Source organism: Helicoverpa armigera, chromosome 16, assembly GCF_030705265.1.
Source record: "Helicoverpa armigera isolate CAAS_96S chromosome 16, ASM3070526v1, whole genome shotgun sequence".
NCBI lineage: Eukaryota > Metazoa > Arthropoda > Insecta > Lepidoptera > Noctuidae > Helicoverpa > Helicoverpa armigera.
The window spans coordinates 4423077-4656602 of record NC_087135.1 but is presented as its reverse complement, the minus strand read 5'-3'; the positions used below and the strand labels follow the sequence as shown (position 1 = coordinate 4656602).

Sequence of the window (233526 nt, the reverse complement as noted above, 5' to 3'; positions counted from 1 at the left end):
GAAAATAAATGAGGTATTATTAAGGGTAGCTAATTGGCATTTCGGCGATGTAACTTGGTAACGTTTTTTTTTTAATTTATCCAATAAAAAAACTATTTTGGCAAATGTACCACTATCATGTTTTTAATGCCTTTGTGATATATCTGCCGTTACTTTGTTCTGTTCTAGAAGAGTAAATTATCGAAATATTTATTATAGTACAAACTTTAACCAGTGTTGTCCAAGTTTCTTTTTAAATTAAATAGCTATACTTTAAATATTGTGCCCCTCTGGATTAGTATCTGTTGTTTCTTTGGAAGCCCTTAACTCTTTGGTGGCTATTTACTTATGTAGGTATAACGACATTTATTATTTTTCAGTCATTGTCATGTAGGTATTGTTTTCTATTGACTTGTGAAAGTAAGGTCACGAAGTTTTTACAACAACAAAATACCGATTATGATTGTGAAACTCCTCAACTGTTCCAAGCCCGATTTGAAAGAAAAATATAAACCAGAACATTAAACTTTGAACATTAAATGAAAAATATACCTACAATTTCACATCGTTTAATAGACTGATAGAGAAGGTGCAAGGATAGGCTGAAAAACCCGGCCAAGTGCGAGTCTGACTAGCATACGAAGGGTCCCGTACCATTATTTATAAAACCGCACATACTTGTTGCCGTTACCAATATTGAGTAAAAATGAGCAAAAAATCACGTTTGTAGTATGGGCCCCCAAAATATTTATTTTATTCTAGTTTTCAGTATTTGTGGTTATAGCGGCAACAGAAATACATCATCTGTGAAAATATCAATTCTCTAACTATCACGGTTCATGAGATACAGCCTGGTGACAGACGGACGGATGGACGGACAGACGGACGGACAGAGGAGCGAAAACAGTAGGGTCCCGTTTATCCTTTGGGTACGGAACCCTAATAAACAGTTATCAGTTCCTTAGTTAGAAAGGGTAAAAATAAAAGCTTGTAATGAGTATTATATCTACCTAATTCTTGATACAATACTTCTGAAAGATTTCAAGCCGGTGTAAGATATTCAGCTGAATATGGAAAGTGTACAAACGGTTCTGTAAATCTACTTATAGATGACCCAGACTAGAGCAGATCGAGTTTATAACTGAATTTGTATGAATAAGAGGATCTAAACGGATAAAGATAATGGAGTGATCGCAACTTAAAATTTTGGGACATTAGGGTTCACTCGGAAAATCACAAGGAATAATAAAACACAATTAAAATACACAAAAAAATTTATTCACCACATAAAATTTCATTGGATAATAATCTTGCTTTGCTCTTGCAAAATAACAGTTATAATTTTTATAATTTTATATTCTTTGAAGATCCCACATATTAACATACTTATAGCAACATTCACGATCACAGGAAGGTTAAAATTTTGGAATAGAAAACTTATTTAACCATCGAAGAACTTGACACGTCAATATTTGGTGTTCCTACAAATTAAACCTATAGATACATACATGAGTATTATATATTGTAAAACTCATAAGATATCGGGTAGTCATGCATTACATATATATGACATACACAGAATATTACATATCGGCGACCATCCATAGAAGCTTTGAGCAAAGTTACAACTAAACATTATAAAATTATTGACAATAGAAGACTTTCTCATGTATAATTTTCATAAGTATAAAATTTTACCGACAATTCAACGTATTTTCATGTCTTTCGCCAGAACGTTACAAACGTTTGAATTTAGGCTAAATATTTATTTATATATTAACACCTATTTTATTAGACGACTCATTAAGATTCAGAAGACCCATTTCATATATATATATTATGTATTTATATTTATTACATTATTTAGAATATAGACGACGAGTGCGCACATGAATGGAACTTGGCACTAAGGCTGGGATTATACTAACATTTGTAAACATGTACAGACGTCCTGAACGAAACGAGAAAACATCACAAAATAGATATTCATTCTTGCAGTGAACGTGTAAAATCCGTACACAAATAGATTAACTGAAGATGTGTAGCAAAAATGTGAAACGCAAACAAGCGCAAAATTTTAATAATCTAGAAGCGTACATATATTTTTGGATCATTTAAAGACAACTTTTGGTGTAATTGCTTCCTACAGTATGGGATACACGTAGATACATACTTTGGGAACATGCTCCCGATATAGATATTTATTTAAGATACCTACGCAAACTAAAATACCACAGACAAATTAGCGAAATGGGTCTCAAAGTTTCCGTAGACATAGTATACTAGGATAAAAAATACTATTATAACACTTGGTTCAGAAGTCTTCATTTAACAATTATTAACACAAAGTAGATACACTTATCTAGGTGAGATCAAGTAGAAGATAGTTAGATATAAACTATATCTATGCAGTCTGTATGTGTCATCATAAGTTAAACTTATCCTAAGCACAGACTGCACAATTCAGTTTTGTTGTTAGCATCACCAATATGACACGAACATCGCTCACGTCGAAAGTATTCGAGACAAACAATAGTTATGTGATGCGTCATTTACACTTGGTCGTTGGCCAAATTCGGCTATCAAATGCAAGCTAAACCTAGGATATAACACCCTGCTATATTATCTACTACATACAATTTACCGAATACAAGGCGTTACTTTACTGATACAAATGGTGACTTTTACACCTAGTATATCGAATATTTTAGACCATTTAGGTATATTATATACTTTCTATACTTACTTTATTCCATCGAACACAGATAGGGGCGAATTGCGAACGAAACGACCAAATGTAATGGAGACAATCGTAGTTGTGCTTCGGACTATATTTTACATGTACGCCCGGATAATCAACGTTTATTTAGAGTATAACATTAGATGAATAAGTAGTTATTTTAAATAAACCTGTTAAATCATAAGATACAGAAATGTGTAAAAACTGAGCTTAAGTTAGTGGTAAAATTAAAGCTTTGTTTTTGGATAAAAATTGTGCGAAAGATAAAATTTGTCACCAATTTTCTTAATACAATTTAAAAAAATATATAATACAACATTAGCCTGTCAAATAAAGAAAGTATGAAACGTAGCAAACTTTTATATTTTAAAAATTCCACTAAAATATCTCGTTATTGGTAAATTATGATAATATAATAGGTACTTAATATGTGCTTAGTTTAGAAATGGTAAAATTGGTGACAATATTTCATGAATTATTTGCTTATATCGTAAATACAACAACAGTATACATATAGGTAGGTATAACATTCTATACACTTCAGAAGGCAATAGCATTATCTATGATAATATTTTGAAAAGGTCTCAAGAACGAGACTTACACAACGGATTTATATATTGAATTTAATTCTACGGATAACTTTTCTATATTATTTTGTACATCTTGTACAAGTTACTGTAATTTGTGAACATTTATAAAGGTGATATATTTATATCAAGTTTTATATACTGTACAACTTCGAATAACATGTTCAGGTCCGCTTCAGTCGTTTACTAGAATCCCTTATCGTTTGAACAAGATGTTAAGTGGCACTTATATTATTTCTACTTCTCGTGGTATTGTTGGTTAAATCGAGAAACTTTCATGATCGATTATAGACGAAAAACCACAAAAACGTGCTATAACATGGATGGATATAAACAATATGTTGATGTAAAATTCCTTCGCCAGACGATGAACGTTTTATTCGCAATTTTTGGTACCAAAAATAGAGATGATTATGCTGAACACATCTAGCTAGATGTAAAAAATATAGGTATCAATGAACAACAACAAGGAGTAGGTATCCGAGAAGTGTACAAATATTTCTCGCACCTCTACAGTACTCGAGTACATCTATAACAATAATACTTTTAGAAGGCGTCAACATACCACATTATAAGAAGGACCCAGCCCAGTCACTCTTCATAATCTATCTAATACACTGATATTTCTCACAGCTCCATGTTTTATATACCATAGTCGAAACTCTCGAATTCCGAGAACCTCGAGTCCTGTTTCTGAAGGCGCTGCTGGCAGGCCTCGATGTAGCTGTCCTGGATCCTGTACATGCCCGAGTTGGCCTGGTACATGAGGGTCTCCAGGATCCGCTCGTTCTTGATGGCCTTTGACGGGAGCACCACTTTTATCAATTCCTGCGGTGAGATCCTGTACAGTTTCAGATCTCTAGCTAATCTTTCCATAGTGCATTTAAATTCATTTTTGGCATCAGTCTTATTAGCGGACTTGGCTTTGATTTTGTTTCGAGCCCAACTGAGCATGGCCTCGAACTTCCTAACTTCAGGCACCTCGAGGTTTCTGCACATGATCATCTGCACCATGGACTCCGATAGGTTGAGGAACTCTGGCGTTTGGAACAGGGCATAAGCTCGCTGCTCAATGAATGCCAGGATCATGTTTACCAATTCCGATGCTGACGTATATCGCCAGTAGTAATTCTCTAATGATATGAGCATCGTGCATACCACTTCTATTCTAAGAAACTGCTTGGCATGATGGAAACACGCTTGTAATAATTCAGGCAAGTCGTAATGTTCCGCAGCGCAAATGAGTCCGGGTATCGATGCGCAGGTCAATGGACAGCTGCCGGTGTGCAAATAATCGAGAAGAATGCGAAACGTCTCCGGATCGAATTCGATTATTGAAAACTGAAAAACAAACCAAACAAAATATATCATAATTATTTATAGAAAACAAATACACAATAGGAACTGTATTGTTATATTTAAAAATAAGGATAAATTTTCACATGAAAAAAAAATACCTCAGTTTGTGCCAGCTTGGCGCGATCTACTTTTTGAGCATCGGCGCATACTGATAGCCTTGGTACAGCGAGTGCTGCATTTTTGTCTTTTTCCTTATCTTTTCCTTCTTTATCTGCAAAAAGAAAACATGTCAATGAGAAAAGTATACAGTTATGTAAATTAAGTCCTAAATAAGTATAAAACACAGTATCAGCTGTAACGAGGAATGTTGCGCAGAGGTTTATTTTAGGCGCTTTGTCACTATTGTGCTTAGGAATTCCTTTACATAGTATTTCAATACATTTTATTCCACATAGTAACAAGGACATTCAATCACAATGTTGTGACTGTGATGAATTTAGAATAGGATTACGGCGACATAACTATGTATGTTAACGTTCCGTAATATTTTTGAGTTTGATGGTATTGCCAAATGATGAGATAAAAACTTTTTTGATAAGATTGCTTAAAAATTTAAAAGACTCAGGGGTCTCTCGAAGACTTGTGTCATAAGAGGAACAGAAATACTTACTGGAACAATCCTGGGAGCTAGCCCATTTCTTTTTGTCTTCCGCGTTAAGTTGCGAATGCTGTTTGCGAATAGACCGACCCCAGCCTGCTGTGATGGTGCCGAGGCGGGAGAACGCACGCTTCACCATCGGCGAACTTGGCACGCTTTTCGGTCTGAAATTGTACAAGGAGATTGTAAAAGATTATCAAGCTTTGTTATTGGTCCCCATATCTACCACCCCTTTCTAATGTTTCTAAGTTTTTGATTCCGCCAACATATTATTGCATTGTTATTCCTTCCATTGAACTTGAGGACATAATCATTATTGTTAGATAAGTGGATATTTTTTATTACCTAGGTGACTCAATGTCGGGAACTTGTAAGAAGTTGCTGCTCTTTTGTCTAGCAGGCGTAGGAGACAGCAGGGTTGGTGCCGGACGCGCCAAAAGTTCTGCCACGGGGACTTGAGGCGACCCGAAGCCGGTTTGTATGCCGTATAACATCTCTTGGAACACCCTAGAAACACAAAATTAAGGATACTTAAGATAATGTTAAGAAATACCAAAAAGTTTTTTAGTCGCTCATAAGCACTCAGTTCACAGAGTTCCACGGAATTGTCAGCAGAAAACCGACATTCATTTATCAAATTATTTTTGGAAGGAAAAAATCCGAGGAATAATTATGGGCAGGACATATCTGTCAAGTGTCAAATATGTGTACGGCGAAAATAGAAAGGGAATAGGGGTCACAAAAAGCCAAAATCAGGACAGATAATTATTTCGATGCGACCAGACGAATAAAATGGAAGCTACAATATTGGTAAGACGTTATTTATCCCATTTTTAGGTTTATTAATGTCGTCAACAAGTGTAAGTTTTATTTTATGTATGGCATGGTATTATATCATATGGATCGTTGATTAACGCTCAATCCTACTTCGTGTGAGAGGAGGCCTGTGCCCAGCAGTGAGACGATAAAAGGCTATAACATAGTTGAACACATTGATATTAAAATCTAAAATTACCTGCTCCTAACACCAAGTATGGCTCTAACGCCAATAAACTTGGTCTTCTGCTTGGACTGCCCCACTAAGAAGACGACATCAAACAGTTGAGCGTTCTGTGCCATATTGAGCTCGCTGTTGAGGAAGACCCGTGTGAAGTCCTTCGCAAGCTGGTCATAGTCTTCAAACTGGTCCCGCACTGAGTCCAGCAGAGGTGACGATGGTCGCATGTGACCGATGGGTCGCCATGAGCCTGATGACAAGATAGGTATTGCGCTGTAATATCTTTTCCTAAATGATGATGAGGAAATGAACAATTTTGTTGGCATCGGTCAAATCTTGGAATCATTTTTTTCTGATCTTTCATCAATTTCGGATTAGAAATCACCAAATTGTATGACACGATTTTCATGTATCGAATTTGAAAGTCTGCCACCAGTGCATTAATTTTGAAAAAAAAAAGTATTTCATGTTATAATTTCTGAATAAAAATCCCGTTACATGCATTTTATGAACCCAATCGTTATCTACCAAATATGATAATGTTTAGAAACTGTTACAAACTAGTCGATATTAAATTAATTTCTAATGCATTTAGTGTCACTTAACTGTAATGAAAGCTGAATCATAATTTTATGATTCAGAGAAACATTAATTGGCATGTATCATATTCATCTGCTCTTCACATCAACTCAAGGTCAAGTCTCGTAAACAAGAATCGAAAAAATACTCTTCAATATTCTTAAAAATATCTTTTCTATTAATATTATCTTCTATAAATATTTTAATTCTTTTCTTCGAACTTACCTCTTCGATATGGTTTGGGTATTTGTCCAGTCTCAGCATGATTCTGTAAGTTAGCTACAATATCTTCTAGCATTTGACTGCGGGTTCTTTCTTGCATTCTTGCGAATTTGGGCGCGGAGTATGATGCTCTTTCTCCATTAACTATTTTGGTAAGTAACCATTCCCTGGAAATTATAACAGTTATCGTTAGATAAAGTCATAGATGCAGTTTAGCTTGAAGTTCTAAAATATAGAAGTTGTGAGGATAAACATACATACGAACAAACAGAAACTGATTCAACTAGTTCTACTTTTCGCAATGTAGTCTACACAAATAACTGTTACACCCCAATCCCTAATCTTCTCATCAAAAACTTTACTACATTTCGCATATCTGTTCACTGCGGTCAATTATAACTTTACCTAAAGCATGTTCGCAGTAAAACTAATTGCAATAGTTTTGTTGAAATTCTAGCAAAAGGATTTTGAATCCAGTTCTAATATAGGTGCGAATTTATCGTGAAGTAGATTCAGTTGTAGACAAACTAAACCGCGCCATCAAGTTTGCGGTTTGACGTGCGGTTTCTTTGTACGATGGCGTTTAATCCTATGTGCTGCTTATTGGATTTTCAATCATGGAAAGAGTTCGACTTAAATTGAAACAAATGAATGTCGAAGTTTTTCCAAAATTCGAAATTTGAATCTGATTATACCTATAATCGTGTCTACAATGCTTAGATCAATGACTAGTGAACTTGAGTAGATCTCACCTGAACATAGGTCCTTTGTCAAAGACGCTCTGTTCCCACAAGTAAGGCTTGTACGCGCCCACTTCATCTCGCGTTACCACTGACACTTCGTATCGTGTTGGACGACGCTTGATCTTAGCTGATACTCGGACTGAAACGTTCCATTTGGGAATATTATTCCACTTGATAAGAAATAAATGGATTTAATGGAGACCCAAAATATTTAGAGCAATATTTGAAATCAGAAGTGAAGAAAAGGTCTGGGAAGGACAATGTCAAAATATCTAATGAGTTCCGTATTTTAAAAGTAGGTAATAGTTATCTTACCTAATATAAACGTGTGCAAAAAGTGGCTCTTAATACAAGCCGGTGAAAATGCAGTGTTATCGGCTTCCAGGAACACGACACAAACAATGTCGTTCCCTATATGCCGCTTCCTTTGTAGTTTTTGAGGGTCGTGTCTCTCGTAAGGCAATAGAGTTGATACGTGAAACATGATTTCAATTCCTCTCCAGTTTGTATAGACGGAATACAAACCCGTCAGGTCGTGTACTGTGTCTAAACCTCCTTTGTATTTGTCGAAACCTGCGAAGATATTGGGTTGCATAGTCATTATAGATTTGTCTATTGTTTCGTTATTTTCGGCCAGGTTAACAAGGTTTTCTGCCGGGGCTGCGGGTTGTTCGAAAGAGGTACCGCGGCCCTAGCACATAAGGCCTACGACGGAACACGACGGCTTTTAGTCAGTAAGAGTCTGACACTCCCTCACCGCTGCTAACCCACAGCGGGAGGGGTCATTTGATGATTTTTTACGTCGTTAAAAAAAACAAGGTTTTTATTACCACCTGCTTTTAACACAAACCATAGTAACGAGTTGTAATTTTATAGCTGTTTAATTAGGGGACCGTTGTTTTCATCCAAATGACGCTAAGATTTGGCTAAAAGATGCTCTTTTAATGTCAGCTTTGAATTAATGTTTATTTGCCTGTTCTCTGTGTTAACTGCATGTATTTACGTTTAATGATCATTGGCAATACAGTCTTTACCGAAACTGTTATTTATATTAGTAATCTTACCTTTAAGTCTGACTTTCTCCCCTAATACTTGTAAGAACTCTTCAAACATTGGTGAGTTTTCATTATTGTCCAGAATCTCTTCCTCTGTGTACTGGTTTTCCTTCACGTATATGACGCCGACTTTGAGCTCAGACTTTATGAATACCTGAAATAGACAACACAAGATTTTTCAATACAATGGTTATTTGCCATTTTGGTAAATACTGTAGAAAAGTGGGTACTCGTCGCCGGGAATACACATATAACTTTCAATACCTAGCATAGAGCCTAGGTCTCGACCATGCTAAAATGTACCTGATAATATTCTCAACGAAAAGCCATTGTTGTTATTAGTGAATTAAATGAGGACGGTAGCAATTTATTCCAGCATGGCGTCTTTGATCAGAGTGGCGGTGGTGTTCGATCGCCAAAGGCCCCGGGGACCCCGCTCATTATCTTTCCTATCTCAGCCTTCATATAACGATCCCCGATGTCCCGGAATAATAACTCCACTTCATTGATGAACTACCTACATTATTAGAAAAGCCTGTAAAGCTTGCAGGGAAATGTTTTAAGCTTTTTAATTCTTCTTGTTGGTGAGAGTTCCGCGAATAATAGAACAGCAACTGTCAACGCTCAGACGCACGAAGGCATTACTGATAAAATATTTACTCAGAAGAAAAAACTTTTCTTCGCTCTCAAAATAAATACTAAAAGCGTTGAGCCGTATACCTCTTCTTAGTGACGAATTGATAGGAGCTTACCAATTTGACATTAAGACGAACCGTAATCCGGATTAATATGAATACTTTTTCGAAATCGAATCTAGTCTCTAGGGACACTTCTAATCTATTTGGGTGCGATTGAGGGGATAGAAAAATGAGAAGATATCTTATTATTGATGGGTAAATGTCCACAGAAGCGATAGTTCACTGACACTTTGAGAATAACAATGAGAATTAGATTCAGAAACAAGATCTTTCATATTAAGTGCTGCATGTTACAAATTCCAGCAAATACAAACATACGATAAAAATCTGTACTGAAAATAAAATTGTTTTGTTATTCACTAAATTGCCTGTAAAATGATAGAATAAATAAATAATGCCTCAAAATTCTCGTAGACATCGCCCACTTTTATACTTCGATATTTCAATAACGTTTGAAAGGGCTTTGTATCCACCTATTTTCTATCTATAGAATCGTTCATTACTATTAGTGGTTCGGAAAGTCTAATTAATATTTGAGTGGGTTCAATACGTATCTATTTCGATTGATCGACAGCAGGTCAATAGTGACACGAAACTCCACTCAATTTTACACGATATACAACTAGAAACTAAATGAATGAATATAAGTTTATTTTTACTTTAATCCTTGACTATTTTAGAAACATTTTGGTGATCTTGTGATTTATAATAAATAATATTTTCGAAATGAACATTTTGATTTATCGCACTCAGAAGTGTTGACGCACGTGAAAAACATGTCTTGAAAATTATTTCGTGAAACTAAAAAACCGATATTCAGATCCATGAAATTTATTGAAGTACAATCACGAACAACTGCGTTAGCGTGTGCCCGCATACATCAGGTGCGAACTCCAATATTTCAGCTCAGTAACAAAACAACAGACTAGACAAGTATTTCGTTTGATGAGAACACATTTTACTGCCGTTCTACTACCTAATAAAGGCGACATAAAGTTCTGTACATACCTCGTACTATATTCTCGAGTAGTTTACATACCTACATTGGTAGCAGTGTCGCGACCCGAGCATACTTTATGTTTAGTTTAGTAGCACTTTTTGTATCAGTGAAATGTTCATGTTGAAATAGTTGAGCGAAATTGCAAATAAAGTGGAGATGAAAAGTGGACGGATATTTCCTGATGTAATATGAATGACGTCAGTCGCAATGCTTTATGAATATGATGCTTACGGAAAATGTTACATGGTATGTACGTAGCACTACGTAAGAACATTCCGAAAGAGTAATTATGACGCGCTTGCAGTGTCAGAGTATTTTTCAAGTGACTTTATATGGCGAAAAGTTGGCAAAATCTTATGAAAGCTTTATCGAATATTTAAAATCTGACTATACAGAAAAGTCGAGCTGAGAAAGTTGTTAATATGGATGGATATGACGGCCCCAACTTTCATTTTAAAATGAAAATCTCAACTTGTGGTTGTGACCGCTATCGAAAGGTTATTTAAATTTTCTTTACAGCTAGATTTCTGTATAGTTCGACTATTGCCATTGTATTTGTAGGTAAATATTATAAAAGGTTAAGGGTGAGTTGTAGTATTTTCTACAATCGTAGGTACAATTGTAAAAGATACACGTTTTATGACTTCGTTAACGTTGAATGGAAAACGCAGAGATAAGGTAAAGGTGAGGGCGAAACCGAGGGGATCTTAATGTTTCCGTGCAAAGCTTTTGAAAATTGATTCTAAATGGTTTTAACAGTGCCGCTGGTATAATTTAGTTTGTCGGCTTTTGTAGATAATTTGAATAAGATTTGAAAGTTTTCTTTTTAAGATTACTGCTATACTAAGCCGTGAAAATAAAACTAACAGACAAGAAATATTCATCTTTCCCAAAGGTTAAGAAATAAGACATTTTCCTACTCCATTTACATCCCATTAAGTCTCAACAGCACCAATTCCAGCGTAAGATAAACAAACAATAACCCAATAATTTTAGAAATCCCCCAAAAGCTAAAGAGGTCGGAGATCATAAATCATTCAGGTGGAAGAGGCCGTCAGCATCGATCTCAAACAAACTCCCCGAGAAAAGAAAAAAAAGCAACCAAAGAGTCTCGAAGTAGTCGGACTTCTTGTCAAGGCATCCATGTCAAGATGTGTTACTTTATTTCATGTTTTCGGTCAGATTACATTATAGTCGGGAAAAAGTTACAGACGTTTTTCTTATTTATAGGTTTCAATCAAGAAGAGTGTATAACAACGGAAGATTGAAACGCCATTATTAATAGTGTTCGGACGGGCGTTCATCTCAATAGATATGTAGGTAAGTGCTACAGATAATGGAATTGGATATTCGTTTTCTTAGGCTGTGCTAGTAAATGTTCTCGTTTACACGTAATTTAACGTAGGAATGGCTTCGATAATTGTAATATGTGTTTGGGTAATGACGCCATTGTTACAATTCTTTTTAGTTCGTTTAGTTACGTAAAAAATAATATCTTATTAATTCTGAAGGAACTAGGCTGTATGTGCGTGTAGCCTATGTACATAGGTATGTCATATTAAAAGTTAATACATAAATAAAAAATATTACCAATCGAAGCAATAGCTGAGAATTAAAATATTTTATTCTCACTAAGCTCTTTTAATATTAGAGCAAGCTTTCAATAGATTTTCAGTTTATAATGACTGATAAACTTTCGGTTGAAATAGTAGCAGTTTTTAATGAGTTACACAGTTGGGAATGAATCAGCATATTATTTCACGCTGTGTTAACTTCACATTATCCTTGGCATAGGCATACATTAACTTAGTAGGTATATTTGTAGTAAGTAGGTTAATGTATCAATACTAATATTATTGTTAGCTCTACTGTGCGCTGTCTATTCTTTCATTTCTCTTCAACTACATACATTACCAGTATGTAACAGACATGTAAATGCTCCTGTTGAAATTAATGAAACTTCGTTATTTTAACGAACGTTGTTAATTAGTCTAATTGTGTATTTGAGTTGTCATGCAATAATATTTATTGTAACTTGACATTTTTATTTTGGTTTACGTTTTTCACACTTTGTCGTGCGATAAAGCTTCGCCAAATTGATATACAACTCTTCCGAAATGGCCAGCTGTAAATATATAGTGTGCATTAACATTTACCGCATTTTCTAATTCATTTTCCTTCATATTGTATGCCCCACTCAACATTTTATTTACAAAGCCGACATAAACAGTGGATTCAAAATGTATAGGACGGACAGGGCCGGGCCGGGCTCAACAAAGTTCCCACTTACAAGCGTACGTTACCTAATGAAAATTGGCAGTTCAGTGGATCGAAGCCTAACAACCACTACATTCAAAATTGAATCTTTTGCACCAGATTTTTACGTGTATTTTCCTTTCACACCACTATAAAGACATTTGAAACATTTTTTTATTTGTCGGTGGACGTTTATTGTATCACTTTATAATGGTAGTGGCCAGTTTAATTTATTTTCGCTTTTCGTCAATCTGTTATTCAAAAGTCCGTCCGTTGCCTGGGAGTTCGGTAATTATTCGGTATTTGTAATATTTAGGTAATGCGCGTTACTAATTGCCCGCGGTGGGATTTATTATTACGTATTTTGTTTTAAGTATTTTCTTCATAATATTCAAACAATAAAGTGTCGGTTTTTGGCTTAATAAATGTGTCAAGTTTCTTTGAAGGTGAATAATTTATTTGTATTTATTACATTATTTTGGCGTACGACATTAGGGTCTCCATCGACCTTGTAGGTTATTTTATTTTACTTCTAATTTTATATACTTCACTCTGAATATGAATTAACACATGAGAATTTATTCCGGTACCTTTGTTCTAAACTCGCAAGGTGAGCAAACGTTTGAAGTTCATTTAAACGACTGGTTGTTACGAGTAAGATGAAGTCTAAAGTAATTAGCTGTTACGTTCCACACACGTTACGTTCCGCGGCAACTCGCGTTTCCAATTCAAAGTTATTGCCGGCTAATATTTTAATGTGTCCTATCGTACAGGATTTCATGTGAGCATGAAGTTTGTGAGGCCGGAGAAGTAGTTGCGTCTAACTTGTCATTACTCCATTACCGTGATTAGCTCGGAGCTACGGCGAGGCACGTTCCCCGGGGGGTGTAAGGAGAGTGCGCCGATAGACGTCCCCCTACGCTTCTCGCGACTAACGGGCCTCATCAATGTTTCACGGCAGTAAGCGGCGGCATCGTTTATTCGTAATTGGGAACTGAAAAAACAATCGCAGCGACGAGGGAAAGGTTTTACTGCTAATTTACTTGCGATCCTGTGTTCGCTTCGTGCCGAATGCTAAATGAGATAAGACGGGTTTGGGCGTGATTTTCTAATGTTTGTTTTGCTTTCTCAGTGTGTGCTCACCCTTGCCGTGACGTAAGCAAATGTATTAGGATCTAACTTTACTTGGAAACCTTGTTATGTAATTTGCGGAATGATGTTACTACTTTATATAATTTGTTTTATCTGAAAGCATATTATGTTTCTTTTTCGATCATCTTATTACAAGACTTACTGTTCTCTCTTCAAAGGCCTCCTCACTTCCCAAACTTATTCTAGGCAATTCAGACCTTGTCCTCCCAAACATTAGGTTCAAATTCCAATGCTCTCACCTGGTCCAGCTTGAGGAGTTCTTCAGGCGTGTCGGGCAGCTGGCCCAGCATGAGCGGCGGGTTGATGTTGACCTCCTTGCCGAGCGAGCGCACCACCTCCTCTCGGTTGTACCGGTCCGCGAAGACGCATGATGCAGGAATCAGCCCGTGTACTGTGTAGCTTATTGCTCGGACTAAGATCCTGTGACCAGAAACAAAATCATTTTTACGTAAGAAAATCCTGGTTCTTTGATGTTTTGTAAATAAATGTTTTATTGGCTTAAAAATAGGTATTGTTATATATCTACTACTGTTAAAACACAATTAATATTGGGGATTGATACACCCATGCATTGGAGAGGACATACATGTCGGTGCTGCGCCTGATCTCTCTCCGTTCGTGTTGTATTGTCGTCCCATCGGGCTATGAGAGTGAGGGAATCGAGAGTGCACCTGTGTCGGCGCAAATGCTTGTGCACTATAATATATCCTGCGCAGCTGAATGATCTCCTTATGTGGAAATAGCCGCAGGAGCCTAAATCGGCCTCGGATGCCATTATTGCTATTGATCAGATTATCCAGATTATCTCCGAAAATAACGATTAAAATATTAAATTCAATTTATTCAATAACAACACAAAAAAATATGTAACCTGAAAACTATAAAATAATCTACGCAGTCGTTTCACCAAAGCCGACAAGTATTAAGCCGGGATAATCACGTTCGAACCTCAACCAGATTTTGGTTTACATTCGCATTAAAACGACTCACAGCTAAACGCTTTGCCTGAAAGGGTTTGTTCGAAACGTCGACAAATTGAAGGGTCTGACCAAAGAGGTTTAGGTACCTCCTTATTGGGTATAGCAAGCTATGTACCCTGCCTTTTTGATACAAGCAATCTGCATTAGGAAGAAATATATAAGACTTGTTTGCTTTTGGAATCTTATTTAATTATTTTTTTCACGCAGAGTAAAAAAAAAATCTAAACGAATGTTCCATATTTGACGTTAAAAGACACGACCACTTAGGATGATGCAAATGCCCCGCGAGACAATTGATATTCTTTTGTTTTATAATTAACAACATACAAGCAGTTAATCTGTATTCCGACGCTTCAATAATGTGGTAGGTGCATCTAAAATTTCCTCTCCAAATAAACATGCGGTTGCTTTAGTGCATCCGAGCCAAAATAACAGCAAAGGTAAGCAAACAGAATTATAAGAGCGCCGTGGTTTGCACTTGTTGACTTGAGATAATAGACACGACGAAATTAAACTACCATTAACTAGGGACTGTCATTTGTTCTGGCTTTGTTTGGCGGTAATTAGGTTAACTGCTTTGCTCCACTCATTTACTTTATCCAGAAAGTTTTTCCTAGTTTTCTGATTTCAACCTTCATGTTCGGTTAGAATGTGGTACTTTGTAAACTGATCAACAATAGGTATCGAAGCCTTTTTCTGATTAGAATCGTCACCTCTTTTCATTACAAAACAGATGTTGATGAGTATTCCGATGGCTAATTGTAAACAGTAAAGCATTAGATTACTGAATAGCACTAGCAATGTTAATCAAATTAGTTGTTCATATCGATCAAAACCCACATCAATACATATCGATCACAATGAAGTGATTTAGCGCTAATTTCATTGTTCTGTTTTAGCGACAATAAATTGAATACTCCAAACGATCCGATGCATGATATTCTGAAATTAATTGCATTGCACTCTATTAATGGTTTAGGTATTCAATGAACGAATGAACTATGAATGAATGAGTAATGGAATGAAACCATTAATCGGGGTTAATGGCTTTATAAGCCCGACGGTAAAAAGTAAGCAATTAGCTTCAAGGGCTAATAACTATCAGGTAACTAAACATGCTTATAACAACTACGAAATTGCTCGAAAATGGCTTCGATTTAACTTTGACCAAAGTTATTTTCAGTCATTAAAGGCCATGTTATATGTGATTAATTTTATGGTGTTATTGACCAATTAAATATGGAACTTTATGTTTAAATTACGATAGCCTTATTCTGGCTCTATTTTTGGCAATTATTTTCTTATTTAAAAGATGTTGGTACGTATTTCATGTGTGGTAATGCTACCCTCGGGAAGAAGGCGTGACTATTGGCAGCTGGGGACCACGAACACGCCATTACAATAGCCGAGCACCTATTAATTATAAAATTAATTCGCTACTTACTATTGTTTTGGGTCACATGCGTTTTAAGTAAAACCTACTTATTGTAATAACCGTATTTCACATTTCCTCCCCTTTCGGTATATTTTACTACAAGCCTATTTTACTTATCTATCTTCGAAATAATATTTGATACACATATTGTGCTCGAAACATTAATGGATTCCAAGAAATGTTCCTACTAAATAATACCTGCGTATTGGTGAATTCGTATGATTATTATTAATTATTAGATAGTAATAAATGTTCTGGAAATACATCAATTCGTAACACAAAGACCTGTTTATGATAAAGCTCGACCATAATAAATTATAGATCTGTCTCTTTATTACAGTCCGTACATCAAATAATTTAATTTGCTAAATAAAACGTCTAATTACGCAAGCTTAGTTAATCTTAGCGTCGGTGATGAACACGTATATTTGAGATCAGCTAAACCGGTCTAAAAATTTGAACAGGCAACGTTTTTAATTAAATTCTCCCAGTGTCTCGCCGTTTCAGTTTTCCTATGACAGAGAATAATGAAAATGCCGGAATTTACGGCAAGCGGCCGAGGAATCTCCGCGCGAGCAATTCCTATGTAAAAAGGAGACATTTTTGCGGCGTGTCTTGATTTTATATGATGTAGTGTTTTGTTGTTTGTAGCCAGCTCAATTTGTTTTACTAAGACTTTACACATTTACCTTGATTTAAAGACAACGTTATAATAAAAACAATAGTGTTTAGGAAATTGTTCGAAGTCAGAAAGTCTGACAACCAGACTTATCAAAGACCCTTTAGCAACTCTGTACCCCGAGTTACTTTGGGATCTGGGTTGAGAAGGTTAGCTCCAGCTAGACTGGAAGACGACGACCCCAGTATTGTTAAGCAACGTCTACGCAAATTATGATGATATACTCAAAAAGGTTACTACGGACCAGTTAAAAAGAAGCGCAAAATGTTTTTAATAGAAAAAAAACAAACGTAGTACTGTACGTAACAATGCAGATGGAAATGTATAAGAATTCCGGTGAACAAGAATGGAAATGCACGAAAAATTCGAAGGAAATATTTCAGTTTCAACACGCCCGTTCCGTGGTACCCCAAAATGAAATCAACTTGATTGACAATAAAATACGAGTTCCAGTTGATTAGTAAGGGGAAAATTTGGGTAAATGGAAATGGCGATGGCCACTTCATTTTAACTGACTGAGAATACAAGCCTTTTAATATTAATATTTTCTCTAAGTTACGCAAAGGCTTGTTCATTATTTTATGTGAATATAATACTTATTTTTTATTCTTAAGTAGGCGGTAAACTAGGTACATTATTATGCTCGAGATAGTCACTGGACCAACAAAGGTCTCCTTCAGATTGAGCTCAAAAAAAGCATGGACATATTTTTGCAAAAAAAAGATATGTCGTATTTGTTATTTCTTTGTCAAATTAATTAAAAATACTACTTACATTGAAGGTTAGTACTTTATTAGTTAGGTGATCTCACCACAAGAATTTCGGTGATTATAATAAGCTCGTTGCAGCTATTATTGCGCGCCTATTTTAAGACGCCATGACAGCTGTCGTTTAGAAATTAATACGACGACGCGATGAGCAAAAATATTGTTGAGACGGAACAATTTCTGAATGTTTTTAATGTAATTTGTATCTCTCGTGAAGTCGCGCCTGTCATGTCAACAACTGACTTTTGTAATGCCAAAATAATTATTGAATTTTTTGTGTGTTGTGAAGACTGTCCTGTGTAGTTGAAAGTGGATTCCGAAAATGTTGCTAGATTGAATCGTGAAATATTAATGAGCATGAAAGCCTTTTATCAATCGAATTTCTGGATTTATAGCTCTTACCAAAATATCGTTTTCTGGTATTCGTTTTTTTATACCTATAATATTGAAAAAAGATTTTTATAAAATGTTTTAGGTACTATCATACTAAGTAAAGTTAAAACTTGTGAAAATAGTAATAATATACTCTTACTTTATTTACGGAGGTCTTCTCCGTCTGTGAACTAAAATTAATTTAACAATTTTCGATGTTCGAAGTTTTTTGCAAAGTCTACAAGTTTACATTTCGTGGAATTCCATTGTATAAACTTTCATAGACATCGGTCTGATTTTTGGCCTACGAAGGCTGCGTAATTGACGGGTCTATTTATACAGTAAATAAATACTTTAGTACGTACTATAATGGAGTGAATTAAAACAGTTCAGAGTAGATTTAAACACGAGTGTGTGAAATTCGCTGGTAGTCAATTTGAATAGTCTAAATACGCCTACCCTTTGAACAAACCCTTTGCTATCCAATTGCATGTAAATCAGGCATCAGGGTCAATCCTATGTTAAATTATATAGGCTTACAGTAAACATGAAAGTTGGTTGTATGATCTTGTAGAGAATTTGCCCTTTCAAAGCAGTGACCACGCGGGGGTTAACTATGCTTCGGCACGCTATAGTCTCGTTGAAGAATATTGCCAATCTGGATGTTGTTTCTTGAAGGGTATGTCTATATTTAGAAATTTAAGGTTACGTTAGTTTGCTTATAGAATAACCAGAGGATTTTTTTTACAGGCTGTAGGACAATTTAGTATATTGTTACGATTTTTTTAGCCTGTATATTCGCTAAAGCAAATTACACGTTGTCTAGATAGGACTCTTACAGGACTACTTTTCCCAAAATAATTTCGTCAGATTACAATTGCAGACCTTAATGTTTTAGTAGGACCTTTCAGACCGATTTTTTTAGTAAGCCAGATGGCGAAATATCAAATTCCTTGTACCCAGGAATATTGCGTCCTACTTACAGTTTTATACAAAGTTGATGGGAGTAATGATTTGCGGAGACCGGTAATAAAAATGCCAATGTTTACGCAGGCCTACAGGAGGGCGATGTATCATGGTATTCGCGATCAAAATGAATTCCATATCGCGGAATTTTACTTCAAAGAGAGAGATAGAACTCTATACATGTTTTTTTATAGTCTTAAAAAATACCCCCATAATTTTAAAAGGCACATAAGGCAATTTTATACTGGTCCTACTCTCAGTTTCCATCCAGGCTATATAAGTGTAACAGAAGGACCTAATTAAAACGAAAGTATTTAATCATTAAGGTTTAATAAAACCATCATAGAACGACCGCCTGAAATTCCAGAGTTATTTTATTACTAAAAATGATGGCACTGCTCTCTCATATTTCGAAGACAGGAATGTGATTACACGGAGATACCTTGTTTAAAACATCGTACCAGAAATATCTGCTTGGTTATGAAAATTTTCTAAGTGCTGCCAATGTAACGAACTTTGTGATACGAATTTCGTTTTAATGAAATACCTAAAGGTATAATTAAAATTCGGTAGAATTGTAATAACACGTTTTCCGTGTGTAAGGGTGAGGCCACATTTGAATCGCCTAGTCACCTTCGCAACTGCGCTCGCTGCCATTAAAGGCCGTTTGTGACATTTATTGCTTTTTAAGACGTACGAACGACTTGGCTGTAGGTCGGATTGTCTTTAGTGTACGAGAAATAAAAGCCTAATGAATTTTACCTTAATTAAGGAAATGGAAGGGTGGCACGAACAACTGACACGGCTAACTTTAAACATTTTCGTTGATGTGTTGTGTATTCACACCGTCATTATTGAGTAGCTTTTGGGGAGTTTAACACTTTGCTTCTACATTATGCTAATTGAATTCTTGGTTTACGAGAGGGTCGTGGAGGTAAACCCAAGTGAGGTCATCGTCGTTACGGGCTAGTTAATTATAGCTCCTACAAACACTATACAAAGCCCATTCCGTTTACAATACCTTGCCATTTTTAATTAAAATGCACCCCACGGAGGCAGATAGCACTCCCATTTATATTGAGAATAAAATACGCAAAAGTTTACTTGCTTTGCGTTATAGATAAAAACATCCTTAAAAGTACTCCTTGTGCATCAGAAAGATTTAATTGAGATAAGGAAAGATGTATTGTTGTTCATTAAAGAAGTTGAATGTAAAAGACAATTCCTTTTATAGTGGTGATAACAACGTTTATCCTCAAATAGAGTCAATTCAGTTAGTAAATATGTTTAGGATGCTTTATTTACACATATATTTACATAAGACAATAAATTAGAAATTAAATCTACATATTTAAAAATAATAGAGGAAATAATAAATTATATTAGTCAGTCATAACACTAATAAATCAGTAATAAACTCCATTATAGAGCCGAGACTCAAAGATGGCCGTGGATGCCTCATTAGGAATTTCATATTTTGCTAATCACTTGTCGGCTTACCCCGAGGAATATTGGTTTAATATAATGATATTTAATTAAATTCCATTATCTGTGCGATATGATAGGATTCAGTACATTCCGAGAGTTTCAATAGTTACAAATATGCTGGAGTTTATCGATTCGCTGTTAACTTATAATATTAGATCTTTGTCGACATCGCTCGGATATTCATTGCTTATGCCGAGTGTATATTGTGTACTGTATGTTCGATCAGCGGATATTTGATTTAAGTTTGCAGTGCACATAGAAATCATGTTTAGATAGTTACATTTGTACTAAACTTAATATTATAAAGCTGAAGATTTTGCTTATTTAAAGTTTTAAAGTCAGGAAGACCGATTTGATCGTTTTTCAGTGTTTGACAACCCATGTCTATCTATGGAGGTTTATCTATAGGCTACTTTTGTCGGGATGGATAAGTAGTAACGGCAGGACATGGCTGGAACCGCATTTTCAACCGTGGCAGAAGCTAGTTGAATAAAAAATTGTTATAAAGATTCCTCTTTGAAACATACCTGAACTGATCCCTGCCATTAAGCGTCTCCTGCTTAATAGACAGTATAACAGGCCCCAAGTCTTCATCATTCGTGAAGTAGTTCCAATGCTCAGTTCCATAGAAGTACTTCTCATATGTTTCTTGTTCCACCGAGGTGAGCTCGAAGCCTCCTGACCTCTCCCATTGTTCCTCGATGGCTGTTTTCTTCTTTGGTGTGCTGCCTCCATTGTCACTGCTGTCTTCTGCTGCCTCGTCGAGAGACCCTGATCTTCTGTGGCGATCTGATGGGGAAGAAAAATTGGAACTTTATTACTAAGTGTTGGCTCATTGGTTAGAAGTGGGGTTCTGGGGAAAGTGGTGTGTTTTGGTTACCAGGTTGTGATAAATGCTATCGGATTTTGTATGTCTTCGTAGAAGTTCGTGATTTCTGGAATGGTGATCTTAGTTGATGGGCTGTCATCTAGGATTAAATACAAGCCATTATTATAGCGATTAGAATGTGAGTGGATGTATATACATGACTGCCATATTCTATAGGACGTTAATGCATTTACTTGGACATTGGTTTTAACTAGAGATACAGAGATTATTAACTGGTTTCTTGCTAAGCGTAATGCTGGGTTTATCTATACCTAATAGATAAATCCAGGTATAAAAATTGCAATATCTTGGAACAAATAAATTATCCCGTACAAATCGTCATTGAGCATCCACCCGAATGTATCCAATAAATATGTGGGATTACTGGTTAGACGATACACAGTTTAAGATAAGAAATATCATTCTGAGACCCACGTTATCTAGGCCAAAAAAGTAAGTCTTAGACAGAGATCCTTTTAGCCTTTTCAGATTGTACACATAGTACATTGTACACACAGTATCCGCGCTCTGCAGACTAAACAGTTGGCCGACATGCGACGGGTTGGCATTTTATTTTTAGAAAATCTTGAATCCAATCAAAAATTCCAGTCAGTCTGATACCTAAAAATTTGCAGCTCTAAGACTGAATGACTAATACGGAGTACGTACATACATAACGTATATAGAAATCCACAGATATAGGCCGATGACGTACCCGACCCCAGCTTGTCACAGATAAATGATGACGATAAAGTTCTGTTGTCACGCTTCGATATGTCACGAGCGATTTCTTTCCAAGCATTTTGGTCACGCAACTCGGATATGGTGTGACTCACCCTTAACTTTGCCTTTAAAATGGGATACTTCCTAAGTAGACTTGAAGAGATATGCGGTAAGAAGAGAGAGCAGATTTTATATTTTGAAATTATGGCTTTAAGTAAAACTAAGTAAGTATAATGAAAAAAAAAAGTTCTTTTCCAATCGGGGCTGCGGGATTTTGCGGAAGAGTTATCGCGGCCCTGGTACATCAAAGGCATCAGAAGAAACATGATGGGTTTTAGTCAGTAGGAGTCTGACACTCCCTCACGCTGCTAACCCACAGCGGGAGAGGTTATTTGATGATATCCCATAAAAAAAGTACTTTTCCAATAAAATATACAAGTATGGGTGTGAAAAATGAAATGGTTCAAGTTTATTAATAAACATATAGAAGTCATAACAAAGTTAAGTATGCTCACTCGTTGTTTCAAACAGTCTTATTTTACGAAGGCAATGATAACACGATTTGTCCATTAGCCTTTTATTAATAAGACAAAGAAATGAGGCGTGTACGAGCTCAAAGAAAATAAGATGTCTTAGCTTATTAGGTATATAAAATATATTTAAGATTTTACAGTAACTTTCAATATGGGTGGTAAGTTTTGAAAGTGACTTTGATGGCCCATATAGTGGGATATTTAGAGAGCTTTTGAAAATGAGGAAATTATTCACAAAAAGAATATAACTAGGTAAAAAAAATGATGGTAAAATACATGTATCAAAATCAAAAATCATTTATTCAAACTTTTCTGCAAAATAGCACTTTTCGAACGACAAAAAAATAGAGATAGGTACCATTACATAAATTACTATACTTTCCAAAACTGAACTAATTTCATTGCTTAATTTTGTCAGGCTTAATATAGATGATGTTAATCAGGTTATTAACTAAGAGAGACACGTGACGCCCACATAAAGCAATGAACGGCAGATGTCCTGCGGTTATATTGCCTCAGAAGTTATTGCATCCATGAAGTGAGATCATTTAAATTTAATATTTCCATAATAAAGCTTCGGTAGCGCTTTTAAAGGAGGATGGCTGTAATATGGATACGCAGTTCTGATTTTCCTTTCGATAAGTTGTCGACTGTCGAGCTCCAAAGCTTTTGCTAGAAAACGACATTTTGCAGATCGCAGAACACCTATTAGACAATGTTTGAACTCGCTAATCTAAGGAACCATTAGACCGCTTTGAATCAAATTTTTCAGTTTAAGATAGCTAATGTATTGAGAAAAACCCTATTCTACTTTTAAGAAGTAGTTTCCACAAGATGCAGAAAGAAAATGATGGCAGAACCTAGTTCAATTATAAAGCAGCAACAATAAATGTCCAAATCATATACGACCAAACACTATTTAGTTATAAACAGTATCTTATTCAAATAATCACTTAATACACGGCTTAGTATTCTCACCGGAGGACTACGTTTGGAAGGCACGTGTCACCACTGTTATCGGCACGGCTCGCATGTCGGCCGTCGCAAAGCCCAAGCTTACCATGTCAGAACTGCCTCAGTTCACATATTCGAACAGTTTGAATTCAATATCAGAGCATATAGGGGTCTGTTAAAATAGAGGAACTAATTCATATAGTGTTGTTGAAAAGTTAAAGAGATGCTCGAGAAGTGTTACGAAAATGATTTTAAACACGTGTGAAATCTCTGTTTACCTTTTTATTTGTAATAATGCCAATGGTATTTCGTGGGTGTTAAACCAAAGGTATCCAAGAAAATTAAAGCCTCCTTTTTTTGGAAAGTCAGTTAATAATAGAACAGAGAGATGGAGCTGATTTTGTTTCGGCCTAAAGGAGTAAACTGCTTAGACTAGCATGTAAGTATTAAATATTTAAATATTAGTTTTAAATATTTACTTCATTTATTGTAGTTTGTATATATTTTTAGGTAGTAAAGCTTGGATATCTTTGGTTACACTTTATAAACTCTGTGTTAAAATCCGTTCCACTATGTTAATAGGAGCATATATTTTGTTAGCTCCTCAGTATTCAATGGGAGTTGATTGCGGCTGATGACGTATCATTTACAAGTCGCTCTAATTGGGTCAGGATTTATAATAGACGGCTCTTGTTTGTAATTAATGTATTATTTCATATTGTGTGGCTGTAACGAGCTTGCCTTCTTGTTAGTGGGTTTTGGATTATTCCTGTGATGTATATCTGTACCTATAAGATGTATGATTTTGACATGGTGCTTTTCTGTCTATCAATGGATTGTTTTGGTACCATAAGAGCCTCCGTAAACTGCAGACGAAAAAACCGTCGATAGTTGGCTAATAGTAGCTTGACAGTTTATTTTCAAGTTGCGAATGCAATATTCGGTCTTATACCTGATCGTTGTAATGATCGCACTACCATTAATCTCCATACGGATTTACGAGCCCGGTTGACTTATCAGTAGACTAAAAGTTTGCAGTGTGCTGTCTACGGATGCTTGTAACAAACGAAAACCTTTCCTCTTAATTTATTTAAGCAAATCCAAACCAATACAGGTGTAAGCTTTTCCCAGTACGACCCACGACCAGCCCTTTCAGTGACCCATTTTTTACCGACTACCTATATGAAAATACCGTTTGTTTGTCCAGGCATATGTATAGCGTCGCCAGCCGACAAATTGCTATGAAACCCGATCCATAGCAAACATTGTACTACTGAGTAGAACATACATACCTCACCTCTATCGGGAACGTCTATCATCGGTACTATATCAATATTTTGTGGGTTTGTCGATTTGATATAGGAATATAGGTTTCAATTCCTTGTGTTATCTTGTATAGGAAGATGATGCTATTGTTTCTATATGTTATGTGGAACGTTGGATATTGTATTCTGATGACTGTATTGTAAGGAAAATGCTGCAGTTTGATACGTGAGTTTTAAGAATATGATTACAGACTTTGAAGTTCTTTGGGTCTTAGTAATATAACTTTATGCCAAGTTTACTATGATCACGCTGTCTATTTTCTTTGTGTATCGTTTCAACAGGGCACCATCTCAGACCCTAAGGTGATATTAATAAAGACTACATGATCCACTGATTGATCCAGACACCTATCGCATGCTGACTTTATGATCAGCTATTATTTATTCTCATATTTTTTAACAAAGGTAAAATATGGTAACACCAGAAGGTAACAAATTAACAGAAACGTTGTCTTCATTTCTATAACAGTTTTCAGTTCACAATCAGTAAGGCGCACGCTCTTACGCTAATCCTCAGCATAAGCCTCTGTATTCGTAGCTTTGAAAACATACACGAAAATTATCTCTTTTACGCTGCTATCTGCACTTGACTTAACTGGAAATATATTCGTTCTTATGCAGCGTTGCACTTAGTTTAGTTTCTATTTATATTGCAACAATAGCAAATTGTAAGTAAATGTTTAAATCATTAACTAGCTCCCATCACCTACTTAGATTTTAGTCGGGATACTTTTCTAACCAACCCATCATCGAATACTATTCGATAACGCTGAAAAGAGAATCGAGAAACTAATTAAAAATATCGTTATCAATACAATACAGAAATTATTGGAAAAATCTCCAACGGACTGAAGGGTTCAAACGAAATAGAAAAGAACAAAAGATTTAATACTCTCCAAAGATTGATGAAAAAATATAAACTTCGAAGTACTTTTTTGTCCATTTGGGCTGGAATTCAGCGTTACCAAAATAAATTTTGTCGCCAACGTTTTTGAAGTCACTGTGGAATGACAGAGCGTCAGAATAAATTATGAGGAATCATATTTTTGTTCAGCATTAATCTTTGAACTAGATATTTTACTGTCGTATCGCAATTGCATGAATATGACTTGTTTGTTCGCAATAAACATAGAAATATTATACTCATTTTGTTCCAAATGCAAAATTGACACATCAGAGTTCGGTTTTAAGTTGATCTATAGTTTCTATCAAGTTATGATTGGAGTCATAAAATTATAAAAAAAACATAGCATCAAATAGAGAAACATCTGAAATACCAATACATACGTCACTTACTACATAGGATCTATAAACGTAGCTTCCAGGAGCGCCATACAATTTTATAGGCGATATATTTTCGCCATATCATGCTTGTTATTCGTCCTCACGCTGATCCGTTTCCGAAGATGATGTGACAATTTTATAAGAATATCATTGGCGAAGATCAGATCACGTTTCATTCAATTCTTCGAATGATAAATTATATTTGTACAAATTTTATTACTGTGTAAGGAGAGATGTTGCTATAAATGAATGTATCTGAAATTATGGCGATAATAATATCCTTATCTTGGAATACATATTTATTTCGTTTGCGTTTACTTACCTATAAGCTTATAGGTATGCTGTTAGGTACAAGCCTCATATAAAAAAAGGATACGAGTATTTCAGTGAGTAGAGTCTTTCTACTTCCAAATATAACTAATTAAACTCCAAGAAAAGTATGTAACAAATAACTATGCAGTGATTGATGATCTCTCGAGGGTAGGAAACTAAAACAAACAGCGAATGCTAGTGTATTCGATACCTATCTAATTTGGAAATGGATTCGCCATTGAAAGGTAGTGAGCTTTGTAGCCCGTATTGATTTTAACTTCCAGTTTGGGTTACGTTTGTTTGGTCCAATCTACATGTGAATAAATAAAACCTCCTAGCCAGAGAATAAGGTTTTGTTTTTTGTACCAGTTCAGATTTTAGCTAATACAATGAGATAACACGGAGAACTTTGTACAATTAAAGTCATCAATTCATTGTTGTATTCTGAGGTTTTTTGTTGTATTCATTGTTGTTTTTTTGTACTAAGTTCTTTGATATTATGTATTACATCAGTGTAACATGTTTTAGGTTATATACATAACATGATATCTTGATAGGCAGACCTACAGACTGATTGGATCTGCAAATCCTATTTGGCCTATGTGTTAGGAGAACGTAGGTATATAATATTATGGCTATCAAATACGCACATTGATACTTTGATCTTGTTACTTATCATGAAGACGGATTGATTCCAATTTTTTCTTGTAATCTGATAAAAATATATATTCATAACTTAAATAAATGCCATTATATAAAACAGTTTCACTAGGTATGTCTCTTAGTAAGTAGATGTTAAAAATATTTAACTGTTAGGTTCTTATATCTTTTTTCAATACGTTCTTTGAAAACCGGTCGTTAAAACTGTGTCTACTTAGGTATAAAGAAAACACTACAGTAAAGTAGAATTTATAATGAAGTGTGTATATTTAATCTCTCCGTTCTAAATATAGATTCCGTGACCGCTACTATGAAGGTAAATATTTAATGAAAATAGAATTTTAATAATAAACATGGAATTGGGTTAGAAACATTCGCGTATATTTTTGTGAAACGACGTGTACCTATTTATAAATAGTTAAGAACACAAATAATACAATATGTCTCTCACAGGTTTATCAGCTCTAAAATATAGTCAAAAACAAAAGAAAGAAGGTTCTTTTGTTTAAAGAGTATCTATGGAGTTTCGTGCCGGCTCTTCTCCATGAGACCAACTTTTTGGAATTAGTGTGAAGTTTCATAAGCAAAGGCCTATTTGAAATAAAAACATTTGACTTTGACCTTATTTCAATCCTTGAGATTTTTAAAAGAAAAATAGGCATTTGGTTTGTTGATTCCATCAGCAATCCTAATGCCTATACATCTAACTGTAATGGAAACGAATGGTTTTCCATCAACAACATCCATCCATCAAGTATCTATTTCTGTTCGCGTATGTAGACGCATTGTTTTATGTTTATGGTAATTTTCGGGTTTCTAATCTTACAGATAAGATAGGTTGAAAATCAGAGTGCAATTTTAATATGGGTTTCAATAAAAATCTACACTATATCTATAATTTAATACGTTGACCGTCAAGTTTTGTACAGCTGGGTTAAATAACAATCGTTCCAGTTCCTTTGCCTTACTAACGAGGCAAGTATCTTGTTCCGTGTTTCCCGAAGCCATTTCTCAAGCAAGACAAAATAATAACAAGAAAATTACAGGGCACCAGCTACAATTTAAATTAATTGATACCATAATTGATGCCATAAATTAAAAGGGGTCGATACGAGCTAAATTAAATTTCACATACACAAGCTCTTGAAAGCCCTTCAAGATATTATTGGGAGGCCGTAACCATGATTGAAGACATCGCGGCTAGGTCAATGCGTCCCATTATCCACTGCTTCAGCCCCACTTAACTTCATGTCTTCATAATCAATTTCATTTATACGTCAAATGTGAGGGGCGCACGCGATCTTAATAGTGGCGAGGAAAATATTTTCTACATTTATGGTTCGAGAAATATTTATGAGTTGTGTGTGTCTTCTTTAATGAATGGCTTTTGATAAAGTGGAACGTGTGTTTGTGTTTATCGAATTTTATGGTTGTATACTATTTTATTGTAGGAATATTTAAGTATATAACGAGCATTGAAAATTCAATTCAGTTGGGCAATAGTGACCAAATAAATAGTTTTAGCGCAAGAATTGCCGACTAACACTCTTAAATATAAACAAACGAGCCCAGTCACGTACTGATTGTGATGAAGACTACACTGCGAGCAAAATGACCGGGTCAGTGTGCCATTACAGTATCGCGGTACATTTACACATGACGTGACTTTTGAATAGGGCGACCGATAAGAGAGGAGACGCGACGGCGGGCGCCACGGATCCTCTCACCATCCCAGACAATGAAGGGAACGATAAATTGAAAACGTGTGTCGAATGAGACATCGCCGATGGACAAGGGCGTCCGTTTACACAGCCCGGGTGTCCGGGCAAACATTTTAACTAGAAAAATAGTCAAACAACTTGTGTGCAACTGTATCTGAATGTTGGACTGATATGTTTGTAAAGGGAATTCGCGGAAACGCTCCAATTTTACCAATGTGAAAGTTTCCTGTGAATTCATTCCACATAAAAGCGAATGGTACTTACGACCTAGTCATTATTTTCCCTTGAACATCAATCAAAGCCCTTTGTCCGAAGATGACATAAACATAGATATCACGTTATAAAATAATAATATCAGCTATCTCGTCTCCTTACAAAACCTACCCCAAACTTTTCAAAACCACACTTAATTTTCATTCATAGACCCACAAACTTCTAACATCAGTGTTAAAGTATGATGTATCTGAGCTTCAAGTCTGCCTAGATACCCAGGTACAAGTCAACCAGTAAAACATCAGCCGTCTCCCCTGGTCGAAGACGTGTACTCTAAATAATCCGCTTTGCATAACCAATGCGCTTCCAAGTTCCGAACTGAAACACCATTTTCCCTCGCCTTCGAACTAACAGTCATTATGGATAGAATGCATGATAAGAGCTGGAAAGATTGAATCTTTAACATCGTATACAGTTCAGAGTTAGTTTATTAGATTTCTCTTTTTTATTTAGGTACATATTTTTGGTTTTATTTTCATTATAAGTTGTAATTATGTGAATAAATATTACCCAAATACCCATTAATGTTTTGCTGTGTTGATTAAATAAAATAACTATTAAAAACAGTAACAGTTCAGAATGTAAACATAAGCATTATAATCAGTGTTGCATTTTGCTCATCATAGCAAATTAATGAAACGTTTCGAATAGTTGCCATATTTACAAAGTACACAGTTTAATTAGCTCTCAAACACCGATATTTTGTACACTCATTTCGCATTATTTGCGGTCAATAAATTGAAATTCCCCGTTAAAGTTATTTTTATGAAGCCTCGTTACGAACGTTGTGGTATTAAGTTTGTAATACCAACAAAGGCAAAAAGTATACTTAAAATGAATTATATTTTCCAGGTAGAAGCGGCAAAGTTTCGAAATTGCTGGAATTTTATGATATTCGATACTCAGGACAGTAAGTTTTATTATATTGTGAATCGTTCCGCCGTGATTGGATGCTCCTGTTCCGTCCTGGTTATTGGAATAATAGGAACTATTTTGTCCTGAAGGCATGTTATTGAGCTAGTTTGATATCTTCGCATTTCCTTTGATATTGGGTTATTGGTAAAAGTATTGTTATTTTTCAGGGATATCGTGATTTATACAGTTTCTTCTGTTTCGTTGCCGTAATTAGCAACCAAAAATAACTAATCTTTGGTACTAATTAGAATCAGCCAATTAGCGTGTTAAGCTAATCTAACTCTACTTCTAAGGTAGTATTAAGATTTTATTTTTATACAGGCACGTGTTGACTGAAGGCCGCTTCGGCGTACAAATTCATCATCCCATGTGACAGTATCAATATTCAGCCAAAACCATCCTCATCATGTATAAGAATACCTATCCTATATAGAAGTACAATAAACCTGATAGGTATTACCAGGAAAATATGTAGGAGTAATCCAAGGATACAGCAACAGAAATATGCTTTTATTTCATTCGAGGTGTTTGTACATTTTCTCCATGTTTCATCTCAGATATACGGAGCAAATATCATTATAGGTAGCATGTATCTCCGAGCTTACATAGAAACACTATCACAATTTTTATAATAAAAAAATACTGGTATATTTTTTGCTACGTCATATAAGAAGAATAATAATGGAACATTATTTCAAATTCATAAATGGATCTATAAACGAATTAGCAAATCAAAATCCAGCACCAGTTTATTAATTCAAATAATTTTAAAGTAGGAACGCAAATTCTGAATTCAAAATAAACTTTGTCACATAACGAGTATTTCAAGAAGCGTTCCGAGTTCAGAATCACATTTCACATCACGCTTATATTCAAAATTGAACTGTGAATGTTCACGGCGGGGTTTGCAAAGGTTGTTACATATTGTATGAGGTTTTACTGAATCGATGCGCCGGAAAAAGGAGGCAAATTTAATTTTCGTCTCGACTGTTCGCTAATGTGACAGCAGAAGAATTATCTCGCAACTCTTACGCTTAGTTCTATTGAACTTTGTTTCAGCGTGGCAGCGCCTTTTGCCTTTTGCTCGTCCTTTGATTATTTAATAAAGGTTTCAATTGTATTGCTTTTGTAAACGGTTTTAGAGTCATATGAAGTATCTCGGCTATTTTTGGATATTCAGTACCTGCAGTTTTTGTATTCTATACGTTATATCTCACGTAATAGGTATTTTATTAAATGTACACTACTAAAGGAAAATTGACAGAGGTCCAGTGAAAATAAAAGAAAGTCAAAAGTCACTTATTCGTCAAAATTATGCTTATGGTTGCGGCATGCGTCGACTGGTATGAAAAGGCCGCACATACATTTGCTTTCAATGAATTCCTACAACATTGCGTTGACTATGTGTCCCTAGCAATCTATTCAAAGCTTTTCGTGCCTTGGGTATTTTACGCGTTCCTTTATTCGCCATCAGATGTTAGTAATTTCATTTGAATTTGAGTTCAACCGCCGTAACGAAATGGAGGTACTAAGGAAAGTATAAAATTTCATTTTGTTCTCACAGCTAATATGACAGGGGAGGAATCACCGCTAGTGCGACCCCTTATTTAATAAACGCTGAACCCTATATTCATATTTAGGAATAAGATGTAAGTCTTTATCTGGTAGACGGGTTGAGGTGTAAATGCATATTGCATATAACGATGCAATTAAAGCTAAGCTGATAAAATGCAAAATTATAAAATAGTAAACAGGCATCGCGATAAGTCCTTAGTAAGCTTTGTACCAGCTAATTATTCTTCAAAGAAATGATATCTTGGAAAGTTTTCCTGACTCGACTCGGGTTGGAGAAAAATATGGCTTCAGAAAGTGTCGGAGTGAGGCAAAGTAATTGCAAGGTCCACTTTGCCGACGGTCGCAAGACCTCTTTGTGAAGGCTGGAGTTACTTTAGCAGCTTATTGAATGTACGGTGAAAACTTTCCACAGGTACCTTCATATTTGAAAGACGTGTTTGAAGCACAACACATTTTCTTACAATTTAACAGTGATTTTAAGTAATATAATGCTTATTTTCAATCATTATGTCCAGTTGGACTGATGCAGCTGATGACAATATGTCGCTGCGGGTTGATCGAAAGAGATACCGCGGCCCTGGTTGATAAAAGGCCTATGACGGAACACGACGGTTTTTAGTCAGTAAGAGTCTGACACTCCCTCACCGCTGCTAACCCACAGCGTGAGGGGTCATTTGATGATTTTTGACGTCGTTAAAAAAAAAATGTCAATATGTATAGATTTGGCTCATGTAGTTAAAAGATTTGCTAACATCTTGTCACTTGTTTGTAAATGGCATTAAGTTTATTTTAAATTATTATTCGTAAACTTCCAGAACTAAAGGCTTAGTAGCCTATCTCTAAAAACGCAAAATATTAATTCAAAATTATTAAACGAAATAAATATAATATTCTATTCCAAAGTAAAAGCTAGGTCCAATTTGCGATGGACGTCAAAGTCCCCTTATTTCGAAAGTAGGTACTTTAATGCTCTTTTGATAGACTTATTAAATATACCGACGAAACTTCGTTGAAAATATTATGAGCACTTTGATTTTCGGTAAAATACATTTTGTGTAATATATTTTTTTCTGAATCTGACTAAAAGTTCTTGTTGAGGTTTTTAGAACAGGACGGTCTGAAAATTTATGGCACGGCTCTTTTATGATTTACCACTCAAATAGTAGTACTTAAAGACTTCCTACAGATTTTGCATGAAAGTTTAATAATACTGAAAATGTAAAATGGACTGGTTTTCATCATAGAGAATGAGTGATGATTTTAGCTTTTAAAAGTTTTTACTACATGAGATACTTTTTATGTAAAGACAGATATGGTAGATTCTTGATGATGGTTAATCCCTATTGGTTTGATTTTTGGACAAGGTTTACACCGCTCGAAAGGTCGCGACAGTCATGCAACAGCAGTTCTCTCTCTTATGACATAAAAGTTGTACGTGACTGTGGTGCTTTTAGAGAGTACAAAAACCACAAAACCACCTTGTTTACCACAAGCGCTGGTGGCTTGTATAGGCATTTTCTTAGTTTGATAAAAAAGGGTCCTATAAAAGATTTAAATCTTACCATTATCATCCCGGTCAGGTCCACTGTCGTGTTCCGATTCAGATTCGTCCCAAATGGTGTCCGTGGCTATCTTTTGTCGCGAACACTCGATCCAGTAGCCGGGAGTGGGGATCAGGCTATGTGGGTACTCCTCGCAGAATTCATCTGGAGAAGAAAAAGTAAATTAGCAAAGAATAGTCCGTGGTACAAGCTCTAAGTATGTACTCGTAGGGCTGCGGGGATTGTTTGAAAGTGTTACCGTGGCCCTGGTACATAAAGGGCTTAATAAGGACCATGGTGGGTTTTAGTCAGTAAGAGTCTGACACTCCTTCGCGCTGTCAACAACAGGAAGGGTCATCTAACGATTTCCCACCAAAAAAAGTATGTACTCATAAATTGTTTACATGAGCAAATGTCTATTTTTCAAACTCACAAAAACAACCCCAAACGATATCATTGAGTTTTTCTTTGAAATTAATTTCGTTATCGTTGTTTGAAGGCCACGATCGGCGCTTCCCTTTATTGACTATTAATTTATTTAGCTTCGTTAAGTGCCCATTTGAGCGTAACTCTGAGTTTTGATCATTATAAAACTTGGTTGTGTACTGATTTTACTGTTACAAATAGGTAAAATACAATGTGAGAGGAAAATCATTCTAGCCCAAATAAAAAAATAATTTCGGTATTTCATGCGCGAGTTATTATGGCTGCAAAGTGAAATGAAATATCAAACAGATCCTCCATTTCAGTGCCTAATTTTCAGGAGCAATATAATCCTTTCAGTCGCTTTAAACGCTTTGAAACTCACGCCAGTTGTCAAAATTTAGCGGAATTCACCAACACTGAACGAGCACTTTATTAAGTGAATGTTTCATGAAAATTTCAATCACTGGAGCTTGGTAAATGTGAAAGTGAAAAGCTTAGATATTCATATGATATGAATATTGAACAAACATGGGAGTCGTAACATTTTTATTAATATTTCTGCACTTATCCTTGCGAGGGAAATCTGGTGCTGATGCCATTACCGGGCCGGTTGTGAAATGTGAATAAAATATTTACACTGAAGAGCGAATGCGGAAGCGCCCGTCACGGCCGCTCGGGCCACGGTCCGATAAGTCGCGTCTTTACACTTTTACATATTCAGTTTTGCAAGAATCTCTGCCCTTGTATTTTTATATCACAAAGTTACATGAACATAGATAATTGGAATATTACTTACAATGGTCCTAAGCATCACTTAAAATAATTACCAAGAAATTCTCTTACTGACTAAGTATCTTTTCTTCCTTGTTGTAATCTTCGGTCTTCTTTCTTCTGAAGTGTGGTAGATTATTCAGTTCTCAGTTCACTGTAAGGTAGAACACCAAACTCTAATCAATATGCTTGGCGTTCATACTTAGAGTGGACCGAAACACTGAATTTCTTCTAAATCTGCGGTAGAAGGCTGTCTTCAGTCTTGAAAGTTCTGAAGTACCTATTAAAAATTGTAACACTTAAATTGTCAGAACTTTACCTATTATAATAAAAAAGTATCTTAATTCTAGGAATTAATTAGTTAGGATAGCTACTAGTTTCAGCAGATTAGTCGGAATACCTCATTGTTTTCCTGGGATAATCCGAATTTTATTTAGGGTCGGCGCATCATGTTTTCTCCTTCCATACTCTTTTTCAAAATAATCCGGTGTTAATATTATATTCATTTATATTTAAGATATTTCTTAAACGGCTCGAAGTTTAGTCCTTAACAGACATTTTGGGTTCATGAATATTTCTGTTTATTATTATTCAAGAGCCTTCAACAAACCGTAACGTTGCACTCGTAAAATAAACTTGAGGATCTTGAGATTTGTTCAATGTGGCCGCTGGGAGCTTATTTACAAATAAATATAAGATATTTTGAGCCTTTGTTTAGATGCAACGGACCAGAAAATCTTGAGCTATCGGTAAAAAGTTGATCAAGTTTATTTTTCACTAGGTTTTGCCAGCGGTTTCACCCGCATCCAAAAGAAAGTCCACAAATCAAATCCATTTATTGTTTGTCACAGGTGAAAGGTAGTTCTTACAAGTTTCACACTCAGATAAAATGATCTAATTAACACTGAAAGATTCTTTAAATCGGACTAGTGGTTCCTGAGATTAGCGCGTTCAAGCAAACTCGTCAGCTTTTTAAGATTACTTTATATTTTGATACATATGTAACATCTCAGTTAAAAACGCATATACTCAACACACGAATCAGTAGCTATCCCATCTCTATATGACATATTCTTATTTGTAAGTTAAGTATGTATAATAAATACGAGCTTTATCGTCACAAGTTGCGTATTAAAATGGAGGCCGTTCTGTTAACGACACACGTGGGAAGGCTACCAGCTGATATTATACGTTTACATTTACTTACATCTAAGAGTACATACATATTTTAAAAGTAAATATGTAATGGCTTCCGTGAATAGTGAATAACTTCCTGATCCCAAACCTCTTTGGATATGTAAGGAGTATCACTACTTTAAATGAAATATAAGTTTTCGGGTTCGGTTATCCATTGACCATGAACAGTTTAAAAAAATTGGGTAACTGTTAGTTGCCAGCACAATCTTCATTTAGAAAATATTCTCATAGTTTTTCTTAACGTGAACGCAGACTAAAATGAACACACAAATTAAAACTAAATCAATATCGCTTTGCATTGTTTATGTTTTTTTCATGGCTACTATTGCATTGAGTATTTTTTTTTTATAAATAAAACACGTTCTAAAACAACCCTAATATTTATGAACAGATATTAAAATTTTGAGAAAACCACGAATTAGCAAGAACAATAAGGTTTTCATTTTATTTCTGTGACCCACATATTCGTATCTCTTTGACAAAAGCACAAAGAAAATATTAATTTCCGTTTCCGTAAAGGGTTCCCTTTTGGACTAGACTAGGCTTGTACGACAATGCTGGCGAACATATTTTTATTTCCATACAATACAGAAGAGGAAAAAATGTTCAGAAATGTGAATTGGAAGATTTTTTTTGGATATACATTTCGGTGGGTAAAGAGTAAAGAAATTTTCTTCAATGTATTTTCACAACAAGAAGATATTTTCCAAAAAATAAGAAAAAAGTTGTAGGTAGGTACTACAGTGTAGTACCTACCTACAACTACTCTCTCAGACTACTCTACTCTACTCTACTCTACTCTTTCAGACTCACGGTGAGTCTGAAAATAAAACTGAAAATGTTACAAGGTTTCAGTAATACAGGTGGACATTGGTTTTCTTGAACAAAACCTTGATAAGACCGAGGAAGGTTGCTACCAACAGATAAACTTATTAAAAACTTTGCTCACAAACTCACAGTAAAACTTCAGTAACGTTATACTCGGAAGACGTATCAATCGTTGGAATTTCCCTCTACATAATAAAACAAACAAAATATCACATTTTACTCGTGCGCTTCATTATTTTTTAATCTCGTTCCTATGTAATGCTATATGTCAGCCATACTTTATGAAGGGCGCGTTATAATAATAAGGGTGTTTGTTTCGGCAAACATGGCAACTTAGTGAGTCTCCCGAGTTCGCTCGGCGTTTAATTTTATTGCGTACTTTCGGAATTTGTTGCTTATACTTATTTTTAGCATAGCAGCTGGCTTGAAATGCTTAGAATATTTTTTTCAGCATGGTATATACGGTACTTCATTTATTTTCAATTGGATAAATGGAGCAAAGGTATGTATACTATTTGAGGAATCTCAATAAGCAAGTGTGTCAAATTATTATTATAATACCTACGTCTAGTTTCAATTAATTGTTATAATAATGTATGTATCTTGTAGTAGAGGTAGATTAGTATGCTGGCACTAATCTGTTTAAACCTGGGTTATGAACCTGATCTTATGAAGTGGTCTTATGATATTGATTGCTTATTGGATTATGTCTGTTATTACCTCTACAGGTAATACAGTAGTTATTACCTCAGTAGTTAATACATGGATTTTAGGAGAGTTTTCATAGTATACCAAGTTAGTATTATAATTTTCACGATTTTAGATTGTCGCTTTAAAATTTTGTAGGTCACGTTAGCCACAGACACATTTTAACCCTTGTCTCACATTTTTACAAACAGCCAAATATGCAAAGATATAGAAAGTAAATAACAAGCGAAAAATGATTATTTACTACGTCAAGCTGTAATTAATAAGCATCGTTGCGTATTTAATTACTAACGAACACACTCCTCTATACAAAATTAATTCTTCGTTATTCTTCATCAGAATAAATTCTGGTCTTTTTGAACCATTTAAAACCAGAGGTTAGAAAGTGATTAGCTAGGAAAGTTTCTCTTTGCTACAGTTACGATGTCACACCAATTAGTATCGGAAAAGGCTAGTTTGGAGTTGCAAACGGCAGCCGATCATTGGTTAAGTGGAGTCAGTTTGCATACCTAGTCGATTGTGATTGATTTACGTCGACAGGAAAATCTGTCCAGTGATGAGAGGTACAAAAATATAGGAGAGTTGAGTGACTTTAATTGAGGCTATATTTCCATTTTCACAAGACCGTATGTATTCTCTAGTTTTCAGATTTTCTAGAAAACTAAGCTCTGGCACCTCGGGCAAGTCATTTCCTCGGATTTCCAGTCCATCTTAAAGTGCAAGCAATTTTACTCTATAATCTTGCAAAAATATGACTTTCTTGTATAAAATTTACCCATGTAGCTTATTTATTTATTCAAAGTAGCTGCAAATATAGGTGGCAAAGAAAGGTGAACAGGAAAAATACCCTTAAAATGTGTTGCCCTATATTAAGGTTTAAGGCTCGAGCAGACCGGATGCGTATGCGTAACCACGCGCGTAGTCACGCGCGTAGTTACGGCGTAACCATGAGTTGTAATGTATGGAAATGTATGAGACAGGCCACACCGCTTGCGTAACGTAGACACGCGCGTCGTTACGCAAGCGGTGGCCTGTTAACTCATCGAACTACGCGTGACTACGCACGCATACGCATCCGGTCTGCTCGAGCCTTTATGCATAAGATATGCGTAGGAGTGCGCGGTCCTTTAAAGAAAGTTGGAAAGGGAGGTCATAAAATATGGCGTAATAAGTTGGTGATGTATGGTGTATAAAACTATGTTACCCTCTTTGCATTGGATCCTCTTTGGACGCGGAACTTATACGGGAGTGATGCTTGCTCGATATTGGTTGGTTATTTTATAGGGCATGAAGTAAGTCCGTTTACTGACATAATATCTTTAATTTTAGCATATTGCCAGAAAAAAAAACAATTTGCTCAAATACCCCAAAACACTGGACTTATAACATCTCTATTTCCGACCCATATTTATCCATACCGTATCTTAAAAATACACATGTAAGTACATAAAACCTTTTTATCCATTATTTAACCGACCTACATCCCTTAAACAGTCCCAACATAACTTGTATAACACGAAAGAAAAATTACTCACTTCCACTATTTTTCACATTACCGAATCCAGGTTAAGCCGTTTCGGATACAAGGAAACTTGGGTACGGAGGGGTGAAACTTTGCAAATATATTAGGTCCACAGAATGGGCCCACACAAACACAATTTGGTGTTGGGTACCGCGGGGCCCTTTGGTCCAGGGCTGCAATCGGCACGTTCGTGTCCTTAACTACAAATTGAAATGAGATTAAAGAAAATAAAGCAAGGAGACTATTTGAGAAGTTTAAACAATCATTTGTAAGCAAAATAATCATTTGAATGATAGAAAATTAGCTATGTTTTTATATATCCGTATTAAAAGCAATATAATTAAAAATAAAAATATTTTTCAATACATACACATTTTTTATATACTGAAGCTATTTTTTTTATTAATAGATGTAGGTATTTAATTTTCCCTTTCCTCCAATGCAAGCCTTGCAAAAATCCCACTAAAAGTCCGATTGGGGATGTGGCGAGTGATAAATCAATTTTTAACTAAGTACCTAACTGTTGGCTTATTGATTAAAAGCTCTTCGGGTTTTCGGTAGGGTACTAAGTTAATAACAGAAGTTTTCAGACGGATCTTATTGAGTAAGGAATAGTGGGCCGACTGTAACTAGGTAATCAAGAGGTAGGTGCCAAAAATATTGAAGGGACCTTAGATAGTTCAGTTCTGGTTAACGAGAAGTCAAAGTCAAAGTCAAAGTCAAAAACGTTTATTGAAAATAAGCTAGTTTCTAGCACTTTTTCACGTCAAGTAATACATAAGGACAGCACCCCCAAAACGCCCCCCTTTCACCACTTCCTAGTGTTATGGCTGGGAAGAAGAAGTGGCGAAGAACAAACTTCCCAGCAACACAGCCTAGCCACAGCCACAGTTATGATATGACCTCTCGTTAACCAAAGGATGAGCGGGCGGCAGTTTCGACTGTTTTACGTAGCGCTTTTTCTTCAAATCAGAGCAGATTATGATAAAAATATGTACTTTCGGTCACCCTTTTGCGTAAACAAAATGAAACAAAACAATAGACCTCTAATATCTATAACATAACCTTTTATGAAAGTTTCCACTACCCACGCAAGTTTATTCTCGTTCAACATAGACTGTTTGAAGTCCTAAAATATCTTTCAATAGAGCATTATAATCTCAAATGGATCTAATTTTAGGCTTAAGCGTGACCTAATTATGTCTGCGCGGATTGTGCTGGACAGGCACAGACAAACGTTGCATTAGCAAACGTCATACAAGAAGGTACATTAGCTAAACTTTCGGGTTTTGGTTATGCGGAGGATGCCAAAGATGTATGCAAAAGAATTAATAACATTCAATACTTTCTGGGCGGTGGTGGCTATGAGGGGAAGGGAGTATCAGACTTATACTGATTAAAATATAACTATGTTTCTTTTTCTCTGAATATCTCCACAAAATCAATACCACGAGGCACCTACCGTCCAAAAGTAGCTCCAAAGATAAAAATCAAATACAAAAAAGTTCAATATACTTCGAAGTCACATACTTACAAAATAAACTCACAATACCTACAAAATAAATTTTGCAAGACACATGTCCCGTATCCCGTACTTCAAAACACTCCTCAACGAGTCCCACTTGCCAAAAAGTGTTTACAATGCATTACCTTCTACATACAGTGCCAACAAAGGTTGCGTGCCAAAATAACGACGCCTAAATATTGTATGAGCAAGTAGTATAAACCTACCTATTTGTTTACGCAAACCTTCTTATTCATGTGGCTGGCCACTGGATTTATTATTAGAAAAGTTTTTACCTTTTCGCGGTTTCTGGGTTTTGTTGATCAGCTCAAACGGGGCAGGATGCGGCGGAAATTAAGTTCCTTGCATTTGGTTTCGTGATCGCTGGGAGGGTACTGTCAAATTGTGGACTTTGGAGTGACGCGGACGTCACGAATTGGTTGATGTATTAAAAGTTTTGTGTGCATTGGGATCCTCTGTGGTGACGTTTGTTGGCAGTTGATATACGAGGTTATACTGGTGTGTGCTAACTACTTAGCAATTAATCCGAATTAAAGGATTTCAGCTTATAAGAAACTTAGGATTTCTTACAGATTTTTACCCGACTGCCAAAGAAGGAGGGTAATGTTTTTCGAGTGTATGTAAGTATGTATGTATGTATGTATGTCTGTTCCTTTGTGACCTCCTGTAGCCTAAACGGCTTGATGGATTTTGATGTATGAGGTATCGTTAGATTTGTCTTGATTACGGGAGTGTCATAGGATACATTTTATCCTAAAAGTCCCACGGGATATTTTTTCTAAATTTCCCTTTAGAAAAATATGTATGCGGTATCATTAGATTCATTTCAATCACGGGAGTAATTAATATAGGATACGTTTTTTCTCAAAATTCCCACGGGAACATGTTAATTCTGCGTCAACGCAAAGCAACTCATGCGTTAGCAAGCAAAAAGCGATTCTTTTGGCGATACAATCACGTCGTCTTGATCAAATGCATGAACGTCGTCTTGATCGTCTTGAACGTCGCATTGGCGGTAAATTTATGTTGCGGAGTAACATCACTCGTAATCTAAAGCCAAATGTCGTCGAAATAATTTAAAATGGTACTTACATATACATAGTCTTCTACATCTACAACATTTTCGTTAAATAAAAACAGCTAAAAAGTTATAAATAAAAGAATTATTATTAAAAAAACAAAATACCCGACTGCACACTAAAAAAAGAGTAAAACAAGCCCCACAATAATATTGATCAATACAACTTTACTGAATATAATTTATAAATATTGATGGAAAGCATCGCAGGCGGGGACCACCTTGACCGCCACCAACGAAAATTCTGCTAAATGGTGCACAACCGAAATGACTATAAATAAGCCTCTGTTGGTCCCCGCCTGCGATGCTTTCCATCAATATTTATAAATTATATTCAGTAAAGTTGTATTGATCAATATTATTGTGGGGCTTGTTTTACTCTTTTTTTAGTGTGCAGTCGGGTATTTTGTTTTTTTAATAATAATTCTTTTATTTACTAGAAGTTTGTCATTTTGAAAGCGGTGTGGTCTAAAAGTCTTTTAGTAAAAAGTAAAAGTATTTTATGTCTGTATTCATATAAATCCAATGTCTGTTTTATTAGTATATCGTAACTAGCCCGCCCAAACATATATCTACTCGTAATAAGAACAAAATATCATTTTATATAGCAAATATTTTCTCTATTCATGTTGTATTTCGACGTAGTAATAAACACGGTTGATTAATATGGATACAGTAAGAGTAATTGTTCGGAGAAAATAACATTAATATGTATCTAACGGAAAAATATAGCTACAATATATAAAGTCCTATTTACAGTCCTTTATAGCAATTATAATATTATTTGTGTATTATATAACATTTTTCATTCTGATAAAATCAGCTTATATATTTCTCCATTTTCCATTTCTTAAGTCATTATGTTCATGCTCCTGCCCTCATCACAATTTTATTTGCGATTAGCGCAGCATTTTTTCTTCTTTCGTTCTCTACTTATTTTCTACTCTTTATGTACAGATATTAAACAATCCATCGATATATTCAAAAATCAATCTAACCTATTTCCTACTTACGTAAACATCTTGTAAGCTAAACTTAACACACAGGCATGCATCATATGTATGTAAGTCAATGCTGTCAGGTAACACATATTCTCCATTGGCGCCGACAGTTATTGACTGGCCGAGGTTATCCGGCACCTGACGGCTTCCGAATACTGGCAAGTTTATGTTCTTACAGGTATTTCATATTTCACTTGAGAATGGAACTGACTAGTGATTTGTGAGATGGGATGTTAGTGGTTTATTTATGTGTGTCTTTAAATATCTGTTAGTATGCTCAATTTAGATTCAAGTAAAGTGATTCAGGACAAAAATTTAAGTTTTTCTGTCTGATTTTGAAAGATCAAATTTACTACATATATTAGGTACTAGCTGCGGCTATTTAACCTACTTCCTAGTTACGCACGCATCTTCTAAATTAAACTTAACACACAGGCATGCAACATATGTATGTAAGTCAATGCTGTCAGGTAAAACATATTCTCCATTGGCGCCGACAGTTATTGACTGGCCGAGGTTATCCGGCACCTGACGGCTTCCGAATACTGGTAAGTTTATGTTCTTACAGGTATTTCATATTTCACTTGAGAACCGACTGGGGTTTGGTAGGTATGGGACCTTGTTAGATGTAATGTCAATGATTTGTTATTGTGCTTCTTAAAATACCTACGGGTATGTTAAATTTGAGTCATGTTTTGAAAAAAAAAAAGAATCATTTTGAAAGGATAAGATAACCTTATAATCGAATTATCTATAAGGTCTTTTTTCTACAGGGTACTATAGCTACCACCAGCGGTTACACCCGAAGCCAGTGGGAATTCACCCGAATAAAATGTACCAACAAACTATCATCCTCGATAAATGGGCTATATGTAACACTGAAAGTTTTTCATATCTTCTTCACTCACAAATAACGTGGCTTTCTGCCGGGCAGAAAGCCACGTTCGTCACAATCGGTTGAGTTGATCCAGAGGTTACAAAGACACAAAACCTCTCTCCGATGTTAGTGTCCTAAATGATGAACAGCAAACATTTCTACATAAACTGATTGAAACACAAGTCAAGACCTAGATAGCGTTATGTAATCGCGGTTAGACTATTGGCAATAATGATTACTCTGTAATTAGGACATACGGATCAAATATCTGGGTCTAACTAACTACGTAGAATACTATGTGTTTAGTACTAGGTTGCCTAATATGTATAATTACGGTCGCTCATTAAACCAAATGACGTGAGAAAAGCTTTTGGAAAATTGATTTAAGCAACGGCTTTTGGTCTAGAAAGTTCTATAATTTCATTATTTTAATGAGGTCGTTAAATGTACACATAAAATCTTGGGTAAAAAGAATTTTAATGAGAAAAAACCCAAACTTAAAAAAAAAAAAATTTTACTTAAAAAAACAGATAGAATAGTTGTTTAAAAATAAAATAAGGTCGCAACGTAAGCATTATGATGAATGGAAAATCATCTGCACGTCATGCAGTTGATACACTCGACAGAGGGAAATTGGATTTCAAATACAACTTTTTACTTCCACAGAGCGATGAAATTGTGACACGTGTCCAGAATATTTTGATTTTGTTTATTATTGTTTGAAATGGATTTTTATATTTTTGCATTGGGGGTTAATATACCAGACGAGCTATTTGTAGTAATTTATATTAACGGTGATAATTTCAATCACTTTTATCCAATAAGTACTAAGTAAAAGTAATATTGGAAAAAACGTCACATTTCTAGAATCATCTTTATAAGAATCCGATCCTACTTTAATTAGATTTTTTATTAATTCCGTCAGAATTCTCATACTGCTTTTATTAATTCTACGCTCTGATTTCAGGTCCTCGAACTTAGGTTAGGAACCCATATTTTTATATTAAAGCTGTTCTCTAGTGTTGGTTTTTAATTTTAAATAACACTCCAGGTTTAAAAGGAGGAGCAACAAAACATTACTCAAATATTTATCACTGGCAAACTGTGGATGTACGAAAACATACCTCAGTGTAATCCTCCGGGATTCACAGGCGTGGGTCAAAGAGCAAAGTACATAAACTCTTGACAGACAACCCTGTATCATTTACTACATTACAACTAAAAGTTCAGCCTACGTGCCCTTTGAACGTTACAACAAATCCTCAAACCTAACCTGTAAAACGTAAGTAGCTAAGACGAAATAAACTCTTTACTCCGCACTAATTCGGCTCGAACTTCGCAAAATCTTAATTTGAATAAAAGTAAAACTGTACGTAATTATTCTGTGAATTTAGGAACGTTTAAAAGGAGAGGGGAATGGTTGGCGTGTTTAATCTTGTCAATTATCCGGAAAATTGGCGCGGCCGGAGTCGGTGGCAGTCCCACAGAGGTTTTATCAGCATTAGCAGACTTTGGTGCCAGACTAATTGCGGTCGCTGACCGATTAATACTATATTTTCATGTAGTCACAATTTCAGGCTTAGAGTTGCTGAGGGTTAAAGTACAGAATAAAAACTATAGTACATAATGGCTTTTAAAATTACTTAATTCCATCTTACATAGACTTGGAAAATTTAATGTAACGTGATCGAAACTTACAATTATGTAATTCATCATAATTTTTATTTAGTTTCAATCCTAGAAAACAGAAATACTTTCGCTTTCATAGCAACATTTATTGATAAAGTACACGTAGAACATACAACCAAGCTGTATTTACGAAGAGACTAAAACTTTATCTATGAAAAATATCAATTTAGAGTTCTTTGAACTTTGAAACCGTTAAGACATTATTCCGTTAACGGTTTCATCTCACATCGCTCTCATCGATTCCATTTTATATCTGATCTTTTCATCTACAATCGAATTTGCTGTGAAGATGAAGACATTCAGGGGAACACGTATTTGATACTTTCTGCTCGTACGTGAGGACGGTTAGGACTTTCAGGTTTTATGTGGGAATGAATGTCGAGTGGAATGGAACGTGACAGAATATGAGGGAGGCGTGAGCGAGTGAGCGAAGGAGTGAGAGAGAGGGACTGAATGAACGGTGTTAGAGGCAACCACGCGGTACTGAGTGTAACGAACGAGCCAAAGTTGTTGAAATAAAAGTTGTAATAAGTGTTTAAAACGGGATTTTATTTCAAAGTCATCGATCCCCAGCACGAAGAGAGCTACAGATTTTGGGGGCTCGTCCGGGATCGATCAACGACGAATTTCCACGAAGTTTTCTACGACGCACCGGCCGGCGCGACGCGGCGGCCATTAAATTTGAATTACGAAGTTACGGAGCACGATGGAATCGAAATCAACGACGATTACGACTGCAGCGGCGCCGGTGGCGTTCGGGCTCACAGAGGGGCTCATCGAGAAGTTCAGCGGAGACGACAAATCTTACTCGTCGAGTAAGTGGGCTCAAGACATCGAGGATAACGCTGAGATATTTCAGTGGACGCCGCAACAAACTTTGATCGTAGCTCGCCGGTCACTCACCGGGACGGCTGAGCTATGGTTAAAATCCGAGAAGGCATTCAAAACCTACGGCGATCTCAAGGCTGCGCTTGTGAAGGAATTTCCAGACACCGCGAACGTCAAGGAAATGCACGAGCTAATGGCGGCACGCAAGAAATTAAAAGGCGAGACGTATTATCAGTACATGTTGCATATGAAAGAGCTAGCGCGGCGTGCGAAATTTCCGACTACATCGCGATACAGTACATCGTGGATGGCATCGACGATTACGAGAGCAATAAGGTGATTCTGTACGGCGTGACCACGTTTCCAGCATTGAAGGAAAAGCTGGCTTTCTATGAGAAAATGAAGTCCAAAACCAGGGAGCGAGAAAAGAGAACCGAGAGGTTAAAAGGTCATGCGAGGTCGGCGGAGGCGTCCTCGGCAGCATCGGGATCGGCGAGGCGGTGCTATAGCTGTGGTGACATGGGACATGAAGCGGGTGTGTGTAAAAACGGATTGAAGTGTTTTGGGTGTAATCAGTTCGGTCACATTCGTAACCAGTGTCCCGTAAATCCGATGAGATCTACGGCTACAGCATCGGCATCGGGTCATTCAGGCGCCAAGATGGCGGGCGCAGGCGGCAGCGGCGCTCACGGCGGCCGAGGAGGGGGCTTCCGGTTCCGGGGAGGCCGGAAAGTTGGGACCCAAGCGACCCGCGGCTATGTTCGGAACGGTGAACGAAGTAAGCGGAAACGAGACTGTCCGCGCGGTCATAGACAATGAAACGTCACTGACATTGACAGATGTCAACACTGTAAATGTGACAGCTACGAGTTACGAAGATCGAAACGTTAACATCACGCATGTAAACAAATGTGTTCGGAAGCCGGTAAAAGACATTAAAATTAATAATACAGTTTTAAATGCTCTCGTAGATTCGGGTAGTGATGTGAACCTATTATCTTTGTTGTATTTACCTATGTTGAACGCCGAAGTGGCGAGTGAAACGTTAACGATGTCTGGATTAGGCCGTAGTGAAATACAATCAAGGGCAGCGTCTCTGTTGGACTTGAGATTGATAATCAGTGTTTTAATGGTGTAGTTTTTCATTTAGTTCCACCAGAGGTGATGCCCTACGACGTAATAATAGGTCAAGAGTTCCTGGGTCGTGTTACTGTGGTAATGAATGAAGGGGGTATTAGGTTTTTTCCCATTGGTTGTTGTGAATGGGTTGGTCAAATTGATTGTTTTCCAGGATGTGTAGCAGTCAATGTTGATCACATTCAAGATCCAGCAGTAAGGAGTGAGGTTATGCAATGTGTTGAGGAGTATAAGCCATTGTATAAGGAAGAGGCCCCGATCCAACTTCAAATTGTATTGAAGGATGACATCCCAGTGCGACAGCGACCCAGACGACTGTCACTTATGGAGCAACAGGTAGTGGAAGATCAAATCGAGGAATGGCTTGATAAAGGCATCGTGAGGGTGAGTTTCTCAGATTACTCCAGTCCTTTAGTGCTAGTAAAGAAGAAAGATGGTTCGACTAGGGTCTGTGTGGACTATAGGCAGGTCAACAAGAAAATAGTTAAGGATGAATTTCCACTTCCCGTAATCCATGATCTGATTGACAAATTGCAGGAAGCTAAGGTATTCAGTGTACTTGATTTGAAAAGTGGGTTCTTTCATTTGAAGGTCAGCGAGGAGTCTATTAAGTACACATCATTTGTCACTCACCACGGGCAGTTTGAATTTCTCCGTGCCCCGTTTGGTTTGTCCACCTGTCCCAAGACTTTTATGAGATTTGTGAGTATAATCTTTAGAAATTTGATTTCCCAAGGAGTGTTAATCATATTTATCGATGACATTATAATTCCAGCCTTGGATGAAGTTCAGGCTGTATCGAGGTTGAAGCAAGTGCTAGAAGTCGCAGCACATTATGGCTTGGAGATTAATTGGAAAAGGCGAACCTACTGCAGCGTGAAGTTGAGTACTTGGGCCACAGGGTGAAGGATGGAGAAGTACGGCCGAGTACAGATAAGGTGGATGCAGTCATAAGGTACCCTGAGCCAAGAACCCTCAAGCACTTGCACAGTTTTGTTGGATTGACAAGCTATTTCAGGAAGTACATTGAAAATTATGCTTCTGTGGCGAAGCCATTGACTGATTTATTAAAGAAGAATACAGAGTTCATATTTGAGGATAAGGAAAGAAAAGCTTTTGAGACACTGAAGAATAAATTAGCTAGCGGACCTGTTCTGAAGATTTTCAATCCGAAGTTGAAGACTGAATTGCACACCGATGCCTCAGGTGTAGCATTGGCTGCAATACTCATGCAACACCATCCAGGGTCAGGCTTACACCCAGTACATTACATGAGTAAGAAGACAACTGACATTCAGAGCCGGTACTCAAGCTACGAATTGGAAGCACTAGCCATCATAGAAGGTATCAGGAAGTTCAGGCACTACCTTTATGGTATTCCATTTAAAATAGTCACAGACTGTAAGGCTTTTGAATTAACACTTAAGAAGAAAGACTTGTCAGCCAAGGTAGCCAGGTGGGTCCTCATGCTCAGTGAATATGATTTCGAAGTGGAGCACAGAGCGGGCTCCAGGATGCAGCATGCAGATGCTTTGAGCCGCATACCAACAGTGGCAGTGGTTACTACTCTGCAGGAGAGTTTACGCCAAGCACAAGATCAAGATGATGGCATAAAAGCCATAAAGGAAATTTTGAGAGGAGGAAGTCCATACGACGATTATTGGTTAGAAAATGGTGTGTTGTATAAGACTGAGCAGAAGCTGTTTGTAGTGCCAAGAAGTTTGGAGAAAGAAATTATTAACAGAGTACACAGCAAAGGTCACTTTGGAAAGTCTAAGATGAAAGAGTTACTGAATAAGGAATATTACATTAGAGATGTGGACAAGAAGATGCAGGATTTTTTATTGAGTTGCATTCCTTGCCTACTAGCAACAAGGAAGGAAGGAAAACAGGAAGGATTCTTGAATCCGATAGAGAAAGAAGGTGTTCCATTTGATACCCTGCATTTAGACCATATTGGTCCACTTACAGAGACAAGAAAGCAATACAACTACATACTCACGGTGATAGATGGGTTTACGAAGTTCGTATGGCTGTTTCCCACGAAAACTACTTCATCATCAGAGACATTAAGGAAAATTCAGATTCATCAGCAAATATTTGGGAACCCCCGGCGGTTCATAACAGACCGGGGAACGGCATTTACAAGTAATGAGTTTAAGAGTTATTGTGAAGAAGAAAAGATATCTCATGTAAAGATTACTACTGGTGTGCCACGTGGTAATGGCCAAGTGGAGAGAGTACATCGAATACTTATTCCAGTTTTAACAAAACTATGTTTGGAGAATCCTGCAGTATGGTACAAGCATGTAAGCAAAGTGCAGAGGGCACTCAACTCTACTTTCCAGAGAAGCATAAACACAACACCATTTGAACTACTGATGGGAGTAAAAATGAAGGGTAAGGAAGATTTGGAAATTCTACAACTATTACAGGAAGAAAATACACTACAATATGATGAAAATAGAGAGAAGATAAGGCAGCAAGCCAAAGAACAGATTCTAAAGATACAAGAGGAAAATAAAAAACAATATGATAGAAAGAGGAAGGAAAGTTCAAAGTATAAGGAAGGTGATTTAGTGGCGATTAAAGAACACAGTTCGGTCCAGGGTTGAAGCTGAAACCTAAATACCTAGGCCCTTATAGAGTGGTGAAATGCAAGCGTAAGGATCGCTATGACGTAGAGAAACTTGATAGTTCTGTAGAGGGTCCCCAGCGTTCATCCAGTTCAGCTGACCAAATGAAGAGATGGCCTCAACACGGTGACGCCGAGATGCTGGAGGAGTAGCAGTCACCTTACTCCGCAGGTTATTATTGCAGTTCTTATTTCAGGAGGGGTTAACTTTCGTTCATTATCACAGTGCCATGGCGTAGGGCTATCTGTACCAGAGTATTTACTATGTTATTTTTCTATGTAAAACTAAACATTTTGTTTTCTAAACCTATAAATTGTATTAAGTTCGAAGTAACATTTAAATGTTTTTGCCAATGTAGAGTTGTATGTTTTAAATTCAGAAACAAGATTGTCTTGTAGGAAGTAGTTATGTGTATTAGGTTGTTGTAGAGTATGGTTCCAGTTTATTTTATTTAACTCAATTATGTAGTGGTTATTATGATGTTTTAGTCTAGTTAGTACATAAGATTTGGTGTATGTCTGAGGACAGACATGAGTGCAGGACGGCCGAATGTGGGAATGAATGTCGAGTGGAATGGAACGTGACAGAATATGAGGGAGGCGTGAGCGAGTGAGCGAAGGAGTGAGAGAGAGGGACTGAATGAACGGTGTTAGAGGCAACCACGCGGTACTGAGTGTAACGAACGAGCCAAAGTTGTTGAAATAAAAGTTGTAATAAGTGTTTAAAACGGGATTTTATTTCAAAGTCATCGATCCCCAGCACGAAGAGAGCTACATTTATATGGAAATCTTGTCTAGGTTATAATGTAGGTGGATGACGAAGGAAAAGGCAAACATATGTAATTTATGAACTGAACAACAGTAAAATAGTACACGCCTGTTTTAGTCACTCAAAGTCCTATAAAAGCCACAATCTTGTCGACGGGCGCGGGTAGTAAATCACATGTAAAACCTTAGGTTAAGACCTCAGCCAAACTGCATTGCCTGTTTACGAGATCAACTACAAAGTTCTGTTACCACCACCACGACAGGTCCTGAGAGAATTCTCGTCAGGTTCCACACATACATTATTTAAATTCCTTCAATCTTGCCGAGACAGACTTCGGTCGTTGACTTCTACGTTATAATGTACAGCAGAAATAGTTGAGACTTACGGGCTGCTTCGGAGCGATAAACAAGAGTCTTGGTTTTATACTAGCGTCACGTACAACGCGAATTTTTGCTCCACGATCGAAATTATGTTGAGGGATATAGAAGAGAAATAAAGATTTAATTATTATATCGAATATTAAATGAAAGAATAGGGTACTATACAGCAACTGCGTATTACATCTTAGAATATTGTGTTTTCTTTTAAGTGTGCTGAGATATCATTATAACAATTAAATTTGCTCGTGAATGATGACAATGAATGACTTATGGTTTTAATGTTTACTCGTCTCTCTTGATTATCCATGAAGGTTATCTTTCCATAATAAAAAAGGAATATCGAAAAAGAAAATTTTTCAAAATTAAAGAGTACAAAAAGTCCTCGTTACCTTCACTTTCAAATTCTTAGCTGCAGCTGAAAGTCGAGAACTTAAGGACCTACAAGTTTATCACTCCTAAGTCTCTTCAATCAGATATCTATCCACTTTATCGGAACTTTAAGAGGTGTCAGGGGTCAGATTAACGACCTTACAAAAAACCAGCTTCCCTCAGCTTATGATACTGATCTTCCTTAGTACTACTTAGTAGCAATTACGAGCTTGTTTTCCGAACATTATCGAGTTCGTAATGACCTTTGAAAAATCTCCCCTGAAGCCTTAGAGGACGGATTGTGTTGAAAGAATGGCCGATTGTTGTTACTCGCGCCACACTTTATGAATGAAACAATGGAGGAAGTTTTGAATTAAATGCTGTTACCGTTTTTATTTGCTTGAGGACTTTCCATATTATTTTTTTGTGCAAAAAATATTTTCATTGTTGTTTGAGTACATACGAGTGAAGACAAATTATTACTTAGGTTACTGTTTAGATTGTACCCTACCCTAAACGAATATGATACCAGCTACTAAAAATGCAGCTATTTCACGGCTAAAATTATTAATCTAAAAACGTGGATATAAGATTCTAGACTTTTATTATCATCTTAAAGCTAAGCTGCCCAGCGCACTGGATATGTCAAGAGCCCTGAACAGCGTCGAGAGATACTTTATCTAATTATGTTAATTTCGCTTTTTCAAACGAGATTCCATTTAAATGTTTTTCTTCTGACATTTGAATATGAATGACCAAAAGCTTTCTTAGTAGGTTTGAGGTCTTCCGTTTACAGTTAAATATTTTTGGATCATAATTAAATAAAAATGGAGTTGTTGGTAAGTAGTTAAATGAAGATTGTGCTGGCTTTTTTGTTAGAATAAATCACATTTTACATCAAACGTAGGTGATATAGCATCTAAAATTTTACTGAATCTTACAAAAAACTTAACTTACTTACACAATGTACAATACAAAATCAAATAGGTAGCACATAATAATCTATTTAGTTTCACACGATTTTTTCACATTCAATAACAAAGCAGTACAGAAATATTCCTTCTCAACATAAAATACATAGGTACCCTGCAAAAAAAACCAAAGCAATTCACACAGAACATTTAACATACCTGAGCAAGCCTGCGGTGGCAGAGGGAATATGAGCGTGGTGGAAGACTTGCGCCTGGCCACGGCGCAGCCCAAGGACTGGGGTTTGAAGCTGCGCAGCTGCTGCATGAAGTCACTGCACTCCATCAGCGCCACGTCCGCGAAGTGCAAATCGCACAGGATCTGGTTCTTGAAACGGCGAGCGCGTTTCTGAGGAGACGGAGCTAGGTTAGATTTTGCCTGTTTCTTTCAGTAGTTAACTACGAAAGTGTCAAAAGTCTTGTTGGCCTAGTGGTTAAAGCACCTGCTGCTAGTTCTTGCCTCAGGTTGGGGAAATCCAGTGTAACTATTCTAAAGTTATGTATTATGTACTACCTTTTTAAGTATATCTTTTATACCAATGACTGAGCCTACTAAGGGGAAAAAAATGAGAAATCTGGACTTTGATCATATCTTAATTAGCATCGACCAAATTACTTCTCTGTTTAAACACGGGCCTGTAACCTGCAGTGGGATGACAAAAAGATGATGTACTTTATGTTTTTTCTTTTTGTGCTTAAGATACTTTTGACCATTAACCTACGTTTGTGTATCTGATATCAGAACAAAGCTCAACAAAACCGATATAAGAAAGTACCGAAACCATCAGTCAAGTGACTTTTCAACTGACAGCTCAAACCTCAAGGGGATAGAAAAGTAACGCAATCCTGAATCGTGGTATCACTCTTTGGAAACAATATCGGTATTACACAGAGTAGACGATACGTCTCTTTCACCGATCAACCCCAAAAATGTGATGGAAAACCCATTACTTTCATAATAAATTCAACAGCGAATAAATATTACACCTTGAATAAAGCAGACGTGTATATAAACGTAGGTAATCCTTTTGGGAGACCTTTTAAACAATATAACAGTTGGACCGAATTACAAATTAATATGCTCGTAATATTTCATTTTGTATTGAGACCCATTTAGCCTTTATCTGTTTTTGAATATTACCAATTTATTTCAACATCTGTATTCTGTGTAGGTAGAGGGTGTAAACGTATTGAAGGTTGGTGCCAACAGCCGTATTGAGGTTAATTCTTTGAGATTGAACGCTAAAGTTGAGTTAGTCCGTATTTATATTTTCACACTTAAGAAATAACGTTGTGAAGTCCCATATAGACAGATTTTTGTGAAACAGCTGCCTTTATGATATAACCTACAATAAATTAATTCGTATAGGTAAACATACATACATACATACAGGTATAAAATTACGAAAGTACGACGCACCCTTAAATGAGAACCTCCCAAAAACATTTTACCCCAAACTATTCCTGATGAGTTTTTCCATAGTCAATAATTTGAAAAGCTGAGCAAACAATACCGACTCCGTTTAGTGTTATTTCAACAAAGGGCCCTCTTATTAATTTCATTCGCAGCCTCCATAGCTAATAATAATCATCGTTTGACAAGGAGTAAGAACAAAGGAGTTTTTCATATGACGTTGTTTATTGGCTTTGCTGATTGCCAATTGTCTTTTTTTTTAGAATATCAATATTCTTATTTCAAATGCATAGTTAGCTTTTGTTAGCTTTATTTTTCTTTTATTCGACATTCTTTTGTTTTAATTTGGTTTCTATTCGAATGTGTTTCAAATTATTTATTTGCATACTAAAACATCATATTCAAATGTACATACTTAGGTACAAGTTAGCCTTTTGAAAGATCTAAATTATTTTTTGTTGCTCATTCGTATGTATCTACAGCTGATGACAATTTTAACCTACATTTATTTGTTACTCACTATCCCATTTTCTTATCAATTAATTTCTACCTATTTAATCTAACCCAAATAAATATTCTGATACCAATTTTCTTCTATTGTTCATATAAAATTGCTAAATAAATAACTTAAGAACAAAAGCGCTCATTGTTGTTACAAAGGTTTGCTATTAGCGGGTCCGTAAGGACCTGACCGGGTAAATCTTAGCTATCGGGGATTAGCGATAGTCTAAAAACAATTTTCTAAATATATTTGGGTAACTGTATAGGGACTTAATGACAATGTCATCTTTCTTTTCTAGAATTCAGATCTTTTAGGCTTACGCAAGCTTGTAAGATGAATTTCCAAGGAGTTGCAGATAACGGCTGGTTTGAATTTTGGTATTGAATTGAATAGGCATTACCCATTAAAGAGGGAAAATATCTAAAAAAATGTGAGTAAGTTTAAAAAAAATTGTTATTATTATGATATCGATTGCTATACCTACCAACTGTACAGATCGCGACGTATCATAATCATATGCATAAAGTACCTAATGCCCTACATGGACCAATCACCTCTGCAAACTACAGGGTTTACGCAGCATGAAATGAAAGAAAATGAAAGAAGTCGGATTGAGGACAAGAAGTAGCAACCCTAATAGGGAGCTAAGATACAGCTGCGTCACTGGGTGATAGGTTCGCGTGCCAACCCTGTCATGCAACGTTGATATGGTGCAAGTTAAAACCTAGAGCGTTTGTGATGTCTTACTATCGATAATTTTTATATTTTATTGGGTCATAAATAGAGTTAATTTTGGTGGTTGCTTAACGTTGCGTGTTTTGTAACAGTTTCATTGCATTTAGTGACAAAGGTTTTGTGGTGACGACTTTAAATGGGTGAGCTAACATTTCGCATTATATTAAGGAATACCGGTACTGGTGAACGATTATAAGTAAAAGAAGCCAATAAGTTGAGAAAGTACACTTCAATTTTCTATTTATGAATTATCATCGCCTTTCATTTATTTCCTTATGACGTAAGATCTACCTTTGCCTCAAAGTAAATTCAGACTTCTCACGTTCTATAACTTCGAATATTGGCTCCAATTGAAGCCAACATATTGGCTTCATGGAAATTTATCGGCTATACCAAACCTTATTACCTTGGCCAAATGTCGACAAATATTGGGCCCGAGATGGTATTCATTTTATCCAATTGTTTATGACTTGCACAGATCAATAAGACTTACATTTTATTGATATGTTTTAGTTTGGAAGAAAGCGTGCATGGAAAGCATTTTCTTTTCCATACGGTTCGCTTAGTCTTGCATTTTTAAACTTAAAATTACGATGTCTGGTGTGTACAGAAAATAAACGTTGTTCATATTCACATTTAAATTAGGTCCCAATTTGAGTTAAAAAATATAGACGTGCGGACACAAAATTCTAATGAGGAGTTGATAATTTCTCATAACTACTTTCCAATGATTCAAGAGGATTACCTCATTCTTAAAGGTTAATTCTTATTTGATTACAACCTATTTGCTAGATTGAGAGGCATCCAGTACATTTTACGTACGACTACGAGTAACTGGCCGTTAATGATGATTAAAAAACTTTATTTTATGGGAGCACATTCCCAGTTTATGTCCATTGTTATTTATGACATTAGGAACACCCGACGTTGTAAAAGTACCTACTAATAAGTTCAGAGTCAGAGGCCCGTTTTACGTTCTGAATTTCAAATGAAATAAAGATTTTTCTTTTTTGGCTCCTTTGAATGGTTTGGTTTCGTGGCTGGGAATGTACGAACCGTAAAATTGGGTTTTATTTCCATGTTCTTTGTGTTTATTACAAACTGATTGGGTTCGATTTATTGTGACAGATTGAACGATACCAGATGAATACCAAAATGTAATGCTCTAATTTTATAGTCAAAATAATCAGTATACTGCCGTTCTTTAATTCTTTATTTATTTTATTCGTGCTCATCAAAGTTAGTAAACTTTTCACATTTATACCTATCTTAGAAACACTAGCTATATCACCTCTCTTATTCCTTCAGAATATCAAACCTGTGCTTGTTTAGCACAAAATCTGAGATAAAGTATATTTTAAAAGCACGTAGGTACCACTCTTTCATAAATACCATCACATGTCAAACAGTATACTGACAAAAGACAGCTTTATCTAAAACCTAATTCAGTACAAAAGCCGTTGAGTACGTACAAAATGAAGCAGACATTCTTTTGTTTACAGGCGCCGGGAATTTTATGCAGTCTTTTGAACCCTCTCTCCCAGCCTTAAATAGTATTTTTCTAGCGTATCGCTGTTTTTCGTAGTTCAGGTTTATTTACTCGAACATCTTATTATGCCCTGGTCATGTTAAAGAATTTGCTGAGGATAATTTTGTTTTGTTACTTTTAGAAGAGATTAAAAAAAAAAAGATTTTATTTTGTGCTTTAAAAACATTGTTGAGTCTTTATTGAAGTTCATTAGTTCGTGATCTCTCAAGCATTTAAAATTATTGTTAAAGCTACACAACGCCATAGAAACAACAAATATAACTGTTATAATTGGGAATCCCAAACAAAGCAAAAATTTAATTAAAACCGGAGCCCTACTCACAAAGTTTAAAGTTTGATGGATTTATTTGATACCTGCCAAGTCTTTGTAGGCGGACCGATCAAAGATGTCCAATACCGCCAACTTGGGCCTTAGTACTGAAACGCTAACAATTTCATGGAGACAAATTTTCATTTAGATCATTTAGGGCGATAAGTCCAACGAATTATCGGCTCGATTTTGATATGAAACGAAATATTGTTTTTTGAATTGTTTGCAATTTTATGTTTTAGAGAGAATTTATCGAGTGGTGATCGGTCTTCAATCAGCAATCATCGTTAGTTTATTCTTGCATAAAGACAATTGAATTGAGAAACTTAACTTTCAACTTTTCTTGAAAATTCAAAATAAGTATAAATCTAATATTTTCAGAGCAACGCAGCCCTTCTCGCAAAATAAAACGAATATTTTAAATTTTAATATTTGTTAGTCACAGGTAAAAAATAATTAAAATTTCAATTTAAAAACAAAGGCTGTTTGTTTAAAAACAGCTAACAGCAAACAACGTCACTTTGCTGACATTCAAAAAATCCTTTAATTTATTGTGCAAATATGTTATGGACCGTTTGGGTACTGGCGTGGAAACCTACCTTATTCGAAAACAACATATAGTTGATAGAGGATAGAATGCAAACTCCAATTGGCTTTGCGCTGAGGTAAATAAATATTGATACGATAGACTGTGGGAGACAAAATGAAATATGAATCGTTTGCACAAATATTGCATGCAAGGAATATTGCTTTGTGTTCTGTAGTAGTTTGATAAGCTACTCGGTCAATAATAAGAATACATAGGAATAAAGAAAACCACGAAAATTGGTACATATTTGCTGCTGAAGATACAAAAGCTGTTTCGTCTAGCAACAGTAAGAGCTTCAGTTATTTACGTTTTTAATTAAATAAAGTTTATTTTGTCTGTTCATTCGCACATTTGAAAATGTTCTACATTTACTTTTCGTTTCCCCCAAAGAATGGAAAACACCGAATCGAATGAACAATAGGCTCACAATGGTCTTCCTAATTAGCCCAAACTCATTCATTCACCGTTGAATAGGCGTATGAATGACAAAGGAAAAGCGTTTCAGTGAAAAATCGTTTGCTCGAGTATTTTGTCATATTGGACGTATTGGATTAAAACTGAGGGAATAGGGAATAGAGGTGACTTTTATTTCAAATAAGGTTTTCCTTTGTACGGACTTCATATGCAAACAAAATAAACCTCTGTTGCAGATTTATTAAGTTGCCTATTCGGCCTTTGTGTTTAGGAATTCGCAACGGTATGCTTTGTGTGTGACGCCCAGCGTTGGTCGAACCCATGAATCCCGGTCCCATATTAAAAAGAGAGAACAAAGTATGGAGATGGGAAAATTAAATGGCTTCCAATATTCGCATAATACTCGTTCGTTAATAGAATGCGTGTTTACATAACTTGGTACATAAGCAATAACTATAATCATTCGTGCTGTAATGTTACTCGATTCCCCGAATTTGAATACAATTTGAATATTGTTAGATTGGGTTAGAATGATATCGGTTGCTACGTAGCATGAAATGTAGGCATTGGCGATAGAATAATTAGATTTAAACATAAATTATATAATTTTGTGATACCTATTTAAAACTTTTTATATATTTTAAGATAACATCACAAGCCTGTCTGCAACCCAGTGCTTCTATTTCATTTCAGCTCAGTGAATATTGCGATCTGTTTAAAAACCTCCGGATATTAAGTAAGTACTGTACTTCAATCGAAGCCAATATTTTCTTTGTTTCTGTTCGGAGATAATATTAAGTTCCATTTAGATTGCGTCTAGTTTTTATTGGTTTCAAAATTTTTATCTATACTAATATTATAAAAAGGAAAACTTTGTTTGTTTGGTTGTAATGGATAAACTCAAAAACTACTGGACCGATTTTAAATATTCTTTCACCATTAGAAAGCTATATTATCTGCGAGTAACATAGGTTATATTTTATTCCGGTGAGGGCAGTAGCTACCACGGGACGCGGGTGAAACCGCGGAAAAACGGCTAGTCTATACATATAATAAATCTGTAAAAAAACTGTGTCTGTACATTGAATATATTTAAAAAATAATAATTGGGTGGGGTTTAGAATCAGTAATGGAGCAAAAATCCAAAAAAAAAATTCTGTCTGTATGTCTGTATGTCTGCATGTCTGTATGTCTGTATGTCTGTTTGTTTGTACACGCTAATCTTCGGAACTACTGGACGGATTTCAATGATTTTTTCTTTGTTGTATCAGTATTAAGCCTGGTCAACATATAGGCTATAATTTATCTTCGAAACTTGAAGACCTGGTGCAGAACACCAACAGACCAACAAAACTATAAGAGATACCAAAATGGTGCCATAGCAAAAATTGTTTCATGTGATAAGTATTTTCAGCTGAGATAATAAATTTTAAGATCTGGAACACCTGATGTGGAACCCCAAGAGCCCAGCTACTCTGTACCATATACAGGTATGACGTTTTAGCAAAAGTTGTTCAACTTGATAAGCACTTTCTATTGACTTAACACCTGATGTGGAACTCCAGGGGAACAGCTAGACTATAGCATATAGAGGTGTGACGTTTTAGCAAAAGTTGTTCAATCTGATAAGCACTCTCTGTTGACTTATAAAAATTGAAGATGTAAAACACCTGATGTGGAACCCCAGGAGCCCAGCTAGACTATAGCATATAAAGATATGACGTTTATGCAAAAGTGGTTCAATCTAATAAGCACTCTTTATTGACGTATATACATCGAAGATCTGGAACACCTGATGTGGAACTTCAAGAGCAATACTACACTTAAAATGTATAGAAACGAATGTTATGAAATAGGTATGGTGACACAAAACCGACGATTATCCCTTTATACACTATAGAAATATGAACTCAAGGACAATCCCCGGTGGACGTCGTTAAAAAAAAGACAATCCCTATACCATACCGCTAACTGTGGATGAAAATTACTTGGGCTATTGTGATGGGATGCTAATGAACTATGGCACCTGCCGATGACAATGTATTAGATACATGTAAAAATTGCTGGTGGAGACTTCGCCAGCTCACTTACTGGGCCCCCGGGAATCAGTCACTGAATAGCAACAAGAGGACAACAGGGACATGAGCGGCTGAAGTGTGAGAATACCTCGGCGGATTTTAAACGCAGATTACGCGCTCCCTGTGGGTCACTTACCACGAGGCATCCTCCGAGCAGGGCTACTAACCCTGCTCTAGCGACTCCACTCTGGACGGCCAAGCCAAGCCAGAGGCTTGAGACCACCCCGTCATGGTTCACTCTGACCTGCCGGAGATGGGGCAGTATACTCTCCCTGGAGAACTCAGTATATACAGCCCCGCGGGGTAGCTACTCCCCGTCATCAGCCTCAGATGTCCTGCGGTGCTTATATCTCATTATTATTGTCGTTATTATCTCAAGAGCCTTTGTCCCAATTATGTTAGAGTCGACTTCCAGTCACGATGCAACTGAGTACCAGTGTTTTACAAGGAGCGACTGCCTATCTGACCTCCACAACCCGGTTACCCGCTCAACCCAACACCCCTTGGTAAAACTGGTCAGACTTACTGGTCTGACTACCCATAACGACTGCCAAGAATGTTCAATGACAGCCGGAACCTACAGTTTAACCTACAGTTTAAGCCTTCCAAATAACAGTCATTGGTATCCAAAATATACGTAGAAAGTACCTACATACGAACTTAGAAAAGTTGCATTGGCAGGTACTTGCCAGACCTGGAATCAAAGACGCACGCTCATACTTGAGAGATTGGTTCTCTACCCACTAAACCACCACGACTTCCACTAAGTCACCACGACTTTGTCATCTATTTAATGTTTTTTACGTAATACGTGTAATATTTTTGCCACACACAACTTAAATGCGGACTAATTAGAATCACTACATTTATCCCTATGGTCGCGTCTATTGCGGTTCAGTTCTCAGCGTTTTGTTTAGTCTGCTGTGCTTTTGCCGTTGAAGTACAAAAATTAAATATATGGAACGTTTCTAATGCGTATCCCGTTGTTTTCAAGTCAACGGGTTCTTAAAATTCAATATCAGACGATTAAGATCTTTGATTTTGCTGACTCCGTAGTCGCTGGCATAAGGGACAGGATCCGCGTACGAAGTCGCGGGCAGAAGCTAGTAAAGAATAAATATATTTCACACTTTTTCTTTTTGAATAAAATATTACTTAAATTAGTACTTTATTAACTACTTACTGTAGATTAAACTCATCCAAATATAAATGGAGAGTATATTCTTAGCCAGTAATTACCTACATATTAAATTAACACTACTACATCAAATAAGGATAATATCATCTCTGAAACCTGTATCTCATTAAGTAACATCCCACGTGTTAATAGTATAATGGGTATGACGTCATCAAAGGCTTCCATGAACTAACGATGGGGGAACCTCGTGAGTTGTCTCTTGTTATAAGAGCTTTTGCCTCTTGTCAGGCTGTGTGGGGAAACACAGGGCTTAAGGGGAGGATAAAAAGGCTCTTTAAAAACACTTTTTGTACTTAATAAAGTATTAAAAAAATGTTTTTTGAAAGTGTGAAAGTTATCCTGCCAGTTTTGCGGAATTGTTTGAAAGAGTTACCGCTGCCCACATAGTGGGCTTGCGAAGGATAGACGGTTTCAGTTTGTAAGTAAGAGTATGACACTCCATCATATATCGCAAAATCATCATATAATTTCCCATAAAAATATGGAAGTGTAGGTATATAGATGTTAAAACACCCACAAGATGCTCCATTTGTTAGAATGCTAAATGAGATGCAAGTGCCATTTTATTTGTTGAACAAAAAAATTAAACCGACTTCCCAAAACACTAAAAAGCAAAAAAAAACTAATTTTAGGTGCATCGACCTAGAAGTCGGTGTCTAATGGATGTTACTAAGTTAATTTTGCCACCGACTTCTAGGTCGATGCATCTAAAATTAGTTTTTTTTTGCTTTTTAGTGTTTTGGGAAGACGGTTTAATTTTTTTGTAAAAAGGTTTTTTATTTACAGCTTTTCAGTGATACGAATAGTTGTCACTATCCATATAAGTGGGAAGTTCTCATCAATACAAAGAATATAAGTCAAAATACGAGTTTTTTTACATATTCAGTTGTCGAGTTCCCTCGACTTTCTCTGGTCTCCATCATCAGGTCAGCTCCAAACCTTCACTGTTGCAAAGGTCTTGTCAATACAAATAATTTAAGCCCAAACACGAGGTAGTTTACATATTCAGTTGTTAAGTTTCCTCGGCCCTCTCTAGTCTCCATCATCAGGTCAGCCCCAAATCTTCACTGTTGAATAGTGCTTTTAGGCGTGCACCTGAGTGTCAAGTTTTTACCCTGTGTATGCCTACAACTTTCGAAGGTTGCCCTCGATTTCTCAGGGTTTCCATCATCAGATCCTGACCTGATGACTATGGGAGCAACTGGCAGCTATTCCGAGTCGAACAAAAAAAGAATCACGTAAATCGGTCCATAAACCTCGGAGTAATCGATGTACATACATAGAAAAAAAAAAAAAACATACCGGCCGAATTGATAACCTCCTCCTTTTTGGGAAGTCGGTTAAAAAAGGTTGTTTGTAAATAAAAAAGATTTGGTCAGAAAGTCCACGAATCTATGTTAATGAAGTAGCCCTCTTCTATTCATTGCAGCATTAGCAAAATGAGGAAAAACGTCTTTTTAACTTGCCCGTCTTTTCATAATATTTTATGTTCCTTGTCATTAAGAGTTCTTAAAGTGATGGGACAAAGCTTTACTTCGTGAAAATGTCATGACGTAAAAAAAGGCTTTTTATATTATGCTATGGAGAGGAATTCCAGTCGAATCTGACTTTTTCAATAACTACAAGCCCTGGTCAAGAGTGGATGGGTTACTTCTAGACAAGCGTGCTCCAACTTTGACCTGATTATTGCTCACCATCCAGTGAGACAGTGGTCAAACGCGAGCCTATCATTATGAAAAAAAAATATTATGCTACTTACGACTACTTCTTTATTAATACTGGCACATTGTAGCCAAATAAATCAAATGAAACCTCATTAATCAAAAACGAAAGTTTGAGACAAGCAATATTTACTCTTATTATGGACGAGCCGAGACTTAAACTGATTTATTACCTTCATTATTTGTTAATATTAAGGCAATTAAGATGACACGATGGGGATGTTTTAATGGATAAAGACGACCCAAGTTTCTTATTACGAAATATAGGTTAATTCCTATCATTGCCAGTTTTAAATGAGGATTCTGGCCTAATTTGTCTTGTTAGATAACATAAGGTACAAGATTTTAGGACAATCTTTAATCGTTTCGAAAAAACAATGGTCTTAAGAAAAATATCTGTTATTCTTTCTTTTCTCTTTGCACCTGAATTTCGTTAGACATTATATAACTAACTGATGCAATGTCTATTTAAAACTATGCTCATTTTAAGATAAGGGCTGCTTAATTCTCCAAGGAAACCAGACATTTTGCATACTGCTACTGTGTAAAATAATGGCTTAAGATATCCAAGGATAGAACTAAATCTAACTGACCATCTACGAAGGATATTGAAGATCAGATTGAACAAGATTGAGCCGGAAGGTCATGATAGCGGCCGGGATTAATCACGTCAAGCTGACTAGCCCATGAGATATAAACCAAAGCTTACGCTCCAACTATTGTGTAGAACTGTTTATTGGGGTTTTATAATGTAATGATTTAATTATATTCAATATTCGCAAAAATAAGATGACAGGTTGTAATGTTTAAAATTAAGAGTTTTAGCACTTTTGGAGGCAAATCTATCTATTCTTCTATCATGTAAAATATAGAAAGAAAAAGCTATTGTAGACATCATCATAATGTCTTCTTATTCCCGAGCCAAGATACCATGACAATAAAAGATACATCGTCTAACACGGGCAAAAGCACATAAATAAAATCTTTATTTCCATAAAACTCCGGGCCAGCCGTCCATCTCGCCATTGTCCGACCGAAAAGAGATTTCAGCATTTGTTTCGTCATTCCCCGAGTGATTGATTCCCCTCCGCGGTAATAACTCAGCGTTGGGCTTCCCACGTAATTCGTCTTTGATTAATTTAGATCAAAGTCGCCTTGTCCTTGCCGTATAAGTGCGGCCCTTTATTTTCTGTGCTGTTACAAGGTCATCGGGATCTAATGAGGTCGTTTAGGCTTGTGTGGTTGCATGGTTGGTGGATCTAGGTTTCGTGGTTTCAGAGGCTTGAATGGACATAGGCTAATTGTGAGCAACTTCAACGTATAGAGACCCTTTTTTGTTCTTGCATAGGTGTTCATTATTAGTGCTTGTGTTATTTATTTAGCCTTATTTTTCAAGGCTAGGGACTAAAACCATATACCACTTTTCAAACTTTTGAATCTATACCTAATTACCCTAAAACCAAAATAATGTACAAATCCTTCCCGCATCACCGACCATTAATTTTCTATTAGCCGCGAGTCAAAACATGAGTTGCTCCCAAAAAACCTCTTAACACAGGAAGGCAAAATCCAGTGGGACTAATAATTATTTCACTAGGGTTGTGGGCTAACCCTACTCAATGTTTCAGTACAAAAGAGTACCTAGTTTGTTTGATTGACGGTTCGATAATGTAGGGGCGCCGGCCACGTTGTGGTTGGCGTTAAGAAAGCGCTTGGCGCGACCGGTGGCTGTGGTCGCGAGTCGAGAAATGATTGATGACCATTGTGCGACCAGGTGAAATGGGCTAGGTTTACCTAAAGAAAAAATTTAACTAGAAATAATATGACCTATATTACATTTTGTATTTGTTATTTAAAGTCATACTATCAGTCCGTGGTCGACTAACGTTTGTATAATTTGTGACAGATTTAAGAATTCTTCACATAACCTAACGTAATATATTTATCAGTTTATCTCGTTACTATATATTGGACATCTAGTAGTATTTTTTTAATGGACGGTCCGATAATGTAGGGGCGCCGGCCACGTTGTGGTTGGCGTTAAGAAAGCGCTCAGCGCGACCGGTTGCTGTGGTCGCCAGTCGAGAAATGATTGATGACCATTGTGCGACCAGGTGAAATGGGCTAGGTTTACCTATACGAATGGATGATCTAGAAATATATAGGTTATACTGTATTTCGTATTTGTTATTTAAAGTTATACAGTGGATCAGTATTTCGACTAACGTTTGGATAATGTGAGACAGTTTTTATGAACTCTTCAAGTAACGTTCTTTGAGACGTTGGGCTTTTTATAGAAACAGTAAAGGCGCTTCTATAATATTGTAGAATGTTATGTTATCTTTTCTTTAATATTGTAGAATTAACGTAGTTATTATTTATTTCACGTTTGTACGTATTTGTCACGTTTTCAGCACTAGGTAACTATTTAAATCATAGCTGTCCTATATTTTAAATACCATCTTTAACTACACTTAAATTCGTACAAAACTCTCAAAGTAGTTAACAAAGACATTTAAATAATCACAAACTTATTACAAACAGCTGTTAGGGTGCTATTATTTGTAATAACATTAAAAAGTTACCACTAATTCGTTAACATAGTTTAACAGAACTAAGTGTTAAGCCGATGGTAATAATATTACTGTTTTAATGTGGAACAACGGTGCTGCCAAATTGTTATTAGTGTGAAAATAACTTTAGACTCTGAAATAGGTATTAGGAATGTTTTCTGCGCTAAAAATATAAACCTTCAGTGTTGTTAGAATTCAGTAGCCAATATATAAATACCCGGTAACATAGCGCAGATTTAGGAGATGCCTATGTCCAGTAGTGGACTTCAAATAGGCTTAAAGCAATGATTTTCAACTTTACTGACCGGTATAGAATAAATAGGTAACTATTATGCTATTTCAGGAGTGTGTATTTCTTCGACTGGGCCTTAATTATTGTATGCCAAAATAGGCTGATTGATGTACTATTTACCTATCATATTATACCTAACAACTGCGACTTACTCAATCAACACAGTAAAGATTACTTTGCTTTACTGTACTTTAATCTATTACTGCAGCTATTTCGCTAATTTGTATATCTGTGTGTTTGAACGCATTACAATGAAAATAGGCTATTAGTACATTGGCACCGGTATCGGCTTCATCCCTATATTGGTTATCGCCCAATAAGGGTGGGTCACCATTACGCTTTCCAAACGTATTTGTTTCGGTCGCGTGCTAAAAGGGAAATTCGAATGGAATACTTGTTCGAAAAAACTTTGATCCAATTTGAAGTAATTATGAATAAAACGTTTAGTGTTAAAAATAGATTTCAGTGTAGACATTAGACATGTTTTTAAATTTCATTATTTTTATAATTTCGGAATCCAAGAATTGTAGAAAGTCAATCGAGAAAAATCTTATAAACTTATAGCATAAGCTTATTAAATATTATAGGCTGTATCTAAAAGGACCCAGTGATTTTGACTCAAATATATAACCTGCAATGGATAGCTTAAAGCTGGTAAGGATACTAGCAATAAGCATTAGCACTTAACCTGACCTCTTTGAAAGTGAAACCAAACAAAAACTCATTCGTTCGTTATTTGCGTTTCAGAATTGAATTGTTTAGACGCAGCTGGGTATACTTGGCACCGCTAATTTATAACTGGATCCCAAGTGGATAGTTGACCTGCCCTATCGTAAATTTTGTTTTAGCTTACGAAAATGGCAAATTTAAGAGGGCTTTTATTTAATTATCGAGTCCCTTCAAAATTCTCGTCTTACGTCTGACATTTTTGCGATCTTGATATTATTTTATATTGATTCCATTTTGTGTTCCTATAAGTAGGTACGTATAAGAATGAATTACCAAATTTTTGTGTTTAATTGCTCAATTTTAATAGAAAAATTACATTATTTTCAGTTTTGGGCAAATATTTATACATCTGCAGTGTATTCACCTTAATCTTTAATCACAAGTTCTTAACCTACAAATACAAACAAATTATATCCTTCAGTTAAAGAGGTTTTCGGGGCTGAGAGAACAACCGTTATTGTTTACAAACTTCTTGCTTAATTCCATATTTTGCCAAATACTCCAAACTTTCTTGTCGTCAAACCTTTCAAAAGCCTTTACTTCAGTCCACAAAGCGTTGAAAATCCTTTGGTTTACATTCAAATACTTCGCCACAATGTTGCAGAGGGAAAATGGAAAAAACCTGATCTGCATATTTTTGGAAGGCGTCTAAATCTGATCAATATATTCGCTACTTTAGTTATAGTGCGTCCTTTTGTGATCCCAATGCCACTGCTTAAAGAAATTGAATATTTACTTTTAGCAAGTCAGTTGAGTGGTCACACCTCAGGGTTAACTGAAGTCACTGCAGTTTACTAAGTTTGTTCAGCTTTGAATATCTATTCAAATCAATATAAATTTTCAAGTTCATCTTAAACCTTTTTTTATAAAACTTTACAAAATAGTCTTTTTGTTTCAAGAATATTCAATGAACAATTAAGTTTGATTATCAATTCATCTGATGTCGGACAACAAATGAGGCGTTTCAACAATAAAAGTAAATAATAGAGCTATGCGAATTCACTTATCCAACAAAGATAATTTAATTGATTCAGTTGAAAAGCAACATTTTACGAATTCAAAACAATTTAAAGTCGAATCAAAGAATTAGGAGTACTTTCAGCAATTTAAATGAATTAACGAATTTCAGTATTTTGCCAGGTTAAAAGGATTGAAGAAAAATCGAGGAAACGTTGAGTGGAATTCCAGTTAGCAAAGGTAACACATTGAAATGTAAGGTAAAAGAATTTAAAGGGAAATAGCTATATTTTTCACTTTAACAGAATCGAATTCAGATGTTGTAGCTTTTTAAGTGTTATAATCGCCTTTGGATTTTTTCTCTCTTAGCGTATTCAATCATGATAGGTACAAGTAATGCGACTTCTTTGTAAAATTGACGTTTGATTATGTGGTATTTATCTGAAGATTTCAAGTAACCTTGGGTCTTTAACAGTAAAACTAGGTAATATTTTACTGAGGTAACATCTCTAACGTTTTAATAATAATGAAGTCCCTGAGTATGATATCTAATCCCTACAAGACTCGACTTAAGTATCTGAGCGTAATACGCTTGCAACGCTAAGAGGTTTAGTTTATCTTCCATAACAGCTACACAAATACCGTCTTTATAGCTTGCTTCTAACTTGCAACTATTACTAGACTGTTACTGTCTGAACCTGTTGTCGAAATGTTAGAAACTGAAAGCAATGACTATTTATTTGTCTGAGAATTACAAGCAGATTCTAGAAACTTTGAGGTTACAATTTTTGATGGTCCTAGAACAGGCAGACAATATTTTTGTCTTTACATGGTGACTTCATGGTACCAACTTATTGCCCCTTCCAATATTCTAATCATTGTTTTGCTTACTACAGATATAATTGACAATAGATCCATACAAGAAATTTCAAATTAATATCTGTAGTGAGCAAAACAACGGAGAGACAAAATATTGGGAACTGAGATTACTATGCAGGTGCGTTAACAACTAGGCTATCATACTGTATCGTCATTTGTTTATAGGTAGGTACATAAGTTATTAAGTACATAAGATAAGGTCACTGACCTGGTTGGGCCCGGTGAGGTTCAGCCCGCAGGAGTTGCAGCGGAGACATTCCTCGTGGTAGTGATTGTTGTCGTATAAGGGGGATGGTTCTGAAATGTTATGTAAATATTAGAACAAAATCAATTAAGATGTTGCTAAGGAAGCCTTATAGGACACTATTTCCCTACAGGTCATAAATCTGTAGACAAGTTATTGAATATATTGAAAAAAAAATTGCCTGCGTGCAAAACTTAAAGGATAACCAACAAAACCCATTTCTAGCATTATTACATTTTTCTGTCTGTTATTAAATTGTCTGTTCATCTGTTTGGTTGAGCATAATTATTCCGTTTTTACTTTTCAAGTGAGTAATGAAGATCAAGAACAAAGGAAGTTCTTTTCGCATAGGTACCTACTTAATAATTTCAAGTTAACCCTTCTCCAAGTAGGTAAGTAAGGTAAGTTAGCCGGTTATTAAAGTCATCGAATGAAATCGATGCTTCAACTTATGAAGTTTGTCTATCATAAGTTACCGAGTTAGGAGTTGATAGACTAACTTAACAGGAATAAACTGTTTTTTTTTTTAATTCATGATTTATGAGAATTTAGTAATTTTTTTAATACGTCATGTGAAAGCCGATAAATAATAAGTTGATTCGAAAATAGCGGTCAATATCCTCATACTTTAATATTTTTTGTCAAAAAAAATATAATAAAGTTCAAGTAAAAATAGGGGTTCTATTTTTACTCGAATTTTTTTCACAAAAATCATTAATAATAACACACCAACACAAGTTGCTTTAATAAATCAAGATAACTGACTCTTAAGAAAACAGATGGGCCTTCAATTTGCTCTCAAAATGAACCTTTACCTTATAATAATTGAGCAATAAAAATTCTAAGGGCCGCCTAAAATGGTTAGGAAGGAAAAATGAATTTGAATATATAACAAGGTGAATCAAAGCAGCACACGACTGGGGTTAGTTTAACTCCGAAAATCTTAAAACGTCTATGTGTAATTTTTTTACCTAAGAGGTCCCATAGAAATAACTTTCAACGAAGTATTTATTCTCTTATCCATAACTTTAAATTTGTTCAAAGATATGTTGGGAATATTACATTGGGAATAGTTGGGACTAATTCGTATTCAAAATTATAATAATGATTATCTATCGTATTTTTTTAGATATTTTATTAATTGTCTCCCGTGTTGTCTCCTTATAAAAATATAAGCACTAGTCATTCATTGATGACAACTGTGTCTATATTGAGTTACTGCGACTGAAATTAAAACCGTTTTGGGTATCAAATCCAAAGTCCCTGAAGGCTATATGACTCATATTGCAAACATTCATGAACATAAAAAATAATTAAGATAGCAACTGCACATTTATCTCGTAATTTTTAAGCTTGCAGCGTAGCAACACTAAGTTGGCATTTTAAACATAATTTTATCTTAAAGCTGAGCTGCCTCGTAAAATTACAAACCCATTTATTAAAAAGTGAAAGCAGAATTTCCCCGTTGCTTGGCTTCGTGCCAAAGGGCGTAGTGGTGTGCCTCGGAAACTTGCCAAAAATCCACACTCCACATTTGAAGACCAAGTTATTGACGACCCCTGTCGTAACATGTGACAACCACTTAGCTATTCTCAGTGGACATTCAAGAGTCTCAAACATAATGCATTATTGATCAACTTTATTTCTTTCACAAAAATATAAGAAACAAACTTGACACGAGTACCTATCTAACTTGATGAAAAGGGCCTCCTCTTTTTAAAAGGTTACTCAGACAGCAAACTGACAGTTCTTTATTTGGATGAATGAGATTTCTCTTTACGTTTTACGAAAACCAATTTTTCTGCGACAAAGTTTTGATTGATCATAGATTAAACTATTTGACACTTTAATGCTACTCGAACAAGGCTCGCAGCCCAAATGTTAGATAGTCGACTGATCATTGTGTTTCTTTGAACAAATTTTGATAAATGGCTCCCGGCTGAGATATAAAGTTAAAAAACTTTGGCAGGGTACTTGAGAGTCAATATTGATTTTGTATTCATAACAGTAATTTGTTAGACACTCGAAGTACCTCATAATTTTGAGTTTAAATTCAATGAACTTTTCGAAAATGAATACTATGTCGTTAGTGTTACATCGTAGTCAGTGAATTGATTCGCTTTACAAGTTAATAAAATGCTATTGGGCGTCGATAAGTACTTGAGACAATCATAAAACTTAGTTGCCGGTTTCTCTATTGAAATATTAAACGTTCGTCGTAGAAAACAGAGCGTAATTAATGTGATCATAGTAGACGCAATAAAGTGGGCAGTAAATAAGTATTTTCATCTTTTTATAGCTGAGGAAGTATATAGCGGCGATAATATTGCTACATAATGTTATGAGAGGCCATAACAGTGTTGTTTCAATATTCTATGCGTTTATCGTTCTCGTCAGTTATATAATTTTGTTATTAAAATAAGGCAGGCGTCGTATATTGGCTATTAGAAATTTATGTTGAGTGTGTTTTATCTTTACGCTGTATATCGTGCTTAGATCTGGGAGTCATATTGGAATAAAATTACTGTCTAGATAAGCTTATCAGTTGTTGTGACGGGAGACGCGTCGCAGTATTTGTAACAGACAAAAAATGTTGCATCGAAGTGGGCTTGTTGTTGCTAAACCAATTTTGTATTAAACCTGACTCCTTTTGTTAGAAAGGTAACTCAAGTATAGCATTATTATATAAATAAATCTTTAAAATTAAGCTTAGAATTAGGCAAAATATTTCTCGCAATATCCCTCGGCTTAATTATTAGTTTTATTTATAGACGTTCTAAGACAACAGTGTTTTATTTGTAGTTTGGATAACAAGCTAGGGTTCTTATTTTTTAAGATCTCATTTATTAAAGTTACGGCTTTATAAATTAACAACAGTACCCAACTATTGAAAGTTTAAAAAACTAGCCAGACAAAGATATTTTTGACTCATTTAACTGTCTAGCGATCAACGGTCGATGTAGATAGAAACTGAGAATTTGAAATAAAAATAAGTGGTCAAAATTTCGCTTGGATTTTGTCCACTATTACACTGCAAACTTTTAGTTGGTAGACAGTTTATTTGGGCTCATAAATCGGTATGAAGAAGTGTGGTGGGACACACATTACAAAGATCAGGTATTTAGCTGAATCAGACCGACTGAAAACGTTGATTGGAAACAAGATTTTCTTTAAAAAAATTTATTCGTTTTATATATTTAACTGTCAGGTGACTATTTAATCTGCAGTGTATGGTTACTATTAAACGTTTTTATGGACAGTTAAAGAAATATTACGGTTATGTAATAGACTTCAGAGAAAAGACACCCAATTAGATATAAGCATGTTTCAGTAAGCAGAAAGGCTGATATTTTATGGAATTAAGTCCTTTGAGTAGGTACACATGTTTTTCTGAAATTATTATTGGTATCGTTTATACGATGTTGTAGGTACATATGAATAAAATATTGTTGTGATACTGGAGACATATTAGTATCAATGTTAAACTTTTTACAAATAAATGATGCCTTTACTTTTGTATATGTAGGAACCCTTAAAAGATCTAGCTTTTGTGTGTTAGTGGGATTTTGGTCATGTCACTTTAAAGGATTATTTATTAAATAATTTGTATGAAAATTACCACGTGAAATCAGTGGAAGGCAATAGCGAAGTAAGCAAGTTTTTCAGGCTTTATTTCTTGTTTTATCATTCTCTGTATAAGTAAACCAAAAACTCATGTGCAGTAGTACATATGTATGTAATTTCGATCAACCGGGCAACCTGAGTGTAGTATAAGTAAATAAAATATAAAACCGCCTTCAGACTGTCAAAAGAACAGCTCAGAAACAATAAGGAATTGAGGAAGCAACATGATTTTAGTTCAAATGCAGACCAGAATCAATAGGCACCACTGAACTATTGAATTAACGATAGAACACGGTTGACGAGAGACCGTCACAATATCTATGCCATCTCGATTTTCAAAGGGCTTTGTCCCTTTGTCGTTTTTCAGTGGGGCGGACAATTATATCAAAGGGTACCCATCCTGAATGTGATTGCTAAAAGAAAACGATGTCACAGACTGTTTGTGTTTTTTTTAAACAGACTTTTTTTTGGAAAATTCCGAGGTAAATTTTTGAGATAGTTGATAGTGAAGGGTTTGAGAAGAATAGCACCTATAGAGCTTTAAATTCTAGTGACATTTATTTTTATCCCAATTTAATTTGGTTAAACATTTTGAAAGTAGATTTTTTTTTTATTTTGTATTTAGGTACACTTATTAAAATATGTAAGTGATTTTTAAGTTTGGTTATATCGTGGAGCAGTTAAATTAAAATGTAAACAAATTGACAATAGGCTCATAATCATCATTAAACATGACTTTAAATCACACATGGTTTAAGTTTCTAACTTGTAAAATTGCACGTATATAAAAATAAAATAGACGGCGAGGTACGTCAATATCCACCCATACCGTAATTTAAATAGAAATTTATCGGAAATGTATTAGTAGCAATCCACTTACCATATCGTTTCGGCTCAATGATGACACACGTGATTTAACTTGCGATTAAGTATTATATTTTGGACTTTTTATGTCTTAATATATCTAAACAAGGATATACTTAATACGACATTAATTTTAACGCTAACATTTATTTACGACACGACTACTACTTGGTGTTTTGTTATTTAACAGTACACTTATTTACAATTTCGTCCTTAGTAAATATTGTGTTTCACCGATGACACTGGCTGATAAGAAACTATCCTTATCACGTAAACCTTTTCACGACACGACCAGCAAAACATACAACAAAAATATATTTTCCCGAGTGTACAAACTGTGGATTGTCAAATAATTTTTAATAACACAAACCGGGATTCTACTTCGGCTATAACTGTATTTTACAGGAAAACAAGATTCGTTGTAACGTCTACGTTGGAGTATTGCTCACGAATTTTTTCTCGCGAATTTAGGCTGTCAATGTTATGTTATTTGAGGTTATTCGTTGTGTACGGCACGTCACTTTCGTTCTAGTAAACATGGCAGCATTCGGCAACAGATGACAGGGCGCGGGCGGGCGAGCCTGCGCCGATCGCTCGCGTTCATCTCATCTCGTGGTCCGCGCGACCGCGCTGCCAGTTCAAAGTGGCCGCCTGAAACTGCTGGCCCGCCGGTGGCGCCACCGGGCCCCACTCCCTCGGTAAAGAGGGATTTTCACCCGTCAACCCTCTTCTTCCCGTCGGTAAAGCAGTACCGTGAGACAGAGACAAGCGAGCAGCGAGTGAATCGATTGGCTGATCAAAAGGGGCGGGGGCCGAGCACGTGGCAATGGCTGTTGTCAGTGAGTAGTGCTTGTATAGCGATTGAGTTTGCTGTTGTAATGCGTTTCACGTTCCGCAAAAGCTCTTTAGCGCGTGTTAGCTGAAAGTTGTTCGTCGCCCGCCCGCCACTACAGTTAACTTGGGTGTACTACGCCGAATCGAATAACAAATAATCGAATATCAATTGATCGACCACTATAAATCGAAATTCTAAATACTCGAACATTCATAATATCGAATGGTTATTAAATCGAACATTCAATACATCTCACAGTCAATACATCGAGTGTTCAAAATATCGAATGTTTGTTTGATCGAGCGTTAAATGCATCGCATATTCATCCTATCGAAAAATCTGCATTTTTTATGAATACAAGAAAAACTCAAAATTTTATAATAAAACACATTTTAATATAGTTTTTATTATTATTTAACATTTTTCAATCGCATTATCATCCCTTTTGCCTCTTCTTTGTAAAGTAGGTCTTCCCAATCCCGCGTTTGCCTTTTCAATTCATACAAAAATTTGAAATGTACCTTTAAAAGATAAGAATTAAAGATTAAAATGTGATTTATTATAAAATTTTGAGTTTTTCTTGTATTCATAAAAAATACAGATTTTTCGACAGGATGAATATGCGATGCATTTAACGCTCGATCAAACAAACATTCGATATTTTGAACACTCGATGTATTGACTGTGAGATGTATTGAATGTTCGATTTAATAACCATTCGATATTATGAATGTTCGAGTATTTAGAATTTCGATTTATAGTGGTCGATCAATTGATATTCGATTATTTGTTATTCGATTCGGCGTAGTACACCCAGTTAACTTTAATAAAGTTCAAATACCGATTTTCAGAATAACCAAAGTATTATACTTCCAACAACGATATTTAGGTACTTTGTAGGAACTACTAGTTTCATTAATGTGCTTTAAAGCCCGTTTTGCCTTATTTTGTCTTAGGACAGTTTTGAGATCTAAAGATGATAAAACGATTATGTTCCTAATAAAAATATATTTAACAAAAACTTACCAGTTTGTGTGCTGGAATCGAAGAACGTGCTTGTAGTCTCAACAGTCATGGTCCCAATAGTTCCATCTAGTATTTGTGTTGAGGAGTCTCGACGACCGCGCGCTCGCATGCAAGCATCATCACTTTGCGAACTTTGACGTCGAAAATTTCTGCATCTAATCATTTCCTCAGTAGTCGACTGCCGGCGAAAGCCTCTGGCTATTAGTATTTCTTCAGTAGTAGATTGTCGCCGGATCATCGTCCTCTCAGGTGGCCGAGCACAAGGACTAGGATCTCTACTCGAGCAAGAGCTAGATTCTGGGCTTCGTGCTCGGCCCATCCTGGCACACGATGCTTGTCTCCGTAGTCGACTCCGTCGCCTGGCAGCTGATGGACTTAACTCACCTCCTCCAGCACGATCAGGACTTAGTTGAGAGCGTTCTCGTCTTGGCCTTACTGCAGAGTCAGGGCTTAAAGAATCTCTTCTCGCCCTCCCTTCATCGTCGGGACCTAATGATGGCCCCGAATCTCTACGTCTAGTACCAGGTGGTCCTATTGGATCATCAAAGGCAGTAGCTTGGCGTTGTAACCTACCAAGTCTTCGTTCTGGACTGGCTGCAGCTCTAGAATCTCTGCGAGCACGACCGCATTGGGTAGTTGAATCCCGACGGCCACCTAAGTTCGGTGGAGACCGGCCGCCGGGAGTGGCTTGGGTTGCTTGAGCTGATTGTGTTGTTTGGGAAGTCTGCACTGTTTGAGTGGCACTACTGTTTGGTGGCGTAGGTGATGTAGGTGAGGGTGTCACAGCAGATGTAATGATAGTAGGCATTGTCATTGTAGGTTGGCACTCTCCATCGGATCGGCTTGGTTCATGGATAGCAACTACAGTCACGCATGGCATATGTGTAGAGGGTCCAGGGTCAGAAGATGCATCAACAAAAGATGGAGGTGCTGGAGTTGGCGGCGATGTTCGCCTTTTTCTATGGGTCGCTACTATCCTAGGAGGTGCTGCGACGGAGTCACGACGGTGGCGATGTCCATCTACTGAGTCTCTACGCTCCTTATTTTCTTCAGAGCCGCGTCTCTTGATACGTCGTTCTCTGGTAGGCATGATGGTTATTGAATCTTTGCGGTCCCAGTTGGGAAAATCTGCGCGAAAATCTTGAGGTGCTTTTGAGTCACGGCGCTTGGAGGCCATGGATTTGATGCCGGAGTCGGCTGAAGAATCGCGTCGGCGCCTCGGTGGTGGTTCGTGCCGCGCCCAAGGCAGGGAGCGGGCGAGGTCCGCCAGGGTCTCTCGCCGGGAGAGCGGGGCCCGCTGGCGTCGGGGCGCGCTGCCCCCGCCACCCCACTCGCGCAGTATATCGGTTAATTGAGCCAAAGAGGAGCGGCGGCGACGAGGTCCACCTACAAATAAGTGATTCTAATGACATATTTGCATACCTTATGTATTTATTTATTTCGAATTTCGAAAATGTTCATATAGAATACGAGTGTAACATGGTTAATTACGTACCTCTGGGCTGATTTTCGACGTCTGGCTCCGGCGGTGATAGGCAAGACACTTGCGCTGCCGAATCCCTCCGACTGCCGAGTCTCTGTCTGAGAGTGGATTCTTCTAAGGTAGATCGTGTCAGCTCGTCCCAGCCGTTGCCTCCAGCCCAAACCAAGCCCACTTGATGCGACAGTATTGGTAGGTTGCAAACGAAACATATTGCTGTCATAGTCCTGTACAAAAACAAAAGAACCATTAGAACACTTGCCTTTTGTCTGATAGAAAAGTTTTGGGAGAGTTGTTGCACTAACGATTTATTATTCCGAAAATTGATACCACGATACATGGTGGTTCGTGTACCCGGTAGTCGGTGCGAATAAGCGTGAAGCGACATATCGCGCCCTTGTGCTCGCATCACCGGCCTGATAACCGAACTACCGATATTAAGTAATAACCACTCCCCTAGCTGTCGACGTGTATTACTTTATCAATAAACAATTGATGCGATACTACAATATTCTTGTCGGATTATAATTGTATTGATTATCACCGACAAATGCCAAGTTCCTTATCATCTTGATTAATTCAGGGATGTGTAAATTGGGTAAAGTTTCATCAGTGGAAAGTGCTTTCCCATATCCATGTTTATCGAGAGCCTTGGAGACGTGTTTATGATGTAGGTACGCAACACCTATCGCTAGATAAAAGCTTGTGATTGTTATTGTTGCGGCATAGTCAGTCCACGCATGATGTTTTGATAATACCTATCTGCCGGCTATTCGGATGAGCGAATTTGCCTCAGTGTGACTGACGATCGAGAAACGGTGTTTAATATTATTGAAGTGGAAACGGGGAATGTGCTCAGTCAGTTTGAAATCTCTTGGCAATGAGATCCAATTTTCTTGTAAACTAAGAGTACCTTGTAATAGATAAGTCAGTACATGGGAATGAACACTTGAGCTGAGTTGAGTCATTGATATTAAGTGAGCGTCAAATTGTCAAAAAAAGACGTTCTGTGAAAGAAGCTCTGTTTTATAAAAAAATATTTATTTTTAAAACTAAATAGGTATAATTAAGCTAATTACGATCTACCTACCTAAATTAGAACCTTTTCCGGAAAACTCTAATGTTTAGGTGACAGATACAAAGAAAGATAACAATTTTGGTAACTTTTGTAATTAATCAAATGTCTTCTGGAAAAAGTTCTAAGGAGTATTAAATTAGGTAATTTTAATCTAGAATTTTATAAGAATTCTAAAGTATTTTACCTTGCTATTAAAAAGGTTGAATTAATCTACGAAGTTTTAACTGCTTACCTATTTATTTTAACTACTAAAAGTTATCGAGATGAGCCTGCCTACCTACTATCTATGTCTACAGTGCTATAACTTATGTACTACTTACTTATTATGATAATTCGTTAACTTTTAACAATGATATTGTATATGTTTATGAGTGTTTGTTATGAAGTAGTGTTTAAGAAAAGTGCAGATTGATTTCAAAAGTTTGAAAGAGATAAAGAGAGAGTTTTCAGATGATTATATTTTCGGCGGTTTTGATTAAGGTAGGAAGACTTCCAATTAAGAACATAGAATTCAGTAAACTAGAAACATCTTTAGGTTATATGTCAAATACCTGTTGTTACTGAATAGAGTAAATATAGACGTGCGATTTTTTAGAAGTCAACCTTTTGATAATAAAAAAAATTAAAATAGTTGGAACCTCAAAGGAAAATATAAACAAAAGAATAAACTGAAAAGAAAAAGCAAAAGTTTGTTTATCATAGCTTTTCGCGTTTAGAATATGTAATTCAATTTAAATGCCATGCAGTTTAATTTAGTTATTTTTGTTTATTTAGGTTCCTGAAACTATTTTTGAGTTTCACTTTAAGAAATTAAAGTAAGAATTTTAAAGCAAAACTTACTGGGATTTGTCATGCAAAAATAAACTTAAAGTAGCTCAACTTAAAGCAGATTTTAGAGTAGAGAGACATGCGAGGTTCGTACATGTGTTTTGCGGATGATGTTCGATGCTCATGATTTCATGCTTGGTACGTTTCATGCTTGGTTTATATAACCATGCTTGGTTTCCAGGGACCTGTAATGGCGCAGACGAGGTGAGGGGGACTGAGGCATGTCGAAAGCCGGGTCATTGGGTCAGGGCGCTAACTGAGGGTAATTCCCATACACAATTATCACATCAAACAGTTTGTACATCTGAAACAATAGGTAAAATAAATTAATCGTATTAGTTGCAGAATCAGTCTTTAGAGCAGCCGTCTTCCTATATTGACGTTGGTCGGGTACTTTTGGCACATGATGCCAACTTTTCTCATTCATCAAATCTTAAAAAAGCATTGTAACGTCAGTATGACGTCATCGTTGCGTGTTATTGTGACGTGAAATTCAGTTTCCGTAGGCAACCAACGTCAGAATAGGTCGGCCTAAATATCGCTGAAAAATAAAATGTTCCGTAGAAAATCAGAACAGTTTTTGAGATCGTGTTATGTTTGTAGAGACTGAAGTATAAAAAGTGAAGTAGTAAAGATATAGACTGTGTGTTTTGTGTTTGCTTGTGTTCTTAAAAATTAACTTTGCCAACTTACTTAAATAAAATATGACTTTTCCATAGTGTTAATTGATAACTGTATTTATGTCCTATCATTTCAACAATACCTAAAATTAAAGTAAAAACGTAGGTACTTTCCAATTTTGTGTTTTATTTATCCAACAGCTTTGCCATTCCTATCTAAAATCTTATACAAACAAAGGAAATAAACAGCATTATTTGTTCCTTAATTATGTAAAGTATAAATGGAGGATTCGTGTTCGGTGTCATAAAGTAACGAATAAAGGTCTACGTTATGAGATGTCAACTCACAAAATTACCGTTGATACGTCAAATTTGCGATCTCGAAAATAACCCGTAATTTTAGCTTATGTTATTGTTATATCTTTGGATATTTTAGAAGAATTATCTGTAGGTATTTGTATTGAGAATAAATAATAAAGTATCTAATCCGTCTCTTCAATAAGAGAAAAAGAAATGTTTGTTAAAGTGAGGATAATCTTTAGAACTAACTCTAACTCACGTAGTGGTCATAAGGAAAACGAACAAGCGTCTATATTAACAGGCTTTTTTATTGAGACCATTATTCAGTATTAAAAGTCATATGCCTCATGACGGATCAGAAGGTGATCCACGTTAAACGCTATGTTCTTGTTTCGTTTCAGTGGTTTATCCAAGTGATTTTAATATTATCTGATTTGTCGGATTGTTCTTCTACCCAAATTGTACCTTCATAGACCTTGTCCGACCGTTAATAAAGTTGAGCAGTACCATTATTTGTATAGATAAACTGTTGCAATTCATCGTATGCACCACAAGCTGAAAAGTCGCTCATATTTACGGCAACTGTGAAAACTCAGTGAGAAAGTCATAATGTTGGAAAAGCGACATGTAGTGAGAATTTTCCACACTATTTTCTAGTAGTAGACCAGCTGTTAAGCTTTTCAGTTGATAGTGAAAGTTGTAAGTCATAGATGGCGGTACTGTGCTAACCGCAACGAAGAAAGCTTGCACAGAATGTCCGCCACCGATTCAGAGATGGCGCTAGCAGTAGGTAAGTGAAGTATTCTTGAACTTTTATCAAGAGAAAATTCTAAATAACACATTATTTGTCCGCCTTTAAAATCACTGCCACTTAAATTATTAAGTATATTATAATCATTTTGTGGTGATTTATTTTTCGGCTCACTATATGTACTGATTTATAATTAGTTCACTAAAGTTTTCATTTATTAAAAGCCGTAATTATTGGACGTATCATTTATCAGGAGGCCTTTGTATAGATCAGGCGTTTGGTTTAGTGACGGTCCTTCTAATAAATTACACTTACTGAAGTGTTTTTGTTTTACTTAAAACTTTTGACTTTGTCAGCAGTCCAGCATACTTTTTGCTAAGCATGATACAAATGAGCTTCATGGAGTATTCCTTTTTTAGAAACAATGTATCCGAAATGTGTCATGGATAATATGTCTATTCAATGCAATGAATATCATGTTACCATTTCACGGAAGCTGTGTAGTGTAGGTATTCGAAGCGGGAAACTAAATCCCAGCAAAGGAGAGCTTACCAACCTGTTTCATACAACGCAACCAATTAGACATTCACAAGCCGACTTTACTGTACTTCTCAGGTATTTTCTCAATTAAATTTCATGTTGGGTTTCCATCTTTTGTGCAGTTTCCTGCTACCATCATAAAGGCAGTTTATGCCCTCGTTCGCAATAGCCGTATAATGGCACTCGAATCGGCTGCTTTTAAGTCTTTAATTTTTTTGAAGAATAGTCCATGAACAAACGGGAATGTTGTTCAATTTAGATTGGTTTTTGATTGATGGGGACGGGTAAAGTTTTAAATGAATTTTGTTGGGTGCGTCCCGTCGCCCGCGGCTGCTGCCTGACGGCCGCCGGGCCGCTTCATTCAATTAGTCCTCAACAAATAATACGCTCTCTGTAACGACATATTTTGGCGTGAAAGAGTCCATTAAGTAGGTACAGAATTTCGCAGAATTGATCGCAGTTAACTTCGCCATACGGAGTTTTGGCACGAAATTGATCGCCCTGAACTTTATTATCTAATTTGTGCTTATTCTGTTGGTACTTGTTCGTTTTCCTGTACCTACACGGTGAATTCTAAATTAGAATTGGAAACAAAGCTGAGTTTTGAGAGAACAAACAACTTTTGCATTACTAAACGCTCTGTCAAGCGCAAATAAACTTACATACAAAGTGGAACAGTTAATACATTAGAAATGTTTAGCGAGTTAATGGAGTTTAGGCCGCAATTTAGATTAACTGAGCATCAAATAAATGCTGACAAGTTAACATCAAGGACATACCGCGTGGTGAACTTATGGGGAACCCTATCTTGCAGAGGTAAATTCACAGACTTCAAAATTTCGATAACTTAATACTATAGACACGATCCAGACCCATACATTAGGTCCTGATCTACAAAATAGGTTTCCTATGACTATGGGCATCTCGTTAAGCATGATTGGTCTTTATTCAGGTATTTGATGTTATCGTGTTACGTGTCGGGTCGGTCCAATATTGGACATGCTTTGTTACCGTAGGCAGCGGCCAGCGTTCATTGTGAATCCTGCGTTAGTCTCTGGTATTCATTGTTGGATGTTCCAAACCAAAGGTTTTGTACGTGAATTGAAAAATGTTTGTACAAAATTCCTATGTTGTAATGCAATTCGAACGGTAAATTATTTGAAGAAGTCTCCAAAGCATTCGAGAGACCGTACAAACCTTTTCGAATTAAAAGTTAGAATTGAGAAGTTCTGTTTATTACCAAAGTTGAGGAGAGTTGTGTCACTTAATTTATTTTGCGTTAGTTGAAGTCTATGTGATCCTTTGATGTCCTATATATCGGGTCCTTTGACGCAGGTGCCTAAGATATTCACATGCAGACTCGGTATAATATTCTGCACGAGTAGAGGCCATCGGAGCGCACTTAGATGCTTTCGTGCGAAATACAGTAATCGTTATATGTACTAGATTACTGGGCGCTCAAGGCTGTAGCGATTCACAGAATGTTCGAGTAGGTTTGTGTATCCGAGTGTAGTTATGACGTGACATGAATTGATGAGCGCGAGGATTTCGCCCGCTGACACGTTTTTGTTTTACGAACGAACAGTGTTAGCTAAAACAACAAAAAACCTAATCTGACAGTGAATAATACAAAATGTTATCCACCACATACAATAAAAATTGCTTGTGCATGAATGCAATTCGTTTTTAAAACGAAAACCTTAGAGAGTATACTCTTAGTTTTAGTAAATATTTTACATTTAAATTATGTAGTATCTATTTTTTACAGTGAAGACTGAATAAAGGAAAAAAAGTCAGTTGTGTTAACTTTAGTAGCTGGTTACCATATGACTTTATTATTATAGAGGAGATATTTATGAAAGTTATAAGTTTACCCAACAACAGTAAATAGGTATCAAAACTTTTACGCGTATCCCTCCACAAATTTAATTAAACTTGGCTGTATTCCGATATTATGGTTTCATATGATGGCAATATTTGTTCGGTACGTAGTTCAGAATTGTCGAGTTCCACCGTCGGATAGCCCTTGTTAAAACTTGATGCCGGTTACCTCCGATTTTGAACTTCCAATTTCGTAACACGAGTATCGAGGCAATTCTAGATTTGTGGCAGCTAAACGTACCTCAAGCGGCTTCGGGGGTAGTTACCTGTTTTGCGGTAAAACCGAGAAATTCTATAATGATGCAAGGGATCAGGAAAATTGTACTGAAAATTATTACTATGGAAATTGAAATTGATGGCTGTCAAATAAGGTTCGTACAGAAAATGGCCTTATTGAAAGCCGAGTCAAGAACATAATTTGTGTGGGCGTTTGATGTTCTCTGATGGTTACATTAAGTGGCTGGCGGTTTATTATTATTGTTATCGCTTTGGTACTGCCATTTTGTATTATTTACTTGACCTATTTTTGTCTCCAAAATGTTGCATATACTGACGACTGTTAGAAGACTGTTTTTTGGCACATTTTGATATTGATCGAATATTACAATAAGAAAGTCAAGGCGTATCATAGTCACAGAGGGGACGTTAATCATTATCAGACAAGAGTAATGCGATTATTCCTGGCTTCCCAACGGCCAGTCGCCATCAGTTACAAGACGGTGACTAATGACGCTATATCTCATACATCAACATAATTTCTTTGGAGTTCTCTCGTGAAATGTAATGAGAAACTCTCTTCGTGCAATATTACTTTGTTGAGTACAAACTACAACCATTTGGTGATCAAGGTAAAGTAAGATTGAGACGTAACAGGTGAGACGAATCACGTCACACAAAAAAGGGAACCATTTGTCAAAAAGGTTTCTTTCATATTCACTGTTCCCTTTTATACACAAAGGTTGGGTTGCTTAAATTGGCGCGAGTAACACTGATATTTTATTTTTACACAAATATACTTTAGCTTATCAAGGTTTTGAAATCTTGTTTGGTTTAGTAAGTGAATATATGGGATTTTGTGGTTATTGGTTTTAGAAAAACTATGAACGAAATTATGTATCTGCATTCTTGTAGATTAACGGTCAGTTTCTTCATCTAAAGTAAAAGTCAAAGTAATGTCTAAAGTAAAAGTAACGCTCAAATTCGTTTTTTCAAGGCTAAAGTGACAGCAAAACTAATAGAAAAAAAAAGAATTTGACCGTTACTTTTACTTGAGACATTACTTTGAATTTTACTTTTGATGAAGAAACTGGCTGTAAGACGCAACAGGTCCTAGCTCTGCTATCAAATGGATACTAAGTAGGTACGCACTGTTAATTTTAGCTGTGTCAGAGACTTTGTTTCTTTCCGCGGATTAATAATAACAATTGATTTTATTGACAAAGTTTCGTTTGTTTTGAACCACGCAACTCCGTTGACGTTTGATCCATTGGGAAATGGGTTTTCACACAAGCACAAGATAAATAGTGATTACTGATTCGAATCACCACCAAGCATTTTCAACAAATAGTGAGTTTCTCAAAATGGCTGACAAAACAAGGTTTTACTGTCAATTCGATTGTTGTCGAATCCCGAAACAAAACAATACCTACGTGTTAGGAAGTTTGCATATAAACGTATTTGGAACCAGTTTCCGCGGGTCGGCTCAATGAAACGAGCTTTAACCCACGGGACCATTTTCCTTTATGACTCGATGATAATAAACAGTTACGAATGTATGCAGGTACGAATGTATAACATGTATTTTGGTATGTTTTACCCCGAACTTACAATTGTAGGTGGCTTTCGTACAAAATAAAGTGGTTTTACATTTGGAAATTAATCGTATGTTGCTTCTCAAGTGTAAGGACGGCTGATAATGCCTATAAATAATTGTAGCCGTTACAATGTTACGAGTACATCTGATGTTTGCTTTAAGACACTTTTATGTTTATATAGATTTGGCAATACATACTTACCTCACATACAAATATTTTTACTAGTTACTTGTTGGGTATTATAATTTATGTGAAAGTCGCTATTTTCCGAATAAAATTTGTATAGTCTATGTTACTTGGGGATAGTGTAGCCTGGCTCTCTAGCAGTGAAACAATTTATCAAATAAGTTCAGTAGTTTTGCAGCTTTTGGGGTACAAACAATTATGTCATTGTTATGTAATTATATTACTAACTGCTATTGATTAGGTCGAGCCCCGCAATACTACAATAGTTTTAGAATAGAGGTGGTCAGATCAGCTTTATATTCAACAGTATACTGGTTGTTGATATTTCGTCATTTATCAACCACAAAGCCTGAATTTCAATACACGCACACATTTCTATAACACAGTAATTTTTCGGTCATTTCAATATTAATCGGAATAATAATTATCGAAATTGTTCACGGCTTTGAAATTCCAGTATTCATTTGGATGCTTAACGTGCATACAATAGAATCGGTTTTGAGTGGTAATAAAATGAAAATCAGTTTCAGTATTTAGGTAATTCTAGGAAATGCTTTCATAGTTTATATAAATATTTTTCAGTATAAAATGTTGCAAAATACTTGAACGTATATTGGTTGGTAATTCCATTGCAGTTACGATGAATTTTATAATGATTTCACATTGCTTTTCCACTTCGCAATTATTAATATTCGGTTGAAGAGATTTCATTACTGCTAATTATTTCCTCGTATTTCGTTTGCATTGCGGCTGACGTTTATCATATTACAGTTTCAGTGATATTTGAGTATGTAGGTTATGTATAGGTCAGCGAATATATTCAAGCAATCAATAAGGTTACAGTTCGGCCGAGTCGGGCCGAAATCGCTTTGTGGGTTTTAGAAGACTTTCACAAAGCAGCCCGGAGCCTGGAATTTGGTGATTGATACACCCGTGCATCGGAGAGCACGTAAATGTCGGTCCTGCGCCTGATCTCTCTCCGGTCGTGTCGGATTGCCGTCCCATCGGGTTATGAGAGTGAAGGAATAGGGAGTGCACCTGTGTCTACGCAAATGCTTGTGCACTATAATATGTCCTGCGCAGTTGGCTAATCTCCTTACATGAGAACAGCCGCCGTAGCCGATAATCGGCTAGGAGGACATCATCATCATCATCAAGGTTACATAATCGAATCAGTTTTGTCTCTGTGTTCAGCATTTGCGTCTATGCCAGGTAATATAATAAAGAGGAAATATTTTTTGTTGGTTTGTTTGTACTCTAAAGGCTCCGAAACTTCTGCTAAGCTATATTATGCCCGAGTACCATACGCTCTATTTGAACCGGGTACAGTACCGTAGCGACTGAAACCGCGTGAAAACAGCTTGTAAAAAATCTTATATAACCTTTACCTTTTTCAATAAAACCACTGAAACATCGATTTTACATAATTTAGTTTTCTTGGTTTAACTTACGCTAGAAAGTAGAAACAGTAAACATAAACAAGTATCACTATGGCCATCCTCATTGCGCTTTTAGCGAAACAAACAGTCCTATGTAAACTTTGCCTTAAGCTTTTATACTGAGAATAGACGGCTTACATTAAAAGATAGTCAAAGCCAATAAATACAGATTTAAATAGGTATCGTATCGGAAATTGTTTGTCTGTTGTTGTTTAAGATCAAAACTACTAAACTGATTTATTTACATGTTTCATCCCAGCAAACAAACGTAGGAAGTGGTGGGGCCCACGCACCCGTTTTTGGCGGCTGTCTTTTGTAAACTTGACCTTCAAAAAGTGTGATTTTTCGGCCTCCTTTGAATAAATTTATATTTGGTACACGGATAATCTAGAGTCTGATAGGACATAGGCTACTTTTGACCCGATTGCGGGACGTGGGGATAACAAGCCGTAATAAATGATTAATGAAACCAAACCGCTGTAAAGTTTCTGAAGGTTATGGTAAAGAGGTCAGTTAGCCAGTGTTTTGGAACAAGTGTTGATCATTTTATTTTATTGTTGACCCGATTATATTTGTGTCACTTCAGTAGCATGATTACAGCAGAAACGACATTGGTTGTGGATCTGATGTAAGCTAAATTTACGCTGTCATAGAGAAAATATTGAGCCTACGTATTTTGGTAGGCATTTTGAATTATTAAGGGTTTTGCCATTCGGTTACTCCATAAACATACCTACATATTACTTAGGTAAACTTAGTTATAATCAAAGCTTTTTTATTGTTGTTAGTTCAGCATGGTGCATAAAATCAATCAATCTAATCCAAATATAAAAATCTATAACTCCCAGGAGTTGTCCTACAAGTTTTTGAAAGGTTATCTATACGTAAGAGAAAATACATGTTTCACGCACTTTATGTAAGTCGTAAAAACGGTTTCGAAGGGAAAAGGGTTAGGTACCCAGAGCCATGACATCATTAATTTCAATATAACGCGTCCTCTTTAGACATGAATTTTGTAGGGCAACCTCGTTACTCAGATGTCTGACCTGACTACACTAGTTTTTTGATAAAATATTTTATTTAACAGAGAATTTAAAATTAAAATGTTTTTTGACATATTTTATGTTTTTGGTAGGAAATGATCAGATGACAACTCCCGCTGTGGGTGCCGCGTGACGGAGTGTTGGACTGTTACTGACTAAAACCCACCATGTTCCTTCTGGAGCTCTTCATGTACCAGGACCGCGTTAACTCTTTCGGACAATCTCACAGCTCTAACATTTATATCTGACATTTGTGTGGCACAAAAAAAATACATAAAACTTGAAGCTTCTTACAATAGAGAAATTACGTCGATGTAATAGCTTTACAACGAGTAGTTTGGTACGTAATAAAAGACAGCTGAAGGAGTAGAAACAAAGCGATGTTACCCATCATGTTGGAGACTCATAAATGTTGAAAACAACATTTTTATGGCGAGGGCATGGGTTTTATTGTTTATGACACCGTTTATTGGTTTTAGGACATCGTTTTGACAAGATTGTGTGTAGATGATGATAAGAGGTCGGAATTGGTAGCTTTTAACTTGAGGTTTGGAGTTAAAATATGCACTTATGTTTTTCTTAGGTGGTAATTTCTTTGCCCATAATCTATAATATAAAAATGAATCGCAAAATGTGTTGGTAAGCGCATAACTCAACAACGCCTGGACCAATTTGACTGAAAATTAGAGGGGAGGTAACTTAGACCCCGGGAGAAGGTTTTAGGATAGTTTTTGTCACCATCGCGGGACGCGGGTGAAACCCCGGGCGAAAGCTAGTCTATATATAAAAATGAAACCCGCTTTCTGTTGTCACGACATAACATGAAAACGGCTTGACCGATTTGGCTGAAAATTAGAGGGGAGGTAACTTAGCCCCGGGAGAAGGTTTTATGAGTTTTTGTCACCATCCGGCTACGGGACGCGGGTGAAACCGCCCGCGAAAGCTAGTATTATGATGAAAATCAGGTCAGAACAATAGCATAGCATTTTATTAACATTACATTTTATGCCATGCCAAAAATTACATAGATACTCTTTGAACCCTTCTTACGTCACAAAGACGCAATCGAATAACCAAAGTTCGAAACGCAGTCGTAACAAACCTTTTAATCACGAACTTAAATAGTACTTTACTAAGTACATTTGAGTACTTACGTAGTTTATGTTTGTTCTTCAGTAAGTACTAAATGCTGAGGATGCGGCCTGGAGTTTCTTAAACGATTTTGCACTAAGTAGTGAATTAATTGAATTTCATGCTAATTTATTCGTGCTAATGACTCCTGTGTGGGAATAACAATGAAGATACTTTGAAACGAGTTTTTGTCCTAGTGAGTTATGATAAACTTATGGAAAAGGACTTTTTTGTTTCCTAATGCATTATTATAGTTTGTGAAGTAGGTATCGTAGAAAAATTACGTGGCTTATTGTAATTACGTTGCTTATTGTATTTTACAGTAATTTTGGTGTTAGAATTAATATGTAAAAGAATAAGTAGTTTTTTTTTAATAATGCTGAATATTTCCGTGTTGTAGGTACCTCCGAAATTCATAGAATTCTGAATACAAAATGTAGCCTTTTATGAAAGCTGCTGGAAAATTGAAAATGTATATGTTTAAAACTGATTCGTACATTTACTATTGTTTTTTCAAGTCTTGAATGTAGAGTACTTAAACATTAAAATGTGTTAGTTTCACTCAAAGCTTACCTTTACGTTTATAGAATTCAAACACTAATTATATATTTCCTAAAATCCTGACCTAATTTTAGTGTGCTTACAAAACTCGAGTGCTATTTGAAATACAAACTATTGTAATATTAAATAAATAAAAAATATGGTAAGTAAACAAGTATCATATCCTTCCATAGACCTATTGAGTCTTTACTAATGGTCGTGAAATAAATACATAACAATATTATCCGGTACCTATATTGTTAAGTACGTTAAGTCTATCAAAAATTATCAAAAATTACTATTGACAGTAGAATTAAACACATACTTATATAATACATTAAATTGACCTACTAAATAAAGGCCAAAGCCTAAACTAATTTGGCGTAAGTTTTCTTATTGAACTACCTATGAAATTACTCCACGAAGTACCTAATAGGTACTTCTAGTGCTAAATAATGTCAGGAAATCTATAATTTCTGTAATTTTTTAACTTTAACACATCACCATTGACATATAAAGAGAGAAACCGCACGCTATCACGGACTGCAAAATGAAATCAATGTTAATTGGAAGCACATATTAATTTACTTAATTACTAGCCGCGGTCGACTGAAAACAAACATTGTTGGTGAAACAATTTAATGTGTTTGTACTTACATTTTGCTTAATAAATATCACCGATTTCTGCGTCTGTATTGTCTGTTTCAGCATCTGTAACAAGGAAAATGTACGTTTTAAAATGTGTTGATATGTTTGCTTTTTGTAATTTTAAGTTGTACTTCTACAAGTACATACATTTGTTTTCACTGTCTCTGTGTTTTATGAGATGCCATGGCATAGATATATGTACGTGTAGAAGGGACTCTTTTTCAGCTATTAAGTAAATGGTCCCGCCGTGATGGACTGACGGCCAATGGAGTTGAACTGGGCTCGAATGGAGACCACGAACTGAAAAACGGCTACGAGTGAGGTGATTGGACTATTATTTAGTAAACGGTGAATGCAGAACGTTTCCAAAAGGTTCCTTTTTTAAACAATGGGATCAGTAGCGAACGTGTTATGGCTGACATAATTATCATGATATCTTAGATCAATTAAAATGTAGGGTTTGTTATGAAGTTGCAAGGAACAGTTATTAAAGAACACGTAATGCGAAGACACGAAGCACAAACTTAGACCATTATGCTTGCACCGATATCTTATCCCTATTAGTTCAAACCGAACTGCGTTCAAACTCCACAGTGTTAGTGAATTAGAATTTAGTAAGTTGAACAGAGTACAAACTATTTTCATTGATTGATAAACAATTTGATATGGGTCTATTGAACCAATTTAGGAATTGACGAAGAAAATTTTAATTTTGGAACTCTTCGTCAATTCCTAAATTAAAATTTTCTTAACAGTTACGAAAACAAAACATCAAAACTCATCAGTCTTGACAAACTGACTTAAAGAAGTATCATCTTTCATTATTTCAATGTTTTTCTAAAGAAGTTGTAATAGAGCACCTTGAACAGTTGCTACTTAGTACTAACTTAGGTCAGATTACAACTCCTGCGTAAGTAGCACAATGGAATGAGATGAATACAATAGGAAACAAAAGTTAGCTTTCAAGGAAGTAGCGAATAAAAACTCGATTTCTTTTTTATTTCGCATTTTTCATAGCGACAGCAGATTGTAGAGAAAAATATAATAGTGCAAAATGTTTTATTAAATAATAAAAATAGTGGCATTTTCATTCCTTTATAAGTATCAGCTTTTCTCTTCTTCTTAGGTAAGACAAAATTTTTGTTAGGGCTATTACGCACTGTCAACTAGTCGGCGGGCGGCGACTCAGTCCCTCGGCGACCGAAACATAGGCAACAACCGGCGGCCAAGTGCATAACACCTTATTTAAACTAATGAAAATGACTGAGTCGCCAGCGACTAGTCGACAGTGCGTACAGGCCCTTAAGCAAAATAGCAATACCTATTTATATGACATTTAAATTTTAGCTAACTATTAGAAAAATCCTTCTTTTATCCAACGTACACCTAAGTTGCAACTCTTGGGTATAATATAGCCATAACGAGAAGGTGTTGATTCTCAAAGACCCCAACGCCTCTTATTTGCAAGGCTTTAAGCCCGAGGCCAAATTACAAGTCCTCGGGATCACGTCGGTCTTTGTATTACGTTCCGATGTTGACAAAGAATATATTTTATATCATCTCTGATTTATTTATTTTTTTCTCCTTAATTGGTGTCTTGGAGTTCTCGTACACTGTAGACTAAACAGTCGGCCGACAGTTTTCCCGATGGTCGAATAAAAATCTTTTTAAGACAATCAATCGTTAATCAAAGCTTTTAGTTGGTCTCTTACCGGTCTCACAATTGATCGTTGTTATGTGCTACCATTAATTTCCATACTGATTTAAGAGCCCGAAAAAACTGTCGGTCGACTAAAAGTTTACCGTGTGAGAGTACTCACAAGTTTGAATGAAGCCTTGATACACGTAAAGTTTATGTCAACTTCATATTTTTTTCTCCTTAATTGGTTTACTTTACTACGAGTGACTTTGAATGAAGTTCTGACACATATAAACTTTATAGTCATCTTCGTTACTTTGTAGAATTTTATAGCATTTTGCGAAGTTTTTTATTGAATATATTTTTGTATGTTTAATTAATAATGTATATTGATGTTCCACACATAAGAATATAGGAATAGGAATCTTGAGCTGTTTTCAGACTTTTCTATCTTTACTCATAAGTTTTTTTGTACATCACTGTTCTTTAAAAGTTCTACATATATACGTGTTCTTGAGTAGGTACGTCTATTTATAGACCAACATGTGTTTCCCCATAAATTCGATTAACAATGTTTACCTAATATAAAAATATGGAATTGAATAATCCCATGTCCTATTTACATGAGCTAGTCTAATTAGCGTCACTTAACTGCATCTACCAACAGATATCTGCCAATATTAATTAGTTATTAATTAGTCTCGTACTACATTCACATAATTAATTTGGAAAATGATTATGACTTCAACATACTACATATTAGATAGTGTAGTTACAAATGTATAGGTAAATACATATGTATATAATTCTATTATCATTACTTCGAATGTAGCTTTGATGTTGATAATATAGCTGAATCGATTTAGATAAAATTTTGCAAGCCTGTATTGGGAATGATGATGACAATGAGTGTGTACTGTGTATGTATTCATCTCAGAATGCGGTTTTAACCATAAAAAACCGCAGCGTATAAAAATAGTTTGTCGGTAAATGTTTGTCGTCAAACAAAGAAACTTTAGTTATTATTGGTCACAAGACTAAGTCGGAGTACCGATTGCGGAGTTAAAAAAAACTAGGTTTCTTCCAAGATAAACTTAGGAAGAACGGATAGAAAGTTTTAAGCTCGCATATAAGTGCAGCGCACTCGAACAACCACGATATTGGTATATTTGTAGATGCATCTGCATTCGTATATTGAATTCTGCTTATTTTAGACAGAAGTAAGGCTAATAATGGAGACTTAAAACATGAAGGATATTTTGTGGGAATAGTTGTTGTTGTTAAAATAATTTAAAAAATAGTTTTACGTGTCTTGAGCTCGTCCCATATGGCCAAAATCCAGGAATATTGCTCCAAACATATCTAAGAAGGTAGAAAATCTCAAGTAGGTACGCTGAAGATAATTAGTGCAATTTTCTCGATAATTTTCCCTTTCTGTGTCCTATGGGATCGTTCTCTGACAAACCAATATTCTTTTCCTGGAACCAGGGTACCGCTATACCTTTCACGATTTGGTTCTTCATATGAACGAAAGAAATGTTGGAGAATAGAAATTCATTAAAAATCTTGTTTTACCACTAGTTCTATAAGGCAGTATAATAGATGTTTAATAAAAAAGTGAGTGAGCCGTACCTGTGTGTGTAAATGCTGATGACTCTCCGAACTTACGCATACACAGACAAAGGCACACACACACAGACACAGTATTCGTTAACATACACAAACATGGCTTATCAGCTTTCGTAAATACATAAGAATATAACATTATAAAATGGTCAATTTTCCTGCATCAACTTTAAAACTCTAAACATCATCTTGTTAGTTCGCTACAGTTACCTGCACTAACGAGAACCCGATGCACAATTTGTGAAATACGAATACGAGTAGGTATGTGAACATATTTCAATGGAATAAAATTATATCATTTCTGCAGATTATACAAAATAATGTATAAAAATATCTCCTCAGTATAGTATTTGTTAATTTTGCTTTCTCTGTTCCAAATTAACTTGAAGGTTGACATAACTGTCACAGAATTTCCTCGGCTTTGAAGCTTCTTATTGTTTATTTTTATCGTGTATGAGTAGTATATATGTACATATTAAGTCTTAATGTAAAAAGTAAAACATTAATGTTTTATATGCGAATATACCGAATTCTATATGTCCGGCTTTCACTGAATTAATTTTAATATTTATATTGCTTTATGTGACTGTATACATGGCTGTACCAGTGCTATATAGATTGAAAAAGAATGAAGTCTGATTTTTATCCGGACACGGAAAGCAGTTCCCTAGCAATGTTGGCGTAACTGCGGGAAACTGTAGGCGTAACTGTAGTCCGCTACATGTATGTAACAAAACGACAATGGAATTTAAACAACAGTTGTACAGGTAAAATCAGTAGCCAAAGCATCCTTAAATAGCAACGTTGATGTGCATAATTGCTGAATTAATTTGACATTGCTTTCATCTGGCTCCGTCAAAGGCTGGTTGGATATAAAGCCGGAATGCACAATACTCGTACATATCAATTTCAACTGAACTCTCTGTAGGATTCAGACGAAATTGGAAATTTTAAACAAAGGCTTTGGCAAGCGAAATAAAGCAATGAGCCTTCCTTTCATTGGGAGGAAGTATTGAGAGTCGTGTATGCAGGTGCTTTTGGTAAAGCCCGAATATTACACAAAGAGGCCTATTGAATGATGATGATTTGTTTTGTACGGTGGTAGTTCCTATAAAGGCGTCACAGCGTTTTGAAAAGCATCGCATTTTCTCATAAGATTTTTTTGATATAATCCAGTAAAGAGTTTAGAGATACATAGGAACTTACTACAAAAGTCAAAACTTTACATAAAACAATACAAATAAAATCAAATATTTGTTCCACAAACCAATTTCAAAGTACGTACGTGCTTCGGAAAATCCTCTACACACAAGAATCACTTGAAATGCAGTTTGACCTTGTATCCCGTTTCCCAGAATCCAAAATGCAGGCAGAATAAAGCGAGTAACATCGATATCTAGTTTTATGGCTTTGAACATTTGGAGTGCGTCCCTCAGAGCTTTGTGTATGGAAAAGTTCAAAGAACAAAGGCTGTTCCAATTCCATTCAGAATTTTCAATGGCACTGTACAAAAATGTGAATGAAAAAAAAACTTCGATATCAATCAAATTATGAGAATTTGTACCTGAATTCTGTGGTTTCATTTCATTTATCAACAAAAAAAATTGCTTACGAAAATCTCTTTTTAGAGACTACTATTTGACTAGCAAAACCATTTTGAATTTCGAACTACTTTTCGAACAGCGAGACCATTTTAAAATTCGAATTCGTTCTCTGAAGACACAACCAAAATAGGGCTCAGTCTATTCAAGGCTCGTAAAGTTAGTTCACAAACTACAGAACATTAGTGAATAAGTACTTATGTAGGAATAGGCACACGAGAGGAGCAGACTTGTGCCACCGATCACCGCCGGAACAATTGAAATAGGCATTCCAATTTCCTGCGACTGTTCGCGGAAATAGAATCCGTTTTTAAATGTTATTTTTAGAAGCGTGCGTTGTCTTCGTTCGTTGGAATAAATGAAGTTCCATGTATTTAAGTTGGCATGTAAATGTGGAATTTTGGTTAACATAACATACACATTAATATTATATTATTTTTAGCTAAATAAAAAAGTGTTTATGACGAAGGTATGTCTGGAATAATAAATCAAAAACTCGTGTAACTATTTCCAAATTATATTTCTCGTCCCAATTATCACTGAAGCCACAAGTAAACAAGCACTTTGTATAATAAACAATAAACTTTCAATAGCAATCAGTTTTATTTTCTCGTTCAAATTAACTTAGCGAAGTAAGTTCGAGGTGTAATATTGACGATTAGTTTCCAACAGTTTGTCCGCCGAAAATAATTGCGTTCCAACTAGTTAGTAAGAAGGGAGCCTTGGAAGTTTTTATGTTTTCACACAATCTTGGGCTTATTGAGGCATGTTTCCGTGCGACACAACTTACAAGTTACAACTGCGTGTTTTCTCTTTGCTCTGAAGTCAATAAATGGCTTGGCTTTAAAGGTCGATCGTGTAATCGTATATAGGTAGCTACATATACTGATGGGTCTATGTACTGTAAGTTTACATTCGACTGCTAAGGTATTGAAATAAATGACATCAGTAAAAAGTATATTATAGTGTTCTCAGATTATGAAGACGGTCTTTCCCTGGCACAATATTAAATCAACCGTGCCAAAACAGTCGTAAGTATAAACCACTAAGAAAATAAAAAAGAATGCCATAAGCTCGGTTGCCTTCCCAAACATTTTAACCCCCATAAATAAATGGCATTTTTAATCAAGAAAAAAAAACAAACAAAGCAGCCTCTACGTCCTTGTTATCATTTCCCACCAAAAAGGTTTATTAACGCCATTACGTTTCATTTCAGGCAGAGTCGGCAGGTCCCTTGGAAACTCTCGAATGTTCGCTGGAGCGTCAGAACTCACCTTGATATATTGACAGCTTTTGGACGCAAACTTGCCAACGTAGCTCCTTAAAAATATTGAGCAGTTCGTGTGAATAATAGGGTTGTACCTCAAGTGTGTATGTGTGAGTGGCCTGCGAGTGTTCGGGATGATTTGCCAGTATTCACTTGTTTGCTGAAGTTATATGTAAGTATATATTCTTGGGGTCGATTATGCTGTAGTTTCTTGTTGGCGTTTTAGTTTAATAGACGTTTATGTAGGCGTGTTAATTTGAGTTGGTTTACCATGTGTATATTGGTATTGACGGTGTTTAATATTGAAGGTTACACTTTGAGTCAAAACAAAGTGATTGAAGACGACGATGGTTGGCTGAAAAATACAATTAGGTAATTAAATTCCCTTAAGATATAAGCACATCTTATATTAGCGTATTTTTGTTATAACATACAGAGAACAAAAACATCAAATACAAAAAACAATGACTCCTAAGATACAATCAGCAATTAAGCATCCCTTTCATCTAACAGTGCTATTGTACAGATAAACAATGAATTAAGCTCGTATCCAACGTTTAGAGGAAAAACTTCTCGTTGACATGAAAGAATGAAGGAGGAAGGAAAATGCAATAATAACTCAATTAGTATAGTTAAGAGGGAACATCTTGGTTCTCTCATTAATTACGTTGTTGGTAGTGGCATGGCGGGCCGACCCGGTGCGGTTTGATACGCTCGTGAACGAAATACGCTAGCTTCTTGCCAGTTTGGGAATTTGCGAATTGTTCACAAAGACATGGTAGATAGTGTAATATTAGTCGGTTGTCAATTAAGTTATTTAGTGAAGCTTTATATTTGGTTAGTGATTTGATTTCATGTGTTATTTGTCATTTTTTTTTTGTTTAATGCATTAGTGATGTACATGAGTTTTTGAAATGGCAACCCTTATATTAATTTACTGATGTAAGGGTTAATTTTAATTTAAAATTAAGCACACTTTCAGAATGCTTATTTTAGATATTGATTTTTTCAATATCACCTGCTAACCGCACTTAAGGCGATTGAAAAGTAAAACGCTTTGTATAATGAAGACTAATAAACATTGTAAGAAAACAAATGATACAATGCTTCGCTGTCATTGATTAATATCCACCTAGGGTTCCGTAGGCACTAAAATTGATATCATAACTCATTCAACCAGATGGATTCGGGTGTATTAATTTCAATTTATTAAATACAAAAAGAATAATAACTGTAAAAGTACCTATTGTATTTCTCTCTCAATTTTGTTGTTTCCAATTTGTTTCGACCGTTTGAGTAATTACTTCTGGTAAGCAAATTGGACAATGTTTTTTTGTGATTTTGTAAACTGGAGAGGATTTAAATCGTGTATTTTTAAGCGTTGAAAATACAAGTGAAGTACTAATTTAATTTGAAACTTAAGAATAAGAAGTTGTAAGTAAAAAAGGCTTGCTTAATGACAGGCAAGCGTGATCACCGCTATTGTAAATCTGTATAAAAGAGCCCTTCGTGTGGTAATAATATGGTAGATGGAGTGCACCATCTATTTTCATTAAGTCCATTCGAAAGGATTACTCTTTTTAATCTCAACCTTGGTACGTGTTTTCCGCTTTTGTTGCGTACTAACAAAAGTAAATGAAAGTGTATTATATGTGCGGATATTACTCGCCGAAATAAACTTGGTCCATTACAAAATGTATGTTGTGCGAAGCTTATCCGTAGATTAAACAATAGGCCTAAAGCTCTGTGGACGTAAACCTACCAATTTGCATTAGATAAACCAGTTTTGTTGATGATTGTACATATTCATGATTCCATTGTTGAATGAATGTTATACAGAGCAAGTGCTATTGCGTTAATGAGTCAGATTTTCACAAACTGTTTTCGTGTTATCGGTGATATTGGCTATCAAAACTTGTAATTTTACCCGCGTTCCATGGGATCTTCTACCCGTACCCGGATAAAATACAGCCTATGTTACTCAGGAATAGCTTTCCAACAGTGAGAATTTTTCAACAAAATGTTTCCTTGTTATTGTATTAATATAGATTTATTTATACACAAAAGATTTAGGTCTAACCTTTATAACCAATTTTTTTGAATTGGTGGGCAGTAAACAAAATTGTTTGAAAACGTAAACAATACATATACGTACAGAGGAGAAAGAACATGGTATGATGTAGGTAAGACTGTTTGACAAAAAAACTTTGTCACAGTCAATAGCAGGATTTGCAAATGACATTCCAGGTTCGGTGAGAATTTCGGCATAGAGTGGTGGCTTTTAAACCGATTATTGGAGGGACTGGCACTCGATTAGATTTTCTGCAAACGTTGGTATTGCCCCAACGGCTGCGGGTACGCTGGTACACAGATAAATGCGGTCAAACACAGCACTAACAACACTGGATTTTGTGACAACTAGATTTTCTACGCAGTTTCGCGACTTTGATGAGGGAATACATGGTTAGAAAGGCGTATATTAGTGTTCAAGATTTGTCGTATTTACTATATAGAACTATTATATTTTACCTTTTCTCGTTACTTATTACTTACTTTTCTCGTTAAGGTGCAGAGTGCAATACGATAACATTAGTGTTATAGTGTCAAGATTGCATTCTTCAACTTTTGCGACTAACTATCTATACTATACTATTTTTCATACATAGAAAAAGTCTACGGGAATTAAATCTCAGTTTACAGCTACGTCTTACACTTACCTATCGAGATAAAAGTATGGACCAGCCCTCAATGCATTAGCCGTCCATAATGCGATTCCCATGTCCGCTAAGAAATATGCCTTGAGCTTAATTACGAGTCATGAGAGAAACAATTAAGTCGAGCACAAAATAAGAAAAACTGTTGAGTACAGAAACACTTAAATTGTAAAAAAAAAGGTTTTATATTACAATTGCTGCAGGGTTTACGAAAATTTTCTAATACGTAGTACCTACCCAAGTATTAATATTTTTGTTTTACAGCGCATAGTACTTTTTGTCCCAACATAGTGTGCTCTAGTGTGAGAATACAAAAGAGTTAATTAAAAAAACTTCTAGTAAACTTTGTCCTAGTCAAACTCTTAAAATATTCAATGTGTATAAACTCTTACATAATTTCATTCGAGACGAATTAAAAACTCGTTTATTTTAATTGCTTCTTTTTAAAAGACTACAAAATTAGATCAATCAAAAGCTTGTAACTCTTTTGCACGGCCTATTTAACGCTCAACCAATCAGAGTTGTATATAATTTCCCGCCAACTGTATTCATTACTTGTTTAATTAGAATTCATTATGAAGAAAACTTAAGAGTTTCAGATTTCCGGAGAATGCTTTTCACAACGTAATCGGATCTACTTGTTTAACTTCTGTTTTCATTGGATCAGCGTTTTTGATTTACCAGGTTAAATTATTACGTTGATCAGGCCGGCTGCATTTAACTTCAAATAATTTGTGTCTTTAAAAATAATGATATAATTTTTATGTGACTAAACTGTGTTCTTTATATAAAATGTTTACGATACAAATCAAAGTGAAGGAGATTCAAATGAAACATAACAAATTATTAAAAAATACACATTAAAGAATAATTACTAATAAAAAAAGGATTCAGCTGTAAAAACGGTCATTTTAGTAAGTTGTTAAATTAAGCTAGGATTCTTTCATCAATGACGCTGAACATACGATTGGCGTGGGGTGTTTGCCATAGGTACACCGGCAAGCTGTACCTATACTCACGGTATAAGTAAAATCGAACTTTAAATCAAGGTCACTAGAGTGCACGTGTGTCGTGTTCATTCCATGCATGATTCGTTCACTGGCAGTTTTAGCACAAAGGGCGTGCGTTTTGTATGCAAAAATACGTTTGAAGCCAACTTTAAGTGTTTCAGCGAGGTGTTTCCTAGATTTTAAAAGTATTAACATTTGTAAAGAAAGAATAACCCTACTAAGCTAACTTACCAAATGTTTAAGTTTTGTTAGGTTATAACAATAGATACTTTTCAAATGCAAGATTTTTATTTATTTACTAGAAGGAGAATCAACAGCTGTAACAAAGGGATAACAATTCTATATGATATAGTAAGCCAATTATAGATTCTCACGGGTAGAAACTGAAAAAGTAACAGACAACTTAGGATCACTAACAAGCACGGTAAAAAAAAAAAATAATAAGATTATAACAAAATATCACTTGGCTTCACTCTTGAAAAAGTCCGCATTCAGCTGAGTGCGCGCAGTATAAGTTTTATATATTAAGTATAAGTTTTATATATATTATTTTAATATATATTTTGCGATAGGTATAAACATTAGGTAAAATGCAAATCGAATAACACAGCTACGTTAATAGTTTCCACGTTCAGATACCAGCTAAGAGCAATTACTTTTATCACATAAGCGATTCTAAGTAACACGACTCCCAACTTCAAGTGTATAAGTAGCACTTGAGCAAAGTGAACTACTCAGAACGTTTATACCAAATGCTTAATACAAAGTAGTTCGCTTATATTGAAATGGGGTTAATTGAAGAAGGTGAACTATGAAGATAGTTCACGTCATCATCTCCCGAGCCTTTTCCCAAGTATGTTGGGGTTGCCTTCCAGTCTTACCAGATGCAGCTGAGTACCAGAGCTTTACAAGGAGCGACTGCCTGTCTGACCTACTCAAACCAGTTACCCGGGCAACCCAATACCCCTTGGTAAGACTGGTATCAGTCTTACGTTCACGTGTTATTGTTTATTATTTTAACGTTACGAGAACAATTAATTAGCTAACTCCTGTTTCCGTGGAAGTTTCCGTTTAATTAATTTGAAGTAACAAAACATTATCTGCGCTTATCTGTGTGTATTTACTACATACGTACTTTAGTTACAATGTTTCAGTAGTATTAGATCTTGAGATTTTTATTTGGATATGTAGCTGATGAAGAAAAAGCTGTAAATAAAATAAGAAATGATGTATATATGTTATGGACCAAGTGATAAATTGAGCAGTATACATAATGCCCGGTCATTATGAAAAATGCCCAATATGAGAGTGCAATTTGATAATAATTATTCAAATAATCAAACTGACCGGGCACTATACATATTGCCCGTGACCTTTTGGGCAAAGTAATACAAACATATTTAATTTCATTTTTTTAACATAACACATCCCATATTAATTGACCCAGCATGGAAGTAAGCATGCAACATGCAGCAAGCATCGCTTCTGTCACGGCTCCGGCGCTGCGGGGCTCCGGCGGTCCCATGCGAGCTTATCGTCGCAGATGGTTTTCACGCACACCACTGCAGCTTCGGCTTGCTGGCCGGCTCAGCCGGCCAGCCTCAGCCGCGGCGGCGAGCGTTTCAACTACCTGCGCCTCAGCTCGCAGGCCGCCTCGCCCCTCCGCGCCTACGCGGATTTGAATTGCACTCTAGGGGTAGGGCAGACAAGACTACGTGGAGTCGGTTTTGCAGCGACTCGTTTTCGTCACTAAGTACAATTTTTAATACAATATTTTGAATCCAAATTAAATTCTACCATAAAAAAAACGAGCCAAGAAAAATGAGATCAAGAAAAACGAGGCCGAGTTAGTAAATCAGATGACAATAGTCCAATTAATAATTTTGTGGCTAGACTTGTAATTTTCCATTAAAATAGAACATATAATTTAAAACAATAATCATAAAATATGTAGCAAGTAACAGGATTTATTTATTTACCCTCGCACCGCATAAAATATAGCTTTATTATCAAATTGCCCAACTATCATGTAGCAATATAATAATGCCCGTGCAATGTGATAAATAATGAAGTTAAGATAGTTATTAATCACGTGGCCCGATAAAGCTAGATATTATTCATAATGCTCGGGCATTATTTATAATGCCCGAATTAATCACATGGTCCATAACATATATATATGTTAACTTGCTCGGGACGAATACGCCGCGTTGCTTTCTTTTAATAAGTAAACTATGTAGGTACACCAAAAATAAAATACAGCATGTATCTATATTCAATCACACATCAACTGTTATTTTTTTGCTGATTTTTATAACACGCACATCACCTCATGGTCCATTACAAGACAAACAAACTAATTATTATTGATACGAGATCATGTTCAAACAAGACTCTTTATGATATTTGTGTAGGGTGACGGCGGCCGCGAAGTTGAGCAAACTTATTTATCTGTGGCCTGCCTCCGCTTCGAAGTCTCGGCCCAACCGATGTGTTTTATTTACCTATTTTCCTTCTAAAGTCAACGGAGTGTGTATTCTGTCCGCCAATTTTCTAGTAAAAACCACCGCTGTTTAATCGCTGTGGAAATGAAAAAGATACGTGGAAAATCACATCTAGTTTCAAGTACGTGTTAACTTTAGTCTATATAATCTTTTAAGTCTCCATTCATCCGAGTATATATTTACTTTCCGTACAGACTGCCCACTTTGATACAGCTCAAAGAGATTAAATAATAATGCTTTTCAAACACAACAGGGGGAAAATCACGTAAAGATAAAAAGCTCTTTGCTAAAAAGATAATAACGCACACATGCCCGCAATTTGCTCATAAAGCATTCATGTTTGTTTTTAGTAAATTATTATAAAAGAATGCACGTTTATTTTTACCGTGTCTTGTATGTAAATAAGGTAAAAATTTTGATTGCTCTTTGCGGAGCTGCTTTTGTTTTGAACAAAGAAGTTAACAACAATGGCATTAACCGCTGAATGGAGTGCTTTTTTAGGAAACGACTTTGAAAACGTTTAAGCTAAGTGGAAAACACTGTGTAACTTCATGTGTTTAAAGTACAAACATTTGCATGTACAGAAAATTGTGTTTTTGTGCCTTCCGTCAATAAGAACACTGCCTACAATCTAAGAACACTCCGTAACTACGATCTAACAGAACCAAAAATCATATTGACAACATAGGCAATTATCGTTTTAGCACAAAAACTTTTAAACGTCCGTTGAACACTTGACTAAAAAAATTTCATATTATGACGTTGAAATAAGGTCCGTTTTGCAACCAAACTTTTTTTAGGTGAGTGTTCAACGGATGTTTAAGTTGTTGTAGTAAGGCTGTAAGTGTAGTAGGTCTTTATTCTCAGATTACTCAGAGGTGGTTCGAAATACCGATTCTTCTCTGTTAATACAGACAGAGATTGTAAAACAAGTTGTCCTAAAACGTAACTCTGACTAACATAATATAAGCTTAAGATAATATTATTCTATTTAACTTTCGTTTGAATACCTAAGTATCGTTTAGGTACAGAAACCTCGGAAAACGGAATTAAGGTATCCAGTCACGTTTCATGAACTAAGAAGCTAAAGCCTTGAAGGTTGAAATATTCGATACATTCTTCTACTAACCTCGGGTAAAGGCTGAATTTAGTTGGAAAAACCTTAAGACGCTAAAGTACTGCTTTAAACATTCTGAATGTATTGAATTTGTAAAACGAGGTCTTTAATATTAACACTGAGTATAACCACTATAAAAAGCCTAAAATATATAGTTGCACTGTGTGATCAAATAACTGGACTCTAAAGATTTGATAGGAGAATTTTTACTATAAATTTTGTCTTTCAGATAAGCTGCCTTTTCCCAAAGGTCAAACCATTTGCTAGGCTATTAAATAATAATCTTTTCCTCCCTGCCTTCTTTTGTTTTTTTTTGGTATTGGTATCGGTGCTGGTATGGTATCGGTATGTTTTTAGCTTCAATTCCTCTTTGTCAGCCTAATAACAATTTTATAGCTTCCATGACTTTATTATACATTTTGTTGAACTAAGTCAGTTCCCCTTTGAATTGAGCAAAATATTTCAGAAACAAAAAGTTTTATTGAAGAGCCTACGTTGGCACCAAGTTAGTTTATTAGAAGTGAAAGCGGGTTTTGCCAAAGTTAAATTATGTGGGGCGAGATACCGGAAAATTTAAGGCGTTAACTCTGTTATTTCTTATCAAGGTCAAACCTGAGACGATTTACGTTTTTATTCTAATCCAGCATGATAATCCAACTGATTTAATTTTTAGTTATGGTCTGTTGGTATCAGGTTCAGTATGATACACTAGCCATGAATTCAGGAGTGGATTAATTATAATGAAATGAAGTGAGTAATTATGGCAGATACTTCGTTTAATATAATTAGGACTATGTACATACATATAACCGCTATCACAAGAGATACAAACTTATCTCATATTTTAAACGCAGAATCTGGAACATTATACATAATATCTTGTACTGAGTGATTTTAAACTTCGTTGATCAAAACATCCTAATGGATCGCCTACGTCGTAGCACATTGGCGTAGCAGCGACTACGACGTAGTCGTTTTGATGGCAAACATTTTAATAGGATGAAATATTACACTATTGAGTTCAAAAGAGTTTTTGGTGAACATAATGTAATCAGCTCGGTTCATGTTCATTCCAAATAAATAAAGGCAATAATTACTCGTCATAAATTAGAAGCACTGAGTGGAAACGCTTAACATTAATTTTATTCGCCTTTTGTTCAAACGGCAGCTGTTTTGCTGAAAATATAAGCCTATTGCAATACTTGTGTTTATTTTCTTAGAAATATGGATTGTTAATTATGTACCTCTTTGGGTGAGTAGGTGATCTTTTACCACAGTTTAGGTATATTCTCTTGTAAACAGTTGAGAAGCTACCTACTAACGTTCGTAAAGATGTCACTCACACATGCATATGCATCGACGAGGTTTTAACAGCGCTACTATCGGTGCTGTCAATACTGAGTATCATGCGTATGTACCTCTATATAACATTATTACGAATGTTAGAACGTAGTTTCATAACTTTACAAGAGAATATATGTATTTAAACTGTGTTTATACTGACACAAAATAATTTAATTTATGATTGTTTGTCATTCTTCTTTGCCGTAATAACTATGAATTCTTTGAGTGACATCCCACGCTGCAGGATAATATTTCAATAAAAGCGCTGAATGTAAAGCAAGAATTTATAATATAAAGCATCTTAAGCTAATTTTTGATGGCGTGGGTAGTTGCTTTGGGGAAGAGATTTATTAAACATATTTCTTGAAATAGCTTTAAATTGAATCGTGTTTATTTTTGAAATAATAAATATTTACGTAAATGCAACATCTTTTTCGTGGTGGTTTAGATACACGAAAAGCTACGGTATGCATTCTATAAGACCTCATTATTAACAGTTAATAGACATATATGTACCATACCTATTTCCTTAGTTATGTAAACTGGCATTCCTGGCAGAGATAAGTAATTTTTCTAATGCCATTATCTAGAAATAGTAAATGGATTTAAAGAGAAATATATAAAGGTTACTACTACTAACCACAATATATACCGATGCTAACCTTTACAATACACATTTTTAGTTCAACCTTTTTCAGGAAAAACTAAAATACATGTAAGTACTTTGCTCTGTAAGTTACATTGCTGAAACAGCAACAAAAGATACCTTTTTGCTATATTAAAAGTACTGAAAGGCTCTCTTTTACTTATTACTTTCATAGGGTAGAAACAAAAGAAGGTTGGTGTTCTATCGAGGTTATAAGTGATTCTGAATATGTGCTAAGAGACTTTTGTGAATTCAATTAATCGGACGTTACAATACTATACTTATATTATAAAGTAGAATTTCAGGAGCTAGACCGATTTGAAAATCTCTCTTTAAGTGTAACCCCATTTATCTAGGGCATACAATCATTAAGTCATTATAAAAAGCAAAACAAAACAGGAATAACGAAACTTATTCCTGTGGCCTTGCCTCCATCATAATCCATCATCCTTTAAACATGAATACAAATAGGCAGAAATAAATCCAGTACACTTAGTGCTTAAACTTCCTTGAACAAACTCTAAATAAAGTCTACTTACACGCCTCGATTAGAGAAGGCAGAGTATTATAATCTCAGCGTATAAAAATAAAATACCGAATAAAAAAAAGGAAAATTCCAATAACAATGGCTTGACACCGCACCTTCACAATGATTTAGGATCTCATTATTTTTGAAACACATATCCACGAGTTCATCGCTGAAAAGAATGATTTAGACTGGGACCTGTCTTATCTTGATTTAATATTAAATGGGGACAGTTAGTAATTTTAGGATGAAATATTCCTCTTTTTTACTGCTGAGGGCTTCAAAAAGCCTATATTTATTTTTATGACACGTTATGGAAATAAATGTTTGAATTTAAGTACATTGTGAAATTTTTGATTTCCGATTTTTTTTTCACAATAATTTACAAAGGTAGTCAACCGTTCAATAGTAAGTAACAAGCGACATTCAAGTTGTGATTAGTCAATTACTTTGATTTTTTTTACCATTATCCTGTGAAAGCTTGAGAAGAAATATTTTGTGCTACATTGAAGAAGGTCTAAATAGTCTACTTTTATACGAGTACTTAACACGGGAAGTGGGTGAAACTGCCAGCGGAAGATAATGTTTCATACAAGTAAATAAATATTGACCACATCATAACCTTGGCCTAGAAACCTTTCTAATAATACCAGTAAAACGAAACAATAATTTGAAACATGGATGACAAACAGGGTCATAAATCTTTCGGAAGTCGACAATAATTTTGATGTAGCATAGCAATATCTTGGCTGGCTCATCGCAAGACCAATTTGTAAGGGGACGCACCTGCTTCTCGATTGAGAGCAAACAAGCCTATCTATATATGTACATATTCTACGCGTTTACTGTTACATATGTATGTGCTTATCCTACTTCCTACTAATATCCTACTAATATCCTACTTCCTACTAATATTATAAATGTGATAGTTTGTAAGAATGTATGGATGTATGTTTGTTATTCTTTCACGCAAAAATAGCTGGACCAATTTGGTTGAAATTAGGTATGTAGATAGATGATACCCTGAATATGCTACTTTTTATCAACACAATAAGCCGGCGAAGCCGTGGGCGGAAGCCAGTCTAAGAATATAGGTAATTCTATACTGTTTTTCTACATTGTATGTAGCTGTCTGTCAATTCTTCTAAAACATAATATAGGTACGCCTGAAAGTTATTTACACTAATTGGTATTTGTTACAAACGCGCTGTCGAGAAAGGCTAATACAAAATGATACATACCAATAATAGCTTTGAAGCTGGATGTTAATCTGAAAAAGAAAGAATAATTTGTTAATAACGATACATAAAATATACATGTTTGATTAACGTTCGCTCGAGAAGTATGACTAAAAAGCTAAATTATTATAACCCCCCTAAATCTCCCCAATATGTCGAGATGTGAAAGTTACACATTTTAGCCGGAGTGTGATGTACCCACTTATGTAAATAACTGCAAACAGCAAGTCACACTCAGAACAAAACTGAGGTGGGAAAAAATATGCTCGTTCTGCGTCATTTTACACAAAAGAATAGTTTCCACATTTTTTTATTCGCCGCAGTAAGCGTTATATCTGCACGCGAAGATTTGCAGACAGCGACAAATTATGAATAATATATCTTATATTGCTGTAGAGTTTTTGTACGTATTTGTTCTGACAAAGACATCTCTAACTTTGTTCAAATCTTTAGGTATTTTTACTGTGGTCAAAACAGGCTGTTACGGCACACGTCAAAGAAATTAGCATCTCCGAAGTTCCTTACTTCATGATTGTCAAAATGAATTAAACCGTGCATGGGCGGTATCTCAATTGGCAAACTTCGAAGACTTGATGGGAACTTTGATATAAAGCCTGAGCAAATAATGATGTCGCAATACTTACACGACAGAAAGATTATATTGAAAAGGTTGCTAACAAGTTGCTAAGGAGTGGGCGACATGGCACTCGTTAGGGTCTCTCCAACAGTTTACAAAATTATACAGAGTCCAGAATTCTATTTTAAAAATTAAATAAAACACTTTCAGCATGAATATTCATTGTACGGAATTGTATTTTTCACTACAACTTAGCAAAGGACTGTGCATTTAACATTTCCATTGTTATCTCTAAATTGTAGAAACTTTGTAGTCAAATATTCTGTAATATAATGATACCACTTCAAACGAGATGCACATAGGTAAGTGACCTGCAGTTCTTTCAACTTAACTACGGGTAACGAACTCCCTTTGAGAATAAAACCTGTATATCATACAATTTAAAGTAGCTAACATTCCATTACCTGCGCTCATTGCTTTTATTATGACTTTCATTGTTAAAATTTATAGACTCTCTTGTTTGTACCTTAATTAGCTTTGGAGCAGTTCTGAGGAGCTCAAATGCTTCAGAACATTTTCCGGTTTCGACGACCTTCAAATATTGTTAAAGAGTTACGGAGTGTCCTTGATGAGACAGCCATATTGATATTGCATAATTTAAACCCCCAATTTGTCTATAGCCATTAGATTGATCAGTACTCTTATATTTTGTTTGCTTTGTTTTGTGTGAGGAAAGTCTATGTTCACAAAATATATGACGAATAAAAAGAAATGCTATAAGGTACGAAACAATAAAGGTAAAGCTTCATTGTGTCCTTACGAGCCTAAAAACTATGTCAACGCGACTGTACTGAAATTACATCCATTTGCAGAAAGGCTGACTTCATCACTTCAACGTAATGTCACTCCGGCTTGAAACGTAGTAGGTGTCTTTCAACTTTTCTGAAAGGAATGTGGGCTTACATCAACTTAGTTAAGTAATGGATATAGGTACACAACAAGAGAACTGGGTATCTTTTGCGACGTGATTTTGATAACCATTAGGTAAAGTCTGGGAATAAAATGTACAGTCTGAATATACTCTAATTATAATTTACATTCATAAATAATAAAGTCTTTTTATGAATGTAAATTATAAACCATGGAATGACCGTTCCATCTGGTTGTACTTAGGCATGGACGTCAACCAAATAAAACAAATGAGAATCAAAAAAGATTCTCAATTTGAACGAATATTTGCTAAAAGCTGTCAAAGAACCTCACAGAATTCAAACATCGAATTCGCAGCATAAGTCGCCCAAAGTCCGCAATATGGCGCATAATTCCGATGTAACGGCTTCTATGGCGTCACACAAATCGATATCATCCCGATACGGTTGCAAAGCATTCAATAGGCCTATCAAATGGATGACCATTACCTTTGTGATTCAACCACTTCTGTGGTGGCTCACTCCGGCTAATTAGTTGCCAGTTCGGCTGAATGCACCGGCCAATCTCGGATTACATATCGATACGGAGATATGAATTCGGAATTTAAATCATTCGATCCTCGGTTCAGTTGTAACGTATCGATTTTTAATGGACTGTTTGTAGTTAATTGGTTGTTGGATTTTTTATCTCTTTGCAAGAGTTTTAACAGATTAATTTTCTAGTTTTTTCTTTATGCTATTCATTAGTGTCAACTCCAAGCAGTTTATTGTTCGCTTATATTTTGTTTCACTAATTATTTGTCATTTATTTCATTTTAAATTTAATCTACTTCATTTTCTTGTAATGCGATGAAATTAGTTCTACCTTTTAGAAAGATTTAATACGCTTAATCAGGTCGGACGCTGTAAAAGGTTCATTTATTCCTTAGTGTACCGTAAGATTAAAAGTCTTACCCAGACTTAGGTAGAGTTTATTCGTTAGCGCAATTATGAAGGATATAATAACCATATTGAGTCTTGAAAACCATTTAAATGTTCATATAAAATGGGTATTCATTAAACAAAAAAACTTTGCGAATTATTTTATTTCATGTCTAAATGCTATTTTAGGAGAGGACAAAAACAGCCGTGACATCAAAGTCAATGCACAAAGGAAAAGCGTGCACTTTTCAACCTGTCATAAACATTCATTAAATCAAAGTAGGTCACAGCCAGTAAGCAGAGGAAAAACATTAAAATAAAACCTCCTCCGTATTTACAGATTTAGTTCCCAAAAACCTGGCATGTGGGCACAGACAAAGAATGATAACATCCCGACATTTCTGTGCCGTGTCACTGAGGAGAAAAAAAAAAAGTTTTTTATCTGACGCGCCCTTTGAAGATAACATTTATTTAATTTATTTATTTAAAAGCCTCTTTATTTCCTTAACTTAATTTTACAGAGTTTTAAACTTATTTTATCTAATGTATATATATGTATGTATAAGTATAATGTAATATAAGTAAAGTATTTGGTTATATAAACAAAGTATTTAGTTAAGGCCCCTGATGGGTATAGGCCTCCTCCAACAAATTCCAGTCTTTTCTTTCTCTCGCTTTAGTGATCCAGTCTTTTCCAGCATGCTTTTTAATCTCGTCTACCCAGCGTTCATTCGGACGGCCTCTGGCTCTCTTGCCAATTGGCCCTGGCCAGCTTGTAGACAAATACGTCCATCTTTCATCCTTCATCCGTGCTACGTGGCCGGCCCATTTCCATTTGAGCTTTTTCATGTGTTGTAGAGCGTCGATTATGTTTGTTTTCTTCCTTATCATTTCTGATTTTATTTTATCTTTTAGCCTGATATTCATTATGTTTCTTTCCATAGCACGTTGCGTTTTTTGTATTTTGTCAGCCACGTTTTTGTTGTAAATCCAGGTTTGTGACCCGTATGACAAACACGGTAGAATACATCCATCCATAACCTTTTTTTTCAGTTTCAAAGGTAATTTTGACATCAGTATTTCTTTTAGGCTCCAAAATTTATTCCACGTTACGTTTATTCACCTGTTAATCTCATCCTTATTTCTAGATTTGCGAAACGAAATGGATTTGCCTAAGTAGACATAGGTATCTACATATTCTAAGCTATGTACATTGTTAACACATATAGGTATTTGTCGGTGGTTCGTCATTACCTTAGTTTTTGTAGTGTTTAGTTGTAGGCCTACTTTGTTACTTGTTTTACATAACTCTGTTATCATTTCTTCCAATTGTTTAGCTGATCTTGCGAAGATTACTATGTCGTCTGCGAATCTGAGGTTATTTAGGTTCTTTCCATTTATGTCAATACCTTTGTGTTCCCAATTCAGGTCTTTCATTATATACTGTAGGACAGATATGAAAATTGTCGGTGATAATGGGTCGCCCTGCTTCACGCCTCTATGAATTTCGATTTTTGGCCCAAGTCTGTCGAGCTTTACTCGACTTATACTCTTGCCGTATATGTCTTTGAGGATGCTAATATAGGTTTCAGGAACATTTTGATCTTGCAGCGCTTGCCAGAGGCTGCTGTGCGAGATCGTATCGAAGGCCTTTGCGTAATCGATAAATGCTAGATATAGGGGCTGCTGGTGTTCTTCATATTTTTCGATTACTTGTTCTAAGGTGTGGATGTGGTCGATTGTGCAAAAACCCTTTCTAAATCCTGCCTGTTCTACCGGTTGGTGTAGTTCTGTTATTTTTACTATTCTTTTGTTTAAACATGCTGCAAATAGCTTGTAAACAGCTGGTAACAAGCTAATAGGCCGGTAATTGTTCATATCGGATGCATCGCCTTTTTTGTAAAGAAGTATTATCCTCGACTCCGCCCAAGAAGAAGATAACATAGTGGAAACAAATAGACTGTTTGAAGTAGAAAGCGAAACTGATAGGGACACGTACCGCATTCAATTGTTTTGCGTGAAAAATTGCCTATCACAATAGTGGCGTTTGCTTTGCGTGGGTATTTGGGTTTGAATTGACTTTGCTTTTTTTGTGTGTGTGCTTTTTTATGTTCGGTCAATGTCAATGGGAATCGTTCTTTTAAAGGTGAAGTCTTTATTTATTTTTATTTCACTTTTTTAATTAATCCTGCTACCAACGTTTCATTACATAATTATTTTAAAGCCTCGATGAAACCTATCTATTCAATCTTTAACCTAATTCCATTATAAATCAAGCTCCTGTGACGATGTTACCCATTTATGGATTTTCCATTATCATCCTTTTTACTTGTTTGTAGTTAAACATGTACGTAAAAGATTTACCTAAAAATACAAACAAAAGAATGATGATACATCACCGTCAAACCGAGTGATTTTATTCAAAACCCAGGACGACAAACAATAAAAAATCTTGCGGAAAAATAAAGCCAATCCCTGGAGATGAATTTACATAATAAAGAACGGTTTTACGAAGGTTTGGGATACAAATATCTGCGCATAATCGAGCACTTTGTGGAGGAATTGAATTTTCTATCCATGTAGTTAGGTGTAAGCATTTTATTCATATTTATTGATGAAATTGTTGTCCAATTTTACATCCTGTTATATTTTCATAATCAAGACTATTTATATCGCCATTTTCAATCAATCACTTAACAATGACAAATCGTTCTTCCGGGACTATATTTGTTAGTCCACCCACTCAAAACCAAAAATAAATCCAGGTAATAAATTGCAAAAATATAAGAACCTACTTGCGTGTAACGGACCAATTTGTCGCCAAAATCGAAACACATTGTTCTCTGACGTAATATTCTATGAACCCTCGTCCATATAAGCTTTTATAATTGAGCACCTCCTCGCTACGGTGTAAGCATGAAAGAGAAAATGGAGTGTGTTACCCGCTTGTTTCCGCACGAAGAGCACGGGTCATCACAGGGGATAATATCACTTTTATAATGGACCTGCATGGACGACAATATGACGAACAAAATAGCAAAGCTGATGCTTGTAAATGAGTAGTATAGCAAGTCTCTCTTTAGTCAGCCTTTGATACACTATGCGTCTTGCGTAGAAAAAAAGGCTTGATTTGGCTTATGAATTTTGCGTGCAAAGTCATGGTCAAATATTTTGCAGGCTCTTTTAAAACGTCATTCTTGTGTGTGTGTTCGCCTAGTGGCACCACATAGTTAAAGGATTATCCTCCGTCTTTCTGCTTGATTAAGATATATTTTAGGTGATTTTAATCTGAATCTGGATTGATTGAAATCTTGTAACACTTTTCTTGAAGACCTTAGTTAGTCTTCATAGGTACCCTGAACACGAGTTCAAACATTTATAATACATCAATAGGTACAAAGCCCAAGGCCACAGCAGGAATTCTAGCAAATCCCTAAACAATACGGTATTGCATTTACCTTAACAATAGGGTATTAAGTTCAGAAATTGCAAGGTACATCATTATGTAGCGAGGCTGCCTACGCTTACACATTATATGACATGCTTTGAAGTTTCCGAACGAGATCAATATTGGTTACGTCATGCTTGGGACTTGGTAATTTTTATAACGAAGTGCATTTTTTATGGATCGGTCGTATTTTATAAAGTTATTTTTCGTTTCTGCGTGGTTTCGTGAAAAACAACAGTCTATGTATATGTCTATATATATCCTGAAACGTATTGATAGAAGATACACAAACAACTGAAGAACTCGTACCTATCACTGAAATATGTTTGTTCTGCTTTCTACGGCTAGATATGACCACGTTATCAATCTATAGTCACTGTCTCATACACGACTTATTCGTGCATATGTCACCGGCAAAAAAAAACAAAAAAGGCTCTGCCTCACAACTCATTCTCATCAAATACCTGTTGCACCAAATACAGCCACCAAAAAAAAAACACTTGCCAGGAATTTTCATGAAAATAAAGACACAAAATAATCTAGGCCATCCACGCACGAGGTATACTGCGCGCCATGGGCACTGACCTGTTCTACAATTTCACGCTGTTACAAGTTTAAAACAACGCCGGTCCGACTTGCACGCAGCCTATATACACGACACATCAAAGGGACCCGCCGAGACATAGGGAGCGGTGAATGAACAAGCGAGACTGAATGACATTGGTGTTAGGTTTGAAGTATTGAGTTTTAGTTCTGTGGGATTAAAATTAAATTTATGTGTTATTAAAGATTTTGGTCTCCTGTTTAAATGTAAAAGTAGGTATATTTTCTTTGTGAAGATTATGAACGTTTCGTGGCTCATTGACGATCGATATTATGGCTAAGCAACGCCTTCCTCATCGGTCCGTGGATAAATGACCGACCTTGTCATGACGAGTTCTTCGATGTTTCGGAAGGCATGTTCAATTGGTGAATCCCGGCTGCCATTTGAGCAACTTTGGCAGTGGTTATCCAAAATTGTAATAGATACTACCTCAGTGTAAAACACTGGTACTTAGCTCCAGCTAATAAGACTGGAAGCCGTCCTCAATATGCTTGGGAAAAGGCCCGCCAGATGAAAGATGGTGTATCATTTTTAGAACGTGCATCTATATTGCTCATCAAGCAACACTTCTGTCAAACCATTATGAAAACTTAAACAAAAATTGTTTCAAGCATGTTCCTCCTCCCACTCGCCCGTGTGTAACACTTCGGTCTACATCAGCTGTTGTCCGAGAATATGGACGCTACAATATGATGTCCAAGCCGTCCTAAGTACACTCTCGTCTATGGAAATTCACCATCCCTCGTTATTAAACCCACGTGGGCGCGACCACTCAAAATGATAATCATATACGTTATATTAAACTGATATTACGGTCCCAATGTAATAATGTACTTAGATTATCAATAGCTTTAGATTTTCGCTGAATAGGTGCAAAGGTGCTACTTAATTTAGTTAATAGTTCATTAGTATAATTAGCGGCGGTAAGCAAGCTATTTTAAATATAATATCTTTGAGCTGATTTAGGCTTAGTAATTACGCTTTTAACTAATAGGTGTTTGAGAGTTTGGGCTGTTTTTAATACAGATTGATTACCTACCTAATTATTTTTATAAAAAATTACCTCTGATAAAATGGGTGTGGTGGTATTTAAATAGTAATTTATAATTTTAATTATCATAATTGAATCTACAAAGGTGCAAGTTGTTCATATATTATTCATAAAGAAAGTGAATATTAATTTGTAATATAATAATTTAATAAGCAAAATATGTTTTCGTGATAATAAATTGCATATTTCTTTTAGATGTCTTTAAAAGCTGCGCAATTATTTTCTGTGATGAGAATGTAATTTCATCCCTATATTAAAGCTACGATAGTTTAATTTTCATTATTCATCTCTGTAGAATATAAAATAATGAAAACGAGAGAATGAAGAATATTTCAATATTAAATCTCTGGATAAATTCCAGTTCGGTATTTGGTAATTAACATTAATTAAATCACGGAACCCTTTTATTGAGCAAAAGCTATTTTAATTAACTTTAAATTGAAAAATATATATTTTAAATGTTATATTCGTAGGTTGTTATAAATATTACCAATTTTTGAATTATTGCATACTAAAATCAAGACTATTTTCTTGTACATTTATTGTTCAACAATATTGTGAAACTCCGTTCATCGAAAAGCTATACTATTTCAAACGTTTTTACATAAAACTGCAATCTGTGGTATTTAGGTATAATCTAAAAAATCCTACCACACCTTCAAAAACATACCTACTATAACATAAATAAGATACCTGTTTACACCTATTCGAATAACTACACAACAGTCTAATTAGCTACACCACACACACACCATTCAACTGTCAAAGAGCTCTCAATAAGCCTTAGCAAGTGGTGACTCTGTGGCCTGTTGTGACAACCCCCGCCCCTGTCTTGGGCCTATAATTTTCAAAGCAACCGTTGATTACTTGGGGCTACGGTTATACGGGACCCACAGCACAGTGACCCAGTTCACATTGTTCAAGATACCTCCCCTTGGTCCTGGTATGTTTTCTTTGAAGATGTACAAAGTTTTTGTTCGCTTTAGGAAGTACCGAAACTAAAAAAATGTGGTTGACTTGAGTTGTAAATTGTCAATTAGTAGATCATTTGATTTGAACTTTGACTAGAACACGTATATCGAAACGTGTTCTATAGAATACATAGTAATATATAATACAATAATATCATCCTCCGAGCCTTTTTCCCAATCATGTTGGGGTCGGCTTCCAGTCTAACCGGATGCAGCTGAGTACCAGTGCTTTACAAGAAGCGACTGCCTATCTGACCTCCTCAACCCAGTTACCCGGGCAACCCGATACCCCTTGGTTAGACTGGTGTCAGACTTGCTGGCTTCTGACTACCCGTAACGACTGCCAAGGATGTCCAATGACAGCCGGGACCTACAGTTTAACGTGCCATCCGAAACACAGTCATTGGTGTCTAAGATATACTTAGAAAATACATACAAACTTAGAAAAGTTGCATTGGTACTTGCCTGACCTGGAATCGAACCCGCGCCCTCATACTCGAGAGGTTGGTTCTTTGCCCACAAGGCCACCACGACTTTTTCTTGTATTCTGTGTATTTAATACAATAATATATTCTACATAATTCTATATTGTGAAAATGATCAATAAACTTTAACTGGGAGATTTATAAAACTACATCTGCAAAAAGTTAAGGTGCAAAAGGTGCAAAAAGTTAAATACTTCTAAGTACCAACATACTTTTCAAATCCTCTGAAAGCTAAAAATTCCTAAATTCCGTTCCCAATGAAATGTTCTCTAAAACGGATTCTCACGAAAATCTGTTTGAAATAATGAATGCTATTTACTGCCGTGGAATCACAGTTGATTTACTACTGAAACACGCTTTGATAAAAACTTTATTGCAACTAGCAGGTATGAGGAAATTAGCTCCAAAAAAAAAGGATGAATAGCTAGTTTCTGAGATTCTTTATTGGATTATTTGCTTCGAGCTACAAGGTAGGTATATATTACTAATATAAAAAAGAGGAAACATTTTTTTTGTTTGTTTGTACCCTAGAGGCATCGAAACTACTGAACCGTTATGAAAAATTCACTGTTGTAGTGCCACACTTTTCCTGAACAACATGGTACGGACAGAAGTTCCCACGGGACGCGGGTGAAACCGCGGGATAACGGCTAGTCTGATATAATATGCCTTATAAAAGTTTTCAAACACGACAACAAAGTATCTACGATAATTTTCCGTACATTTAATATTACCCATCCTTTCTTGTAAATAAAGAGTTAATAAAACTGTGAATTTATTTACTGTTGCAATGAGTTATGCTATTAACACAGAAAGTTCTCGTGTTTTACATTGCAATGTTTGCGCATTAACTTTATTTACACACTTTTAATGCAGCACGGACGAGTAGTTAGGAAACTGAAGCTAAATACACAGCTTAGTTACTGTTATATTTTTTTATTAGTTACTGTTTACGATATAAGCAAGAATTTATCATAGGCTACAGTTTTAAAAGGCAACACAAAATAACTTCTTGCTATTGATTCTTTGTACGTAGGTGTATCAAAACATTTATTTGTTTTTAAGACTGATCTCACGAGGGTGACTAGAATCCAAACATTTTTGCAAATAAATAAAAAAAGTAATTTTCAAACAGCGCGCTCTTAGCTAGATATGAAATTTATATCTTGTAACATGTTAACAAGTCGTGGTGTTACATGTAACATGCAGTTTGAATCTTAAACTAGTACAGCCCAGGATGCATAGCAAAGCTGTGACAAAATCCTCTTGTATGTAATCTTGTACAAACTGGTTGAGGCGCATGAGAAAACGTTTTCTGAAATAGTCTTTTTGTTTTCTCTTGTGGGTTCAAATATTACATAGTATGTTTCCCGTTATTTCACTCGCGTTCTGGCATCTTAGCCGTCTTATTATGATGTACTTAATCATACATATGTTGTAACATGGTAAGTGCGTGTAATGATGTCATTCTTAAAAAGGACTATTACAACTATCAAAACTCCCTAAATAAATAAATTCTTCTGCTTCTTTGAGTCGAAAACTTTATACATGGTGTCTATTCTAGTAAATCATATTGCAGGGTGTGATACTACGGTGATAGTTTAGCATGCTACTATTTAATGAACAATCGAACGAAAGAAATCATTGGTAAAATCAACGTTACGCACTGAATCTTTCAGTTTGCAGTAATGGAAAAGAGAAACTGAAATTCCATCCGCAATGTTTTAAGTACACAAAGTCATTAATTATTTATTATAGTTAAAACCAAAATCAATTCGTTAATCTTTTAAGCTCATTAAAGAATTAACGCATTATGAAATGGTTTAACCATTTTCGTCCTATAGCTACAAACAATATGTTTTGTTTTGCAAATATTTGACTGGAAGCTGTCTGGTTAATGGCGGAACGTAAATTAGCTTGACTGTTAACTGACAGTTAATTATTACTGACAGTAAACAGAAATATAACTCATTAAATAATGACTATTATTGTAGAAATGAGCTAATACAAAGCAAAAAATACGAATTCAATCTTACAACTTACCTTTACTTTTAATTTTTATTTGTTCCCAATTGTTCCCATTTCATATCAAATGTAAAAAAATAATTTCATTTAAAGAAAAGCGGTCAAACTTTTTCTGCTATAACATACCAAGTATATTGCAAGGTTCGTTTTCTAAAATCTAATAGGAACGACACGTTCGAACATGCAATACGTTTGATCAGAGACCCGGTATACTGAAAGTCCCCAATATCAATTGGGGACTAGCCACCTGTGAAAACGTGCTCGAACTTCGCAAGTACGGAGTATATACGCACACATACATGTTATATATACACATAGGTACGTTGTATGTATGTGTGTAGGTGTCAGTCATGGAGAACAAAATGACTAGCGGAGGTGCCGTAACGGAAAATCGCCTAAGAAAGTAGCGTGCCAAAACGCGGGTGTGCAGGGGGCGAGGATCGTTACTGTTTTCGACCTTATATCTCTATCTTATTCTTTGTACCCGATTTTTGTAATGCCAAACATCTTTGACAGATATGCAAAGAATCCAAACGCCTCGTTAGTTCACTCTGGACTGATCGTTTTGGTCATGTCCACCGTACGACCAACCTATCTTCATTATGGCATCTCCGCTCATTTTTCCTTATTTCGTAGTGTCAGTCCCCCCGTGTTTCCGTTCTAGAAACTGTGTAATGTAACATCACTGGCGAATATTGTATGAAGATTATGAGGTGTATATGATGTGTGAGAGAATATTTAAGGGTGATTTGGAGTAATTATATTGCGTTTGCTGTATACCGTATAATGTAGGTATTGGTCTTTAGATGACTTCTATACACGGAGTCTTGACACTTATATAGAAGTAGAGGTGTGATTTTATATTCAATTATTTTATGAATTCATTTTACAATCAGTATGAGACGTGAGATAGCGCTCAATCCTTTTCTGTGTGAGAGAAGGCCTGTGCCCAGCAGTTAGACGATAAAAAAGCCTGATGATGATGAGTATAAATTGGGAGAAACAGTGTACATGCAATTTCTTGGTCTTTCATATATTTCTTTAATGATAAAAATAAATCCCAAAGGTCTTCATAACGAGTTTATACGTCAAACACTAGACTGCAACCAGTATTGCTACTTCCAATATCGAGAACAAACATCGGACCGACTTGTTGCTCGACTCGATCCCTGAGCGCTACTTGTTGATATCTCGCTGTTATTTATATTGCCCATTGCGATCAAACGTTATGCTCGATATTAGAACCTTGATTTTATGGTGTATAAGAGTTACGGTTATTTTGTTGTAGGTTGTTCTTGTTTTAGTATGTACTTTAGTTAAAGTGATCTGCGTAGGCGTTTTTTGATTAAAAGTAATTCTCTTGGTAGATTTTAGTTACAATTTGTTTTTTTTTTTATTATAATTAAACATTTACTAACACTCTACTGCTTAATTGGTATTTGAGTAAAACATGCGATTCATACGAAATCGTAATACGTAATACTTACACTTCGTACCAAATGTGTTCATAATTAGTGGAAAGGACAAAATAGCATTAGAAATACGTCACCGATTCACAAAAATATCTATACATAGGTATATATAGGTAGGTACAAAATCTAAAGGATTGGCCCAAAAATATTTCGATAGTAATCTACGAGTAAATTGACCCATCTCGTGCATGAGACCGACACCGACCGACGAATGGTTTATCGCTACGCCAACAGATCGCGTACCAGTTACATCACCGCGTAATCGCTACGAGAGTGCTACGCCGCTACGCCGTAGTACCTGCGAAAGCCTCTTGGCAAGATGACAGTTGGCAATAACTGAGGAATAAAAATGTCAATTCAATACCAGAGTGACATTTACGAACCGATCACGTGACACTTTCAAAGGTTATGTCAGTCTCGTGTATTTTATTGACGTCTGTGGAATGTCTTGTTTTATAATAATTTTACATTATTTTATTGAAGCTCACCGATATTAGAAATTGTTCTAAAATAAGAAAAATAGAACTTATCTATCCTTCGAGTTTTTATTGGTTAAAATTGTAGTGTACTAAATAACAGCTGAGAATCAATTCAACTTTAAAGATTTAAATTCTTCTACGAGAACATTTTAGAACCTATAAAAAATCCTGCCTACAAAAAAACAATCAACTTCTAATTAAGTGAAATCAAATCACGAAACGCGTCCACACCACATGGCTACGGGCGACTCTAATTTGTATGTAAATTCCCGATACACACGCCTACCTATCCTACGTACCTACGTACGTACAGTAACAGTCATCGTCCGAGCTTTTTCCCAACTATGTTGAGGTCGGCTTCCAGTCTAACTGGATTCAGCTGAGTACCAGCGCTTTACAAGGAGCGACTGCCTCTGACCTCCTCAACCCAGTTACCATGGCAACCCATACCCCTTGGTTAGACTGGTTTCTGACTACCAGTAACGACTGTCAAGGATGTGCAATAACAGCCGGGACCTACAGTTTAACGTGTCATCTGAAACACAGTCATTGGTGACTAAGATATTCTCAGAAAGTACATACAAACTTAGAAAGGTTGCATTGGTACTTGCCAGACCTGGAATCGAAACCGCGCCTTCATACTTGAGAGGTACCAGTAGACTTACGTGAGTAACAGTAGGAAAGTAATAAAAATCAGTTTCAACAGTTAACGAGCGTGTTAAGGCTCTTAACATAACACTTAATCCGGCTCTCAGGCTTTCAACAGGCGTCCCTCACGGAGAAACGATTTCATTTACATATCTTGACACGTTACTTCGCTTGCGTGGCAAATGACGGTCACGATTGTGATTCATGCTCTGTTGGACTAATTTTTGGATAATTTTATATTAAAAATAATGGTGATTGAGCTAAGATAAATGGAATAGGTGTTGGCTTAGGTATTATTACTTTTACCTATGGAAAGTTTTATGGCATTTAATCAAATGTAAAGCTACATTAAATGAGGTCGTAATTCTAATTCGAAATACAATGATTACATCAAACACTGCTTGACCTTATTTTGAAATGAGAACTGTAGAAAAATATAAAATATAAAAATCTAGACCTTCATTTATTACAGCTTGAACAAAAAACAAAACATTATTACTTGAAGCGAGACAAGGGACCTCGTTTAAATTAATATTTAACTGCTTTTTTGACACCAACCGTATTTTATTTCGGATTCGCAAATAAAGGATATTAATAACTGTTCTTTGTTTACGCTCCAACGAATATATAATAAATGGAAAATACTTTATTGTGTATTGAATAGGACACATGATATTACCTTTTATGTTAACAAATAAATGTGTAATTGGAATTCGACCTATCCTTTTATAAATATGTTAGGACGTTTTTGACAATATTTTTCGAACATTCCAAATATAACATTGAAATATTTTGCCCTCTAGATAATGGCTCGAAATTTTACTTATCTGGCGTTGCCTTTAATAAAATGATGACAGTAGTAGTAGTAGTAGACGATGCTAGACTATAGTGGTGAAAGATTGTGACAATTTTTTAAGTAAGCCAAGCTGCAAATTGCTGGATTCTGTAACCCATCTTAAGCAATTTTGTGCCACAACATCGAAAAATATTTCTGCAGTAAGTTTTTCAGTTTACAATGTCGGCCTTGGATACAATTTTGTCTTATGTTATATACGACTAGATAAATCTCTTAACAGAAATAACTTCTCCAATACATTTGACTTCTGAATAACAGAAGTTAAAATCTCGACTGCTCAGTTTTCTTAAGTGACGTTATTACTTTAAGAGAGAACGCAGTAAGTGGCGTTTCAGTTTCATTCATTTAATTGATTGCACAGTTTTGTTGGCTCGACTCCGTAAACGTAGACTTTAAGCAAATGTTAACGTTTAAAGATACTGCAGTGATACTTTATGTTGGTCGAAGTTTTATGAGTCGTGTGCTGGTTCGACTTTATGGAAGGAGGTTAAAAGTCCACTTAGATTAAAACAACGACAGCTAGTAGGTACGCTCGCTATAGATATGTAGGTACCTAACTATCGCAGGTCACTATAAAAAAATTACGTGCCTTAATAATAAAACATTGTAAGCCTGATATAGTGGTGATAGATCGATTAGCGCGCCGCGCGATGATAGTCGATGTCACCGTCCCGCATGACGAGAACCTCGTGAAAGCTGAGAAAGACAAACAAATAAAATATCTTGACTTAGCACACGAGGTTGTCGCCATGTGGGATGTCGACACGGCTGTTATTGTGCCGATTGTCATTACGGCCAATGGTCTAATAGCCAAGAGCCTCGACGAACACCTCAGGAGGCTCTCGTTGGGCGGCTGGATCAAGGGACTGATTCAGAAGGCAGTACTCCTTGATACGGCACGTATTGTGAGGAGGTTTCTGTCTCTGGGACCCTAACCACCGGTACCTTGGACCCTGTGCCCGATATCGGTGGCAACCTATTTTTTATATTTTTAAATGTTTTTTATTTTTATATTTAATATTTAAAAATGTAAATAATATGTTTGAAAATAAATAAATGACAAAAACTTTGTGATATAAAACAAAAATAAACCAATATTTACAAAATTCTTGCAAAATAAAATAAACTGAACTTTTAAACATTCAAGTACTGCATTATTAATTTTATTGATCAACCTCAGTTTACATCCGGGTATTAAAATGACTGTAGCCTTCAGCAAAAAGGCCGGATCTCAGCGCAATTATGGTTAAATGGTTATTTTATACTGAAAAGCAATCACCACGAATATAAAGGTTTCAGAAGAGGAGGATATTTACATAATTAAATCAGGACACAATCAGATACTCATTAATATGTAACTTTCTTCAAAGGACAGTAAATTGTCAATGGATCATTATTATCTTTTAAATTGTTAGCAGGACTTGAAGATGAATATTTTTCTCTGTTTGGGAAAAAATCTTCATTGATAAGATTGTTGTGTTAGTACTGCATAATTCATTATATCAATATTTCCACTGCAATAACATATTTTCAATTTATTAGAAAAGATCGATCTCTTTATAGAAACAAATATTTGTCTGGTCTGATCTTGGGGCAGTAGCAGTGTTATGACAAGGCACTGTCTAGAAAGTCTTAATATTAGAGGGCGTAACACAGTAAGCAATCATAAGCTTTATCTTTGCCAGACACCAACAAAAATAATAATTAACAGAACAAAGGCGTGCAATTAAATTATATTAATGCTTTATGTTCCATATTGTACGAGAGACAGTAAAACTAAGTGGTATTGTTATAATCATCGGCACGAATCTTGAGCGCTGACCTTCACCTGCGCAGAAGTAATTTATTGGGTCCTTTTTGTGGTATGAAGTGAGGCGCGGGGGCGGGCTAAAGCGGTGATTCGCATCGCGTCATAGCTGTCACTCGGGATTGGTGAAGGTCAGCCCTCAAGATTCGTGCCGATGATTCTATAAACACACATTATGGCACATAAACTATAGAGTTACTTTGAAGAAAGAAAATAAATCCTTTACAGGTCACGTATATGTTAGACTTCGATGTATAAACCTACAGATATAAAATATAAATACAGTTTTCAGCATTCGACCTCGCGGCAATAAAATCAATCCGGATATTTCGAAATCACATTCGGAAATGTGTAGCGCACGCGATATGTGTCACATTCATTAGAGAAATATTTCGCGTTTGATATTTTTTAACTGCCATTTCTATAGTTTGGGTTTAGTTTTCAACTTTAAAGTTTGGCCATGCAATGAAAAGTTACCAATGTAAAACTGCGACTATATTTTTTTTTTTGATTCAGGAAAATAAAGTCAATGAAAAACGGTTTATTTCTAGAGCCTATTTATAGAATGATTTGCGATTAGAGATTGGAGCTTGAGATTAGCTCTATATAAATTCCTAGCTTTTGCCATCGGTTTCATCAGCATCCCGTGGGAACTACAGCACAAAAGTAAGCTATGCTCTATAAACGGGATATTAAACAGTGAAAGAATTTTTAAATTGGTCCAGTAGTTCCTGAGATAAGCGCGCAAACAAACAGCTTCATAATATTAGTATAGATGTCAAAATTTCAATTTTCGCAGAACAAAGAATAGATAGGTTATAGGAATCCACAGTAAACGAATTTATTTTGGAACCATTTTAAAACGTCGTATTAAATCAAGTAATGGTTTTATAAAATGTTAGTAACATTAAAAATATACAACAGTATTGAGGCCACTGGGGGTAATTTAATTTTTCATGGACGTAATTACCGAAATGATGAAACAATCTCAATAACGTTCGATTCGATGAATTATTCATTTAGTAAAATGTTTTTCTTTTCAAATGGAAAATAAACTGACTGTTATATATTTTATTTACCTACTAATTACTTCCAGGTATATTGAAAAATAATATTTGGGCTGAATCTATTTTTGATTTGAAAATCCAGTATATTGAAAAATAATATTTAGATGTTTTCATGAAATATAGGGAAATCTCTACATTTACTAATTGCCAACTAATAGATTTTTCCAGTATGTACTTTATGCACTATGATCTACTCCAGTCACAAACTTATGAAATACACTACACCAACTAACAGACGCTTAAAATCGTTAATATTTAACAACCATACTTGCTACATTCTTTTAATATCCCTCAGATTACGTCATCTTTAGTCTACGTAGATCAATAAAGTCCCCAGGGCGAAAATACCGCAAAATGTTGCCAACAAATAATTATATGCGAAGACGGTAGGTACAAATTATTTGCTTTCGGCATTCCTAAACTCGACCCTTATCATAGAAATTTTACACACAAAATTGTGCCGGGGTCACACAGAATGTTTAAAGAGTGGTAACAAGACTGGTTTGTATGTACCCAGCCTAAGATTAGGATCATAATTATTAAGCCATGTATTCTCAGCTTGTGTATGAGTTATGTGCTTTATTTACCCATTTTAGGGGTAACAATACTTAAAATAAAATAAAGGTATATTTACGTTAGTTATGAGAGCAATTACGGCTTTATAATGATAGCTATACAAAATATCAAGTTGCTTATTAGTGAAAGATGTGCATAAAGTAAGATACGAGGTGACTTATTATGCTTCTACGAACAATACAGTTTGTTCATACATAAATACAGTATGAAATATAGTTGCTACTTATTATAAAGTCGGTGTAATATAGAAGAGTGCTTTTATTTTATTCGGGAGTTGGTCTCAAATGCGTTGGGGGAAACTCTGCTGCATTCCATTGGGAATATTGCGTTTAGAACAACCACCTTGATGGTTTAGAAGTTAGGAGTTCGATATAATCGTCAGAATTCCCTAGACAGACGTTACTTAATAAATGAGAAAATAGATTAAAAGCATCTAAGTGATACTGTGTTAAAAAATGTAGGGTAAAGGCGGGATTAGGGCTGCCATTTCGAATTTCGCCAAACCCGGACAAATATTTAAAAAAACCCGGACATTTGGCGTAAATAGCATTTTTTCCCCGGACGAGTCCGATTTTTTTTTGTTTAACAAAACAAGACCTAATTTTTAATATTACCATATTACTTAAATTCAATGAGGTCCTTCCTTACATGAAAAGTCAGGGCCGTCTCTAGCTCATGTAGTACCTAGTATTGAAAGATTGTGACTTAATGTATTTCGAAGGTCATAATTAAGAAAGCTCATATGGAAACTAGGAGTTACCTTCTTGATAGGTTAGACAAAAAAATGTTGAAAAATACAAACAGCTGTAAAGTGAAGTCGCCGCGAGCGCAGCGAGCGCGAAAATTTTTGAGTTTTGGGTCACTAAAGCACCTAAACTTGTATAATAAAAAAATCTGCAAAGTGAAGAAGCCGCAAGCGAAGCGAGCGCAAAATTTTTTGAATATTGGGATATTAAAGTAGCTAAACGTAAAAAAAAATGTGTTAAGAAAAGAAGCCGCCAGCGAAGCGAGCGCGAAAATTTTGGAGTTTTGGGACACTTTGACTTCTGCATTATTAGGCGCCCGGGTAATTCGCATACCCAGGCACCATAGGTTAAGATGGCCCTATGAAAAATGTCCGGGTTTTCCCCGGACACTTCTTGAAACCCCGCCCGGACGGCCCCCGGACGGCCTCCAAACGAGGACAAATCCGGGGAAACCCGGACGGATGGCAGCCCTAGGCGGGATAGATGCCGCAGTGGGATAGATGCCCCATTTTTAAAAAACCTAACTTCCCATGCTCGCGATTAAGAAACAACCGTTTAACTAGAAGCCACAAGCACCCCGCACCTAAATTAGCCACGCGCCATCGAGGGGTGAGGTCGCGTTTCGCTCGTGTGTGAATTCATCTCCGCGGCGAACTTACAGCGAGCGTAAATTTTTTAAAGGTGAGTATTTGCTGTTGTATAACTTTATAAGTAGATATTAATTCCATCAAATTTTTTATCACGTATGTATATTGTTTCATGAAGTATACATTTTGATGTAAATAGTTGCTCTATTGTATTTATTTATTTTAAAAAATGCTAGGGCATCTAACCCTGTCAAAAAGGATAGTTGCCCTGATTTTTTACGGTATAGGTGCCCCTAGGGGCATCTATCCCTCCATACACCACGTGTACCCTGAATGTATTATAAGTGCTTTGAATATATATTTTTAATATTTTTTTGTGTTTATTTTAATATTTTTCATGTGTTTATGTATAGGTTGTGTATACTTTTTATTGATTACGAATGATTTGCAGTTCAAACAGTGAACATGAAGACAATTCACCTCAGAACATAGTTAAGGGAAAGAAAACTAAAGGTTTGCCGGTGAAAAAGACTAAAAGAGATGGACAGGATGAGCTTTAAGATACAAATAAAAATAACTGCATAGAATGCTTTGAAAACTATGAACAACCAAACCCTAAATCCGACTGGATTCAATGTGTAATGTGTCAGTGCTGGTTACAAAACCTGTACACTTTTCACTGTCCGGTTAAACATTATGATTCTAAGTATATTGTGATATTTTAGTTTTTGAAAGAATGATTTTTATAATTTTGCATGTTGAAACTAAATAATTAATATTTTGTAATAAGGGTTGAAAATATAAAATACATTATTTTTGTTGATCAAATACTTTTAGAATTTTATTGTGTTAATTTTAATTAATCTGATAATGAATATAAAAAGATTTTAAAAACGGCAAAATACATTTCATTTCAAATGAATTAAAGTCAAAAAATATGTAAATACTATTAATATAATATACTTATACAGTATGAAGGGCATCTATCCCGCACCGTAGGCATCTATCCTCGCTAGTATTTTCAAGGTGGGGCATCTATCCATAGGGGTAGGCATCTATCCCCAAAAATTGAGGTCTACAAAAAGCTAAAATCTGCAAAACGTGTAGTGTATAGGTCCAAAAAGACAAATCACAAATAAACATAAAGGATTAAACTAGTTATATTCATAGGTGTTATTAATGTAGAACCAATATTTATTAAATTATAAGCATATTTCAAAAAGTGGGGCATCTATCCCGCCTTTACCCTATTAACTTCCAGCTAGCCGTGCTGAATTTAAAATAAATGGTATTTGATTACGTACTTTAAGCAATTGCATTTTTGGATAAATTATGTATGTATGTATGTAGTTAGCAAAGGTCTATTGCATGAGTCTGGTAAATAAATTTGAAAGATTTTAAGTAAATAGTTATGTAAGGTTAAAAAAGGAAGCCAAATCCTTAGTTTTAAATTACTCCATTTTTCCCACCAGCTTACGAAAAAATCGCATCTACGTTTAACAAAAAAGTATAATTAAAGCCTTTAAAATGTACTCCTATTTATTTCTCCTATTTGTAGACAAGAAAAAGGCACAGCATTTTATTTAGGAAGCCACACTGTCCTCACACACCGCTGGGCACTGCCGGCACCGGTGCACCACAATTTACCATCTTATACATTGTATAGACTGTTCAACGAAGCCACGGAGTAAGATGAGAAGAGATGCCATAATGCAGGTAGGCCAGGCCTTTTCTAGGTCAAAATAAGTACGGTTGGCATGATCAAAACGATCAGTTACGAGTCGTTCGGGTGGTTTGAGACATCTGTCAACTATTTTTGATATTACTGAAATGATATAAGGTGAAAATAGCAATGATCCTCGTCTCCCGCATTCCGTCGAACTAATTTCTTAAGCAATTTGGCGTTATGGCACCTCCGCTAGTCATTTTATTCTAAACGGTCAAAGGCAACGTTTTTTGCAAGGAAGATGCAGCTGTGACAACGAAAGCTTGAACAAAGTAAGAACAGTGGAACTCTAAATTCGCTTGACCGCAAAACTTGTAGCCAGTGCTAATTCCTACCAAAGCGTATGTTGGTGATCGTCCATTTTAGTTACTATCTTTGCTTGCCGTCTAGCGTGGTATGTGACTTAACAAATCAATGGTCTATAAATTGGTGTTTGTTTTCAAGCGATCTATTCCTAATATGTTCAAAAACATAGTGCTTTTTATCATGTTTAATGAAAATCATAACTACTTTCATATGACTCAGTCGTTATAAATTAATTTATTTTACACTAATTATAAAACCACGGCCATAATTCGGAATATAAATACAACGAAGAAGTTTTAATATACAAGATTTCGTTTCGTAAATGTTGCCTTCGACAAGCATGCAGCTTATTTGAGACCGTCTTCGAATTTATCGCCTCACGTATGAGAATCGATGTATTCTGGTATTCAGTAATAATAAATAAGTGACTGTGTACACGTCTCCGGTTATTGATGCGTCTATGTTCCACTAAAGGTTCTTTCAGTAGACATTGCCCGATACCTATCTATCGGAAGTACTTGTCGGTCTCTCTCACGTTGACAAGGGTAGCCACTTTACTTCCAAGAAATCTCACTTCGTTTTTTACATATTTCCCACAAAATATAAAACTGTTGTGCTCGCCTGTAAAAACATTAGAAGTACGTGAACATCAAAACGTTGTGACCGTTATTTATTTTGTGAATAAGAAACGACCGCAAAAGAAACGGGATCCTTTAAAAAGAATCAGAAAATGTTGAAAGGGAATTCTAAAAACTTCACGGAAGCCGATACTCGTTAATTAAAAAAGATTTAATCCTTAATTAATTGAAATACGAAAAACTTCTTTGCAAAAGGGCTTCTTAAATCTCAAACAATTTCAAATTATTGGGGAAGATTAATTTGTCTATACAACTAAAACTATTTAGTGAGTACAAACAGAACCGCGCCATTATTGTTAATTAAGGAAATTAACCCCAATCCATTGAAAGACTGCACATGGCTTACGAAACCTCAATCTGTATTCAATCTACGTGGGAGGATCAATCAATCTAAATCCATCTCTCTGTAGGGTGCAAGGCTCGGGCCACCACCCGTCTGCTCCTTTATCAATAGAGTTCATTGTTTTCTTACCGCTTTGACAATATCGGAAACCATCGCCCGATGGTTTTCCTCACTGTCCCTTCCCGAGAAATTCTATACAGAATCATCAGATCAAATATAATTGATTAAACTGAAAAAGGTTTTGTTTTATTAGATGTCGAGGAAAATCTTACCTTTGTGACCACGTTACTTTTTGTAGGGTTTTTGTAACAGAAAATAGTCTTCTGTCTATAAGTCGCATAGTGATGCTTGCTTCATAAAATGAAACACAGATGAAATAGATAAATGTGGAAAATTACGGTCCTTCCATCTTCTTCACAAGATAATACTGTTGATCAATTATTATGAGGGATTAAGGTTCGGATACGGGCTCCATAAATTCATAAGCCGGATCCATGGGAATGTATAAAACCGGAATCATACCTTCATTATCGTATAAATCCAGCTTTAGTTTCCCACAGTTTAAATTAAGGGAGGAAAAGTGACAGCCAAAACTCTCTTAGAAACCAACCTTTAATTTGTACAAACTTCAAGTATTTACCAAACACTCGTTGAACTAAATTCTCGTTACCACAAAGCTGTATAAACAACATTTATTTTCTTAATTAAATTCTCAGATTTTCTATTAAAATGTCCGACTGGATTTGAAATGGAATCGGGTGAAACAATGGATTCAGGAGTTTTCAACGTCAATTGGGGTCCGGTAACAATATTGACAGGTAATTATGTGCTTGCAATAAGACGTTTCATTTGTTAGAATAATATGCTCATTATAATAAGATATGTATTGAAAGTTGATTAATACATAAGCGTAAATCCAAAACACCATGTAAGTGAAAGTATGCCAATGGTACAGTCATTTGATTTCTTTTTTTTTCAGAAGCTATTTCAAATCTTCGTTTTGACTACTCCACCAATCACTTAATACCTTTGACTTTTCAGTGTATTTACCGAGTTTTTTCAACAGAATTTTTCTTTTTATATATTCAGGTTCATCATAGGTATTCTGGTTTGTTTGTATTTGCAGATGTATGAAACGATCTTCCAGTAGCAAACATTTTCAATGCAATCAATTCATGTTCGATTCGTGTGCAGTTTTATTAAGGGATAGCGGGAATATTTGTTTTTATAGCATCAGTGTTCGACCGATGTGTGTTTTACCTGGATGCTGTATGGAAATTATTCTTATGTTCTTGTTCTGTGATGTTGGATTGAGTCTCGATAATTGACAGTTGATTGTTACTAGTGTGAAAGTAAATTATCATATCATCTGATGTTACTACATAGGCAACTTTTGGTGTAAGCAAAAATATGTAATGTAGCTTTTGGATATATAATGTGGATAACTGAGATAAATATAACTCATATGTTGATTTCATAAATATGAACGTAAACCTTGAAAAAAGCTAGTAAAGCTAGTAGCTGCTGTAAAAATAGTTCATTTGCAAAATATCGGGTTTCAACTGCAAGAAGCAGTAGACTTATACTTTAAAACATTCTACCCAAGTAAAACTGTAAAAAATATACCAAGTACCCACCCGAACCATTTCTGGCGAGGGATCTTAAGCATTAACAATTTAATATTCAATAAACACTTTTTCGTAAAAAAAATATTGGCAATAACAAGCTAACTCACACCTGGGGCTCCTACCTTCCGAAGGTTATTGAAAAATAATTCGCGGGCCTTCGCAAACGCCTTCCAATTCGATGGATATATCTCGTAAATCTTAAGGATTTGCTACAAAACTCTTTTTAATCTTATAAAAATCGCCTCAAGCAATCCTCAAAAATAAATTATAAATACCGCCGAAATAACCTGGCATTTTATAAAACGGTTCCTCTACAGATTTCAATAAAATTCCAAACACAAAATAAATATTCGAACCTCTTTGGAATGGTTTGAATAATTTAAAGGAATGCTTTTTAAAAGTTATTGGCCTGGTTGAATATTTCCTTATCAGTTATTTGAGTGTTGGGAACTTTTTATCTGCCTTTGAATATTATTTTGTAACAACCGCATTGTGGGCCATTTATATAAATGTGTTGTTAAAAAATCTGAGTTGTTATTAAAACTTGGTGAAACGAATCAATTCGTTCAAATTACGTGACTATTAACAATGCATTTATAATACTGCAAGTTAATTTCAAACTAGTTTTCACTACTCTTATTTGCTACCTACAGTACAGTAGTCAGGCTAAATTGAAATGTTTAATTAGCCAGCTCTGGGAAAAAAGTAAGATAGAAAAGTTGTAAATAATGAATACCTATTTCAATGGCGCACTGCGTTGGTTGAAAGCCAACTTCTATCCGCGTATTCGTTGGAAGTTTAGTCGTAAATGTACTTCGTTCTTTTATATATATTGAAAGCGAAGCTGCTGCATATTTGTTATAAAAGGATATTGCGATATGTACTCTACAAACTTTGGCTTTCTGTTTCAATCACTATTTGAAACTAGGAAAGTTTTTAACTATTGAGATGAAGAAATGAAGGATTTTGTTAGAAGTAATAATCCATAAATTCTATCAACACATCCCAAATTCAAATACATCTACTTCGGGGGTTTTTAGAGTTGAGTATATCTTGATATATGACATTTGATTTCTGTTTAATTAAGATTTGACGCAACAATACGATGTTCTTATCATTTAATTTTAAAAAATACACGAAAATTATTACTTCGACTTATAATTTTTTATAAACTTAAATTCCCCACAATAAGTAGTCCAAGGCAACCTCTAAAAGTATCTACAGACCTGGCCAATACACATAGGTACATATACCTAGGCCTATATCCCTGCACCCGCTCTTGACCCAGTCCAGGAACTACATTAGTTCCCGATAACAGGTTTAGATGGCACACACCTTGACCCAGTAATCTTGTCCTAGATATACTGTTCCTAGTTATATGGGTACTGAAAGTACCTCACTAATAGTTCTATTTACATTCTTGTTAATAAATGTGTATGTCGTGGTAGGAGATTGAGTTGTGTTGGCAATTGTACCTAACAGGACATTTTAATGTTAAAGTTCACGTACCTACGTGGTGACGAATTTTGATGGCTTCTTCTATAGAAATTGTATGGTACGCAAAAAGTAATGAATACGATAGGTAGGTAATTTTTGGTTCTTGGAAACAATTAAATATTACAGTATTTTTCCTACATTTTTTGTAACAACATTCAAAGCAATCTATCATAGGAAACCTTATAAAAGTGAGACGTTTATCCGTTTCTAGCCGCGTTCTTATCAATTCTATTACCTATACGTTAGAGTAATCGCACACTGCAGACAAACAGTCGGCCGACAGTTAACTGGATGGCGGGCAATTTTTTTTGCCATTCGCACTCGCATCTTTGTAATGTGCGTACTAACCATTCATCTTTATATTGATTTTTGAGCCCAAACAAACTATCGACCGACTAAAAGTTTCTAGTGTACGGGTACTCAGTAAATGCCAAGGATGCGATCACTTTTTCTGTCCAATATAAGTTTATGCACGAGTAATTTTAATAACATTTGTGTCGTACAGGAAAAATATACGTAGAACACGGTAATTGACTAGTCGCTGCACCGAAATTAAGTTAATATGTCCCCTGTAATCGCTTTACGGGAAAATATCTGACCGTTGAGAAAAATATTCTGGTGCTACCGGCTGTTGCTTAAAAATATTCGCACTTCGCTTGAAAATATTTACCCTTGTTGCTTCCCACGTTAACGTTATCAAATCAGGTAGGTTCTTTAAAAACTAGCTATTGCAGGTTTTATAAAATACTAGCCGTTTTCCCGCGGTTTCACCCGCGTCCCGTGGGAGCTACTGCCCGCACCGGGATAAAATATAGCCTATGTTACTCGCAGATAATATGGCTTTCTAATGGTGAAATAATATTTTAAATCGGTCCAGTAGTTTTTGAGTTAATCCATTACAACCAAACAAACAAACAAAGTTTTCCTCTTTATAATATTAGTATAGACTAGCTCTCGGTTTCACTGAGTCCCACACTCTTGACGAACCTGGATAAAAGTAGCATAATGTTTCTTTGTTCTATGCTATTTGAATGACAAATTTCATTCAAATTGATCCTAGTTCATTGCAGTTTTTATCGTGAAAGAGCATCAGACAAAATTACTTTAGCAGTTATAATATTAGTAGGGATGGTAGTTGTGATTAGCCTATAATCCAACTAAGATATTCCAATTTGAGTATTACGCATATAACGACATATCAGACTGAAAAATCTCTTACTATTGTACATTATTTTATACATACATAACAACAATATACAAACGACCGTATCCTGAAATAAACAACACAAGTTTAACACCAAAACGCCGTGTGTATCGCCCATGTAGAAACATATCCCGAAAATTAACCCGAGTAACTTCGCAAATTACGTTATGAACGTAGATTTTCCGACTCAGTCGAAACACACTCGGGTAATTTCGGCTATCATCGGCCGTATGAGTTTTACCTAACAAAATGTTTACCGAATCTTTCGTTATATATTTTTAGGATACATTTTACATGAGTTTGGAATTGCTCATATTATAAGATACGGCAAATTCTTGGTGGGACCAATTTCCAAAAAACTGGGTAAAATAGTTTTTTTTTTAAGATGTTGTGTATAGTAATTCAATCGTAGAATATTATTTAACTTGCTTCCGCCAGCAATTTCGTCTGCGTTTCGTGGAAACTACTCCCATGAGAATTTATTAGTCTATAGCTTTCCACAATAAAATAATGGGCTATTTGTCAAATCTGACAGCTAGTTCTTGAGATAAGCGCGTTCAAGCAAAAATAGCCTCTGGTTTTCTAATATTAGTGTAGATTAAAGTAAAAATAAATGTAGTAGGTCTATATATAATATCTTTCATAGTAAATGTAGAAGAACTAATAACTAATCTTGGTTCAAGTGTTGTTAATATAACGTCGGTCGGTACACTGGCCACTAATTCGGACTAATGTTTAGTTATTTGTCAGAATTTGTAGCTCGAGCGAGGTGGTCCGTTAATACTTGCTGACCTATGACGAATTTGGGTTATTTTTTGGTAACAAACTATAGTAAAAGTATTTTTGGTGCTCTTTTATATATTCATATGTCTATTTTATTACACTGTTATATAAGTAACTATAAAAATATTATTTTTTATTGAATTTCACTCCAGTTCGCAGTGGAGTATGCATGTGCTAGCTACATCTGATTAACAGTTCTTTAAAAATATTCTATGTTTTGATTAAATTGAAAGCATGATACACAATCTCTAAATCATGCCCCAAAATATTTTCCCAAAACAAGGACAATTTCATTTATCTGGAGACACACAAGAATCTAAGGTAGGATTGTAAATAGATTCTACGCAAGTAATCCCATGTCTCTTTTGTATTCAGAAAAATAAACCTCACGAAATATGGGGACGATAAGCGAACAGGGACCCGGGTGGGTAATAAAGCATTTGCGATAAATTGCACAATTGTGTTCCTGGCTTCATATTTACTGGACAGCGTGAATTTATTTTATATTTTGCACCAGTAAGTAATAATTAATTTGCAGTTTATTAAGTTTTTTCGGGAGTTTCAATAAGTCAATTTAACCTTTATTTTACTTGCAATCATATTTCGTGTTTTGTACAGCAACTGAAACTTGGATGTTACTTAAGAGAATTATTGAAATAAAGGAAAATTGTTTGTATCTTCTAGAAATTCTAAGAGCATATGGATTGCCATTCATAGTTTAGCGACTTAAGAACCTGCTTTAAGCGATCGTCTATTGTGTCACAACTTTTTAATATTTTCATTTTTTTTTTTGTAATTTAAATTGATGTATTACTAAAATGGATATATCTATCTACCTGTAACTTTTTAACCATGGTTTTTATCAAGGTTCTTCATTGGTCGTAATCGAACTTTTTATTTAAACAAGTATTTTAGCCTTTTAACTACCAGTAACAAAGAGATAAAAGATACACTACAAGAGATGCGAGTAACATGTATCCATCACATTCCGTCAACAGACACCGGTGATGGGTGATCGATCTTTTAAAAAGTTACTTTTACGTCTGCCAATGTCAGTGGCTGTGACAATGTAATGGATGTTCTCAAAAAACATGGAAATATTTCGGTAGAAGAAAATTAGTTATTTACTATTGTTGAATGGTAATATTTTGCTGTCTAATTTTTGTCTGAGGTCTTGGAAAACGACTGTGAAAAGATTCCTAGTGATTAACTTATTGATACTTCGATCCAGATTAAATTTAAATGTCTTGTTTTTAATTCAAGCTATGTGAAATAAAGATACATAGACTTAGTTAATTTTGTATTGACATTAAATTATTTTTGAACAATATTTTAGCACAGAACAATTTCAAAATATGTAATTTTTTGCCCATATTTTGCGCTTCTAAATGTTAATAATTCAAAAACATGTTTTACTCTATACAAAGACACGTATTCACAAAGTTTTTCAGACTATTAACAGGCAAAGCTTTATGTCGGTGCCCATAAATGGTTTAGTAAATTGAGGGTACCGCAAAGTTGTGCGCTCTTGAATATTTATTAACATTATTGAAGCAGTCACGGAAAATTAAATTTCATCGTTACAGTTTTATAACAGAGCTAGTGAATGAAGCAACAAGTTAGTCATTTTCTTAGTTCTTTAGCTTTTTTCTTCGTGACTTCAAACGGATTCGGATTTCAGTGAAGCGACTGAATGCCAATGTTTTGCGCGATGTAAAAGGAGAAACTTTAAAGACGTTATTTTAAACTAAATAAATAAATTGTTTATTACTTCACTTTTAACATAATTATTTTACAATATTTTGCTAATTCTAAAAAGTGTTGATGTATAATTTGCCCGAACTAGATAAAAACCTGTGTCTCGGGCGTAAAAGTGCTTATTATAAGCGAATTAACAATAAATTGCTATAGTAACTAAAAACTAAACTAAGGCGAATATTCCGGTAGAAGTATTTTATAGTAAGCTGAAAAGAATGTTAAACTACAAAAATATTGTATTCGTTCATGTTCACGACACACTTAATTTATATAGACACAGATTATTTAATTCAGAATTAGGGCCGATTTTTCAATCATCAGTCACTTCTATTTGGTGTAATAAATATGGCGGTTTAAACTTGATATGTTACATCTCAAAAAAATAAATAATCAAATTGCGGATAAATACTCAACCCAATCATCTCTTAAAATCCACCAACCCAGCATATAAATATAAAGGAAAACTGCCAACAATAGACTCCCAAAGCAAATACAGCCATTAAAAACATCGTGGCTTATTCATAACATCTAACATGATCTCGTCTGAAAGTCGTCACGTTCCTAAACTCCCTCTCTTTGTTTGTCGTACGTGAAAATATTTTTACCCTCAAGAAAACCTCGTAAAATATATAAACGAATGTGTTATCTCTTGAGGATTAAGTCTACTCACACACTGCAAACTAAAAAGTTGACCGACTGTTGGCCCAGTCTTCTTCTTCTTCTTAGCGTTTATCCCGTCTCGTGACGGGGTCCGCTTCCCGTATCTTCTTCTTTTACTTCGCTGTATCCTGGACATCTTCCACTGTTGGCCCAGTGGTAGGAAAAAATATTGCTGGGGAGTTTGTTCTACCACTTCTTCTTCCCAGTAAAAATACATAGGAAGAGGTGAAAGGCGGGCGTTTTGGAAGCTGTCTTTTGTAAATTAGACCTTCAAAAAGTGCTGATTTACAGCCTACTTTGAATAAATGACTTTTGATCCGTTATTTTTTTTGAAAGTCTTGAATTCAATCAAAGTTTTTAGTCGGTCTTATACCGGACAGGTACTTGATCGTTGTTACGCATGTACTTCCACTCATCTTCATACTCACATATGAGCCCAAACCAACTATCCGACTAAAAGTAAGCAGTTTGCACGTACTCCAAGGTCACAGAATAAGATAGAATATTCTGGAATAATGCTTGTTTGATATGCTTGGTTTATTATAAAAACTTGTTTGTGTTTATTTGATTTTTTGGAGCTATTTTAATCCCTACATGAATGTCTTTAATTTACGTATGTATGTTTTATCAAAATATGGCATTGTTTTTATCTTACTTCTTAAAATAAGGCAAAGTTCTACTGCTAAGCATATTTGATAAGAATAATTTACAAAAACTTGCATGAATGAGCCCTAAAATCGTTGTCTATCGGAGCGCAGATACGCGATACACAATTGATTTTCTTTTGTTTTACAATTAGCGTCTTACAAAAGGGTAATTAGTATAATAACACCTTATTTAAACATAACTAATCATTAAATATACCCGTTGTTTCAGTGTCGAGAACTTTGAATTTGTTTCTCATTAGTAAATAGCGCGAGAGGCATAATCTTAGAGGGTCGGGACCTTATCAATTGTAAGATTCGCAGAAATGTATACAAATAAAGGTTTGTGTATAATTATAATTATCTGGCTCGGTTATCACCTGTCTTATGTTTTGAAGTTTATCTTGCTCTTTGACTGTAGTACGATGGACAGAGGAAAATTGATGCGATTTTGTTCTAAATGTTTACGAAAGATTTGGTAATAAATTCTAATCATAAACTATTATTTATTTATTTTTTACAAGGTTACGCCCTCTTGCGCAAAAGGTATGTCCGGTTTCATTATCACAGTAGCAGCTGAAAATATTCAAGGTAACAAAATAAGGGCTATATATTAGAAAGTGCATTCTCAAACAAAAAAAAAGATACAAAATGAAAGTACATTTTCCATTGGCTAGAATGTTTAGGTATTTTTACTATGAAAAATGAGAAAGTACTTATAAAGTCCTTACAGTTGAACGTTTTCAAAAGATTGAACGTTACTCTCTCGCTTCGGAGAGCTTTTGTGTACCATGAAGTGGAAATCGGATACTTGAAATGAAATGCTGAGTACTTTTTCATAATGTGGCTACGTGCTACGCCGTAGACACGATCGTAGACGGCTACGAATGGCTACAATCGGCTACGATCTTTTGATTATCGTGATCTTACTAGTCGCCTAGAGATTTTTTTAAGTTAAACGTAGGTATAAGATAACTATGACCTCTATTTACCAATAATAAAACAGGGTTAATAAAAAAAAAAAATATCAAAACAAGATCACAAATAAGGCATAAAAATATTATTTACATGTAAATTGAAAAAAGATATATTATAGTGGACACAGCATCGCCCTCATCATACAATAGGCCGAATAGAATGTCACGGTTGAAAGGAATGCCGTTCAGTAAATCACGGTACACTTGAGGCCCGATAAATAATCTCCGGAGGGTAGCTGCGGTGTCTCATACATTCCTATCACATGTGCGTCGATTTGTAGGCCTTTCTTATTTGGAACAAAATTGATGGCCTCGTTTGAATATCTGAGAAGTTCCTTGTTCAATATGCTACTGCTACGAAATTTATGTTCCTACAGTCTACTTGTGGGGTATTGTTTATTTGCCCGGCAGTGTAATATCAGGCTGTGAGATGTTTTATGTTTCTTTTGTAAATTAATTTGAGTATTTAAATAATGCAATTTTCATTAATAAAAAAAATAGAATTTTAAGTAAATATACTTTTAAGGAAATAAAAATTTACATTGATTCATTCGTATCCAATGAATAAAACGCAACTTAATTCTGTAATCTCAGTTCTATTCCCATATAATGTTCTTTTATAGGAAAACTATGGCACAATATCCCCACAATTCCCCTATTGGTGGAGAATGTCGATAAGTGTACTCAATGACGTCTATGGACGTTACCCCAGTAATAATGCAGTGAAAGAGGAAAATCAATTAACTGCGATCCGGTGCTGCTAATTACATGTTTATTACTCTTAATATTATTATAATAATAATTTCTTTCAATATTTTAATATTGTGTCACAATATTTTGTTCAATTTTGATTTAAATGTATTTAATTTTTATTAAGATTAGTAGTGAGTTTACATGATGCATTTAGAATCAGTCGTCCAAAGTATGCATTATCATCTCTCAAGCCTTTTCCCAACAATGTTGGGGTCTAAAGTATACATAGTGAAGAATGAAGTTGCAAAGTTTCAAAGGGTTTTCCTAAACATGTATAAATAGAAATATAGCTATACATAGTCAAGGGCATGTTCACATCCTCTGCATTATTAAGTGAGGCGACTAAAAGTTTGACCCACTTACCAATTCACGTTCTTCTCATTACGATCGAACATCTGAAACAAACATAAAACAGAATTTATATGTGTTCTTAAGTAACTTAACGTTTTTAAAAGCTTACAATTTTAATATTTACGATACTGTTCAAATGGCAAAGCCTGGAACAAGGAAAAACAAAATAAAATTGTGAAGCGGCGAATCTCAGTATTATCCAGAATTTATGATGGAAATCCCATAATTAAACTTCGTGGCACGACTGTGGAGAGGTTTTTTACCATAATTTTATGAGAAACTCAATCAAGCAGCGAAGTTGTGGCTCGAAAAGCACTCATAAGCAATGGCCGTTCAGACCCATGTCAAAACCATTGTTAGTTCGCTTTGGAGGGAAAATTCAATATCCCACAAATCCCCATTGATCTTTTGGCGGGCAGATCTTTTTGTTGAGAACTTGCTTCTGTTTATCCCGGCTAACAATGAAAATCAGTGGGGTCCTGCGTACTGACCTTTGGCGGTCTCCTGCGAGAACGTTTTAATTGATTACTGAATTGTTAATTGGGTGCTCCCGATTTGTTGGCGCTAGAAATAGAAAATGGCTGTCGCCAGTTTCAAATTAATTTTCGAGTTTGTTTTTGTTTTGGGGAAGTAGAATGAAGGAAAGTAAAACATTCTATAAATAATATAATGTTGCATTATTTTGGTTGTACGATGATCAATTTCTTGTAATGCTTTGTAATGAGATTGACGTATACTGTTACTGCATTAAATTAATTACATCACATCTTAATCTCAAAAAAAGCTCTATTTACATTGCAACAAATTTAATCTAGACGAATCGCATCAATATATTTTTGAGACAGACCATAAATCAAATAAATGACTAATCTTATTTACACCCACGCCTGATAAAATCCCTTTATAAAAATAAGGTCTTGCCTAGTTGCCCTTTAAAAGTCATTATTTTATCATTGCAAGGCCTTAGTACTAGTCATTTTTTTTTCAAAAAAACAAAAATCTAATATTAGAAAATAAATTCAATCTGAACTTAAATACATTATTACCTAAATGTTTAGTTTATTTAGTGTCCCAACATCGGCTATGATTAGTTTTCGAATAGCTTTGAGGTAAATGGCAGGTCAAGCGGTTGTCAAAACTAAAATTAATTCAGTGGAACGCTCAACTAGTTTTACTGGGAATTCATTGTTTAGCTTTGAATTTTCAAGAACGACTAGATTTTGGATTTCCGATGAATTTTGTGCAGGTTATTTTGTTGAGGGTCAAATCTAATTAGTAAGTCAGTGAAGCTACTTTGTAATTTTATAGTTAGCAATTTTATAGACAGTACTGTAAATAATTTGTTAATTAATTTCAGTTGAATAAAAAAATTGAGTAAGTTAGCAACTTCTATCTTCTCAAAGGATTTCAGTTTACTTTTTTAATTCTGTATCCTGCCGTCCGATGCCATGCCGATGCACTAGTGCTTAGCATCCAGTTGCCAACTTAATCAGACTCCAAAAGACATGGGGAAAGGCTAGAAAAATGATAGGGATGATAGCATTTATTTCGGTGATTCAAATCATCTAACACCGTTTATTAATCTATTTTCAAAAAACATAGTATGAATGGTGTTAAAATAATTACGAAGAGTTTCTCTATTGTATCAAGGCATGCAAAATATACAAGCTAAGCTACATCGGAGTATATTGGAAATCAGTTTTAAATAGAATCTCAGCAGTTACATAAAAATAACTCAGTTCACCAGCGGAGAGGGTGTATCGCGTCAAGGATTTATATTTAGATTTTAGTAGAGATACTCATTTATTCTGCTGGGCTATTTTTAATAAATGGCACAATTTTATATGAAAAAAAATTGTATATTTGGGTACCAAAAATAGAACAGACCTAAATAAATATTTACCATAAAATGTTATACATCAATTTGACCTACAACCCAAGCATAACCAAATTCCGAGCACAGGTAAACAGCACACATTTTGCGCCTACATTCTACGATTCTCACCTGAGTATTATTATCAGATCAAATATTGAGATATCAGCATCGACAACCCGGACCCTGGCGAAATTCCGATAGTAATTACATTATTGTTAGCGTCAATTTCTGAGAAATACGCTTTGGGTATTTTCCAGCTTATTTAGGGGTCAACCTCAAGAACAGCCGTCGTGCTAGGAACGTTATACCAGGTACTTCGTTGTACTGAGTTGGTACTTCACGCGAGTTGATCACATCCATTGTTAAAGCGATTAGAAACCTGCTGCGCGCTGTAATTTCTAATTGTTTCAGAAATGTTCGTGGGAATCTAGAACATTCTGGAACTGTGTTTCGTATTATTGTTTAGTATTGATTTAACGGTCATTGGATTTATGTTTGTTTGCTTCGCTGCAGAGTATATTTTCAGGTATATTGCAAACTGTGAGTCTCTCTTACTACAACTTTTTCAGTATCTTCAGAATATTTTTATTAATCTTACCTTTAGGACCAGACAAAAGTTTTTACTTTTTAGGCCTTATGTTATTAATTGTTTTATAAAGCTCAGATAGATTAGTGACCTAAAACCTTTTTTAAAAAAGAACATTTACAACCTACTAGATGAGTAAATCCTAAAAGTTCACAGAAAGAAATAAAAATGGCGCACATGGAATTAAAATCTGCATTAACTAACTCTCACTCTAAATTATAAGGAAATTTAATTAAGAGCTAATCCTAAAGGTATACGGTACTTGGGCAAAGGAATGACCAAATTAAAGAGACCCGAGGGATTCGTACTTCGTTGCTTTTTGGTGAAGAAAATTGTAGGGACCAAGGTACCATAGTGGTTTTAGTTAAGGTGGTCACCGCATCATGTTATATGATTTATCGTTCGTACCTTAAGACCGAGGTCATTTGAGCTGACAACTTTTATTGACCATCACAGGAAAAACAACTCAATTTATGCTTTATAAAATAATGGTCAAATTTTCCTTTTTATAAGGTGTAGAATTTCGTTGTTTATGTGACGACGTTCAGAACATTATAATTCGACGTAAGTTATAAAAAAAATGTTCATGTAAACTCGAACTTTATGAAAAAATAGAGCGTTTCAAAATCATTCATATTCAACGAATATTTTTGTAAAAAAAAACAAAATTTACTCATCAATACATAAATATATAGACAGCAAAATTCATACACTTAGGTATCAATTCTTGAGAAAACGGATTATGCAATATTATTTGCAACACAGTTTACACCTTTACCATAAAATCTTCGTACTCACATAAAAATACAGCCGATGGCATTTTTATGCCACCAAAGTGAGGTGTGGCGTTTATGTTAATGTACAACGTTTAAAATTAACAGGTTTTTAAAGGCTTTTATACAGTGTCTTCCGTTACCCTGTGCTTCGCAAAACTGTGGGTAGGCAAGCCATTAAACGGGGGTTTGTTTAATGGCATACTTACGATCTTGCTTGAAAGGAAACGGAAGACGATAATGGTGTTAATTTATTTCCTGGTTTTCTATCGACCAAATTAACAGTGGCTTCAGAATATTGTATTGAGATGTTTGACTAAGGATATTGATTGCTGAAAACTATAATTTGACTAGCTTCGATATGCTATGGGTTTGGAGGCTCAAAGCCGATGCAAATGTTATGACTATGACTACCCTATAAATAAATTAGCAAACATAAATCAAAAATAGGTTTTACAAGTTTGTTAAAAAAATATCTAATTACTTTCTACGGTTTTCAAATCACGTTTTAAACTAATTCGCAGTTACTTTGAGAGGCAGTCGATAAATAATCTTGCTTTAGCGAAAAAAGGTAACGGGAGCGCGTCCTTTGATCTAAGGCCGCACTCGACAAACTTTAATAAATGATTAAACTTTATGCCTCAGTATTTATGATTACTTTGAAATACTTAGCGCAATTTTCGTCAAAGAAAATAACACGTTTCGGTTTGGCGAACTCTTTACATACATAAATTACGTCTTTGGCATTGAAAGTCATTTGTGAAAACCACACTGCAACATTTTATATTTAAGTACCTAACTCCAATTTTCAATGTTTTCTTATGAGTTAAAATAAAATGAAATCGACATGCACTATGCTGAAAACCGCATCCACATCGGTTCACCCAAATGTGAGATAACCGCGCACAAACATACATACAGAACAAAATGAGAACCTTCTTTTTTGAAGTTGATTATGTCTCGTGTTATCATTAATGGGCCTTTAATTTTAGTCTTTTTAGCAGAAACAATTGCCACTCAAGTCCTAAGAAGAGTCGAGTTAGCTCGTGGATACTAAAACAAAACACGACTCAAACTGGGCCACTCACAACATTATGAGTAAGACAGTACAGACCACTTGTTTAAGAGGGGCACGTACTTCAAACAAGCCTTGCCAGATAATATTTGTGTTACCGCCACTAATTCCTATCTTCGTTACAGTTCGGTCGCGTTGTCGTTACACAAACAATTTCAAGTTTCACATAGCAAACACAAATAGAAACATGTTTGAATTTCGTTTGTTTGGTTTTGGTTATAAATGTAACGTCTGCAACAATTGAGGGTGATGATATAAAGGAATTATTTTAGAACCTGCTTCAGTTTAATTTTGAAGATGGGGGTTTTTATTTTGACTTTTCATTGAACAAATAAAAGGGTTTTTGTTGGTCATGTAATTTATTTCAAAAAGTCAAAAAAGCTTATGTAGTGTTTTTAATGCACTCAGTAGATAGCAACTTGAGATAAAAGCAAGCAAAAAATCGAGCTTACTTTTCCATTATTTAAATCTATGTTCATTATTCAAAATGATTCAACACTTTTATCGGTCATTAGAGCTCAGGCACTCCTATTTATGGATATTTTAGGCTGACAAGAGTTTATTTTACAAATGTAAGAGCCTTTATTTAGTGCGTACCTTTGAAATTAATTCGGGAACAGTCATGGGTAATCTCTAATTGTGTTAACTGCCTCAACTAGAAGGTAATTTGAGTTCAGACCGTCATTTACTGTCATTAATTAGATATTTGTTTAAGTAGGTAGGTACCTCTTTGAGTTCGTTTGCCAAATATTATACGAAGTGTTGTAATTACTGAGATGTAAAAGGAAAGTATTTAAGGGAAGTAAATGTCCTTAGGTTCAAGGAGAGACAAAAGTATGTTTTTTTTTATATTTTTTATTTAAGTACTTATTCATACCTATCAATAGCGCATCTTATTTTTCATACAGCCGACCGTTCATTAATGGTTGCCTTCATTGATTTAAATATGGTGTGAGAAAAACGGGATCGATTTAAAGAAACAAGGTTAAAAGTTACAGAAAAAGAACCTAAACAGCAAATATACCTAATATCCCAAGCAATAGAAATCAAAACAAAAGCCCAAGATTCCCAAGTCAAACACACAAACGATCTCAAGAACATATACGTAACAGTAATACATTGCAGAATCCCTGCTGATATGCTCTTAAAGGGATTTGCGGTAACGTAGCTGGTTGCGTTCACCCAAACGACAAAGTGGATTGTAACGGTCACTCAATACGTAATCTGTGCTGAGAGGTTTTCTTGATATGGACGCATTGTTGGCTCTTGTTGTGTTAAATGTTTAAGACCTAATGTGTTTAGGTTTATGAAGTTAGGCGAGTGAGTAAGGGCAAGCTCTTTCTAGTCAAAGTCAAACTATCTTGATGTATAGTGTGAAAATATCATGTTTTGTATTGTACACACACAGACACAGCTGTCTAGCATCAAAAAACCACCGTACTATACATTTTTCAATACTGTCTCTAGGAATATTGATACTGACACACGTTTATAATTGAAGAGCTATTTAATGATGAGTAAACACCAAACGAACTTACTCGTGAAATCTTGAGTGACTTTACCTCTAGAATAAACATAGATAAAATAAGCATCCATAAATGTCTCAGACAAAAAAACAATTGACAAAAGCCTGTCTAAAACATGTAGATTTTCCATTGAACCTAATATTCCCTGAATGGTATCCAGCTTCCAGCTACGATTTCCAAGTTCCAACATCACTTGTGGGTCACGTATTACATAAGACAGTAAACTCAATATACCTCTACATAGAAGACGGTGCCACGTCAATAATCCTCCGAGAATTCGTAAAGCTGCACTTTGGCCAAATGACAGTATTGCGAGCGTATTGACAACTATCGATTCCAATAGTGCTGGAGGGTACATCTGTTTTATTGATTTTAAAGGTCATAGGTTAAGGAAATGTTTAATTGTGAGTGCTTGTGTATATTTTTAAGGACTTTTTCGCAATATTGTTACATAAGAATACTCGGTTTTAATTTTAATGTTAGGTTTAGGAGCTTTACAGATATTCATCATTCGGTCGCAATCCAAAATCAATATAAAATATATACCTGGCTTTTTTAAACTGGGACTCTTAAGAATATTACAACACACATATACCTATGGACTACAGACATTGTACGGAGCTTATAACATGGAATTCTCTATTTAAAAACAATATCTCTGAAGTCTTCACATATAACCTCGTTTTTCCATAATTACTGACATAATGTGTTTTTATGAATGACATAATTGAGTCATAAGTTACTAACAAATTAGTCGTAATGTTTTGTCGGAGTAAATTCAGAACGTAATTAGTAATTTGAGTCTATGCACAGTGATTCACGCTCCATACAAAGGCGGCCATAAATACGAAACTCACAAATACTTTTGATTAATTTATTTTACACGTTGAAATATGTTAAGAGAAGTGTAAATTATTAAAATTATAACATATCCACATTCATTAAAAAATATATCACTATTTAGGTGTAAAAATGTCTCGCAGTAATTTTGTTTTAGACGATAAACCTAGAACATGTCATACTGCGACTTTTAATGAAAAATCTATATAAATAATGGTTATTTATATTAAAAACAACCATAAAGGAATAAAATAAAACAACAAAAATACACGAACAACCTTTTTTGCAAATACACACAAAACACAAAATATACCAGAATACATTCAAGCTCAAAAGTATTTACTACAAACAGATAACAAATCTAGTACAATTTTTGATAGTACACCTTTTGTTTTTGACAGGGAACTTTCGTAAATCTGTTAGGAAGGGATCTGACTGAAGAAGTTGATGGTTCAACTTTGTCAGACTTCTGAGATACATGTAACTCAATTCGCTCTAAATCAATATTTTCAACTACATTCAGCCAATCTGAATATTTCTCTATAAACTTAGACCTACTACGATTTGATATTGCCCAATAATGAGAAATTCGTTTACATACATTCATAATTTTATTACTTAAAGTCTCTAGTTTGATATTTTCGATGTCATCCGAAAGGCACGATGTTTCTGTAAAAGTATTCAGGACATGTTGCATTTTTCATTTGGACTACCCTCTTTAGAGTGCCAAATGTCAAAAATAGTCGTCCTTGAAATAGAACATTTGAAAACTTTACCTAAAACAACATCAAAGCTGAACTTAAAATATAAAGTTTTTTTCTTTACTATGGACATGCATACTTTGACACTCCTTTAACCCAAGAAGGAGCAGAAAGATGCAGATGAAACTTATATGGTTTTATAAGAACATCCTCTTTATTCGAAAAACATTTGCCTCAAGTGCAGCACTGAGCAGCAAAAAGTTATAGGTCCAAATGAAATCAAAGTATACCAAACAAATCTACAAAAACGCTACCTTCAATAAAAAAATAAAATAAAATATTAAACGCATTAAATAAATAAAAAAGTAGTTGATAATAGAAGTACATACCTTGGTCTTGGACCTCCATACTGTCACCATACGTAAACACTTGATTTGGAATAGTGACACTCAAAAACAAAGTGTTAAGTTTTGATGACTCACACGTTGCGATAATTAGACTCGAGATGCGCTAACTTCCAATGCACAAAAGTGAATAATAAGTTTACCTTATGACACTGGTATTTAGAGTTTTCGGAAGCTTCTTAACTTGTTAATCACTTAATAAGTAGATCTAATGGGTATAAGCCGATGACATTTTTCGATTTATGGCCTTAGAGTGAATCACTGTGCTATGGCATAGTAGGTCACCATTGTTTTCCAATAATACGGAAGCCTTTATACCAACTGTTTATTTTCCAAGTAATTAAGTAATGATAAATAGTCATTGAACACAAACTTCGACTGAAATTCATAAAGCAAATAGCTTAGATAATAAATTGGTCGTCAAAATGATGGTTATTGATGATATTTTTCTTTGAATAACTGATGAAGTAGTTTTATTTGGTTCTTTATGAAGGAATGAGTATTTTTCGTGATCTACAACACATAATTTCGGACTTGCAAGTATTGACTTGAATATACTAAAATAGAAGGAATTAGGCCAGGCGAACACTAAATTTCATTTAAGAGATCAGATTTTCGGACTGCGATGATTAACCAATAATCAACTATGTTGTCCACGCATTTTTGAGATGAAATGAGGGCACAGTTAAATATTAGCCGCACCAGGCCAATGTATGGAAGCAAGCTACTTATAACTTTATCTATACTAATATTATAAAGAGGAAAACTTTGTTTGTTTGTTTGGTTGTAATGGATAAACTCAAAAACTACTGGACCGATTTTAAATATTCTTTCACCATTAGAAAGCTATATTATCTGCGAGTAACGTAGGCTATATTTTATCTCGGTGCGGGCAGTAGCTCCCACGGGACGCGGGTGAAACCGCGGGAAAACGGCTAGTTCTGCTATAAACATACTCTCGAAGCCATATTACTAGTACCTACATACATGGAGAACACTCAAGTACAATTTCCACGACCATTCAAGCAATCTTCAGCAAGTTATTCAACAATCAGATAAGGCAATCTATAGAAAATTTCCGCTTGAACGACTTCTGTTCCCATACGCGCTAGGGTTACAGTTATGGAGAACCCAATTAGTAGCGGAGATGTCATCTCTTAAGAAAGTAGCACGCCAAAATGAGGGTGTTCGTTCGGGGGTCGAGCTCCGCCCTTACACGCCTTCTGTGGAACCTGCCCATTATTTTCAAAACAAAATCAATCAGATTGGTTTTGATTTGACAAGAAACCCAACAGCCGTATGTTGCTTGACCTACAAGAAGGCCGCCGACCTACCATACTTATAGCATCTCCGCTACGTTTCCTACCTCCGTGGTTACAGTATATTGTGTCATGGCTAATTTTAAACACATGTGCGTTAATTCTCCGGCCCATTGAATGTGGCGTGTTAATGCACATTACTATCATGAATAAACCGCTTCGATTTGGGTATGGGTTAAGATATGGAACGTCTTATTGTTTATTGAATTTTATTGGTTAATAGATGATAATGTCCCCTATGATGTGTCGTGTAGTTGTATTTAGAAGTAGTATTTTGTTTACGTTTAAGGTTTTTATGTTTGACCCTTATAGATACGAGTAAGTTTTAACAAACAATTACACTCACGTTCGTAAGATTTCACCACACAATTATCAGAATCTTCAAATAACCAACAACGCGTATCTATGGTTTTCAAAGTACACGTATAACGAGTATTTATTCAAAGCAAAAGCTAAAGAATCACCACTTCTGAGAAGAATATTCAAAGATGATTGGGAGCCAACAATGGCGTCTGCCGTTTGTATAAATTAACAATACAACGTACGGTAAGAAGAAATCGATATAAGCTCTTTCTCAAAACAGTAATATGATTTCCCTTTCCTGGTAAAAATAAGCTTTATGGAGGGCGAATTTTTTGTCTACGGCCTGTCATGGTGACTTTGCCAAAGTTGTATGACGACGTTTACGTATTTTTTTGGGAAAATGTTCCTGTTAAAGTTTTGCGAGAATATTGAAGAAAGAGGTCTTTCGCGCTATTAGGTTTTGCTTATTGTTTCCTAGTGGTACAGTGCAAATGGAATGGATGTGTAGGCAAGGGTGTTGTAAAGCTTGTTAGTGTTGAATTTAGTACAAAAACACCCAAGAAAAATCAATGAAGTTTATTATTAATGCAAAATTAATACTCTGTTGTTTCTTGGAAGGTGCCTCTAAGAAACTTTTGAAAACCTATTTGTCGACAATCTGCGCAAGACTTATAATATATGGAAATAAAAATTACAAGTTTCTCTACTTATGAGACCATTTAAATCATATCTTTTCCTACACATTAATCATTTACAACTGAGTAAAACTTGTAACGTTGAGGCAAAAAACTTCGGCCTAAGACAAAGACTATTTTTCATCTTTTTATTCATTGTTTTTTGAAGGTCTGTGATCATTTTTCAAAGTTAAGTGATAACATGGTAATCTATTTGTTTTTAAGGTAGTTATGTTTCTAAGATTATTAAGGAATGTTTCTTGGGAATTAAAATTAATTGAAAAGTGAGAGTCATACTCCACTCTTTTAAAGATTTTATTTAGTTTACACTGCAGTGCAAAAAAGGGAACATAAACATATCTAAGTGAAAGGCAAAATGACTGAAAAAAAAACACACTTGTATGACCAAGAATGTTGTGATGCATAACAAATAATTGTAATAAGTATTTGAAGGGACAGAAATACGCACCATGTTGTAGGAAAGGCTTAACTTAGTACTGATACCGTAAAGTGGAGCATTGCGTTGCTTATTGGAGCATTCGAAGGGGTTCAGTGTGCGTCGAGGCAAACTTAACAAATTAACACGCACTTTGCAACGCATCGCACCAGATGTTGTATGATATCTATATTTACTTGATGTTCCTTTGTCACATCTATGTGTTGTATGATCCATATAGGTATAGCTCTTAATTTATCAATGAGAACTAGACGCGCGTTTGACCCCTATCTTACTCACGTGATGGTAAGCGACGCTGTGGTTGAAGAGAGAACACGACTGTCTAGAAGTAATCCATTCATTCTTGACTTGAAAACAGTAGTACCTAATACTGTAAGAAAGTGTTATAGCTTCATCATTTTTGCTCGGATATCAGCCGATATGAAAATAATGAAAAGTTTTATGTTACACGAATATTCCTCGTTTACCTGTCAATTAAATTATACATACACAAACTGACAGCCCATACGTGAAAACAATTAGTACCTTTATAATAATATCATATTCCAGTGAAGCTACAATGATGAACTAATTAATTACGTTATGGCGAAACAAGGCGTTTGTGACGTGTATCCTGTGAGGTGACGGATAAAGGCGACTAATGATGTTGCTGAGCTTAATCACGGTGTCACACTGATCGTCTGAGGTTCGTCTTCTATGAAATTAATTTGCTGTTTAGTCTTTATCAAGGTATATAAAAGGATATATTAAATATAGGTATTTGATGTAGTTCAATGTATGTTTTAGCTGAGCATACCTGACGGATGGAGATTTGTAAATAATAATAAAAAATGTATTGCTTTGTTTTGGCTGCATTGTTTTAGCACTTCATAATATTTTTGTAAATCAAGAGAAATGCGAGTTAGAATTTAAAAGAGTAGATATGATTCTAAATTATAAAATTAAGACAAAACTGTCGTGACAAACTTGAAATTAGTTAAATTACTTAGTAGTTATTAAATTAGTCCCGAAAGTAAGAAAAGAAATTGCGAACAAAAAGTTTTTCAACGAAAATTATATTTAATACTAAAACGAACATTAAATCTAATGTGATGATTATTTATAGTCTTCATATTTAATGTAGGTACTCTTTAAACTTTAGCGCTATAGATATTTTTTTTCGTAATTGTTTAAGTAGGTATATTTTGAATCATTAACGACACACAAAATAGTATCAAGGCTTAAAGTAAGCATGTACATTTTAACTTAAAACATGTCAATTAATGTATACTGACGCAACCTTAATTAGGTAGGTAACCTAAATATAACGACAGATACAAAAATGAGAACATCAACAACAATACATCGCGATAACAATTTGAAATTTTAACAAGTACGTAACGAGATGTTTCGAGTTTATTCTCATACGCGAACATTCTTCGCAATATATCGATATGAAAATTTCGCCAGAACACATCGATCCCTGAAGTTGAGGCACGTTCCGAGTACCACTCCAACTTATCGAGAGCAAACTTTATTGAAAAGAACCGATTTTAGGAACTTGCTTAACTCGAATAACGATAACAAATATTTAGGTTGGGTATTGTTGTTATGTATCGATTTATTTAAAATAGCACGCTGTGTTTTGTTCTATTTATACTTCGAATTTGTTTTCTCTTTAGTTCAGTTACATTGATAAATAGATTTATCGATACCTTTTGATAAGAAAAATCAACAATCAATCAACCAATTTAAAATAATTTTCAAAACGAAATAAATAAATGCTCAAATAAAACAGACGCTTACTTTTAAACCGTAAATTAACGCAACAAAAGCACAGAACTACATATTTAAAAAGGGAACACCAAGCGCCATTACGCGATTTAAACATAACGTTTCGAATCGCACACGCCGAGAGCGCAGCGAAAACAAAATCTAAAAAACCTGAACGAAAATATGATGCTGCAAGAATTTCTGATATTTGATTTTTAGAATCCCGGCGTTTGTAAATCTTTTTATTTGACACGTCGCTGGGTGTCATTCCACTGTGCACACATCGCCTTATTTGCGTTGGGGACACATGTTTGACACTTCTGATCTTGGGGCACACAATGTCACACTTGTGCGGTATTTGGTTATCATTTTTGAAATTGGGACTAGTGAACTAATAATAAAATATGTATTTTCTATTTATGGAATTGTGTGAAAATAGTTTTATGTATTTTTAAAGGGCGGATCTCAAACGTTCAATATTTTGTGTCGAATACATGCAGAACCGAATACAAAATAACTAAAGTAATTTCAACCCCTTTGCAATGTCAACAAGATACCTGTGTGTTTCGTAAATGGAAACTTTGCTTAGCAAACTGTACTAATTAAGTGCACAGTGTGTTAACCAATATTTGAAGCTTCAAAAACTTGTTTGATATTCATGAGCAATTTTAATTGCTTTTTATTTACTTTATATTCAAAATAAAGCAACAAACCAATAATCAAAAATTTTGCAAAAGTGTTTTTACTATAAAAACCGCAGCATCAAAGTTTATTCATTCGGTTTTCAAATAAAATAAACCAAGTTTTAACTTATAAAATCCACGTCTCGCTTTTAAAATCAAACATGTATTTCGTTGAAAGAAATTAAATACAACTTGAATAGAACTACGTAAAACTTTCTTATTTGTAAACGTTATTAGGTAATTAACGTTGAACTAAATAACCGTCCTGAGCATGTAATCCGAGGCGACCTTACAAAGTCGTTTGTAATTAAAATTCTCACTGAATAAAGCCATAATTAAATCTGCAATGTCAAAATTATATTCGAAGCCGACGCTATCTCGAAGAAAAAAGATTTTTAAATAATAAGTACGCAGACCTTTTTGCTCAAAGTGGCGCGTCGTCGGCCCACTGGGATATCTTTTGAAAAGTTGTAGATGACCCTGTTTTGTTATATTTGAAACCAGACGACCTATAAATGGCGTTGTACTGCTTTTAGTCTGTAATGAATATTGATTAGTATTCCGGTCACAGAGGACATATAATGTCTACTTGAGAAAAATATAAATAGACATTTTTATTCAAATGTACATACCCAGTGACATTCACTACAAGAGAAAAAAATCAAGTGATCACCTGAAAATTCCATTTCAACACTGTGCTATTGTCACTAAACTTGTATTACGATGCAACACCTTGTTCTTGAAAGAACAATGTAGCGTTGATCTGCGCATACAAGAAAATCATAACATTCAAACAAAAGATATACCTATGCGTCAATATTTCAAAGTTGGGTGATTTAATGGCGTGAACAGTACAGAACTTGTTCTCAAAAGATTCATATCAATTGACGAAAGTTTACGCCGTAAATCACGAGGCTATGACGTCACACACATGTCTGCATCTATTTGTATGTAAGTGTGTGCAAGTGTGTGTGTGTATGTGTGTGTGTGTGTGTGTGTGTGTGCACAATATTGTAATCCTGCACGTGGAAGTTGCATTGACGTTGTAAAGGAAATTGATAGAATGGAGTTGGAAAATAATTTCTCGTTGAGTTTGTAACGTTTCCCGAGCAATTTACTATCTTAAAGAATCGAAATCCGATTGTGGGTTTGTTTATTGTGAGGCTATAGTTTTGTGTCGATAGCATAAGAGGCTTAAGTTAAGAAGGAGCATGGCGGGTCAGTAAAAGTCTGACACTCAATCACTCTGCTAACCACAGCGGACATTTGATAATTTCCCATCACAAAAAAAAAGTTATATTAATGAGTATAGTTAATAAGTCTGCCTGAATAAAAGTTAGGTTTGACTATTACAGCATTTTAAATAAATCACAAAAAAAAAAATTTTTAAACAATGGCAATTGAAAATGACACAAATATATCATTTTTTCACGGACCTGTTCAAGGGCCATTTCATATTAATAGTATTTATACAAGTTAGATTTTCCCCCGCTCTTATAGTGGGATAATCACGCATTGTTAACTTCTAAAGCATGCAACAATGTGGGTCGGATGACACATTAATTAATGCTAAATAGAATAAAGGTCTAGACAAACGGTTAGAACCTCCTTTTGATTTACAAAGCACGAACCACGGTGTGGTTTAAAACTTTTTGGGACAATGGGATGAGTGTTTTTAGAGGTTGCCTTGATGTTTGTGTTGCCATCAAGTTGCGAGAATTTGTTTGCAAAGAAACATATTTTATGACGATGAATTCTCTCCTTGCTTCGCTGGCGTGGAGTCACGGGACTAAAGATATTTTACTCCGACGACACTGACCTATATTCTTTTTATATCAATCAAAGTAATCCATCAAATATCTACCAACGTAATTGTAACGTTTACTTTCACCTTCACATTGCAAAAGATCAATCCGGAGAAATCGGAACGGGGACGAGCACAGTAATATTTAAAAATCTCGTTAAATTAATGACGTATTCACCGAAAAAACCGTTCGTTTTATCGAAAAAGGCAGCATCTGAGTTCGTGGAAAAGACTCAATCTTGTTGACTGGTATTTTTTCGGGTCCCATCCCAAATTGATATTTAATCATGTTTCAGAGATCACTGGTTTTGTCGGGGACGGCTTACTAATCACACTGACGAACTTTTTGTTCACGTTGACATCTACATTGTATATTATTATTTAATTAGACGGAATTCGAGTCCGTAAAGTTGACGTGTCTAATTTTACATACAAAATTACATAGTCCACCAAATGTTACTTTGTGTGCAACAGAATTAGGTGAAACTCAAACTAACTGAGAGCAGGTAAAAAGAATACAATGTTGATTGCTGTCTGTCGTTTCAGGCGTTCATCAAACATCTTGCATCATTACCCTGTACTTGAAGGAACAAGGCAATTTTTGTAAATACCTAATTATTTACAAAACGTTAATAATGATTGTCCAATCACTTCGTCACGAGTTAAAACCAAATAACTGAACTAATTAGCCACTCATTACCACAAACACTTATTTAGATTTACCAAAATTAGTGTAATCAACACTGCAAACCGAAATATCTAAACATTGTTTATTACCAACATATTATTGCTATCCAAATAATTTGCTATACATGTTAATTAATGCAAAGTAACCTTATACAGGTAGGTAGCGGCTACATAATTAAACTTGGTCATTGGAGCCCTCAATTGAAGCGAACTGTGCACAAACTTAATAGCTAGGTAATTACGATTCGAAGCCTGTTGGGTACTATAGATAATAAGCATTATTGTAGCGGCCAATATTGGACGAATATTGGTTCAAATGTTTGTTTAACAGCTGCTATTGTCACCTCATCCTTTAGGTATTTGTAACGATGTCTCCGTTTGCAGGGTTCTTATCCAAACCAAGTGCGAAAATAGTCGGAACAGGTACCTCTATAGGTTAAGGAAAGCTTGAATTTATTAAAATATTTAATAAATGCCCACGTGAGACAATCTTACGCGAAGTCCTTTATAAAATCCACGTTTGTACAGATTAACCCACTTGGAACCCTACTTACCCCCGACCCACCAAGGCATTGTGCACACAAAAGCTTTGCATATGAATAAACCTATAAACTTACACTAGGACGCTTTCACAAAGTTACCTTTTCCTTTAATATATTTTCGCAGTAACCAGGTTCTATTTGAATTCATAGCACACTCTGGCTGTCATCAAAGTTTGGAGCATCAAAAAGAATTTGTGGCGTAATCGCTTTTCGCTTACTGATTGCAGACAAGCTGAAGGGCGAATTCGTAAATATTACTCGAATATTTACTCGAGTGATGTAAATCGATTGAAAGTATGACTGTGGAGGTATGTTTTGAAAGTCAAACGTACGGCAATTGAAAGACGTTTTATCAATGATCTCTGTGATACCAGGCTTTATGTCCGTTTATAAACATAAATTAATTCATTTATTAATAAGCTAGAAAGATGTATTAAAAATTATTATTGTTAAAACTGTTTGATTATGATAGGTCTTGTAACACTTAATTTAAAAAAAAAAAACTGTTATTTACACCCATACGTGCATCCATCCATAGGTAAAAATTATATGGTGTTAAAGTTACATGGTTTGTTTTTTGTAAATAACACAGTAATAATTAAAAACGTTAAAAATTCTACTGAAATGTTGTGTACCTATCAATGAAAAATATCGAAATTCTGCGACTTATGGACGCGTTAATAATTTATTTCGCTGAATTTTTACGTCGAATTCATAAAAATAATATTTGATTTCAATGTTGAAATTGCACTTCAGAAAAATATTCAAATGAAAGTGGGAAAATTACGTCATAAAAGTAGTACTAGTATTACTTATTATTTATTCATTGTTGTTGAGAGACTAATTTAAAAATCGTATCTATATCTGTCGCCCTGACGTCATCAAACATTCACAACTTTTCTCATTTATACTTATTGAGGGCACAAACAGCATAATAATCCTAATGCTTATTATATTTAAGTCTATTTTGCATTGTACCTACCTAGGAGTTTTTTCTAAGAACACAAAGTTGGAGAAATCTTTTAGAATTTTTAGTTATTGTTCATTATACATTTAAGTGTTTTCATAGATGTACGTTTAGAGAGTAATAAAGTGAAACCTTGCACAGAGATAAGAAGTATGAATGAAGAAATGAGGAATGGTGGGCTTCGTAGCTTTGTTACACGCTAGAGGAACGAAATCTCAGGATGAGATTGATATAGTTTCAGTAGAATTTAGAAAATATTGCAGAGAAAGTCCATGCTTTACCAGTTCTATATTATTTATGAAACTCTGCCCTAAGTTAATGTTCTAATCACAGCAACAACTATTTCTCAAGTTTGTCCAAGCAGAACTCAAACTTTAAATTAATAAAGTTGATGTTAGAAGGATGTCTGTATGTTTAAGTAGTCATAGATTAACAGTAAAATTGGAACAGACAGGACACATGACGTTCATTAATCGTGACAGTGCCTAATTATCTAGTTATGCCAAACCAGTTGATAATTACTATGAATAATTCATGTACCTATTCATTCATGTGTGTAGACTAATATGTAGTGGCTGTTGTGTGGCACATATGCAAGTAATTTGAAGTGACAACAAGATCAACTTTCCCGACAAACTTTAATCAATTTTTTCTATACCTTTTTCATATTACCTCTCTTTATAACTCTAATTAGTATACATTTTAAAGTCCCATTGCTGTTTATTACCATACGATCATCAATCGGATCTTCAATTGTTTCATGTTTCACACGACCCTCACAGAGGTTAACCTAAGATAGGCATATTGAATGTGTGCACTCTCACCAAACCCACTTCTATTTTCACGTCATAAAACACTCCTATGGAGCTGTAAAATAGCCGGCATATAACTTTCACTAATGGTAGTGGCATTTGACGTCCGTAGTCCAGTTTACGCCTATAATCATTCCAAATAAGGTGGAAAGATTTACCGCAAACCGTAAAAACGTGTACTTAATCGTGAATCGATCCCTCGGGAACGCCAAACGTGACCGGAGTAAATGACTGTTTTCAGAGGTCCGTAGGCGGACAACGAATGTTATTTTTTGGTTTTGATTAGATCAGTTGTAAGGCTAAGAACGCACTGCACTTCCTAATATTCCCAAATTGAAAGTTGTATGACATATCTAGAGGAATATTGAAATGATTTATCATTGCTAAAAAAATGATCTAATGGATGCACGTTTTAATTTCCATTAAATGTAATTTTGCTAATTATCATGTTTCAGTTATTATTTTGCATTTCTATCAAAAGTAAAACTTTCATATACAATATTATTCATGTTCGAGCAATACCACAAATAACATAGACATACAAATACACTAGACAAGAAAAACACAGACGTGTTGAACCTTGAATACGAGAATCAATCGCACGCTTGGAATATTCCTTTTTTCTATCTAGATTTGATTTATTCTGGTGATGTTACAGAACTTGGGCTTACACAGAAACGTCGTGTTTTTATTCGACGGTTTATAGTATTGTACATAGACGAGAAATCAGATGGAGACTTGGTACTAACTTTTAAGTCCGACAACTAATCCAAGGAGTATTGGGTTGCTAGGGTTTGAGAAGGTCAGGTAAGCAGTTGCTCCTTGTAAAATACTAGACCCCAGCTTTATCCGGTGAGACTGGAAGCCAACCCTAACATAGTTGACAAAGAGCGGGAGATGATGATGATATGGTACTAACTGTGTATGAACCTACAAACATGAATTGACAACCTCCTCTTCTGTGCAAAGTCGGTTAATAAAGTAGGTATGTTTGACTGTTTTCTAATCACTTAGCAATCCCAATCGTCACATTATCGATGGCCGCGTATGCCGATAATTAATGTGGGTGCTCCAAGTCCATTTATTAGATTGATACGATTAATTACCATTTCAATAATTGCTGTTTATTGCGGTATTGGTGTTTAATTTTAATTGTACTTTATGAGATGATGAAGTAGTTATTGTAAATGCCAAAAATTATGAGGGTATTTTAGTACTTATTATAATACACTAAATATGAGCACAATACATAATCAAGTTTTAATACAATGATTTTTCGTCAACAAATAAAATGTTAGTCAAGAAGTAACTGCACCAAAGAAGGAAGTCGTAATTTCCTACTAAATGCCAACTTTACATTTTTCGCGCAATACCTTGTTGACGTAGAAAAGCGCATTGCAAACAAAATAGACCACAGATCGTCTGAATTTTCATAATAAACTGAGCGGGTAAACCTGCTTCAGGAATTGCATTCAGTTCCGCCTCCTTAATTTATTCAACGATTCTTTGCGCTTTGTTGCATAAAAACGATGTTCCACAATACCTCGCGATAGGTAGAAAATGTGACACAGAGGAAGGAAAGATAGCGGAGACGCAATAAGTAAGGTAGGTCTGACCTCTTTGTAGGTCAAGCAGTATACGGCAAGCGTGATCAGTTACTATAACCAACTAGACGTTCGGGTTTCTTGTGAAATCAAAATCCAGATTAGTCTTAGGCGTGATCAGTTACTAGAACTAACGAGGCGTTTGGGTTTCTTGTCAAATCAAAACCAATCTGTCTTAGATTGGTCTAAAATTGATTAATGATTTTATTTTGAAAATAATGGGTGTGTTCCATATAAGACGTGTAAGGGCAGGGCTAGTAACGTTCCTGTTCCTCGAACACTCGCATTTTGCCGAGCTACTTTCTCAGGAGATTTTGCGTTATGGAATCTTCGTTATCATTTTGTTCACCATGGTCACAGACACTTTTCATGAAAGCCCCACTCTATAGCAAATACTTTTTTTTGTTTAACCTAAAATGTTTACTCTCTATTCTGACTTTTTGTTTTACTAGTTTCACTGGTTTTATGTACCAACAAAAAATGTGAGCGTACAAAATACATACCAAAGAGTTTTATATTTCATTTTGTTTTTGTCTGGCATAACCTAAATATCGGTTTTATGAAAATGGGTGAAAATCTATCGTCAAATATTTTAGTACGTCATGTCCAGTTTGTGGAACTTTATCTATGATGTCATATAGATGCTCAGGTACCCGGATTAGATGCACCTACATAATAAATATAGTATAAGTATTTGTAATATAAGAGCATTGTTACAAAGAGTGTCAAAAGAGACTCTTTTCAAGCGGTATGAAAATCCTTTTATTTTTAGCATAAAACAACAAAGTACTGCTTAATATTTAAATGTGCATTCACTAAACTTGAATAGAAATGCCTTTGAAGTAACGTTTACGCTTACTTGACAAATATTTAACTTTGCACTGCGGGCGAAGTGGATTAAGAGCTTTGACGTTTTCTATCGATAATCAGTATTAATAGGATTATCTGCGGCCTACTTTTTACTTGCTTCGGCTTAAGGTAAAATTATTATTTAATAAATACTATCTTCCAACCGCGGTTTCACCCGCGTCCTGAGATAATGGTTTCCCGTAGTCGGATGGTGACAAAAACTATCCTAAGACCTTTTTCCGGGTCTAACCTACCTCTTCTCTAATTTTAATCTTAAACGGTTCAACCATTCTTGAGTTACAAAGTGAAACTAACACGACTTTCACGACGACTTTTTATTTATGGGTATGGATTTATAACAGCTAATAATTTTCAACCATCTGTGTAAACCAAGTCTGTGTTACAATAAAAATATTTTTGTTTTACCTTTAATAGGTACTTAAATATTCTTTTTATTAATAAAACCAGCTGCACATAATAAAAGCTAGATAATCACCTGTATAAATAAATGTGTGTCATTAATGTGGCCTTATTATGTTACGTCATAACAGCCAAGTGAAGAGACATGATCTATCCTTAGAAGTAAACCACGCGTCCTAAATTATGTAACATTAGACATACAAGTAACTGGGTAGGTACTTAAATTTTGAAGAAATATTTTAATTTATTAATTAACCCTGTTATTTTAAAACGTTAGTTGTTATTTTTAACATCGTCGCAAAAGAAGCTGTTATAAGTTTTATAGCTATGTATGTGTTTCTGTCTCACCATAGCTATTAAACGCATGAACCGATTTGGATTTTTTTGATGAAAACTGGTCACCCCGGCACATTGTCATATATTGTCACTTCAACAAGTTCAGCTATTTTACATCAGCCGTTGTGACAATAAACTATGTAGGAGGTACTTTTAAGTTCTTATTATTCATTTAAATAAAAGTATATAAAAAAGAAAGACAAATAAGGAACTATGTCAATATTATGTATATGTACTCCCTTGGCGATGGATTTATTTAATTAATGCCAATATTTATCACATTATTACTTCAAAGGATAAAAACTTATGTGTATTTATTTTATGCATCCATCTCTGTGGACTTAATTAGTTGCCTCAAAGGGTTCTGAATAAACTTTTTCTGAACATGAACAGTTTATATTTCTACTTACTATTTACACAGCTAATTAGAAAAAAATAGAGTAGTAAAAGGTAGGTACTTATTAATAAAATCAGGGAAAACGCGATTTTGTTCGAAGCTTCTAACTGAAAATCCGATTTGCAATCAAGGATTCTCAATTAATGATCTTAATTGGTTGTTGGATTTCGATTCTACTTATTCGATTGTTAGAAGATATTGGCTGTATTGAGGAAAATATTAATGTTGTAACTGTTTTGCAGTCGCAACTATGTAGGTATTATTAGCTGACATATTCAACAGTTGATAGACTTTGTATCAATATCTTTAGTCATTGCACATGAGTACATATATTTATTTATTTATGTAAGTAATGGCAAATAAGTTTATTTCACAAAATGAAAAATTTCAATTAATTTTATATCGGACCAAGCATAAGTCACATTCTAATGTAAAAAAAAATTAAGCTAAAACTATCTTAATAATGCCCACAAATCCTATAAACTTAACATATAGACACTTACATATACGTTGAAATACACAATTACTAATTCACAACAGAAACCATCTCGAAAGCAATTTGTACTGTCATCTACAACAGTGCTATAGACTATCACAGCATACCTATATATTCCTGTATTAGTTGTCAGCCACGGAGAACAAAATGACTAGCGGAGGTGCCATAAGTGGAAAATCACCTAAGAAAATAGCGCGCCAAAATGCGGGTGTATGGGGGATGAGGAATGTTACTGTTTTCGCTCTTAACGCCTTTTCTGGATTCGGTCGTTTTTTGTAATACCAAATATCAGTAACAGATGTCTCAAAGAAGTACGAATCTCACCTTACGAATTGACCTAGAAGAAGGCTTCTGACCTACCTGTAGTGTATACCTGACATATCCGCTCATATTTCCTTACTCCGTGTTGTTAGCTCAAGGTAGGCCTACAATTTCTGCGGCCAACGTTACCAATTCTCCGCACGTGTGTATAGAGGCTTCATTCTGTCCGGAACACATGTTAATGGAGAACTCTTAATAGAATGCTCTGTTTGTAGTCAAAGGAGTGATCAATTAATATCATCTTTGTGCACTGGCCTTTATGTTCTTGTGTAGCTTGTGTATTGTATGACATTTAGTAGTTTTGATTGTCATAACCAGAGACCGATGGAGAAAGATGGAAGGCTATGGGATAAGCCTTTGATCAGCAGTGGGACAGAATAGATTAAAAAAAAAGGTTTCATCTTAAACTTAAAAAGAGACTGTTGTTTCCATTGTGTCTTTTATGAGCAGAGAAATAGAAAATTATCGATTTTCAAATATTATATCTTATGGATTAAGTCGGATTCGAAAGTTAATAATACGACTTTTGAACTTAAAGTTCTTAAGCTTCGAAATTGGCAAACAATGTTATTTGCTAATGGCTGTTGATATTCTGAAGCAGATTTGCTTTATTTTGATCACAATATTCGAACAAGTTTATATCAACAAATATTTTGTAAGGTACAATTTCAATATTGTAAAGAAGCTTAAAGGTACTAAAACGCTTAAAAATAAAGACACGAAACGAGGAAACAAGCGTACAACAATTCAATAACCGTTCCAGTGAAATAGATTGGAACAGAGTATCTGGGCAAATCCTCGACATCCCAGCTCGGCGCAAATAAAATACCAAATAACTGTCTCAATAACCGAGACGAAGAAGCAACAGATTGCTAAGGCTGGGGAAACTGTATCAAATCGATCTAACAGTACCCGCAGACTAAAGACTAAATAGTCGGCCGATAGTTGACCCGGTCATCATCATCTCCCGAGCCTTTTTCTAACTACGTTGGGGTCGGCTTCCAGTCTAACGGGATGCGGCTGAATACCAGTGTTTTACGATGTTTGACGAAAAAATTACTTTATTCCAATCAATTTTTAATTTTTCAAAATTTTTAGTCATTCCGATACCGGCTGAATACTTGATCTTTGTATGGCTACTACCATTCATCTTGATTCTGATTTATTTATTAAGTGTGCCAACAGCAATACCTTTGCCCATTAAACATTGCCCATCTGTGGAGATCAAAGGGGGAGGCCTATGTTTAGCAGTGGACGTCCTATGGCTGAGATGATGATGATGATGATGATTAGACATTGTGTCCGCCACAGCATTTAATAAAACAACTTCAGTAAAACAATTAATTAAAAATAATATTTTCTTCAATAAAATGAAGCGAATTATGTGGCCGACTAAAAGTTTGCAGTATGTGCTCTCTAACTGCACGATTATCTGGCTATAAAGACCGGTTTCGACGGGCCGGCTGTCCTCCGGCCAGTTTTACGACTCCTCGTTAATCTTGACAAGACACGGGACAATTCGTTCAGTATTATGGACCGTGTTTTCGTGTGTTCCTGGACAGTTTGAAAGGACTATGTTTTATATGAGAATGGTGTAGTACATTGATAGTTATCCGTATAATGTACAATGTAAAACTAATGTGAAATATACTCTGTATTTTTGTCTTGCATTTGCTCTCTAAAAAAAATCTACGTATAAATGAATATTTGTACAAAAGTACCTAGTCTAGAGCTTAAAAAGGGAAACGGGCTACTTTTTACTAGGATGTGGGACATAGGGCCCTCAGGAAGCAAGTTAAACGGCTGGCGGAATCTATAAATTCTTTAAATAAATTTCTTAGCAAGAAAAAAGAAGGATTCTTGTTTCTTTGAAAAATCTTAAGTAACATAAAACATTTTACGTAACAGAAAAGCTCCTTATTTGTGATAAAGGGGAACATTTGCTGCAACACATGTTACACGATCTGTTTCTTCAGTTTTTCTTTTACTGAAAACAAAGAATAAATTGTTAAATTCGCAATTTTAAAGCAAGGAACGTGCTTTATAAAATTGCAGAGGAAATTACTTTACAATGATTTTGCTTTAAAGTTTGAAAAAAACTGAAAAAAATATACATACATTAACAGGCCTCATCACTACGACGCTCTTAAATAAGAACTATGAATTCAAGCAACTTTGGGCGATGCAATGAAAAATTAATGTTTTTAGAATAGATACCATGACCTACATATTCAACGAACACTTTTAGGAGTGTCTAAAAACAATTGAATAATGGCCGTCCAAATTAACTGAACAAACATAATATATGAGACGTGCCGTCAGTGCGTATATCGGAACGTATTCTCGTTAACACCCAGCTATTGAAGCTCGCATCATATTTAAAGGTCCATTGTCCTACCTAACAAAGCTTCGTCCAGTACATAGAATAAATTTACTATACAGTAATTACAAAACGTTGCTTGCGGATCTTTAACGGAAATTTCAATTAATTACTTCGTAAATCAGAACGTATTTGCTACAGTTTTCAATGGAATTTCATCAGTGTTTTCAACATGCATTCCGATAATTAATATTTTGTGGAATTACTACAGCTATCAGCTCTCTACGAGCTATTTATTGAAACTTGCTTCCAAACGCCTTTGATTTTCATAATGAATTCCAGTTATTGCGTAAATATTGAATATTTTATATTTTGCAAATTAAATACCTGTACATGAGTCGCTTTATTAGTACTAGTAAATGGAATTTTGAATATTGGAATCTAGTATACAAATATATTAATTAATTATTCATCACTACCTACTAGGAGTAATAGGTATAGGTACTTAAGTACCTAGTATTGCTTCATATCAATATATGAAGATAGCTATCATACCATACCTATATGTATAATATGATGATCAACTATTCAATAAATGCTCACAATTGAGCCACGTCAATTTACGTTGTTTGTGGTTTGTACCATGTTGTGGTTTTCAACAATAGACATTACTAACGACTGCATTTAATGTGCCACGTATTTATTTAGCCTTCTAAACATGTCCTATACTGCTAGCCCTGATACCAACAAACTTATTGGCGAAGAAAGTAAATTACATTTTAAATTAATAAAGCATTTTTAAACAAATGACTGCTGTTTAAGTACTACTTATAACGGCGACTTACCATTTTAATTGGAGAGAGAAAGTTTAACGCCTCGACACAAATTATGGCCAACATTGTTTAATAAGCGAATGACGTACCCTTCACAAGTTACTTAACCTATATTAAGAAAAGTTCCAAGGTTCCAGCAATTGTAATGAAATTTTAATGTTTATTGACTTTGGAAAGAACATAATGCTATTTGGAGCAGCGAGCAATCATATAATAGCCCCGATATGCCATAGAGTACTTACTCTAGATGAGAAAAGTTGTTGATGATGACGACAAAATTAAATGTTTGTTTGACTTTTTCATTTCCATGTAATTGGGTTCAGCAGAAAGTATTTCTGTTGAAAAGTTTTATCTACGTGATTTAGGGGACTGTTTGTCCTATATTTTTGTTACAGCAAATTATGATGTCACATTTATTTTTGGTTTCAGATATAAGTAGTTCCAATTATATTGTTTTCATCATGCAATCAACACAAGAAGAATAAGCACTAACGTAAAACGTAAAGTGGATAATTTTTACACAAGATTTTAAAGTGAATTACGAAACAAATGCTGCGCAAATGACATAATGATGACTATTATCATCAGTACAAAGTATTTAACTAGCGGAAAACGTAAACTTCTTTTAGTTACTGTTATAACATTTTCCATTATTTACATTGGAAGATGTACCTACTGATGCTTATAAAGATACCTAGTTCCATATTAGCTTAGCACGATTTTCTCTGTCCGATACGAAATGTTATTTAATTAAAGCTGAGATGTCAAACCGGTTTATTGGTAGCATATCGGGATAACCCAGTTATTGGCAGATATGAAGCTGCAGACGTTCCGTTCAAAATATCGATATTTAGCTGCACCTGTCAAGGCTGAAATATTAAGCCCAAATGCTGAGTGTGGCAAATCATATTCATAAATGGTTGTTCTTATATTTATACCAATAAAATTATTAGCAACATTGTGTATTGAGTATATAATGTTGATTGTTTTTTTATCCTAGATACGGATAATTGTTTTTATACTTATACTTTAGGCACCTATTTAATTCTCCTTATTCTGTCATCAAGACTGGTGTACGACGTAGACATTCTTACAAACAGATTTTGTAGAAAAAAGTATCCAATGAATTAAACAAGAACGAAACCGCTCATATCACACTCCATAGACGAATATTTTCCAGAAACAATTTACAAGAGAATAAAACCTTTCAAGTAGGTTTAATTAGACGCTAAACTGAGTTCAAGTATTATGGCCATGCATTGATCAATATTATCGAGGGCATAATAAAATCTGTATTTTCATTTCATTGCAAACAAGAGTAAAGAATAAAGGTCATAATAGCTGCCCATGGGTTCCATCAACGTAAATCAATTCGCATAATGGACTTCCATTTTGATGTATAGCACTTTGTTTTACAATTTCCGAATGGTGATTTGGACTTGAATCGGTTATTTTTATTTTCGCATTTTCATGTTTATTTTTCCCTTTTTAATATGTAGATCAATACCTGTGCAATATTCGTCATCTCTCGAATTTTGTATGGTATTTGAAACAAGATAAGCTTATCGTGGGACCTCCGACATTTGCCAACGTTGGCGCCACAAAGCGTGGTCTGTTGAACGCTATGAATGAGACTCGCACCGCAGCAAATCGTAGGTATATGTACGTGTAGGTATGAAGTGTAGCTAGTCTATTGAAGGTGTGAAGTTTCCTAGCAAAAATGTACATTGAGTTTTCAGTATTTTTACAAAAAGTGGAACACGAAAGAATTATGAAGCTTCGTCCACATCCACTTTTTATTTACAAATTCTTTTGCCGACACCTATTACTTTGCATCCCCGGTGCGGGATAAAAAAGACCAATACACGGCCAAGCTCCATCAACTCAATTTGCGTAATGGACTGTTCGTTTGGACGTCCTCTGTTTTACATCTCGAAAAGGCTTAACGTCAAAACTAGTATAAGCAAAATGTCGCATAAAAATATACAATTTGACCTCATAATACCCTTTTCGTGGTTTCGTTTGCGATGTAAGCATTTTTGCCGCGGGCGTTCAGTTACCGTAGTATATTTTGGGCCAGAATATAAATAATGCGGGTTTCGCGAAAGAGATGGTCTGGTTTATTTATGATGTTTACAAAGGTCAATTTTATTAATCGTTATTTCTTATGCATGCAGATCTTTATTGAACGATACTTTCAACTTTTTCAAAGAGGTAAAGCGCTTTTATTTGTTTCAGAGGAAATGATAGCCAGCAATAAAACAAATGAAAATAGAAACTTCAATCAGCTTAGTTCACAATAAACATACAACAGTTCTGCATACTTCTAACACAAAATTACCTTCAACTTAAAATTTAGCAGTAATTAAAGTGAAGCGAGAGGTGTTTGATCCATCGCTTCGGTTGTGAATTTGCATGGAAACGAGCGCCGGTGATTGGGTTACCGCGGCCGCGGCCATGCTCGATCACTAATGCTTATTGAATTAAAACCTAAGTCAATATAGACGACGAACTCGCTAAACATCGCTGTTATTGATTTTTGGTGTCATTTGTGCTGTTTTCGTTTGTTTTGCATGTTGGTTTTTTTATGGTAATGGTTTGAACAATGTTTTGTCGAATTATATGCAAAATTAGCTATGAAAAAGCAAACTTGTACATAAATTAAACTCTGAAAAGAAGGCTATGCTTCTAATAATTTTGATATCAGTTTAGCCTATTGTTTGAAATTATTGTTTAAATAAGAAAAAGGCAGAAGCTTTGTGCCAAAGTCTGTGCTTTTATTTGTTTTATAATATCACTTGAATTCAATTCAAAACATATATTCTACATTGCTTTTCGATCAAAAGCAACAGCTATCGATTTTTGGTCTGAAAACAACCTTAATACTCTTAATAAAACAAAGTAATTCTAGAAGCGTCATAAAATGTTGATGCTTATTGTATCTCCATCAGCAATGTTGTTCTCGTAACAACATTTCCAAACAAATGACAGTAGAACAATGAAAGGCGTGTTTTGATTAACAGTAACGTTTTCTCCAATGTAACGACATACAATAGGGTTGAAAGTAAAGTTCGTGGCGTATTCTCAACCCCCAGAGGCGACTTGATACTCGCGCAAATTAATTCTCATTAATTTCTTAGGAGCTTATACACAGGGGTCTAGTTAATGCCTAGCAACGGGCTGAATGTTTTTTTAAACGATCCAAGATTACCTCTTAGGGAAAGTTTACGTAGTAAATTCTCTGCTTATGTTTATTTTTCTTTTGAGACAATACTTTGTTTTTATTTTCCTGTTTTTGTATTTGCTAAAAAGTTTTGGCGTTCTAAGGTATAATTGAGTACTAATAGGCACTGAACTAATTATAAACAATTACACTCTCGATTAACAATGACAAAAGAACGCGAGGGATCTAATAACTCAGTAATTTGTGAGCCATTCGAAAAATGTCTCTGTCTTTTTCAGTGCCAAAAAAGTTTTGAATGACTGTTTTATATTAAAACTTGGTGTAACCAAGGCCCTTGAATATGACTAATGTAAGACAAGCTGTCACGACGAAGGTCGTCGGTGAAAGCGATTTATTTGACGAGGGATCACAACTTAGGACGACCATACGTATTGAAATTAATTGAATATTGTACTATGATATTGAGGAATTTTACAGAAGACTTATTTATTCTTGAAATGTAATTTCTTAACAACATTTTATTCGATTTTTCCTCGCATTGTGTTCCCTTTGTATATGAGTAAACACTTCATATACCAGGCTTGTAAATACCTGTGTAAATGTCTGCGGGTTGTAGGTAATTTAATGTGTTGCAAAGTTTAGGGAAGCGAAACTTTTGAGCGAGCCTTTATATTTAGGGTGTAGATTAAAGTGTTAAAGCTTCTGCGTTATGGTGGAATAATTTTGGATGGGCTTTTTATGTAGTAAAGTTATGACGCAATACAAACTTACAACATAAAAAAAACACTCCTTACATAAGTAAATGTTCGAAAAAATTCACACTAGTAATTACTGACAAATTATCAACATATCAACCTTACATTTACCCCCTAAATAATCATGAAATTCTCGCATAAAATTCAATAAATACACAAATATAACAAACGCACGAACGCGCAACGCATGTACGAAACCATACGCCAGAATTGACAAGGGGAAATTGAGTAAATCAAAATTAAGTGACTGATCATCCGATGTTGCTGCGCAAATATGATTTATAAAAGCTTTAGCGTACACGCAGGTATATGTGAAGTAAATAGAATAAAGAATTATTGGCTTTACGTGGCGAAGAATACGCTATGGTAATGGATGAACAGGATTTGTTCGGTGCTGAAGCCTTTTACTCAGAGCAAAGAGGTTTGTTTTATTTCTTGAAGAGATAACTGAATTTATCTTAGAAGGAGAACTTATCAGATATTGTCATGCATACAGTAAATATTGCCCTCATTTCTAATAGCTGTAGAAGTAGTTTCATTACTCGTACTTCTACAGTGCCATTAGAAAATCATCAACGTCATCATATCCCCAATTTGCGCTGTATCAGAAAGAAGGTCATAAAATTTTGTGTAAGAATTTAAATACCACTTTCAATCATATTTTATTCCATTGTTTATTTATCAAAATTGCAGGAAACGGATGTTCTGAATATCGTTTTCAGACGTTATTCATTGCTAATTGAAATATATTAAGCACTTTTTAATATTAATTGTTAAACGATACTAAAAATTATACAAGACAGTAAAATACCTATTTAAAAAATGTTTTATCTATTATTTCCGCTATATTAAATAGTTGAAGAGTTCAATCGAATATAAAAAGAATATAATTAATAATGCTTAAACGGTACCTAATGAACATTATTATAAGCTATCATGGTGTGTAACACCATCGTATTTCATATTTAGCTTGCGGAGCTCGGAAAACATTTTTTTTTTTTGTATAAAACGTATCAATCAATCATGTATTCATTGAACGTAAAAAGACGTAAAGTCACCTATTCCGATTCCATGACATTTTGAATCATACGTTCTACTTAAAAAAATAAGGTGCGGTTTGAAAAAGGTATTAGCTCTCCCTTTAATATAATTTAGTTCCACAGACATCAAACCAGTCTGTTGTGTGGTATTAAAAAGGTTCCTAGAAGTTTTCCTAAATACAGCCTCTATAGAGACCTTTCTGAAGAAGGTACGTAGTATTGTGTAGTTGCTTTCAAAGTAGTAGGTATTGTCTAAGACATTACCAATATTATTTCTCTTTTATTTTGTTTTCAATTTTCCTTCAAACGCCCTTTAATTTCCGCGTTGTCGTAATCTTTATTGTTTGTCAACCTCAGGTTTGCATCTCCCGACTCGCGTCAATAGTAAGCCACGTTTTGAAGTTCGATGTTTCCGTGCCGACCACTCCAAATCCAATCTAACAGGGGTCAAGTAGGAGCACCGTCGTGGCAGGTTCACTCTTATAGAGCCGTCATACTAATACAGGGTTGAGAGGAACTGGCATTTACTGTAAGTGGCTGAAAGTGGTGTCAAAACACATCGTGAAAGGTCGTGTAATACGAGTACCTATACAAGTTGTAATTTTCAGAAGCTGTACAATCTCCACCCATTGTTTGTATCATAAACAACACCAAAGCATTGTTTAGAATTCTGTATACAAAACTTTTTGCGATACCTCTTGGCATTTAGCTTAAGCAAAGGCTTCTTTAATGCAGAAACTTCGAGAAATGTCAAAAGTTAAATCCTAAGACTTCGACAAGTTGATTTTTTGTTTGTTGCTCCTACTTACAAAAATCGAGAGTTCTGAACAATAAAATTTTGATTGGACGATTTATAACATCTATGCAAATAAAAAAATGAGTTTCCATCCTTAATAACTCTCTTTATGTACGAATTACGCTTTATAAAGATACTTGACTTACACTTTTTATTTTTATGTAGTTCTGGGACCAAGTAACTAGAAATCCTGCTACCAGGTAACAAAATGGATTATCTAACGTTAAAAGCTATGTTGATCCACGTTCTCAGAAAGACCTTTACACGTACATACAAGTACTATAATAAAAAGCCCTAAAAACGAATAACAAGCGTTATTCGTTTTTGCACTTCAATTACGAAGAAGTGGACCAAAAAAGTGGCCATTTTGTTTGATAGGTATATACTAATGACCCGAGGGGCTAGTTTTTTTCTTGAACAGAAACTCAAGAAGATAATCTGGCTATCGAGCTCCGATAAAATGAAGGTTTAGTCTGACAGTAAATCCTGGCTTAATGTACTATCATTGCCTTTCGAAATAAGAAAGTTGCGAACAGACTTTAATATACGTTGATCAAGAAAGCTTTGCACCTTTTTCTGTAAGCCTTTTTTTCGAGAATCTTAATGCGTGTAAAGCTTATGTATTAAAGGTAAACATAGAACTTTTTGCTTCAGTGAGGCTTTATGAAGCAAAATATAATTCAATTTGATTAGAAGCCATTTGGTAACTCAGTCTATTCTTAAGCACCTTAGACTTTTTAGCTCTTGTTAGATGCCTATTATTTAGTACTACTTTGTTCTATAATTATGTCGGCTTCTACACTTCATGAAGGCAAATTAATTTGTCTTTTGTTAACAAAATGTCAAGCAATTTATTGTTCTCTTCACACTGAAAACTTTAATAAAGTCAAATAAGTGACACGAAACATAAGTGAGACAATTAAGTATTTTATATGCAAATGAATTTAATTAAATCGTTGACATTTCTGTATTTCACTATCACGCGTTCATTTGAATATTCACGCCTTGTTTTATGTTTACTTTTAATTATTGTGTAGGTTCAGCTGGGAAGAAAAAAATAAATGACTGTTTAGGCTGTTACAGAAATTTATAATACATATACCAATTGTGTTAAGTCTCTGAAAGCCGCTGTACATAATTATGGTGACACGTGGGTTTAGTACATTTGTCGGGTCTATTTTTTCATGAAATTTTAGCATTAAACGCGCATAGTTTTTTAACAATTTTTTAACGAATTTAAAGTAGCAAAATTTTTGCACCAATTTCATTTGATGTTTTTCATTTTACAAGACACATTTTATCAATTTCACTGTCAATGTTTTTAGTTTAAACATTTTATCCATTCCATTATCTTACATTTGTTAAGCCAATACATTACACTCCTAACTCTAAAATACCGGCAGCAGCCACTACACAAATCAAAAGAGCTTCGGTTGGTATCGAGTTGATCCCTTTATCCCGCTATCTATTGAAAGTGCCGCTTAAGCTCACTACCAAAAGGAGATTTTGCGTTTAAGATATCGCTATGTCATTTTAAAGTCTTACACTGTTCCTTGTATAGGTAGGTATATTAATTTAATTTGCTTGAAAAATATTGTTGGGTATGAGGTTCTTAACTTTTGGTAAAAGTGATGTAAGGTGATAAGTAAATAAGTACTTAAGCAAGTACTTTATTTTAATGTTTGTCTTTATAAGATCCGTGTAGCATGAGCTATATTAATTTTTATTGTGTTATAAAATATTTGTGTCAGACAGTTGAAAGTAGAATAATTATTATTCTTGAGTGAAAGTTTCGCCTAAAGAAATTTTGTGTCTGAAATATTTACTTCAATTCCAACAAGAATAGTGTTTTGTTTACCATACCTACCTACGTATTTTTCCGCATTGTAAAAGTTATTCAGCATTTCTATAAACGTTCATCTGAGCGTACAAAATATTACTTCAAAAACAGGAAAATATTCTTCTGAAACTTAAAAACACTCGTACTTTTAATTTAAAATAAACGTTTTTTTGTCCGGCTCCGTCACAAAGTTAGAGAACTTTCACACAAATAAACACAGTTGAACCTCTTTCTACTACAACTCTTCAAAATAGAAGAAAACGCTAGTTCAAAGGTTTCGTCTGAAATACGTCTTATTGTAGCTTTAGGTGTGAAAACAAAGGTTTATTTTAGAACAACTGTAATTTATATTAACTTTATATTTTTGTGCAAGCTAGATTTGCTTTGAGAAGCAAACGTTTTGAGTACATTGCTTGTAGGTCTAGTCTTATTTCTTTTTAGTGCATTTATTTAACTTTCAACATATTATTTATATTTTTAAATATTAGATTATAAAAAATAAATAAAAAAACATTTAAAAATATAAAAAATTATTTCTTTAATTATTGCAACATTTCTATATTTATAAAAACTTTTTGTTCATTCCTATTCTCATCAATTCATAATTATTGCAATTCATTTCACCAGCATTATTTCGATAAGTTTAAGAATAGGTATATATAGGATAACAGTAAGAAAAACATAAGTAGATACTTTTATCCATTCTAGTTATGTCTAATAAAATAGATGTAATTTTTTGAGAACTTCCCCTCACAATGTAATACATCAACTCGATGCGAAGTCATCCAAAAACGCGGTCATACCAAAAGTAGATGAAATACGAGTTTTCTCAATATTTTCATTTTCCCCAAAATAGATGGGGCAGCGGTCTTTTGAATACAAAAGGCCCATGGGTTCAATATACATCAAGTAAATGAGAGGTTGAGCTGTGACGCAGCCTTTTCGCTGAGTGCATGGAATACTATGTTTTATTATAATATCCTTAGAGTGAGCTCACGAAGAAATGTGATTAGACCCCTTTGATACTACTAATGTATCATTTTTGGAAGAATATCGCGTCAAAAATGGTAGAACTATTTTTTCTCGCGAGCTTTTATCATCTAGCCTAGATAAGCCTTCATTTCTGGCTATCTGCTATCATTTTGAATAAAAAATATCTGCCTCGGCAACTAGTTCGAAATAAAAGTTAATAGTTTATTAGAAAATCGTTTTCAGTTGTTTTTTGACAGCCACATTCTAATGAAGAGGTGAAAATACAAAGATTGATTTAAGTAAATCTATTTTTGACTGATAAATAAATCTTTCACAGTGCTGTTTTTATACAAAAATTGCTAAAAATATTGGTGGTAGTAATGTTTTTAATATAGTTTATTTATTATTTAAGAGGGCGTAATCATATTATCCTGTCAATGTTGCATAATGATTGATAAGCTAATTAACTTGCCTCTAGGGTATTAACGTTAATTATAACGCATTCTATCATTATTCGTATTATGATGGTTATTGACAAAGTAGTAACAATTATAACATAATCAATTAAAATCAACAACCCATCAATAATTTGGATACTCGACTTTACATGTTTATAGAACATACATTTCCAATTACTACATTATTGAAAAATGTAGGTACATTAGCCCACTATGAAATCATTATCTTTAATGTATTTTTAACCTTGTTCCAAAAAAGGGAGGTACTCAATTCGATCACGTCCTTTTTTTTCCGACGTCAAAAATCATCAAATGACCCCTCCCGCTGTGGGTTAGCAGCGGTGAGGGAGTGTCAGACTCTTACTGACTAAAAACCGTCGTGTTCCGTCATAGGCCTTTTATGTACCAGGGCCGCGGTATCTCTTTCGAACAACCCGCAGCCCCGGGATTCGATCACGTACTTACATAATATTTCAGATTATTTGGAAGACTAAATTAGTACTTCAATAACTGATAATTATCGAAAATAAGGCCGCTAAATGTGAGCAGGCTTACTCTGAGCTGTAGTGTAAACGTGAAAATGAACGGTATTTTTCGTTCACAGTATGCTGACAATATTGCGTAACGTTCGCTCACTTTCGGTGGCTGACAGTCAGCTTCATTTGAACACAGCCTAAGATCGTACACACCCAAAACTATTTCAATTATAATGCATTGTTTGACATTCGAATATAACAGTTTCGACAACCCTAATAGGATTTGCTGTCGTTACCTCGGCCAACGCAAAGGAAATTGAATAGCGATCTGAAACCCCCCAAAGGGCATGCTCTGATCTCAGATAGGGGTGCCGTAAATGCATTGGTATGTTATTGAAATTGCTGTCAAATGTGCCATGTGGTTTGCTTTGGTGAGGCCCGTATTGAAATTGTGTGGATACATCTCGGAAATGTATATAGGGGTATGTATGCATCGTAGCGATTCTGAGAAAGTCTCATATTCAATTGAATGATGGTGAAAGCTTGACCTAGTAATTTATTACAAAAAGGTGTAGAGTTTATTTCTTTGTTTGAACACGTAAATTTGAGAAACTACAGAGTCGATTTTGTGTAAGGTAGACCATTTATTGAGTAGTGCTGAAATCTGTAACAAATAGGTATTAATCATCATCATCATCATCATCATCATCATCATCATCAGCCTATCGCAGTCCACTGCTGGACATAGGCCTCTCCAAGTGCACGCCACTGAGATCGATTTTCGGCTTCTCGCATCCAGCTCCTGCCAGCCGTCTTGCGCAAGTCATCACTCCACCGTGCCTGAGGACGTCCTACACTACGTTTGCCGAGGCGCGGTCTCCACTCTAGAACTCGTTTACCCCAACGGTTATCGGTTCTTCGGCTAATATGGCCAGCCCACTGCCACTTCAGCTTGCTGATTCGGTAGGCTATGTCGATGACCTTGGTTCTCTGACGGATTACCTCATTTCTGATGCGATCCCTCAGAGAAACGCCGAGCGTAGCTCTTTCCATAGCCCGCTGAGCGACTTTAAAGGTATTAATATTACGATTTAAAAAAATCTTTTAAAACAAGTGATAATCAGTACTTCATACAAACGTAAAACACAATTCATGTCAAACATAATAGACTCTTTTAGTTAAGGCTTAATTATTAGGTCAGTTCGGAGCCCACAGAAACATTTTGTGTCCATCGAACAAAAAGCTGCGGTTTGTACCTTCCCAAATGGATTTATTTATGGAGGTCCATTCTGTTGAATAGGAGTACTAAAGACCTCGAAAGGAGGCTTAAAACAAACTCTCTTTTGTTTTTGTTGGACTTTTCTTTGAAAGGTGCATCATTTGTGTTTTGATGGCACTAACATTTTGTTGCAATGTAATGTAAAAAAATAATTTTGTCTATTTATGTCGTCTAAAGTTATAAAATATTTATAAAAATTATTAAAAAAAAAAAACGTGGGAAAGCATTTGTTCACATAATTTTATAAAATGAATTTTGCTTTTGCTAAAAGTACCTACAATATGTACAAAGAATTTAATGAAAAGCTTTTAAACTACTTTCTCGCTACACTTTTAAAAAATACCTCAATTTAAATGGTATATTGAAACAAACTTTCATAATCATATTTTCAAGTAAGTGCAAAATTGCAAACAAATACATCGAAATTGACAAAGGAATACCGTTTCTAATAGATACAAAACCATTCTTGAAGTTTTAGCGCAAACAAAGGGTATAACCAATTAATGCAATTTCTATTCTCAGAATGTTCCCTGTGAAACAGTGGAAAATAACTTTTGAATTTGCAGGAAATCCTCTTAAAATAACTGAGTGCCTTTACAACAATGAAGGTGAAACTAAAATTTGAACTAAATATTTTACGTAGAAAATAACAAGATACAAGCAAAACGAGGTGAAAATAGAAGAGAGAAATTCATAGAAAATTTAAATCCTGCAACTGCATGAAAATACCTGTTATTTTATCACAAAGTCCTTCAACCAAAAGAAAATGTCAAAGCTGTTATACAAAATACTTTATTGGACAAAAATGTTATTCAAAACAGCATAATACCTTTCGTGCCTTAGCGAAAAATTGCCACTATTTCTGGACATTGGTTAGTCAAAGGTTTTCTTCGCCCAGTATATAAATAGGATCAATTTACTGACCGCTTACAATGTATCGACAACGCGCGAAAGATTCCGTGCTAACAGTCCCTTTGAGAATATAGTTATTTACTCAAACGACTTCGACATTTTATCCCTAATGAGTAACAGATTATCTCCTGTAGTCAATTGCGTTATTTTTTAATTCATATAAGACAGTTTTATGTAAAACCCGGAACTTTTATTTACATCAGTTTCACATCCATGACGTCAATCTAAACGATCATCATCATCACCCGAGCCTTTTTCCAACTATGTTGGGGTTGGCGTCTACAGCCTATCTGACCTTCTCAACCCAGTTACCCGGACAACTCCTTGGTAAGACTGGTTGTCAGACTTTCTGGCTTCCGTCTTCGACTGCCAAAGATGTTCAAAATGACAGCAACTTCAATCTATATATCATGTATATACAATAACATACATACATCACATAGTTTCATCAAGTATAGTTACGACAAAACACGAAATAAAAAAACTTAATTTACAATAAAGAACATTATAAGTAATTTCTGCTTTAAATTAAATTTTAAGATAAGCAAGATCTGAATTTAGTTACGTCAATCACAGAGCTGTTAACATTTGTTTTATTTAAACTTAATTTACTCGGAGTTTTCGCTTGACGTTTCAATTATTTTATTAATTTCACGGCAATATTTTAAGTGACGCAGACGTAATTTTGTTCTGTATTATTTTTATATAAAATGTAGTAATAAAAATTGGTCTTTTATATTATCTAAATATTCTAGAAAATGGTAATTAAACTTGAAAATCTAATGTGTGGTTTTTGTTCATGTCATCATCTGCCTAGCCTTTTCCCAACTATGTTGGAGTCGACTTGCAGTCTAACCGGATGCTATAATATCTATAAGTTCCAGTGTTTTACTAGGAGCGACTGCCTATCTGCCCACCTCAACCCAGTTACCCTGGGTAACCCAATGCCCCTAAGACTGGTTGTTAAACTGACTACTCGTAATGACTGCCAAAGATTGTAATACAAATAATATGTAGGTACAACTCGAGTAACTGCAAATTATGAAACATCGTTAATAAAATAAACGCGAATATGTAATGACTTCGGAGAATCGAGTTAATGCGTGCATTATTTCGCTCTGCTCATGTTTTCACTCAGACCGTGGCAAGATAATCTTTTGTTCGTATAAAATGCTCTTTTGCATGAGAAAAATCTTTTTCATAGTCTCTTCGCATTTTTTTTAAAGAAAATATTGTAATGGAAATCATAATTGGAATGGATATTACAGAATTTCAGGTTTAGTATTTACTAGCTTCCGCTCGCAGCTTCGCCCGCGGGGTAGGTTGATAAAAAGTAGCCTATGTATTAATCCAGGTTATTTACCTATTTATGTACCAAACTTCAACCAAATCGGTCCAGCTGTTTTTGCGTGAAAGAATAACAAACATGTATCTATACATTCTCACAAACTTTCACATTCATAATATTATTAGGATATAAGTGCGTTTTCAAGTTATTTTTAAAACACCGTGTTCGGTTTTGAAGTTATTTTTGAATGTAAATAAGTGACCTTAATGTTTTCTTTAAAGATAAGGTCATGTCAGTTGGATGAAGAGGCTGCAAAAAGAATGTAATTAAAAAACCCTTTAAACGTTAAGCCCGTAAATGAGTAAAGATAAAATCAATATGGACTTACAAAGAGCCAAGATTTCAGAGATTAATAAGGTCAGAAAATCTTTGCCTACCTACTTCTTGAATTTCCTTGTGCTGGTTGTAAAAGGTAAATTAATGAACAAATAGGTTTGCTGATTTATTCAAAAATAAATATTTTTAAACAACGTTTATTTTTGTTTACAAATGTCGTGTAGTAAAGGGAAATGCTTGTGCTAATATTACAATGATAGCTTGAATCGTGAACTCAAAACAAGTCTTTATAAATATGTTATACCTACACAATGTAGTGTACATCTAATCTGCCTTTTTCAGGGAAAAAAGTTTGACTGTACGTAAAGTATATCCCTCTGAAATCTCTAATTAGGCTACTGTAATTACTAAAAGAAAATCCAAATATTTAATCTTCCTAGAAGCCAATTTACACAAACATTTTAAAAGCCCAGCCAATAAACAGGCGGTGAACATCAGTATATTGATGACCCAGTTGTCAGTTAAGATAACCTACTTTACTCCGGCTACCTCTAATAAAGGAGTAAAAAATATGAAGGCCTTATTTATTTATATTTTTCTCTGACGATGTGCCATTTCACAAAAAAATGGTAAAGTAAAAGGATTTTTTGAACTTGCATCCAAAAATTTACCAGTTTTCAAAAGACAACCAGATTTTGAGGAAAAAATTTCGTGACCAGTTTATCTTTGTTGGGTTCCGTTGAAAACACCTCGGGCAAAACATGTCCACGACAACAAAAGTTTTCACCCGTTGACCGGTGGCTACTTCGAAAAATATTTTCCTGGGAAACTTGGGCTTTGCGCGGCTCTTATATTTTTATAACTAAGAAAATCGATATTTTGGTAACGGCCTAAAAATACCTTTTCCTGATTTATATTTTGAGAAAACTGGTTATATTTCTAGTGTGTAGTTTTCGTCATTCAGTACCAAAAATGCAGCGGTAAAATAGGCTGATAAAAGAGGTGTAAATCTCAAAATATTTAAAATGTAAACCACAAACACCGCTTCAGAATATCTATTATTATTACCAGCTCCATCGATCGTGCATACATCACTTGTAGGTCCAGCTTTCACTAAGCTAATGACTTAGCAAAAACAATATTAGGTACATTAGACGCACAATTTGTATTCCAAGTGAGTATGAAAGTCCAAAACGAAACAAAATGCATAGTCTGTCTCACTAAAATAACAATTAAACAAACTGCCACGCCATTATAACTGGCAGTTACAAAGTGAACTACTAAAATAGACCCTCCAATTTGCCGAAAAGCTTAGTAAGTAGCAACACGAAAAAGCACTTAAAACATTAAATATGGAGGCACACCGTGGCTCAGTCAGTTCATATCTGCTATGCGGCAACACCACGAAATATTAATGTTGACCAGACACCTCTCCTTTAATTGTATGGCGGCAAACACTGCCGAATCTGATATGAAACAGCCCCAGGACCGGATCGCCAGAAATCAGGATCTCTCAATATTAGTTTCAAACTGTTATTACTTCAACGAGCAAATAATGATTCAGTCCGTATTTGGGGAGATGTCGTATTAATTGGAAATATTGTTTGTTGTTGGTCGGATAATGTTCGCAGCCAGGGGATATGAAATGCGATATATCCGATGTTTGTTTTTACGTGTTATAAGCGTTCTCTGTCGAGTTGTCGGGAGCTACATGAAAATGCGTATAACGCAACTACGTACGTATACATTCTCCAAAAATAGCTGTGAGGTGATCCCATGGCCGTCAATTTTAAAGCAGTGTGGTTGGTCCCTCGTGTACGTGCCTTTTTACCCCAAATACCTACAACTTCAATGTCGCCTTTCCCTCACCCCTTGTTCACCTACACTTCACCATTTTCATTTTGACCCACTCACCAACAAATTATCATATTCCTGTTTAAGATTACCGCTTGGCAGCTTTGGAATATTTTTACTTACTTGTTTTGGTGCAAAGCTCCTTATTATCTGAAAAAGAAGATAATATACATATAGTTTTGCTCATATTAAATTGTTGTGTGCGACTGAATAGAATGAGGCAATAATGTCTACTCGAAAAAGTCTTTTGTTGGACAGCCTAGACCTAATTAAAATTACGAATAAATATATTATTACTGCGTTCTAACTATGCAAAGTATTCATAATCATGATAATAGGTTGGCCATAATGCAATCTACAATCAACAATGCTCCCCAAACCTTGTACCAGGATTACAAAGAAGAGCACTCACCATATTGAAATTTTAAGGCATTGTATTCACAGCTTCTATTTTTTCATTACGCTTGTTGTCCTATTTGTTTTGTACAAGCAAAAATATTTTCCCAAAACAAGAATAATATTCGACGTATTCGAGCGAATGCAATTTCGCTGTAAAAACTATGAAAGGGATAAATTTTTCATAACCTAATAAAGCGGGAGTCATATTTTTTATTTATTCTTTGTACGGGCTGTTATGAATTTGTATTAAAAATGAAGTGTCGTTTGTCTATGAATCGTATATTGGAAATAGGGAAATAAATGTAGAAGTCAATGGAAGACCGACTTTAAAAAAAAGTGTAAAACAAATAACATAAAATACTTAATCAGTAGGTATATTCTGTTTTTTACGCAATAAGTATAGCCCTTCTACCTAACTATAGGTTTATGACAAGTTGATCGTTTGTTCTACAGCAAACTAATTAATATCAATTAGGAAAGATACTGGGACAGATTAAGTTTATTACTTTTGAAACGTTATTAATATTTAAGAGGTCCAAGCTAGGTGCTGTAAGAGTAGTTTCATTAAGGCGTTAATATTTAATGTCTCGTGATTTTGGCATTTAATATTATTGAGACTTTCCAGTAAATAATAAATCACAAGTCCAGTGGCGATAGAATAGTAATGAATATGATTTTGACAGTCAATTTAAATGTCAAAGTAATCTCGTTTGGAGCTTAAGCGAAATAAGATAAATAAAACTTGAGATAGAATATTATGACGTGTTTAATTTTGTTACAGATTAATCATTTCTGATTGATGAACGCCAACACTGAGTACCTATAAAATAAATAGGTACTGTATATTTTTTCTTTGGTTGAAAACGCATAACTTACATGTAAACACAGAAATATCAAAAATTCTCATGGAAATCTCTGAAAAACCATGGAAAAATTCGAAAAAGCGTGGCCGTATTTCCTTTACCAACAAACAAAATAACGTAATAAAAATAGGAAACCAAGATTTCTTTGGTACAATGTACAATACACCGAAATACATCTGTGAAAAGGAAATCACGACGGCGCACGCCAATAACCGACGTCAGACCAAGTGCTATTGTATTCTCGAAATATTATCACAGTGCCACCACCGGGCTAAATTGGGAAACCGTGTATTTTACACCTTTGTCAGTACTTTAAAATTAATGCTTTGACAGATACAATTTGATTTCATGTGATGTTCGTTTGTTTTGTCAAGGGTTCATCGTCAGATTATTTATGTTTATCTGAGTACCTAAATTCTGGCAGAAACCTTTGCAATTCAACACTTTGGAAAGTTACGCTATAATGTCATGAAATACAAGATTACCTTCCTGAGTTCTTCTTTATTTAGTTCTTATTTAAGTCATTTAACCTTCGCTACTCCGAAATTGTTACAACTAGCTTTGCTACTAGCCATTTCACTATAAAAAGAATGTATGAACAAAAATACACATACACATGGGTACAAATTAAGGTGGCGAAAACTACAGTTTATTTATATTTATTACCATTATAAATACAACTAGCTGGAACTTTATAAAAACAGTTCATTTTAGGATATAGTACGCTTCGCCACAGTCACAACATAGTTTGAAATAGAACACTCTCAGATTATTTTACTTATCAATTAAGAATATCGGATTCCCAATCTGGAATGCTTAGTAAATATCTTTGTCCGTAGATTTACAATAGGTATTCTATTTTAGTTTCCCTTTAGCAATTCCGGGGTATTTCGGTAACCTAATTAGGTAAATTCTATATTATTTTCAACCATTGTGAATCTGATATTTTTTTGAATATGGCAATTTTTCTTTAATGGCATTACCTTGACACGTTTGTTCTTCCTTGTCGGCTAAATTAATATAAAAATCTATTAATATCAATCTCCCTTTATATCGTAATGGGTGTAACATAAAAATGTAGGCCATTTGTTCTGAACGTCCGCGACGCCATTATATTAGCTAAATGCTACGTAGCTTATGTCGGTGTCACATATTTCAGTGTTGGTCGAGTGTTGGCTAGCGTGGTGAATGTCGATACTTTTGCTTGCTTTATTTTTATAATACCAGCAGTTTTTTATGTGGGGGTTTTTATCAAATAATTTTTGTTTAGTTCAGGCAGCAATTAGTAGGTAGATATATACGATTTAATCTTTCTTTTTAGACTGCCACTTGCATTTAACATTGCACTCAATGTTTTATAGAGATAACATACAAAAAATTGTAACAGCTTTATTTTGCTGTCAGCATTTTACTCTATTCGTACATTTTCTAAATGTTATGAGTATTTTACTCTTTTACAACCTCACGTAGCACATTTAAACAAAACCAAAGGTCGTCGATAAAATTATCATCGAAAGTGTTCCCATCCCTATTACTTACGCAAGTTGGCCCAAAACTACATTTAAGTATTATAACGCAGCAATTTAGAACACAAAGCAGGATCACGTTTCTGTGTGTGCTTAGTTGCTTAGCGGTTCCGCCATTGTTATTTAGGTCACGGATTTGTCGTATGTCCCTATCGCCATTCTCCTAATGGCAGCGGCCATGATTGAATCTCTGTTTGTCACTGAATTTGCTGTATCATTGCTTTGGCTTTATGTGCTCCTAGTACTTTTGTCACCATTATCTGCTTGGTTGGTGAAACCAAAATGGGTGAAAATGTTTTGGGTTATTTAATGTAGCAACCCATATCAGATTTGTATGTGAAAATGGCTCCTACACTAATAATGGGCAAATTATAAAAAAATGGAATTTAAATTTTTTGTGGCTACCAAAAACATAATTATGGAAAACTGGTTTTTCAATCGAGGGAACCATCAATAACTTTTATGTGTTTGAGAGTTTGAGTTGTATAGGTATGTATAGTACTGGTCAATGACGGTCAAAAAGGAAAACTAGCTTATTAATTTTCCAAAGTAAATAACGAAAGCCAATTGAGTAAACTGAAAGTTAATAACGTCTAACTCCCGATAGAGTCAATACACACCATAATGTGAGCTTTATTTTCTGTTGTTACTATATGTTTGTAACAATATAATAGCTAGTTATAATGTCTGGAGCCTGAGTAAGGAGGTAGGTAAGGACTTTTTACCCTGTTGCAGGAAATTGTTACTCAGTGAAAACGTGGGGATCAGCTATTAAATAGTAACATTACATAACATGACGAATGCCCCGTTTCTTAGTACCCTTATCAATGACTCATAATTTTTTGGCGAAAATGATAAAACATATTTAGAGAAATTAAACAGACAAAGGTGTCTACTGTCTAGTAACAAACAGTGAAGTAAAACAGACAAATTATGAACTAGAAGTCAATTGAAAAGTGAAATCTGTTACTGTAATAGCTTTTGTTAAGTTATTACTCAAAGTGAGGCTTTTGAATCGCCATTTAGTTGCTATCATTTGTAATAGTATTTCGTTTGCTTTAATTAGGTAATTTTTCATTTAGCTGTAGGAATTCTTATATAGGAAATTAGAGATAAAAAATACCGAATTATGTATCATTTCTTGATAATCGTACTTATAATATTCCACAAGCACACAATGTGAAGTTATCATAAGAACTGGATAACTGTTAAACAGACATAGATACCTACCAGTAGTATGTTTAATTTCCACATTTACTTTGGACACTTTCGTATATGGCGCATTGACATTCCAAAAAGATCTTAAAATCTCAAGATCTAATAATATTCAAGAACAGCACTTGTTCAACAAAATTCGATTCAGGTAATCCTTAAAAGATAATCTCCACTCAAAATTTATTATCATAAATAAACAGATTATGATAATGAAAATCGGATACGATTATTAAATAATACTTTTATTCGAAAACAACATTATTTTGTCAAACAATCTAACTTTAAAATATTCTGTAACGAGGTTGTTATAATGAGTCTCTGGTACAAAGTCGGGTGACACCGGTTCAAATCAAAATTCCGTCCAATGGCTCCGAAATAGGATGATTTACATTTTCTTGTAGCTAAACCGGTCTCAAAAGAAATATTCAAAAAATTCAACATCGGACTGAAATACCTCAAGTTTACCTTGTTAAAATCACTGAGTATTTTGTTGGCCTGAATCATATTTTTAACGGCGACTGGAAATTATGTTTGAAAATTGCCAACAAAAGGCGACAAAATCAGCAAGTCATTCAAAAGAGGCGTATGTGGGTCTTGGAAAATTGGATATATTCGAAGTGCAGCACTTTCACACTGGTGGATTTTTGTGCCACGTGGAAACACATGACGTTTCGAGAGAAAAAACATCTGTCGCATTTTTCCAGGCGGTAACTTTTGTGCCGGTAGTCTATACTTATTTTTTGCTGTCACCTGTATACGGTCGACAACGCCCGAAAGATCCAAGAGTTGTCGCGTGGAAGAACCGAGTTCAAAATCCATTCAAAATCCATCCATCCATCAGCATGAAAGCGCTGTAAAGCAGTGATTTTTCCTTATGTTGGTATCGGTTTCTTACAGGCGATCGAGAAAGCATAGAGAAAAAGCATTTAATGCAGTTATATTTTCATACATAGAAAACGCACCCACATTAAAATATATTGGAACACTTCATTTTAAAGTAAGGTTCAAAGATGCAAAGGTTTAACAAATTAATATTTATGAAGGGAATATAACCCACAGGTTTCAGTGGGCAGTGGATTCGAATCTGACCCCTGAAGACCCTTTTGTTTATGAACAACTTTAAGCTAGATTTTTCTCAAAGGGCATAACACTTTTGAATTGAAAAATAATATTGAAATCTTTTTTATATGGTTTTGTTTTAAAATAATATTTGCGATAAGAGTTCGTTTATTTATTGCAAGACTAAGAAGGCCTAGACATTTAGGTACTAGATACTTTTTCTAATGGATTAGAATAAAAGTGAAGATTTCATTTTTTATATTGTTTTTTACTTATTATCACTTCGTCACGATGCATCTTTTAAAATTGATGGACAGTACCTACTTTTATTTATATCATCCGCCTGTACCATTCTACACTCTGTCATTTAAGTTGCAGGCAATTAAGCCAATAGATTCTGCGCAAAATAGAGTACAAAAGTAGTACATGTTAGCATTTATACGTTCTGGTACATATAACGAATACGAGTATTTACGTATCATCTACTTTTTGGAAATTAATTAAGAGGATTCCGATTTCGAAGTTTTTTTAGTCTTTGCATTTACGAAAAAGATATGTACACATTTTCAGTGAGTACACACGGAACTTCTCTTTACCTTGCATTTTTTAAATTATTAAGCCTTATAAATATTATTTCATGTTGATTAAACATGAAACGTATGTAACTCAAAGGCCCGAATTCGTTTCTTTGATACACCGCAAGTACAAACACAGAGGTCACTTTCAGCAAGACTTTCGTTTCAATTAGTTTTGTTTACACTTACTCTTCGATTCTCAGGTATTCGTGGATTTCATTTGTTTTTATTCCAAATATTCGATGTTTACAAAAGTGTCCGATGAAGACTTCGTTACACGTTCTTGTTATTTGTTTTCATCATTAACGGAATTACAGTGATAAATGACAATGTTTACTGTTTCGCTTTTTTTTTTGTATTTTGTAAATATCGTAGATTATTTGGGTTTTGGTTACAAAATAAACTTTGATACAGACAGGTATTTTTTTATTCAATTTTTTCTGTCGAATTAGAGCTTTATATTTATTTCGTTTTCACATTACATCTTTTATTCTTAAGCTTTCTTGAGAAGTTGTACACTTTAGTGTTAAAATGCAAGTTTTCCAATAATTAATAAAGTAAATCCTTAACTTCAACTACTGTAACTAGTTAAATATTCCTTTAAAACAATTTCAAAATTAAAGTAAAGATTTACTTTAAACTTTACCCAATTTTTAGTTAGGTACCCTGAAAATATTTACAGCCTAGCTAATTTCTATTAAGAAATTATGGGCCGGGTCTTGTTTGATCCATCGATTACTGTTTACTTTGTAACCGACGTTTCAAGGCTGGTAGCACTTTAATAAACTAGTTTCACACAAATATTCTGAAAGTCCAAAATGTGTTTTCCATTTTAGCGATCGTATCTGTGTCTGATGGCAAAGGTTTTTAGCTAAGTAATAAAATCTTTTGAGGTGTTTCGTTTTTCTTTATGTTTTAATTTCAGAATATTGGTTTTAGATTTGTACAAAAATCTGTATTTTATAGCTTTTTCTTTTCACATTAGTCAGCGCATTTTTTTCAATATCACTTTAGGTATTGATTGTTATTTCGCGTATTTTTGTTTAACGGTAAGGTTTTTATTGTTCTTTATCAACTTTATTAAGTACATTTAAGTCACATGATACACAAAGAAAGACGATACTTCGTATAAATCATACATTAAATACAAAGTTTAGACTAGGATTAATACGACCTTATGAGTGCCATATTATTATAGCAGTCTTGTCTTAAGCACACGAGATCTTACTCTAAAGGATTACTCAAGTTTTTCAGTAATTAATGTTGTTTACTTTGATTAATTGTTACAATTTATATAACACACCGTGTTTGAATTTATTGCCTTAGTTTCAAACGGAGGTTGCCAGATTATTACACTGGGGAGACCGCGAGGTGTATTTATGACATAAAAATGGCCACTTTACGTGTAAATGTTGTGCTTGTTTTCGTGTCCTGCGCATCAGTTAATTTAAATTATGAAGTGGTTTTTCCATGTTTACGTGAACAAAGTTGCATTGGAGCCTCATTTTGTTCTCCACGATTAGAGCCCTGGTCATCGTTGCGTAGTGATTTTTTAAAGACAATTTTTTTGGTTCATTTATTAAGGTGAATATGAATTTGTTGAACTTTTTGGTATTAGAATGTTACCTACAGCTTAATGATTGTCTGAACTTTATTTCCTAACTTATGTTCTCGTTTGAATAACATTTTCTCTTTCCTCCACCTCAGATTTTCACCTGTAATATTTCCGTGGCACAAAACATGTATGCTATTCACAAAACTCATAAGCTATCATTATTTTTATGAAACCAGGTACCAGGACAGCATAGCATTACAGTGTCATTTGCGTACGTTGATTAAGCTGGGAGGACTTATGCTGTCGCTCATTGTTACCGCGTCTTTCACTATCATATTTCAGAGCAAGCATTATTTATTCGTGACGTGCTGTGACACGTAACGTAACACCTTGAGTGGTGGGTGGTGATATGTATGGCCACTGACAGCTGTGAACGCTAACTGTTAATTTTTTAAATAATTTTAATAGCTATTATAAGGCTCATTGGTGTGGTTAAAAATAAGTATGTTCCTACTGACATTTTTAAATAATTTAAAATTTCTGTTGGTTAAAAAAATCAAATGAAATCAATTAGGTATTTATTGACTCATATAATATAAGTAAAATAAAATTTTGATATAATATAATTTTGGAATGAACAAACACGAATTATTAAGAGGAGTCTAAAAGAAAAAAAACAATGATTCAAAATGCATGTCGTCTACCAGACTTTAAGCCCATATTGACCAGCAAAAGATATTAAAAGGAAAAGCCATAAAAAGTAAAAGAGCACTCACACTTTGAAGCAGCTCTTATCGGTACGAATAATAAAAATCGAAACGAAAGCAAAAGTATAAGCTGAAGGCTGAGTCTTTCATATTACATTCAATCATAAAAAGAAAAACATCGGAGTCCGCCAACACTTTTGCGTCTAATCTTTTTTGTTTTAACGAAGTCTTTTTTCTCATACAATATTAGCATTACAGTGTATTAATGAGGCTTTTGTGATGCAGCTGGAAAACTCGAATGATATTAATTAGCGAATACATTTTGCCTTCGGGGACGCGTTCTATTTCTATTAGTGTCCTTTAATGATGATTGGAAATACGACCACACAAAGAAACTTCACTGGTTTGCTTTTTGTACTTGGGCTTTAGATCAGAATGTTTAAATGCCAGAATTTTTAATTAATGCATTTTTCAAAGGAAAATATGCTCTACCTACATGAAAATATTTTCAAGGTTAGTTAGTTTCATAAAATATAACAACCCTTATCTAATAGTAGCTCAAAAATAAAGCGTGTGTCAAAATTTCATACCTAGGCTTTTATTTCTAACGTCTGAAAATAAGTCTAGCCCAAATAAAAACTTGAAAGAATTATTAATATATCGCAAAACACGATTTAGTTCAATAGAATTAGGACCTACGTCTGAGATATTTAAACTTTTTCTTTTAGTCTATACCTACTTTGTACACGTAAAAGCAATAACATTAAGTATTAGAAAACTCAAGAGATTTCTTTTGAATAGAGAATATCGTACAAATAGGTATAATAAAATTATTATTTTTGAATTTTGTACCTTGTAAGCCTAATTTGTTATTTTAGGTCACATCATAAATTATTTAAAGAATCCGAATAGATTGTACGACATTTATGATTTTCACAAATGTATTTCTCAATTTTTCTTGAAACAGTTTCAAGCTACATTTTTCATCTTATCTTAATACCTATTGCATTTTTTGAGAATTCTGTCTGACTGTCAATGTTCATTTCAAAGAAAGACATTTTACAATATTTGTGATATTTTAAGTAGATATATAAATAATTTCGCAACTGAAGCTTGCAGTGTGCCCTTTGTCCACTTAAAAGTCAAGCCACGGTTGGCTTCCCCTAAATAAATAGTTATTTCCTCCTAATTCAATTAGTTGCAGACTCTGATGAAATTTCAACTTATTTATTAAGCTGCACAGAGCTTTACCTGTCAAAGTAGAAACTTCCCTATCAACTAACTCGAAGTTTATCGAACATTCTAAATATTTACATGTGTTTGTGTTCTCATATCACATGGACGACATTTACGTACCTATATGTATACAGAGGGTTATGTATGTGTGAGTGTGTCACGTAAAGTAGGCGTTGTCACCACATATATGTAATGCTTGATTAATACAATAATTGGAGTAGCTTAGCTCCAGTTATTACTAATAGAAATTAAATACCTGTCAACGGTGACATTAATGGTCGTGAATTGCTTAGTTATTACTATCTGTAGGTATTTAAACTAAGTACGGCAGAAACTTGAAGTAAATTATGTAGTATTAAGTATATAATAGATAAGTTTGGGAATCGCACCGACCCCAAATACAATTGGGAAGAGGGCAGGAAGAAGTATTGGAAAATTATTGCTATTACAATTGTGAAATTTTCTTCATCTCACATATCACAATGGTTAACTCATATATCTTACATACTCTTGAGACAAGTAAATGTCAAGTACCAGGTTAGTCAACGCATTTGTCAGCCTTGCATTAAGACATTTCCCTCTTCATTTTCATTCATTTTGGTAGTATGCAAAAATGTGGGTGACTGGGAGTCGTTTACGTCATAATCTGTATAACTCAGAATAGCGTCTAACGAAGGTTCACCTACATTTATGTACTTTGATACTCAAAGAACTCAAAGGAATACAAGAAGGAGCACAGGTGAGTTTTACTCAGTAAAAAACTCTTTACACAAACTTAAAAAAAACGGTAACATTACGGTAACTATTTCGCACAACCCCCGGGATGGGCCCATTTTTTTTTTTTTTTTCAGCCCGTAGGTACTGTCCCAGTGCTGGGCAAAGGCCTCCCCATTTTGCCTCCACACCTCTCGAATTTTTGAGTCCTCCCACCAATCAGGGTTGTAGGCATCTAGGTCATCCCGGATGGGCCTACCTATGCTGAGAAACATCCGTATCAGCATTACGATTATAAATCGTTCAATAGTTCAATAAAATATAATTGGCTTGTTATCGCACGTTGTAGTGCGTGCGATTTATGCTCCAATTCCGTGAAGTTCTAATGAATTATTGTTGACACACAATTTTTAATTGTTTTCCATGTTTTCATGCAGTGAATTCAACAACTTTTCTCTTTTATATGAGTTCTCTACCATGAAAAATCGGCAAAATGTTAGACGAAAAAACAATTAATTATAGGTATTGATTTATCTATAGAGTTAATTAATCATAGCTGAAATATTATGCAACAAACAAATTCACGATCCCTCCAAATTATTATCAGCAATGTCGCCATCAATAAGCTATAGTTTATTTATTTATTTACAAGGCACACCAACAACTTATTTTCAAATACTTTCGCATATATAAGTTTACAATTATAATAAGTCCTGCGTAAATATGTTAATTACAGGTGCGCACAACGTTCAAATAGTTATCCTTTGTGGAGCTTTTAACAGCATTTTATAAAATTGTAAGCTACAGAAGTTATACCTACTTTACGACAAATATGGTGCAGAATCAGCTAGTATGAAATTCTAAGCAATAGGAGCTATAACTTTAAGTAAATGTCAAAAAAATATTCTACAGATTTCCAAGTATCTAACATTCAAATCAAGGCTTGGCTCGGATTATTAGTGGCTATATTAATATCGACAAAGGAGCTCGGAAATTGTGTGTGGAACATCAAATGGAGTGCCATTGGAAGGTTTGGCCATAATTTTTATTACATATAAACACGCACACCCGTGCCATTTTCATGGATTTATTATTCATACTGTTGTTCGCATGATTTTATCTTGTGAACGTAATGTATTTCATAAAATTTCGCCCATTCCGACAGGGGTTTTTTGGCCAGTATATTTTAAAATCTTTGTGGAACAATCTGAATTAGGAAAAGGCTTTCGTATATATTGCTTTGCATTCATTAAAATGATAGGTATAGGTATTTTTAGTATTCTATACCTACATCTATTTTTATTTTTCACGTTTCGCTACTAATTAGTGCACATAATTATATTAAATTCATTATAAAGTGAGTAAAATCCTTCTTTAATAATTTTCCCCACTTAACTAAATGTTCGATGTTCTAACAAATTAAGCGCTCTAGTTTGTATTCACCTTTACAAAAACCGATTCGGCAAAGTTCAAACGCAATAGTATGTTCTTGACACGTTGTTAATTAAAATACATACATACGAGTTAACATTTAGGAAAATATTTATATAATGGGTTAGTACATACGCACATAATGTTGAAAATGTTTCCCATATTCTAAATTATAGTTTATACAGATATTCATGTATAGGAATGTGTAAAGTTAGGTATCTAATGACGAAGTAAACCACGAGCAAATGCAAGTAACTCGTCGGTACGTGGATGGGTGACCATTCTTAGGATGACAAGTTGGTTCGAGTCTCGGAATGTGCGTTAAATTGTTGGGCCCCGGCTGTCATTTCAACATCTTTGGTAGTGGTAACTAGTCTAAAGCCAGAAAGTCCGACAAGTACCCAGCCGCTTCATGCAAAATACTGCTAAACAGCTAGATCTAGTTAGACTGGAAGCTAAGTAAAAATGGGGAAAACTGTGAAAAAAGTAGGTACCAAATGTTAAATCACGCATAATAAACTGAATAACAACTTTGTCTCGCTTATATTCATATTATTATGTTTCTCGATATTATATCGGAGAAAGTCTCAAGTATAAACTACTAATGGTCTTCCCACGCACCTCACTGGCTCTCCTTAAATGACCTCACGTAGACCGTTCAGCACTTTGATTGAAAATCTGACCACCGCCCACTCAGGCCCGAGTCCACCCACAACATAAACGTCAGTTTTCCTAAAACAATGTTTAGAACACACTTTTACAGACTTTTCGAAGTGGTAGCAATTTTTTTTTTATGTTGTGAATTTCATCAATGTTTTTAGTCGGTCTGATATAGGTCAAACACCTGATCTACCGAAAACCCACTATATGAAACACCTATTCATTTTCATACTGATTTATGAGCTCAAAATAACAATCGGCTGACTAAAAGTTTGTAGTGTATGCGCGCTCTTACAATGTTTTTTCAAACAAAGAGAACAGTTGCTTTAAGGTAAATGGACGCTTATGTTGTCGGTGAACTTGAACCTCAAGTGCTAAGCCATAGATTATTTAGCACTGACCACGCGCCGCCCACAGATCGACAAACAAATTATATCGCAAAGCTGTTAGTAATAAAACCATTCGTTTTTATGTACATAAACTATATGCATAGGTAGGTGTATTTCATTGCTATTGAAAGGAATTCAATAAAATGAATGCGTTATGCTATTTTGGGAGGCTGCCTACGCGTGTCATTTTACTGAAATGCTGTTGTAATATTTTATTTGATTGTGCATTTTAAAATATCCGTTTGGTTCGAAATTTACCAAAAAGAGAGAAAAATAAAATAGTTTTTCTTTGATTGGGATGCTTTTATCATACAGAGTAGTTTTGTTGTCCTTTGTATCCATACAGACGTGAGTCATGGCGGGATGCGATCTTTTTAAAGAGTAGTGAAATACATGGCACATACAACGCGTCCATAGCGCGTTTAAAAAACGTGTTCTGCATAGAGCCTAAGAGAACCATAATCTCCCGAACCTTTTACCAACTATCTTGGAATCGGCTACCAGTCTAACCGGACGCTGGAGTACCAGTGTTTTACAAGGAGCGATTGTCTAGTGCCAATCTGACCTCCTCAACCCAGCTACCTAAGAAAATAAATACAAATATATATATTTTTCTGTATAAAAAGAACAATATTCACACATATAAAAAGTAAGAATGACTTACTGTAATCTAAAAAATGACGTCACCATTCATTAAAACCGACACACATTCCGACTGCTAACGAATTTCTCCATCAGTATATACTTATGTATTCTAATGGCATGTAAATGAAGTAAAGTCGCGTGTTGAACCAGGCCTATTACTGACTGTGAATAGAGCGCCTAAACTGCTGAGACCTTGGTAGAGTTATATTTTTGTAGAATTTTTACTATCGTAAATGTGACTCAGAATAGTGCTTATGTATGTCATATTTTTTGGACTATATAACCAATAAAGGCATTATGTTTGGGCTCTGTATTTAGCGTGTATGAAAATATATAAAATTGTCTTACATTAGTATCTCTTATTGACTGGTTTAACTTGACTGACTGATAATAATGACAAAAAAATAAAGGAAATAATATCGAGTTTCTATAAGTTTATCTTGCCACCAAAATTAATGAAAGACCTACTAAGACCAGAATTACCTCTTTAGCTATAAAATCCTCTATGTAAGTATATTTGAAAATCAGACAGCAATCGCTTGAAAACCCTGTGGCTATGACGACCCATCTAATACCGTAGCAATATAGGTATGTACCAACATACAATTTGTATCAAATATCTTGACACATACTGTACTTACATATGTACATACATACTGTACCTACATATGTATAGTTGTGAAACGTTAGAATAATGATAGTACTGACAGAGACATAATAGGATCGTCAAATGCATATTCTCGGTGCTGTCAGTGAGTGTCAAGCATGTATTCTGATACCCAAGGCAATTTAGCTGGATAGTTTGTGCTGAATATTAATTATACCTGCCTAGCATATGTTTATTTATACCTACCTACAATACTTCTTTTTAACGCAAAATTATTAGGTATATTTATTATACTTATTTAATCATTTTTCACAAGGACTTGACGCAACAGATGGCCTTGTTTATTTCAGATACAAAACGAAATACTACAGAAAAAAAATACTACTACCTACTTATATTTTTATTCTAAATTGAACATTAGTTCTTAAATATAAGAGTATTATATTGATCTTCCTACACTTTTTCCTGCTGTCGTTCGAAACTTCATAAAACGAACCACGAACGCCAAAATTTGCTCACCTTACAAAGAAAAGGCACTTTAAATATTAAATAACCAAGTAAGTGCTTCTTTTCTTAACTTGGCTTCTTAGCATCGACAGAATATCGAAATTTCCTAAACAGGTTTAATTTTTAATCGCTTTATTGATCGACTTTGTAACTTTGTTGCGGTTTCCTTATAAAAAGCTTTTTAATTACAAAGTAGAGTAGAAATTATTATTAAGTATAAGTGTATAAAGATTAAGTAATATTTTTCATGAAATATAGGTTAAATTAAAATGCTGAATAGATTGATTTAATAACTGAATATTTTCTTAATCTAATTTTGAGCATAAAATTCACTTTAAAATAACTGATTTCACATTAACATATCACACAATTTTACGAGCGCAAGTGTAACAGAAATCCCTAACCATTACAATTTCACGTCACAAAATACTTAACTAAACACCATATTTATAATGCGACCTCATGGCCCATAATACAATAATGTTCAGAAGGGCGTGCCGTCAGAATAGCGTACATCCCAACGACCTTTTTTCATGCATGCCTTATTATAACGAGCTACAATATCTGGGTACGTAGGAGTATGTAGATAGACAAAATGTGGCTACCCAAGTGATAATGCCCTTAATTGTAGCAACACTTGTTCTGTTCATTGTTTTAACTTTGACATTTTGGATATTTTGTATCTTTACATGTTGCTAATTTTGTATACGGGTTCATATGAAGCTTTTTGTGAGATACTTTTTTTATCCCCCTATACCTACTTACCTACACACAAAAGTATATCTCTCTTTGTCTGTTGAACATAAAACTTTTTTTCAGTAGGTATTTGAAAAATAATACAGAGTTACCTTAGAATTAGTGTATTTAGTGAGTGACTCACCGAAAAGTTTGTATTATCAACATTACATTATAATAGAGTAGCATCCAACACACGGTGCAAACTTAGCATAAACTAAATTTAACAATTCGAAGATCATTAAAATATTTGTCACGTACGGGTCTCGACCCTTGAGAAGTTCCGGGTTTCCTCTAGCTATATAATGTATCCCTTATTGTATTATCTACATATTACATAACTATTGAAGAAACACGTTCAGACTGTTTCCTTGTGCGTTCCGATATTTCTTGCAATATAAACAACATATGGGTAAAAATGCTTCGTAAAAGTTGCAATATATTTTTGTTAATATTATGTATATACTCCGTGTTTTATACTCAGCATATTATTATATATCTGCAAGATTCTCGTCAATAAAGATTTTATCGTTTGATGTATTACTTATATATTACTATGTATTATATTCTGTTATTATAATTGCAAGCAACAATACATCATAATGATCTATAGCAATGAGTTTTTCCGACAAGGGATGGTGTAATTAAATCGGAAGAAATACATATATAAGTTATTATATTATTTCCTTTACTTATATTGGCTCATTTATTGTTTTCTTTCACAGATCATGTTAGTTTTTGCATCTTATGAAGAGAGTATAGGTGGTGTATAGTAATCTTATACACGTACATGCTTGATTAGCCATTGAACAAATTGCATTAAAGAAGCCATTATGCATACGATACACTATAGAAATAGTGTAAAATTAACATTTATTCATAGACTGGTGTACAGTAAGACAACATGTGTATTTTCTATCTTATGAAATGTGTTTTAATTGCATAGGACTTGGATTTCTCGTCATTTTCCCAACCCTTCTAGTTAGAGGTCGGTCGGCCAGATGCGGCTGAATATCAATATTTTAGTTGGAACTGCCATCTGACCTCTGCCCACCAATTAAGGGGCAACAGCGATTTTATTAGGTACACGAATGTTTGCAACACTAAGAAATTATAAAGAAAGTTGTATATTTTTACGGCTGATTCGATTTAGTTTTTTTAAGATAAAATCTATGAAAGGTTTTAGGTTGTCCAAAGAAGTTATCGTCAGGATGTGAATGTGATTTGGATTAAAAGATGAGAATCAACTTTTCATCACATGCATATTTATGATCCACGGATATTTAAAATCGATTATAACGTAGGTAGTGATGTACGCACGTTAAAATACTATATTGCTACCTTGCTGAAATTGGAATCAATAGCACTCAAAAGTTACATTTTTATTTTTTACAAAGCCTACAATTTTAAATCACTTATTTTTACATATCTCATATCATATGGTATCCAGCGCGATCGTAATAAAATTCCATGGTGAATGCCAACCATGCTGTTACGAGCCCAGCCAGGGTAATTAAATTCTGTCTGAATTCGTTAAGCGCGAGTCTACAATGTACATACACACGAAATGTTCTAAATTGTTGTGTTTGTTGTAAAGTATTTCACTTGAACTGATATCTGTATGCACGGGGTGTTCTGTCTTCCTTATCCTTTATTAGTTTGTAGGTTGAATACGTGAATTCGATTGAGTCTGTATCTCTGTATTGTTTCAGGGCTGTGGGACACGAAAAACGTTTTAAAAATATATTTGGGTGCCGTTTTATAATTTGAATAGGATAGATAAGAATCCAAAAACATGACCATTTTGCACAATTTGTCATCGAAAAATAACACAATACAATCTACAGAACTGAAATATAACAAAAGTAGCATTACCCAATACTAACATCTAACATTATACTAATAAAACAATCTACGAAAATATAAATCCTCCATCCGTTCACTAATATTCATAAACATTTTACATTTTAAACGTCCGTAAGCTACTTCGTCAGTTACAAGTTTAGCTTCGAATCCCCAGTCTGCGGTCTCCAGATACACGTATGACCAAACTAAGGTTCCCAAAGGACGGACCGACAAGTCACAATTTATGTAGACAATATTAGGGTACAGCTGAATAATCTCACACAAAATGAACGATTATATTCCCCAGACAATATAGGATTAGAGTAATTTAAATTGTTTGCTGTAAACGATTCAACAAATGTAGTAATGGAAACCCTTGTCGGATTTGAATTTGAAACGTTAATTTTCTGTTCTATCTCGCAAAAATCTTGTTGTTACTTAAATTAGGTATTTGAATTAATATTTAAGATGGAATTTAAGTGATATTGAAATAATAGATAGCACTATTAAGTGGCAAGTACTTCTATTTCAAAACACAATCTAAATAAAATGTGTACATCTGTAGATTTTGTTAAAGCTTACATAGCTATCGTTATTGCGGGTTTTAAGAAGTTTTATTATATTCATTTTTATTTTGTAGTGAGAAAATGCATGTTAATATACTTCTAAGCCTTCAAGACTTGTAAGTAAATATATTGCTGTTTGCAATCAATAAGTTAACATTGCATACATAAGTTATTTGATGCAAAGCTCCTGCACATATAGCGTTCAGAAATTAATATGAATGCTCGAATGCACCATTGAATAAGTAATCGGTATTAATGATAGCTTCTGCCTTTTCCGAACGAGGAAAATGTAGCGTTTTATTGAGATTGATGGCAATTCTATTTCTCTTTGATCTGTTTGAAAAAAAATAACGAAAAAAGAAGCATGAAAGTACCGAATTACAAGTATCGGCAGATTACCTTTCGTCCGATGGCCACTATTTTAATTCCTCGAGGGAGAATGTTAAATAAACTACGTGAAAGGAAAACTAAATAAGTATTGCCCTATTTCTGAGATCGTCTTGAAACATTCTATTCTTAGATCGTCGTCGCCGTCTAACAAAATTACTCTGCATAAATAAAATTCATGCTAAGTGAGAAATATTGGCTCAATATTTACCAATAAGAATGAACTTTATAGATTTGTTCTTTGTTTTGTTTCAGAAAATCAAACAATACTTTTAACATTTACTCTATGTTTAACCAAATATACTGAAAATGCATAGATTTAGTATTTCAAGGATTACACAAGGTTTACGTAAGCCGCTTTAGCTATTAGGTATTAAACTCTAAGCAAATGTTTGTTGTAACAAATCCTCTCGGTTAATTTTCCTTTATAAATCGATGGTTTAAAACGATTTAGCAAAGAGCTTGAATAGTGTCAACACCAATGAACCGTGATCAAAGCAGAGGAGATTGCTCTTTGCGGAACCAGAACTTAGTTTTTCAATGAGCTAGATTAACTGCCTGTAACCTTAATGATTTTTACTCGAGCTATATTAAAGCTTATCTACATAGAATTGAAGTCTAATTTCGTTTGAGCATTGCCGTAATTTGTGAGACATTTTCACACTGCTTGGGGGCCCGCATGTCATAGGTATATGAACCAGAACTGAACTTCTAAGAATTGCTCTTAAATACCATATAGAAGAAAATAGTAAATTACCTCAGGTTTGAAGGAACGTATTTTTATTTGTTGTCAACACGTACGCAATCACCTCTGTCCTAGATTGGGTAATCTTATTCCAACAATGAAATATTTACTCTACATATTAGGACAAGGATTCTCTATTTACAGGTGTATTTGGACAGGATCGATGTGCGCAATTTGGACGTAAATGCCGAAAGAGCAGAGCAACATTACGTCTGTATACAAAGGTACCTATACTATATAGTTTACCTGTACATATATAGGTATATGTAATTGTATTTTGTCTAGAACTAAGATAGCAATAAAACCAAAATATTTAATCAGATCAAAATTATTTGAGACATTTGAAAACATAAAAGCATTTATCGTCTAATAAATTAATTAAATAAAACCATTTAAGCAAGCATTTGAAACCTGCTAAATTACACTCAAGTATTTCACGAAAATCTTATTAATTAATACGTTTTCAGTTTAATTAATAAATTAATATTTCGACTAAGATAGTCTGGAACTATTTGAGAATAACTTGCATTGTTTCAGAGTTTATAGTCGAAGTCATAAAGTTGGTGTTAACTCAAACTAGTCTCCTTCACGCTGCAACCACCTTCTAAAACGTTTTGTCAAACTTAGACAAGCTGTCTATACCGCAGGCGTCTTTGCAGTGGTTTTTAGCAACTTAACATGGACTTATATTGTTAAGTTTACACGGTCCAAACTAATATTAGACTGTTAAAAGTTCCAGTGACGTTTTACAAAGGTCGGACGTTTTATGGACGTGTGACAACGTTTTTGTTGAACATTAAGCTTTGTATCTTCCATTCACGTAAGTTTTGTGAACGTCAAGATGACGAACAAGTTTTTATTAGAATGAAAGTGCTTTCAAAACACAAAGAAGAACAACGCTTTGTTTTTTTTTTGTCAGATAAATTTTGTTCTTTCATTTGTTTTGTCTTCTCCAAGGACCTTGTAGGTTGTTATATGTACGTGTCTAGTATTATTTTTTCAGGGCAAAACTTCATCTATGGCGGTTTTTCTAGCACTATTGACGAACTAATATACCAAGAACGGAGTCAAAACTTAATTTGTCACAATTTAACCTTTCCATACTGTCTCAATTACTTCGACAAGTAATGTTAGTGGAAAAAGTATGTTACGTAAAACTTAATCGTTTGCCGAGAACATGCAATTAATCATCGTGGATGCTGCACAGATAGCGTTACTCGTGGGCTGCAATCAAGCGTGAATGTGGGCGGAGCTAGTAAACTTCTCCAAGATTGCAGTACGAAATAAAACACCGAAGAATGCTTTGGAGAAGTTAAAGCTATTTTGTCGAGAGTTGTTTAAAATCCAAACAATTAAGTGCTGCTTTGTTTTCGAAAGTTTATTTACAGACTTTCATTACATGCAGTACGATCGATAAACGTGGTTATACTTACAGAATAAATTGTAACTGTATAAAAATGGTGTATATATTAAACGTAGGGTATTGTACAAAGGATCCGCTTTAAACCGAAAAACAGAGTAAAAAAAATGTGTTGCTATATTTTTTTTTGTGCGAGTATCAATATAAAAATAAATCAAAATTGTACGTGGAATTCTTGTTAAGTGTACCTATCCATCTACATACGAGCATGTTCCAAAAATATTTTATTAATATCAAAATCATGGCAGGTATTCCGTGTATTTCTTCCATCGAACATTCTTTTCTTCGAATATACCTATGTATCTTCCAGTTATTTTGAAAGCATCTTTGTCATTTGGATACAATTTCTTAAAATTATCTGATCTCATTCTTTTGCGCCAACCATCTTTTTAGTAAGATTGCATGTCATTATAATGATACGAGAAAATCAGATACAATTGTTTTTTTAAGATAACACTGTCTAGACTGAAGATTAAGTTTTGCAAGCATTTCAAAATTAAGTAGGTATACTAGAAGTTTTCTTCAGTGGCACAATTTTGTTTCTGCAACGGCACAACTTTGTCGTGGCTTCTTTGTGAACTTCAGCTAATTATAGCATCAACTTATTTACTCAGTAAAATACTGCAAACGAAGGCATCGATGCATGAAGTTAGGATTGGCATAAAAACACACTGTATGAAGCTCGCGTCAAAGCGGCACATTTTATTTACTTTTTACTGAAGTTTCAGAGTAAATATATCCGTATCCATAAACCGAAAAATAAACACGTTAAATGTGAAGCAATGAACAAATACTATGTATTTCGCATTAATTTGCTGAGTATTCGTTTGGTTTTATTTGTATGATAAAATCCGCGGTAAGTTACGTTGAATCCCGTATTACGGTTTTTTATTATTACGGTTAATTATTACGAAAAAGAAGAATTGGGGTCATCACAGCTTCAATGAGTAACGTTCCTGCACATTTATATTAAGTACTGCCTGGAATTGAAAATCAAACTAAATCTATTTATTCGGTTTGTGAAACAAATTCAACATGTAAACTTTAACAAAGCCTGATGGCATAAAATCAGGAATTTTCACCACTACATTTATGGAGAACAAATACAATATTGCCTACTCAACAAATAATGTAGTGCAGTCCCAAAAATCCTCTCATTATTTGTTATACGTAAGCTTTTAAGCCGCAAACAACTGAAGGCTAACATAATACAGTTGCTACGGAAACCACATAATGTTGTGGTTAATGTTATAATATTGTGTACATCTGTGTTCTGTGTAGTCGACCGCCAGTTAATAATGAGATGTCGCCTTCAGTAGCTGAAGGTCGCTGTATGGCCTAGTGAATTGACAGTATTTTTAGGGTATGTAAGAAAATTTTACTAATATCATAAATGTGAATGTTTCTGGGTTTGGATATTAAAATAATTATCCCAACGGCACACTTAGATTAGTGGTAAAATTTAAATAACCGAAGCTTCCATCCTAGTCCTGGAAGTTGCCCCCTTGGGAAAATGATGGTTAAATCTGGTGTTTGATAAAATCAGTCGAATTTATAAGAGCTACAAAGTCTAAGGCATCAAAAAGCAAGTAAAATTAGATACTATTGTGTTTGGATTATTTTGGTAATAATATTGTTCCACTATTGTTTCAAAACTATTATTAGCCTTTTGTTGAGTTACTGTAGCGGATTATATACGGGAATAATTTTAGTAGATTCTCTATGAATTAATTAACTTTGATGATGACTTGCGCGAAACTATTTGATTTAAGTTTCAAACTATGTGATATATATGTATGTACTAATATGTAAGCAGTGTAGTACCAAGTTGTATGACGAAAATTTGAAACTTTTTAATAAATTCGGAAGACATACAAAAGAACCTTCGAGGAAAATATAAGGGAATATGGGGGATATTTATTTTTAGTCTTAACCTGGAAAGGTTAAGTGGCTGCCTACGCCTTTCGTGTATGTAGTACTATGGAATAAACTCTCAAGTTCGTTGAGAGCATGTTAACAGAAATAATTGTGTAGTTCTATTATTATTTTTAAGTTTGAAGTGAATTGGGACTTGATATTTGAGCTATTGATAATATTGCTGCTGAATATTTTGAAAAATTCTAGAAAAAATTGTTTATAATAATGTAAGATCAATTCAATCATGGTTTTATTTATTAAGGTAAACGCGCGATAATTATGTACTCTTACTAATTTAGTACAATAGGATTTAAACTTAACCGTTTCAGATACGATATGTTACAAGTTTTAATGTTTAAAATCCCAGTGCGGCTGCAGCTTTGAAAAATAAAGTTGCTACAGTAGAAACTTGAACTATATACATAGATAATGTATTAAGTTTTATAAAATAAAAATATTCAAAGCCGATTAGTTTCAATTTTATGCGTACGCTAGACTAAATAAAATGAACAGATATTTTCCAGGATAGTATTTTTCTTTTCATTATTAACGAGAATTAAATGTTTGCTCAGACGTCTACGATATTTTCAGTCTTACTATCTTATTTTGAAGTACGAATTTTCTCAAATTCCTAATATCATCTTTGCATGTTATGACGTGGTATTCTGAAGCTCATTTAGGTATCTTTTTTGGTAAACTGTAAGTACTATTGACCTACTAATACCTGTAATGTATTGACGACATCTTACTTTCATCAACTGCAACTTATGAAGTGGCCACGCCACTTATACAGCTTGTAATTTCAGTTGTTAAAGTTTTCTCTATATCGTCTACATAAAAGGTTTAGTATGTTTTTGTTTGATATAAAAATTCCATTTTAAGAAGCTTGTAAGCTGCGTTAGTGTTCTGTAGACTTTCTTTGGTTTTGAAAGCTGCATTTTTGGGAAAAAATTACAAAGAAAATAATGATTTGAACATTTCCTTCAAGTTGCTCCTTAATTTCTTGAAATTTAGGCTTTGTATTTTGTGGAAGAAGTCTTAAAAGTTATAAGTCTCGATCCAAAAGGCTAGAATTGAAAGTGAGACAATTTAAGTGTCGTTTTATTCGATACTGGCACACAATCCGATTAGTGTTCTCATGAATAGCGGCACGGTAAACATGTTATTCAGTTAGCATGTAAGTGCATGAGACAAAGGCCCACACTGCTTCTCATATGTAGGTGAAGGCAGGCGCGATCGCAAATAGGTGCACTTACCTGTTGAATGCCAGTCTATTACCTTTTATTGTATAAGACGACGACTTACTTATGTATGACCTGCTTCAGAAGAGGGTGAACTAACTAAATAATGACCTCTGCTTCATATGGTACATTTGTGTAATGTTCAAGTTAAATTACGAGCACTCTCTCCAAAAACTGTGCCATAAATATTATTTGCTGCCCTTCCAACGGTAGTTATTTCACCCCTTATGGAAATTAATAATTGCGAATTATAAATCACTTACCTGAGCTCAGGGACGCTCCACGGTATTACAACGAACGATTTATAATTTTACAGCGACGTATATATTTATTTAATTCAGAATTCTAATATAATAAGTAAGTAGTCAACAGGTAACACAGATGCGAGTATCAACAACAGTTTCTAAATATCTCAAAAGTTACAACAAGTTACAACGCGCTCCGCATCATGTTACTGTATGAGCCGTCCGTAACAATAATAACACTGACAGGAAGACGAAACCAAGCGTATGTGGGATTGAAGACAAGGCAGAGAGGAAGCGAAGAGTAGGCATCACAGGTAGCTCGAGATCAGCTCAGAAGTACGATGGAACTAACCGAAACGAAAGTAAATCAGGAGAGACCGGGCACGACAACGTAGTGCTAACACGCGCGACGCGACTCGAGCGAGTTCGGCTGAGGTGTGAAAAGTCTGTAAGATTCAACAAGTGGTTTGCGAGGGCCGGCGACGCGGACCGGCTCGGAGGTCCTCGCGGCGGGAAAGCTCGCCCGCCAGTGCCCGAGCTGCGCCGCCCGCCAGCCTCCGGGCCGCGCGCGTGTGTGCGTGCACCCCGCTACACCCTTCATTGTTGGCTCGTGTCGGTACGGGCGCGCAGCTGTGTGCGTGTATGACGCGCCTACGGGTCTGGCGCACAGGTGAGCCCGGGCCGACCCAGCCAGCGCGTCCCTGTCCTATCTATACCGCTTTTACAATGAAATGGCTCGGTGAACACAAACTACCTGCGTGCTACATTAGCGGACGCATAGCTCCCATAAGTCCCCCGCTTTATTCACTCAGGTTTTTGTAACGAGCTCGTAATACAAGGTGAAATTACTGTTGCGATTGTTGCTACATGAAAAGGTTGAATTCCTCGCACTTGTGGAGTGCTCGAGCGAAACTTTTGCGTGCCTTACCGAGCTTAGGTACATATTTATTTAGTAAGCCTCTCTTGCTTGAATATCATGAATAGTTCACATTGCATTGTACTGAATAATTTTATATTCATTACATTGTTACGTGCCTGTCAGTAGGAAAGGTTTCTGTTGCACTGTTATTTTAACATTTTAAAGCATTTTGTTAGCATATAGTTGGTAAATTGTTTCTGAAAGGCTCGGCCACATTTAGTTTATTAGGTAATAAACTATGCAGAGTGGTATTTAACATGTTTTTGATTATTTCGGGCTACAAGCTATTCTTAAATGAATTCTTAAAAGTATTCAGGTGCTTCGTAATTTAACTAACATTGTAACAATAGTTGGTTAGACAACAACTGTAATGAGTAAAGAATTCTTCTCATGTAATTTCATCTGACGCTACGCGCGTAGCAAGGCTACGTTACTACGGCTGACATTAATTCGTAGCAGCAGACGTTTGTAATCAGCTTTCTTGCTACGCCGTAGTAGCGTAGCCAGCCACTTTTTAATATTCTAAACTTTGTATTATATAGGTGTTTCTTCATGAATATCCGAATCAACACAGTTTCGCAATGTATAGAGCTTCAGAGTCGGTCCCCTTTGATGTCGTGCAATGTCGGCCTCGTGTCAGCGCGTCGAGATACCAATTTCGACCATCGTGAAAATATGCGAGACATGTTTACAAAATTGTTAAACCACTCATTGACGCGAAGGATTTTAATTATTATATAAAATTAAATAGGAATATGTAAAGTATGTAATAGTAATTAATCATTTATACATATATCTTGAACATTTGTTATGCAAATAGTATTTTTCGTGCTTTGTCTAACTATTGTTACTGACAACGGGTATTTATTTTAAACGTGATAAAATAAAATATTGGTAGGAAAATTATATTAGTATCCACCTACATTTTCCATAATGTCAAGTACAGAAGACTAGAAGAAAGTATAAAGTTTCAAGTAAGATGACGTAAATACGTAGGTACTAGTTTTATTATATTTCTATCATAATCTTGTAAATAAAGCCTGTAATAAAATTTTGTTGTAAATATTAAATATTACGGAGTAAGATGACTTTTGATATTAACTACTGATGTCTGGAAGGTCAGTTTTATGTAAATTATTATCAACCTGCGAAACATACTTCAATGAGAATATCCGTAACGTCCACTTTGAAGGCATAATTTTCTCATAACCTATCGCCTCATTTTAATAGAAAAATACATTATATACTTACTTCACATGACTGTTGTTACTTTTGTTGAAATAAGTACCTAGTATAATCCGAGATCATTCAAGTCTCGAACATTTTGTACCCAAAAATGAAAGTGCCGGCTAGAGTAAAAAAATAATCGATTCTCGTAGAGAATAATGCCTTGAAGATTGTTTACTATTACAAGAATCGTCTACAGTTATCTACTTTCATTTTTGGGTACGAAATGAATGATTTCCTTTATCAAAGTCGTATTAAAATATTTCAATAAACGTATCGTATACTGTATATTTTTCATGTCATTTATGTCATGCATGCATCATTGCCATAATTGACAGCTTTCTCACAAAGCTGAAGTATTTTAAAGAAAATAATCGGAGCAGACTTTTTCATATCTCATCATTGCTTACCACCAACGTATTTTTATTTCCAGTCATATAGTGTGGGAGTTTAGTATTTGAGTGATGAATGCAATATCATACGCTTGTCAATAAAATATTGCTTTTTCAATGAAAATTCTTTACCTCTTGAGATTAGAAAATTCTCAGAAAAGTTTTCTGCGAATTTCAGTTGCAAATTGATGATCTCTGCTGAACCTCAGGTCGCTGAGCAGGTTGGCTTGGGTGGGTCAACATTTCTGTGCATTTTTGCTAGCTGTGGTTTGAGTGTTACAATTAATATGTATTTATAAATATAATATAATATATTTATGAGTATGTACATAGTTTATCAGTTGTGTTAGCACCCATAACACAAGTTAATTAACAGCTTACCATGAAGCTAACCGACCGTGTGTAAAAGGTGCACTGAAAAAAAAAAACTATGAATAAAATAAACACAGCTGTGTCTATTAATGTTACTGTGTGAGTGTTACTACACACATATGCAATTAATTACAAGGTTGCAAGCCATGAGATAGTATTGATCGAGCTATTTACTTAATTGGTGTTAATGCTTCCATGAGCTCATTACAGGCAAACTGAATTACATAGAGATAATTAGTAGGATGCTAGGACCTTTGTAGTGGGAAACTTCAAGGTTTGAGGGAGAGTGGGTTAATATTGTTCATTGCTTGGTTTTTAAAATTTTAGGGCTTCAAAATGACGACTAATGATCTCAACCCAATGACAACTTAGGCGTGTTTGTTCATCATGTTGCTATAAGTAGGGTGAGCATGCTAATATACAGCCTAAACTTTGTCATCTTTCTCATTCAGTCACAGAATCCACTAGGTACCTATATTTAGCCAGTTGAGGGTCCTATCCAGGACTTCAATAAATTTCGACAGGACTTTGTCGTAGGTAGTCACAGACAATGAAAAGCCACAATAGACCCCAAACGAGAACTTGACTGTATTTTTTCAGCATTGATTTAAGTTTATTTCTTTTTTTCACACGGTTAGGTCATTCCTGAGAACTGTGGCACATTGGAGCAGCCGAGTGCTGAATTTGGTGGTTAAAGTGGACATGGGTAAGAGATAGGGATAGGTAGTAAGGGCAATCAACGTGGACGATGGTAAGTACCTATAGTTTTAAACGAATGCTTTAGTATATCATATAGTAGGTAACTTCGCACCTACTTTCAAGATTTCATCTAATCTTTAAAATGCGCAAAACCGGATAGCGAAGGTTTATAAGCTGGTGATAACTAAATTTTAACAGATCGACCACCAACGTTTTGAAACGGAACGATTTATGAACGTATTCGCGGAACCCATTATTGTAACTTCGTTTTGAAATTCCAGCGAACGCATACGTGAAATTTTAAAATAAATGGATTTCAGATGAAAAACCAGATGCAATGGATAAATGTTTGCGGCAAATAAACGCAGATATCTAGGTACCATGTTATACAAAGCTTTCGATGAATCGATACAGTTCTGTAGAAAATCAAACTCGAATCATAACGAGATTACCTACCTACAATGATTTTTATCCGGAAAAGTGAATACCTAGCTTTTAACTGGATACTGATATCTAGGTATCCCTAAAAATGGTAACCATTCCATGTAGGACCAAGAAGCAGATTGGGCGTAAAATATTAAGTATGAATAAGTTTTTCGCTTCCGTAATTTGGATACTAAAAATCAAAAAGTAAAAAGTTCAGTCGCGGTTGTTTTGGTAAGGCGCTGCTACAGATGTTACCTATGTTATGTCAAAGTTTGGTGTTTAGCAAATGTTAAAAAAGGATAAATCCATATTTTAATTAAGTATTTATATACCTACCTACTTAAAGCGCTTCATCATTAGCATCATAGCTGATAGGGTCAACCGATTTGGATGCTAATTTTTAAGTAGTTGGGTATTAAAAAAGAAATGTACTAACCTAATTACTTGAACCTGCAACCTTATCTATGGTGACATACATATGTACTGGAGACGAACACGTTGAAAGCAACGAACGCATCGAAGAAATGTATGTGAGTGTTAAAGCCAAGCCGAATCGGACTAAAATTCGTTTGCTCGGCCCGTTCGACGCGTTCAGTTTTCCGAACAAAAAAAATTACCCCACAGAAAGTCCTATTTGAAAGAATAAGAAACCATATTAATTTCCCACCCAGAGTTTTCTCACATTTGAACCCAGATTTTTCCCAGTTTTTCTTTACGGATTCAAGATTGACAACACTGCCATCTATAGACCTTTTGAAAAACGAATGGAATCGCGAAAACCCGAAGAGTTATTTGATTTAATATAACGATAATAGATGCCGCTAGTGAATGCAGAAGTACGATCATAAAATATTGAATGAATAATATTCAGTTATTTATGTACACGGAAAATAAAAATATAAAAAGAAAATGCTTTCATATTTTATGAAAGAAAAAATCATTTTTCAGAATTTTAGTGACAATATTACTCAATGGTATCTGCACTGCCGTGAAACTGGCGTCCTTTTCTAAGAACTACGTGTTTACGTTAGACTGAAAGAGACAGAGTTTCTACCGTAAGCTCTTCATATTCTGACGCATTCGTAATTTATCTGTGAATGAAAGCGTCAAATCAATCTGTCATTCGTCGACGGCGAATCGGCCGCATCAGCGGACTCGAGTTACAAGTTATTTTACAATTTATTTGTAAACCGAACTGTGTAGTGTGTACAATAATGTATCATCGACTGTGAGACGCACGTAAAAAGTGTCCGTAAGAAATAATTGATCGGAAAGTGATCGACAATAAGATGCCTTTTGTAAACATCAAGAAGCAATATCTAGCAATCGGGATGTTAGTTTTCGTTTTATTATTTTTGTTTAATACACGGCCCGCTTTTCAATGTCAGTTTAATGCAGAAGTGAGTCCATATCTCCCGGTTATTTATGGGATCACACCGACGTATGTAAGGCTGGCACAAAAGGCGGATCTTACAAGGTAAGAATATAATGTTTATCGTGATTCTCCTGCCCTTGATTTATGGTTTATCTTACCTCATTTGTTTAGCTTAAGCATTTGGCAATAGATCTCGGTAAACCGACGATTAGTTTAATTGGTTAATTGATGTGTTTTCACAATGAGTACATACCTTGAGCGGAGTATGTTTGAGGCCGAAATTGAGATGCATTGGTAGAGTTCATAAACCTGTACCTACTTTATTTAGTCACTTTTCGGTTCTGGGAAATTGGCAGTATAGGTACTTATTAATTTAAAATTCTTGTTTGCTCTCATTGAATATGCAACATTTATGAAGAGTATTCAGTTGAATATTTATGCTGTACTTTAATAGGAAATGTGAATTTATTATACTGTGCCAAGTTACCATTAAAAAAGTTAATTGAAATGCAAATATACCACAGCAAAAATAATATAAGAACATAGAAACTACGTATCACTATTTACCATTGATAAATCACAAAAAATAATATTCAAATAATTTTACAAACTTAAAAAAAATAGATTTTGTGCCAGAATAGTTTTTAATTTAAATGTAAATATCTCTGTGGACTAAATAAAATTCAATAAATATATAAAAAAACGGTGTATAAATTTAAATGCAAATTGCTAATGAGCCTTCGATTTTTTTGGCAAAAGAGTATTGAAATGTGTTTTTAAGTATTTGTTCTTTAATGTTATCATACCTAGTAACAATCCACAAAACTGGAACATGAATAAAATGAAAACGTATTGTTAATTAAACAAATTTTAATCATTGCAATAAAATTTTACAAACTTGTTTTTGTACTTTTTTTGTGTCTAAGTTATCAATTTGAAGTTGATAAATTTATATACATTTTTGTTAGCGAGTTTCTCTTTTTGTGTGTTTTGTAAGTGAGGTTCTTCGTCAAGTAGAAGCAAAAAATATGGCTGAATGTCTTACTGGATAGGTAAGAGTAAGCCTATTCAACATTGCAATGTTCTTAAATGCAACTGACATGTTGACACAATCTTTAAGTATTCCATTAACTATTGCCATGCAAAATACAGTTTGTTGTAATACATTAACATTCAGTTTAAACACTTGCCAATTGTGCAAATTATCATTAAAATGACATTTCTTTGACAGTGTGACTAAAGCTTTAGAACGAAAAATATCACTAGCAATATGTTATCAGGTGGTCTAGTCACCCTTCATCCTACTAATATTATACACGCGAAAGTTTGTATGTATGGATGTATGGATGTTTGTTACTCTTTCACGCAAAAACTACTGAATGGATTTTAATGAAACTTTACAATAATATAGCTTATACCTCAGAATAACACATAGGCTACAATTTGTAAACATATTGTTCGAAATACTAAACCTGCGCAGACGAAGTCGCGGGCACCAGCTAGTTATTAATAAATTATTTTCTGAAGGGTTAAACTGTATAAGTAACTAAAACCAGAAAAAGAGCTAATAAATTAACAATGGCTGAACTGAATTAGATAATATATCTAAGAATCAAAGCTGGGTAACCAGCCAGTCCTGTAAATCAAGAATCTAAAAACGGTGCATCCAAGGTGGATTATCTGATTAAGAGCTATGATGTCACAGACAGACACAGATGTATGCAGCAGTCAAACTTATAATAGCATTTCGGCTTAAAAAATGCAATGATTTTCTGAAACTATATTTCTACAGGTGTTCCCAGTTTAAGTGCATCCCGAGTAGCACTTTTTAACAAATTCTCTTTTTCCAGGTTATCACAAACTCTGATGCATGTGAAGAACTTCCATTGGGTTGTGATTGAAGACTCCTTGGAGAAGACAAAGTTGGTTGCGAACTTGCTCAAAGAGTCAAACTTAAAATATACACACCTTAATATAAAAACTCATAAATCGAAACATTCAACGGTATGTATGATGATCTTTTTTGATAGATATAAAAAATAAGTAGAAAATATAGGTTCACAGCGACCACAGCTTACCTTAGAAAATATTTTTTTTTTCACTGTAGTATTCCAATTTATTTGTTTGCTCAAATATGGTCAACTTATTAATGAGTTACTTAGTTGTGTATGCTGTTGATGGTTATAAAATTATATAGTTTACATATATCAGAGCTGCATGTCAAGGTACCCTTCGGAATCTGCTGTCTGACTTGTCATTGATGCAGTTTGCTTGCAAGACCATTGATTCCCGCAGAGACATATCTAGCTTTTTACTCTGATTTAAATTAACGTTTCAGGTGATGGATATTAATATATGTCTGTTTAAAACAAGCACATACAACACATCCTGGTATTGCGTATGTTTGCCAATTATTAAGAAAACTCATACTTTAACCATGGCAACAAAACTTGCATTTTATTTAGTTGTTCCGTAGGCATTAGATTGCTATGAAAAGATAACACTAGGAATCTGTTGTTGGCAGTATTGTTATTAATGGACCATTCAAATAGGTGATAAAGTACTACTATTTATTACCTGATGCAGCAATATACTAGTCAAATACCTACTCAGTGTGAATAAATGATTTGTCCTTTTGCAGCCTGTGCCCTTAATGAGAATAAAAGGGGCCAGAGGTCTTTTAGTAAGTGACAATATTGTAAGATTGCATGTCGGGCCAATACTTATTACATGAATATGTGGGTTGTGATGTTTGGGGGTTGTATAGTGTATTTCAGTAGACTTCGGTTGTCATAACCCTCTGTAGCATTAGTTGAACTTCAATGTTTGAAAATATTAATTCGGATGGACATCCGGCTTTGGTCAATGTTGCATATTGATGTCATGCATCATTTTTGATTCACACGCTTTGTAGCCGATGATATAATATTATGTAGGTTTAGATTACCTTTTTATGTTAGGCTAATTTCTTGGCAATAGTGTTATTTTAACTGAAATCCACTATGGTTTGGTCGGACCATTTATTTTCATGGTGCTCAAGGGTTAATTAGTTATAAGGAGTTGTACAACAATTAATTATATTCGATAGAAATATACTACTGCAGTTCCTATTTAGAGACTTTAATGGCAATCTGTAATAAGTTTGCTCTTTATGGGACCTTCTTATTATTATTATTTATATAGTATGAAAATAAACTTACTCATTGAAAAATAGGTAATCTGCTTTCTGATTCCATATTTTTGTAGTTCTTCCCAAATATAATCTTGTTAGTATGGGCGGTGTAATCACATTATCGACAAAGCCTCTCAAAATATGAACTATTTAGGTATGGAAATATCAAACTTTTAACCTTCTTACTGAAAATATTAGGTACCAAAATCATAGTGCTGTAGCTATAGCAATCTAATTTCTATTAGATTGATGCATCATGCATAAGATTATATTTTAAATCAATGATCTCATTACTAAATAATTTGCAAGTTGATCTGTTTACTGATCCTTGCGAATAACAATTGGCCTATAAAAATGTGAATGTGAATATAAAAATTACTTATTTATTGTTTTATGTTCAATTATAATTTAACTAATAGAAAATTTCTTAATTCTAAAGCGTTTAACAATTTTTTTACTGTGATTCTTTTGGGTGTGTGAGTGCTGTATTGACCTCTCTTCAAACTTTTATTTTTATATAATGCAAACTATTTCTCTGGTCTTCATTATTTTAATTAATACAATTAACAAGTTTTCGGGTGTGTTTAAAAAAATATTCTGATGTCATTTTTTTTAATGACTCAGCTTTCCTTGTCAAGTTCTCATTATGTGCAATATGCTCAAAATAGGCTAAAAGTACGAATTATAAAATGACTTCAAGACAGCACCTAAATATTAAAATTAGAACACCAAAATGAAGTGGTGCGTATAAACAAATTGTATGCATCTAATGCGCAGTAGCTAATCAAATAGGTAATGTGGATAAGAAACTTTTATCTTTTGAAAGTAATCACTACTTATATAATATTATTGTACACAATGTGAATTGCTTGTACATTGATGATAAGAATTGTTGCCAATTTTGTGCACAAATTGCTATCAAAATACCTAAGTTTAGTCATTGATTTTCCGAGAATACGGGGATCTGCTGTTATATTGGTCTATCTTCGTTTACTATGTAATCTAAAATATCAAGATTCGTTCAGCAGACGCCTATTTATTAATTAAATAGGATAGAATAGAACCGCGAATTTGCTAATAATCTATGTCTATCATAAACCATTTGATATGTACTAGATATATTTTATTCTTCGTGCTAATTGAAGTTCATGTGGGATGTTTCATATAGCTGCAGAATTCAAGATAGACATTCAAATAACGAAACAGAAAAATGCCAAAGCTTTGTTACAAGAGAATTTAAAGTGTCAAAACTTCTATGAATCCTGACATCAGCTATATTTTGTGGCAAATAACTGAACTGTGAAGTTTTCTTTATTAACACAAAATGTGGTTCTATGAATGAAAATTTAAGTAATTGGTTTGTAAAACATTTCAGGCGAGTGGTGTGGAACAAAGGAACCTGGCATTGGACTGGCTAAGGGGCCATTTGGACAAGAGCGAAAACAAAGCAGGCGTTGTGTACTTCATGGACGATGACAATACCTACTCGCTCAAAGTCTTTGATGAGGTAATGCTGTTTGCAACTTTATAATGACTTTGCTCGCGACTTTTTCCGCACACGGATAATATTGAATGCCAATATTCGTCTCCAGAATCTTAAGTCTCGATAAAAAATTACATCTCTTATCGTTTCAGTCATTGCAGCGTTACAAATACATAAACCTATTAAACATACCTAAACAAAACCATAAACGCATTTATGATATTTAATAATTTATATAGTCCAATGCAGAAGGCACTTAACAAAAGGTAAACAATATTGATAAGACTTTTTGTACAAAACATATTAAACAAAAAAACCGGCCAAGTGCGAGTCGGACTCGTGCACGAAGGGTTCCGTAAATTACAGTTAAATCAACCTATCTCAAAAACTATAAGAGATACTTTGATCAAACCAAAAATCGTTGAAAGAGTTAATTAGCATGCATCACCGCTATTTTTTTTAGAATTTTATACCCCGTAGTTATAAAAATAGAGGGGGGGGGACATACTTTTTACGACTTTGAGAGCTGATATCTCAAAAACCGTTCACTTTAAGAAAAATGTTTTTTAGAAAACTTTATATCATTTTAAAAGACCTTTCCATTGATATCCCACACGGGTATGTACATCGAAAAAAAAAATTTCATCCCTCAGTTACATGTATGGGGGGTACCCCCAATTCTTTTTTTTACTATTTAGTGTCATATTTTTGTAGCGGTTCATACAACACATATTCCCATCAAATTTCATCACTGTAGTACTTATAGTTTCCGAGTAAATCGGCTGTGACAGACGGACAGACGGACAGACGGACAGACGGACAGACGGACATGACGAAACTATAAGGGTTCCGTTTTTGCCATTTTGGCTACGGAACCCTAAAAAGTACCTACTGCGTAAAATCATGCTCATGATTGAGTTCAGTTATTGTATTCCAATTTATTTTTAGATGCATTTTATTTTTAAATAAAAAATCCAATCTAGATTGTTTATCTTTAGTTAAGTGCCTACTCAAACTGGGTATAGGTACGTAGATACATAAAAATCTATTATTAAAAGTCATATCAACGTCCGGTAGCTCAAATGCTTCGAAACTTTTTGTCACCAAACTTATCGGGTTTTTTGTTTTACCAAAAACATAGCGACTGACACTGAATTATAATGAGAGAATTTACGCAAAAGAATGCCAAAGTTTTGAAGTCATTAAAATTAACTGTATTTTTTCTCTGACATCATGATCATAGTTCCCGTATCTACGATGATAACGCAATTCCTTTCCAAATATATCTCATAAAAAAATATTAATTTTCCGCGTTTTCATCTGAACTAAGTATGTAACCCAAATTATGTAGTTCTAATCAAGTTTAGTCGCAAATATTTTTTTCCTAGATTAATTATAGTTAATCAATGCTACGTTTTATTAATTAGAACAAAATGTTCAGACTATGTTTTAATTATCTATCTAACAGCGCAGCAGCTGTTTGCCAGACAGCTAAAAGCGCGCGAAATTGTAGTTTTGACAGTTCATACATAAGATGACAACTGCTTGGCATAGAGTTTACAATTTGTTTTGACGACAAGTTCTGAGTTTTCATTGCCAAGGACTTGTAGACTTATTTAATTAATTGATTAGTTTATATCTGGAGTACCTACCGGAGTTTGAACATACAGATTTAATTTTGTTCGTTGATCCAAATGTTTGTTAAGTTATGGTTGTCAAAAAAAAATCATATGGTATTAAAATCTAGCTCCAACCACTTACACCATTACCTAAGGTTTATGTCCCGTATTCAATCCAAAGGCTTTTGAAATCATGCTACAATTCTAGATACACGGTTATTATTAAAAGTCTTAGAATTGATGGATTCTACTGCGAACCGTTGTATTTGGAAATAGTCTGTCACTAGTTTAAACTGACAGGCACCTGTTATATCGGGGGAGCTGGCTAAAACTAGCTTTCAGTTCAGATTGTAGACGTCATGTGAGTTTCAATTTTAAACTAGGTTTACAATTCGTGCAGATTGTGTACTTTTTTATTTGGTATTGTAAAAATGTACTTGTAAATATATAAGAGTCAGAGTAATATCAATTTTATAAGTATTCTCTGAAAATACTGAGTGGATATAAAATCTTGATACTATATAATTTATTCTTTTGCATACGTTTTAACATATGGTCGCGTGTCCCAATTAATTTGACCTAATGCATAGAGTCGTCAGAAATTGTATTCATAAAAATTATTGAACAGTAGGTAATTCAGTACATAGCTAGATGAAATTAATTAGAGTATTATATAATGGAGCATTTTTCTCAATTTTAGAGATATTATAAATCTACCTTCGTTGCTTATTAATATAAAATTACCAATTACTACCACTTTAAACGACAAGTAGGTACCTACTTCAAATTGAGCCACACGAACGCCACAGTTCACAATAATTTCATACATAGTTATCTATTTCACGTATTAACATGACACATCCTGAGATATTTTGTTGTCAGTAAGGACACACATTTGCGTAGTGGCATTCATTCATACACACACGTTATATGATCGACGCTGTTATTTATAAACAATAACAATATCGTTGTAATTAAACAGGAAAATGTAATGCTATCTTCCTGCGTATCTATTGGACAAGTTGACCATTCTTGTTGTAGTAAACAAAAGAGGTTGTTGTGCTTTTAGTGGTGCAATGTTGGTAAATACAGGAGCGAGGTCGTGAATTCACCGTAGGTCGGGTTTTGTTTTGTTACTCTATGATCGCCATTGATGCGTTGGGTCGTCGTTCTTCGTCTCTTAAATATTTAGTCATTTTACTGTATTAGGTTGAAATTATGTATATCTAGGTCTATGTATGTTTTATGTCTGCTTATCATTGCAGAGTTGTATGCTGGATTAAAAAAATGGTGCGATAGTTGAAGGTTTATTATTGTAATTTTTCGCATGTGTCAGCACTAAAAATATTTAAAAAATTGAGACGCTTTGAAAATACTTTTTATTTAAATAGAATTTTTCAATAAATATTTCCTATAATAATACTTATTTATACACTTTATACCTACTTGATGAAACAAAATATGGAAATATAATTTAAACACGCAATTTTGTGAACCTGCACAGATTTTGCAGCTAGGTTCACTGACACTACCTATCTTATCATTTCCTCTTAACCCAAGTTGGTAGCGAGTTCCTACTCCCGTTCGTTTCCTTAGCCTATATACAAATAGATAAAGCTTGATTACTGAATGCGTTCCAGCGAAATTTATAGCGTACTAAATGTGGGAGTAGTTCAGGGTTGCTACATGTATATGTAAAATGGCTATCTACAATTTGTACGGACAGTTTTTAATAACTTCCCTGTCCTATGAGTCATATTTGAAACACAGCAATTGTTTAACTATTGTGTCTGTTACGTGGAAAAAGAAGGATGGTTTACGAACAAGAAAACAGACATATCCATGGAGTACACATGTATAAAATTGTAAGATCGCACTATGGCCTTCATGGTAAAACAAAGCTTGTATGATTTATTTTAAGAATAAGTCTAGACCTTAACCTACTTAACATCAAGTGTCGTTGAATATGTAAATGCTGTTTAGAGAAATTACATTACTTCTTATTGCATGTAAATTTTGGTAATAGTTATGTATAATAAATTGTAATTTTAGTTTCAAGTCACACTAATAATGATTTTTGCTTTATTCTTCACAATTAATAATGTACTAGGTACTCGTATTACGTAGGTACGTATTGTATAATCTGTATTCTTGAGACGATGTTCACTTGTCTTAAATTTTCTTTGAGACTTTTCCAAGAAAATAAAGTAGGGCACGCCTATAGCCTCTTGAAGTCTGACAACCCTGCCTAACAAAACCGTTTCATTTCGTTGACCTAATTTTTATCGACAGGCTACTAACCATTGGTGATTTATTTAGTCTTGTCAACATTTTTCTTTGTTGCCACATTACTTAAATTAAGTGAAATAATTGTGAAGAAAAGTTTGTGAGCTTGTAGGGGCTAATCGCTGGAACTACGGATCCTATTTTTGAAACTTGTTTTACCAATGGAAACCCACTTTTAATATGGGTGTCATACCCATATTTTATGGTACGAGAAGTACTTTCCTCAGGACGTTAGAGAAACCACTCGGAGTAGCTGGTCGTGTAATAAAGTAATTAACACTCAATATTTTTCGCTGTGGTAATGTCAGTAAAACTAAATTTTTTATACCGCCATAAAATCATTGGAACGGAAATATAAGTAGGAAACTGGATAATAATGTATGTAGTAATTATTCTCTTTATCGATGTTTTGACGATTAAATACGGCTATGGGTTTGCGATAACGTATTTATGTTTTAGCTGTGACTAATATCATTTTCACGCTAGTTTCTGTTGAAGATAAGCAGAACTTTGCTTATGTAGCCAGTTCTTTTGACATAAAGTTTATGAAAACATTTTAAAAAACTTTTTGGAACACATATAGGGACAATAATGTCTTCCTTGTCACTTATCATAATCAATAAATCTATAAGAAGCTTCAAAATAATGAGAAATGGTAGTTTTTAATTTGCAGAACAAGATTGATAATACGATACAAGCAAATGTACTCTACCCGAGATAATGTGATTAAGATAGTCTGCAACTTTGTCTAATGCACCCGTTTAATACGTTTCATATCTTATCTGCCTTCAAACCCGTGTTCAAACTGTGTTTAGTAGTAGGTAAGTTGTATTATATTCAAAGCACCCTCCCGTTGTTTCGCCCGTTTCCCGACTTCCCATACTAACATATAGGCTACATCAGCACCTCCCGAGCCTTTTTCTCAACTATGTTGGCTTGCACATAGGCTACATGTGCTGCCTATATGTTCTTCTGACATACATTTTTTTTTTCAGCCCTTATTGTCCCACTGCTAGGCAAAGGCCTCCCCATTTTGTCTCCACACCTCTCGATCCTTAGAGTGCTCCCACCAGTCAGGATTACATAGACATACATATAAGCTATAATAATGCCTACTAAGTTTTATTAAAATCCATCCAGTACTGTTTGCGTATCACACACAAACATTCGCATTTGAAATATTAATAAAATATTGTGCTGCGTAGGCAGTCTATTAGTCATATTTACATTATTCCTACTTGGTGCGGTGTCTGACTTTCGTCTGCAATAGTGTCCGCTCATTGTAATGCAAGTGCAATTCGTTTCGGATGAAACAACTTATTAAAGTTTATGTTAATACAGCTGAAACAATTGAGAGATGAGAAATAAATTGCAACAGCATTGTCAGTGAGAAGTGCCTATAACGAAATAATATTTTTACATTTGGTATCCTGTCTTACCTACACATGTCTCAACGGAGAGATGTTGCTCTGATGTAAGAATTATTTGTGACATACTAATTCCCTCAGTGTCACCCGCGTCCCCTTGTATTTTTTCCGGTAGGTACAGTCAACATCAGGTTAGTGGTAACAGTTTTATAGGAAAATCGTACTTATTACTATTGAGTTAAGGTGCATGACAGTTACCACTGATGTGCAGTCTACCGTACCTACCCGGTTTGTGGCCCGGGAATATTTAGAAAATTATGAAATTGGTATTGAGGGACGTACAAATTCTTTATTAAAATTTAGGCTGTTAGGTCCAATTTAGGGCTATATTTCCCTATGCAAAAGATATTAACACCACTTTTGTGAAGTTGTAAAATAGGATTTTACTTAATAATATTGTCTCCTTTTTCCAGATGCGGAAAGTAAAGCGGGTAGGCGTCTGGCCGGTCGGTATAGTTGGGGGCATGCGAGTAGAGATGCCCCTTGTGTCCGACGGCAAGGTGAGCGGGTACAACGCCTGGTGGAAGCCGTTCCGACCCTTCCCTATAGACATGGCAGGGTTCGCGATCAATGCTACTCTGTTCCTGGAACACCCAGAAGCCAAGTTCTCCAGAAAAGTCCAGTCTGGTTTTCAGGTAATTTATTAAATTATTATTTGTTACGCTAACTCTGCAAAAATCAGTAAATAATTACGAGACTCCTTCCGTCATTAACGGTACTCATTATAGTCATCAAAATGGAGTCAGGACAGCGAATAAATGAATACCTAAGCTGTTTTATCTCCAAATTATGAACGCATTAAAATGACTATAAATATTACGTATTTTACAATTTGATATGTACTTAGGTGTTTTCCACGTGTAATTCGATTCACGTAATTGCATCTAAATTACACGATGTGTTATTATGAGAATTGTTGATTTATTTTACCCATGAAAAAATGAAAGGGCGGGATTCCACCAAATAATGCGCGTGCACTGCAGAGGTTAACTTAGTCAATATGAAAACTAATGCTTTCCTAATATAACTACAAAACAAAACCCGCCTGAAAAGTCTACATTTGTCTTTCTTATGTAACGAGCTGTCATAATACTTTTGCTTGAAATCCTTACTAATTCAATAGGTTTAGCGGTGTTAAAGGGACTTGACTTATCTAATCCTATTATGGAAGTCGTTACTAGGCTGCGTAAACACCTAGGCTTAGAATTACAAGTTCACTAATACGAGTACATGTCATTTATTTCAAAATTATAACAAAATGTTTATTACCTACCTACGGGCTTTTTACAGAACTTTAGCTTTTTTGCCCATAAGACAGAAGAGAACGTCAGAAGTAGTAGCGATTATTTTCTCAATTACTTCACTAGTCTTGAAATAATTGTAGACTTTTGTTTTTTATTTATTCTCCGCTTCTCAATTCTAACCATTACTGTTTATCCTTTACAGGAGAGTGAAATATTAAAATACTTCACAACTAAAGAGGAACTAGAGCCATTAGCGGACAACTGCACAAAGGTGTACGTCTGGCATACACGTACGCAAAAACCTTCTATACTTAACCCTAAAAAACTCAAGCGTCCCATCGTCCCAGACGATCATATCGAGGTGTGAGTCCATACAGTATTAAACTGGTCTTTCATGTACAGGGAAAAATTCCCAAAAGAACAAAAAACCCCCCATATACACTGAAGGGTTAAAATGTTCTCGTAACGATGTTTATATTCTACAATCTACTTTTAAGTACTTGAATACTCAATTGGTGTATACTCAGAACAAAAATGTATCGTCTATATTCTACTGTTTTGTAGATTCTAATTTATATTTGTGTTGTACGGAATTCATACATTCTGATATTTCTAGCTCCAAAATGCCACTTATTCCTTATATTAAATAATGTAGTCTGACATTATTTTGTGCAATTATTAAGAGCTTATTATAACATGAACATATTATTTATTCAATTTGAATGTGTATAATTGATTGAAAGGCAATATTTATTATTAAATAATTTAGTATCAAGCTAGTAATTATATTTTATAACAAACAATGACTTGTGCGTGAAATACAGGCCAAACCGCAAAATTAACTTTTAAAACACATAAAAATAAGGATCAATATTGTTTAATTTAAGTATTTAACGTAAATACAATTTCGTTTTACTTAGTGATCATTTGAGAAAGTCCGGCATCGTGTAATATATATTTATTCGCTTTATATTGATTGCATCATATTTAATAGATACAAAAGTATATTTTTTGTATTATGAAAACAGCATTAGTATCAGTCGATACAGAGGCTTTCCCAGTGGGTTAGAATTATTATGATTTCATCACAATCAATCATAATAACATTTATTTGAACAATTCGTATTAAACTTCAAAATTGTTCCATTGCGTTCAGTATTATAAATATTTTTATATCGTCGACTTGTTTGTAAAATAAATTCTGGGTCGCGTAGAAAAGGCTAGATTTTATATTAAAAGAACTATTTACGTTTTATAAGTAATTTAGCGTAATAGCATAATTATATTTTATGGAAAAAAACCATTCTCTAGTATAATGCTAGTCTTATATTTTTATATATATTTTGCAATAGTCTAAATTCATATAAAAAAAACTTTAGATACAATCATTTATTAAGTCAACTTTCTATTATAATCACAGTCGTCATAATACTGTATTTAGATTTTAGTAAATTATTTCATAGAGATTAGTTGGAAATCATGTATCAAAGCTATTTTTAATATGTCTGTAATTTGAACGCCATCTTGAAACAGTGCTGCCATCTAGATTAAGTTTGGTAAAGCTTAGGCGGTATTTGAATTCCTGCATGGAATAGTTTTACTTTAGATTGCGAGAACCTACGATATAAAATTTTTGACTCTATAATCTGTGGTATAAGGTCCATATTACAGAATCATAATCAGCAACGTTTTCTAGCACTAATTTTACTAGGTCTTACGAAACCGAAACCCGGTCTTATTCTAAGTTCTAACTTTAATTTACGTGATTAAAACGCAATCAGTATTTGTAAAACTTTTTCGTGTATTTTAGTACTAAATGCTGTTCTTAAAACTAATATTATTTTGTTTTAGCCTGTCCATTTTGAACGACAGAAGCTTGAAATGGACAAGCCAAAAATCTACGTTCTTTGTATTAGCGCTCATTGTTTCAAAATTGAACTGCTGTAATTTTGTTATTTTATAGTTACTGTATATTCCCAGTGAAAATAAGGATATAAGTCTATAGTGCTCGATATTATTTTTATGCCAGGAATCTTCAAATGCCAAAATGCATTTTCGGAAACTGTATGGCTTTTATTTTATTTAGTTGAAAACCGTCATAAGGTACATTATAATGAGACAGACTTCAATGTGCAAGAGATGGTTTGTGTTCTTCATAATATATCTTACATTGAAATGTATCATAGCACGGCTCGTAGGATTGCAGCTACTTATTTTATTTTCTACATGTGCATACAGTCAAGCCTTATCTACATATTTCATAAACATCATAACATTTTCGAAGGAACATACAATACATATGTGTATGTGTGTCATAGTTATTTATGTATACTGAAAATATGAATATTGTCTCCAATTGTTAGGAGAGATTCAGTCAAAAAATCAATCAGACTTATTAAACACCAAAAGAAAATGTATTTTCGCCTTTACTGAACCATAACTGCCGATTTACCATGTAAGATTCCAAGTATTCTGTAATTAGTTTACAGGCCTAATAAGTCACTAGTAATCACTATAGAAATAGCGTACCGAGAAATGTAGCTCACGAAAACTGCACTGATGTAACTCAAGTTACAGTTTGCTCCAAATAACTTTGCAGCTCTGAAGTTAGCCACTCGACATCTTTCGCAATTGTCAAAAAGTTTTGCTTGTCCGAATGTAGCCGCACTCCATTTGAATAAGCACTTGACGAAAGATATACAATCTTGATATGACTTTTTATTTGAAACCTAAGTTTGAATATAATGCAACAAATACAATACCTAATCAATTAAATAATTGTAGTATAGTTAATGTTTTAATATATCTATATTTTTGTCAAAAAAGTCCTGTCAAGATTATTTATCTTATGCGAAGTGCAACTCAAATGGAGTATCGGATTTACTGACTTCACAGCAGTCAAAAAAATATGAACAAAACACTGCTGAACTTGCATGCTCTGTCATATACCTAACTTCAGAGTAGCACAGTTATTTGGTGCAAACTGTACTTGACCACTTGTTATACCCCGATTTTTATACTAGATCTTAGAGTTAGCTGTAAAACTAAGCATAATAAATTAGTTCATTACGAAATGCTCAAACTTCCGAATCGGTCTAATACTTGATTCCTTTTAGCGTAGATAACTTTTTGTACTTATTTATCTGTTACTGTATTATTATTGTTAATGAACAATGTTGTAAAAGCTAATTTGACCCTTATCACGACCCCTGTTTTGGAAATAAGATAAACATAAAACTTGTAAAAAAAGAATAACAATACGAATCACAAATAGTAAACGATTCAAACATCTATTATCAGCCATTTTCCGTTACCTATATATTAAGGTTACCTTCTATCTAATCGCGAGAGGCTAAGAGTGCAATCTTTGAGGTACTTTAACAGGTTTTTCCTACCTTGCTGCAATTTTAAAAGAATGAAAAAATATGCCGAATTACATTTACCTACCTGGTTCTCTGTTTAATGCATATCGAATCTCAGTTTATAACCATCCAAATTAATGTCTATTGAATAAAATATAACAGAAGAGTACATTGTGTTAAACCGATTTCAATAACCAAGTAAAAATAAAATAAGGCCTAAAATATTATCCTCTATTGATTTCTGAACAAAATAATGAAAATGTTTGATCAATTCAAAATTTTACATACGTAATTTTAAACTGTATTATAATTTTATCCAGTTTGACCGTGTCGCGATGGCAATAATGTATTTTATACATATACAATAGAATTAATTGTAGCTTTACGATAATATAAAATGTTTCTTCCGTTGGACAAACAATATCCTCTAGTTTTATTTGTAGACTTTACATAAGTATGATCGAGTAGGAAACTCTTTTGTGATGATTTTTTAGATTTCTATTTCTATAATTTTGTAAATACTTCCTATTTAATTTAATTGTATGAGAATAAAAAAAATGCTAATGATGAATCGATGTTTTTTATTTGTAGCAGACAAAACATGGATTTAATACAAGGCAAGACGCCTTGTATTAAATGCACTGTGGCGACACCTATCACGCTACATGCGAACTGTTAGCTTGCATGGCGGGAAGTGATACAACGACCCAGTAGTCGTGACCATCGAGTGTAAGATGGCAAGACTTCCATTGCATTAACCCTACACGTAGGGCCAAGTCCACCGACAACATAATCACCCGTTTTTCTAACACCTGTTTACTTTGAAAAACTGATAGTGAGAATTCATAGCAAACAATTCTTCCTCAGAATAGGTACCTACTGACGTTTACGTTGTCGATGAACTTGGGCCCTGACAATAAGTCCGGTTCAGATGTGAACGAACTCTTTAATTTTCTGGAGTTGTTTGATGTAACATTCCTTGAATGTTTTATATCATGCATAAAATGTTTCTGCAAAGCCAATTGGAACGGTTTTGTTTTCCTATCCTCATCAGCATTACCTACACGGAGACCTAGTACCTCAGCCAAGCAATAGCTTTAAAAAATTGTGGAGCATGAATATGACCTCTCTTTTTCAAACAAAAAAGGTTACCTTGAAACTAACCTTGCAAAAAAGCTAACTTCCAAAGTTTCTACATACCGTTCATAAGGTTCGTTTATGAACTGAAGTTTACGGTAAAACTTCTTAAACTCAATTTTCTCAATAATCAAAGTAGGCTTGTAATGCAAAATGTTTTCGACGTGCGACTGACTTGACGAAACTTTTGAGTGACAAGTTTTTTCGAGGTTCGGAGAGTACCTACGCCCAAACGAGGGGTGAATTTGAATGAACCTGGGAGAATAGGTATTAACTAAAAGCGACAGTAGGTAGGTGCGTTAATAGCTCTACCTACGTTTGTTTATCACCGAGAGGTCTTTGCAAAGGTGATGATGACGTAACTACCTACCCACTATCTTAGCCAGATATAGGTTTCCTTATCCTCTAGAATTACCTACCTACATACCTAAAATTTTAAATAAATAATCTGCAATTCATTCCAGATTAAAAACCACATATGAATAGGCTATAAATACCTTATTTCAACCACATAACTTTAACCAGCTGAGAATACATCGCAAAGCCAAGCACTCTAAGTCTAAATTGTTCGCCCAATCAGTTGTCTGTCAATTTAATTAGACGACAAAGGCTGTCGCAGCCTGCCGAGTGGCTTGCCATGTTAGCTTGGCTTCTCTGCAGCCTCTGAAGTGTTCGTGTGTCGTTCTCAAGGGGTCGATTAGAGCTAACCATGAGGACGGCTCAAGCAAATACAAACGCAATACTAGATTGAGAAATGTCTGAGTAAAGGCCTACTTTTAACTTGATTCGTTGAAGTTCTATCAATAAGTAGGTCGGTAGATTCACTTGCCTAATTATAGATATGTTTTGTCGTGTTTCTCTACCTAAATAAATATCTGTATATAGGTAACTGCCTAGATTATATCACAATTTTTCAATCCAATTCTATCAAGTAAGAAACATACAACGTACAAGGTCTGGTATGATTGCAGATAAATATTGTAAATAAACTTATTTCCATATTTTATGTAAAAGGTACAAATCCTCATAGGTACCTACGTGGTTAAATATAAAATATTATGTCCTTTGTATTTACCATCATCCGAATGTTTACGAGCAAACTTTTCACCATCACACAGGCTATCAAACAAAGCACAATCGCTTGAACACAATGCTTCGCTACCCATTCGTCAGAGCATTCGCTAAATTACTCCGACAATATACCTACCTACCATGTTCTCGTAACATTACGCGTTTTGCTACTCAAAATGATGCTTCTATTGAAAATTGCAAAACTTTTCGAGGAGCCGTGTGAATTTTTCAAAGGAAATATGGGCAAGTTCCGAGGAACTTGGGCAATAACGCCAGAAGTGCTGAAGTGGAACACTCATAGAACTCACTCAAGCCTATGATCTGGATCAAGGAATTTAAAAACATCGATTTTGTTAGATAGAATAGTTTTGCTTCTTTTGTGAAATGTTTTGAAAAGAAATAGAATTTTTAAGGGATTTAAGAAAGGCAAAATAAATTAGATACCTACATAAAACTTAGCAGATAGATATGTAGGTAAATAAATTGATATATGAATGTAAAAAGTTAGGAATTTATACTTTCTATAAGTTATTTCAGAGCAACAGTGCTTCTACCCAAAAGACTCCCGATCCAAGAATGAACAAAGACAACTAATTGACTAAGCACCCAAATTACACACGTTCAGCGGTCAATTTGGCCAAATTACCAACAATTCGCCCACCTAAGGCTTTTAATCAATTATTGTAGCTTTCTTAAACCCTTCGGGTTGAACGACGGGTCCGAGGAAACTGTAGGTTCTTCTACCTTAAGAGCTATGAATAAATAAAACGGAATAATTTACAAAATTCCATCAGAATGGAATTCGAAACCCTGTTAAGTGAGGTATCTGGAATAATTGAGCGCAAATTAATTCAAAACAATAACGAATTCTCCGGATAATCGATGAGTTCTTTATTTTTTTGGAGTTGCTTTATTAACATAAAGAAAAGAAAATAGGTCGATGTCTGATTTACGGTTATGTAAGGTTAACTTGAAAAACAGTAAAATATTTACTATCTATAACAGTTTCCATTACCTACAACAGACCTATTCTTTACTATTCCTTGTTATGTTGATATTATTTGTAATATATTCTTTGTTGTGTAATATATAGCTCACCTAGACAATATCCTGTAAAGTTAAGTTCCTCCTTATCCCAGTCTTCACTCCCCCTCAATCTTCAAGAAATAATTAACCTCCTAGACTCACCCACACGATCTTGTTGACAGGCAAAACCCATCAAATCTCCGTCATGCACGACCTTATACAAACAGACTACCACCAGAACGTCAGTAAAGTGTACTAAACAACATTTTCGTACCGGCCCTGATTTCCCTTACGTTAGGGTGAACACCATTTATCTTAATAAGGGACGTTGATTGTCACTGGCGTGTTGTGACGTCATGTCGTCTCGGTGCAGGTAAAGTGACGTGGACACGGAAAATAGTTGGCTTTCTTTATTGCTGTTAACTATTAAGCATCAGAATTTGAGTTGCGTTGAATTTTAAAACTAGCTTATAATAATAAGTAATCAAATTGTCCCCAGCAACAATTTCTTAGATAAAATCTAATGGAACTATACTATTAAAATAAAACATTATAGGTAACACCTATCGTGAAATCTTCCCAATAATGTCCAGACGGTGACTACCAAACTATATTGAAAGTTTAAGCTCACAGCTTAAACTGCCTTACCAAAACCCACTACGTTAATAAATTGCAATACCCTGTTCCAACTAAATCACTAAATTCAACTTCAGCTCGTCTTGATATAGTACGAGCGTAATGGCTTCATACATTCTTGAACTACCTTGTATGAGCCTTTCCAAAGTGCACAACTAAAATGGCATCACCCAAATGACATAACAAACTCCTTTGTTATAACATCTTGAACAAAAGTTGCTACGTGTGGCGTTTACATGAGATTCTACATCTAGAATTTCCACTGAAGCGGAGACAAATTACTGAACTAAATTCCGTCCCCTGAGTTAAAATATTGCCTCTCTGCATACGTCCTGAAATATGGACGTCATCTGCAATGTTGCTTGATATAAATTGCTACAGGAGAAGTATTCTAGGAATCCTCACCTGTAATTAGGGAAACGTCTCGTCTAGATGCAGATTAATTGTCTTTGTGCACGTTTTAATCTTATTTGCCTTTCTATTGCGACAAGCTGGGAAATTGTTTTTTAACGAGGAGGTCTTACTTTAGCTTTTATGTTGTGGTTTTTTCTACCACTGCTTTGAAGTAAAAGTGACATGATTAAAGGAGAATGTCTTTTTAAGAATCATTAATTAAAGGACCTTTCTGTTTGAGGAACTAATTAGGCCGTGCTCAACCGTCTTGTCTATCATGCCCTAATTAATCCCTATCGGCTAAATAAATCGCAAGAGCTGATGGTTCCTGGAATACTTTTCTTGTTTCTAATTAATAATCCTCTAAGGTATCTCGAGCTCAGATTTTGACTGAGGAGAAACAGTGAAGACAAGAAGAAGAAGTGAGAAAAAACAGCTACTTAGCGGCGGTGCAGGGATGTAATGTGTAGTTTAAATAATGACAATTATGCTAACCAATACTAAACTACCTAGAAGTATGGAAGAAGAAAACATGCTGCGCCGACCCCAAATAAAATTGGGATAAGGGGAGGAGGATGATGATGATGAATACTAAACTACCTAATTTGTCACAAGGTAACTGCTCACCCGTTTGTCTGTGGAAACTTTGGTCTATAGATTTGATTACTGCCTATGGGTACCTAAATAAAATCAAAACTAAAATGTAGCGCCCAACCAAGCAACTCTAAAACCATTTTGAGTCCTGGATATTGATTCCTGCAACAATGGCCGGTCGTTTCGATTAATTTCCCAATCGGAAAATTTCAGTGGCACTCTGGCTGCCAATTAGCATATAAATTAATTCTCTATTATTATACCTTCCTGTGTCGCTGTCCATCGGGACCTCATAGATAAGGGAATTTCATAGTTCACTGAAGCGTGTCCGCTTTATGTAAAATACTAATTATTTTGAGTAGAGAGGTATTGATTTGATAGACGTTGAACGGGTTTCTAAATCAAAATACATAATTCAATGTTTCGGGCATATTAATAAAATATCATCATTGTGCTCTGTGGATTAGGTACCATTTAAAAAACATTGCTGATTAATCAAAAATCCTCTTTTATGTATAGTTTTATAAGAACTAAACACGAGACCACTTACTATTAATGAGAAAGAAGAATCAATGAAAAAATAATTATCTTAGGAAGATTTCGTTAAGAGCGGACAATAAACTATGATCTAATAACAAACAAATCAATTATATAACTACTCACTAGAATAGCAATGTAATTCAAATACATTTTAATTAGACCATTTGTTGGTACAAATCACTCGCCCGTAATTTACAGGTATTTTAATTAAATTCCTATCATTAACGATCCGATAACGTATACTAAATACTACGCAACATGATACGGTTTATCTTAACTGCTATTGTTTTACGTTTAATGTTTACTTCTTAACTTGTATTAAGTTTCTTTGTTCTTTGAATTGATGGCTAGTCTCTGACCGTTTGGAAGTAATTACGGAAAACATGCTCTGTAAGTTGTGTATTTTCTTAATTATCATGTTTATAATGAGCTTAGTGTGTAACATGGAAAGATAGAGTGACAGGTGAGATAGATCAAACTTCTGCTTAGTCGAGAACTTGAAGGAAATTGTCTGGAACCTAGGTACATACCGACCCATTATATACTAAAAAAACTTAGGAAAGTACGTTGACATTTTTATTCAGGTACCTAATTCATTGACTAGACATCTTTTTTTCATTTTTAACACTGGTGTTCAGCTGCATCTGGTTAGACCGAATTCCTATCACAACATACCTAGCTGGCAAAAAATTAGGCAGGATGATGTCCTAATCTAATCATAGAACATCTAAGTGGGAGTGATCTTCGGTTGCCCACAAATCGTAATCCTCACCGAGGCAAGTTCTAACACTCACAGAACTTTGACAGCCACAAACGGCTCCAACTTTACGAAAGGTCTTTAGTTGCCAAAGTTATGATAGCAATTCCTCAACTCCTGTTCTCACCTGTATCTAGGTGTTCTAGTTTCGGACTTAACTTATATTACCACAATTATTCAGGATTTGGTGATTTGCACCATCAATTGATTGATATTTTGTACTTTTAAAATAAGTTATTTCTAGAATTATAAGTAGAAATTAGTAAATGTATGTAGATAGGATCATGTGGGGAAAAAGGCTTATGTTTAAACACCACCCAAAAAAGTACCCATTTTACTACCAAAAAAATTCTAAACGGTAACCAAAATGGATAAATGGTCACCAAATAACGTTTCCAAAAATATAATTAGATAAAACCATTTTTTCGTATTATTGACTACTAAAAAAATATATGGACGCCTTCAAAATACACTTTAGACCAAATATTATATATTGTCACTACTTAGATGTTACCAATTATGTAATACCATGACTCCTAATTTGGTCATTTTTGTCAGACTAAAAAAGCTAACGATCGCTAGAATATTTCCCAAATACCAATTAATATACTGGGGTTCCCAAACGTACGTCGCTTATTTATTGCTATATGAATTTGTGTGTAACTCAGTACGTTTAAAATGTAAGCACACAACATGCAGCAAGCATGGCTTCTGTCACGGCTCCGGCGCTACGGGGCTCCGGCGGTCCCATGCGAGCTTATCGTCGCAGATGGTTTTCACGCTCACCACCGCAGCTTCGGCTTTCTGGCCGGCTCCGCCGGCCAGCCTCAGCCGCGGCGGCGAGCGCTGAAACTACCTGCGCCTCAGCTCGCAGGCCGCCTCGCCCCTCCGCGCCTACGCGGTTTTGAATTGCACTCTAGGGGTAGGGCAGACAAGACTACGTGGAGTCGGTTTTGCAGCGATTCGTTTTCGTCACTAACTTTGATTTTTGGTAGTAATATAATTCTTTTAGTTGGATAGAATTTGGTGACCATTAATCCATTTTGGAAACCAAAAATAATATTTGTGCGAGATTTGCGATTTTTCTGATGTTATTTTATTTTTTTTGGATCATAATATTATATACTTTAGTGCCCTTTTAATAAAGTCAATTTTTTTTTTTGGAGTTGTTTATTTTATTTGGTGCCTCAGCTTAGAGTCTTAAAAATATTTTTGGTGACCGCCTAAATTATACCCGGGGAAAAATACACTGGATGGAGATGTACCTACTAGCTACTGTTTCTAAAGATAACTATAGTTAATGAACGAATGGGCTATCTGATCGTAAAAACAGGCTTAACTTTTAAGCATAGATACAAATTACAACAAAAAATAACACCTTGCCACACTGCCGAACAAAACATTGTCCTAATCAACAAAATCAAATAGAAATACCTACCAAACTAAACCTAATTAACAATACTAGATTAAACCAATTCAACATTAGGGATGCTACCCACAATTTGCGCGCTTATAATTTACCACCCAAAACAAAAATGTGAAAGACTGCCAAGTTCGATAACATGGGAATGCTTCGCCTATAAAAGAAGTGCGATCTGAATAAGTACCAAGTTCCATACACATACATCAGTTAAAAATAGTTACTTTTTAATGATGTTACTTGACAAGTTTTCACACACCTTGTTATAAACCTATTAAACGTAATGAATCAAGTATTTAATTTTCTATTAAAACTTGCCAAGTAACATCATTAATAAGTAACTATTTTTAACTGATGTATGTGTATGGAACTTGGTACTTATTCAGATCGCACTTCTTTTATAGGCGAAGCATTCCCATGTTATCGAACTTGGCAGTCTTTCACATTTTTGTTTTGGGTGGGATTTCATTTATTTTTGTAAGGTTGTTTATTTTATTTTTTTCTTATGATTAAGTTAGTTAAGGAAATGTCTCATTTATGCTATCTTTCAGATTTTTGAATATGCACTATGCTTCTTACAAAGAAATGAACTAGATTAACTAAATGGACTAGATTTACCAACTGACTGACATGACATGTTATCATATATTATGTTCGTGGATCAAAGTTACACATTCGTTATTTTTGAAAGTGACTCACACTTGGCCGTTTTCAGATTTTTACTTTACTTTGACCAAATACAAACCTTTGTAACGAATTTCAGATCGGTACGACCATTCGAAGATATATTATATAAACACAGATGAATTTAGTTCGTTTTAGTTCCTTAGGGGTATAAAACACCTTCATTATTTTGAAACCGACTCACACTTGGCCATTTTCAGATTTTTCCCTTTACTTTGACATAAAGACGTACCTCCATGCCAAATTTCAAGTCAATACGACCATTGGAAGTGGTCTAGGTTTTTGATGAGTGAGTCAGTCAGTGAGTGTATAGTAAAAATAGCGATTTTCTAACGTCAACATCTCAAGACCTACAATAGTTATATTAATGAAATTTTGTATTTTAGATAAGTAAACCCTCTGGCAGTTAACTTCACCATAAACGGTACAAAAATTGAAGTAGTTAAAGACTTTACGCTTCTAGGAATAACAATAGATACACATATAACATGGAAAACGCATATTAATAATACCAAGGCAAAAATCTCAAAATTTAGCTATGCTCTCCGCGAAGTGAAAAAAACTACAGACATACAAACCGCACTTACAATGTACTACGCCTATGCAAACGCATGGCTAAGCTATGGCATAATACTGTGGGGAAATAGCACAGACGCGACTACTTTATTTACACTGCAAAAGAAATTAATTCGCATTATTGTAAATATAGAACAAACTGACAGCTGCAAACCCTTCTTCATTAAACTCAAAATACTCACATTACCATCTATTTACATTCTAGAAATATGCAAGTTTGTTAGGAAATACACTAACTTCTTCACAACCCGAGGAGACAAACACAAAACCAGATCACTTAGACATAAGAACATGCTCATGCTACCTACTTCCCGTATGACATTACATTCAAATAGTCCATATGTAATGGCAATAAAAATATATAATAAATTACCAAATGCTATAAAAAACGAACCAAAGTATAATGTATATGTAAATAAAATTAAGGAAATCCTAACTAAAAAGGCATACTATACAATTCAAGAATACATGAACGACAAAATAAATATTAGTCATACATAAACATTATACACACTACAATACACTATAATAGCTAATATCTAAATAATTTCCTAATATACATATATTTATACAAATATAAAGAAATATAATATATAATTTTAATTGTAAATTAACTATTCCTACTATACCTAATGTTTAAAACTACCATAAAAATTTTGAATTAGTTTTAAGTATTTTAAATGTACTGGCATTAAATGCCAAATGTTGCTGTGCCCTAACAGGGTCCACAAATGTACCTAGCTGTAAGCCTTTGTAACACCATGTGAAACTTGTGGAATGCAATAAACGATATGAATATGAATATAAGTGAGGGGGTCTCAACAGATACTAGAAATTTCATGTGCGTAAATAAATTAGATTTTGAGTTATAGGGGGGTCGAATTTGGCCCGAAATGGTTCGTGTAATATAACCCACGGCCGGTGTGTCGCTTTTTTTGCTCGAACTTGGCGGACACACTGCCGTGTGTCTAGATACAGATGAATGCGCGGTGGTCACTGCCCAGTGTTGCATTTAGTATGCGCGTCACATGCCATGCCGGATTGCGTGCCACCCCTAATCACCGCGCTTGTCCGACCAATATCAGTACTATTCATTCGTTAGTCAATTTTAGGCAACTGATATATTTTAAATTCAATCAATTTGTTTTGAAGGGTTGAGTAATTTGAATGGGAAATAGTTTGGAAGGTGCTTTTGTTAAGAGAACTGTAATATAAGCCTCGCTTTCGCGGGGTCGGTACCGAAATCGGTATGTGGGTTTTAAGAAACCAGCACAAAGCAACCCCGAGGCTAGAAGTTGAGGATTATACACACATGCATCATTGTGCTATAAGAGTGAAGAAATAGGGAATGCACATGTTTATGCTGCACAAATGCTTGTACAATATAATACCTATGACCTGCGCAGTTGGCTGATCTCCTAAAAGAGAACAAGGGCCGTGGTTGAAAATTGACCTGAAAGGAAGCTATCAGTAAAAGTATATAATTAACATACTTACATGCAAAGCTTAATAGATGCAACAGTAACGGACCTGTTGTGGCTTTAATCTTCTTACAGAGGGGAGTCGAACTTCTTCAAGGGAAGAAGACAATTTAAAATGATCCAACACCATGCATCGAATCAATAAACAAGAATCTAAGTACTTCTAACTCCTACTCGTGTGGTTGTACTTAGCTCAAACAATTATTTATCCGTTCTCACTTTACTTAATGCCTCCACTACTTTCTAAAGTCTATTTAATTGGTATTTGCAGGCCAGTAGTATCTGTAATTAAACTGTTCCGTGAAGTGAATTTCCAGTGTTTATACCTTGTCGATTTCTCGTAGCAAAGCAAAGTAATTGCACTTCACTGGGTACAACTGGATAACGAGATAAAAGCTATTTCTGGTCGTTTCTAGCACTTTTGAGATTGAAACATGAAAATGCAATTTATTTATTAATTCTTCGTCCTTAAAATACTATGATGTTATGGTATTTTATAAAAGCTTATTCACTTACCTACAAATCGCGGTTTCTATCTACTTCCTATCTGACAATGGAAATGTAGGTACTTATTTAAATCAGGCTTGTCCCTCAGATTAGCACGTTCAAGACACCAAACAGACAAACTCTTCAGCTTTATAATATTAGTATAGATTCACAAGACTATTAACTGATAATGGTAGCAGAGGATTGGTCATTAAGCACAAATAGCGTATTCAGTAACTGCTACTGAATACCCTGGGAATGCGGGCCGAATTCACGGTATTGTAGTACTAGATAATACATGAATATATTATGCAAACATTAGTAAACAGTTGCCTTATTCCCTATTGCATATATGCTTACAAATATAAGTTATTTAAAAGC

The 233526-nt window shown here is 34.7% G+C and overlaps 2 protein-coding genes across 6 annotated transcripts; one reads left to right on the top strand and one right to left on the bottom strand.

Moving 5' to 3' along the window:
* Positions 1 to 1235: 1235 nt before the first annotated feature.
* On the bottom strand, positions 1236 to 202897 carry Rsh (radish). Of its 5 annotated transcripts, none has more exons than XM_049844570.2 (21): positions 202360 to 202897; positions 179276 to 179302; positions 138618 to 138649; positions 88866 to 88919; positions 78149 to 78267; positions 76073 to 76284; positions 74578 to 75963; positions 68193 to 68281; positions 52207 to 52393; positions 33358 to 33501; positions 21180 to 21441; positions 14205 to 14385; positions 8869 to 9013; positions 8120 to 8377; positions 7814 to 7943; positions 7065 to 7228; positions 6279 to 6510; positions 5609 to 5770; positions 5276 to 5427; positions 4764 to 4876; positions 1236 to 4647 (listed from the first exon to the last, which is right to left on the bottom strand). In XM_049844570.2, exons 5-21 carry the CDS (start codon positions 78184 to 78186, stop codon positions 3949 to 3951), a joined length of 4554 nt encoding a protein of 1517 aa, XP_049700527.1. In that variant the 5' UTR covers positions 78187 to 78267; positions 88866 to 88919; positions 138618 to 138649; positions 179276 to 179302; positions 202360 to 202897; the 3' UTR covers positions 1236 to 3948. The 5 variants fall into 5 exon arrangements, with proteins under 5 accessions (XP_049700527.1, XP_063894597.1, XP_049700530.1 ...); XM_064038527.1 differs by having other exon boundaries at positions 78058 to 78267; positions 202360 to 202896; XM_049844573.2 differs by lacking the exon at positions 78149 to 78267.
* A 4588-nt stretch (positions 202898 to 207485) lies between these two features.
* LOC110384556 (galactosylgalactosylxylosylprotein 3-beta-glucuronosyltransferase I) lies at positions 207486 to 222915 on the top strand. The gene is made up of 5 exons (XM_021345873.3): positions 207486 to 207853; positions 209602 to 209755; positions 212299 to 212430; positions 218152 to 218373; positions 219185 to 222915. The coding sequence occupies exons 1-5, from the start codon at positions 207666 to 207668 to the stop codon at positions 219347 to 219349; spliced, it is 861 nt and encodes a 286-aa protein (XP_021201548.3). The 5' UTR covers positions 207486 to 207665; the 3' UTR covers positions 219350 to 222915.
* The last annotated feature ends 10611 nt before the right edge of the window (positions 222916 to 233526 follow it).

What these genes read in the sequence shown, in the direction of transcription:
- LOC110384556 (XM_021345873.3), top strand. Translation starts at nt 207,666, where the DNA reads ATGCCTTTTGTAAACATCAAGAAGCAATATCTAGCAATCGGGATGTTA. An exon ending in CAAAAGGCGGATCTTACAAG is followed by an intron (nt 207,854 to 209,601) that starts GTAAGAATATAA and finishes CTCTTTTTCCAG; the next exon opens with GTTATCACAAACTCTGATGC. An exon ending in ATAAATCGAAACATTCAACG is followed by an intron (nt 209,756 to 212,298) that starts GTATGTATGATG and finishes AAAACATTTCAG; the next exon opens with GCGAGTGGTGTGGAACAAAG.
- Rsh (XM_049844570.2), bottom strand. Translation starts at nt 78,186, where the DNA reads ATGCCTCAGTCCCCCTCACCTCGTCTGCGCCATTACAG. An exon ending in CGTCGAAAATCAGCCCAGAG is followed by an intron (nt 75,964 to 76,072) that starts GTACGTAATTAA and finishes ACTTATTTGTAG; the next exon opens with GTGGACCTCGTCGCCGCCGC. An exon ending in CCAAGCTGGCACAAACTGAG is followed by an intron (nt 4,648 to 4,763) that starts GTATTTTTTTTT and finishes TTTGTTTTTCAG; the next exon opens with TTTTCAATAATCGAATTCGA.